General features: G+C 52.0%; 11 protein-coding genes and 1 long non-coding RNA gene across 21 annotated transcripts; 7 read left to right on the top strand and 5 right to left on the bottom strand.

The window, feature by feature from the left end:
* Positions 1-27,348: 27,348 nt before the first annotated feature.
* Positions 27,349-45,421, bottom strand: LOC122384558. Its single transcript, XM_043372098.1, has 3 exons — positions 45,409-45,421; positions 31,780-32,378; positions 27,349-31,578 (listed from the first exon to the last, which is right to left on the bottom strand). The coding sequence occupies exons 1-3, from the start codon at positions 45,419-45,421 to the stop codon at positions 27,349-27,351; spliced, it is 4,842 nt and encodes a 1,613-aa protein (XP_043228033.1).
* An 18,635-nt stretch (positions 45,422-64,056) lies between these two features.
* Positions 64,057-76,658, top strand: LOC122384557 (cortactin-binding protein 2-like). The gene is made up of 5 exons (XM_043372097.1): positions 64,057-65,396; positions 72,597-72,780; positions 75,346-75,528; positions 75,815-75,928; positions 76,278-76,658. The coding sequence occupies exons 1-5, from the start codon at positions 64,057-64,059 to the stop codon at positions 76,563-76,565; spliced, it is 2,109 nt and encodes a 702-aa protein (XP_043228032.1). The 3' UTR covers positions 76,566-76,658.
* Positions 76,659-76,703: 45 nt separating this feature from the next.
* On the top strand, positions 76,704-84,410 carry LOC122384574 (espin-like). Its single transcript, XM_043372113.1, has 7 exons — positions 76,704-76,762; positions 77,348-77,443; positions 77,702-78,143; positions 78,411-78,960; positions 79,823-79,998; positions 81,084-81,277; positions 83,160-84,410. The coding sequence occupies exons 4-7, from the start codon at positions 78,549-78,551 to the stop codon at positions 83,257-83,259; spliced, it is 882 nt and encodes a 293-aa protein (XP_043228048.1). The 5' UTR covers positions 76,704-76,762; positions 77,348-77,443; positions 77,702-78,143; positions 78,411-78,548; the 3' UTR covers positions 83,260-84,410.
* A 3,780-nt stretch (positions 84,411-88,190) lies between these two features.
* LOC122384556 lies at positions 88,191-90,719 on the top strand. The gene is made up of 3 exons (XM_043372096.1): positions 88,191-88,208; positions 88,923-88,937; positions 89,854-90,719. Exons 1-3 carry the CDS (start codon positions 88,191-88,193, stop codon positions 90,691-90,693), a joined length of 873 nt encoding a protein of 290 aa, XP_043228031.1. The 3' UTR covers positions 90,694-90,719.
* Positions 90,720-91,187: 468 nt separating this feature from the next.
* On the bottom strand, positions 91,188-94,763 carry LOC122384584. Of its 2 annotated transcripts, XR_006257064.1 has the most exons (4): positions 94,687-94,763; positions 93,439-93,602; positions 93,006-93,083; positions 91,188-92,279 (listed from the first exon to the last, which is right to left on the bottom strand). It is a non-coding gene; the product is annotated as an uncharacterized LOC122384584 (long non-coding RNA). The 2 variants fall into 2 exon arrangements; XR_006257065.1 differs by lacking the exon at positions 94,687-94,763 and having other exon boundaries at positions 93,439-93,759.
* A 3,952-nt stretch (positions 94,764-98,715) lies between these two features.
* Positions 98,716-151,636, top strand: LOC122384551 (balbiani ring protein 3-like). Of its 3 annotated transcripts, none has more exons than XM_043372087.1 (22): positions 98,716-99,118; positions 105,834-105,974; positions 109,092-109,232; positions 109,455-109,706; positions 112,273-112,419; positions 112,997-113,131; positions 113,773-113,910; positions 126,481-126,621; positions 126,844-126,930; positions 127,146-127,226; positions 127,915-128,061; positions 128,400-128,492; positions 133,835-133,915; positions 134,423-134,503; positions 134,870-134,899; positions 143,621-143,863; positions 145,025-145,258; positions 145,878-146,108; positions 147,082-147,312; positions 147,596-147,691; positions 149,334-149,468; positions 150,730-151,636. In XM_043372087.1, the coding sequence occupies exons 1-22, from the start codon at positions 98,971-98,973 to the stop codon at positions 151,050-151,052; spliced, it is 3,336 nt and encodes a 1,111-aa protein (XP_043228022.1). In that variant the 5' UTR covers positions 98,716-98,970; the 3' UTR covers positions 151,053-151,636. The 3 variants fall into 3 exon arrangements, with proteins under 3 accessions (XP_043228022.1, XP_043228020.1, XP_043228023.1); XM_043372085.1 differs by having other exon boundaries at positions 98,719-99,118; positions 112,270-112,419; XM_043372088.1 differs by lacking the exons at positions 98,716-99,118; positions 105,834-105,974; positions 109,092-109,232; ... (10 more) ...; positions 134,423-134,503; positions 134,870-134,899 and adding an exon at positions 140,631-142,410.
* A 75-nt stretch (positions 151,637-151,711) lies between these two features.
* On the bottom strand, positions 151,712-168,422 carry LOC122384552. The gene is made up of 7 exons (XM_043372089.1): positions 168,021-168,422; positions 166,702-166,778; positions 159,341-159,466; positions 157,047-157,226; positions 156,628-156,742; positions 155,660-155,782; positions 151,712-155,346 (listed from the first exon to the last, which is right to left on the bottom strand). Exons 2-7 carry the CDS (start codon positions 166,747-166,749, stop codon positions 153,926-153,928), a joined length of 2,013 nt encoding a protein of 670 aa, XP_043228024.1. The 5' UTR covers positions 166,750-166,778; positions 168,021-168,422; the 3' UTR covers positions 151,712-153,925.
* Positions 168,423-169,490: 1,068 nt separating this feature from the next.
* Positions 169,491-171,968, bottom strand: LOC122384585. The gene is made up of 2 exons (XM_043372137.1): positions 171,801-171,968; positions 169,491-171,391 (listed from the first exon to the last, which is right to left on the bottom strand). The coding sequence occupies exon 2, from the start codon at positions 171,297-171,299 to the stop codon at positions 169,809-169,811; it is 1,491 nt and encodes a 496-aa protein (XP_043228072.1). The 5' UTR covers positions 171,300-171,391; positions 171,801-171,968; the 3' UTR covers positions 169,491-169,808.
* On the top strand, positions 171,806-174,913 carry LOC122384586 (chitinase-3-like protein 1). The gene is made up of 4 exons (XM_043372138.1): positions 171,806-172,388; positions 172,672-173,483; positions 174,077-174,234; positions 174,572-174,913. The coding sequence occupies exons 1-4, from the start codon at positions 172,250-172,252 to the stop codon at positions 174,708-174,710; spliced, it is 1,248 nt and encodes a 415-aa protein (XP_043228073.1). The 5' UTR covers positions 171,806-172,249; the 3' UTR covers positions 174,711-174,913.
* A 500-nt stretch (positions 174,914-175,413) lies between these two features.
* On the bottom strand, positions 175,414-185,277 carry LOC122384555 (golgin subfamily A member 3-like). Its single transcript, XM_043372094.1, has 6 exons — positions 181,547-185,277; positions 181,005-181,201; positions 180,537-180,815; positions 180,086-180,328; positions 179,674-179,897; positions 175,414-178,583 (listed from the first exon to the last, which is right to left on the bottom strand). Exons 1-6 carry the CDS (start codon positions 185,241-185,243, stop codon positions 177,854-177,856), a joined length of 5,370 nt encoding a protein of 1,789 aa, XP_043228029.1. The 5' UTR covers positions 185,244-185,277; the 3' UTR covers positions 175,414-177,853.
* Positions 185,278-186,204: 927 nt separating this feature from the next.
* On the top strand, positions 186,205-190,287 carry LOC122384589 (S-methyl-5'-thioadenosine phosphorylase-like). Of its 7 annotated transcripts, XM_043372149.1 has the most exons (9): positions 186,371-186,499; positions 186,737-186,795; positions 186,948-187,099; positions 187,360-187,527; positions 187,685-187,836; positions 188,201-188,304; positions 189,103-189,312; positions 189,586-189,670; positions 189,713-190,287. In XM_043372149.1, the coding sequence occupies exons 2-8, from the start codon at positions 186,763-186,765 to the stop codon at positions 189,619-189,621; spliced, it is 855 nt and encodes a 284-aa protein (XP_043228084.1). In that variant the 5' UTR covers positions 186,371-186,499; positions 186,737-186,762; the 3' UTR covers positions 189,622-189,670; positions 189,713-190,287. The 7 variants fall into 7 exon arrangements, with proteins under 7 accessions (XP_043228080.1, XP_043228081.1, XP_043228083.1 ...); XM_043372145.1 differs by lacking the exon at positions 186,371-186,499 and adding an exon at positions 186,205-186,290 and having other exon boundaries at positions 189,586-190,287; XM_043372146.1 differs by lacking the exon at positions 186,371-186,499 and adding an exon at positions 186,262-186,280 and having other exon boundaries at positions 189,586-190,287.
* A 767-nt stretch (positions 190,288-191,054) lies between these two features.
* LOC122384547 (serine/threonine-protein phosphatase 6 regulatory ankyrin repeat subunit A-like) lies at positions 191,055-211,306 on the top strand (the record flags this gene model as incomplete). Its single annotated transcript, XM_043372078.1, has 14 exons — positions 191,055-191,088; positions 192,671-192,771; positions 193,067-193,150; positions 193,456-193,605; positions 194,030-194,230; positions 194,688-194,840; positions 195,290-195,496; positions 195,764-195,932; positions 196,477-196,605; positions 196,829-196,961; positions 209,043-209,151; positions 209,749-209,849; positions 210,521-210,725; positions 211,160-211,306. Coding segments are annotated over exons 2-14 (1,815 nt in total), but the record flags the coding sequence as incomplete, so codon positions are not given.
* Positions 211,307-221,971: the final 10,665 nt, after the last annotated feature.

Below are 221,971 nucleotides of genomic sequence, written 5' to 3'. Positions count from 1 at the left end.
ACTAACGAACAAACGGCCGACCGACCAACCGACCGACCGACCGGCGACCGTCTTCGTTTCTATGGGCCAGTGGCGGCGCCACGAATTTTCGCCAGTGGGGGCAAGCTTGAGGTAACCCGACTGTGGTCTGATACCTACCCCGATCTGCAAAATCCATGAGCACCTTGCCCCTAGAGGTTGCCATTCAAAATTATTATGGTTTCAGGTTTCATGCATAATTGAGCTTAACCATTAACCCTCGCGGGCCAGGAGGGGGGGGAGGGGGAGGGCGTTTTTCGCCTCCCCTGGCGAATATTTGCGATACCTCATGAACACTCAGGGATAGAAAGACGAAACTTGCTGTACCTTATCCCCCATTAATTTGACATCTTTTGAAGCAAGCGAATTGGACCTAGCCTTCTTGATAACGTCTCGGGGCCGATTTTCCTAGACTCCTGCACGGCAAACTTCGGCGTCACAGACGTGAACTTCAACCAGCTGCCAAAAATAGAGGTTTAGAGATGAAGACGAATTACGAGCACGGTTGTGTGGCATTTGACCTAGAAAAATGCTTAAGTAACTTTGGTGACCTGAGGTTGGAGGTCAGGTCAATGACCCCGAGCTGGGGCTTTAGTTTTTTTTTTTTCGCAAATAACTTCAACAAAAATGGTCCTAGAGCTACGACAGCGGTAACATCGCATTTGTCTCGTCGAGACGTGTCGAATGACATATATTATATATTATATATACATATATATATTGTTTGAAAAAGGTCAAGTTTTATGTTGACATCATGTGACCTCGAATGACCTTTGGTTGACTTTGACACATGAAAGGGCGTTTGTGATGATTTCGTTGCCGCTGATCACGATTCTGGCATCCATTATGCTCTAAGCATTCATTTAGAGCCTCAGGATGGCATAACATGTCTTAATTATTATGCCTGACTTGAATAAGTGAAATAACCTCTAGCAAGGATACTCTCTTGTGACTTTAAACCTTGTAGCAGCCTTTTATCGTAAGCTAAGGCACAAATAGGGGCCCGCTAAGCTTCAAAACATTTCAAAACATTTCGGAATTTAGTAAACAAGATATAAGAAAAAGTGCAAAGTTTGTGGTCAATTTTGATCATGACTGTGACCTTGCATTTGAATGTTATGCAGATCATCGGAATCCCCAGACTCTCTTCTTTCGTTTAACAACCATTTTAGCCGGTTTCATGCACTATGCCGTCCTCTGGAACACGTACCTACTTTGAGACCACTACAAAAGTGCCGGTTTTTGCCTTTGACCTTGATGTTTGACCTTGAAAATTGACCTGAGATCAAAAAGTTTAGCTTTAGAATCTTCTCGTAAATACCTTTCGTTTGGTACCATTTTTGTTTCCGTAGCTGCCTTATTTACGGAGTTAGACAGGTGTGTGGGGGGCTACCCCCCACGAGCAAACAAATCGAGCAAACAAACAACAAACAAACCCCCGGGCTGCGGTGGTTGGGATTGCCCCCCGGACCCGGGCAGGTTACGGTCGCGAGCAAATAAAACTATAAAACTAGATTGCGAGACACAAACCTATGAAAACGTTATGTTATTTGTTGAGATGGATTGAGAATGGCGTATTCCTCAAAACAATGATCAGTACCTAGTTCTCTTTTTTCCCGTAGTGGGTACGTGTGTGATTCTCACACACACGATTGATATACCAGAACAAGCTTTATTAGGGCGATCCACATACCAGATAACCCGGATATACATACCTATCACATTTTGTCATACCTCCCTGAACTCAAGTCTCAGTCTAAGGGCTCCCAAAAGAAGGTGATCTCTTCTCTGGCCGATTTTGACAAACTCCCTCTCAACCTCCTCGAGGTCAAGCGAGAGGGCAGCCTTCTGGTGAATGAAAATGAGTAGGAGAATGAGTGGGAGTAGGAGATATGCAACAGACGGTCCGAGAACGAACGTTCTGCTAATGCACTTGATACGCGTAACGCGGGGACCGTAAAAACAGGCGTAGGTACACTCGGGGGCAGATTGATGTTCCACCACTCCCTACCCATTGGGCTCCGATGGCTCAGCACTGGCTGCTGCCAGTGGCAGCACTGGCAGCACTGGCACTGGCAGGCAGTGCTGAGCAGTGCTGAGGGCAGGCAACACCATGGCAGCAGCCACTGCTGATCCATGGGAGCCCGATGGGTAGGGAGTGGTGGAACATCAATCTGCCCCCGAGTGTACTATTATAACCGCCTATCATGAATGTTGCACCGGTCTTCTGTTCCCATTTCAACATCAGCCAAATTTTGTGGGGGCAAAAACATAGTCTTGCCCCCATGGCCTTTTGCCAGTGGGGGCAGTCTGCCCCTACTGCCCCCACGGTGGCGCCGCCCTTGCTATGGGCCGAGGCGCCGACCAGTGACGTACCCAAGGGGGGGGGGGCAACGGGGGCCAAGGCCCCCCCCCCCTGAGCCAGGCCCCAGGATATTTTTTTAAACACTGGATAAAACGTCTTTTACTCGGAAGAAAAATTGATATTAAAGTTTCATTTATGTGCCCTGGGTACCCAAGGGGCCCCTGCAGTCATCCAAGGGCCCCCAGTTTCCTGGGCCCCTGGTCGCCTAGGGGGCCTCTGGTAGCCGGGGGGCTGGTCTCATGGGGCCCCTGATAGCCTGTGGCCCCTAGTCGCCTAGGGGGCCCTGGTCGCATGGGGGCCTCTGGTCGCATGAGGCCCCTGATCGACTGGGGGCCCCTAGTTGCCTAGGGGGCCCTGATAGCCCGGGGCCTGGTCGTATGGGCCCCTGATAGTCTGTGGCCCCTAGTCGCCTAGGGGGCCCTAGTCGCATGGGGGCCTCTGGTTGCATGATATTGAGGCCCCTGATCGCCTGGGGGTACCTAGTCGCCCAGGGGGCCCCTGGTAGCCGGGGGGCCTGGTCGCATGGGGCCCCTGGTTACCTGGGGCCCCCGGTCGCCCCTAGTCGCCTGGGGGACCCTGGTCGCCTTGGGCCCCTGGTAGCCTGGGATCCCCTGGTCGCCTGGGGGGCCCCTGATCGTCTGAGGGCCGCTGGTCACCTAGAGGGCCCCTGGTCGCCTGGGGGCCCCTGGTAGCCGGGGGCCTGGTCGCATTTGGCCCCCTGGTCGCCTGGGGGCCCCTGATCGCTTTGGGGACCTGATCGCATTGGCCCTTGGTCGCCTGGAGGGCCCTGGTCGCCTGGGGCAGTGGGGCCGCTAGTCATCTGGAGGACCTGGTCGCCTGGGAACCCCTGGTCGACTGGGGGCCCCTGGTCGTCTGAAAGTACGCTTATCACCTGATTGATCCCAAATCATCTGAGTGGCTACTGGCTACTGGATATAAGTAGTGACTGCCGACTGGAGTAGGCACTCATCTGAAGGAGCCAATATCTTTCACGGTGCCGGAGATATCACAGAAAAACAAAAAGTCTCAACTGAATACCCCCCAACCTTGGCCCCAAAGGCGTCATTGGCTAAGACGGGGATGTGGGTCGATTTGCAATCGCATTTCCTCCTAAGTCCTATTCCTCCAAAATACAGAGTGTCCCAGAATTACACAAACATTTATTTTCTGGCTAAAAGTACAATTGCGCTCGATTCCTAGTGAAACATATAATAGCCGCGTTTACATAGGGCTAGTTGCCAGATAGTGGAATGCCGATAACGAGACATTTATTCCCCACTATTATATTAACTATTGGTGCCAATCGGAATTTCTTTTCTTGGAATTCCAATTTTTGTCCAATTCCAATTTGGAATTTGGACGGAATTCCTAACATTTTTTTGGAAATTAATCGGAACACAAGGCCTTTAAAATTTAAAATTTTAAAACGGAGGCCTTTAAAACGCTTTTAAACACTTTTAAAATTTACGCAAAAAATGCAAAAATCGTTAAAAATTGGAAAAGCCCCCGCTTTAGACAAAATTGGAAATTTTCTTGGCAATTTCTTGGAATTGGATCGGAATTGGAATTGAAATTTCATGAAATTAGCACCACTAATATTAACCCTCGCCCGTATAGGGGGGGGGGGGGTCGAACGGACCCCCCCATGGTTTTTCGCGAATAACTCGCGTAAAAAGCGGCAGATCGCGACGAAACTTTCAGTACCCTCGCGTTAATCAATTTTACACCTACCCTGAAAATTTCATGACCCTGGCCCCAATGACCTTTGACCTGTGACCTACTTTTCGAGACCATGTTTGGCCGGAATCGCGATTCGGCGTATGTCGGCTCGCATTAGCCGCGCGTTTGCAGTCTTTTCGTGGTTTCAAGCGTTCAAACATGTGATATGATGTTGCCCCATGCATTAGGGTGGGTGTCAAGGTAACCTGAAGGTCAGGTCAGGTCATTGACCTTTGGTGACCTCGGTTCACTTTTTCGAGTTTTACATGTTTCTAGGCCAGTTTTTGGAGCTGAATTCGAGTTTAGCAACCATATGAACATTTACGAAGTAGTTTTGGGGCCTTCGTAACATGTTACGAAGCTGTCAGAGGCGGTTGACACCTACTAGGAACACCCGGCAGGACCCCTACTGGTTGACTTGACCTGACCTGACCCGACCTGGACTTAATGCATACAGACATCATCTGTGATCAAAACTAACATGATATTCGTGATCAGCGCCCCGAAAAACCCCATAGCAGTCACACTTTACGACGTTCTAACAGGTTCCGATTTTCCCGACTTTTGGGTCATTGACCTGACCTGCAAGGTCAACCAATGACCTAAGACCTTAAAATTAGGTATCATCGGCTTCCTCTCGTCACGGGCAACACGCTTGTTTTTTCCGCGAAGCTCTAGCTCGATCAGGGGCGAAACGGCAAGGGGGGGGGGTCCAACGGACCCCCCCCTTATACGTTCGCGGCTGGAAAAACACCAATACGGGCGAGGGTTATATACCTACATATCCGGAAATCGGAATTGGAGGATGTTCAGTAATTGAGGCGCTCGCTCATAAAATGCTGTGCGTTTCATGCACACTCCTCAAGCAAAAATATTTTTACTTTCCAATTTTTCACATTTTCTCAAGGCTTAGACCGTTACAGAGACCTTTTAATTGACTTTGATGAAGTTGAACGCGAGAAGTCACAACTAAATGCTACATTAGGTTGTAAAGAACTGAATTGCGTTTTCCCACACACGTGGCGTTTTCTCACCTACGTCTGCAGGAGAGACCGGACCCACTATGCCCCCCCCCCACCATCGAAAGGTTCTTCATGACTCCCGGGGGCCCCCGGGGAACCTGGGGGCCCTATACACTGTGGGGGCCCCTTCGAAAGCAGGTGGCCCCCTCCTGGGCGAAATCCTGGGTACGTGCCTGGCGCCGACCGACTGACCGACCGACCGACCGAACGAACGAGCGAACGAACGAAGGAACGAACGAACGAACGAAGGAAGGAAGGAAGGAAGGAACGAACGAACGAACGAACGAATGAACGAACGAACGAACGAGCGAACGAATGAATGAATGAATGAGCAAACGAACGCACTAACGAACGAACGGCCGACCGACCAACCAACCGACCGACCGGCCGACCGTCTTTATTTCTACGGACCGACCGACCGAACGGACGAACAAACAAACGAACGAACAAATGAATGAATGAATGAATGAATGAATGAGCAGAAAGGACAAGTTTCTCAAAATGAACAAGCAAATGATTGCCGAGCGGATGGGGTGACCAAGGCACACTGTACCTGTTTTTGTCATTGACTAAAACATTTTTCACTGTGACGTGTCCGAATTGCGATATTTGCACCTGGTCACCATGAATGTAGTAGCCTGTCCGGTAGCTCAATTGGTCACAGAGCGCTGGACTCCCGGCAGTGCGGGCCAGAGTTCAATTCGTTCCGGCGCTCCATGCTTGGAAGTTGGACTCCTGACGGGGATGGTCTGCGGCTGGTGGGAGCAGCCGCAGCCAGTAGAAGTCAGTAGTGAGTGGGACAGGCCGTGTATGGCTGCGAAGTGCACGTTAAACTCATTGGGATCTAAATTCTCCCGAACTGCTCGATCGGGCGGTAGGGGTCGAGGTCCATGCAACAAGCTAACAAGCTAGGCTCCGACTTTATCTTATCAGTCCGTCTAATTCGAGCTAAATTTAAATAAAGGTAGGCATGTACACTGTACAGTGGCCAGTGGCAGGCAGCATTCGACAGATTTAGTCAAGTCCTCTCTGAACAACTTTCCGACGATCAGCTTACCTACAATCCACAAGACTTGCTCTCTTTCGTGGCCGCCAGCCAACCAGAAATAATGGAACGGACGGTGGAAGGATGGAACACTAGACAGACAGACTGCGGGACAGAACGGGAGTCGGGTCGTTACGACACGTATAGGACGGGACATACGGACAGGACGAGCTGGACGGGACGGGACGGTACGGACGAGGTACGGAAAGGACGGGACGGACAGGACGGGACGGACAGGACGGGACGGACAGGACGGGACGGACAGGACGGGACGGACAGGACGGGACGGACAGGACGGGACGGACAGGACGGGACGGACAGGACGGGACGGACAGGACGGGACGGACAGGACGGGACGGACAGGACGGGACGGACAGGACGGGACGGACAGGACGGGACAGACAGGACGGGACGGACAGGACGGGACGGACAGGACGGGACGGACAGGACGGGACGAATGGGACGGGACGGACAGGACGGGACGGACAGGACGGGACGGACAGGACGGGACGGACAGGACGGACAGGACGGGACGGACAGGACGGGACAAAAAAAAATGGGCGAGTCTCAGGACAGGACTATTTTGCATGCCTACCTATTCGCCCATCTCGATGACCGCTGCACTACTGCACCGTAGTGACGTCACACCCAGCGAAGGCTGTGTGTGACGTCACCCGTGTGCCGGCCGGCCGGTGCGCCGGCGGCGGCGGCCCGCGATCGGCTCGTCTGACCGACTTTAGTGTCTGTCCGGCGGCCGGCAGTGTCTGACGTGCGGGGGTGAGTGCCCGGCGCGGGGACTGGGTGGTTCAGCGGCGGCACGGCGGCGGTACAGTGACGAGAGGACTGAGGAGCTGTAACTGCGGTAGGAGCTGCGGAGCAGTCAGCTACTGCGCTGGAGGTGAGTTCCGTGGTCAGACACACTGAATAGTGACAGGGAGGACACACCAAGTGGGCCAGCCGATGGAGAGACGGCCGAGGAGGCGGCGGTACCTGCGGCGACGACACACTTCCACTGTTCGTCAGCTGGGCCAGCTGGGCTGGAAGGGAGGGACAACGACAAACTGGGTCTTGAATGGACAGACGGGTTGGGAGGAACGCTGGACTGGACATTTAATGCGTCAATCGGATAACGATCAGACGGCGATGTCTGTCTGATAGATGCCGACATCAACATAGCGTTCTCCATTATGTAGGTACGCACCTCAAAACGGCAAGCGCTACGCATTGAAGTGAAACTACCTGCAGGCTCAGGCCAACGCAATTGGTTAATGGCATGCTATGCAAATGCCGATTCTGGCTGGCTGCATGTGACCTGAGTCGTAATCCTACTTGCACCGACCGTCTACACGTGCCTGAGGCCAGTCTGCCGGGCTGCACTTAACACTGGAGTTCCAGTCTTATACCGTGTTAACGAGCACCCCGCGGGGTGAGATCCGGCAGCAATGAGAACGGGCACTGCACCCTCTGTGTGCTTAGGCAGGAGTTCACACTCGAACCACATGCCTACACCACTGCACTGGATTGTTTTAGCTCAGCGCGGCCCGGGAGAGATCCCACTGCAGATCCGGTGCCGCCCCGGCGGAGAACCCTCCGCTATTCCGCTATTCCGCCGCCCCGCTTTCAGTCTCGACGCTTTGTCTGTCGAAACGACGCCGTTTACAGCGAAGACAAAGCGCTCTACGACCCCCAGTGTGCGTTGTATGCATGGGTCACTTCTTGCGTTTCACAGTTTCGCCGTGTTCAAAGAAGGCGCTGCGTGGTGCGCCGCTCTCTCGACTGAGGGGCGCCGTGTGCTGGGTGCTGTGTGTTATGTGCCGTTGCCGTACTGCCGTATATACCGTGCACTGTGCACCAGCACCGGTCACAGGTGGCCGATGTGCACTGTGCACGCGCCACTGCCCCCAGGCCGGATGTCCCCCCGCTCCCTGCCCGTACGGGTGACCGTTGGCCTTAGTTAGGCGGCTTTGGTCAGCGCGCGGCTGGCCGATGTGAGTAATTACACTCTGTTCCTGCCCAACACTCCTGTTAACATCTGCCGGGCGAGTAAAAGGTCGACCGATACCAAAGTATTTATTGGTAGCGAATAACCTAACTATTGAATTCGACGAATTAGCGTAAAAGAACCGCTGGGTCAAGTTAAACGGTTTGCCGATCAGATTCCACCAAAGAGCTTGAGAAGTTCAAAAATAAGTGGCTATCTTTACCATATCCCGCAAGTCGGGCAGATTGGATTATAAGGGGTGAAATGAACAGGTCATAAAAGCTTCCTAATGCCCCATATCCTGCCCACATACAAAACCGAGGGATGAAAGCGACAGGTCTCGCGTTAACTGCCGAATGATGGACCCACTAACCAGGTGATGTGACGGGGAAGTCAGTGGGCGTGGGTCGTGCTCTCGGAAAAGAAAGTGCCGCCCCGCCGGGCGGCGTGACCCTGCCAACACTCCGGAATGACGTGTCGCTGACCTCGTCTGACCTGAGTGACCTCGTGTGACCTGCTCTGACTCTAGAATGGGCGCGGGCTCACGATACAGACACCGCAGCTCAACCACGAGGCTATATCGTCACGTGTGCAATGCAGTGGTTGTAAGTTGCAATATGACGTGAAGAAACGGTCTCTTGAAAGCTTATCACTTGCAATTATAGATGGGGTCGTCCGTATTCTTTGAAGATGTTGCGGAGAAGCACGAACAACTGGTACTAAACACAAAATTGCTTTAAAAAAAAAAAACTTGGACAAGGCACTTAATTTGGTCGAACACCTGTACATACGTGTGTTTTTCGTGACGGAGCCTGCGCACGATAGTAGAAAACCTCCCGTCCAGTGACGGTGAGAGCGCTATAAGTCCTCATTCGACCGCGTGGGCGGGGCAGCTGAGAATGTCCGAAACTGCCACTCATCGGTCCTACACGCGTGTGTCGTTAATGAGACGCGACGGCCGCGCCGCGGTGAGCTGCTGCGGCCGTCCGAGGCGCTGTGAGAAGCCGGAGTGAGAGGCGGGACCTTGCTGGGAGGCCGGTCTCCGAGAGATGATTGGTGGTGGAGAGTGGCGGTTAGCCGGTCCGGTGCACACCGAACAGTTAGCTGCTGTGTCCCACATACAGCCGCCTCCCGTATACGGCTCCAGTACGGCTCCCGTACGGTCCGTATACGGCTCACACCTCCGGCACGGTCCACCGGAGACGGTGGGGACACGGGCCGGGCGCGGACAGCCGCTGTCACCACACCTGGAGCCCCAGCGAGCCCCGGCAGGTCACCGCCTCTGACCCGGCCCATGGCGTGACCTGCCGGCAAGTCACGGAGCCGGGCGGGCGCTGCACCCTGCGGGCTGACCCCCCCCCCCCCCCCCCGAGAGAGATAGCTGCACTTCCGGAGCTCCCTTGGCTCTCTCCCTCTCTCCGTTCCTCTACCACGTCCCCATTGCGTTGCCCCTTCCCTGCTCCCCAACGGATGTGAAAACGAGTGAGACCCGGTACGTGCCGCTGGGCTTATGGGGAACCTGTTCCGGCGTAATGATCAACGGACCCCAAGGGAATGACCGATGGACTTTGAGAAGTGGCTGAGCACCCACCTCTCATCTCCAAACGCTCACACGCGCAAGCGGCGTGCCACACAAATTACGTTTTAATTTTCTTTGCATGAATCGCTGATCTTCGGAAGGAAAGAAGGTGGTCGGGCTGGATGTTTGTTGTTAATTACGAGCGAGCGAGCGCAGCGAGCGAAGCAAAGTCTTTTCAATATAACGGAAAAATCTCAGTACGAGCGGCCCGGCCGGGCCCGGCCCGGCCCGGCCTATATCGCTTTTGAGATGCTTATATCTCAGCAACCGCTGGACCGATTGGCCTGCGGTCTTTTTTGTTGGGTAGCCCCATCCCTTCTACCCCGTAATTTATTACTTTTGATACATCTCAGTGACCGTCGTGGCACGTGCCACGTGAGAAGTCAAGGGTGTTCAAGCTGTTTAGCAAAAGGAGTGATTTTGAGAGGCTCATATCTCAGCAGCCGCTTGGGCAATTGTCTTGCGGTAATTTTTGTAGGGTAGCTGCATCCCTTCTACCAAAAATAGGATACTCTCGATGCATGTGGGTCACCCCCAGTGCACGTGCAAAATACAACAATAAGAGGTGTCAAATTTGTTCCCATTTTAATAACTCGGTAATTACTGGGGCGATTTCCCTGAAACTTGGCATGCAGGTAGGCGCCCACCAGGCAATGCATTCCCATGTGTTGCGGCTTGGGTGCTACTGCACGTGCGCACGTGCAGAGGGCGTTTCCAGATCTCGAAAACGGCTGAGCCGATTGCGCTCAAATTTGGTACACGGTTGGGGACCAGTTAGTAGGGTGCCGTGCAAAAGTCACTTTGGACCCCGTTTGCACGTGCGCACGTGCAGAATGCCGCTCCCAGATCTCAGAAACGGCTGGGCCAATTGCGTTCAAATTTGGCACACCGCTAGCAACCGGCTAGAAGAGTGCTTTGCACAAGCCCGTTGGAAGAACAGTCCATAGCAGAAGTAATGTGTGGTTTCAGTCATGGGTATGTTCTGCTTCTGAAGCTTAGGATCGATTAGCCAGACTACAATGAAACTTTGAATGTAGCTTATATGTATCGTCACCCTTGCAGCTGCAACTTTAGCTATTGACATCTTCTTTTCGATCACTCCGCATTACACAATCGCCAGTCAAAGCCAACCGCTGAGATTGGTTAAACCCTACATTACTTTAGCGGTGGGCTGTACCTTTCGCCCTTCCGCACGAGCAGGGCTCACTATCTCGCTCGCTCGTTCTTCGCCCAAAAGGCGTTTTACTGGTTTTATTTTTTAAGCTTGCTTAGCTTGCTATTAAATTACCTCCCATTTCCGAACACCTCAGCCAGATAAATTGTGCTAATCGTCGTGGATGTTGCATTCAGCAAGCAAGCAAATTAGCATAAACTTCACCGTGCTAGTTTCCAGTACCGTTTCTTTTTTTAGTCATTTACTCGTCTGTTTCTAAACCTCGTGTTCAGACCAAGCCTTTCATTTGTGAGATGTTATTGGGGAAGACGTTATTTGGGGTTACCAGCTACCCCGCATTACCCGTTAATAGTCCGTGAAAGAGGGTGGCGAGTGTGAGGTGGTGAAACGCTCCGGGCCTCCCCGAGCTCTGTGGCAAGGACCGGAAACCCTCAGCACCAGGGAGAAGGGAAAAACGGTGATTTATTGTTACCCGCCACGAATTTAGCTGCGCTTTGTTGTGCGACGGATTCCATGAGAGCATTTGCTGGTTCGATATGCTGGACGATGTATGTTTTTTTATTAATATTTATATTTCTGATGTCGACGTTGTCCTAAAGTGATTTTTATCCTATGTTTGGCACTATATCATAAAACAAAGCATCGCGTGGTGCGTCGGTCCCGGGGGATCCCCGCTTCTAATGAACCACCATGGCCAAGGTGCACCGCTCCGGAAGTCCGTCGGCGCCAGGTGCCGTGTCGCGCTCGACGGGCTCGCTGAGCTCGTCGGCGCTCGTTCCCGTTCGCCGGTTCACTTTCGCTAAATGTCAGGGCGAGCGTGACCGAACAGACTTCAGTGCCCTGTCGTCAGTGACCGGCTCGCTGTGACCAGTCAATGGTGACTGCTCGTTTGACTGGTTCATTGGTCTCGCTGTTAATTAGTGATGCCTACTCGCTGGTGACGCCTGACGGTCCTTGATGACCAGCTCGCTGATGTTCACTTTTGGTGACCGCCTATTTTGAATTCCCTGCTACAGACAAAAGTGTCAGTACGAATTGATGGTCATAGAGACCTAATTAACAGGAGATGAGATCACTTTCAACACCGAGGCTTATAGGGAGATTATGACCTTTTTCCACAAAATCTGAGTTAGGACCATTTTCTGACAAAACACAACAAGTTATAATGTAAATTAAAACCATTTTGCTCAATTCGGTACCTTGCCGCAAATATCTCAACTTGAAGTCACGTTAGCGGGGAGCGCTGAAAATGACCGTTGAATAAGTACTTACATCACTTTTTGGTACTTGCATGTAATTTTGTAAAATGAGCGTATTCATTACATTTGATCTTCATCACATCTAGTTAGTTAATGGTCGTCTAAAGTGCCTTCAAAAGATATTCATGGTTTGGGGGTGGTTTATGTCTAAATTTACGCAACTATTTTTCCTGTTCATCAGCTGTCGCCATATGCTGCTATTTTAGTAGCAACGACTCAATTTTGAATCGGTCCCGCCGACTGCACAATAAAAGAAGATAGATACACAACACTTTTGCGGCATCACTGAAAAACTTATGCAGTACTGTTATCAAAATTCTCCTAACACCGTTCGACAAACCTGAAGTCTTTTTGAAATAAATATGCTTGTATTTTTCGCTTCAGGCTCTGAGGCCAAAATAATGAATTTCGTAGTCGCAATCGCAAGATTTGGCTGCGTTTCTGGCGCTTGCCGTTCATTTGTGGCGCAAAATAATACTTGGAAACAAAGAAGAGTAGGCACTATGTACCCCCGAATTAGAATCTAATTAATTCTAAACCGAATTAACTCTAATTCAAATTAGAATCCTTACAACCAAGGCGATAACATAAACAAAAACCCAAGCGTCGCTGTTTGAAACAAAAGCGCCATATACTGCGACTTTTTTATAGAGAAGGACAACGCATTTCGGTGGGTGTTACAAGTACTGCAAGTACTGCTTCTTTTTTGCAAAAATAAAAACCTTTTTCACATACGAAAATGTGCTAGGAAATTTTCATATTTTATAGAAACTACAGTAGAAATAGTATAGATGTCGAGTAATTTTTATTTAAGAAAAAAGAAAGCTCATTATCTCCCTTTAAAGGACGATAAAAACCAATTAACAGCCGAGTTCCTCCATTTTTTTTTATACGAGTTCATTCGCAGAAGCTATATTTGGAAGCATTTCTTTCTGAAAAGTGATGAAACGTCTTCTGCTGTAATTTGATTTTCTACACTAACTGCTTGCGTTGTCAGTCACTTCGAACACTAATCAAACCATTAGCCTTTCTCCGGCATTCCGACCAATCTGGACCAGTCGGTTTTTCCCGTGCACTCTCCATCCGGCGTGTTTCAGAGCAGAGTTTTATTGTCACCGGAATGCGACTCGATTGCCGACAATATTCTCGGTCGAGAAGTTGTCACTTGGAGTTCCAGGGAACGGTCGGTTTCTTCAAATGGAGCTGAAATTGGGTGATAGGTTATTACCCAAGGGACGGTAATCTTCTTACCACTGAACCGAGGCGCTGACCACCTTTCGTTCTCGCTGTGGGAAGTAAGTCAGTGAGGCAGTCCTTGGAGAGGGCCATGAGTTTAGGCAGCGTATCGCCCCTCATACAACGGCCGCGGGCCGACGGTCGTGCCCTGGGGCAATATATGGTGACCTCGGGTCATAAGCGTCCGGCCGGCTGCCCTGCCCCCGGGCGGTGGACGGCGAGTCAGCTGGCCGCCCCGCCCCGCCCGCCCGCCCGCTCCAGCCGCGCCGGGCCGGGCCGGGCCGGGCCGGGTCGAACCGGCGGTGTTCCGTCACGGGTCACCGGCTCACCGGGCCGGCAGAAGGTAGGCCGAGATGGGCGCGAGGCAACGCCACTGAGCGCCACGAACCCCCGCGGTGCCGCGTGACGGGTGAGGCCTCACCGGCGACTGGCGGAGACAGAGACGGGACTGCAGTAACCGGGCGGTGGAACACAGCTTGGTCAGGTGTGATGACCATCAACATAGCGATGAATAAGGTCAATTACGCTGGTAGACTGCGTGAGACGGTGCGTGATATTTGGGACAGTGATGACATTTATGGCTCATGTCCTGCCAAAGCATCGAGTAGGGCTAGGCAGCTGCTTCTCTGAGATATGAGAACAGCCTAACTCGTAATGTTATTGGCACGCCTTCCGAAGTCTTCGACTCAACATCGGCCTGACACCTATCTGCTTTTAGTCATTTTCAAAGAGGCCCTTATTCCCATATGCAGGTAGTACTAAGCGTCATTGCTCGACGTTTACTGCTCTCCAGCAAAGGCCCCCAGCTTTCGGTCGTTCCGGCATCCGCCGGTGGTTGTTTCGGTCGCTCCATGACCGATCAGGCCCGACCAGCGCCGTCATGCCCGGGCCCGTCGGAGCGTCGTCCGACCTCCGCGGCGGCGCTTTCATCTGCTCAGCGGTGCCGAGAGTGTGCGAGGATGTGTGCGCTGTAGGGACAGGAAGTGTGCCGCCGCGCGGGCCGGGTTTCACCGAGCGGCCCTGCCCCGTGCGAGAGAGCAAACTGACTAAATGATGCGCTCAGCGGCCGCAGGCGGAGGGAGAGGGGGATAGAGGGAGAGGGAGAGGAGGAGTGGTCGGGACGAGAGGCGAATGAGTGACCGGCTGATGGATGGCGGGCTATGGACCGAGTGGAGAGCAGGGCAGTTCGATACGGCGAATCGCCGGCCCGGGAGAAAGTTATTTACAGATATGACCTGATTTCGGAGGCCGCAGTCGCTCGTGCAGTCGGTGACTGACCAGCACTATTTACGGCCCGACGAGCAAGCGAAATATTTTCAGACACGACGACGGGAAATCCTCGTACCTTTGTGCACGGTTTATCTCGACTAAATGCTGGGTCTGAATGAGCTCAACTATAGGCCCAAGGCCGATTTCACCACTTGAAGCTTCTGGTTTGAAATTAGCATAGTCAGTCCATTAGTAGTTCACTAGGGTTACCCGCGTGCTCCGCAACGCGAAGAAGGGTTATTTTTGACCCGTGGGTATTGGGTTGGTCTGTGTCGATTTGGTTGGCATCCATTTCGTTCGATTGCTTTTCGACGGCCAAGCATTTTGTAATAAAACAAAAAAGATACATCGCATCGAGGTGCCCGTGTCGTATTATCATGCGTTCTACTTAAGAATGATTCGGAAACTGGCGTGAAGTCTTTTGAGGACCATCGATGAATTTCGCTAAAAATGACAATGTAATGGTTTGGAACATTTACATTTTTAAGAATACTGTTGCTCATCATGGAAAAATGAAGAGTGAATATTGGACAGAATTGAATGCTCTATCCAATGGTACCATATTCAATTCCCAAAGGTATCAGGTTATGCAGCAAAGCCCGTGTAATTAATAAAGTGGCACATCATTGGCAAACACCATTTTCTCCTGTGATTTGCACCACCTTGATTTGAATCAATCAGCTTTTCACAATTTTTATATGAGAGGCGGTACATTTCTCTTGCAAATAGGCGTTGTTTCAACTCGCTCCATTTAACGGTCACCTAAAAATAAAATCAATTCCAAAATCCTTCAAAAACCGCATTTTTTCAACAAAAGTACCATCCACGGTGCACGTGGCGCGTGCCATCCCCTGCACCGCACACCATTCGATAGCCCGTTGAATTCTGTACACGATGCTGGTTTCCCCGTGCCGGTCGGACCCCTGGTCACCAAGATATTGCACGGGGACTGGACCCTTGTCGGCCAAAATTAGCCGTTTTCGCCCGATTTTGCAAGCCGATTTATACATGTAAAGTCTATGGCGCAAATTTGCACTTTTTGAGCACGCACCACGCGCTCCCTACCAATCCGATCGAGCTGAGACCCCTCAAAGGCACGTCGCGCATCCTTGATCTATAAGTTGTGCAAATTTCACCGGGCCAGGTGCAACGGTCTGGCCTGTAGTCCACGCAAAGCACCGCCAAGTCGGGACCTCGGTAACGGACAGACGCACCCTCCTCAAATAGTATAGAAGACAAGCGGCTGCGCCACTTGCTTTGCTGCGTGGTAGGAAAAAATTGCGGCACCAGCCAATTTGCTTTCGAATGGTGTTTGATTCATGTCGATGTGTCGTCTAGAAGCATAGATATGGACGGAAATGTGAAGAGAATTTAAAAAATACTGCTCTGAGAACTTCGTTGGATGAAAGTTGGGTGATACGGGGTCAAGACGGGTCATAGGGGTCAGCCCTGGTCACTCTGGGTCAGGCCAGGTCACATAGGTCACCTCTCGTCTGATGGGATCAGCCCGGACCCCTGTTCTACTTTTGCCTCCACCACTACCCCTACCCCTACCACTACCCCTACCACTACCCCTACCACTACCCTTACTACTACCCCTACCCCTACTACTACCCCTACCCCTACCACTACTACTACCCATACTCCTAACCCTACCCCTACCACTACCCCTACCCTACCCCTACCCCTACTACTACCCCTACTACTACCCCTACCACTACCCCTGCCACTACCCCTACTACTACCCCTACCACTACTCCTACTACTACCCCTACCACTACCCCTACCACTACCCCTACCACTACCCCTACCCCTACTACTACCCCTACCACTACCACTACCCCTACCCCTACTACTACCCCTACCACTACCCCTACCCCTACCACTACCACTACCCTACCCCTACCCCTACCCCTACCAATACCGCTGGGTCATGTCAGGTCACAGAATAATTGGATCCAATCAGTACTAAAATATCAGACTTTAAGTGTTCCCAGCCCTGCCCCTATTCGTGCCATTCCACAACGCCGAATCGTATTTGTCGGAAATGGCGCATTGTGACAAATGTGGCGCATTGCGGCAAACGCGGCGCATTTTCACCCGGTGATTGAGCATGCATCTTTGCACCAAATTGCACCTTTATCAGACTATATTTGACAAAACTGTGCGATTTGCGGCAAAAATGACGCCTTGTGACCAATGTGACGCCTCGCGGCAAACGCGGTGCATTTGTAAATTCCATCACAAACTGTACCCATTTAGCGACAGTCAACACATTTTTTCGCCACTATTTATTCAAATTAAAACTTGCCCATCCGCCAATGCGAGGCACCCGCCGCCGATCGGCATGCATTTAGCTCACAAAGTTTGTCGACCCCGGCTCTCAATGAAGATATACGAACCGATCAAAATTTCATTGGCGTTCTTCCGGCGCGCCCCACGCGCGAACCGTGCACCCCAGCGAGCCGAAACCTAGAAAAGGCGCTGACCCGTTCTGTCACCTATAAGGTGTGCAAATTTCAACCCCCTACGATATACCGTCTGCCCTGTAGGCCGGCTAAATTGAACCCACTACACGGCGTGGCGGACAAACAGACAGACAGATGGATCCTGTTCAAATAGTAAGATAGACAAGCGGCTTCGCCGCTCGCTTTGCGTCGCGGAGATTTGGTTTGCGCAAAATTAGACAGTTCGAGTGATGTTAATTTCGAGTCATTGTGACATCTAGAAGTCCAGATATACGCAAAATGGTGATTTAGTGGTTAATTTGAGGTCAAAGGGGTCAAAAAGGGCATTTGAGGTCACGATAGGTCAGGTCAGGTCACGATAGGTCAGGTCAGGTCACGATAGGTCACCCCAGGTCACGATAGCTCAGGTCAGGTCACGATAGGTCATGCCAGGTCACGATAGGTCATGCCAGGTCACAGGGGTCGCTTAGGTCACGATATGTCAGGTCAGGTCACGATAGGTCAAGTCAGGTCACGATAGGTCATGCTAGGTCACAGAGGTCGCTTAGGTCACGATAGGTCAGGTCAGGTCACGACAGGTCACAGGAGTCGCTTAGGTCACAATAGGTCACCACAGGTAACGATAGGTCAGGTCAGGTCACAGGGGTCGCTTAGGTGACAATAGGTCACCCTAGGTCACGATAGGTCAGGTCATGCCAGGTCACATGGGTCGCTTAGGTCACGATAGGTCACCCCAGGTCACGATGGGTCAGGTCATGTCACGATAGGTCATGCCAGGTCACAGGGGTCGCTTAGGTCACGATAGGTCACCCCAGGTCACGATAGGCCATGTCAGGTCACGATGGGTCAGGTCAGGTCTCCGGTCAACTCGGGTCTGAGCGACTCACAGGAGTCGCTAAGGTCACAATAGGTCACCCCAGATCACGGGTCACGATGGGTCAGGCCAGGTCACAGGGGTTGCTTAGGTCACGATAGGTCAGGTCAGGTCACGATAGGTCATGCCAGGTCAAAGGGGTCGCTTAGGTCACGATAGGTCACTTCAGGTCACGATGGGTCAGGTCATGTATGGGGTCAACTTTGAGGTCATTCAAGGTCATAGGGGTCGCCTCAGGTCACGATTAGTCATGTCAGGTCACAGGTCACCTGTAACCTCACAGGGTCACCTCAGGTCACGATGTGAGTCCAGGTCGCCGAGGTCATGTCAGGGCACATAAGTAACCTCAGTACATGATGTGTGCTCTCAGGTTACAGAGGAAAAATTTGGTCACGCTGAGTCAGCTTACGTCATAAAGGTCATTTGAGGTTATCCTAGGTCATGACGGGTCTCAGGATCCCTCCCTGAGGCCATGAAAGGTCATGTCAGGTCACAGGAGTGACCTCAGGTAAGGATGGGTCAGGTGAGGTCACAATAGTAATCTCAGGTAGATGTCAGGTCAGGTCAGAGGTCAGAGGTCACCTCAGGTCATCCCAGGTTACTAAGATCCCTACAGGTCAGCATGTCAGGTCAGGTCACTGGGGTCACCTCAGGGCACGATTTGTGACCTCAGGTCACGATGGGTCAGGTCAGGTCAAGTTATCTCAGGTCGATAAGTCAGGTCATCTCAGGTCATTATTGGTCAGGCCGGGTCAGAGGTCACCGTAGATCACTTAGATCCCTACAGGCCAATGTGTCAGGTCTGGTCACAGGGGTGACCTCAGGGCATGATTCGTGACCTCAGGTCACATAAATCCTATCAGGTCACCCTGTGTGAGGTCAGGTCACAGGTTACCCTGGGTGATGACAGGTCACACTGGTTGCTCACCTCAAGTTACGATGTCAGTCAAGGTCAAACTTGTAACACGATCGGTCACGCTAAGCTACGCTGGTGGCAGTGCGTCCGACAGTCCGATAATGTACCAGAATGTGACATAACAAAACCTAACCAAACCTGACCTAGGATGTTAGACCTGACCTAGGCTGTTGGTGTAGATAAGTGTCGGATGTAGTAGCAAGCAATAATAGATGTTAAGGAAGGAATAAAGGAAATATTTACAGGAATATGGAGCTAACTACAGAAAGACTTAACCTAAAATATTTCCTTCATTTCCTGCATAACAGCTCTTCTATGGCATCCTTCCTCTGGGAGGATGCTGGGGTCGTTTGGAATGAAAGAGGAGGCGATGCCCGGGAGATTATTGGAGCAAGTATTTGGACAGAGAATAGGACGGCGACATAAGGGACATAAGACGACATAAGGGTAGGTGACTTACCGGAAGGAGCTCCGAAGACGTCGAAGTGCCGTAAGAGGCGAACGGAGGTGGTCGGTGGAAACAGCGGATGGAGAAGGTCGCAGGCAGGCTGTACGGATGTACGCGAGCTGGCTTTATGAAGGAGCCGGACTCATTTTCAGTTGTTCCCGATGGATGCTTCGGCTCGGAGAAGGAGACAGGGGGAGGGGACGGAAATGTCAAAACTCACGGATTTGGAATATACCTAAGTGATATGCTCGGAGTCTTAGCCAGGCATGGTTCAGGATCAGGACGCCGTTGCCAAAGATGGGCGTAGGATTTGAAAACGCTGAACACAGCCTGTTACCAGGGTGCACTGTCGAGGAAGTGCTCCGAGAGCGCACCCCGCCCTTAACGGTTTTTACGTTATTAGCAAAGTGAAGCAAGTGACCAACATTTAGAAAAAAAACTCTGTAATTGCAAATGAGTGGTATAAATCAATGCAATAGTCCAGTAAGTAAGTGTTACGTTTTGGTTAAAATATGTTGCAAACACGTTAAGAGCCCGTTACGTATACACGTACCGGCACGCTTTCATTCTCGCACTGACGCACTCACAAACGGACTCATTCTGGCAACATTTTTGACAGACTCAGACACCGAGTGACATTTTGGGGAGGCCTCCCCAATGCAAGTGAAACACACTATATAAACAAAACATGGACAGAGAACACGCGTCACACATGAATTCCAACGGGCGCGTTTTCCGACACGGAGCGGCACACAATTGAGTTCACACTTAACAAACATGGACAGAGAACACGGCCGGTGTCCTACGGAGATCAGGAGAATGTTTAAGCACGTCACCCACTAATCTTGAAACACAAACACGCGCGCGCACACAGCCATAAAGGGCTGGTAATTGGTCTGGTAATGCACCGACAATGATAAAACAGTGCCATTGGTAATACGGCGGGGAATATTAATGTAAAAAAGGCGACACGTCAGTCTCGTGTCGTTTTATCAGTTAAGTACAGAAGGAAAGCTGCATCACTATGAGATATCACCGGCCCTCTCCGGGGGCCAGAACCTCACCCCGCCAGCAGTGTCGGGGAGCCAACCTAAGCTAATGAGGGAACTCGTCACCTGCCTAGTAACGGATGTAAGAGCCATCACGAATGAAGGGGACATGTCACCTGCCTAAAAACAGCTGCAAGGACCACCAAGCAGCAATGAGGCGGCAAGGATCGCCCGCCCTTTCCAAGTCATTGGTCAAGCCAGGTCACAGGGTTCACCTCAGGTCACGAATGGCGGAAACGTGCCACACAGCCCCAGTCAGAGTGGCGAGGTGGGTGGCCGAAGCCAAAAAAGTAGCACCCATTGTCAGGCATTGTACGACTATAAGTTTGCGAAGAATCTGTATGTCACATTTTAGTCACCTCAGTTTGATCAGGCCGCTCTGGTGAGCAGACACTACTTGTTTAATATAGGGGAGAGGGGAAGGGTGGACTCAGGAGGTCCGGTAATTCAGTGTATGTGTCTTCTATAAGGGTAGATATAAGAAAATCCAACTCAAATATACCACCACACGTTTCTAATAAGTGTCCCAAGCATCAATGGCGGGAACGCACAATAAATACAGCCCTGGTCAGACTGGCGAGCTGACCAAAGAAAACGAAATGAGGATCCGTATATTAGAAAGAAAACAAAGCATACAGTTGCGTTTATTGCATACATGTAACGGGTGCATAACAGTTTCATACATTACCAAACAAAAATGTGCTATGGACATCAGTCACTTCATCCCAATTCCCACACCGAAAGCTAACATTTAATAAACATGGACAGAGAACACGCGTCACACGTGACTTCCAACGCACCCTTCAGCAGGTGGAGTGTCCTACGGACATCAGGCGCGTTTTCAGACACTGAGCGACACACAGTTGAGGCCAAACTTCACTAACATAGACAGAGAACACGCGTCACACGTGACTTCCAACGCACCCTTCAGCGGGTGGAGTGTCCTACGGACATCAGGCGCGTTTTCAGACACTGAGCGACACACAGTTCAGGTCACACTTCACTTACATAGACAGAAAACACGCGTCACACGTGACTTCCAACGCACCCTTCAGCGGGTGGAGTGTCCTACGGACATCAGGCGCGTTTTCAGACACTGAGCGACACACAGTTGAGGCCAAACTTCACTAACACAGACAGAGAACACGCGTCACACGTGACTTTCAACGCACCCTTCAGCGGGTGGAGTGTCCTACGGACATCGGGCGCGTTTTCAGACACTGAGCGACACACAGTTGAGGCCAAACTTCACTAACACAGACAGATTACACGCGTCACACGTGACTTTCAACGCACCCTTCAGCGGGTGGAGTGTCCTACGGACATCAGGCGCGTTTTCAGACACTGAGCGACACACAGTTGAGGTCACACTTCACTAACACAGACAGAGAACACGCGTCACACGTGACTTTCAACGCACCCTTCAGCGGGTGGAGTGTCCTACGGACATCAGGCGCGTTTTCAGACACTGAGCGACACACAGTTCAGGTCACACTTCACTTACATAGACAGAAAACACGCGTCACACGTGACTTCCAACGCACCCTTCAGCGGGTGGAAGTGTCCTACGGACATCAGGCGCGTTTTCAGACACTGAGCGACACACAGTTGAGGCCAAACTTCACTAACATAGACAGAGAACACGCGTCACACGTGACTTCCAACGCACCCTTCAGCGGGTGGAGTGTCCTACGGACATCAGGCGCGTTTTCAGACACTGAGCGACACACAGTTCAGGTCACACTTCACTTACATAGACAGAAAACACGCGTCACACGTGACTTCCAACGCACCCTTCAGCGGGTGGAGTGTCCTACGGACATCAGGCGCGTTTTCAGACACTGAGCGACACACAGTTGAGGCCAAACTTCACTAACACAGACAGAGAACACGCGTCACACGTGACTTTCAACGCACCCTTCAGCGGGTGGAGTGTCCTACGGACATCGGGCGCGTTTTCAGACACTGAGCGACACACAGTTGAGGCCAAACTTCACTAACACAGACAGATTACACGCGTCACACGTGACTTTCAACGCACCCTTCAGCGGGTGGAGTGTCCTACGGACATCAGGCGCGTTTTCAGACACTGAGCGACACACAGTTGAGGTCACACTTCACTAACACAGACAGATTACACGCGTCACACGTGACTTTCAACGCACCCTTCAGCGGGTGGAGTGTCCTACGGACATCAGGCGCGTTTTCAGACACTGAGCGACACACAGTTGAGGTCACACTTCACTAACACAGACAGAGAACACGCGTCACACGTGACTTCCAACGCACCCTTCAGCGGGTGGAAGTGTCCTACGGACATCAGGCGCGTTTTCAGACGCTGACCGAAAAACAATAGAGTTGACACTTTTTCTATCTCAGAAAAGTCAAGTTCACGGATGAAAGTTTCAATTACACCACAACACATGTTTCTGAAAATATTGCCTCCAAAGTCAATGGCGGAAACGTGCCATACAGCTCCGGTCAGATTGGCGAGGTAGCCGAAGCCAAAAAAAGTAGCACCCATTGTCAGGCATTGTACGACTATAAGTTTGTGAAGAATCTGTATGTCACATTTTAGTCACCTCAGTTTGATCAGGCCGCTCTGGTGAGCAGACACTACTTGTTTAATATAGGGGAGAGGGGGAGGGTGGACTCAGGAGGTCCGGTAATTCAGTGTATGTGTCTTCTATAAGGGTAGATATAAGAAAATCCAACTTCACGGATAAATGTTTCAAATATACCACCACACGTTTCTAATAAGTGTCCCAAGCATCAATTGCGGAAGCGCACGATACAGCCCTGGTCAGACTGGCGAGCTGACCAAAGCAACAGAAAATGTACCACTAATGGTCAGGCATTCTGCGGTTATAACTTAGTAAAGCGTCGGCTTCTCACATTTGAATAAAACGTCCTCTCAGTTTGATCTGGCGGCTCCGGTAAGCAGACACTACGTGTTACTATAAGGCGAGGGCGGAACCCACTAATTCAACGTATGTTTTTCATAGAAAGGCCATATTACGTTTGATGGTGATGATGATGATGATTCTTTGAGAATTTAGCACATCCCTACTGAAAAGGTCACAGGCGACTATTGATATCTCTCAAACGATAATACTATAGTTAAATAATGTTTGTAGTCTAAATGTTTCTAGCTTTTGCTTTTTCTTTGAGGGGGGGGGGAGGCATGCAAAAACTGTAAGTCATGCATAGCTATTAGTTCCGCAGCACTGGGCTTGGCGTATCTGTTAATACACAACTACTAAACGCAAGTCTTCAGCGCCTGTGATGCGGCCTTTGGTGGATAGGCGCGACAACTGGCAGCTGGATTGCGTTTAAACAAACTTTTTTTTTGGTTTTTTTGTTTTTTGTTTTTTTTGTTTTTTTTTTTCTTGGGGAGGGCATGCAAGCAATGTAACACTCATGCGTAGCTACTTGTTCCGGAGCACAGCAACTGTGTGTGTCCGTTAAATAGGCAACTACTATAAACGCAACACCTCAGTGATCGGTGTGCGACCTTTGGTGGATAGGCCTGTCACCTGGCTGCTGTGTTGCGTTTAAACAAAAGTTTTTTTTTGTGGGTTTTGTATTATTTGTTTTTTTTTTTTGTTTTTTTGTTTTTTTTTGGGGGGGGGGGAACGGCATGCAAGAGACGTAACAGTCATGCTTGAATGTTTGCTCCGGACCATAAGAACCTAACCTAACCTTCTAAGACAACACCACACATGTCTAATAATGTTTCAAGCGTCAAGGGCGGAAACGGGTGATAAAGCCCTGGCCAGACTGGCGAGCTGGCCAAAGCCACACAAAGAAGGCAATCCCAGTTGTAGGCAGCCGCCGCAAACTAAGACCACGGTCAGACCCTTGCGGGGTCACTTTTAAATGACTACTCATCTCATCAGTTTTACCTGGCCGCCCTGGTGATTAGATAGGATGGGAAGGGTGCTAAGGACGGGGAAAGGGGCGAAGGTACAGGCGAAGTAAGGTCAAGTAATTCAGCGCCACGCAAAAGAAGGCAGTCCCAATAGTAAGGCAGCATTGTCCGAAGAGTTACTAAGTGATTCACGGATAAATGTTTCTAAGACAACACCACACATGTCTAATAATGTTTCAAGCGTCCAGGGCGGAAACGTGCGATACAGCCCTGGCCAGACTGGCGAGCTGGCCAAAGCCATAATATATGTTCTAAATGCACCATCACACATATTTCTCATAAATGTCCGAAACGTCATTTGCGGAAACGTGCAATACAGCCCTGGCCAGACTGGCGAGCTGGCCAAAGCAACACAAAAGAACGCAATCCCAATTGTAAGGAGGCAATATTGTCCGATGAGTTGCCAAGTATATGTTTGCCACATTTTAATACGACTTTCTATCAGTTTGATTGGGTAGCACGTCAAGCTGGGGCCGAGGGGAAACGTGCGATACAGCCCTGGCCAGACTGGCGAGCTGGCCAAAGCCATAATATATGTTCTAAATGCACCATCACACATATTTCTCATAAATGTCCGAAACGTCATTTGCGGAAACGTGCAATACAGCCCTGGCCAGACTGGCGAGCTGGCCAAAGCAACACAAAAGAACGCAATCCCAATTGTAAGGAGGCAATATTGTCCGATGAGTTGCCAAGTATATGTTTGCCACATTTTAATACGACTTTCTATCAGTTTGATTGGGTAGCACGTCAAGCTGGGGCCGAGGGGAAACGTGCGATACAGCCCTGGCCAGAGTGGCGAGCTGGCCAAAGCCATAATATATGTTCTAAATGCACCATCACACATATTTCTCATAATTGTCCGAAACGTAATTTGCGGAAACGTGCAATACAGCCCTGGCCAGACTGGCGAGCTGGCCAAAGCAACACAAAAGAACGCAATCCCAATTGTAAGGAGGCAATATTGTCCGATTAGTTGCCAAGTATATGTTTGCCACATTTTAATACGACTTTCTATCAGTTTGATTGGGTAGCACGTCCAGCTGGGGCCGAGGGGGCGCTACTCCCCTTACTGTCCAAAGTCATAGCCGCCGCGAACTATGAAAGCGGTCAGCCGCCTGCGGGGTCAATTTTAAATATGACTACTCATCTCATCAGTTTGATCCGGCCGCTCTGGTGAGAAGATGCTACGTGTTAAATATGGGGAGGAGCACGGACTCAGGAGGTCCGGTAATTGAGTGTACGTCTTCTAATATATGTTCTAAATGCACCATCACACATATTTCTCCTAATTGTCCGAAACGTCATTTGCGGAAACGTGCAATACAGCCCTGGCCAGACTGGCGAGCTGGCCAAAGCAACACAAAAGAACGCAATCCCAATTGTAAGGAGGCAATATTGTCCGATTAGTTGCCAAGTATATGTTTGCCACATTTTAATACGACTTTCTATCAGTTTCATTGGGTAGCACGTCCAGCTGGGGCCGAGGGGGCGCTACTCCCCTTACTGTCCAAAGTCATAGCCGCCGCGAACTATGAAAGCGGTCAGCCGCCTGCGGGGTCAATTTTAAATATGACTACTCATCTCATCAGTTTGATCCGGCCGCTCTGGTGAGAAGATGCTACGTGTTAAATATGGGGAGGAGCACGGACTCAGGAGGTCCGGTAATTGAGTGTACGTCTTCTAATATATGTTCTAAATGCACCATCACACATATTTCTCCTAATTGTCCGAAACGTCATTTGCGGAAACGTGCAATACAGCCCTGGCCAGACTGGCGAGCTGGCCAAAGCAACACAAAAGAACGCAATCCCAATTGTAAGGAGGCAATATTGTCCGATGAGTTGCCAAGTATATGTTTGCCACATTTTAATACGACTTTCTATCAGTTTGATTAGGTAGCACGTCAAGCTGGGGCCGAGGGGGCGCTACTCCCCTTACTGTCCAAAGTCATAGCCGCCGCGAACTATGAAAGCGGTCAGCCGCCTGCGGGGTCAATTTTAAATATGACTACTCATCTCATCAGTTTGATCTGGCCGCTCTGGTGAGAAGATGCTACGTGTTAAATACGGGGAGGAGCACGGACTCAGGAGGTCCGGTAATTGAGTGTACGTCTTCTAATATATGTTCTAAATGCACCATCACACATATTTCTCCTAATTGTCCGAAACGTCATTTGCGGAAACGTGCGATACAGCCCTGGCCAGACTGGCGAGCTGGCCAAAGCCACACAAAAGAACGCAATCCCAATTGTAAGGAGGCAGTATTGTCCGATGAGTTGCAAAGTGTATGTTTGCCACATTTTAATACGACTTTCTATCAGTTTGATTGGGTAGCACGTCAAGCTGGGGCCGAGGGGGCGCTACTCCCCTTACTGTCCAAAGTCATAGCCGCCGCGAACTATGAAAGCAGTCAGCCGCCTGCGGGGTCAATTTTAAATATGACTACTCATCTCATCAGTTTGATCTGGCCGCTCTGGTGAGAAGATGCTACGTGTTAAATATGGGGAGGAGCACGGACTCAGGAGGTCCGGTAATTGAGTGTACGTCTTCTAATATATGTTCTAAATGCACCATCACACATATTTCTCCTAATTGTCCGAAACGTCATTTGCGGAAACGTGCGATACAGCCCTGGCCAGACTGGCGAGCTGGCCAAAGCCACACAAAAGAACGCAATCCCAATTGTAAGGAGGCAGTATTGTCCGATGAGTTGCAAAGTGTATGTTTGCCACATTTTAATACGACTTTCTATCAGTTTGATTGGGTAGCACGTCAAGCTGGGGCCGAGGGGGCGCTACTCCCCTTACTGGCCGAAGTCATAGCCGCGGCAAACTATGACCACGGTCAGCCCCCTGCGGGGTCAATGACACCACACGTTGACAAATAGGAAGGTGCTGCCCACACAGGCGGAGAAAAGTGATGGAGAAAATCCTTTAAAGAGGAAAAAGTTCACCAACGGCACTTCATCTACCCTTACCCTACCACCCGACTGCTCAGAGCACCTCCCGATAAACCACGTTGCGCGTCTGAAGGTTGCGCGGAGCCAGCACCTCCACCGCAGCGAAGCTACCTACGCGTGAAAGGGCTACGTACAGCTGACCGTGAGTAAACACCGGGGCCGGCAGGTAAATGCCTACGCGACGCTTTGTTTGGCCCTGGCAGCGGTTGATGGTCATAGCAAACGACAGTTTCACGGGGAACTGGAGACGACGGAACGGACGACCAATGCCAGAGTCTACTGCGCTCACCAGCAGCGGTAGCCGCGGGAGGAAGAGCAGCTCACCGCGTGCGATGCCGCTGGCGATGCGCAGCTCGAGTACGTTGGGTGCGGCGCGCAGCACCGTGCAGAGGGTGCCGTTCACCACACGCGGGGCGTTTAGATTCCTCATCAGAACGACCGGTGCGCCTACCTTTACCTGAAGCCGGTGGGAGGGCATGCCCGACACATCTATGGCGTTCAGCACCTCCGGGGGTACGATGGGTCCGACCTCTGCCTCATTGTCAATCTCAGTGAGCGTGTCCACGCTGTAGTATGTCATTGTCTCACCGGGCAAGAGTGCCAGAGCGGCGGTGTTTGCACTGTCCACTATAGCGTTGAGGGGGGCGAGGATGGTGCGCTCATGCAGCCACTCCTGATCTACATAGTTCTCGTCCATGTTAGGGAATATCCGGTCCACCAGCTCTGGGAGGCTGCCTGCCGGACTCACTACCTGCTCTGGGACCTGCACAGTGTCCGGCTCGGTGACGACGGGCAGCCGGCCATCGCCGACGCGCAGCAGGAAGGTGGCAAACTCACCCGCCTGGTCGTCACCGTTCCGTGCACGCATGTTAGTGGCCAGTTCCATCCTGTCTATGCGAGGCCATAGGGGCGAGGACTTCAAGCAAGCGTCGACTACCTGCGGCCGACCGCCGTTCCTAACTACTGGCAGGATCTGCCTCCAGTCCCCGGACATCAGTGTGAGGATGCCGCCGAACAGCTCACGGCTGTCGCGGACATCCTGGAGTGCCCGATCGACCGCCTCTGTGGCGCGCCGATTCATCATGCCCGCCTCATCCCACACGATCAGCCTACAGCGACGCAGATAGTCGGCCTGGGGCGAGCGCCGATCAATGCCGCACACATTGTCATTGTCATTGTGCAGGAGCACGGGGATTTTGAAGCGATAGTGGGCGGTGGTTCCCCCCTCCAGTAGGCTGGCCGCGATCCCAGAGGCGGCCACCGCCACGGCCACCTCTCCCCGACTGCGGACCTTGGCCAGCAGCAGATTCTCCAGGTACGTTTTGCCGCACCCGCCCGGAGCCTGCAGAAAGATAACGCCCGACTCGCCATTGTCGAGCCGCCGCAGCACCTCATCATACACGGCACGCTGGTCATCAGTTAGTCCCACCTCCTCACGTTCCACGCGCTCAGCCAGAACGACCGGATCAAACTGGGCACCGCCGTCCGGCTCGTCGTCCGGCTCGGCGGGGACGTCGAGCACCGGCGGCACCGGCAGCCCGTACTCTGCCAGTGTTTTGCCGCGCAGCCGCCGCAGAATGACGGCCAGCTTGCGCAGCGCCTCATCATACACCTCATCATCTGTCAGAGCGCGCCTGCCAGCAGCGCGCGCAACGTCCCGACGGCGAGCTATGTCCTCGGAAAGAACGTCCCTAAACCTCATCCACAGCTCTGCCGGGTTGCACGTCTCCTCACCCTCAATCAGAATGAGCGCAAAAAGAAAGCGCAAGCCACCCGGGAAGCGCGTCACGGAAGCCTCATCTAGAGCGCGAGCCCAGTGCAAACCATCCTCCAGGAGCCCCAGCTCCGAGCACGCCTCACGCATGGTGGCACACACGCGGCCATTCACCGTGCGCAGGTGCTCGTAGGAGCGCGGACCCCGCACGTTGTTGAGGAGCAGACGCAGAAAGAACACCTCTCCCGCGCGCGGCGTGGTTGTGTACATGCGTGAAAGCGTGTCCGACACGAACACCCCCGGCACGTCAGGGTGGGGCTGTCCCCGCAGGCGCCGCCGCCAGTGCGCGGGCCGGGCGTCTGCGCCACGGCCGCGCCGCACCTGCCACGTGTAGTAGCGCGGCACCTCCGTGTACAGGAGCGTAGCCGCGAACTCGTCTACCTGACACAGTTCAAAGAAGCTAGTCAGCATGGAGTGGTTGATTTGCTCCCCGTCCAGTACGGCATCGAGATTCGCGTCGTCGCGGAAGACGACGCGTCTCTCATCATTGTCCATGTGCAGCTGCAGCTGCTGTACGGGGGGATGGTGGCCGTGGATCGGTCTGTCCTGCAGACGCCACGCCGCCTCCATGGAGCCCAGGAACCTACTCTGCTGATACTGGGCCACCTCGTCAATGACGCCGTCCGGCTGCACGGCGAACATGATCATGTCAGTGCCTTTTGTCACATACTTTATGCAGTAGCGGATGGCACCCATGGCGTGTGTGATGACCTCTACGTTGACATGCGAGTCCATGGACCGGAGGATGTGGGGGTTGTAGGGCACGATCCAGCGATTGTCAATCTCGACGCCGCGCCGGCCGGGCGTCTGCCCACGGCGACCGCCCTGCTCCGGCGCGCGCCGCCTGTACTTGGGATAGGTCCGCTCGGGCACCTCTGTGACCGCCTGGTACTGCTTTGGGTAGCCGACACTACAGCGACCGTCCTTCATGCACGCGGACCGCGGGTTCAGCGCACCACACGGCCCGTGCACCATTTTGGCACACACGATGGCATGCAGATGCGGATCGGTCTGGGGATCAGGGACCTCGGCACACACACACGCGTCCACATCATTGGCACGGGGCTTGTCAGCCGGCACGACCCACAGCAGAATGTGAGCGTGCGGCAGACCACGCTTCTGCCACTCTATGGTGTACATAATGGCCCGCTGCCGACCCAGGATGCCGTCACGAAGCTGCTTGAGCAGCACCTGCAGTTTTTGATCAAAGACCTGACTGACTATGTCCGGGTGGTCACACGCCCGGTCGTGACCATCCGGCCCCTCCCCCGGGTACAGGGCCTGGAGGGTCTCCACGATCTCCGGCCAGGCCGGGTTACATGTCACAGTGATGAAGAAGTCAGCCGAGCCAAAGTCCCTAACATAGCAGAGGGCGTCCTGTAGTTTAGACATCATGTAGCGCGGGCTGCCGGTCACAGAAGCCGGCAGCACCACGCGCCGGCCGACGGCTCGGCCGACCTCCTCGCCGTCGGCGAGCGCGTCGCGCACGCCACGGATCGTCTCGGCACGGAAGCCGTTGAACCCGTCCTGGTGTTCACGCACATATGCGAGACGATCCGACTCCACCTTCACCTGTGTGTCTACCAGATACTGTTGGAAGAGCCTACCGCCTCTGGGGATCAGGTTGAAGTGTCCAGGCCTGTAGCGAATGTGGAAGGCCGCGTACTGGCGCATGGTGACGCCGCGTGCCGTTTTAAGCTCGATCGACCACCCGTCCGTGCCGTGGGGATGGAGCAGCACATAGCACAGGGGGTCATACTGGCGACTGAACTCATTGATGCGGAACAGCTGCCCGCCGCGCTCGTGGACGACGATGTCACGCGGACCGCGAATCTCGTCCGGCATGAGCACCGCCACCTCACGTCCCATGGGCAAGTTGAACCTACGCTCGTGCTCCGACCGGGGCCGATGGTCTGCGGACAGCACGATGCGGCTGTTGGGGACACCACGCGCCATCAGCAGCGCCGGCTGCAGTGCACGGACATAATTGTTGTGGACGTGCAGCATACCTGACAGAATGTTTAGCACCACCCGATCCAGGCCACCACACAGTGTTGCCCGGCGCTCGGTGGCCTGTTCCGCGTCCAGGAAATACAACTGCAAGAACCTTTCCTCACCGTCACGCACCGGCAACAGTGTTCCGATGCGGTGACAGACGTTACCCTGCACAGTGAATGCGGCGTGGGGTGCGCCCGCGTGTCTCACCACGTCACATCCCATGCTGGCCATTTGGAAGGCCGTGTTATATGCACGTATTTTACCCCGAAACTCATCATAGTACGGCGTGCCGGGAGTCATGAGCTCCACCAGCTCGTCCGGGGGCGGGGGATGGAAGTCTAGTTTCACCTTGCCCTGATGGCAGCAGGCACCTTTTGGTTCATTTTGCCAACGCAGCGCGCCACAGTGACCGCACACCGTGTCCATGCGACCCAACTGCATGCCCGCCGGTGGCTGGTACTGATCAGGGTCATAGTTCCTAGCCAGCAGGTGCTGGTCACGGGGACGGCGGACAGGAATGTTTGCCGGAGCTGGCCCACCAGCTCCGCCCGCTGCCGCTGCGTTAGGCGCATCGGCCGCTACCGGTTCGGCAGCATTGCCATCATCACCATCATTGTCAGGGTTGACTGGGGCGGGGGGAGGGTCAGGCGGGCCGGCCACCGGCGGTCCCGCTGCCGGGGCCCCGGGACCGACACCGTCTCCATCAGCTCTGTCCACACCATTGCCGTCATCATCATCATCACCATCATTGTCCGCGTTCAGTGGGGCGGGGGGAGGGTCGGCGGCGGCACCGGCCACCGGCGGTCCCGCCGCCGGGACCCCGGGACCGACACCGTCTCCATTAGCTCTGTCCATACCATCATCATCATCATCATCACCATCATTGTCAGCGTTCAGTAGGGCGGGGGGAGGGTCGGCGGCGGCACCGGCCACCGGCGGTCCCGCTGCCGGGCCCTCGGGACCGGCACCGTCTCCATTAGCTCTGTCCACACCATCATCATCATCATCATCACCGTCATTGTCAGGGTTGTGCGGGTTGGGAGGAGGGTCAGGCGGGCCGGCCACCGGCGGTCCCGCTGCCGGGCCCTCGGGACCGACACCGTCTCCATTAACTCTGTCCACACCATCATCATCATCATCATCTTCACCGTCATTGTCAGGGTTGTGCGGGTTGGGAGGAGGGTCAGGCGGGCCGGCCACCGGCGGTCCCGCTGCCGGGACCTCGGGACCGGCACCGTCTCCATTAGCTCTGTCCACACCACCATCATCATCACCATTATTGTCAGGATTGACTGGGGCGGGGGGAGGGTCAGGCGGGCCGGCCACCGGCGGTCCCGCTGCCGGGTCTGCCGCGACAGCAGCTGCCACGGCGCGATTTAATGCGGTGCGCTCACGGTCAAGCCGCCGACGCTCAGTGAGCTCTGCCTCTGTCTCCCGCTCCCTCCTAAGACGCTTACGCTGCCGGTCACGCTCACGTCTGGCTGCCGCGACATCCCCGGCAGGGATGGACGGCGCTGGGGCCGTGGAAGGCCCGGCGACGGCCGCATCAGCCTGCATACCATGAGAAGGACCCGCGCCACCAGCATCAACCTGCCTACCATTGGAAGGGCCTGCGCCACTGGCTTCAGCCCTTTTCCTGGCACGTGCCGCAGCCTTACGCTCACGGTCACGCTGCTGGCGAATAAGTCGCTCAGCTACAGTCTCCCTTGCCCTGGCCAGTCTTTGACGCTCACGGTCACGTGCCCGCCTAGCCGCCGCGGGGTCCAGCGGCTGAGCTCCTACCTGTGTGTTAGTCCCACCCTCAGCAATGTTAGCGGGCTGTGGCGCAGGCTGCAGCGGTGGCCCCGCAGGGTCCGCGGCAGTCGGCGGGGGTGTTTGGCCAGACATCGCAAGCGATTCTGAAAAGGAATAGAAGGAATGGGTTCAGGATTGGGTAGTTAAGTAGTGTCCACACAATGCAATTAAAGCAGACAAAATGGGGCAGGATGGAGTGGTATAATGCAATTAAAGCAGACAAAATGGGGCAGGATGGACTGGTATGCAGCGTAGGCTGACACTGTTAAAGCACACTGAACGCAATGCAGCCTTATGCGAATTCAGCGCTGGAGACATTTGTATCTGTAGGCAATAAAGATCAATACAAATCATCTCTAGGCATATTCATCACTGGACATATTTCAAAAGAAGATGATTGTTTTGCAAAATGTTTTTTGAATTAGTATTGTTTTGTTAGCTGTAAGAAAACATGGCAACTGAAATGTCAATAGGCACCAATGTGAATGGCACTTAAATGACAATGGGCAACAATGGGTGAAAGCAAATTGTTGCACTGAAAACCATGATGGATTATGCGTAATTTTGAAACAGAATGATTGGTTTCAAACACACTACAGATGGATATTAAAGCTTAAAATGCATGTTGTAAGCAACACTGAAATCAACCAAGCACAGCCATGTCAGGCAATGGGACACCAATAACTGTGCAAACACCACAATGAAATTGTTGCCTAACGGCAATGAAAACCATGGATGATGTGTACATTTCGAAACAGAATGATTGGTTTCAAAAGCACCACATTGAAATACATGTATGCAACATTGAAATGTGCCAAGCACACAATGAAATTGTTGCCTAACGGCAATGAAAACCATGGATGATGTGTACATTTCGAAACAGAATGATTGGTTTCAAAAACACCACATTGAAATACATGCATGCAACATTGAAATGTGCCAAGCACAGCCATTTCAGGCAATGGGACACCATTTACAGTGCAAACACCACATGACTGTTGTGGAGGATGTTTTTTGAAGTTATGGTTAGCTATGAAATTGTTGCCAACGGCAATGGTGAAAGCAAATTGTTGCACTGAAAACCATGATGGATTATGCGTAATTTTGAAACAGAATGATTGGTTTCAAACACACTACAGATGGATATTAAAGCTTAAAATGCATGTTGTAAGCAACACTGAAATCAACCAAGCACAGCCATGTCAGGCAATGGGACACCAATAACTGTGCAAACACCACAATGAAATTGTTGCCTAACGGCAATGAAAACCATGGATGATGTGTACATTTCGAAACAGAATGATTGGTTTCAAAAACACCACATTGAAATACATGTATGCAACATTGAAATGTGCCAAGCACACAATGAAATTGTTGCCTAACGGCAATGAAAACCATGGATGATGTGTACATTTCGAAACAGAATGATTGGTTTAAAAAACACCACATTGAAATACATGTATGCAACATTGAAATGTGCCAAGCACAGCCATTTCAGGCAACGGGACACCATTACAGTGCAAACACCACATGACTGTTGTGGAGGATGTTTTTTGAAGTTATGGTTAGCAATGAAATTGTTGCCAACGGCAATGAAAACCATGGATTGTGTACATTTCGAAACAGAATGATTGGTTTAAAAAACACTACAGATGGATATTAAAAGCTTGAAATACATGTTGTATGCAACATTTAAATGTGCCAAGCACAGCCATGTCAGGCAATGGAACACCAATTGCAGTGCAAACACCGATTGTAAAAGAGGACGATTGCTTTTGAGGACACGACAGTTTGAAATGAAGAGCTCAAGAAACATGCATTGAACTGCACCAAAACATTCCCAACACAGGGAATGGAACACTGATAGCAAAGTTTTAATGCAGCTGCGAACAATCTCAGGATGCTTGCATTAAGAGCATCATAAATTGCAGCACATGAAAACTTGAATTGCAATGCATTGCAAATTTATTCAAATCATTGCCAAAACCATTACCAACACTGGAAAAGTTGATGGTACCTATCTGTAGCTATTGCACGGCAATGCCATCAACATACAAACCTCACATATGCTTTAAGGGTCTGATTGAGGGTGTAGCATGTAATAATGAACAAATATTTGAAAGGCTATGGAATGGCAAGAAATGCATGCAGAGCCCATTGTCCAAGCGATACTGAGATAAAATCATTCACAGATGGCCCTATTCGGCAAATTTAAAATTGGAAGGAAACGACCTTGATGAATGTAAACACTTAAACACCCCAGCACAGCGCTTCCCATGAAACGCGCCGCATTCGTCACGCCGCAATGAAAGGCTGAATTCAAGCCGTCCCTAGTGAAATCCGTGCACCGGGACATTTAAAATGTATAAGAACGTTACGAATACTGATTTTAAATGGAAATCCTCGAGATTTGGGATCAAATATGCAATCAAAAAGACACAATTGCACAACACATCATTTCGAAACTGACTTTGGGCAAACACCAACGATTTTCGTAGTGACGATGAAGAGGATTTTTTTTTGTAATAATTACAGAATGAAATGACAGAATGCTGTGAGTAGAAGAAGTGGAGTATGAAATAATTTTAATAACACGTTACGTTATCTGTTTTTAATCAAAAACCTTATGCTCTTAAGATCGAAAATTCAGGTTATGGTAAAGTATCAGGTTATGCAGCAAAGCCCGTGTAATTAATAAAGTGGCACATCATTGGCAAACACCATTTACTCCCGTGATTTGTACCACCTTGATTTGGATCAATCAGCTTTTCACAATTTTTCATGAGAGGCGGTACATTTCTCTTGCCAATAGGCGTTGTTTCAATTCGTTCCGTCTGACGGTCACCTAAAAATAAATGTAATCTCAAAATCCGTCAAAAACAGCAATTTTTCAAATAAAAGTGCCCTCTCCGGCGCACGTGGCGCGTGCTATCCTCTGCATTGCACACCATTCAATAGCCCGTTGAATTCTGTACACGATGCTGTTTTCCCCGTGCCGGTCGGACCCCTGGTCACCAAGATATTGCACGGGGACTGGACCCTTGTCGGCCAAAATTAGCCGTTTTCGCCCGATTTTGCAAGCCGATTTATACATGTAAAGTCTATGGCGCAAATTTGCACTTTTTGAGCACGCACCACGCGCTCCCTACCAATCCGATCGAGCTGAGACCCCTCAAAGGCACGTCGCGCATCCTTGATCTATAAGTTGTGCAAATTTCACCGGGCCAGGTGCAACGGTCTGGCCTGTAGTCCACGCAAAGCACCGCCAAGTCGGGACCTCGGTAACGGACAGACGCACCCTCCTCAAATAGTATAGAAGACAAGCGGCTGCGCCACTTGCTTTGCTGCGTGGTAGGAAAAAATTGCGGCACCAGCCAATTTGCTTTCGAATGGTGTTTGATTCATGTCGATGTGTCGTCTAGAAGCATAGATATGGACGGAAATGTGAAGAGAATTTAAAAAATACTGCTCTGAGAACTTCGTTGGATGAAAGTTGGGTGATACGGGGTCAAGACGGGTCATAGGGGTCAGCCCTGGTCACTCTGGGTCAGGCCAGGTCACATAGGTCACCTCTCGTCTGATGGGATCAGCCCGGACCCCTGTTCTACTTTTGCCTCCACCACTACCCCTACCCCTACCACTACCCCTACCACTACCCCTACCACTACCCTTACTACTACCCCTACCCCTACTACTACCCCTACCCCTACCACTACTACTACCCATACTCCTAACCCTACCCCTACCACTACCCCTACCCTACCCCTACCCCTACTACTACCCCTACTACTACCCCTACCACTACCCCTGCCACTACCCCTACTACTACCCCTACCACTACTCCTACTACTACCCCTACCACTACCCCTACCACTACCCCTACCACTACCCCTACCCCTACTACTACCCCTACCACTACCACTACCCCTACCCCTACTACTACCCCTACCACTACCCCTACCCCTACCACTACCACTACCCTACCCCTACCCCTACCCCTACCAATACCGCTGGGTCATGTCAGGTCACAGAATAATTGGATCCAATCAGTACTAAAATATCAGACTTTAAGTGTTCCCAGCCCTGCCCCTATTCGTGCCATTCCACAACGCCGAATCGTATTTGTCGGAAATGGCGCATTGTGACAAATGTGGCGCATTGCGGCAAACGCGGCGCATTTTCACCCGGTGATTGAGCATGCATCTTTGCACCAAATTGCACCTTTATCAGACTATATTTGACAAAACTGTGCGATTTGCGGCAAAAATGACGCCTTGTGACCAATGTGACGCCTCGCGGCAAACGCGGTGCATTTGTAAATTCCATCACAAACTGTACCCATTTAGCGACAGTCAACACATTTTTTCGCCACTATTTATTCAAATTAAAACTTGCCCATCCGCCAATGCGAGGCACCCGCCGCCGATCGGCATGCATTTAGCTCACAAAGTTTGTCGACCCCGGCTCTCAATGAAGATATACGAACCGATCAAAATTTCATTGGCGTTCTTCCGGCGCGCCCCACGCGCGAACCGTGCACCCCAGCGAGCCGAAACCTAGAAAAGGCGCTGACCCGTTCTGTCACCTATAAGGTGTGCAAATTTCAACCCCCTACGATATACCGTCTGCCCTGTAGGCCGGCTAAATTGAACCCACTACACGGCGTGGCGGACAAACAGACAGACAGATGGATCCTGTTCAAATAGTAAGATAGACTAGGGGATCCTGGCTTGCTTCGCGGCGCAAAAGGTTATAAAATGATGAGGCATAAAATTTGGGATCGAATGGTGTTTGTCCCGTGTCGATCGGCTTTCTAGAAGCTAAGATAATCGCAAATAATCCTGTTCGACTTGCAAAAGTACTTGGTACAATGCTTGGTACTTGCAAAAGTACTTGGTACTTGCTTGGTATTGGCAAAAGTACTTGGTACTTGCTTGGTATCTGGAACATGCAAAAAGTACTTGGTACTGGCTTGGTACTTCCAAAGGTACTTGGTACTTGCTTGGTACCGGGTTCGCCGGGTAGGAAAACTTGCCACTCTACTCCCGCCCCCCCCCCAGTTCCCCCCAGATTTGGTATCGATCGGTGTTTGTCCGGTGTGAATCGGTCGTGAATAAGTCGAGATACGCACGGTGAATTATTACCGTCGGCGCTGATCAGAATCTTCAAAACGGAGGACCCCACGCTCATTAATTGCACGTCAATCGGCCGTGTTTCACTTTTCCCAGATCTACGTCAAACTATACGTATTTAAAACTACATATTCTACAGCCGAATCTTCAAACTGGGGGTACCCTCGCTCATTACTGCGCGAGAATTCAGCCGCATTCCTGTGTCTTTCTGCTAATGTTAAGTGAATGCGTTTGTCCGAGCCTATCTCGCAAGCCCCAACAGAAAAACCTCGCTGCAAAAACTGACCACTTCAAAAAACCCGCAATCCTACTCAAATAGTATATTAACTAGGGGATCCTGGCTTGCTTCGCGGCGCAAAAGGTTATGAAATGATGAGGCATAAAATTTGGGATCGAATGGTGTTTGTCCCGTGTCGATCGGCTTTCTAGAAGCTAAGATAATCGCAAAAAACCTGTTCGACTTGCAAAAGTACTTGGTACTTGCTTGGTACTTGCAAAAGTACTTGGTACTTGCTTGGTATTGGCAAAAGTACTTGGTACTTGCTTGGTATCTGGAACATGCAAAAAGTACTTGGTACTGGCTTGGTACTTGCAAAGGTACTTGGTACTTGCTTGGTACCGGGTTCGCCGGGTAGGAAAACTTGCCACTCTACTCCCGCCCCCCCCCCAGTTCCCCCCAGATTTTGTATCGATCGGTGTTTGTCCGGTGTGAATCGGTCGTGAATAAGTCGAGATACGCACGGTGAATTATTACCATCGGCGCTGATCAGAATCTTCAAAACGGAGGACCCCACGCTCATTAACTGCACGTCAATCGGCCGTGTTTCACTTTTCCCAGATCTACGTCAAACTATACGTATTTAAAACTACATATTCTACAGCCGAATCTTTAAACTGGGGGTACCCTCGCTCATTACTGCGCGAGAATTCAGCCGCATTCCTGTGTCTTTCTGCTAATGTTAAGTGAATGCGTTTGTCCGAGCCTATCTCGCAAGCCCCAACAGAAAAACCTCGCTGCAAAAACTGACCACTTCAAAAAACCCGCAATCCTACTCAAATAGTATATTAACTAGGGGATCCTGGCTTGCTTCGCGGCGCAAAAGGTTATGAAATGATGAGGCATGAAATTTGGGATCGAATGGTGTTTGTCCCGTGTCGATCGGCTTTCTAGAAGCTGAGATAATCGCAAAAACCTGTTCGACTTGCAAAAGTACTTGGTACTTGCTTGGTACTTGCAAAAGTACTTGGTGCTTGCTTGGTACTTGCAAAAGTACTTGGTACTTGCTTGGTGTCTGGAACATTCAAAAAGTACTTGGTACTGGCTTGGTACTTGCAAAGGTACTTGGTACTTATTGGTACCGGGTTCGCCGGGTAGGAAAACTTGCCACTCTACTCCCCCCCAGTTCCCAGTCCCCCCCCCCCCCCCCCAGATTTGGTATCGATCGGTGTTTGTCCGGTGTGAATCGGTCGTGAATAAGCCGAGATACGCACGGTGAATTATTTCCATCGGCGCTGATCAGAATCTTCAAAACGGAGGACCCCACGCTCATTAACTGCACGTCAATCGGCCGTGTTTCACTTTTTCCAGATCTACGTCAAACTATACGTATTTAAAACTACATATTCTACAGCCGAATCTTCAAACTGGGGGTACCCTCGCTCATTACTGCGCGAGAATTCAGCCGCATTCCTGTGTCTTTCTGCTAATGTTAAGTGAATGCGTCTGTCACGTCCTATCTCGCAAGCCCCAAGAGAAAAACCTCGCTGCAAAAACTGACCACTTCAAAAAACCCGCAATCCTACTCAAATAGTATATTAACTAGTGGATCCTGGCTTGCTTCGCGGCGCAAAAGGTTATAAAATGATGAGGCATAAAATTTGGGATCGAATGGTGTTTGTCCCGTGTCGATCGGCTTTCTAGAAGCTAAGATAATCGCAAAAAACCTGTTCGACTTGCAAAAGTACTTTGTACTTGCTTGGTACTTGCAAAAGTACTTGGTACTTGCTTGGTATTGGCAAAAGTACTTGGTACTTGCTTGGTATCTGGAACATGCAAAAAGTACTTGGTACTGGCTTGGTACTTGCAAAGGTACTTGGTACTTGCTTGGTACCGGGTTCGCCGGGTAGGAAAACTTGCCACTCTACTCCCGACCCCCCCCCCCAGTTCCCAGTGCCCCCCAGATTTGGTATCGATCGGTGTTTGTCCGGTGTGAATCGGTCGTGAATAAGTCGAGATACGCACGGTGAATTATTTCCATCGGCGCTGATCAGAATCTTTAAAACGGAGGACCCCACGCTCAGTAACTGCACGTCAATCGGCCGTGTTTCACTTTTCCCAGATCTACGTCAAACTATACGTATTTAAAACTACAGATTCTACAGCCGAATCTTCAAACTGGGGGTACCCTCGCTCATTACTGCGCGAGAATTCAGCCGCATTCCTGTGTCTTTCTGCTAATGTTAAGTGAATGCGTTTGTCCGAGCCCATCTCGCAAGCCCCAAGAGAAAAAGCTCGCTGGAAAAACTGACCGCTTCAAAAAACCCGCAATCCTACTCAAATAGTATATTAACTAGGGTTACCCGCGTGCTCCGCAACGCGAAGAAGGGTTATTTTTGATCCGTGGGTATTGGGTTAGTCTGTGTCGATTTGGTTGGTATCCATTTCGTTCGATTGCTTTTTGACGGCAAAACATTTTGTAGTGAAACAAAAAAGATCCATCGCATCGAGGTGCCCGTGTCGTATTATCATGCGTTCTTCTATAGAATGATTGGAAAACTGACGTGAAGTCTTTTGAGGGCCATCGATGAATTTCGCTAAAAATGGCAATGTAATGGTTTGGAACATTTACATTTTTAAGAATACTGTTGCCCGTCATGCAAAAATGAAGAGTGAATATTGGACAGAATTGAATGCTCTTTCCAACGGTGCCATTTTTAATTGCCAGAGATATCAGGTCATGGAGCAAAACCCGTGTGATTAATAAAGTGGCACAAAATTGACAAACACCATTTACTCCCGTGATTTGTACCACCATGATTTGGATCAATCAGCTTTTCACAATTTTTCATGAGAGGCGGTACATTTCTCTTGCCAATAGGCGTTGTTTCAATTCGTTCCGTCTGACGGTCACCTAAAAATAAATGTAATCTCAAAATCCGTCAAAAACAGCAATTTTTCAAATAAAAGTGCCCTCTCCGGCGCACGTGGCGCGTGCTATCCTCTGCATTGCACACCATTCAATAGCCCGTTCAATTCTGTACACGATGCTGTTTTCCCCGTGCCGGTCGGATCCCTGGTCACCAAGATATTGCACGGGGACTGGACCCGTGTCGGCCAAAATTAGCCGTTTTCGCCCGATTTCGCACGCCGATTTATACATGTAAAGTCTATGACGCGAATTTGCACTTTTTGGGCACGCGCCACGCGCTCACTAACGACCCGATCGAGCTGAGACCCCTCAAAGGCACGTCGCGCATCCTTGATCTATAAGTTGTGCAAATTTCACCGGGCTAGGTGCAACGGTCTGGCCTGTAGTCCACGCAAAGCACCACCAAGTCGGGACCTCGGTAACGGACAGACGCACCCTCCTCAAATAGTAATATAGATTTATTTCAAATTTGTCTCGCTTCCGTGCCAATATTCTAACCACTATTGAAGCTACTTCTTCTTCCGTTCTCATTTTAAGGATCATTTTCTAACGACCTTAAATGTAGAGCCATCATAAAACCAAACTGCAGAGTACGAGTATGCCTACTGTAAAGTTTGCTTGAGAGCCAGCAGTCCCATCAGCATTCAGCAACCGCACATTGCGCACACAGACCAGTTCAATAAGAAAACGAAATGATAAAGACCCATAGGCATACAATATGGTGGATCCTGCGGTCTGAGCCCACAATAATCGGATTTACTATAGTATAGTTATCGGCTGGACCAAATGTCTCAATCCATGAAACCGCACCGCACAGTGCAAATACCTACACCTAATGCATGCGGCAGTTTGCAATCGTGCATTCCGCATATGTTGCATACGTGAAAGCTTGTTCGGGCGGTCAGCAGCCTGGCATCGGTTGACGGCAGTTGGAAACACAGACGTACAAATCGACTGATCTATGGCGTGCCATGAATCGCGACGCCGCGATATGCGCGACAGGATAGCATTGCCAGAGCTGATGATCTGTCGACCAGGCCAGCTGCCTATGACGGCTCTATCTTACCGTGTTGAGCCGTCTACTAGCGTTAACCCGAGCAGCCCGAACAGAACAGTGTCGAGCCCTCAGTGCGTGCCGCGCCAGCCTGCCCCAGTGCCGTGGGCGGCTCGTGTTGTCGGAAATTAGCGGTGTATTGGCCCGCCGAATTGAATCACGTCATGCTCTGTACGGCAGAGGCGGTCGGTAGCGGTGACGGAGGCGGTTACACCCGCAGAAATGAGCCTAGGACACGCACCGCTCCCGAGTACCTACGACACATTGTTGTTGAGCTGCTTACCAGGCGTGAGGGATGGGAAGAAAGTCACGGTGAAAATATGCATATTTTAAGGGCGCATGATTTCAATGTTACTCAACGATTAATGTTTTCCCAAACTTTTTATTTCGTCAGTATTTTCTAGCCACGTATTTCAAGCTTTATGTTTTGATGATTCGTTTTATTTATCTATGTATTTATTCATTTATTTTCATATTATTAATTTTGGCTTATGGGATCCGTTAGCTGTGTCAATGGCCATGTGCAAGAACTAAACCAAACATTCTGTTTCATACACAAAACGGCTCATATAACCACATTGATCCCTACAAAACACTGTAGGTCACCACACTGCACCGTATGGCTCCGCGCAGACCACCGCAGGTCCTACGGGTCACCAGAGATCCCCACAGGTCCGCTGATGGTGCTCCACAGCCGCACCAGTCCCGTGACGGCCACGGGCACGGGCACAGCGGTCCCGACTCCACCGCAGTCCGGTACCTCACGGGACCGACTCCGCCGCACGGTCACGGGATAGCGGCCTCACGACCGCCGCACACAGCCGCTATTTGAGTTCGGAAGTGGCCAAAATGCGATAACTCGTTAACCAGTTGACATTTTGCCAAGCAATTTTTATTGTATGTGAAGTCAACCGTAAGGTCACATATGGGAACTTATGAGCATCCATACTCATACATCCTTGCCGTAAAAAATATTTTTGCTTGTAATCCGCGGATGACGGGTATATCCCATAACGTGGGTGACTCGGGAGGGGATTCTGCATAGCTTCCCTGCTGTCTTCGAAACTACTCGTTCACTACTAAAAGTTCAAACGGCTTTGATAGGAATAGGTGACAAACGAAACCTAACTTTGTCACAAAAGGTCATGGAAAGGTCATGGGTCACACAAGGTCATGGAAAAGGTCATGGAAGGAAATGTAAACATTTTTAAGGTCATGCGACACATCTTTAATGGTCCATTTCGGCAAAAGCATCTAAAAATGATGTCATCTGGGTCGTCCGATTCGAAACTATTTCCATTCGACAAATGAAGGTCAGGTCACGGCGAGGTCAGAAAGGCCAAATTTTGAAGTTGAACATTCTCAACAAAAAAGATGTGCATCGGATGCAATTTGAGCTCTGGAACACGATGATGCTATTCGTTTTGGTTTTTGATGTCAAGAACGTACTGAAATTGCCTTTGCAATATCGAAAATTGTGATTAACCGACTACGGTAAAATGCAAAAGCCGATAACATTGCCATTTCTGAAGATATCTGGCTGAAACTTTCCCAAAGCAATGCAAATGTTACATACAAAAGCCAATAAGGTTCATTCTGGTCGATGGCTGCTCCCCAAAACTCTTAATGTTATCAACCATATCGGACATTCTTACGATGTTCTGTTGGCTGGATGTCTTTTTGCTTTATTGAATTTGATCAGACTACATTCAGTTAAGACGACGTACATTTATTGGTCACCAGAAAGTATGCCCACAAGTCAATCGACAATCGACAACCAACAAATGCAATCGACACGAGCGTCGAGCACCCCTCAGCACAAGCAACTGCCGGGAGCGATTAGACGGACCGTGCTCCTCTCTCGCAGCTGATTGGTCAGCTGCCGAACCGCACGGACGTCAGCTGCACGGCCGCCGCCCGGCCGACCTGACCGGGGTCGGCCGGGCGGCGACCTAGCGTCACTAAAACTGCAATAACTTTTGCCGGCAGTGTGATGCCGACCTAATTTTTTTCAGCAAATGAATAACAATTGTACGGTATATGTTATGGACGTTGTCTCGATGTGAAGCACGCTGTGCGTTTTTTGGTAGGCCTATGTAAATATTGAAATCCTCAAGCCCTTCTGCTTTGTGCAAGTGTGCAACAATTAGCTTACAATAACTGAGTGGGAAGTTTTTTAGATGCACTTTTGTTACCAATGGATTCCGCACATTTTCCCCTCTCAGCTGATATCTTACTTACGCATGTTCAAGCAAAGAATATGACAGGAGACTCGTCAACATTTACATGAAAATCGCAGCACAAGTTCGGCCTCACGGAGCAAAACAAAACGGTGTACTTTGGGAGCCCACCAATATGTGCCAGAATGAGTAACATTTTTTCTGGATGATATTTTATACAGTCTGATCAATTTACGACCAGAAAATGTGAGAAAATCACACTTTAAAATTTGTCGAAAATTAGGGTATTGGCCACTTCTGAACCCAGATAGCGGCTGTGTGCGCCGGCCGCCCCGGGCCCGGTGCGGGTCACGCTCGCTGCCCAGCGAGTCTGTACCGGCTGTTGGACAAGGCACGGGTCAGGCCTCACGACCACCCGCAGGTCCGCTGGAATGTTTTATTTCGTCCCGAATGTAGTGGTGGTGGGCCGGAGTCACGAGAGCATGGACTGTCGGTGACCGCGGCCTGGCGCAGGTGGCTGGAGCTGTGTGTGGTACTGTTATTACGGGTCGCCGTTAGTAGCCTCCGGCGGTGAGATGAGGTCGGTGCATGGTGAAGGGTCGGATGTAGAGCTGTAAGGCTCAATAGAGAAACAGGAAGACTGCTGGAGTAACCACCAATCTGCATTGGTGCTTACACCACCTGTGTCATGAGTGGTAATGGACCATGACGAGATAGTGATTTATATCATTCGTACTTGCAAAACCGGCTCTCGAAAAGTTAGTTCATATCCCGAGCCGCAAATCATGTGATTGAAATTATAGCGGTCAGTGGTTTGCGGACTGCTTATTATGGGCATGACGAAATTATGCGATTGGAAACTCGACAGCGACTGAAAGCAGCACAGATGTATCGGTTGTTTTTTATTACGGTACCGAAGGATATCCCCTTTCTCTCCCGGTAATAAAGACGGTGTCTGGGTGTATCCAGCTGTCCTGTGTGAGTCCTTTGGGGTGTCATGGCTCCTGACTCACCCTCGCCGCTCATTGCTCAAATGCTCACCCTCGGTGCTCGGCAGGTGGAATTCCTGCTCAGCGGCGCACAGCGGAAACGACTCCCTCCAATTGAGTCGAACGCGCGCCCAGCGGTGGGCGTCACGGGCAGAGGCACGGTGGGCGTCACGGGACGCGTCACGGACGCGCGGCGCGGCGCCGGGCGTGACGGTCAGGGGAGCATCCTCCCCAGTCGGCCTGCGCCAGTGAGCAGAGGCCCGGTCTGGCCTGCGTCAGGGGGATGCATGGTTCATGATCGGCTCCTGGCCTTTACGAACGATCTACACATTTGCAGGCTGAACCTCTCGTGGCGGGCTGAGCCGAGCTGCCTTCGTAACACAGCATGATTCAGGTTTGTATCTGCATTTTGCGGAGAGGTAGCGTTGAAGTGTTGTTAACCCTCGCACGACCAGGCCATTTCTCATAACACGAACGACCAGGGGGGGGGGGGGTTGTTACGACCCCCCTGGCGTTTCGAAACGGAAGGTCGTAGAGCTTAGCGGAAAAAACCAACGGATTTCTCTCAACGAGATCTCGCGATTGGTGGTATATTTTTTGGTCCTAGGTCAACATTTGACCTACTTTTGACCGGTCAAAGGTCAAATTTTCGGAAAAATAGACTTTTACAACTTTCGGCGGCGATTGCGGCAAAACGGTGGGAGATATCGATTTGAAACCTTCACTATCGTGTTCCTTGATCAATTTTCTATCGTTTGGTATGTATTTCGTTTCCCTAGCTCTAAAAATGGCGCGTTGGGAGCGCCGGAAGTCGGCAAGGTCACAGTCGGCGGCAGAAATTCGAAAAATCAAAATTTAAATTTTTGAAATCTGATTGTATTTTTGGATTTGGGAGGTCTATTTGCTCCCTACAGAAGCTAATATTGCTGCATATTCCCATTGAGGTGACAAGAATTAGCAAAATAGTGGTTCGGGCGCTTTTCAAAAATAGTACCGGACGCTGTTCCTCTTGTGACGTCATAGCTCCGTGACCTGACCTGACCCGGTCAAATTTCTTATACCATATGATAGCCAATACTTGCCCCAACATGCATGGGAAGTTTCATCACGATCCATCAACCGATGTCCGTACCACCGGCAGGAAACCTTGGGCGTTGGCACTCAGTTTGTGAAAATCCGGCCGGAAGCTGTACCTCTTATGACGTCATAACTCCGTGACCTGACAAGACCCGATCAATTTTTTTCGGCAAAAGATGCGCAAAGGTTGCCCCAGAGGATATTGAAAATTTCAGCCCGCTACGACAAGCCGTTTAGCGTGCACTTCGAAAAAACCTCAGGGGGGGTTGATACAACCCCCCCCCCCCCCTAGGCGTTCTAGGGTTAAGATGAGGGGATCTGAGAAATATGTACATACTATACATACCTATGTAAAGGATCTGTTGGTTCTACCATCTGTTGGCACCACATCTTTGTCGCCAACCGAGACGTAAGTGTAGCAACTGTTGCCTCAGCTGCTCTCGAAGACTATGTTTGCGGTTTACTGAAGTATCCGCGTGGACAGTTACATACACCACCAAAGCACAGCTCTGCTGAAGCTTGAACCCGCACCGGAACGGCGCCGTCGCCGCCCGTATGTGATGTTGTGTTGTGGTGTGTTGGTGGCGCCACCTGTGCCTCTCGGGAGGAGCTGCAGCGTTGCTCGGGAGGAGACAGCCGACGGGCATGACGCTGAGCTGTTGGGAAGCCCACCGACAAACTATTGTCGCTTGAGCCACGAGAAGGCTTTAGTGACACAGTGTGTGACACGTGGTACTGGCGCGGGTTACCTAATGCTCAACATGACTGGCGTTTGCCATGTTACGGGCAGTTATGTGCATTGTGCAAGGACTCTTGGTGAATGCCACACCGAGGTCATGCAGACCCGAAAACAACAAAGGAGACTTGATAATCATATCTACACCTCTTTCAAAGAGAAGAAAACATTCATAACGCAGTGACAAAACAAGTTGATTACGCTTGAAAATAAAATACCGGTAGCCTGAAGACGTTAACCGAGTGCTAAATATCCGCGCTCCCCCTATTCACCACAAAGCATCATCACCGTGTTAAATCATTGCCAAAATCCGGATTGACATTGGTCTGACGGCTCTCCCCGGATGGAGGACCACCTGACCGAAAATCCTGCACCCGGCGAGTGAGAGTGAGTGCGCCCCCCGACCGGAAGGGCGGCCAGCTCGTCCCCAGACGAAGGGTGTCGTTACATCACCTCCGCAGACATAACTCCGTGACCCTCCGAGCGTGACGGTCCCCCTTCATCCGTGACACTGCGCCCCCCGGTCCTCGCGTAACCAGGCGACTTGGGAGGGGGAGGGGTCTGGAGCGGCACTGTCACTTTCCTTTCGGAACAGATGGGACATGGGTGGGAGAGTGGTGAGCGGCGCCGTTTGGGGGCTTTTGCGGACGGCAGTGGGTAGTGTGCGCCAGTCGGTCCCGACGGAAGTGACTCAGTGGAAGTGGTGGCTGCGGGGTGCTGGTGACAGGGGTACGCCCAGCGGGGTGCACACAGTGACTCAGGGATGGCGGGGTGACACCCGGTGCTGTCAGCTTGTGCAGAGTGCCGGCCATCAGCCACTGTCAGCTCTTGTGACGTAACGACTGTCAGCTATCTGTCAAGTGTTAGAACTCAGAAGTCGAGGACTCCAAGGCAGGATGGCGGAACCGGCCGACCGGTCAGGACAGTACAGTGACAGTCTGTCCCAGACAGGACAGTACAGTCTGTCCCGGTCAGGACACCCGCTCTCCAAGAAGGAGCATCTCTGTATGAATCTTGGCGATGCCACAGAGAGGTAGGTATGAAATCCGTCCGCACGTCTAGTTTTATCCGATCATCCGGCTAAACGCCCTTTTACAATAGCTGAATAAATGAACAAACCATTCTAGGAAAGTCACTATACAAACTTCTCATATCTACCGTTTACGGATAGGGATGCGACTAACCGTCTTTTGACAACTCTTGCTTACCGATACGGTCGACTGGGCAAACCGAGAAACCGATACAAAAACAGTGGAGTGTGCACTATCGATTTCCAATGCGTCGGCCGCCAGCTTCGACAGTTTAGGACGGGTTGACACCAACCGGAGTGGCGGCCCCGAGGTGACCGTACACCACTGACTCGTTTTTGTCGCTCCTGTTCCGATATGTCGACTGCAGCCGCCCGAGTCTGTCGGGTGCGACTTTTTGTGCGGGACATATGCAGGAAATCACGGTCCGACTGTGAATCTGATGACTACCGATTACCCAGTCCAGGCACACGCGCCGTCGGCACGTGCTATCAACTGACACTGAGTGTTTTTGTTTGGAAAGGGTATAATACCCTAAATCGCGTGCTGTTGCTGGTGAACAGAACACTGCGACATAAACTTTTTTCCCTTACATTATCAATTAGGACACTGTTGAGACTTGAGAACCAAGTGTAGCTATGCGTAGGACCAAGTTTAGACCAAGTTACGTCACTTCTTTTCTCTTAGTTATGTAATTCCACAAACATGAAGCATATGGTAAGCCTGATGACGGCACGTATCAAAATGATGTAACAGTGCTTGTCTAAATTCGTCTCAGGATGTAGTGGGCGGGGCTAATTATATCTGTTCCCGAATCAAATTCTAAAAGCGAAAGTCGTGAAAACTAGCGTTTGCCTCGCGCCCGGAGGGTGTTCAGGGTGGGTGTTTTGGGCCGGTTTTCGACGTGCCCCGATCGGAGCCGGTTCGCACCTGACGGCGAAAGCTGGGGGAAACGTCATCCGACCACAGGGCGGTGACGTAACGAAGGGTCGCCCTGTCGGGGGACTGGTCAGTCCTGGGTCCGCCGCCGTCGTGTCACTGCGGGTGAACAGCAGTGATGGGGTGTGGTCAGCTGGGGAACTGCGTGGCTCTGCTCTCGGGCAGCCGTCTGGGACCGGAGTCGGTCCGCGCGCCGCTGGGAGGCTCCGATATGAGCACGGCGGGTTACAGTAGCAGCGAGGTGATGAGGCGCCGCCGCCGGCACCGGCCGCCTCTGGTGCACGGGTCTCACAGGTGGTGAGTACGGATCCGCTCCGTGCACTGCGCTATGCAGTGTGAACGCTGACACTGACCCTGACTCGACCAGGTATTTCTAATTAGTTTTTCTTTGGAGCTTCTAACTTCTCGTCTCAGCTCAGTGTCTCGCTGACCAAGTCTCAGTGACCTGCCTCACCGCCGTGTCTGTGACCTTCCTCCGACACCGTCGTGTCTCGCTGACCGTCATGTCTCAATACCCTGCCTCACTAACATCTAACCGCCGTGTCTCAGCCTCAGTGAAGTGTCTCAGAGCCCGCATCAGTTCGGTGACCGCTGTCGGAATGCGTCTGCACTGTGCACGGTCCGTCTCTCCGCCGCTGTTATCAGTTCCCACTCAGCCTGTCTACCGTTCTGCCCCGGACCCGCGCGCACCGCGTGCCGGACAATTACCGTCAAATCGGGCTGTTTTTTACCCGCAGCTGAACCGGAGAGAGAGGCCTGAGGCCGGGACAGAGTGACGGGGTGTCGCCGCGCGCCCTAGTCACGTCCAGGGGTAATGGTGCCAATTTGTGATAGCGGCAGTGGGGGAGACCGATCGGGGTCTGTTAGACTACGGGTCAGACTATGTCAGACTATGGGTCAGACTAGATCAGACTATGGGTCACCACCTAGTGCTGTCACAATTACCCGACCTTCACGGTCAGCGGTGAACGTACGCAGGTGGCGTGAAATGTCACGAAGGAGTGAATTGGGAGCATTGGGTTCACAAACCCTTCAGCTATTATCTCTGATATCTGCAGGGTGGTTTGTTAGCGAGCAGAGCAATGATCGACCCCGTTTAACAGGAGTTTAACCCAGTCAGCATCAGCAGCTGCAGATTCGATGCTCACAGCTCAGATACCTTTTTTAGTTGGGAATAGCATAGCGCTATCCACGGTCAAAAGGAATGTACAAATGTTCACAGAGTGACACATCAGCCTCACACTGTCAGTGTCGCCGCGTCAGTTGCCGTCAGCGTTGGTACATCACTCGGTATCAGCGTATCACTCTGCGGGTATCACTCTGTCGGTATCAGCGTATCACTATCTGCCGCGACGTATCACTGGCTGTGGCCGTGTCAGTGACCTCTCGTATAGCCACCCTGTGGACGCTGCGGTGGACAGTGCGGTGGTGTGCAGCCCGCTCGGCTGACCGCGTGGAACGGCCCGCAGCTCCAAGACAGACACACATACATAATTGACACAAACAGACACAACCACAAGCTGGAACACATACATTGAACATTAAGTCAGAGCGAAAACAAACTCAAACACACTCACAAGCTTGTTTGAAGGTATAAATTCAAAATTAGCACAACAAATTATAACAGACTTCGTGAGTCTGCTTTATATTTCCACCTTTATTGCTTACGTATGGGTCGAAACAGTGTCCTCGCTGTTTTCGATTTGTCTTGTATTTCGTACATTCTCCAGTCTGCTCCTTCACCCCTGTTCCTCTCTCCTCCCTCCCCGAGCCAACAGTCTGTGTACCCAGCGGGCCGTCCCGTTCCCTGTCTGTATTCGGCACCTGTCGCCGGCACCAGTCATCACTTTCCACCGCCGCTCCAATTCTCCGCCGTGCCGCGGCTGCCCTCCTGCTGGCCGCGTGTGCAGCGCCCGCACAATACAGTGGCGCCGCGGCGCTCCACCGTGCAGCGGGGAGCGGTCACAGCGGCGCCGCGGCTCGTCCCGCCGCGCCGCTCCTCGCCGTAGTGCGGCGTGATGTGACGCTCGCCGGTGAACACGCCGCGCCGCCTTCTGCAAGTGTGTCCCGGTGGCGTAACCGTCACCGTTTGTGGTGTTTGGCTCGTGATTGGAAATAGCGGCCGTGGTTTGATTGCACGGCGCTGTGAGACGGTCACGGCGCACCTGGCGCGCTGAGACGAGGGTGGCGCAGCGATGTCGTGATTTGCTCTGGCGGTGGAGCAATTTGTAGCTGTTCATGGAGCAGTCACTAAGTGGGAGCCGACCTGCAGAGGCTGAGCCAGTCACCCCTCTCGGCCGCGGCCTTGCGGACGACAGGTCTGACGGACAGAGCTGGTTATCTCTCAGCCGCGACCACTGACGACGACCATATGCAATACTCATGGGACTGTCACGAGCTCAAGTTGCCGGGAGTGGTTTGTCTTGTGACACTGAGGGGGCGGGGTTTGACGAGTCTCGGAGACGAATAACGGGATTTCTATAAAAAGCTCATGTATGGTAGGTACGGGCACGGCATGGTGCCTTGGATGCGTACACTGGTATCATTAATCGTGCTTAGCGTTGTAATTCCCTTGCGCATGACTACAGCCTAGCGCCGTAGTTTGCTGCGTGGTCTGTATCAGTCATTGCGGATTTAATACAGCTGATATGTCACAATTATAGTGTCATTGAACCTCCGACTCGATTATCCAAGGCGCTTTGCTTCCTTCCTTTATTTGATACAACGGTCGGCTCTACTGGCATCGGCCTTGTGCTTTTGTCAGTGCAAATACAATGGTGTCAGCTCGGTGAGCAGGACACGGGCCGCTCCGGTCGGCCGTAGGATGAGACCTTGTCCCACCGGACACACGCGTGAGAGGGAAAAAAGCGAGTGGACTGGAGCAGGTGGGAAAGTGGGCATGGTAGAGGACGGGGGAGAGGGCGGCTCCTGGGAACGCCCATCCTGTTCCGTCCCCTCCTCGCGCGTCCTCCTGTCCGGTGTCCTGTCCAGTCAGTCCTATAGCTGTCCGGTATACAAGGGCCAGGGGCTTCCGTTTCGCTATCGGGGCTGCCCGTACCGAATAGGTATGATAATTTGACACAGATGCGCAGGATTTCTTCAAAATAATCTCGTCTCTATGGAGGCATAAGCATGATTGTGAAGCAGCTACAGAATCGGTAAGACTGCTTAGTTACTGCGATGCATTACAGCAAAATTGCATTGCACCAACGCCCCAAAATTTATTTTCTTTGCACGGTAACTCTACATATCAGAGAAACCCAATTATGCGCTCCTGATTCACTCCGTCACACTAAACACGCATGCGACGGAAAGCAGGAACGTCCAGACAACTCTATCCACCCAGTGTCCGACTTGTGCTGGTCAAGTGTCACAAACTTCCCAGCCTTCTAAAGACGGCACCCCACGCCACCCTCAGGACTGAACAAAGTGGTTGGTGTTCTCTCTTCACGGCGCATTGTAGTCTCCGGGGAGGTTACGGCGCAGTGGGCATTGGTGTCGCCGGCCGGCCCAGACGAGCCAGCGAAAGTCCCCATCTCACACACTGGAGACGGAGGTAGTGGTGGCGATGAATGCGCCGTTTGGAGATTTAGCGAAGTGTTGCTGTGGTTTTATGTCGGGGAATCGTCTCATGGTGGTGGTTTTGCATTGGCTGGCTGATGTGCTAGTGAGGAATGAGGATGTTACCCTGAAAGCCGCAGCAGACCGCGGAAACGGTCGAGCAACGCCCGATTGTCATAGGATGTTTGTGAATTTTTAAAGGATCTTTATGTGTTTATTTTGTGTTTGAAATTTGCGAATATATAACTGACAGCCCTCATAAAATTCTGACAAATGAATAAATATAGATCAATGACCAATGGTCAATGGGCATGTAGCCCCTTACTAATATGTGGTTTTCAAACACAAAATAATAAAAGACAAGCTCCCTTTGTACGACGCTATTACGAATCACCTTTCCCTTCATCATTGGCTGATGGTGGCTGGCCATAATACCAACATCTGTGACCGACGCCCGTGTCCTTCAATAGACAACAACCGCTATCAATTCTCTATGTATGCTGACCTTCCAATAGATTTTCCCATTGAAGTCATGATTGATTATCCATAATGACCTACACCTCCATCCCAAACAGATAAAGGCCATCTTCCTCCGATGCCAGACCACTCTCTGAACAAACCAGTTTTATTTTCGGGCTGCCATAACAATCAGATCACCGCGCTGTGCTCCGGAGAAATCGTACCGAAAGCGAGAGTGGTCAGGACACCGGCAGGATCACTTACGTAACAATGGACGGAACTGATGCTGTGGCGACGCGGACAGAGCAGCGGCTGTCGAGCGGCGAAATGATTCCAGGGCACTCGGCGCACGCCAACCACTCGGAGAGTTTCGGTGACGGTGCTTTCTAATACAGGTGGAATGTGCGCCTCAGGTGCGCACTTCTTTGTGTCGTCAAACATTGAGACATTCAAATGACTAAATCGATCATTTTTAGGAAGGTAATAAATGCCAATCCTCTGAAACTGTAATTAAAACTTGCCCAAAATAATGAAATGGCTTTGAGTTTCTGCGGCAAATCGACTTTATCGGCGACTTATCAATCTACATTAGCTGTCACAGCTAATAGACCCGGCCGAACGGCTGATAGCCCGCTTAACGTGGTCTTTCATATAGGAAGATGTCTTTATTGCATTATACTCTGTGTATCTTTGCATTGTTGTGAAAAAGTAGTTGACTTATGTTCTTTGACACAGCCAAACAAGTTCATTACACCCAAACCAAAAACCCGCTGCGCATTTTTGTCACCGTGGCCTGTCGCTGCGCTGCGTGAGCTAACACAATCGGCTAATTTGGGCCTACATGCACGTTCAGTGACCTTCGATCCAGTCACTCGTGACACTTGCGCCTGCCATGCATGAACTCCACGAGGGACGCCAGCCGCTGGAATTACCGGTAATTCGGCAAGGCCGCGACCTTGTCCGCCTTTTGTCCCGCCAACGTCAAATGGTCCGGGGCGATTTTACTCTGAATTTTATCGATCAATAACTGATAAGGGATAAATAGTGTATATAGATGATGTGATTGCATAATGACGTATAACCACAACAATAGGTAGGTACTCAACCCATACTTACACAACAAAATAAATGCATGGGGTCAGTGAGAACGCAACTAAACTCCGCAGGTCACAGCTGACCTCTCTAGGTCACAGCTGACGTTTGACTCGTGGCCTCTGTGTACGGCCCAGCCAACCTCCACTGGTCGCAGCTGACCTCTGTATACCACAACTGTTCTCTGAGGTCACAACTGGCTCCTGTGTGCCCCAGCTGACCTCCTTAGGTCACAACTGACCTCTGTGTGCCCCAGCTGACCTATATCTATCACACATGACCTTTGCCTACCCCAAGCTATCCTCTGAGTTCATAGCTAGCCTCTGTGCACTTCAGCTGACCTCCATGGGTCACAGCTCACTACCCCCGGTGTCGTGAGCGCCATCAGGGGCGTCATGTTGTGACGCAGGCGTCGGCTGTGCTCGACTAGACATCTGGGGCGCCGCGCTGCCTCCGCCGGTAGACGGGACACCTCTCTCTCCAGACGGATAATGTGTGTGTCGGCGGCGGCGCCGCGCGGCGCGGGGTCAGCTGACCTGTCACGCCTCAGTGACTGCTCCTTCCGAGTGGAAAACGGCCGGTCCAGCGCCGCACATTTCTCTAATGAATGTCCGCGCCTGACTGACTGCAGCGACCCGCCTCACTTTCACTTCTTATAAGGGCTAATTTTTGCGGAATTAAAAGTTTGCAATTAACCTTCGCCTGCTGAATTATGCTGATGGTCAATTTAAAAGGCGACTATTAAATGCTTGGAGTTGCGGATTGCGAAGTTATCTGTGGGAGCTCGTCCGTGTAATGACACTGCTTTCTACCAGATGCCAGTCTTGGCTTACTATCTGACGTGTCTGACATTCTCCCTCAGTCGCGATTGTACAAATGTTTCACATTGTTCCCCGATGATAGACGACTCAAAGGTCCGAGCATACATTTCATTGTCAACCATGAACATTTACGACAACCTTATTTTCACTTTTAATCATTGCAATCACATGATGGCATGGAACAGTTTTCTAATCAATTTACAAAACAGATTACCGCTTGAGACATCCTGTTTTGTGAAATGATAATTGCCATTATTTGCTATCTCCTTTTCACCGTTCCTTTCTCCACTGACGCGCAGTCCCACCGGCTTCCACCATCTCCGTTCTTTTTCCGTCCACTGACTGAGCTGTCCCCGTCGTCAGGTGCGGCCGTGATAACGTGACGTGATTATTGACTGGTGCGAACGTCACTGTGCTCCGTGCTCCGTATTGATCCGTGCGAACGTGATTAAACGGACCAGGTTTCGATGGTGGGATAGCTCGAATCCCGTTTACTCTCTAACTACCGCCTCCCCTGTGTCGTCAGGTACGGCCGGGCAAACGTGCTGCGCTGGCTGCTCTGGCAGACGGACCAGATGCCGGCTCCGACCTCCCACCACACCAGCGCCGATCGGGACCGCATCAACAATGGCAAGAACGGCGTGCTGGCGCTGCACTACGCCGCCGCCCGCGGCTGTCTCGACTGCGTCCAGCTGCTCATGGAATCGTCGGCAGAGTACAGGTGAGTCCACGGGGCATGCCAGAGTCATAGAGTCATAGCATAAGTCATGTGGGCGTCTGACACTGGAGAGATAATAGACGAAAGAGATAATAGCCTGTCCCGTAGCTCAGTTGGTAGAGCGCTGGACTCCCGGTAGTGAGAGCCCGGGCTCGAGTCGCTTCGGCGCTCGATATTTGAGACTCCTGACGGGGATGGTCTGCGGTTGGTGGGAGAGCCGCAGCCTGTTGAAATCAATTAAGTGGGACAGGCCGTGTCCGGCTTTGAAGGGCACGTTAAACTTTGGCATCTAAATTCTCCCGTTACCCGGCATTGCACGATCGGACGGTAAGGGTCGGGGTCTACGCAACAAGCACTGCTTAGCGTAGGCTCCGGCTCTGTCAATCCGTCCATTTGAAACATTGGAGCGCTAAATTTATAAAAAAAAAGTCGGGAGGACGGTAGAAATATCACAAGGGATCGGCCATCGGATACCTCGGACGAAGACTCAAGGGACATGAGGATCACAGATCCGGAGGAAGTCACCATAGATAAACCGATTGTGAATTTATAGGGAAGTTTTTGACTCAGGAAGATACAGATGTTTCGTCCTTGGCTGGTATCTGGATAGGTTCATGTGAAAGCACACCGCGCGATGGGGCCGACGGAGGGCCAGACCAGCTCAATGTGTTTTCGTCGTGGACTGCCAGCCTCGTCACGTGGTGCCCCTGGGTCACGGCGGTCAGCAGCCGTCACGCCAGAGCACCCGAGGTGCGTCACATACCGTCACGGAGCGTCACATACCGTCACGGTGCGTTACTGAAGGAGCGGAATCGGAACCATCGCACCTAGACGAGCATCAGATGGTACGGATGACGGGAAGGAATCTCACAACGTGACGCAATGAAAAACTTCCGGCATAGCTTGGAATAAGCAGTTTCGCAATTTAATTAGTTTCTTGCCTGGTGGATGGGACCAGATATAGCAAGTACTCAAGACTGGATGTGTAAAAACTCATAAAACGTGCATGTGTTATTATATTCGCCACACATTTCTGTTTCCGCCGTCAACTTTTCCGCATGCCTAGATGCATTTTCATAGATTCTCAACAAGCCTTACACGGTTTGGATTTTCGATTTGGAGCGTAATAATATGGATAAGTTGGTAGATAACTGTCCGATTGATAGATGTTTGCCCCTTGTTGTGCCTGCGTTCAGCTCTTTAGAACGTCCCGTCTCCCTCCCCTCTCTCTCCCTCTCTTTCTCCCCCTCTCTCCAGTGTGCCTTGTCGGAGACCGTTACCTGTCCGCCGTCCAAAGGTGTGACAAATGACAGCTCTCTGTGTTAGGTGGTCCGTCGCCGACCGAAATACAAACGACGACGAGCCGCCACCACTAATGGGGAGTATCGCTAATGACGGGGAACGGTACACGGCCCAGCCCGTGTAGAGTACACGGGTAGAGGCGAATGGAGGCTGTTAGATTCAGGCCCCGGGGAATTGGATCGTCGGTATCATTGAGCCTGTCACCTTTCAATGAGCAGACGAGGCCTCAAGCTGCTTATTACGGATATGAATGGTAGCATTCAACCTTGAGGTCTGAAAGACTGTGGTCGAGCTTTTGTGGTGTGGCAGTTACTTGTGTGTTGTTATTTTCATGGGAACTCTAGTTTCCCAGCTCTATTGGAAACGGCTGTTGTTCTTATTACCTTCTTCAAATGGTTATCATCTTCGTTAGCCGCCCTAATATGGGTTAAGCAGTCTGGCTCTTCGAATTTGTGATTTCAGAGCTTCGCCACTAGTATCACAACTGTTGCACACTTGCTGGTGTAGATGACGCCATCGCTGCTCGAGCAGCCCTGATGGAAAACGGGTGGCTCCTTGCAGAGGCGGATCCAGCTCAGAGGTTTGGGGGGGGGGGGGCAAACCATAACAATTTATCGATTATTTCCATGCATCGTCCATAGGCGTAATGTTAAAATTATGCCGTTTGGGGGGGGGGGGGCAAATGCCCATTTTGCCCCCCCCCCCTGGATCCGCCACTGGCTCCTTGAAGGGCCCACATCCTGAAAGAGGGTCCATCAGATGAGAGCCTTGAGCTTTCATTTGTTTTCTGAGCTCTCCGAGCTGAATTGTTGATGTTTGTTGACGTTTGTGATGCAATGTGAGCAACACGGTCCTTCACCTCTTCTTTAGCCACCTAGCGGAGCCTCCGTAAGTCGCTCCGTCTGGCTGCTTGGTTCCGAACTATTAGTACCGTACTCTGCCGCTAGTGTCGCTACCTTTGCCCATCGCTCACCTGCACTGTTGAAGGCGGCGCCACCGCTGTGCAGTGCAGCGCCTGTTCCCTCCGGCTATTCAGCTGCAACTGCCTGGCCTGGTATTCGTTGCAGACACTAGACGGATGCTCCATAGCCCAAGGCAATGGAGAATCCCTATCGACCTACAGTGATCCATTGGAAAGTCTGTCTGGCCTATTCAGGAATTGGGAACTTCGCCTGGGGCGCTGTTTGTTATTAGTTTGCCCGTCACATGCGTAATTGCGATCAGGCAAATTTGCATTAATATCGGATTATGGCCGAGCCGGGAGCTGTTTGGAAGCTCGAGTTTGATTTGTTGATACCTCGAGCTGACTGCTTCGGGATTGCCATCCACCACAGCCTGCATTCAATTAACACCTTGAGAAATGTCTCGAGGAAGGGATGTCTATTGGATAAAATGGGACGTGAGATGACCTTTATGGTATGGTCCCGTTGGGTCATTGCACTGGTGAGCTGTTGCAGGGGAGCGGATGAGCTGAGCTCCCGGTCGAATGACCGCCAAACCCTGCGGATGAGTCAGAGTCGGTCAGACTGCAGGCCTGTGGACAGGGAGGCACGGGCAGGTGAACGGATGTGCGGTCGGTCCCTGCCCCCCGTCCTCCCCTGGCCCTGCCCCTAGTCTCGGGTAGACACGGTCCGCCGAGCGCTCACTGCACCCATGGCGGGCCGGTGGTCTGTGCCCTCCCAGGGTAATTGGCCGCACGGGAGGGACGGACCGCGGACTGCACCAGAGGCAGTGGTGCAGAACCGTATCAGACAGCTGGCCGTGTGATTCAGACCCCTAATGTAGGTGTGTTGAGCGGGGGAATAAGGCCGAAGGGACAGATGGAGCCTGGAGGAAAGGTGAGATGTCTATTTTCACGTATCAATTATTATCGATGGTTTATGTAAGAGCGAAGCTTGTAAATATCTGCATTGGACTTGAAGGATGTGCTTCATTTCCCTAAAATTTAGGCGCACTTAGTACAACCATGCCGAAAACAGATGGAAGACATTCATTTTGAGAAGTCTTCTTTTATCGAAAGCAGCATGAAGCTTTAGCCTTTCGTCACTTCATCCTATAATCCAATCCCGGGTATCAGTCATCTTCAGTCACACCCTAAAGCGCTAATCGTGGCCCAAGACGCCTTCACCTGCACCAACCGTGTCACTTGTTGAGCCATTTCGGCGCCTTTCCCGGCCACTATCGCTCCGTTTCCTATCGCCAGGAAAGTCTCACCCCGCGCGGTGCGGCCGGTGACACCTCTGGCGGTTGGGGGTGAAGGGGGGGGGGGCGGACTCAGAAAGTGTGAAGTGTGCGGCTCGGTGCGTGCAGCGGCGCGGCGCGAGCAGACGGTAGCGGCAGACACTGCCGGACCGACCGGCGCCAGTGCTCCGCTTTGGGCCGTGATGAGTGCAGCGTGGCTCCTTCAGAATGAGAAGCCCGTCAGCGAGGAGCACCGACCGTCCGCTCCGGTAGGTGTCCGATGGTGTGGAATTCGGTGTCGGAGTTCGGTGTCGCTATCCATTCCGTGCACAAGTGTACCTTTTATTGCCGCAATATTTTTACATTTACCTAAAAGCTAGTAGATGTTGAAATTGCCATTTAAACGCTTAGTGGATAAAGGAAAACGGTTAATTTGGCCTAGCTCTCGACAAACAAGTGCTCTTGAGCACTGATTTTACTGTAGTTCAAGTCCATATCATGCTTAGAGCATGAGATAGGTTTCATAAAAAGATAGGTATGCTTATTTTCGGATGTCAATAAAACATGTTTTGCCTCATTGCAACTTAAAGCTATACATTTCCCTTCAATAATTGCACATTTTGTATTTTACCGAGAACATAAAAATTTAAAAGTTTTTTTTTTACTTTACATATTTCTTTGATTTTCACTGTCGCGACTCGTGTCACACCATTAGAAGTATGGCTGTCGGAGAGCGCACCCCGGCAGCGGCAGCGGCCGGTGACCCGTTCCCGGCTCCGTGCACGGTCCAGCGGCGACACAACAGTCAACAACGGGGCCGGGCGGCCAGGCAACCGAGACGACCCCGCTCTCTGCTCCCGCTGCCTGATTTTCCTCAGCGGGCCGCCCAAATCACCAAATCGTGCCGTGCTCATACCGTGGGGCAGTGCTGTGTTAACCGTCTCATGTGAGGTGTGATGTTCAGACGACCGAGATTGAGACTGAGGTGACGCCCGGTTCATAAAACAGCGCTCGAAACAAGACTCCGAGTGTATTTGAACTTACTTTTGATTTCTGCTACGTGAGATCGTGTGGTATACCTAACTACCGGCGTTTAGCCATTGCCAACCCTAAGCCAAAGCCATTCCATGGACCATCGTCTTCATAGTGTTTCACCTTAGCCAGTGAAGACATACCAAATTAAGGCGACAATTTTATTTTCTCACGATGAGGAACATTGAAAAGGACAGACAGATGAAATGGATGCTCTCTCAGCGAGCTCGAATCATTGCATTAGAATGCGAACATAAGTCCCTAGATAGCATCTCCAGTCGACGCGTTCTCCGGTTGGCACCGCTCTGAAGCCGCTCTCATCGTCGACCGGGATGGTGCGCCAGTTCCCGCCATCTGCGCCGCGTCTGTCGCGTCACGGTCCAGCGCGCCGGAACTGCCGCAGTGGCGCGCCGCGCCAGGTCGCTCCGCTATCCACCGACCGGACGCGTCCCTGGGCTGGGTGCCTCGCGCTGTGCCAGCCCGGGGACACTGTGGACAATGTCCCCGAGTCCGGAGTTGGTCCCTGTTTTTCAGTGTGTATGCTGACCTGATGGACGTCGTCATAGTCCATCGATGAACTAGATCATCGTTCTAAGCGAACGTATTGTGCGGTCGTGAACAAACGATATCCGTTTGTTTACCGGCAAGTATTCGGTCTTAGTTGGACATTTAGGACACTCACAGATTGGGCTCACCGTTGAGCAATTATTGGATGAATCTACTGATCAAATGCTCTTTACATTCAAGCCGCCATACCTATCTATGCGTTAGCTGGCAATGTAAAGTTGCGTGTGTGGATGGAAATAGGCCTGGGAGCGCTGACGCCATTACCTGCGGCCCATCCAATCAGACCGTTTGTTCTTCACACTGGCCTGCTGTGCAGAACACACACCGCGTCGTTTGGACTTGGAACACCGCTCAGCGTGGAAACTCTCTGCCGTGCGTGATGGACATGGTCCGCGCAGTGTGCGGAGTGGTTTACGATCGCTGGTATTTCCTTTGGCCGAACAATTAGGTACCTAACCAATAACCATAGAGCTGGAGAGATAAAATGATACATCTAAGAGGAAATATATGAAAGACGACGCCGTATAGCTGAATTGATTAAGCGTCCAGAGTTTCAATAAAACTGAAATTTGAGTCGAGCCGGTTCACCTGTTGACACGGATAACGGTGCGCGTGTTGACGGTGACACCGTTTATTTGCACCGCGGCGCTCAGCATTTCTGGCGCAAGTGGGGCGTAAAAATAGCCATGACGTCATCGGTAACGCCACTTGCATGAGATAGATGATACGGTATAAGACCCATGAGGCATTTAAACCGATATAGTTAGTTATCGATCACTGTGCCTTTAGGTACTTACCTATTTTATTTGCCCTCCGGTTTCGTCAAGTCACTTCGGTCTCTGCTGATTATCTCCATTATTTTGTTACGGTTTTCCTTTCCGTCCTCCCATTTCCGTCCATCGTACTGAGAATTGAAATTTCTCACAATGCACCTGGTCAGGAACACTTTGCCAGCACTCAGCACCCTCGGCGTCGCTTCTCTGTGCGACAGTTGTCACCTTGTCGACGGGCTCGTAGACAGCGAAAGTCGGTGAAATTGCACCAGATTGGTAACGCGTTGCGCAATGTGATAGTCGCAGGAAGTCACCCATCTAGATGCGACAAAGTTGCGTCGACAAAGAATCGCTCGTTCGAAACAAAGTGGCCAGTCGCAGCACTTGCAATAGCTCACCGTCACTTGTCAGTCAGCTGTTTTTTTTTTTGCAAAGAACTGTCGATTTTTATTTTTTACACTATTTGTATTCCCAAGGAGTGATGTTTGTTGTTCTTTGCTTTTATCCAAATCGATAACGTGCAGTGAAGAATAAAGTCGGCCACCTCTTTTCATCTCCAGTCGTGCCCAGTCCGACTGAAAATCTCTTAGGCCCGCTCTCCATGGAGCGGCCAGTCAGCAGAAACTGCCGGCCGCTTTCCCACTCTGAACGCGCCGTGAAAGCCGTCTCTGGCTGTTCCGGCCCGGTCAGATGCCGTTTGCCACTGAACTCAGTCATGCCTGCAGCCCGCAGGCAGCGCGGCCTCAGGTTTGGCCGGAGTTTGAAACGGTGGATGGACCTGGCACAGCGACCAGAACGGCAGTGATCAGATGCTGCTGGGCCGGATCCTAAGCATGCTGTTTTGTAGTCCGCAGGAGGCGTTTACTGCGTCGGATAGAACATCGACTGGATGAGCCATCGCACTGGTGATGTTCAGGAAGTGGAGTTCCTGCGAAAATAATAACGTTCATAAATTTTGAGCTTATTCATGTATTGATAATATACAGCAACATCCATTTGCTGCGTACAGCAACATCCACATTTGCAAAAATGTCCACAAAAGTTCTTACTTCAAAATGCTTTTCCTACAATATAACATTACGAATCGTCAGCTAAATTATCACATGAAGCTTTGTTTTCCACCTTTTTCCTCGTCAATGTCAACCTCCCGTCTGAGCCGAGCAAGGTCAGCATCCCCCCTACCAGCGCCGCCGTGTCGTGCAGGGCGTGGCTGGTCGGCGGGGGTCAGTCTCGGGGGCGATACGACACGGGGTCACAGGGCTGCAGCCGCCGCGCCGGCCCCAGCACACACCCCCTGGCACGGTCCGACGGGGTGGCGGGCCACTCAGCAGCGGTCAGCCAGTCAAGCGGGACGGGTCATATAGGCATTGCTGGGTACACCGCTACGACATATACTGGTCTCTAGGGTGGGTGGGACACTGGAAAAAACCCTGGGTCGAGACTACAGGCTGGGACATAGGTTTGGATGGACTCGAATGGGGCAAATCGGGGCTGAGGCTGGTTGAACTGCAGAGCTGTATGCATGATGTCAGCGGGTTCGTAGTTTGTCCCTGAACTATCACGATCCCCCGGATGCCCGAAACAATGGATGCATGGCTCACTGAGCCCATGTCACCATGACAGCGTGCAGTAGTGAACGACGCTTTCTCACCAACAGCGATCAGCTCACACAGCGACTTGCTCATTTATTGAACTTTGATTGTTTTTAGTTTGAATTCCGATGAGTATGTGCAAGAAACCTTACAATCTATTGCTTTTCTTGGTGCTGTGTGTTAGATATTGTTTACCTAAGTGGATGAATTCGAAGCAAAAAGCTCAAAACAAACCGGAATGGAACTAAGCACGCGTAACTGTTCGATCGGCAGAACAAAGCAGCGTGTACGGGGCGTCACGGCTGCTAGACCACAAACAATGACGGGTAATGTGTGCCAATCGAACCTTGTCGATGTGTATGTGTGCACTGCGTACCAGTCCACAGGGGCGAGGGCGAGCTGTCACCGGCCTGGTGTGTGTATGTACCTCTGCTCTTGGGGAGGGCTTTGTGTACCCGTACTCTACATGAAGGCGAACTTTAGGTACTCCGGCTTTAGGGGGAGACTGTGTATCCTGGCGCTCAGGACTTATCATAGCCGTCTGTTGCATGTTCCTGCTGGTGTGTGCCCCGTCTCTGGACCGATCTGTCACCGTTCTGTCAGCGCGCTGATGGTAGTCGGTAATGACAGCCGGGCGGGCGCCGGCCGGCCCGCTGACGGCGCGCCAGATGGCGTCGAGCGCCGCCGCCGCGGACCGTTCGGTCGGCGGCCAGTCGACGGCCGGCACTGGCCGCTGCCGCGCGTGCAGTCCGAGGAGAGATGACCCAGTGAGGTGCAGTGTGTTACCGACAGTCATGGGGAACTCGCACAGTGGTAAACACGGCAAGCCGAGCCGCCGGCTGGACCGTCACGCGGCGCTGCGACCTTCTGTGCACGCGCGCAGAGCTCGGCTCATCGGAGTTAGTCAGTTCGGCTTCGAGCCGGCGTTCGAGGCTCCTCTGAACCACGTGCTGCCGGCGCCGGGACGGCCGCGAGCGCACAGCTTCCGCTCGCCTCCTGTGAGCCTGTCGCAGTCGCTGGACGCGCTGCCGACCATCCAGCTGGAGCACCGGCAGTCGGAGCGGCCGCGGCGCAGGAGCGAGCTGCGCGCCTCGCGCTCGGCGCGGCGCAGCTCGCGGCAGAGACCGCCTCCTCCGCCGGCGCCGGTCGCTTCCACAGACGACGAGAGGCCTGCGGTACCTCAGCGGCGCCGGCCACCGAGACGCAGTCGGATGGTGGGCAGACAGCTGCCTGCCGAGCCGGAGCCGCGTGCTGCAGAGAACATCTACGAGACAATACCGAGCGGAGGAGAGGCCTCCTCGGAGAGTGAGGACGGGGAACCCTCGGCGCGCGCCGGCCGCGCACCGGCCTCCCTGTCTCTGCCAGCTCTGGTCCACTGCAGTGGGGAGCAGCTCTCTGAGGAGGACCCTCCCGCTGCCTCAGAGGGTGCCGCCGCTCCGCTGGCCACCTCCTCCCCTCGGCTGTCGGCGCGTGCCTCCCTGAGCTCGCTCACCATCCGTGTGTCGGTACCGGCCTCCCGCTCCAGTGGCGGGTTCAGACGGAGGAACAGCCTGCCGGCCCGGTCGGCGCTCGAGACGCAGGCGCGGCTGGGCGGCTCGCTGCGGCCCGCCTCCTCCTGTGTGGCCGTGGATGAGGTACGGGTTCAGTCGCCGCACTCCACGCTGGTGGACGTGGTGCCGAGCGGAGCAGAGTCGGACGGAGCTGAGGAAGTCTCCAAGGCGGGCGAGCAGGGTGAGACCGCTCGGCAAAACCCTTCAGCTCGCACCACCTCACCCGCTCCGGCGGATGAAACTGACGAGACGGTTCAGGTGGCCGACACTACCGTCGAAATCAAAGAGGATGAAGACGCAGTGGATGGATCCCCTCGCGCCACTACTGCGGACAGACCCGCTGCGGACCCCTGTGAGGACGGTGTCGCGGCGGACAGTGGTCCGGAGGACAGTGAGTGCGGAGAGGACTCGGGGGCAGGCTCACCGCTGGACCAGACACTTGACGTGTCGGCGGCGGAGTTGAGCAGCGACCCGGCGCCAACGCTGGCCGAGCTGGACGCCGTGTTTGATCGAGCCGAGTCGGCGGAGGACGGAGACTGGTCCGGCGCGGAGACGGACAGGGTCGGGCCGACCGTCGGCGACAGGTGAGGCGCGCAGAGCGGTCCTTCCCGACGTTTCAGAATGGTACTGGCCACAGGGCGTGAAGGTGTACAACTCAGTTCTTTCCATGCATGCAAAATTATTTCAGGGCTTGTCCGTATGCGGTGTTACATGCTGACTATTCAGTAGCTGGTCTGCCGCTTTCGTGGCACCTTATGTAGCAACGCAAATGTTGACCGAAATGATCCGTCGACTGGCTTAGGAATGACCACGCTAAAGTGCTGTTACCCCGCTGAGCTGCAGCTCTGCTAAAATCCGGCAGCTTTCCAGGTGAGCTGCAGATCTGCTAAAGCTCTGCCAGCCCTCTCACCCGTTCCGCTATTCCGCTGTGGACCACAGCTGTGGCCGCCGAGACAGACAGGCTATGTCCGTGACGCTGACACCCATAGACGGACAATGTGCCGTAAAGCTAGTCAACCGTACCGAATCGACCGTGCAACGCGGTCAGAGACGTTATCTTCCGCCAGATGACCTCAAAGTGTACCTAGCTGTACTGCCTTCTCTGTAATGGGATACCGGTCGCTGTATTCAACAGAGAAATCTCAGTTCTGATTGACCAGCTATCAGGGGCACAGCGCACAGTGGGCGTTTCAAGGGTTCTAGCCTCTCACAACCTTTCAACCCTTATAGCCTTGGATCTAGGAGACCTACTCCTACGAATTACACACCAAACTGTAGCAAATGCATTAAAGAACGTGAATGCATGACGATTTCCCATGTTATAAGCTTTCGCAATGTGCAGTAACTGCATGAAATGTTGCATAAACGTGGCAAAACGGAGCACTTCCATTCCCCCTTGCAGTTTGGCCCCTGATCGAGCTAGAGCTTTGCGGAAAAAACGAGGTTGCTGCCCGTGATGAGAGAAAGCTGATGATACCCAATTTTAAGGTCCTAGGTCATTGGTTGACCTTCCAGGGCAGGTCAATTTCCCAAAAGTCGGGAAAATCGGAACCTGTTAGAACATCGTAAAGTGAGGTTGCTTTGGGACTTTTCGGGGTGCCGATCACGAATTTCATGCTAGTTTTGATCACAGATGATTTCGTCATGCATTTAGGCCAGGTCGGGTCAGGTCAAGTCAGGTCAGCCAGTATGCGTCCTGCCGGGTATTCATAGTAGGTGTCAACCGCTACTGACAGCCTCGTAACATCATACAAAGGCACCAAAACTACTTCGTAAATGCTCAAATGGTTGCGAAATTCGAAATCAGCTCCAAAAACTAGCCTAGAAACATGTAAAACTCGAAAAAGTGAACCGAGGTCACCAAAGGTCAATGAACTGACCTGACCTTCAGGTGACCTTGACACCCAGCATAATGCATGGAACCAATATCATTTCACATGGTTGAACGTTTGAAACCACAAAAAGACTGCAAACGCGCGGATAATGTGAGCCGACACACGCCGAATCGCGATTCCGGCCAAACATGGTCTCGAGAAATAGGTCACAGGTCAAAGGCCATTGGGGTCAGGGTCATGACATTTTCAGTGTAGGTGTGAAATTGATGAACTCGAATGTACTGAAAGTTTCGTCTTGATCGGCCACTTTTTACGCGAGTTATTCGTGAAAAAACGAGGGTGGTCCGTTCGACCACCTATAAGTCCGAAGGGGTTTTGAGTCGTTGACCTCGAGTCAAAGTCTGGTCAGAGTCCCTCAGGTCACGAACTTGGTCAAAGGAGGGCGACTGTCTAACTTACTTTGTTCCGGAGTTATTGACGGAAAACTAATATGGCCCTAGTGACGTCATAAATGACGTCATGCAAGGTTAGCAATGCAAAGGTGTAGCACCGTACCTTGCAGGGAGCGCATGAAACCATGATTCCATGTGCTTGAGATAGTTATAGATCATTCCTGGCGCTAAAATAACAGCTTCCATATTTTCCTCATTGACTTATAACGGTGAGATCACGCGACCGACCTGACCGCATGTGAACTTTAGCAAAAAATCCGAGATATAAATATACATGTTGTGAGACCTCGGGGTATGCTACGTCCTGAAATCTTCATCTCCCTGTGAACGTCCCTCTGGCACTGAGGGTGTTGCGACGTTGCAACATCTGAGGACCGTGCAGAGGTTCACTTATGACGTCATAGGTCAGCGACCTGACCTGACCTGACCTGAAAATGCGGTTGATTTAACAAGATCCGGCTTGAATCAAAGGTCAAGTACGCCAAGTTTCAGCTCTTTATCGCCGGCGTGTTGTGAGCTATCGCGTTAAAACCTATAAGGGGGCGGCACCCCCCCCCCCCTCGGCCTCGGGGGGGGGGGGGGGTGGCGTGACTTATGCAGAATTTCCCATTAACTCATGTGCAATACTTCTCAATTTTTTTAGGACACAAAATGTGTTTGAGGTTTCGCGAGACCAGACCGGCCGGATCGCCCACTGTGCATCGCCTGAGGCCTTTCCGGTCACGTGACAGCTCATCCTCCGGTCAATTAGAATGCTTCTGACCCACGAGATAACACTGGCTGGTGTTACTGTCATCACTTGAAATAATATAAGCTAAAATGCAGGCTGATTTGTTCGCTCCCGTCACTATGGAGCTAATAAAGGCTAGACGGCGTATTGCAAAATGTTGCATAGCAGCAAATGGCGCAAGTTTGCGCACTTTTTTATTGCTTGGCCGGTTCAATAACATCACAATGCACATGGTGACACTCGATTTAGAGCGGGACCTGGGGGAACTCAAAAGATCGGCTTAACATAGTGAGTGATATTAATTTTAAGCATACAAAATAACTCGGTGATATGTTTACCTCTCATGCTGCTAAATGATTTTCGCAACCTCATTTTTCGTTGCGCGGAATTGATCGTAACATGTCACAGAACAACTCATAAAATCATTGGCGTGTAAAACTCACGCACATAAGATCCCCATGGCATCTACTTTGACTCTTCAAACACCCGAAAACTATGACTTGTCTACGGCCTAAGAAAGCTTTGTGTTTGAAGCCCCTTTCACCCTATACCAAGTTGTTGCATGACCAGATAATGGTCATTTATATAATGTATGGACATTTTGTAGTCGATTGGTATGCTTTTTGTGTTCATAAAAGCAAAATAATTTTTTTGCTCCGTAAGAGGCTAGACCGGCCCGAACGCCTACAGTGCAGCGGAGAGGAAGAGAGCCTCTCTGGTGTGGTATGCAGGTCGTTTGATGGGTTCATGTGCGCTACCAAGTGGAAAGTTGGCGACAGTCAGTGCCATTGGAGATGTGAGAGAGGTGGGCGGTGGAGTATCGGGCTTCTTCTGCTGAATCACAGATCCACAGTCTGTCGGCACCAGCCGTGACACGATGTCCCGTCCACTCATTGTGGACGGCTCTGCCGCCGCGCCACTCTCCACGGACCAACATTGTGTGCATGATGGGGGTACTTGGGTTCAGGTCTCTCACTCCCCTCTCTCTTCTCTCTCTCTCTCCTCTCTCTCTCCTCTCCCTCTCTCTCTCTCTCTCTCTCTCTCTCTCTCTCTCTCTCCTTACCTCCCTCCATCTTTTCCTTTGCCTTCTTTCTACCTGGTTTGCCTGTCTATTTATCTGTCTGACCCTCTCTGCCTCCGTCCTTCTCTTCCTCCATCCCTCTCTCCATCCCTCTACTTCCTTCCTGCTCCCTCTCTCCCTCAGTGTCATATCGGCCGATCACTGCCGCCGCAGCGCGGCGGCAGCTGCCGATCCGCTGATAGTCGGCACAATGCAGCGGTGACCCGGTGCAGTACCCACCCTGGCCTGTGAAGGTCACCAGCCGCTAATTGGGATGACGCAGTCGGATGTGACGGCTCAGCACAGCCAGTGATTTAGTAAAGCACGAAGCAAAACGAACCAGTTTTTTGACGGCCTGTGCGCTCGATGAATTGTCAGTGTCTAATAGGTTTTCAACTCTGCTTAACCTAAACTATCGTGAATAATTAATTCATTAATGAAGACCACAGAGACGTGTCCTCCAATTCGATTGTGCTATCAGTGAGGCATGAATTTTAGGTCATTTTAGCACACCAGATGTCGTTGACCGGTCACTACACCTTCAAAGAGATGACACATATAGGTACCGAACCTTCTGCGCAGCGGGCAGTCTCATCTCAATGGAATTCAGGGCAGTTAAACCACGGAGTGAGTTGCAGACCGCTATCAAATTCAGCGCCAAAGCTGCAATTATAAATGCATTTTGCCCCGATTTTCCGCCGCCGACCTTGCTCCGACCTTCGGCTAACGCTACTCCGATTAATTGTGCCCCGTTAGCGCTCGCTCGGATGGGGTCAGTTTGGTGTCATGTGCTCACCATGCCAACCACGGGAGGGCTGTGGTAGCTTCATGCCATTATTATGCAGTCCGATTTCATCAGTCTAGCTGTGGTTTGCTATATACATAGAGCTACGGCATGTAGATAGCTAATATTGTTGGAACATTACCGGTCGGGGCGTATACATATATTTCCACGTGCAGTTATCTGGATGAGGGCGGGGAGGCGTTGTGCTGGCCGGGTGCAGGGGGCAATGCTGGGCGGGAGCGGGTGCAGGGGGCAGTGCTAGGCGGAGGCGGGGAGTGGGGCACTGCTGGGCGGGGGCGGGGGCGGTGCTGGCCGGGCGCGGCCGCTCTGGTCAGGCTCGCTCAGCATCCGGGGCGGCTGGGCGGAGTCCCTGGCTGCCGGCCGTCCCGTCACGCTCCGCCGCCCGGACCGGCCCGGCGGACTGCCGGACTGCCGGACTGCCGGCGCGCACCGGCCGCAGATGGCTCCCAAAGGCCCACAGCTGACGCGTCGACCGCCAACTGAACGGTACAACTGCGCTCGGAACGTCCGCGACCGCCGCTACTCCGGCAGAAACCGACGGCTCTGCTCCGACCTGACCTGGGACACTCGGAGTAGGTCTGAATCATCGTCTGCAGTTTGGAGAGGGAATCTCGGTCGCCTCACGGCTGACGTGAGGGCATGAACGTAAGGCGTTTAACACCAGTGAATTGATGTGCGGTGGCCAGTGGTCATTTTCGAACATTGCTCATGTAATCTCTTCCTAGGAGACGTGAGAAATTTTCGTATGGAACGGCCGTCGCTACTTATCAGATGCGCGACAAGCCATTGGCTTGTGGTGATGTGAGGGTGTCTGTTTCCTCGTTTGTTTGACAAATGGACATCATCTGACCATCAGTTCTTCTTCTCCATTTCACGCACTATTCGACCCACAGTTAAAAACCCGAATTATGCCTGAACCATACCCGGTGGGCTGGCTCTAATAAAACGAACCATCCTCGACCGCGACGCTTAGTAATCACTAGACCTAACAGATAATTTGCTCCTCCACTCTTCAGCTTGGAGTGAGTCAATTACTCCAACCTAACAAGGGGTACCTGAGTTGCATAGCAAGACGGCCGCTCGCCGAAGGCGAGCGGCCGTCGGGTGTGGCAGCTGTATAGGCGGTCTCCTCTCCTCTCTCTCTCTCTCTCCTCTCTCTCCTCCTCTCTCTCTCTCTCTCTCTCTCTCTCTCTCTCCTCTCTCTCTCTCCTCTCTCTCTCCTCTCTCTCTCTCTCTCTCTCTCTCTCTCTCTCTCTCGACCGTCTCCAATCTGTCACCGCGGTAACGCGGCCCATGTCATCTCATTTGGCAGTAGTAGCTCGGCTGTGCTGATCTCTCCTCTCTACAACAGAGTGCAAGACCACCGCCTCCTCATATTGGCGCCAGTCGCTTGGTCCCTCTCTTCCTTGGAAACTAAACTGCTGAGCGCGATCCGTCGGGAGTTCGGTCCGCATATCGACGTCGCCCGCCGTGCCGGTCGCTCCTCTCCGCGCCCAATACCGAACCGCTGCTCGCTCTGACCGGCTAACTGTGTCGAGCGCCGTGGCGCGGCACCCAGTCACGTGGCGATTATCCGCCCCACCGCCACCGTCACCGTTCAGATGTGGGCCAGCGCAGAGCGCGTCGGTGCCGTCTCTGCTCCGGAGGCTGAGAGGAGCCGATTCTCCGGAGCGAGAGGAGCGGCCGTCTCGCCGCGCTGACCGTCGTGGGAGCGTCGGACGGCGTCGGCAGCCGGAGACACATGGCGGCCAGTGACCGACTCGGGCGGAACTGCTGCAGAGTGGACGGTCGGCGTTATTGGAGGAAGTGGCCGGTCTTGGTGTGGCAGGTCACTGTCTGAGCGGCAGGCAGTTATCAGAGTCACTTCTCAGAGGAAGAGGGTGGGTTGCCACTGGAGGAATACATGAATGTTTGTGTACAGGATAGGTTGGTTACATAATTGTTGCCATTTTTATTACTTTGCTGCTCGGACATTCTGCATTTGACGATGACTGGATTCGGCCCGAATAGGCGATAACTGATCAGTTCCTAACTACCCACCCCTCCGGTATCCGAGGGGTGACCTGTACCGACCCCTGCCCGGCGCGTGTCCCTGTGTCTTGTTACGGCGGCCTCCAAGATGTCACGAGCGTGACGGCATGCCGTGACGTCACGGCCGATCGCGTTTGGAAACCGCTGCTCAATGCTCCGTCTGGGGAGAAATCGCACTATGCGCCGCGCGAAACCAACTGCTGGCTGCCGCTCCGCTAATCCGCTGTCGGATGAGAGATGAGAGGTGACATGTGGCGAGTGGAATATCGTTACAATTTAAATGAGTCCGCATGAGGAACATCTAACAAATAATTCGCTTTGTTTTCTCTCACAAAACCAGCAAATTATCTCGAAGCGGTAAAGCATACGTCTGAACGGGTCGTTTGAATGGGCGTACCGACTCAAGAGCGGCATTAACTGACGAGGGTGGATGTCCAGAGTCGTTTTTTAAGCGTTTTATCACTAATGACCGGTGTAACGGCGCCGGATCACAGCTGGTGTCCGCTCGTACCGAGATACTTATTGCCTTTTAGGGTGTGCAATAGCGACTCAGTAACACATGTTGCAGGTCTAGTTATCGTCAATTTGTGGTCAAATTACTGCATTAAGCTATACCGGAGTAGGTAGACATGCAACGAGTTTCCTCAGTTTTAATTATTCTAATGGCAATGTAAATGTCGCTTAGATAAAATATCATCACGTACGCATTACACTTGCTGCCTGCTGGTGAATAAATTATGGCTGACGCAATACGCAAATACGCTAACCCATCCTTGGAAGCAGGCCTTTTTTTAACCATGGTCAAAAGGGTCCTGCATCTTCTCCGCACTCAGTACATTCTCTCTAACCCCCACGTCCCATCTTTCCACAGTGCCAACAGTCAGATGGAGAACGCGGTGACTCCCGTCTACCTGGCCGCTCAGGAGGGACACCTGGACGTACTCCGGTACCTCGTGGACGAACAGGGCGGCTCGCTCACCCTGCCCGCTAAGGACGGCATGGCACCGGTCCATGCCAGCGCCCAGATGGGCTGCCTCAGCTGCCTCAAATGGATGGTGAGTGACTTTGCTCAGTTGTCTCAAATGGATGGTGAGTGTGTCATTGGCTCAAATGGATGGAAAGAGTTCCTGGCTGAGCTTTATGTATCAAAGGGAATGTTGGCTGCTTCCGGTTTGTCTCCCATAGAGGTTGTTGCTGTGCGTTGATCTGTTAAGCGTCTGGAGGGTAAAAAGAAAATTGGTTAACCTTCTTAAGTGCCTTTATATCATTCATTTTTCCCTGGAATAAAAGACCGGAAATGTTGATGAGCGACTTGTTTTATCTCTAGGCATTTATCAATTTGGTGTAACAGAGAGTAAGACGTTCGTAAGGTATCGATATTTACTCGTAAACATAAATATATGGGAATGTTTCATTTATAAGTATGCTGCACTTTGAAAGCATCAAATATCATCCAGTCTCACTTACGTATCAATTTGGCCAGCTTTGCCCACACCAGTCAACGAGGAGTCTAATTTCCCGTAGCGTTAGTTGTGGGCGCCAGTGGGCGCCATGTAGGGAGCTCACAAACCGTGAAATTATCTGTCACTCAGACCGACGTATTTTGATCTTTGCCTCGTTTGATTTGTCGATACGGCGTTAGCCTTGGAATGTGACCTGCCCTGAGGGCATTCTATTCGAATAATTGAGTTTATCCCATTGAGGCAATGTCAGAAAAAAGTAATGCTGCTGACCACTGATGCGTGGACGCCGGACGGTCCAAACAAAGCCTCCCGTTATGCATAATTAGTTCGCCCCTTGCATTCACTCGGGCGGCGATCTCACCTCCGCCTCCCGAGCTGCAGTGGCAACAGGCTGCTCCGAGAACGATGCTGGCGAAAGTGGCCTGATGCGAGGCCCATAATACCGTCTGGTCCACTGACCGCCAGCGTTTTGAACCGCGTACCCAGCCAGCCGTGAAAACGGACGGCCAAAGATGGCGATGAAGGATGCGATAGTCACTTTGCAGGCGCGTGTGTACTACAGTGGCCTTAGTCGTTTGGAATCACATGCATATGCAATATGCATGGGATAGTTTTATTCAACTCTGGATAAATTAAGGTAAATGATCACTTAGTGTGTGCGTGCACGTGCGCATTTCGGGAAGAAGCCGGCTCAGGCCATTTAAAATGGGATTCTAAGCTGTAATAACGAAACGTTTATCTTCTGCGACAACGTCGTGTGCTTTATTGAAGTCCCCAGGCTGGCTAAACTATCACGGCGGCCTGGACACACTGCAGCTTCCAAGTGTTTGAGCTGTAACGTCTCAAGTGAAAAGGAACCAACAGTACTCTGACCTCTGAAGATACAGTGGATGCTGATCGTCTAATTTTGTTGATAGCAATCCCTGACATTGTTCAAACTGCGATAACACTGATGATAAGCTCGGAGATCGAACAATCAACATGAACAGTCAGAGAAGTAGGCCGGACCTAGAACAGAACCATCAGGTCTCGGCTTTTAGAGCGCGAACGGTATAAAACCAGTTCGTTCTCGCGAGACTCTTCACACACTGTTCAATTGGACTGTGTCTTATTTCCCACCAGCGGCAGTCAAGTGTTTAAAGGAGACGGAATCAGGCGCTGTTTGGGCCGAGTTCGTTACAGTGAGCAGTTGGGTCGGAACGACATTAAGAAGAGTACGTCTAAACACATTGTCGAACAGAGCAGGAAGATGAGAAAGGCCGGGTCTCTTGTGCTTCCGGTCACATTGGCTAAGACAGGCTAGATCGTTCCCTTGGAGATTGAAAGACGCTGAGGCAAGTCTGTTCTATTTTCCTACGTAGTACGTGCTGAACGGTCAGAGATACTGGGCGATCGGGCGATCCCTGACCGGCCCAGTCGCTGTGACGAGACGGAAGGACAGATGTTTTTTTAGTTACCCCGGTTGGGCCCGGTGAGACGGTACCGGTCGGACAGTGACGTCGGCCCGGCTCGGTCCCTGTGACCGCTCAACTGACCCACATCACCCTGCAGAGTCAGCTGGTACTCTGGGAACAGCCGGCGGACCGGCCGGCCACTGAACGGTCACGGTCGGCTAGTCCAGCGACCCGCCAAGCCGCCGCATATAATCAGAAACCGCTCACCGGCACACGTCCCCTCCCCCTCCCCTCTCCTCCGGGCTTCACTAGTCTGCCGTCGATCAGCTGACGTACCCCTCCCCAGCACTGAGATATTACACGGCCACACGACTCGCTCAGTCTGGCCCAGCAGCACCTCCCTAATCAACACCATGTGGTCACCGTCATAATTGCAGGACTTTGAAATTGTTCATATGGTGGCGAAACTGCTGCATCATGAATCTGAACAGCATAATAATCGTATACCAATTACCATGACAAGCGAACTTGGATGATGAGATGCTACGTTTCGACACATCTGACTGATTATGAATTATTTCATTTTTTAGCAAAGTTGAATAGAAATGTTATTATCAAAGAAATACTATTAAAAAAGATCAATTAGGTATCCTATCCATGCCTGATGTCTGATGACTTTGAAGGTATGGAAGCTCGCAAGCCCTAAAAAAAGACTCGAGTGCCATGGTTAGACATGACGCTAAAGCCTATTTGATTTTTCCAGGTTCTTGAGAAGGACGTGGACATCAACATGCGAGACGGCGACGGCGCCACGCCGCTCCATTTTGCGGCCAGCCGCGGCCACACTCAGATGGTTCGCTGGCTGCTGCGGCACGGGTCCAAAATAGTGCTGGACAAGTACGGCAAGTCGCCCATCAACGACGCGGCCGAGAACGAACGGATAGAGGTGGGTCGGAACGGCGGCGACCAACAACAATGAAACCTCTTTTCAGACTTTCGGAAGATGTAATTCAACTATTTGCTGATAGTGTAACAAATCGCAAGGGAGATGCAGGTGGATTAATCTTATATTTGACTGTTCTGTTGGTTTTTCAATTATCCACACATTGTTACGAGTATAATTAAAGCACTCGTATAATTAAAACGGTTTGGCACGTTTCAAAATAATTCGACCGCTGTCTCGTCAGTCCCGGTGCCGTTTCCTGAGACCTCCGCGTGTGTCCGTGTTTCAGTGTTTGTCGCTGCTGGTCCAGCATGGCACCGACCCCGATTACGACATGGATGAGGACGCCGACAGCGGTCGCCAGTCCAACTCCAACTCCAACCCGTGCTGCTGCAGGGGGAAGGTGAGAGACCTCCAACCCCAGCAGATAATGCTATGGCGCAGGGTGTGATGGATGCTTCAGCACTGAGCCGGATTGACAATGGAAGCCGTTCATCTTTCTGTGAACTTGTCTGTGTTCTATTGAATACCGTATATTTATTGAACCTTTAGAGCTCTGCAGTGCTCGTCTCACCACCACGGTGACTGATGTATTCCGGAGTGCATACTGACGATGTTGTTTGTCGTAACGGCCGATCCGAGTTTGAATAATCGATTCACGCCGTGGGTGACCTCTGGACGTGCCGGAGCCGTGTCCGGGTGTTCAGCCGCCCCGCTACTCTCCCACTGACGTCACGGTGTTGGTTCCACAGACGTCTGCCGGCGACTCGTCCGGCCCGTCCAGCCCCCGTTCCACCGAGTCCACGTCGTCCCACTACTACAGCGGGGGCAGCTCGGGGCGAACACTCTCCGTTCTACCTGCACCGGCCGGGCGCCGCGCCGGCCGCTCCGGGGGGCCCACCGACCGGGCCCCGGACCCTGAACGCCGGACACAGGCCGTTCTACCTGCACGAGCCGGGCGACTCGGTCTACCACCGGGTCAACGAGCTGTTCAACTCGCTGACGCTGGGGCACGAACCGCGAGCCAGCAATGGAGATAAGAAGCAGCAGCGGCGCAGGAGGGACGGGGAGAAACAGAAACTGAAGCGGGCCGCGCCGGCTGCGGAGGTGCCGCCGCCGCCCCCGCCGCCGCCCCCGCCACCGGGTACGACTCAAAATGGACAGGGATCCCCACCGCCGCCGCCACCACCGCCGCCACCGCCATCAGCTACCAGCAAAACTCTGCCGAGGTTACCAGGTAGGTCGACCGGCGCTGCCTGGCCTTTTCTATGAAAGTCATAAATTGATACAACATAAAATCTAGCACTTGTTTTTAACAAGTGCTAGATTTTATGCTAAGTGCTAACAAGTTTTTAGCACTTTAACTTTTGGTGGCTTCGCACAAATTTTATTTATTTCATTTTATCAACAGCGTCTAAGCCGGGGACGCCACCCGCCATCACGGAGCCTGTCAGTCAGAAAGAGGCCGACGCTCGACGACCTGGCTCCGGAGGTGAGGCGTCCATGTTTGTGGGAGAATAATTTGTAGTAGAGGCAGTACTGCACTGATAAGTAGAGAGGTCCTCGTCGTCTCTACATATTGGACTCGTTCGGCGGCTTGACAGGAGTTAACTCTGTATTTGTTTACCCACTTCCGCTGGGTTTCTCCACAATTATGTGCCAATAACAAACAACCATTTGACGCCTCATTATTGGCTCATTATAACTCGCTCAACTTTCGGTTTCCGTGGTAGGGTCGACTTTCCAAACGGTAATCGTTTTGTTGTCTAGTTGACAGGATAAGTCAACCACAAACGATACTAACCGAAAGTGTTGTTCTCAGGAGGCCTTCACCCGTACACAAACGTGGCACCTTACGAAATAGTGGCCGACGTTCATGAGAACAGCTCTGACACAGAGTCCATTCCACCTCCGCCGGGTGAGTTATATTAAGCGGACCGATCAAGAGGCTCAACTCAGTTAGCCCAACAAGAATCGTGTCGTTATAAAAAGGAAATGCCTACGCCCATAGCGTATCTCTCGTCGTCCTTTTTTGTATTGTGTCTGTATTTATGTGATCCGTCAGCCAGGACTCGCTTGTTTTTAACAATAAAAATGTCATATTCTATAAATAAATGCCTAAACCAATAAAATGTACACAGCTTGTGACATCTCCTCGCTGCCGGCTCGTTTACAGAGTTCGGTGATAGCAGCAGCTCGGGCCGCGACAAGAGCCCTCTGCGTCGACTCCACGCCCTCTCCTCAGCCAGCAGCACCTCCAGCGGGCCTCCCGTGCCGCTACCGCCCAAACCCGCCCCCGCCCCCGCCCCGGACGCGCCGCCCGCGCCCCTGCCGCCCAAACAGAAACGGCGGGAGGCCGGCCACCGCGCCGCCCCCGCCGCCGCCCCCACCCAAAACGGCGACTCCTGCCGCCCACAAGGCGCCTCCCCCGCCACCCCCTCCCCCTCCGCCGCCCCCGCCGCCACCCCCTCCACCCCCGCCTCCTCCGAGCCAGGGCGGCAGCGCCGAGTCGTCCGCGGCAGAGGGCAGCACCTCCGAGGAGCAGACTCTGCGGCCCAGTCAGCTTAAACAGGCGTCCCAGGGCGCCGACACCAGTCTTTCAACGCTGCGGGAAGCGCGTACGTCAACAGTCGTTATACGGGATTCTCAGTAGTCCTGTTATTTTTGGTGATTTTACATGAATGCCTTTTGTGCATTTATCAATCATTAGATTAAGCGAATTGAGAAAAATAATATCGGCCCTTTCTCAGTATCAGATCATAGCCATGAATAGTATAAGCCAATTATTGCGGTGGAATTTACTGACATGCCCTATAAGGTCCTAAATATGACGCCTCAGACTCCTGCTGTGATGTTTTGCTGACCGCCGGCCCTCCGGTTCCCAGGTCAGGTCCGCGGCAGCCGCCCCACCTCCCTGCCCGCGGACGCCGGGGAGCACCTTTTCTGCCCAGCTGCAGGCGGTGACAGGCGACCCGTCCAGCTCGGCCGGCACCCTGCTGACCACCGCCGCCAAACTCAAACACATGCCGGCCGTGCCGTTCATCCCGCCCAAGTTCCCGTCGCTCGCCGACCCCAACCAGCTCATCAAACCGTCAGAGTACCTGCGCTCGATCGGCGGCCGGCCGATTGCGCCGCCTGGCGGCCGGCAGACGGCGCCACCGTCGGAGCAGGGCGCCGAGGACGGTCCCGTCAGCCTGAGCTCCGACAGCGGCGTGGACTCGATCGCCTCGTCCCAGCCGGCGCCGCCGCCGCTGCCGGCGATCCCTGAGGCGGCCCAGGAGGGCGGACCTCCGCCTCCCCCGCCCCCTCCGGCTCCTGCGGCCGGTCCGCCGCTGGTGGCTATCTCGGCCAGTCAGCTGCAGCAGGTGCAGCTGAGGAAGACGGCCGACAAACTCACCAAGACCTACTCGGCGCCCGTGGGCGGCGCGACAACAGGTGAGCCACCGATAAACCGGGCTGAGATTGGGTCGAAAAGACACTAAAATAACATCCTACCGGGCTTGGCGTATTGTGTGCCAAGACAGATAAGGCTATCGTGCTACCTAGTCCTTCCATACATGGCTTTAAAGTGAATGCAGACGCATTATTCTCTGTAAAATATCGTCATACAGTAGGGAATATCTTACCGCAACTTACCATAACCTATCAATCATGTAATATTTTTGGGTTTTACCTGTCCATGGAAGACGTTGCGGGGAATGCGGTGATTCCGTTATTTTTGCCCCAGCCCAAGGCTGACCTTCCTCACATGACGGGAGACGGTGGATGGGACGCGAGCAGTGATCAATAACCACAGAGGGAGTCCAGTAGAAGACCGCAGCCCGTTCATAAAGCCCGGCACTCCCTGGCTGATGTCCATCTCACCACCGGTCCCCGCCGACCGTCCCCGCTGGCCCGACCACCATACATCAGCCCAGAGCCGAGCGCCGGAAGGACACACCCCGCACCCGTCCTCTGACCGCAGTACCGGTGATGAGCCGACCGGGGTCACTGCGGGATTGGTCCGTGGGTGGGTGTCCCCGTCCAGCCACTGTCCGATCAGCAGCTTAGTTGGAGTGCTGGACTTCCGGTGGCGGGAGTCCGGTTTAAGTCGCTCCGGTGCCGGTTATATAAGACTTCTGACAACGTTGTTCGTGGTTTACCGGAATATTCAATTTAACGAGTGGACCTGACTGCGTCCGGTTATATTGTCGACGATATACGTTTATTGACGTCACTAAACGCTCAGGTGACCCACACTGTATGCCGGAAGTCCAACATGACCTCGCAATGACCTCATCCCTCTCCCTGCGTCCAGCCAACAACAACATGTTGGTGAAGAAAGACGACGTCATCGCCGAGCTGAAGCGCAGCAAGGACATGGATGGCGTACGAAAACTGCGGGAGGAGCGGGCCAAGTCGGCCGTGCAGATCCTCCGGGAGGAGAGCAAGGAGATGAGCAAGGAGTTCACCGCCGAGGCTTTCCTCAGCGAGGTGAGCAAACACTCGGGATACGCTTCCGATGGAATAACAGCCGCTTATACTATATGTTTGTTGGTTATAGCATGTCGGGCAATTAGTGTCCTTTTATCGGTATACTTTTCAGTTAATTGATTACAATCGTCCTCTAGAGCTTATTTATCACTTTAACGTTAGCTAGACTACGCTTGCGAGGACTGATTTAGAGCATTTCTGTTGATAAGACACGCTCTGTATGATCGCGTACATCGTAAAAACGGTAATAATGTCCTCAAATGGCTACACACAATCCTCCCAAATTGCTGGGCTAACTACCTTCATATCTATTGCCTTAGGGCGGTATACATGAATGGAACTGCTTACAAAAGACATAGTTTCTGCCCAACCCATGATACGCAGTTGTTGTTCTAACATGAATGTAAATGTCAATTAATGCAAACCTTGATATTTCTCGTCATAAATCTACGAAAACATCTGAATCTCCGCATAATGTTCTGCCATCAATACTGTGATTACAGCAGTCAGTATGGTCGTATAGCCATATTTATGGCGGTACTAAGGATGAAGGCCACATCACGAAAGTATCGGCTTTCGCTTTATCTTCAAACAACACAGGTCCTTGAACCTAATGAATGGAAGTTCACTGCTTGTGCTTCTGTTAGTCAGCTAATATTTAATAATGATGCAAAATAATGGATGATATCATTTTCATGGTTGGGTTGAAGCTGATATGATATTTGATATGTGTAAACTAATACGCTTCTGGAAGATTCCGGCCCAGCTTTGTCCAAGGAACTGTCAGAAAATTAACAGACATAGCTGTCATTGTTTTTAGAAAATCACCCTTATCGGATGTCCACCACGAGTCGCCTTTCCGCTGACAGAAACTAATAAAGATAACTCCGAATGCCAAGTCTGCCATGTTTCTTACGTGGATTAAATCACCACAAAGCTGGTTGTTTTCGAGTTATTTTTATATAAGCTTCCGTGATATTTATTTCGTATTTATTATTTCAGTTGTATTTTGTATCTATATGCCGAGAATTTCGCACCAAGAGCTATGACAGCGCCGTTTATAAAAACTTCGCGAATGATTTCAGATTCCCGAGACGGACGCGGCCGGTAACACGATTCCGGCGTGGAAGCGACAAATGATGGCGCGAAAGGCAGCTGAGCGCGCCAAAATCGCCGCCGAGGAGCAGCGTCTGAAGGACCTGGAGCAGCAGAAGATGCAGGCGCTGCCGCCCTGGAAGCGGCAGCTGATCGCCAGGAAGGAGGAAGAGGACGCCAAACGGTCAGTGGGGGGAGAGAGACTGACCGGTCAGTGGGGGGATGGGAGCTGGTCGTATGGCAAACGGTCAGCTGGAGGATTGGTAATCGAAAGACATTTATATCTATGCGACCAACGGAGCACAATTTTGATGCCTACGGTGCGGTTAAAGACAGAGGCTGGTTCTCTTTCTCTGGTCAGATGAACAAGCTTATGTTTCAAATATGTGGGTGCTCATTTCTGACTAAAATATACTGCACGGGATGCATTTGCTGAAGGAGAGATAATTAATTGTAAAATAGCAGCTCTCCCGTTGCCCAATGATAAACTATGCGTGCTCTTTTGACTTGGCTTATGACTTTCTGTCCACTGGCGTCGTTTCACTTCGCTTAAGTTTTAGTTTCGGCATGCGCTATCGTCTTTTGTTGGTTAACTTAGCTTTGAAACGCACCCAGCACCGCTTTTCTCGCTATCTACATTTATCTTTTTCTTCTTTTCACGCACATTCTCCTCTAAGTCGTTGGCTGAGGTGGAAGGAAACCAGTGTCTTATGCGTCGCTAAAATCAAATGCTTTTTCGGAACCATTTTCGGAATGTTTCATTACTCGTAAGACATCTTCTCGCCTCTCAACTCTAAACGTCTTACATCCTTCGTCACTTACAAATGTTTTGTCCCTCTTTGACCACTCAACAACCAACAGTTAGCCGTTTCACCTCAGCCAAAGTGACGTCATCTCAGCCGCAGTGACGTCACCTCAGCCGCAGTGACGTCGTGCGGTGAGATCAGCCCTCTCGGCAGCGTCCACTAACTCTGGTCACGGCGTGTCCGGTCGGCCGGCCGGGGGCGCCGTGACCCTGCCCGCTGTCGCTTAGCCGGTCACACGCGCTGTTGCAGGTCGCACGGGCCCTGAGAGACAGCACAAAATCGCACCATGCACTCGTAGTGTACAGCACGGGTAAGTGTGTCCGTCGGTCCTCCAGTCCAAGATTACTTTGCTAATACTCCAGCCAGGCTCTTGATTTCCTCCGGCGTCAAAAGCCACCAGTTAGTGCGCAGAGAACCTTCAGATCTGAGGTGGAAACCTGATGCTACTCAGAGAAAAGCCGGTGTTTTTATCACTCTCGCGGCTACTGTTCAGATCCGAGGCCAGATACGAGTCCCGCAATCCGTCATGATCTCATTTTTTGTATACTCAAAACCGGATTTGTGATGTTGAACATGGTATTACAGATCAAACACACAGTGTATTACCTTGTAAAATCCAGGAATATAACGTATGTACTATGCAGTTCATTGAGCTGCACTCGATCAAAGTGAGCAGCCAACTTGTTCAAATGCCGACCTTGGCTGTCTCAAGGCAGCTCAGAACCTCACAAAACCGGCCTCTATCCATTCCTGCCGAGGAGAGCTGGCAGAGAATTAAGAAGCCAGCGGCAGAGTAGAGTCCTGTCACCCGACGCTTCTGATTTACGCCGGCCTATCGGACCTTCCTCAGCGATAAACTGTCGTCCGCCTGACCCGTGTACTTCATGCATAGTGTATGCGGTACCTTGACACACTACTTCTGCAGCTGCGGAGCGTTAAATACTAGGCTGGGATTCGGCTTAACCGATCTTCGCTTTGATACTATCCTTTTGCTTCTAACAGTCAGATAACTTTTAATAGCACCACATCCTAGAACGGACTTGATTTACCTGTATTTTTAACTGCTACAGCCCTCCAACTTTGTCATTAACCGTTTCACTAACTAAATTATCAATGTTACAACTGTTTTTTTACCGTTACATGAAAGGTGACGTTTTACAGCAGCACAGTGACCTCTAACAGTGACCTCTGACCCCTCACCCCTCCCCGCTGACCTCGTCCCTCTACCCAGCGTCTGACGGTGCGCCTATGTGTCGACAGCCGCTCGATGACCAGCTGCCGACGGGTGCCGATGGCGGCGCCCACCCCCGAGGAAATGATGAAGACAAGAGCGGCAGGACCGCTGGCCGTGCACCGGTAGTAGAGGCTGCCGGCCGGGAGGGCGCTCTGTACCGCTCGTGGGTGTTCTGCCCCCGGCTAGGGACGTTGAGTGCCGACCTGCAGGACCTGCAGGTTCTGTCCCGGCCCCGGGGAGTCCTGTCCCGGCCCAAGGCGTCTTGTCCCGGCCCGAGGCGCTTCGTTCCGGCCATGGGCGTCCTTGTGCCGGCGCGGCGCGTCCCAGTTGTGCCGTCCGATCGGAGGCCGCAGGCGGACTCTCGGTCCCGCCGGCAGACGGACCGGACCTTCCGTGGTGATATCTCTGCTTACCGTCCGCAGCCGCCGTCCGTGGGGTGATGTATGGTGAGTGGAGTCCCCAGTCACCACTGCACTGTCGACAGTGGCGACGTCTGAGACAGAGCCTCTCTCGCTCAGAGAGCCGCCACAAACACATGTGTCAGGCTCAGCCAGCAGCCGACAGAGGCCACTCGGCTGTAATAGACACCGCGAGGAGCCGCCGTTCTGCGCACCAACCTTGAGAGAAGCTGCTGGAAGGACAGGAGGACGCGCGCGGATTCCAGGCAGGAGGGCGCCGGCAGCCGGTGTCTCCTGCTCGGGGGGACGTGGGGGGGGGGGTCTCAGCACTGCGTGCTGACCGGGGCGACACGGGACAATGCCATGTGATACTGTGTCCCGTGCGCCCCGAGGCGGCTGCGTCTGGTTGACGCATCAGATGTGCGAGCGTGTTGAAAGTGTGGAAGTGTGAGTGCTTGCGATTGTGGACAGTAGCTTATAACTAATGTTCATTTGTCCAGAGAATGCATGTTTGGAGTGAGTGTGTTTATCTAGTGCTTATCACTTGCTCTGTTAACCATGGGTCGAATGCCAGCAGGACATACTTGGTCGTAAACGTCTTTGGATGCTTTTAGATGGCTTAGGTCTCATATGTGTTAAACACGTAGACGAGACATTTTCTCTGAACACTTTTCAGTGATTGGAAAGTGCTTAAAGAGATAACGCAGAAGTAGAATTGTATGTACGGACGTTTTGACAGGCGTCGTGATATGAATTCAAGGAATGTATGAAGACTTTACGTGACAAGATGACGTATATTCGACTACATAACAGCAGAGCTACATAAGTAGATTTTGAACTACGTGATGATCTGAAATACAACTGGTTGGATACCACGAATGTATTTTTCCTCTTCACTAGTTTTTTACACATACCTACACACTATAGCAAGGAGGGAGTGGAGGTAGGCTGTCCCGCACTACTCCACATTATGGCGGTACTCACACACTATAACAGACAGTGATTGAGGGTAGGCTGTCCCGCATTACACCAAAGTATCGCGGTACTTACACAATACACATTACACACACTATAGCAAGGAGGGAGTGGAGGTAGGCTGTCCCGCACTACACCAAAGCATGGCGGTACTTACGCTTTAGCAGACAGGGAGTGGAGGTAGGCTGTCCCGCACTACACCAAAGTATCGCGGTACAAGACATTTGCGTCGATTCGCAACTGGGCTGGGTACCGCGCTCCCGAATTTTGTATTTATTCTGTATTTATTCAGTTTATTGCCAACAGGACAGATTCCCAATGATAGGCAAAGTCGAGTAGATAAAACACAAACAATAAATAAATAAATATGCGTCACAATATTACAGATGGTCACTTGTCAGGCACCTGGCTAGTCGTGCGATAATCGTCGCCCTGCCGTCGCAGAACATATCAACGGTAGGGCAGCGTGCAAGAAAAACATTGGTGAGTCTGGGTAATCTACAAAACATGCCGTTTTTAATAGTATTCACTCTGGCGACAGGCTCGAAAAAAGCAGCACGGTAGCGAGTGCTTCTGGATGGTACACGAATAGAGAAACGGCCCAAAAGATACATCGAGTCACATCTACCCTGGATAATGTTATGTATTGCGACGGAATACAGCATTTTCGCGAACAATGATATAGGTATTGACGAGAAGCACGAGCGCCGTCTGCAGTCCTCGGGAACGAGAACAAATAGTATGGTGAAGGCTAGTACGTTTGAAATCATCAAGGATAAAGGAAATGTTCGACTAACTGTTCCGTGTATCTCCTTGGAGTATAACCATTTCGCTCACCTTCTATTATTCTCCCGGAGAGTTCGGAATTGTGTAATGTAATCCCTCGGCGCTGAGTAATCTGGAACTCGGCCTTGCAAGGAAATCCACCAGGATATTGCTCGCCAGAATGTACGCATAAGGCTGAAAGCATCCAACGTCCGGTTTCGCAAGACGATACGAGACTGGTGTAATTGCTTCCCCTCCCAAAAACTGTCTTTTGCACAGCTAGAACAACATCATACAGGTCTGGAAAATAACATCCGGCTTCATAGATGAATAACTGGGAGGAACTGAACCATAATACGTTTCAATATAATGTGTGAATGATTCATTGCAGGTGCGAAAAAAAAAGAGAAAAAAAAAATTGAGTTTCCAATTTTGTCCTTTAGCATTCAATACGTAGCATGCGCTTCTAGACATTGCCTACATTTTGCATGGCTCCGGGAGCCTTACACAAAATATCCATCTTTGAACAATCCGAACAGTCATATTGCCATTTGCGTCAAACGTTTACCTGTAAGAATTACATTACTTATTATCACAATTTGATAAAATCATAGGCACCGCAAGACGATTAAACGGGGACACAACATACCGGTGGTTGTCGGACTCGGTAACACTAAATCCTCTAAATCAATGGTGACAGCGCTGGCGGCTTTCGGTGGACATTTCTCTCTATTTTTACACAGTCATCATCGCAGATGGGACGCCGGGTGCCGGCTCACCGGCAGACGGCACCCAGCCGCAGCCGTAATCCCCCCAAATAACATACCGCCGTGCTTACGGCCGCGGCCGCGCCGGTCGGCTGTAAATAAAGCTGAGTGTCCACCAGGACCGGAGTGCCAGGGGCCCAGTGCAGCGGTGAGCCGGCCGCGGTATGTGCCGGCCGTCGGGCGCGGTGGGCCGTAGCTCGCCGTTCTGCAGTCCTGTCTCGGTGTCATGTGCGCCGGGCGTGATCACGGAGCGTCGATGGATCGTTCGACAGGCTGCCTCCCCCAGTCGCCGTGCTGTCAGCCGGGACTCGGCAGGACTCTGACCGTCCTCCGCCCCCGCTGCGCCGCGTCCTTGGCTGGCCCGCTGCAGGAGCCCCCAGCAGTTTCATGGACACCCGCTGTCGGAGGACGCTGCGTCCGGGGACTGCCCGCACGCTGAGCCTCCCGGAGGCTGCTAGGTTACGGCCGTCGTCTTACGTCTCATGTATAGGTGCATGTGCTTAGCTGGCGACGATGAGATCACAAAGACGTCACCGATGCAGCTGCGGGCGGGCGATCCGGGCACAAGCAGCATCCCCCTGACAACAGACCCCGGCTCAGAGCGGCAAGAGTCGCCGCGGGTTCACCTGTACCGGCGGCTCCAGCCGATTGTCTCCGCCTTGTTATCCACGGTAGCGATAAACGATTATCTCCGCGGTATGTAGTCAAAACATCGTCTTTACAGGATAAACTGCAAAGTCCTTACAGATACATCTCAGTGAATATCGTATCAATCAATTGCTTACATTTCTAAGAAACTGGCAGAACCAAACCGTCGTTGTCTTTTCTGCAAAACTAACTATCAGGGCGGACGCCTGACGTCTGAAGAAAACAAAAGGGCCTTAGTCAAAGTCCTTTATAAATGATACCAGATGTAGCCCTCATATGAAATTGGTCTCAGGAAAAGCTCTTTTATATAGGGAAGTTGGGGCAATGCCGGAGTTGGGGCAAAGCCGAAATTCGAGATATTTCGAAAACCGTAAGACATGGATGCCACCTGTCAGTGATGCTCTGAAGCTTAAGTGACTACTCGTACAATTATCGCATGTTTGTTACGAGTCGTCATTCGGAATACTTCGACTGTGAGGGCGCCAAGAGCGTTTTCAAGGTACGTTTCCCTTGTACTACATGCGCCTTTGAAGCTGCATTTCTTACTCATTATGCTACCGTTTGTCTGGCCAATTCGGTCAAGTAATCTTTAGCATGTCTTTGCATAAGTGTGCTGCCTATTTGAAATTTATACAGCACGTTGAAAAGTTATGGGCCTGCAAATGAAAGTATGGCTGGCTGGGGTAATGCCGAAAACGTGCGATTACGCACGTGTTAAAAGCACGCTACGTGGACTTTACTGCTGTAGAATAGCAACGCGTATTTTTAGTCACACAAATTACACTTTCAACCGACACAACGGCCTGTTACCTATAAGGAATGATTTACCTGGCATTTTCTTATTATATCACACAATTATAACTTCCAGTGTGCACCGCGTCCTCAAGCTCTTAAAGGAAAAGTGCCACCTTCTTGAAATATGAAGATATCGTTGGTTTTTATTTTGACATTATTATTTTCCATTTTCTTTTCAAAGCCGGTGCCAGAAGTGCATAATTCGCTAAAAAGTATTTCAAACTATTTAACATATTGGTACTATGTTTATACTCTCTACCGCAGCTACTGTATGATGTCATAGCAATGACGTCACACTCAAGCCAATCAGCCTTGAGGAGGATAGACTCGTCGGACTGTAGCGGTTGTAAACAACTTGTCGCCCCGTGTGTCTGCCCGTGGCGCTAGTTATCTGTCGAAGGTAAGGGTGAAAGATGGATATAATGGCCATGGAACGCTATTTTAGGATTATTGGTGAATAGCAAGAATATAGTTTTGGTGGTTTGAAATTGTTTGTCCTCAGTGATTGGCTTGATTCTCATTTTGCGGCATAAGCGGCTGTTTGGTTACATTGCATTCTTTATGATTGTGTAATTATTATGATTATGTTCCTCCAAAGTAGGCATCACATATCAATCTCAAAGGCAGATCATCTTCTTTTCATGCCTATAATTTTCTTCAAGAATATTAATAAAAAATATTCCATTTACCCCTGCCTATCATATATCCCATGGAGCTGCCGGTGGAAGTAGGCATGCAATGTGACCTAGCATTGGCGATGTGGTTAATTAGCTTTAAAGTACTATGGAATGCTAAAGGTCATCATTTAGAATGGTTTTCAAAACATTCCACTAGGAAATATTCATTGAAACCTGAAAATTACTTACAAAATGTAAATGTATAGCCACGTCTCAAGAGCATTCAGCCGTCTTCTCAGTAAATATATAATGAAACATAATCTTACCTGACCTAGCCTTACCTACAACCTACAACGTACGGCATTGGTAAAGCTGGCATCACTGTCAGCGTATATTAGTTTGGTAGGTTGTGGGTAGGTAGGTTGCAGGTCAGTAGGTAAGGTTCGGTTAGGTTAGATTGTTTTTAAGATTCCTTTTATCTACACATTTACCGGTTAGCGCTGACGGTGACACCAGCTTTACCGATACCCAACCTACCACCTACAACCTACAACCTAAAACCTACATTCAATGGTGGCGGGTGGTGATAATTGTTATACCTATATGATAATACTGGAGATAAATACCATACAGATTAGCTGGTATCCATGACACACTTTCTTAAGAAGAAGGTCTTCTATTAAATCATGTCTATTTTATAGGAATGAAATGATTTTTGTTGTAGTCACATTCCCTACTCTGACCATCATGTCTGATTATTTCCAGTTACCACTGACAATGCCCAAAACAAGAACAACAAAGGCCCAAAGGTGGCTGTTTGGTAGTGCGCAAAGCTGCTGGTAAGTGGCATCAAAGGATAGGATGTTGTTGTTGTTATGGGTTAGGGCGCGTAGCAACTTGGCTCTTGCGTCCAACATTTCCAGGCACGTAGCCAGGATTTTGCTCAGGGGGGGGGGGGGGGTCACAGGTTGTGGCCTAGTGTTGTACCCCCTCCAAAAAGGAAAATTGCTCTGATTAGGCCCACTATTTTGGGGGTGTGTCACAGCTGTTTTTATTTTTAAAAAAATCGCCATCACCGAGGGGGGAAGGGGCACGAGGGCATGGCTCCCGTGCCCCTCCCCCCTCCTTGGTTACGTCCTTGGTTATTTCTGAGAGTTTGGATATCACAAAGCTTTAGATATAAATTAGAATGTAATAAGAAGCTTACAGCATTGCACCTTTCCAGACACTGATAATTCATTTGCCTTTATTGTTTCAAAAGTCAATTTTCAACACAAAAAAAAGTTGAAATTATTAACTCAAATAATTGCAAATATATACTTTGGTAATTTGCCTTTCGCATCACTATCAACAAAATAATCAAGGGTGACTAAATATGAAATGTTCCTGCATGATCTTCATCGTGAACAATTGTCAAGGTATGATGTTTGCGTGTTGAAATGTTATAAAGAACTTATGTCATAAAAACACAACTTGTAAAATTGTGTCTTTCCATATTATTCTGCAAGTAAGCCTTGGAAGGAAGAGACACTATTCCGTCCTACAGAAGCCATTTAGAAATGTGTGACATGTTCAGCACTTTGAGTCAGTCGGTGCCCGGACCTCAGTCGGCTGTATGACCGTCTCCTCGTCCTCTTTTGTCGGCTCCGCCCCGTGCTGTTCTATAAGGGTGTCTGACCCGCTGCCGCTATCCCCACTGTGAGGTCTGACCCGCCGCGCGCTGTCACCACTGTCGGCCCTCTGTGTGCGCGGCAGGTGGTGGTGGACGTCTCTGCCCTGACGCGCGGCGTGCGTCTGCTCAGTGTGGAGGTGCCGCTGACAGCGGTGCCGGCCGGACCGGCTGCCTCTCCGGCGGCCGACATTGAGCGCGGCACGTGTCCGCCGCCGTTCGGGCCGCTGCAGCTGCTGCAGTCGGCGGCGCAGCTGTCCGTCTCCGTGTCGCTGGCCGTGCCGCTGGACCTGCTGCCGCGGCCGGCGCCGGCGCGCTGCGCCTACGGCCGCCTGCTGGCCGTCGTCTCGCAGCGCGGCCTGCAGCGCAGCGGCGTGCTGCAGCTCATCCAGCAGCTCAACGAGCCGCCCAGCCCGGCGGCGGCCGAGGGCGCCGCGCCGCGCCGGCCCGGCGACGTCAGCACACCTGGCATCAGCGGCTTCTGCCTGGCCGACCGTCAGCTGCACCTGCTGTTCGCCGAGGGGCGCGCCGACGCCGAGCTGGAACAGACGGCGGCCGCGCCGCGCGCTCTGCCGCGCCGCGACGCTCGACTCTGCCACCACTCGGGCCTACAGTGTTTAGGGAGCGCCTGTACCCGCGCCAGCCGGCCGCGTTCCGCGTGCTCGAGGACCGCCCGCTACGCGCCCAGCTGCTCGACACCCGCCTCTACACGTTACAGAAACAGGAGCCGGCGCGCGCCGTCCGCGCCATCAGAGAGTGCTTCCGCACGCAGTGGCTGTCGGAAAATGAACCTGCTTCCCAACGAGGCCGGCCTGCAACAACTGCTGGCCGGCTGTTGGCCGAAAAAAACGCCTTCAACCGGATGTCAGTTGTCAAATCAACGCGTATTAATGCATTCACTAGGATGGGCTTACGTAAAGCTGTAGAATTGCAAATATATAATGGCACTGTTTTTGATCCGTTCGGTATGCATTGGTATCATATGATCTCTCATTCACAGACGATCAGCTGCGAAGACCCAGATCCGTAGTAGAGGGCTCATCGAGTCCGGGTCCAGCTCCCCGTACTTCCTCCACTTTGGAAACACCGCAGCGCAGATCACAGTTATACATAATATTTAGTTTTCATTCACTTCATAACCGAAGGTTGTTTGATAGGTGATATGCTGCTTGAGTTGCACCCCGGTATATCAATACGAAGCTTCCGTCCCTGCCACATACCAGTGAAGGAGGCGGCGGCGGCGGCGGCCGGGGCCGGGCTGCCTTGCCCACCGACACAGTCTGTGAAATGCCCCAACAACCTTTAAAATTCAACAGGCTTCATAAATGTTTTTTTGCACCATATTTTCTCGCGTATATGAAAGCTCTAAAATGTACAATATTCCTTTCAGCCACAAGCGATATAAAAGCTCTACAAAACGTCATGTCTCTGTGTGCAAGAAAGACACATATATTGTGTATAATCGAGCGTACATGATCTGCAGCGCTGCGGAGGGCTGCTCGGTTGCCGCTTTTTACCAGTCGGCTCTAGGTCGGACATATGGGTAAACAAAATGGAATAGTAATATTTAACAATGCTACCTGCTGATGCTACTGGGCCTCTCATTGGTGAAGAACTGGCAGCCAGCCAGCGTGTTTTTGTGAGAACTGTTTTAACAGCAGCAACCGAACGGCTCTCGGGCCAGCGACCAGTGAGCGTAGACAGCACAGCGCTCCGTTAGGCATCGGCGGGCAAGCACGCATTAGCTGTGGACGGACCGGCCGCCCGAACATATTTGTCGGTATCGAAAGTATCGTGAACCAAATGACTGCTAGCGAAAAAAGGACTGCCTCTCGTATCCATGAAAACATGTGTTCTACAAAAGTACATAATTGCTTAGTTGTCGCCAGTCACTCATTGCACCATGGCGTCAGTGTGGGGCCGCGCCCCGAATCATCTCAATCGCCAGGCAAAGCATCTCAATCGACAGGCACATGGTAGTCCAGCTACGAATCCGAGCCGCGGCATCCCGTCTATGTATCTACATTACACCACAATCGAACACTGTCGGGCCACCCGAGACAGCAGTCTCCAATGTAACATCAAAACCCGCCACTCGTCTAATATCAGAAAAATGAGCATTGAGTACCTACCGAATATCGACTACAGAAGATTACAATGGGGTGCAGATCTAGCAAGAGTGTCGCGGTTCGTCTCGGCACGGCTTACAGGCCGCCGAGCCCGCGCAGGTGACCGCCAGCTCCACCTGTTCCACCTCCGGCGCGGAAGCTCGATCACAAGACTGACCTCAGTCGGCGCTCTGTGCTCGGCACAGGGCGACCGGGTCAGGAGCGGGCCGCTGCCGCCAGGGCCGCGGCCACCAGCCACGCGGCAGCGCCCGCGCACCGGCCGCCACCACCCGCTCAGCCCAGATGCGCGCCACGGCGTCATTGGGGCTTCCCTGAGCAGGATCGAACCAGAGCTGCATGCACGGCTCCGTATCCGCCGTGAACTTCCACGAGTGATCCCACACCTGAAAAAGGCGCACGGTTTGCGTCACAGCTCGGCTCACTTTCACAGTCCACGCACCGGCAGCAATTAAGGGCTACTTAGATAGTGTGCTAATAGAGCGCAATCACTTAGCTTAATCCATATAGTCAACCATGAATTGTTAATTACGAGCGAGCGAGCGAAGCGAAGTCTTTTCAATATCACGGAAAAAGCTCAGTATGAGCGGCCCGACCCGGACCGGCCTGTAACGCTTTTGAGAGGCTTATATCTCAGCAACCGCTGGACCGATTGGCCTGCGGTCTTTTTTTTTTGTTGGCTAGCCCTATTCCCTCTACCCCGTAATTGACTACTCTTGATACATTACAGGGACCGTCGTGGCACGTGCCACGTGAAAAGTCAAGGGTGTTATTTGTCAAAAGTTGCAAAAGAAGTGATTTTGAGAGGCTCATCTCAGCAGCCGCTTGGGCGGTCTTGCGGTAAATTTTGTAGGGTAGCTGCACCCCTTCAACCAAAGGTCGGATGCTCTTGATCTATGTGAGTGACCCCCACTGCACGTGCAAAATGCAAAAAGAAGAGGTGCCGAATTTGTTCCCATTTCAATAACTCTGTAATTACTGGGGCGATTTAGCTGAAACTTGGCATACAGGTAGGCAGTAGGCACCCACCAGGCAATGCATTCCCATATGTTGCGGTTAGGGTGCTACTGCTTAGTGTATTATGTGTAAAATAAAGGACGCTTGAATCTTACCTGAGTGATGTCCATTTCTTGATCACTTTCATCTGTGGGTGACCGAGCAGCGACAGCAACCCAAGGCGTATACGGAATCTGTAAAAAAATCAGCACACCGTTACCACATGTTTTAATAAAACTTACCTATAGGGAGGTAGCATAAAATACAGATCAAAACAATAACATACAATTTACAAACATACAGATATTCGGTTAGGTTGAAATGGCTAAAAAATATAAAAAATAAGGGCAAGGTACTAGGGCTGTAAAGCTGTAAGGGCTCGGTACTAGTAATAATTTTTGGCTAAAAATATCACAAATAAAGACTCTGCACTAAAGCTGTAATGTCTGGTACTAGGAATAACTTTAGAGTGAAGTGTTACAAAAACAATATTCAAAGTCTTTTGATAACTTTGCAGGCATTTTCATCACTTTTAAAAAAATAACTTACATTCTGATCCGGCACAGCACTGTTCTTTAGACGCAAACGTTTTTGACTGTGCTTATCATGGTGCGCACTTCTTGTTAAGTTTAAGTGGTCATGTGGTCTTGGCTCATTGGTCATGCCACACGCCCTCATCCACTTTTCTCTGTACTTCTTTTTTTAGCGGGAACCTAAAAGTAAAAAAGGGTCAACACATGCTTAGTCCATGCAACACATACTCTGTGTATTAAGCTGAATAGCTCCACTGAGCCCAGTTTCACCAAGTGCGGTAAACTTAATTTTGGGGTAGTTTTTGTAGTTAAGTAGTGGGGTAGTTTGGTAGTTTACCCCAAATTGAGTTTACCGCACTTGGTGAAACTGGGCTCTGGTGAGCTTCCTTTTCTTGTCAGCACATAAGTGAAAGAAAACTGTGTAGACAAGAGATGAACCAAACCCCCAAGGTAGGTGTTACCACAACCAGGAAATGGGATTTGAAGGGCTGGATAAATGTGTCTGAGTTCTGCCTTTCAGCCAGACTGGAAAACATCCATACACTACGCCGGATGCCCGTGAGCCCCTCATGCGCCAAAATTTGAAGCAAGCAATTTTGAGCTGAAATTCCAGTGCATGATTTCCACTGAAAGTTGGGTGCCTGTTTGCACCAAAATTAAGCCACTTTTACATAAAGCACATGTGCATATCTACCGACCAAGGCTATATCAACCAGACAGATCGTTCCGGGGCCTCGGAGTCAGACGCTCTTCCCTTTCTGAGCGTCTGAATTAGTTAATGTTCCCATGAAAACCCAATACCACAATTTGTGTGGCACACTGTAGAATCTTAAGGTGAAACAAGGCCCAGGCCGGAAGTTCCGACTCTCTTCAGACCTGCCAGCGCCCGCAGGGCAAGTCTGCTGCTAGATTGACCACAGCGTGTCAAAAAATTCGGTGACAGCCATTTGCATAAACATTATGCGCCATGCGGTCACCCTGCGCCTAAAAATTCAGCTGCCACCATGCGCTGAATTTGACGCATGCAAAATTATGCTGGATGTGCGATGAAATTTTCGGGGCAACGCCGCAATCACGCCACTTCGCATGACATATTCGGCATAACTTGCGTTTTTTTATCCAGTCTGGCATTTCAGTTGTGAAAGCCTGAACAGTTCAAAAGGGTTTGCTAATCCAGGGGAGAGTTCTGTGAAAACAAAAGTAATAGAAGAGCCATTGCAATAAATAAGAATTTAGGTACCTACCTAGGTACCTAGGTACTTACTTGTGCACAGTCACACGCATATCAGTCCCGACCCGACGTAGGTCGTTTGCTCCGCGGATCACGCACTTCATCGTTATTATAGGTATTTGTTCGAACAAAAATGCCCTGATTTCGGATCAGAGCCACGGTATAAAATATGGTATACTGCCTTGCGTAATATAAAAATGCATTTTAGCAATTGGCTACCAAACGAGATGTCATCTGTTCAGGGCATAGCATAGGTTTACTTTCATAGACCTCATGAAAGTAGCTCATGAAACTCATCACCAATCAGCGCGACGGATTTCAAGATTCGATTGCGGATGTTCATCCGCCGGCCGATTGCCAGAACAGACAACGAAAAATAACGCAACTACTCGTGGTCTGCTCGCTAGTACAGGGATCCGTGCCTGATCAGTACTGCTGCAAGCTGATTGGTTAAAAACCTAAGCCTCGCCGCGGGTGGCTGTATTGTCGGATAAGAACGCATTCCTGGGATAAGAACGCATTCCTGGCATATTTTCTTTTAAAATTGCCGATAACTACGAATGGAGGCCGAAATCGGCCGTAAGGAGGTAGACAGAGAGGTTTTCGGACACGGGCTACAAGATGGCTATCTCAGTTTCAATCCCCATGTTAAAGGTGGCCCTTTTCCTTTAAAACGCGTGTCAGCTTTGATGAATTCTGGATAAAGTTTGAGATAAAATGGCAAAACATCAATGTCGGCATTCCCCGTAGATCATTTCTCCCATTTTCGGCTTTCCCCGCAGTCCGGGGCAACGCCGAAAAAGTCACTTGTTTGATATTTTTAGTTTGTGCGCTTAACGGTATGCGAATTCATCAAATGCGCCTGGTAAGTTTGAAAGGCAAAAGACTGGCCTCTCGAATGACGCCAACAAGAATAGCTTATGTTGTCTACCTTGCGTGCTACGGGCGTCAGAAAAAAAGTCTTCGGCGTTCCCCCAACTTCCCCTAGCATGCAGAGAACAGACCTCTAAAATGTAGGCGCCGCACAGACGACGTTCGCTGAAGCTCTCTACACCTGACGCCAGTTTAATAAACACAATCACCACTGTTACATAACATCACTGTTGGATAACGTCTTTCATAACAGTTATCCCTATATGAGAGGAAATCAGTCGTACTACAGAAAACCTCTTACGTAAATGGTGTCAAATGCAGGCTGTAGCTCTCTACAGACGTCAGCCGTAGTCCTCTACAGGTGACGTTATTCACAGACCTCTAAGGCCGACGTAGCTCATGTAGTCCCCTGACCCCTAGCTGTAGTCCCCTACAGACGGACTCAGATGCCGCAGTCCTCTATATCTAGTCCCCTACAGACGGACTCAGTTGCAGTCCTCTATCTCCAGTCCCCCACAGACGGACTCAAATACAGTGCTCTAGCTGTAGTCCCCTACAGACGGACTCAGTTGCAGTCCTCTATCTCTAGTCCCCTACAGATGACTTCACCCGGAGTGGAATCGAAGCCGCTTAGTCGGCCGCAAGGTACGGCCAACAAAAGGCCTCCAAATATGGATGGGCTATAGACCACCGAGCCAAGGTCCGCACCATGGCCCGCGTGCCTTTGGCTGATTTGCCTACGACGGCTTAAATTGCTGGTTATATAACGATATCTGAATATTATTTTATTTAAGCGGAATGCGTGTTGTGTGACACCTTCATTAGGCCGGACAGCGTATGATTTTATCTGGCATCAATTCTACGTAACTTCTTTGGCGTTTTACTATGTTTCATGGAGGTGGTATAAATGTTGGGCACTCTGGAAATGAGTATCAACTGTTTTCTTCCTTTACTCAACTTTTCGTTAGAATAAAAATCCGTATACCTTGAAATACTTATGTAGTACAAAAAGTTATCAGAGGCATAGAATGGAAGTGATCACAAAATATGCATGTTTGGCGACATAGCCGAGAAATGCGACCCATAAATCGTTCAGGTATCTTGCACTTATGTTCCCCTCTTTCGAATGAGAGTTTCACTCAAATTGTATGAGTTCACGATAGTGAAGAGCCAATTTCGGCTGTGCATAGTGTCAAGCTGGAGCTGAAATGTGATTTCGTTAATAACTTTTAACATTATTAAAAGTCAGTAGGTAATGATCATAACAGCGTTAGCTCGCTTAAATGTGGCCATATGATCAAGGTCATGAACTGAAATATTTATTTATGATGCTATTTATCGAGAGAAATAAATTTTGTTAGGCTGGAGAGGAAGTGGTAAATACCGGAGCCCCAAGGGTGTTTTAACCCGCGCCCCACTGGGGTCTGTGTATAACACGCCCTACTGGGGGGGGGGGGGCTATTCATAGCCCCCCCTCCTAACTCCGAAACTACTGGGCCGATCGTCAAAATTCAAACGGCGTCTGATAGCCCCGGAAAAACTGTCGAGCGAAACCTAATTTCATTGACCTCGAGGTCACCGATGACGTCATAGGTCAGGTCAAAGTAAAAATTATTAGCACTTTGGCTTGTTCACCTTTTGGGCTCTGGCCGCCGTCTTACAAGTCAGATCAGGCTCATTTTTGGTTTCCACACTCGTGAACAGATGCTCTAGATACCTTGAGGGTACCAAACTTGTACTTTGATTTTCAGGTCAGGGTCAGGTCATCACAGGTCACGAAAATATTATATCATGCGTCGGTCACGTGACACATGTTTTATGGTCCATTTAGGCCATAGATTTCGAATTTGATGTCGTCTGTGTCATTCGAGGTCATTTTGAGTCGAATTTAGCTTAGGTCAGGTCACTTTCAGGTCAAAAAGGTCAAATTTTGAAGTTAAAATTTTTCAACAAAAAAGGTGTCTATTGGATGCAGTTTGAGCTCAGGAACACGATGGTGCCATTTATATTGGTGTACGATGTCAAATACGTACTGAAAAAGTGATTTGAAAAATTAATAATTGTGAATTTTTTGCAATAATGCGTATAACTTGGCCATTTTTGAAGATATTTAGCTAAAACTTGCTAGAGTTAATCATAATCATGCGTTCTGTCACATATATTCCGGTTTTTTCGAAAAGTCAAAAACTTTTTGAAAAAAATATAAAAATATAAATTTTGAATATTATTATATAAAATTTTCGAAATTTTCAAAATTTTGAAAATCCGAGATAGCAGTTTGATAGCGCGGTCAATTCTGAGTCCTTTCATGCAAAGAAATTGGATCTAGCTTAAAAACTGAGCTCTTGGGAGCGATTGCCGTGGTTCAATGTTTTGCGTCGAAATCGGACGAACATGACGTCACTCTGACGTCATTTCCGGACGACCTATGGTAGCTACGAAGTTCAAATTTTGACACAAGGTGTCAAATTGATGCAGCCGAAGGTACTGAAAGTTTGGCGTCGATACGTCAAGCGGTTTGGAAGTTATTCGAGAAAAACGGGAGGGGGGGCTATAAATAGCCCCCCCCCCCCCAGTGGGGCGCGGGTTAAGCTCCAACAGGCGACGTGACAGCACCCAACAATCCAGCGCTTGGAGGGGGGATTTACACCACACATCTCTCATGACATTCGCGCTCCATGGACATCGGCAGTGCCTACATTATAGAGAGTAATCAATCAAGTCTGCATGACATTACAATGGGTGACAATGTGACGGAACACACAGATGAAAGCATCACCTCCCTCCATAACAGGTAAGCTACATAGAAGGAAGTCCCGTACGGAAAGGAACGTCAAGGTCCAACGCCACAACATGACTGACTTCCGATCACCCTGACATTAGGGTGGATCCGCGCCGAGCCAGCGGGCGGCAGACGGGCGGGCGGGCGCTTCCCGATCGGCATCTGTGACACTCTCCTCACCCCAGCCGGAACAGACCTTCACCTTATGACTCCGGCGGTCGGGGAGCAGGGCTCGACCTGCAGCCTTGAGCGGCGGCAGTGACCGGCCGGCCGGCCGGCGGTGCCTGACCGGCCGTCTGCCGCCCGGGGCGCTGCATCGGCGCGAGCTTCTGCGAACGCGCTCCGGGCCGCCCCCTCAAGGTGACGCGGCCGGTGGCGAGCCGGCTGGGCGGCCCGACTCGGCCAGATTCTGCCGGACTCCGCTGGAGCTCGCACCTCCCCGACTCCGCTCCGGGCGGCAGACGTGTTCGACGCGATCACCGCGACACACGGCGGTCACCTCACTCCCCATAGACAGAGAGTATCCACTAACCGCACTCTGCCGCTCACCAGGAGCTGAGTATTTCCTGAGCGACCGTCCAAACTCAGCCACCGTCTGTCCTTCCGTGCGAACTCCGGTCCAGCACCCTATCTCTCCACCCCATCTCTCCCTTCTCTCGGCCATGTGGTCCGCACTGCTGCTGGTCTGCCTGGCCCGTCTGGCGCAGAGCTCCGCCGCTCCGGAGATCGGTCTCCACTGCGCAGACGCCGTGTGTGCCGGAAACGCCACCTGCTTCATCAAACTCAGCAGCGGAGAGCCCGTGTGTATCGGTAAGTCACCAGCGGGCTGAGCCAGGTGTGTGTGCATGGGGTTTGACGTAACCATGACACAAGAGGGGACAATTTGGACTGAGCAATGACAATGACATGAACAGGCTCTTGGTGAGGAACGAACTCACGCTGACTCTTATTAACCCCCTTCAAAGGTTATAAATATTTCCATAAAGCCGCTCTACATTTGAAGAACGAGTTGACGAATAAGTGCATAAACTATAAACTTGACGACTGTCATTTAAACCGAATCAATCTGTTTCTTTTATTGAAGCATTTGACTTTCGGTCCCCGACATCCAAACACCTTCGATTTGATTAGGAAAGTAGCCTAAAGTATTTCAATTTGCTCATTTAATCGTTTTACTGACTCATTTTATCTCCTGGTGTTCACCTGGATTGTTTAACAATCGACAGAAGCTGTGAGCTCAATAAATGCGAGTGAGGTGAACACATAAAAAGCATTTAAGGTGTCACGTTTCCAAGCAAAACAAATTGCCAGGTATTTACGCCATTTCTTTAGTTGCAAAGTACCGAATAAGCTGGCAAAGTCTTAAACTCTCCGCATAGCAAAACGATTCCTACGCCGACAACTCCAAAACACATGTGAGTGTATGCTATTGGATAACTCATTGTAGCAATTAATTGGTGATGATTGAATAGTTTTATTTCAAAACTAGCAAGAATAGAGCCCGTCTTTTTCAGCATCGATATGGGTTAGGTTAAAGTGACGTAGCGACACATAGGAGTTTGTGATTGGGAATAATTAAAACGCGTGGTGGAAGGAGGGGAGGCGAATTTTGCCCGCGCCTCCTGTTTTTTGCAAATATCTCACGCCGTAATCATTCTTTTAACGTCAGAATTTCAGTACATGCCTAAACTTAAATCTTGCATCTTGCCGTGAAAACAGTAAGTAAATCAGTTGATAAATTTATTAATGGGGGTGATAAAGTCAAAAGTCACAACGGAGCGGCGATGCGCCGGCTAGCGCCGGCCGATTCTCGCTACCCGCGCCAGACGGTTCCGTCTTTGCATTGCGCTGCTTACTGCAGCTAGTGATCGATTCGCGTCAAGATCTCTGTGAAGACTTAGGAATATACAGGTAATCTTATGGTAAAAGAAACTTACGAAAATCAGCAGGTAACATTTTTAGTTACGAGTGTGTAAACACAAAATTGTGATTGAAACGTTTCCGCGTCGGCTGCTCCCCGCCTCAACCGGAAGACATATCACTCTTAGAATATTTCTAATTGCTTTTATTATGGCTGGTTCAACTATAAATTCCTAATTACTATTATTAAGGCACTCACTAAAAATAAGGAAAAATAAGTTAAGAGGAAAATAAGAAATAAAAGTACCTATATAATGTTTTCGTCGTATAGTGAAAGAAACAAGAAAATGGTCCGTTCATTTTTGAAGTAGGTATGGGTGCTTAAACAAAAATAGACCCTCATGTGGTGGCTAATAGGACCCCCATTTGACCTTATTTGACCCTGGAGTTATTGACCAAGTATCACTAAATTACTTCACAACAGTGTTACCGCCACCCACCCTCCTAATTTCGTATTTAGTTGGCTTCCATCGGAGCTGAGATCTTAGACCACTCCCTCTTCCACTGGGCATAGTTCTCGGAACCCTTCCACTGCGCGTGTTAAATGTTGCTGAGAATATCGGGCTTTTCCAAACTTTCAGACTACGCTCGTTGCTTCTGAGTTTCGTGTGCGCTGTGACGAAGACTAGAACGGCACATCTCTGTCCATGCGTCGTCCATATGAACAGAAGCTGCGGTTGTCGTTTCACTGAAGAGATCATCTATCGACTGACGATTCTCAGATTAGAGATGATCGTAGTTCCAATAATTTGTAATGTTCTTCGTATTGCCACTTTCGAAGAAACCGCAGCGCCAGGCCACGAATGTCCAGCGCTGCGCAGTTATTGCTTATAGTGCTTTATTTGGACTTGAATGTATGTCCGACTTATTCACCACGTCTTTCACTCTATCATTCCTTGAATAATGTGCGCCTCTTGATTGAAACAACATGCGTTTTGCATTAAAACGAACTGTTACCTTGATTTGAGTGTGAGTTCAGGTACAAGATAATAATGTTACAGCGGTGTATTTGATTTGTGCGGCTATGTCTGTGTAAATATCACAATTGAAAAGTTCTTTAGCAGCAAAGATCACTCAAGCGATGAGATAAAATGCAATTGTACTTATTATTCTACCAGCTTTGCTTAGGCTTGTATCATTGAATAATACCGTATACCACGAATATGCCGTTTGAAATAGCTGCCTCTCAAGCTGCATACCATCCTCATGAGCATTTATGATTGATGCTAGATGCAAGAGAATCATAAGCTGCAAATAAATTTTATGACAATATGATACCGTCATGCAATTTGTGTGGTTGTGCAATATGAAGGGTTCTGCTGAGACCTTGTGCCGGTGCTCAGCTGGACGCCGGTAGCCAGTTAACCACCTCCGCTGGCTGTGATAAGCCGCTCAGCCCATCCCAGTAGCACGGAATCAGCCGGTCGGCCGCATAACGTTTTCAGAACCCGTAGTCTTATCCTCGCCGCTCCCCGGCTCTTCGGCCGGGGATATCACCACCTTAGATACATGCACGGCATTTAATATCTGACTTTTGCAGCATGACTGTCCTATCCATTCAGCGCTGTTCTGTGAGCTGCCGACAATGTTCTGTTCTCTTCGCCGGGACATGATCCATCCTTCCCGCGACGTGTCACTTCCATCCACCGTATGGACCTCTTTATCGGGGAATCGCAACCCCTCCCCGGAATGGATGGTCACTTGTCTTATGGTGAAACTGTCATACGAGAGTGCAGAAGAGGCAAAATCGGGCTATACCCGAATCTTTCTGCCGTGCTAATTGTCATCATTTGCGGAAATGTTAAAGAAAACAGCAATTTTAAAATGGCTCACGTTTCAATGCTTCCAACGGCCTTATGCAATTATATAGTTATGTGTATTGTATAACGGTTTAATTTAATGTTCCTCCTGTGCGTCTTACATAATCTTTCAACGATGCAAGCATGCTTTTTCCATGCAAACTTACCAATGTTCTTTTTCGGAGCAGCTTTGTAATATAAGAACAGCGCAAAATGTAATTCCTGCACACCGTTTTGTGCTCTTCCCGCCGTTGTTCAGGGTTTCGTTGAATATTTAAGAGTCATTTTCAATAGGCATCTATGCAGCATGCCAAATCGCGATAAGAGAGATTCTTGGAGTGATAGATAGCCAACCAAGCTCCATAAGTCGTGTAAACGGTTTAAATGTAACGGTTAAAGAACAACTTAGCCTGCATAAATAGCATGACACTCTGCGATGATCCAGCAATCTCAACCGGCTTTAAGAATAAATCATTTAATTATTGCGCAAGCGAAGTCCAAATATAATCTTTGATGATCGTTTGGGGCTGAAATCCTTATCTTAGTGCGGTACATTTATGTAGATATGATTATCTCTGCCATTGCATGTTAATGTACGCCATTCGATACTCGACACCTGAAATATTCCGACTAATTTCAGCTAATTCGTATTAATACTTGGAGGTAATCAAATATCCAGCTACCTTGTCAAGGTCATTGTCGTTCGCAGATCCCTATAAGTGGCCGCGTGTGACGTGCCCTCTGTTCAACCATGGCGCAGTATGCTGGTACGTTCGTAGCAATTTGGCAAGGCTGCAGCTCCGGCGGCGGGTGGGACGGCGTTTAATTGCCGGATTATCCTTTGGCTATCTTGTCGGCTGTCGTCGCCATCTGACCCGAACATCGGCTAATCTGACCCGGCCGATTGCGCAGCGGCTCTGCACTGACACAGCCCGCGCGTGCCCCGGTGCTGCAATATAAATCAGATACAGAGGTGGGCCGCCAAATAGGTAATTTTTGGATTGTAAGTACCAGAGCGAGAGTTGTCGTAACTTAGGGATAACTGACCGAAAAGATTATTGCATTTCGAGCCACAAATGTTACAGTTTTTTCAGGCACACTGGACGTTTGGGACCGCTACAATTAGCCCACCGTCCGCTTAGCACCGTTCTCAGAGGCAACACATCCTTTTGACGTCGTTTCCATTGACATCGCACCCATAAATCATCATTTCCAGTGGCTCCATGTCTTTTTAGCACTGTTTCCAGTGGCACCCCGTCTGTAAGCAGCGTTTCCAATGTCAGTACACCGCACGACCTCGCATCTCGCGCCGCACATGAATGATTTACACTCGCAGCCGGACCTGGCGGGCTGTCGGGAGCGCTGGGAACTTCCGGCATCACCGGCAGATCTGCCGATACCTCTGTGACCAGAGAATCTCCGCGAGGGTCCGGGGAGGGGAGGGCGACCCCTGACCCACCCCTCCCTGACCCTGAGCTGCCGGCTGGCACCAGCCGCGCTGATCGGTGGTTGGAGACCGGTATCAGCAGACAATATGTGTCCGGAGAGACACACCTGTGGGAGAGGTACGAGACGGATGGTGAGGGGTGGTTGTGACTGTCATCTCCGGGGTAGAGGTCAGGCACTGGTCATGCAGGCTATATGGGGTACTGACTATCAGCTGCCAAGGAGAAGTCAAATGGAGAAGTCAAATGAAGTAGGGGAAGCTTGGTGACTGGGTAGTACCTCTGAGCTAGAGTTGAGGTGCAGGCTGGAAAAAGAACGGGAAGGGGCAGGAACTGGATATAACCTCCAAACTAGAGGTCAGGTTGCTAACTTGGTATACGGATGACGGATTTAGCGACTGTGATGGCGACAGCCTGATGACAGCGATCCCCACCCCCGACTGGACAGTGGACGTGCAATGGGCGGGACTTGCTAACAGAGTTATAGTGCAATATTTTCTTACAAAACATGTGCTCCTGGATAGGCAACGGTACTTCTGTGGCTGTTTGAGAAATAATCCCAGGATATCAGTGACAGGTACTTGAACACAATTTAATCAATAGTCAACAAACCAAGACAATTTCTGCAATTTTAAAATTTACGATAGGTTTTTCATTTCATAGGGCATGTGATTCAGATAGGTTCAGATAGAATCATGATAGATTCAGTAAAACGAAGCAGCGTACCTATTATTCCAGCATGATCGTTATTAATTCTATGAATGTGTGCTGCGGATGGGTTACGTTAACTGCCAGCTGTTATCTTACAACTGGGTTTCAAAGAACCGAGCTTGTTGATGCATGAGGGTTTGATGTAATCCGATCATATCTAATATAGGTACAAAAGTGCACTGGCTAGTGGCTGGTGCATTTTATCAGCAAATTCTACGCAAGAACGTTTTCTTAGATGATCGGTCTTCGATTCGGGGAGACGGATGGTTCAAACCAGGACTGACGCTAAACCACTAAGCCAAACTTGTCATGTTGTTTTGATCTGTACCGTTAGAAGCCAAACTACTGAGCACCCCCCCCCCCCCCCTAAAAGCAGATGGGCTTTGTCGCAGTGCTTCAAAGCAACAATCACCAAACTCAGACATCTTGTTTGAGTTGTAGTTATCGAGTGTGAGAGTGGCTCGAACTCTGGCTTCTTTCTTGCATATATCCATTTTGTCGCAACCTTGTTGCAAATGGCTAAAACAGTATTATTTCTTGATTTCAAAATTGCGTTTACGTTTATCATCCATGGGAACGCATTCATTGGCAATGCTTAACATTGGATAATCTACCGTCAGATGATCTAACAAATTAATGTTTCCGGTTTTCTGCATACAATTGGCAACACTATGCAGATAGCATCTAAATCACGTTTGAAGCTCATCAATGCCCCGAGCCTCCGCATTGCAGAAGCACATTGTGCCGGGTCCATTCAAAGGAACTGCTATTTGTATCTGCAAGACATTTTAACATGCATTCATACCAGTTACAGCCAACATACAGCTGACAGCATGTAACGGTTTGTTCGTCGTCACCTGAGCTCCGTCAGCCACTCGAGTCGTCTGTAGTATCTGGCCCAGACAAAAACCCGCCTCCGCCCGACCTCCCGACGCGCTGGACTATTGACAGCGCCGCGCCGCGCCGGTGTTTTGTATTCCCGCCCAGTGGCGATGAACTGTCGTATGCCGATCGGCGGGCCTTCCGGCGCGCGCGGCACACGCTGTTCCGCGTTGTCCGAGGAGCCCGTCCGACAGCGGAGACTCGTGTTCCGCGTGTCTGAAGACCGGAGGGTCTGATCTCGGGGACCTCACCGATTGATCAGACCCCACAGCGCGCGCGGCTACGCCGCGCACAGGCCGGACTTTCCACATATCACCAGCACACGTCACATTGTGGAACTGACGTGGCTTATAATACACGCGTCAGACGGAGACGTTAATCAGGCAAAACTATGCGGAGAACTGGAAATAATTACGCTTGTTATATACGCAAGGACGTTAAGTCCGTCTTAGTCACCGATATTCCGCGTATTTTCCGCAATGCGGCGCCCTAGCTATTGAAAATAAACGAACGTTTGGTCTGCGGAAATCAGCTCCATGGGCTGCTGCAGATAGTCTCACTCTGACAGTTTACAGTGAAAATATATAGCTATACATAAAGTCCTGCGATACACCGCATTGAGCTTTTGAATCGAGCTGAAGAGAAACAGCCAATTGACGAATGGCTCAAGCTAATTCCTGTCATGAACCGTAAATGAACTGTGAGAAATATTTAAAAGGATAATCAAAGTTATGTTTTGATTGGCCCATCCCGTGTGTTTTGTTCCAGGTCGGACCAAGGTCGGTACCTGTCCGTTCACACAGCTGGCCGGCTGCGATGAGGTCCAGATGACGTGCATGTCGGACGACGACTGTCCTGGCTCCAAAATCTGCTGCCAGAAGGACTGCGAACGAGTCTGCATGGAGCCAGGTCAGTCTCTCCGAATCGCAGAAATTCGGTCAGTCAACAGTGCTCAGTAGGCTAGTGGGTCTCAGCTGTCGCCAAGGTTAGGTCATTTGTCAACTAGACAGCTTGTCCAGGGCGCCGGGTACTCTACCGACACAGCCAAATCAGTCAGTCCTCTGCTAAAGTTGGGCTAACGAGACAGATCTACATGGTGCAGACATTGTGACCTTGGGGGCTGATCAGTTAGTCTTCAGCCTCCTGTTACTCTTGACCCAGAGGTGAGCCTGCTCTGGGTTTGTGTGATACAGGCCACAACAAGCATATATTTATGTATAGCTGGTCTGGAGTTGCAGTAGAACTCGGCGGCGCAGGTTCACCTCCGCCCGGCCGCCGCCGCTGTGGCCCGTGTTGACCGCGGTTAGGCATTTGGCGCTGATGAGCCGTTGGCAGGTGGTGGACCGTTATCTGCCCACTGCGGCGATCCTATCTGGTGGCGGTGGCTTACCGGCCCGGCGGCGCTCGGTGCCGCGCGGGAGGCCGTCCCACCGGCCTTGTGCGCCGCGCCGGACCCCGCGCAGGGGGTGCTCCCCTCCCCCGTCTTCTCGGCGTGCCAGGCACCGCGTCGGTCCGGGGGGCGCAGGGAGGGGGGGCTGCAGACGGCCACTCTAAGCCGTCGATCGGTGGTCGGCTGACAGGGAGCGCCGACTGCCGACTGCGGTCGGACCGGCTGAGACGGCCACCCGGCGTCTGAGCTGACCAGCGACCATCCGGTGGTGGGCTGCTGGCTGAGCTGGTCGGACGAGGGTGCTGACTGCTGAGCTGGTCAGCTGTGGATCTGTATACAGAACTCAACTCTCCACTCTATAGAGTTGAAGTGGTCGCCAGTTTTTGCAGTTAAAGCGAAGAAAAACTCTTGAGAGCTCTTCTTTATCAGACTCGATTGAATTGTTATGATGCTGTTTGCCGGTTGGTTACTTCCAAATGCCCCTTGAACAGATCAAGATGAGGCATTCATTTTTATCTCAACTACAACGAACATTCAGGGCACATCCATGTTGAGACTTGATAACATCTTTATAGAATGCCTAACCCCTCGCTTAGGCATCACTCGACGTGCCGTCAACGACTCTTTATGCAGCAGCTCGCCTGCTGTTATACTCGCAGGGACTTGATCCTTTCGATTGCAGTTTTTATTCCAAACGGGAAGTGTTTCTGTCCCCAAAGGTATTCAGGGTGTTGGGCGATCCGATTCATTACATAACAGGCTAAAGGCATGCCAACTAAAAAGTTATTCTCAGCGTAAAAAAAGGGATATCTTCAGTCGGGCTCAGTGATCCAAGCAAAGTGAGATTTACAATTGTTATCACTAAAAGCCTTATAAAAGAAGTGAAACTGGCAGTCCATTCAGGTGTAATCCACTTTGTGTGTCCGCTTATTTTACGCTGCCATTTTTACGATTACACGAAGCCTAGTTCAGAGCTCGAGTTTACAGCGTTTGGGCCGTAATGATGAATTCTGGAGATTATTAGCCTCAGCTCGACCTTGCAGGACTGTCGAGTCTCGTCTGAATATGACGATGACCTCTAATACCAAGCGCTCTAACAATTTATTCAGCGGTGAGCTATGAACTAATCCCACAACTTTTAAAATCTCGACCAGATAAATGACGTATCTTGCGGGCAGTTCTCAGAAGTGCACCCGAATGGCGACCTCTGAATAAGTCAGCGGGCTCGCGGGGAATGTCTGTGGGTGTCGTCAGCTGACGGACAGGTTTGGCGATATCTGTCGACCTGACAAGGCCGGGTGAGCCCGCCGATACCGTCCGAGGGCCGACATGCCTCAGGTCAGGGTGGACACTTCAGACGAGTTGGAACTGGGATTGCAATGCATTGTCACAAGAGAGATGTGATGCAATGCAATGCTTGATTTTTTTTTTTTTAGATGAAATTACTCGTAGCGAAGGATACAAATACAGTAATCCTGAAATAGCGTTGTCAATTTAAGATTTAAACTAGCGCTCACTCGAGAAAGACCAAGCTGTACGGTCACACCAGGCCAAGGGCTCTGCATTCGCCCATGCCTCTCATGGCTTCTAACTCTTGATACGGTGGCACTACTTTTTATGCAAAACTGATAACTGCCCTCTATTTCAACACAAGACATCTTCATGAAGTGAATATTCAGTATCAACAGCGGAACGAGTTCCTGACGAACTTGTCAATGACATCATGCACCTGACATAACATGACTGTCCCTCGACCACGTGACCTTTGACTCGCGACACTGGCTCCCCACTGTCCGCATGTCACCTGATACGCCGAGGTCACGTGACACCCAGCGCCTTGGCTGTGGCCTTGGTGCCATCACTGCGGTTGCCGGTGACATGGACGATGACACGGTTCCTCTGGCGTCCGGGGCTGTCACACCAACTGGCCTGTCACGCCATCGCTAATAACGCGATTGTTGTGTCCGTCAACGCGTGGGCGGGTCATTTTGCGACTTCCGAGTCAGTAATTATGAGCCTTTTATCAAATGACAGGCAGTTCATGTGACTAAGCTGTATGGTCAGAAGAGTTTTTGTCGTGAGAGCCTGAAGGAGATGGATAGATATGACCCTTGTTGCCTAATGAATTGGACAGTCTTGGAGAGACAGACCATACCAACTGCCAAACCACGGCAACAGCATACACTTGCTAATCCATTGAGCTATAAAGTACAGAACTGCTATTCTTTGAGGGAAACTCATTGTTGATCATTATTTCATTATTTCGTGGAAGAAGGATCACTTAGTGACTTATTATTTAAACGTTCTCGCGGGTGTAAACTTCCCATTTTAGCAACTCTAAATGTCTTTTGATTGACGCATATCCCGATGAAATCAATGACAATAAATCATTTTTACCTCTTTGGATAACGATGATTTTCGAACCAAATCAAGCGTGCGATGACCGCAACAGTTAGCTCTGGGCTGGGAAATTCACACAGCGTGCTCATTCTGAGAGTTTTAAAACTGCTTTAAGTTATTTAGCTTTTATTTAACCTGTCACGTTCATCCATCATCTGACCTTGTGACCTGACCTGACCTGACCTGACCTGACCTGACCTGACCTGACCTGACCTGACCTTTTCGGTGTGTTTCAGGGGAGGACGTGCCGAAGCCGGGCCACTGTCCGTCGCGGTTCGCGTTCGGTCCGTGCGTCCACGAGTGCGGTCAGGACGGGGAATGTCCCGGCAGCACCAAGTGCTGCAGCACCGGCTGCGGCAAAATCTGCTCCTCGCCATGTGAGTTGAAAAAAAAAACAGAACAATGCGCATGTATCTTTTTTTTGTAAAATATCTTGCTGACCGTCTGTGCGGAAACGAGAATCTCAACATTTGATTAATCGGGGTCGAGTGAAATTTGTTTTCATTTTTTTGTACGTCATATATTAGCCGCGCAGTTCAACTTGTTTGCCATTACCGACTGATTCCTGACTTCGGCTACGCACGCGCCGTTTCTTTCAGACCTGGCCAAGCCGGGCTCGTGCCCTGTGCCCTCCCTGGGTCGCGGCACCAGCTGTTCCATCGAGTGCTCCATCGATGACCAGTGTCCGGGCGAGCACAAGTGCTGCTCGACCGGCTGCGGGCGCGCCTGTGTTCCGCCCAGCGGAGAGCACATCTGCCCGCGCGGCACCACCTTCTACAACAAGTGCAACAAGTGCACGTGCAGCGATGTGCACGAGCCGGTCAGCTGCGAGAGTAACATCTGCGCCAGAGGTGAGCGGCGGCCCGGCGGCCGGCCGGGGCGCGGCTGCGGCGTAATTATTCTGTGGATAGGTGTAGGTAGATGGTAGATAGAATGATTGAAGAAGCCATTTCCAATCCATACACTTATGATTCATCTAAAAAAGCGTTCCCAATCACTGCGCGGTACCGCCACGCTATCCCCAACGTCAGCCGAGCGTCCGTGTGTTGCGGGACAGCCTAACAGTGCAGTTGAAACCACGGCACGCTGAAACGGCTGCCTGCCGACTGTGCTTGCCGCGATGGCTGCTTCCCTGGACAAACCCCGACCGTTTTAAACTGCATGTATTTCAGTGGGATATTACACTCGCTCATGTGCTGCGGCACAGCCTACCTGTCCGTTTCAGCTGTGTTGCCATACAAAGACAGGCACGCATTCGTAAGCAAGACAGGTTTGGGAAGAAAAATAATAATGAAATGACGCAATCCCGTATAAAGGTCAGCTCTGGATTAACTACCATAGCACCTGCATTTCTCTTTCTCCGACGTGACTAGGAGATTCTAGAGGAACGGAAGTCAAGTCTCTTTGATTCACGATCCGCTCAGTCAAGCGGTGAACAATATACCACCAAGAAATAACCCGCTGAACAATCACCGATAATCCACAGAGACCCTACACAATACAGCGAGAGGCTCTCGCTACCTGCATGCAGGACGCCCAAGGAATGTCGTATTGTTCCGAACGTCTATTCTCGACTGAATCATCGGCGATTATGCAATTCTCTGACCGAAAACATCTCATTGTGCGAACAACTCACAGATATTTCAAATCAGTCACGCCTTTGTGTAAAACAAAATCGACAAAATTAAGCAAAAAGCTAGCAGAACATCATGTTGAGCGCACGCTGTCAAGTTTTCCATGCATCCATGTTATTTTTTTTTCGGGCAACAGAGATTTTTCCATCACAAATGGCTTGCTTGTTGCTCAATCCGATTCAGTATACCTACAGCCGCTCTGATATAACACCGCCGTACAATCAGGCTCAGAGGACCCTGCCCCCGGATTCAGTGAGCCGTCTGCCGCCCTGGGCAGACATCACACCCACGCTGCAGCCTGTCGGCCGTCTGATGTATGGCTGCAGCCAGTGTCGGCTCGCGGGGGGCCACCGGGAGGGGCGCTGCGTCCCTGTCAACAGGCCGGAAGCAGCTCCTCTTCTGGCTGCAGGCGGGGGCGGCCTTGGCTGAACATGGCCCGCCATTACCATAAGCCGTCCGGCCGGCCGGCGGGCAGGGTCCGAGTCGGGTCAGCATGGTATCGCGGCTGTAACAAACGGCGACGCCTCTCCGCTGGCTCAGGTGCCAGCTCTGTCAGCACCCCCCCCCCCCTCCACCCCAGTGGGACCGTGGACGGGACTGTTCAGTGTTCACAATCAGAGTGCGTTGGGTCCTCCAGTCACCTGCACGTGTAGTACACGGGACAGCCTTGCTAGCTGTGCATATGACGGTCCTGTCGGCACGGGTAGATCGATCGATGTTCTACCGCCGCCGCTGACCTTGTCACCAGACACGCCCGATTGTTATGTCAATCATCCAGATCATATGGCCAAATATCATCGATCAACACGATGGCTGCAGCTGAGAAGTCGCATGTCTTCTCCGCTTGGCTTGTATCCATGTGGTTTCAAATTGTTTTTGCCTTCCAGGCAAAGGAGAAAATATAATGATTCATCGGGTATAACTACATGAAACATTGTTGATTTCACATAATGGCAAAGAACCGTCATGATGCTCGCCTTGCCGTGCTGAAATATTCCAAGCCATCGCCATCCATCCTACGACACTATCGGAAACCAAGTGACAGCACCAAGCACCACCTGGCACCACCTGACACTAGCTGACATCCCCTGTCATCGCCGTCTGTCACAGCGCCCTGTCACAACTGTCACATCACTCTGTGACAGATGTCTGCCAGCCGGCGCGTGCCGCCGAGCCGCCGAGATGTCGGTCTGTCACGCGGCAGAAAATGTCAGACGGACGTTCCGAGAGTCGAGTTATCGCCGTCCTTGGCAACATTTGGCGGTGAAAGGCCGGCGGCTGGTACTACTCGGTGCAGACTCGGGGATAATTACTCCAGGGAGAGCCCGGGGGAGCGTCCCGCTGCGGAAATGGCCCACTGACCGGCATCCTGCCCGAGCGGGGCTGCAGAGCGGTCAGAGCGTGACCTCTCTGTAAATAGCCGCTCCGTCCTTGTATAATCGCGCAGGGAGGGGTGAATTACCGACCGGGTGGCCGGTCAGCTCATGGATTGAGCTCGGTATGAATGTGGCTGCACTGGAGCTGCGGCGCGAACTATTCCCTCTTCCGGCAGCATCATGACGCTGCACTGTTCATTCGGACAGAGACGAAGGGCCCGCCCGCAGTGCCTGTCCCGTGTCCCTCTGTGACTGAAGCTAAGCTGTCCGCCCCCTCCTGTGATGTCTCTTTGTGACTGTATTGAGTGTATAGCTATGAGGCTTCCTGTAGCTGTGGTGCTCGTTTCCTCCTGCGGTGCCTCTCTGTGACAGTAGCTGAGGTGCCCGCTCCCTCCTGCGCCCAGCAGAGAAGCCCGGCTACTGCCCGGCACGCTCCGACCACCCGCTCCTCAAGCAGACCGGCTGTGGAGTGCGCTGCTACGACGACGAAGACTGCGAAGGAGAGGACAAGTGTTGTGATGTCACCGGATGCGGCAACATCTGCACACCCGCAGGTGAGGACCTATTACTCCTCTACACTCATGTGAAGGCTGAAATTCGTGTGCGAGATACACATATCTTTTTCTTTAGTTTTGTGTTACTAGAGGTGGTTGTCTATCACATGCTCAGGTAAAGGCATCCGCTTACGGTAAGTTTATTAGCGTTAAGGTCTCTGTGTATCATGTTGTCTTTGTGTCACCTGTAAGGGAGCCGCTGAGTGTAGCTATGATGTCACGCTCTGTGTCAAGGCGCTGTCTCGTCTCGGAAGCAGCCCTATACGACCTGCGCCTATTTGCATCGCGCTTTGGAGGCCGACAACCTCCATAATCCGCATGTCGGATTTCACAAGCGGTGACACCTCCGTGTGGGGATGGGTGGGGCGGGGAGGGGTCGAGGTCACTCAAAGGCCGCCGGGAGGTCAAACGGTTCGCCGGCACCGGTCAGGACCGGTCAGTATTGACTGTCCGGGGCTGACCGACTGACGGTTTGCAAACACGTCCCTCTCGATGGGATGTAACTTATTCAGCTGTTGTAACACACCTGCCTATCACAATAATTGTGTGACGATTATGCTCTGTAATGTTTCGACAGCGAAGCAGCGACCAGGTATCTGCCCGGTGGCCGAGGGTAACGATCCCTGCGGCGAGTGGTGTGAGGTCGACAGCGACTGCCCCGGAGCGGGCAAGTGCTGCCAGACTGGCTGCGGAAAAATCTGCAAGGCGGCGGGTAAGAAAACGGGAGAGGAAGAGAAAGAGCGAAAAGAACGGGAGGTGGGAGATGTGCGGTCCGATGATTAGAGACAATATATTACGTAGAGTGGGAATAGGTGGATAATTATGGGATAATTATGGGAATTAAGAGCTGGTTTCCTTCAAGTAACAGCTGAACAAAACATACCACCGGTGTTTGAAGATAAATTGTGCTCATTACATGTCTGTCACTGATAACTGAGGATGAGTGTTATTTATCCGAGCGTGTCTGTTTGAATGCAAAGAAGGTTGTCACGCAGCTCATTAGGGGGCTGATATTATTCAGCATGGTGACGTCTGCGAAATGACATCAGGCTATGAATATAAATCGATAGCTGGTGCTTTATGGCGGCAATAACGTTCAACGTTAGAACACTCTGGAGGCTCAGGCGAAATGTCAGCAGTGAACACCACATCCTGCACAGGAGTAGTCGGTACATTACAGCTGCGCTTGGTCGGTATGAGACACGGGACATTTGATAAAGCGCTCAGTTTATGCATTCATTCCTGGTAGGCTTATGGTCGTCCAGTCTAACTACAGCATGGCATGCCTGCTCGCTCGGTGACAGTCTGTGTTCTTGAGTACCGCCACTTCTGACTGTTCTCGTCTGACGACAGACGAGCCGGGCTTCTGCCCTGCCCAGCTGGAGACGCCCAACTGTTTCTTCCGTGACGATCAGTGCGTCTCCAGCTCCGACTGCGGCGGCGGACAAAAGTGCTGCGACACGCCCTGCGGCAGAAAGTGCACTAAGCCAGGTCAGTTCAGTCGTACACGTCATGGGTCGATGCTGCGAGTGGGCGTGCGTCAGCTATCACACGCCGTCTGGCACTGCCTGTTTATAATAAACACACAATTATACCATGACATGGTTATCGTAGGCTCTAGCTGCAAGTGCATATCCACCTGCTTAGCGCTGTATTTTTGCTCACCGAGAGATTTAAGCTAAAGCTGCATATATGTACTTGTAACGACATATGTATTTAAGGAGTCATATTAAATATTGCGTCATATGTTTGACATGTTTTCTTTTAGCTGTGTCGCATAACGTTGATGCTGAATTATTTGACAGGATTGTCGAAACACAAAAAAAGTGTCAGCCATAAATTATCACCTGCTGCGCAATTTTTGTCAAGATCAAAGAGCAGCTAATTGTCATTTAAGTATCAGTGTGGAAACAAAACGCATTCAATTGTCACTTGCAAATGTGTTTTGTAACAACTGAAGAGAAGGTCACATTCAAACGAGTTTCGTAATAAATTTAATAGCGTAAATGTTTGAAGAATAAGGCAATATTAGAAAACATTCGGAATGAAAAGACCTTCCCGACAGTCGGCACTGACAGTCAACGGGCAACAATGCCTGCTGGGGCCGATGTAGGTCGTAAGCGAATAGCGATGCAATGGGAGGAAGTAAAGGTATGAGGGTCAACAATAACTGCATTCGACTGCCTTTCTTCATGAATGCCATTATAGTCCATTCTGATAAAAGATTGCTTTTTGTTTTTAAAAGCTCTCTTGGAAATGAAGCTCTTTTCAAACCGTCCTATTGACCCCATCTGCTTCTGTGTATTCGGCTTTTAGCCGCCATTTATGTACCTGTCTTTAAGTAGCTTGAACATTAAACATTCTTTCACCTCTCTCCAAGGCCTCGTCTAACATGTTAACTGGGGGGGCCAAACCCCCGCAGTCATCGACCTGGCCCCCCCAGTGAGGGCAAAAAGTCCCTACTGGGGGGGCCGGCAATAGTCAATAGGCAAACGAATTTTTATTTCGCGGCGTCAGTGCACATAAAAACAAATGCGTAAACGAAACGATGCAATGTGACCACATTGAAATACCCCATTACCTAGGGCTGTTATGTGTTTATTTTGTTTACCTGAACCTTTTTTCGCTCAGCAATAAGTTACATTTCGTCTTTTCAGGCGACCAACTCCGTGTCCCGGATATTTTTTCATTAATTTTGTCCGAACCTTTTGAATGGAAGGATTCACAAGTACAGAGCCCCCGCCAAGCAGAGCTTTGCGTTGGCCCTGCCCTCTACCCTTCGATCGCGCAATTCGTGATCTATGACAGAATTTAGAGCCCAAAGTTTAACGTATGCACATAGCCGCGCACGGCCGGTCCCCTCACTGACTTCGAATGGCTACGGCCTGCCACCAACCGCAACCATACTCGCCAGGAGGCTCATAAAGATCGTGCGATGTCGCGCTTCGAACCTGGACTGTTATAACCGGGACGCGTGCCCTCACCACGCGGAGTCCAAGGCTCTACCGGCAAAAATTTCTCCTTTAGGTATCAATCTGTTGTTTCTGTCCTCGCCCCTCGGGGCGTCAATCTCTTGTTTTTGCCTATCGTCGTCCTCGCTAGCGGCGTCCAACTTCTGGCTGGACGGTCACCGGTGTGCTGCTAGAGTAGCTCCTATAATCGTAATGAAGCAGGCTCCCGTTCTGAGTGGTCAAACGTAGGTGCAGATGCCAGATTGGTGGTCTGTCTGTGGGGACGGGAACTCTGACAGCTGGATTATCTTAAGAAGTCGGCATGGAGTCCTGGAGGGCAAATGCCAGCCACTTCGTGTCCCAACTCCCAACTGGCCTCAAAGCACTACTATCTTCATTTTTGTTTAGTTTATAGCCTCTGACGAGTGACGACCGTCGTCACTCGTCGAAGGCTACGGTCGAAGATCCACGGCGATTACGGAGAATCCACCTGAGAAGACATCAGTCTCCATGTTGATACACAGGCATTACACTGGTCTGAGGGGCCCTAGTGGGAAAATACGGTCTCCACTCAGATTGACCCTTAAAGCCTGGTATGGATCATATAAAACCAGTGTGGGCTAACATACAGGCCGACGTAGGTCCAGAAGCTGACATTAGCCCTCAGAGATCGGCATCGAGCGCTCAGAGGGACCCATCAGAAACCGATGTGGTTCTAAAAAAATGCGTATGGGCCCTCGACATAAGGCTCGGCGTGCAAATTCCTTAGACACGGCTAACGGCACTGCCACTCAAACACACGCTCAACAGCGAGAAGTGTGATTATTATTGTCTGATGAGGCAATGTGAGGAGGCTATAAACTAACATACAAGCATGGGTCGGATGGCCTACTATTTTTTTTTAGTTTTCAAAAAAAAATATTCATGGTGTCAGGGCTGTGATGAAAAATAAGTGGTCTAAATCCGGTGAGAAAACAGGATTTGGGGGTACCCTAGGTTTGGCTCCTTCAGTCTCTGGCCCCCCCAGTGAAAATTCCTTAGACGAGGCCCTGCCTCTCTCCGGTAAGCACCTGTCGTCAGACATCTAGCATGTCGTACCAAATTATGGCTTTATTCCGCACCGCGCAACAGTGTTTCTTAGAGAAGATAATCTGCCATTAGTTATATAATTATCAAGGTAAACAGACGGTAACGGGATTCTTATGACGCTTTTCAATTTTTAAGGCCTTCTGCGCCAAGTCTTGAGCCACTTAACCCGCGCCCCGTAGGGCTACCGGCGGACCCTACCATCCGTAGGGGGGGGGGGGGCCGTTTCGGCCCCCCCCCCCTAAGATCTCGGAAAGTTACCGGCCGATTTTCAAAATTCAAACGGCGTTCGATAGCCCCACCCGGGAACTACCTTGTGACCAAATTTCATTGACCTAGGTCAAACCGATGACGTCACAGGTCAGGTCAAAGGTCAGATTTTCACCGTTCACAGGCAATTCAAGAAATGTGCTGTGAAAGCGAGTAAATTGGTAATTTGTTGAAAACCATCGATGGTACATTGTTCGCCAAACACATACTTTGCTATCAGAGGTCACTGATACCAGGTCAGGTCACAGCGAGGTCAGGTCACCGGGGTCACAATATGAATGTGTCGTGTGATACATGTTTTATGGTCCATTTTACATGACAAATGCGATTATGTGGGTTAGGCAGCCTTTGGGGCCAGCCTAGGTCACGTTTTTGTGAAGGTCAGGTCAAGGTCAGGTCAAATTAGGTCAAATTTCAAAGTTGATATTTTTGCATAAAATGGGTATCGATTCGATGCAGCTCGTCACGGGGAGTCTAATGGTGGTCTTTGTTTTGCTCTACGAGTTCTAGAATTGCCAAAAATTGAGTTTGAAAATTTGACGTCATCATTTTTGAACAGTTTTTTCGCTATAACTTGGCCAAAAAACGAGGTATCGATCTGAAATTTGGTATGTAGATAGAAGATGGTAGGCACTATCACATATATTCCGGTTTTTTCGAAACTCAAAAAACTTTTTGGATTTTTTGGCGAATATATCCAAAAAAATGTTTTTTTTTGATTTTTGGGGGTCAAAACTCAAAAATTTCAAAAATTTGAGATAGCAGTTTTGTAGCCCTCTCAATTCTACATCTTTTATGTCTTGATCATTTTTCTGTATCTTCAAAGCTGTAGTCCTGACAGGTCTTCTCGCGAAGGTCTTTTTTCGGTCGAAAATGATAGAACATGACGTCACTCTGACGTCATTTGTGGCCAACCTATCATAGCCTCTGGAAAATTTTTTGGTCACAATGTGTAAAATTGATGCCCGGAGGGGTCCTGAAAGTTTGGTGGCGATATCTCCAGCCGTTTAGGAGATATCGACCGAAAAGGACAGGGGGGGGCCGTTTCGGCCCCCCCCCCCCTACGGGGCGCGGGTTAACCAAACAGCACTTTGAAATGTCATTTAAACGTTGCACCGTTGTTGACAAGCAACGGCTTGAGGGAGATGCTAATTAGGGATCTAATGACGTCATTTCATGATCCGTTGACGTCAGCAACTATGGCCATGACGTCAGTGGGGCTCTCTTTATTGTTGCTTCTTACGAGTCAATTGGTTCTGACCTGGGACATGTTGGGAACATTTTGGCTCTTTGGGATTGCTTGTCTAAAACCATTATATCAATAAATAAAAACGCCATGGTTGGTGCAATTTATTTAACATGCCACATGTATACTGGACTCGTTACATATAGAGAGGCAGCATAAACGATTTTTTTTTTATAATAATCATTATGAAAAACTTGGGTAGCAAGTTAGGTGTCAATTATCTTACCGTCGTTAACGTACGATACAAACTATGTCATAATTCACGACCGGATATCTGACGAAAGCATGTAATTTGAGCACTCATCTGCAACAAATCTCTTTTACAACAAATATCTTCATATCATGAAATTATTTCAGTGTTTTAAACGAAAATAATGTCTGGAAAAAAAATTGAAAAAACGAGGTATATACATAAGCATCTTTGCAACCCAAACTGATAACTAGACGGGGGTGTTCAGACACCCCCCCCCCTCCGGCCCGGCGCGGAAGTCGCGGAGCACCGGCCCGGCGCGGGTTAAGAAACACAATGAACCTAAATTGACCAAATCTGCACCAAATCTGCACCTAGTCTGCACCAAATGTGTACCAGATGGCCGTAGTAAAAACGACGGCTATTATCAACAGCGTGGGATGGTAAAATCAACTCAGAACTTAATCAAGCTTACTTGCAGCCGGGCCATGTAAAAAACCTGCCGCAATTCTTGCAGTTTGGCATGTCTGAACGATGGGGCATCAGTTTGCTTTTTCTGCTAGCTGTATGAGATGACAGTACCGTTAATGGTTTTTGTTGTCAATTCATGGTCAGTAATTTTTAGCCAGACATAAAGTTTCTTCGGAACGAGTTGGAACTTTTACCAGGACTATGATTGATACAATAAAGCAATTATCTTTTGTTATTCAAGATGCAACAAACGTCTTGCAAACATAGCAAATGCAACCGTTGTTATTCGCTGCTGCCTGCAGCAGTTATCAGCGTTTGCCGTTTACAGTAGCGGTTGATACTAGTGATGTCAATTACAGGAAATCGGAATACCGATACCAAACCAAATACCAACCAAAACCATCAGGAAATACCGAAACCGAACCAACTTGAGAAGATGAGGAAAATACCAACCTTTTACCGATTTTTCAACCTTGTATACATTAGCAAGGGTTCATAATACCAACAAAATACCAAAAACAATCGGATTGAAATACCAAATACCAACTTGGTATCGGTTTGGTATCGGTATACCAAGTTGGTATCCGATTGACATCACTAGTTGATACCCGTTACCACCTACATAGCCCAGCTGTCTGGTACTATCTGGTACTGCGCGGAGGCAGTTTCCGTCTGAGTGGGATCCGCATTAGCGGCATTGCCGTCTCCATGTACGGGCCGGCTGGGGACAGATAACTGCAGTCGGAAGTCGCGGAGGCCATTAGTGGCTCCGCCGCTAGTGAGTGAGTGAGTGAGTGCGTTCTGCGAATTGAAGACACGTGGCCTTCGGACAAGTCGCCTGAAACGCAGCGCGAAACGAGTAGTGATTACGTCTGATGTGCCTGACGTCAGTGAGATCGTTAATTTGTCGGCGCACATTTGTTTAGAATGTGCAACTGCCTGCAAGCATGTTAATCTCTGTGTTGTATATTGTGATGTGACTGTTAACCCTCGCACGACCAGGCCATTTCTCATAACACGAACGACCAGGGGGGGGGGGTTGTTACGACCCCCCCCTGGCGTTTCGAAACGGAAGGTCGTAGAGCTTAGCGGAAAAAACCAACGGATTGCTCTCAACGAGATCTCGCGATTGGTGGTATATTTTTTGGTCCAAGGTCAACATTTGACCTACTTATGACCGGTCAAAGGTCAAATTTTCCGAAAAAATCAAACTTTTTCAAATTTCCGCGGCGATTGCGGCAAAACGGTGGGAGATATCGACTTGAAACCTTCACTATCGTGTTTCTTGATCAATTCTCTATCGTTTGGTATGTATTTCGTTTCCCTAGCTCTAAAAATGGCGCGTTGGGAGCGCCGGAAGTCGGCAAGGTCACAGTCGGCGGCAGAAATTCGAAAAATCAAAATTTAAATTTTTGAAATCTGATTGTATTTTTGGATTTGGGAGGTCCATTTGCTCCCTATAGAAGCTAATATTGCTGCATATTCCCATTGAGGTGACAAGAATTAGCAAATAGTGGTTCGGGCGCTTTTCAAAAATAGTACCGGACGCTGTTCCTCTTGTGACGTCATAGCTCCGTGACCTGACCTGACCCGGTCAATTTTCTTGCACCACACGATAGCCAATGCTTGCCCCATCATGCATGGGAAGTTTCATCATGATCCATCAAACAATGTGGGTATCACCGGCAGAAAACCTAGGGATTCGGCGCACACGTTTGGTAACTGTCGGCCGGAGGCTGTACCTCTTATGACGTCATAACTCCGTGACCTGACATGACCCGATCAATTTTTTTTTCGGCAAAAGATGCGCAAAGGTTGCCCCAGAGGGTATTGAAAATTTCAGCCCGCTACGACAAGCCGTTTAGCGTGTACTTCGAAAAAACCTCTGGGGGGGGGGGGGGTTGATACAACCCCCCCCCCCTAGGCGTTCTAGGGTTAAACAGCGATTAGCAATCTCAAAATTTGATATGCAAAGTTGGTCATAATATACCTAATACATACCTAATACACCTAATACACCTAATACACCTAATATACCTAATTCAAAGGCGAACCTGTGCAGATTACGGTTTACAATCACTACCTGAAACAAGAAGCTATTACTAAACTCTGATCCTTAGATTTAAAGCTGGGGAAGCGTCCCGAAATATGTCATTCCAAGTACAGATTGGGGTGAAGGTGAGCCAGAGGATCCGACATTTCCCGTGTATAACAAATGGCTGGGCTGCATAATTAGCCTCACGGGCGACAGCCGCGTCGAATTGACGCATCATTTTGACAGATCTAGCGGTCCTCGTTTCAGCGCCATCATCTCCTCCTTTTGCTGCTTGTCGGTAGTATCGATGCTGCTCGTAGGCTAAGATCCGCTGTGGAAGCCGTTGGTGGTTATATAGGTGATTTCTTGTCACTCTGGCTTTATGAACACAGTGGTGACGAGCGTCACTTGTCAGTTCAAAACGTGTCCGGGTCCAATAGGTCACGGACGGTCAGGGTCTGATGACGTCACGGCAGGTCTGGTGACGTCACCACTGGGTCGGCCCCCCTCCTTTCAGTACAGGAATGCTCCATCGCTGTCCATATTGCCCATAGCTGCCCGTTTCGGTGCCCCTGACCCAGTGATAGCGCCCCGCTCTACCGTGGACGGGGACACTAAAATGCGGCCTTTCCGCTTGCAGGCTGTGAAATTACTGCACTGAGGCGAGTGTGACTCATGCATTTGAAGTCACGACGGATATTAACAGTCGTCCACAAGGCATGTGCAGGCGTGATGAGATGACTGGGCAACAGATAAAAACCTGTCCAGCCTCAGCGAATTTAATTTCAAATGTAATATCTATCTTCTTCTTCTTCTTCTTCTTCTTCTTCTTCTTCTCAATTTTCTCCTCTCTCTCTCCCTCTCTCTCTTTCTCTCTCTTTCTTCCTCCATCTTTTTCTTCTTTTCGTATGAATACACTACTGGCAAAAGTCTATTCATTACTCATTTATGATTACACAAGTGCAAGATAGATACGCATTCGTTAATGTGAAATGTCTGTTATGTTGTATTGTTATGAAATTGACTACTAGGGTACTGTCTTTCTAAATGATCTTCGCATTAAATTTTACAGAAAATGAGATCTTGTTTAAATCTATTTACCAAAATTTTCGTCCTAATTGATCAAATCTAAGTTCTTCAAATAAGCCAATTTCTGCGTCCCTTTCTAGACTCCTCTCTTCATTGGTCACAGCAATATCGCTTAGGCGGAAGAATAATCCATTACATAACTAAGAAGTGCACAAATCGACAGCCTTGAACCCGCTGTACGCCACTGTTGGTTGGCGGCACTGCAGAACTCGCTTCAGGAACTTCTCTTGCCGTGATGGCCAGTTTATTCTGCAGCGACATGAAGCGAAGTCTGTAGGATGGTAAAACTGCAGGAGGCTAAATGGCTTCGAAAAACTGCAATCCATTTAACTCGGATGACACTGGTTGACACTGGCTTGACCCAGCAGATGCAGAGCGTGCGCTTATTAATTCGGTGCTGTTTTATTTTGGTAGGCTTGTTAGTTCATAGTTGTCGTGTCAATTGCTCACTTTCAATTTAAAATGCCCAGTAAACCTAAAAATTTACAGGACTAGATCATACCTAAGGCCTGTACACATTCAGCTGTTGTGCTGTTGTCAGCTGAAATAGGCTCCGCCCACCGCTTCTGGCTGACGGAACTGTATACATTTGGCTGATGAGAAATGTCAGCACTGGCTGGCTGTTTACAAATATGGCGTTGTAAACAAATATTTCGTCTCATCTTCATGTTCTTTATTAATACAATACTTAAGCAATACTGACCTGAACGTATGGTACCTGGATGATGGCACAGTGGGAGGACCACTCGATCAGGTTACCAGCAACATTGGACGCATCAAGGAACAACTTGCCGATAAAGGACTGCAGGTCAATGGCAGTAAGTGCGAGCTGGTTCTGCTGGGAGCCGACAGAGAGGTTTGGCAGCCAGATGCGCTGCTCAGACTAACAGAGCTATTGCCTGACATCCGTCTGACGCGTCCCGAGGAACTACAGCTCCTTGGCGCACCAATCTGCGACGATCAAGTGAAGGCACAGCTTTTGACCGGGAAGCAGCTCGTCAACAAACTCGTGAGCCGAGTGCAGTGTCTCGAAGAAGCGCATCAAGCATTCTATCTCCTGAAAAATTATGTGTGCGCACCACGTCTCCTGTACCTTCTCCGCAGCGCTCCTGCATTTCGTAGTGCAACAATCCTCTCAGAAATTGACGAGCTTGTTCGGCAAGGCATCACGGCTGTCACAAACGTGGCACTGCAAGGTGAATCATGGCGACAGGCTACTCTACCTGTGAGTCTGGGTGGACTTGGAATCCGGAGGGTCTCTGACTTAGCTCTTCCAGCATATATTGCATCGCTAAGATCCTCCGCTCCCCTGATCATGGACATCATCCCTAGCATGGCAGAGAGCATCGATCGGCTCGAGACATCGTTGCACCAACGGTGGAAAGTGGAGACTGGGCTCGAGCTCCCGGACGCCTCCGAACAGGGACGGCAGCGCGTTTGGGATCTAACCGCGGCAGCCGCTGAAGCTGCGAAGCTGCTCGAGGCTAGTCCCGATGACAGACACCGTGCCCGACTTCACGCAGCAGCGCAGCCGCACTCCGGTGCATGGCTGAACGCACTGCCTGTGCCCAGTCTCGGAACACTTCTCGACCATGAAACTCTCAGAGTAGCTGTTGCTCTTCGAGTCGGCGCTCCGGTATGTGCTCCTCACCGCTGCCGGTGCGGATCCACCGTCGACACCCTGGGGCTGCACTCGCTGTCTTGCCAACTGAGTGCGGGCCGTCTGCCGCGACACTCCGCGCTGAATGATGTCATAAAACGCGCCCTGCACAGCGCAGGCATGCCATCAGTGCTGGAACCAACAGGCCTTGATCGCGGCGACGGCCGGCGCCCGGATGGGATGACCACCTTCCCCTTCACCGAAGGCAAGTGCCTTATATGGGATAGCACCTGCGTCGATACATACGCCAGCTACATCATCGGTAAATCGGCGGTCCATGCAGGAGCTGCAGCAGAAGCCGCCGAAAGCCGGAAGAGGCGCCGCTATGGAGCGCTGGAAAGGCGTTTCAAGTTCCAGCCCATCGCCGTCGAAACGAGTGGCTCACTGGGACAGTCCACTGTCCAGTTCTTGAAGGACGTAGGTCGGCGAATAGCACGTGAAAGCGGCGACAGGAGGGCTACAGAGTACCTCTTTCAGCGAGTGTCGCTTGCCGTGCTCCGTGGTAACGCCACGTCACTTCTCATGGGAGCAGCCCACACAACTGGTAGCAGCATCGAGCCCAACGACAAGGACGACACCAACTGGCAAGCTGGGGGCAGTGAAAACTCGTGTGAATCGAGAAACAGGAACGACCACGAATGCTTACTCGATACGCATGACGACAAAGGCTCCGATATTGCTGTGAACGACCTCGCCACGATCCTAACAGATACCGAAACCCCTTCTCTGATGATAGAGACGGAGCAGCTTCCTAGGTCGACAGACCTTCTGAAAAAGTATCGCGAGCTCTATCAGGAAATGCGGGCACAGTTTATTGCCCAGGGCCTGGACCGTGACCCTATGTCTGACCCTGAACTAGCGAGATACCTGTCTCGTGGGGGCAAAGGGAGCAAATAGGGGAATGGAGATGGGAGCGTTTTTTTTTTACCGCACAGTGTACAATGCGTGACCTGTCAAGTATGTGTTTGAATATATCCATCATACTTAAGCAATTAGATATATTATCAAAATATTTACAGACAATGTGCGAAAGTAGGTAATAAGTATTTTTCTTGTATCCACAATTAATTATGAAACCAAATATATGTGAATAGCGCCAACATGGTGTCCAAATTTCATTTATCTGCAGTGCTCAATAAAAATCTGGCACGTGATTTGCTTTCATGCGCCACTACCAGTGTCTAAATGCGTCATTTATGGCTTTTGCTGACGGCTCGGCATCTCTGCACTTGCTTTCTCGTAGCAGCACAGCCCGTCAGCCCATGCTGCCGGCAGCAGAGAGGTGACGTCATGTTGCAAGTGCAACATAACGTCATCAATTTTTCAGCCAATAGTGTGAGTGATTTTCGGCTGACAGCAGCACAGCAGCTGAATGTGTACAGGCCTCTTAATGCTCTTGCTTTTTGCTTCATTCCATAGACCCGGGAACAGGGGGGGCAGCGGGGGCGCTTGCCCCCCCCCCCCAACTTGAGAGCCGAGGGGGCGGCGCCCCCTCAACATTGAGGCAGCGTGAAAGGATCTTTCTTCCCTTTTCCGGACTTCTTTCCTTCTTGTTTTCCATCTAAAGATCATCACACGGCATTTTCCTAGCCATTTGAATGGTTTCTGCTGATACAGTATCGATTTCACAACATCTGCTATTGTCATCCCGCTTTGGTTTGGGCCTGGCCTTGGCCATGAGTTTGGCATGCCAGATTTTATACTAGACCATTTTGAGAAAACTTTGAGAAATATATAACGTACAACGGTGGTAAAATCGTTGCTATAATATAGGTAGGTATAACACAGTTTACCCGCTCCGGGTGTGAGGGAGGGGTGTGGGGCAATGAGTGCACTGACGTGGCGCCCTCGGAAGGCCGGTATCTATGGGATTAAAGCTCAGCGACACTAAGGGCTTGTCTGATGCATTTGGTTATCGGTAGCACCCTCAGAATCACCGGCGTATAGGGCCCTCAGAGCCGCCGGTAAGGGGCCTTTAGAGGCATTGGTATGGGCCGCGATGCAGGTGCCCGTTCGGGCGCACAGAGGTGCTAGTGTGATTCTCTCAGAGGCGCCGGTGAGGGTCCTTACAGGCGTTGCTCTGGGATCTCATAGACGCTGGTGTGGAGCCGTTACAGACGGGTGTGGGGTCTTTAGAGCTGCTGACGCGAACCCTATACAAACCAACAGGGGGAAACCCAACAGGAACTACAAACCAACCAGTGACCGGCACGGGGCCCTTAGGCCGGCAGGAGAAGTCTTGTGGGGTCCTTAGAGACCGGCTTGGTACTGTCAGACGCCGGTGGGGCCCTCAGGGCTCAGAGTCACCGGTGTGGGGCCCTCCAAAGTTTCCAGTGGGTGGCCTTTAGATGCGCAGGTGTTGACTGTTGGGTCCTCAGAACCGCCGATATAGGGCTTTAGCACTGGTATAGGCACTCAGAGTTGGGGGTGTGAAATGCTCAGAGACACCGGTGTGGGCCCTCATAGGCGCCGATGAGGGCCCCCTCAGTTGCCGTTATGGGACCCTCGGAAAAATAAGTGTGTGACCATCACAGGCGGGAAATGCCCCTAGAACTGGCCCCTCATAGGCCGGTAAGAACTCTCAGAGGCCAGTAACGGGCCTTTGGAGACCACCGAGGGGCCCTTAAAATCTGCAAGATTCCCTCAGAAGCCGGCGTGGGGTCCTTGTTGAGATTTTAGTGTGGTTATTTAGGGCCCATAAGGTGCACTAACGAGACCTATGAGGCCATTCTGAGTCGAAATATGATCATCGTTAATCCTCAGCGGTCAAATGGCACCGCAGGTCCTCTCGGACCCGAGGGTCCCTTTCAACCCGATGGGTGGGGGGGGGGGGGTACGTGTCCCCTTATACCCCTAACTACGCCACTGCTTCATAGGCATCATGTCAGGCATTTTAGGCTCGCCCCCCCCCCCCCCAACTTGAAAATCGTTCCCGGGCCCCTGCTTCATTCCGTTCCCCTCTCCTTATATAATTAACGGATGGTGTGTGCTTCTATGCTACCTGACGACAGAAGCAAGATAACGCTATCTCCGCGCTAGATAATCTTTATCTTCTTTCTGCAGTTGGCGAGAAGCCGATGCTGTGCCCAAATAAGGATAAGCTGACCTTGAAGTCGGGCCACTTCTGCGACAGCGACCACGAGTGTCCGCACGAGCTCAAGTGCTGCAAGAACAGCCAGGGCGATAAGGGATGCACGCAGCCCAGTAAGTACTGGTAGAACTGTCACCCCCCTTCCTTGTTTAAGTCCGTTTTTAGAAAGATGGGACGTGCATGTAGCGGAAAGCTTACTTTTGTTTCTGTTGCGAAATTAATCTGTTCATTATCAGTTTGGTTTGTTTGCTTTCGATTTGAGGTTAGCTGGCGACAAAATCGCAACCGTCTACCGGTCATTTGATTATGTTAAAGCATAACGTTTCATTTTTCAGCCGAATACCGCACCACGTGCAGGAACATTAAATGCAAGAGAGGTTTCTACTGCGTCGATTCGGAAAAGGGGCCAGAATGCATCAACAGTAAGTTCATGCTGAAAAGATGTAACAATCGATTATTGCATGCTAAGCTATTGAAGTTGTTTTGAAACAAGACCGAGCGTTGGCCATATGAAATCGGTTCCCAAAAGTTAATCCTTCCAGCTGTGCTCTGCCAGAGCACAGCTGGCTCTGCTCTTTGTTACGAGTTTGATCTGAACTAACTTGACCTGAACTGACCTGACCCGCGCTGTTCTCAGAGCCCAAGACCACCTGTGCGGAGACAGTGTGTGATGACGACGCCAGCTGTCTGCAGAAACAGGACAAGGCTGTCTGCGTCCGTAAGTACTGTCCCATGCATCGACATCGATCGATTGATAGCTAAAAAAAGGACCGAACTCTAGGGGCTGCGCATCTTGAAATATAGAATGATAGGGGACTGCGCAGCTGTAGAATATGGTGATGGTACTGAGCTGTAACTAAAGAAAAACCTCCTCCCTTGATTGCCAGTTAATGCCTAGTAAGGTTAGCGGCGTGCCAATGCCAGCCGTCGCCAAATGGCTACAAATCCCCTAGCGGTGCCAATCTTGGAGCGAGCGTGACCATTTAAGTCGTACGGGCATCCTTGCATGCCTCACTAAAAGCTTCAGTAATTGAGACATAAAACGCCAGCAGGCTAAATGGAGAACTGTTCGAGATATTAAGCACAGATGTTCAGGACACCTTTGTGAATTTACCGGCTGTATTTCGCATATATCACTTCACACTTTGCCTCCTTGACAGAGCAGGACGTGTGCGGCATGTCGCGTGCATAGGTCGATAAGGTATTAGCGATTAATACCGATAACTCTGTCTGTAGCCGGTCTCGGAGCCGTGGATTACAGCCGGGGTTCTCTGCCAGTGCAGCTGCAGCGAGATGCTCCGATAATACGGCGCTGACCGGAGCGGTAATCGCCGGCCCTCCGCACCGACCGGCCGGCTGACCGGCCGAGCGGTGACCTTGACCTTCCCCTCCCCTACCCCTGACAGCACACACCAAGGTGGGCCACTGTCCGCTGATCGCCACCGCGCTGCGACCCTGCAAACGGGCCCGCGTACTCTGTGAGACAGATGACGACTGCGCCGGCGGGGACATCTGCTGCACAGCCGGCTGTGTGCGCCGCTGTGTCACACCGCGTGAGTTCTACACCCTCCCCCTCAGAGAGAGACCCTCCCCAGAGTCCACCCCTCCCCACTGACGGCTGTGTGAGCCGCTGTGTCACACCGCGTGAGTGCTCTGACCTTCCTCAAAACAGCAGTCTTTTTTTCCCTCGACCCTCTTTTTATCTCTGTTCCTCACCTTCCCCATTTCTTCCTTTTTACTTGGCTTCTTACGTATACGCTAGTCATAGCTCATAAATGATGCGATCCAATAAGAAGCAATATAGAATAAAGTGACCTGACATAACCTGTAAGTCACAACATACGTCGAATAATTTTAAAAACTGACCTGACAATTCCTGATCCCTTTCCAGTGCGCACCGACTGCGCCTCTGTGGGCGCCAGTCTGTGTCGGACTGCCGGATACGTCTGTCAAGACACGGCCAATGGAGCAGTCTGTGTCGAAGGTGAGTGGTCCGTGGGGAAGTGTACCCGAAGATAAGGGAGCAGTTTGTATGGAATGTGAGAGAAAGAGCAGACTGTGTAGTGTGTAGTCGCGTTAGGTAGGATTATAGATATATAGTTTAGTTGCAACTTTATTTGCTCCGTTAGCTCATGAGAAAGTATTGCATTATCGTTTTTGGCATGACAATTATTTAAAACCAACATGGCCAGGCCAGGCAGAAGTTATGCATTGTGCACACCTAAATTATTACCGGAATCACTATGCACGATGTGCCTGCAGTGATGTATGAGTGTTGACCTTGGTCCAGAGACCACTGAGAGGACGTTATCACTCCATCATAATCCGCTGCATTCAGCGCCCGGTGTAAGTAGCTACTGTGCCTGTCCGCTCCCACTCTGCTGAAAGCACAGACGGTAGGTGCCGAGCCCCTGCAGCACGAACGGCTAATGAGCCGGACAGGGAGGGGAGGCACCAGTCACCACCGCCTTCACCACTGTCACCACAGCGTCACCAGCGCTGTCGCCGCCGTCTCCGCGGCGGGGAGCATTCATTCTGGCCAGGGTTCATAATGTCCAGGGTACGCTATGCCCAGTGTCAAAATGGCCAGTGCATTGAATGGGCCAGAGTTCATAATGTCCAGGGATTGCATGGTCCAAATGTGGCCAACTGGCTGCAGATAGGGTATATTCAAAGAGGCCAGGGTTCATAATGTCCAGGGCACGATGTTTCCAGTGTTCAAAATGGCCAGGGTTCATAATGTCCAGGGCACGATGTGTCCAGTATTCGAAATGGCCAGGGTTCATAATGTCCAGGGCACGATGTGTCCAGTGTTCAAAATGGCCAGTGCCTTGAATGGGCCAGAGTTCATAATGTCCAGGGATTACATAGTCACTGAAAGTGACGTCATTATGTAAAAAACACGGAATCAGCTCAATGCAAAGCAGTGCAGTGCCGAAGGCAATGCCTTAGGAGAGATTACAGGCAATAGTAAATCAAAATATTTTTAGGTTAAGTGGTTATGTATCTGGCTTCAGGCCGAAGGCCTGAAGCCTGATGCATAACCACTTAACCTAAAAATATTTGATTTACTATTGCTTGCAATCTATTCATGCGAGAAACTATTTCCTTATCCCTGGTAGGCAAACATCATTACCTTAGGTTAGGTTAGGTTAGGTTAGGTTAGGTTAGGTTAGGTTAGGCTAGGTTAGGTTAGGTTAGGTTAGGTTAGGTTAGGTTAGGTTAGGTTAGGTAAGGTTAGGTTAGGTTAGGTTAGGTTAGGTTTGGTTGGGTTTGGTTGACTATGTAATCCCTGGACACTATGAACTCTGACCCATTCAAGGCACTGGCCATTTTGAACACTGGACACATCGTGCCCTGGACATTATGAACCCTGGCCATTTCGAACACTGGACACATCATGCCCTGGACATTATGAACCCTGGCCATTTTGAACACTGGACACATCGTGCCCTGGACATTATGAACCCTGGCCTCTTTGAATTTACCCTATCTGCAGCCAGTTGGCCACTTTTGGACCATGTAATCCCTGGACAATATGAACACTGGCCAATTTAAGGCACTGACCAATTCGAGCACTGGACACATTGTGCCCTGGACATTATGAACCCTGGCCTAAATAATACGCACCCGCTCGAAATGGCCAGGGTTCATAATGTCCAGGGCACGATGTGTCCAGTGTTCGAAATGGCCAGGGTTCATAATGTCCAGGGCACGATATGTCCAGTGTTCAAAATGGCCAGTGCCTTGAATGGGCCAGAGTTCATAGTGTCCAGGGATTACATAGTCCACCCAACCCAACCAAACCTAACCTATCCTAACCTAACCTAAAATAACCTAACCTAACCTAACCTAACCTAACCTAACCTAACCTAACCTAACCTAACCTAAGGTAATGATGTTTGCCTACCGGGGATAAGGAAATAATTTCTCGCATGAATAGATTGCAAGCAATAGTAAATCAAATATTTTTAGGTTAAGTGGTTATGCATCAGGCTTCAGGCCTTCGGCCTGAAGCCAGATACATAACCACTTAACCTAAAAATATTTGATTTACTATTGCCTGTAATCTCTCCTAAGGCATTGCCTTCGGCACTGCACTGCTTCGCATTGAGCTGGTTCCGTGTTTTTTTTTACATAATGACGTCACTTTCAGTGACTATGTAATCCCTGGACACTATGAACTCTGGCCCATCCAAGGCACTGGCCATTTTGAACACTGGACACATCGTGCCCTGGACATTATGAACTCTGGCCATTTTGAACACTGGACACATCGTGCCCTGGATATTATGAACCCTGGCCATTTCGAACACTGGACACATCGTGCCCTGGACATTATGAACCCTGGCCTCTTTGAATATACCCTATCTGCAGCCAGTTGGCCGCATTTGGACCATGCAATCCCTGGACATTATGAACTCTGGCCCATTTAAGGCACTGGCCATTTCGACACTGGGCATAACGTACCCTGGACATTATGAACCCTGGCCAGAATGAATGCTCCCCTCCTTGACACGGCTAACGCTGGCGGCAGGACTGCGGCGGCAGCGGCGGCGGCGGCGGATCGACTGCTGAGGGATGTAGGGGAGAGTGGGGCACATTCGTGCGTGGGGCACATTCGTTTTCAGCAGTTTATGGGAACACGAGTGACTGCACGAGCTCGAGGTAAATTATGGAAATATGTCTATCATTGCCGCCCTTCGTTCACCGTAGAAGACAACACTGTACCTGCTGTCATGCTTGATAAAAACGCAAATTTGTAATATTCGTGAGCTTTCCAAACTTTTCTCATATCATCCATTTTCGTGATCCTGACTCGGAAATGTGGTTCAGCTTTTCAAAATTGGGGGTGAAGAAGCCCACTCTATTCACGGAACTGCTGCAAACTTGTTTGTTGAAAAAGTGTCATTTTTTCAAAAAGAAATTTTCAAATATATTACTAATAACGTTGTGGGGCAGGTTCGTGTACGCACTGCCTGGGGGCACATTCGTGCATATATTTTTTAGTTTTTGCGATTTATGACTTTATCTGTAGTAGGTTTCTCTAATGACGCTCGCCTGACTCAGTCTCGACTGCTTGCGACGTCGTGACGAGCAATTCACGCGAACTTGGCGAGGTCACGGAGGCCGGCAGTTGGCACATTCTTGTTGGCCAGCCCATTCTTTCTACATTTGTTGTGCAATGCATTCTTGTCGAAAGGAATCAAGTGAAATGACCCCCTGCCAATTTCCTTTGGTAAATTTCTGGTAATGCCCGGTAATTTCTCGAATTTTGCCGGGTGAACGGAAGTGCCCCATCTCTTGAACGAATGTGCCCCATAGGTGGGGCAGTTTCGTGCAAATGTTCAGAGTTAATAAAAGTCATTTTTTCTAATGGAAGCAATAATTTTACAGGATAACTTTTAAAGAGGAAAACTATCTGCAATAGTTCCTTTCCATACTACAATCAACAATTTTGCCATTGCACTAACCAAAGAACAGATATATGGGTTTATCCATTTTTTGCACGAATGTGCCCCACTCTCCCCTAACACTACCTAAACCATACTTCGACACCACAGGCAGGCAGACAGGCAGACAGACAGACAGACAGACAGACAGACAGACAGACAGGCAGACGGACAGACAGACAGACTGGCAGACAGACTGGCAGACAGACTGGCAGACAGACTGACAGGCAGACAGACAGACAGACAGACAGACAGACAGACAGACAGACAGACAGACAGACAGACAGACAGACAGACTGGCAGACAGACAGACAGACAGACAGACTGGCAGACAGACTGGCAGACAGACTGGCAGACAGACTGGCAGACAGACAGACTGGCAGACAGACAGACAGACAGACAGACAGACAGACAGACAGACAGACAGACAGACAGACAGACAGACAGACATACAGACAGACAGACAGACAGACAGACAGACAGACAGACAGGCAGACGGACGGACGGACAGACGGACAGACAGATGTCGGCACGGAGCAGAGGGACCCTGCGGCGACTCGGGGTCCTCTGGGACCCCCCGACCTCCGACAGGAGCCGGTTCCCGCGCCACTGACCACCCTGGCGACCCGGCGACGGCCGGCGACCGCTCTGTCCGCCGTATCAGTCGCCGGCTTATGCTAATGGCGGCCGGTGTCGGGTTGTCACCCCTACCGGGTGTCCTCTGACGCCACGGGCCCGCCCCGACACCCCTGCGACCCCGTGACCTTGCCATGAGGTCACCTGTGAGCACGGGGACGGTGGGGGTGGTAACTAATACTGGGGACGGGTGCAGCGGTGACTGAACACGTGAGGGAGAGAGAGAGAGAGAGAGAGAGAGAGAGAGAGAGAGAGAGAGAGAGAGAGAGAGAGAGAGAGAGAGAAACAGAGAGAGGGAGAGACAGAGAGATAGGGAGACAGAGAGATGAAAATAAACCATTTTTGCATGTAACTATCTATGCGCTTAAAATATCGTAGAGACAAGCACCACAATTTTACCTGTCGCATACCTACCAGAGCAAATTACTTGTCACCTGGACAGTGGACACCCTGGATCTTCAAGCCAAGCTGGTCAATATACTTAGGTACACCGGTGGTCACGTTAAACGGACTGTATTTCTGTCAGTTTCGTCGATTATTTTGCATACCGTTGCCGTAAGTTCATCGCAGCATTAGATAATTATATCATGCCTAGTATCATTACTAGCTGCAGCATCACAATACACGATAAAATTTCGCTATAGATTTGTTCTATCATGCAATCGCAATGCGGTAGAGTCAATTGCCTACCATCTGGCATACTAGCCAGACATTCCAAAAGATATATTCACAAAATACCACGTAAAATAACACGTAAAATAGCAGCATCACTACCTTGATGAGCCATCTGTTGCGGCTTTCGGAGAAACAAAAATCTACCACCACGGACTCATTATCCGGAGTGCATTTACCTCAAAGCCGTGACCAGACATGTCTGTGTTGACTTTGAAGGCCGAATGCTAATGCACCTATTGGGTGGCGACACGACAATGCAATCAGTGACGATCGCGCCATCTGTCTGCGGCTGGTGTCCGTCGTCGGATCCGTCGGCAGGAGTCACGTCTGATGTTCATGCATACATTCGGCATACCGCCGCGGAAACTCTGCTTCTTCGGACATTTCGCGGGAACGCCAAAATGCATATATATTATAATCCTACTTACCACTGAATAAAACTCCCGCCGTATGTAAGCAAAATATAAAACATTCTTATCTGAGCTATGTCATCTCCGCTTTCATGGCTGTTTCTGGAAAACTTCATTGGATCACTGAACTGCGCACTTTACTGTGTTGGCAGATATCTACACGTGTGATCACAAGAGATGCCCGGCTGGTTACGTGTGCCATGAGAGTTTTACGGGAGCGCGCTGCGTCAAAGGTAACTATCAGGGTGTCCAGCGTAATTCTCTCCCAGTCTCCGCTAGTCTACGTCTAGGATGGCTTATAGCAATGTCCTCAATAAATGGGCTTAGAAGCATACGGAAGTGCTACCTATATAAAGCTGATTTTGCCATATATAGCGTACTTACTTGCAGCTTAGTGTCTGATCCAATCATCTACGTGCCTTTGAAGGTTAGCCTTGTGGTGCAGAGAGACGCGTCCCACTAAAGATCAGATTCAATGGCGCGGCTACATAGTAAGGGTGACAATATGTAGATTGGGCGAATTTCAAATTTTTTTTATAGCAAATAGCCCTATGTAAACGCAGCTTTAGTGATATAAGAATTCACTGTTGTGAGCGATTTCTGCTCAAAGCTCACTACATACTCAGTGAACGGTTTAACTTATTTGGACATTCGTAAACAATTTCTCCCTTTTATATCACAGCTAAGCTGATGCCGAGTGTTTTGGATAGCCTCATAAGATACCTTTGCATCGTTTCCAGAGCGTCAGACCTGCGAGACCAAGATCTGCGCGCCCGATGAGGACTGCTACGAGGAAGAGGATGGCGCCATCTGCATTCAAGGTGAGCCATTGGTGCTGCCTTCTAGCAGCCAAAGTGAACATAAACTTGCTTGGCGAATGCCCCACGGAAGGCTATGGAGTATGCAGTGATAGAATTAAACTTATTTTATCGGTAAGTGACGTTCACTAGTAAACACTGGTTTAGTATGAAATAGCTTATATTTTTATTTTCTAGGAAGCATGGTGTTGAAGAGTCATGTTATGTCTCTGGGAAGTAAAGCTAAAGGATATTTTCAGCTAATATTACGTCGGCGACTTAACAAAGTGCTGGTGATTGGCCTCTTTTATTATTGTGACTTTCCGAAACGCTGCACTGCAGCATCTTTTGAAAACAAAGTAGTTGACCATTTTCCGCTCTTTTTCACAGCGTATGTGGCCGAAGGAAGCATCAATCAAGGTGAGTCTGTCTATGACAGAAGTAACAATACTATGCATTGCTTTACTTGTCTTGCATCTGGGTCTTATGGTCTGTCTAGGTCATGGATCATGAGTTTTAGAAATGAGAGAGGCACTGGAGTTTGAGCTGAGACAAAAGGCTGAGGAGCCCACCGACTGGGGAACCTGTAACAGCTCAGCCACTCATCCTCTGTTACGACAAACCACCGAACCGCCATTCCCAGCTGCTACATGCTACATACTACCGCTGCTACATATATAAGTTTTCATTTTCATCACGGCTACCGTCACAAGGAACACAGCCCAGATTTCAGTAAGCACGCTCAAGAGCAACGGTAAAACGAATGGTGAGCATCAACTGATATCAGATGACAATAATATGCATTTAAACGAGATCAAACATTGGATAGTGAAATGGCGCATAAGACAACGATAGGTATCAATGGTTTAGGGAATGCGATAATACATTTGGAAACTTCAATAATACACAAAACAGAAGCACCAGCAAAGGAGACTGCAGCATTACACAAGAGAGTAGCACCAGCAATTGGAGACTGCAAAAGCACATAAAACAGTAGCACCAACAGTCGGAGACTGCAATAACACACACAACAGTAGCACTAACAATTGGAAACTTTAATAGCACACGAGAAAATAACATTAGATATGTAGCACAATGATAGAAATAAAATAGCATGAACAGACGATTCGACACTGCCATAACCCGCGCCCGGTAGGGCTATCGGCGGACCCTACCACCCTTGGGGTGGGAAGGGGTTCGGCCCCTTCCCCTAAGCTCACGGAACGTTACCGACCGATTTTGAAAATTCAAGCGGCGTTCGATAGCCCCACCAGGGAAATACCTTGTGACCAGGTTTCGTTGACCAAAGTGCAACCGATGACGTCAGAAAGGTCAGGTCAAGGGCCGCATTTTTTACCGATTACGAGCTTTCTAACTTCTAAGGAATGCGGTATAACATCGAATAAAAGACATGTTATAGAAAATCATCGATGCAGCGTTGGTCGCCTAAAGGCCTGGCTACACTATGCGTTTTCTGCGTGCGTTTTTGCAGGTTTGCGTGTTTTGCGTAATATCGTTCTAGGAAAAAAGTTATAAACAATATAATTTTTACTTTGGTTATATACAAAAGCTAATATAACTCTTATGTAACTAAAATTTAAGATGAAAAACATCACAAAAACGTAATATCGTTCTTTTTTCTAGAACGATATCACGCAAAACACGCAAACACGCAAAAAACGCACGAAGAAAACGCATAGTGTAGCCAGGCCTTAATACCTATGTTGCTTAGGAGGTCACTGATGCCAGGTCAGGTCACAGAGGTCAGGTCACAAAGGGTCGCAATAGCCGTTTTCACGACGGCCATCTGGTACACATTTGGTGCACATCTGGTACAGATTAGGTGCATATTTGGTCAAATCAGGTTCAATGTGTCTCTTAGCAGCTATCAGCTAGGGTTGCACTAATGGCTTATATGCCTGCTTTGTCATATTATCAGAGAGCATCATCGATTAAAACACTGAAACAAATTCATAAAATGAAGATATTTGCTGTAAAAGAAATTAGGTGCAGATTTGTTCAAATCAGGTGCATTCGCCGGATAGCCCGTCGTGAAAACGGCTAATATGGACCCAACTATACTAGGGTCGTGTGATGCATGTTTTGTGACCAATTTTACACTTCAAATTCAATGGTATGGGTTAGACTACTATTGGAGCCTGTTAAGGTTACGTTCTGGAAGAGGTCAGGTCAAGGTCAGGTCAAAAAAGGTCAAACTTCAAAGTTGATTTTGTTTGCATATAACCGGTTTTTATTTGATGCAGCTCATCACGGGGAATCCAATAGTGGTCTTCATTTTACTTTGCATGGTCTATAAGGCGACAACAATTGAGTTTGAAAATTTTACGTGATAAATTTTGAGCAGTTTTTTTTTCGCCATAACTTTGTTTAAAATGGAACTACAGAGCTCAAATTTTGCATGTCAGTAGCAAACCAATAGTTAAATACCATGTAGTCCGGTTTTATTTTTTAGTTTTTGGTATTTTGGAGGTATTATATAAAAAAATCACTTTTTTTAATTTTGGGGGGTCAAAATCTGAAAATGTCAAAAAGTCGAGTTACGAGTTTTGTAGCCCTGCTAATTCTACACCTTTTTTGTAAAAACAATTTTTTATCTTCAAAACTGTAGGTGTGACAACTCTTCCCGCAAAGCCCTTTTTTGGGTCGAAAATCTCAGAACATGACGTCATTCTGACGTCATTTGTGGCTAACCTTTCATAGGCTCTGGACAAAATGTTTGGTCGCAAGGTGAACAATGGATTCGAGGAGTCCTGAAAGTGTGTTGGCGATATATGCTATACTTTAGGAGACATAGACTGAAAAGGAGAAGGGGCCGTTTCGGCCCCCCAACGGGTCGCGGAAAAGGCGCAAAGCAATAGCAGCAATAACATAGTGCAATGATGGACAGGAGAATACCAAACGGCTGGAGGCTGCAAAAACACAAGACAATGCCACCAACAAGTGGGGACTGCAAGACCACAGAGGACAATAGCAACAAAATCGGAGGCTGCAACCATACGCAGAAGAGTACCACCAGCATCTAGAGACTGCAACAATACCTACATAACACAATACCCAAACATCGGAAAGTGCAACTATGCACAAGACAGAAGTATTACCAAGTAGAGACTGCAATAATGAACAGAACGGGAAATTCAATAATGCACAACTTGGAGACTGCAGCAGCACACATGAATACAGCACCAACGATAAGAGACTGCAATAATACACAGGACAGTAGCAGTACCAATCGTAGACTGCACGAATGCACAGGGCAGCAACACCAGTCTTGAAGACTGCAATAAAATCAGCAGCACAAACACACCTACAGGTAGAAACTGCAGTAATAAACAATAACATATCACCGACAAAAAGTTGAATTCGGCAAAAAAGGAATGGGACTGTAGCTACACACACATAAATGTAAAATTGGCCGAATGATATATAACAATGGTCCTATCCCGACGTTGATTAAAAATAAAACATATTTATATTCTGATTTCTCTAGATAGGAGCCACTGTAGATAACTACTCTGTCCGCATTCCAAAGTGGCATGCACGGCCGAATGATCCGAGATCTGTGCAGGGCGAGACCTTTCCGGGCGTTGATAGGTGCGATGGCAGCTGCGGGCAAAGTGAGAGTGGCGAGGGGAGCGCTCTGGGACGGGCGTTACATCCGTATCACGGCTGTTCGCCGAACGGCCGAGCTCTCCGCGGCGCGCGGTGCGTGAGCAGCAGCCCGGCGCCCGCTCCGCCTGGCGCCGCGTCGCCACCGGCACACCGCTGTCGAAACGCGCCGCCTCCCCTCCGCGCGCGGCCGGCCGACACTGCAGACCGATCCGGCTGGCCGGCCGGGCAGACCGCGCGCGCCGCGACTACATATTGGGCTTTCTCGATCAACCGTGTCAAGTTCTGCATAAACATATTCACTAACATCTGTCCGATTTATTATACTGTTAGGTTTTCTCGGACATCTCTTACTGAACAGCGATTGATGCAGAACTGAAAGCTGAATTACAAGTACTAAAAAAGGGTGCGAACTAAATGTACTCAAAGACCTCTCTTCATATGCGGATTGACACGCGTAGACCATATATGCTGAAACATCTTAGGTATCTGGTTTCGCTTTCTAAGACCTATATTTCTTGAATGCATGTGTCAAAACGACAGCTTTGATGCCTTATAGATTTTCAATTTTTCCATTTTATGAGCTCTTTTAACCCTCGCCGGCCGAGGGGGGGGGCGGGTGCCGCCCCCCCCATAGGGTTTTTTCGCGATAGCTCCGAACACGCTGGCGATAGAGAGCTGAAACTTGGCATACCTGACCTTTGATCCAAGCCGCATCTTTTGACACCAACCGCATTTTTGGGTCAGGTCAGGTCACTGACCTATGACGTCATAAGTGAACCTCTGCACGGTCTTCAGATGTCGCAACTTCGCAACGCCCTCACTGCCAGAGGAGATGTCACAGGGAAATGAAACTTGCAGGATCTAGTATCCATTATGAGTCCCATAACTTGTATATCTCGGATTTTTCCTAAAGGTCATATGAGGTCAGGTCATTTTCGTGACCTCACCATTATAAGTCAATGGGGAAAAATGAAAACTGCTATTCTGGCACCGGGAACGATCTCTTACTATCTCAAGCACACAGAATCGTGATTTGATGCACTCTTTGCAAGGTTAGATGCGTCACTTTTGCAATGTTGACCTTGCGTGACGTCATTTATGACGTCATCAAGGTCAAATTAGTTTTTCGTCAATAACTCTTGATCAAATTGAGCTAGCGAGTCGGGGAAGGCACCAATGGACTCAGGAAGACCTGCCGAATCGAATGATATGCGACATGACCTCTTTCGACCAACTTCGTGACCTGGGGGTGCTGACCTGACCTTGACCTGAGGTCAACACCCCAAGTTGACCTGACCCGGACAAAAAGTATATCATTCGACGCGCCTGAGCGAGGCGAACACGATGCTGCCAAAATCGGCGCTCTGCGGCCGTTTTTTGCGAAGTTATTCACCAAAAACTGAACCGTACCTTGGGGCACTTGACCTGACCTCAGAGGTCACCGGTTGACCTAGGACCTTAAAATCGGGTACCAATCTCTGCGTCTCGTAACGGCGCACACGCTCGTTTTTTTCCGCGACGCGCTAGCTCCACCAGGGGCGAAACGGCGAGGGGGGGTCGTACCCGCCCCCCCCCCCCCTCGGCCGGCGCGTATGTAGAAAACCAATAGGTCCGGCGAGGGTTAAGAAAAAAGTGCTTAAATGCTACATTTTGTTGTCCAAGCCTAGCAAATTATTCCAACGATTTTTTCTTACATACTTTCGATCGCATCGTGTTCATGCGATCGCTGTTAGCTGTAAGCTCAGTAAAATCTTGCCCTTGCTTACCTTCGAAACGCTCCTTTCTGAAAGAAGTATTCACCGTTATGTTCTAAGCAATTTGCATTAGGCTCCAACGCTGCTTATAGCAGCGTTGTTTGGTACGCTTATTGGAACCTGTTTGGCGCCGTTTACAAAGCATAAGCAAAATATGCAGTCGCGGATGTGAGATTAGTTCACTGTTAAATCCGCCGGACAGACTAAAAGCAGCCGCGCAAGAGAAAGACGAACTATCAGCGGCGCTGACCTATTGTCTGAATATGCATTTCAATGTATGATTTTGTAGTGTAGCTTAGCTTAGCCAAAGTCAATACGTGCTTAGGAATGCTGCCAAACGGCATGCAAAGTGAATTCAACTAACTACATATATGCTCTCCGGAACTGATAAGCATGAGGCGGCTTAAACCAATTGTGATCAGATAGCCTGATGCTTTGTGCAACAAAATTATTACCGGACATCCTACTATAGCCACAATGGCTTGGATAAGGTCAGGGGACGACTACCGCAATCAGACAAGAAAGTTGGTGAAATTAGGCACCTCGATGACACCCCAGCAGTTTGCACTGGAAACGCACATTGCGCCCGGCGCCGCCGGGTCGAAAGTGGTCGGCTGCCGACTGCTGGCTCCATTCGGAGACGTGCTATGGCATTCCACCGGTCCATCGCTCAGAAAGGCGTTCCCGGAGAGGGCGTGCTCTCCGCACGCGTCGGACCGTCCTCTCGGAGCCGGAGGTTATAAGAGAGGTCCGGCCGACTGACCGCCGACAGTGCCTCTGTGGATCTCACGGGTCAGGTGACTTTCCTCTGCGAGAGGACCCGCCCTGCCGGCCACGGCCTCTCACCCCCGCTCACCGCGCGGTGGCCAGTGCCGGGCTCAGTTGCACCGACCGGAGCCGCGAGCTGGGGTGGATTGGAGAGCGGGACGACGCATCTCCGGTGATAGCCTGAAAGGTGCTGGTCACAGAGTGCTTACTGGAGCTGAAGTTTGGCGGTTCGTTTGAATACTCATCATTGAAGACACGCAAGAAGAAGTGTGGGCCAAGTGCGAGTGTTACAGGAAGATGATCTAGTGACTGACGAGGAAAAAGTAGGACTCTGCCTGAATACTTTTGAAGTTTGACAAAACTTGATGTGAAGGACTCAGACTATTGAGCCGTGAGAGGACTCGGTTTGCGGAGTTTGTGCGGACTTTTGTTGGATTATTTTGGCCATGTTGGTCCCCGTTGTTTTATCATTGTTGAGCTGCTGGCTGTCGTCTGGTCTCGGAGCGGACCGCCCTCCCCAGACTGCCCCACAGTGGACCCGTCACACAGGTCTCCTGAACCTGGCTCTGCGGGGAGGGTATCTGCCGCCCCCCGGGGTATCACACGGCCCCCAGCGGCCGCCTGGTCAGTACCTCCCTCCATTGGGCTCTCAGCAGCCGGTGGGTAACTCATACCCGTCACCGGGGCCCGTCATAGCCGTCACCCGTGACAGTCCGTCACAGCAGTGGTCACCGGTAACGGCTGTCACCGGACACGGCCAGCCGCCGGGGACGCAGCAGACGCAGCCGTGGATACCCATTATTACAACCCAGGAGCCCCGGCCGGCCACCTCTGGAGTCATAAGACAGGAAGGAGACGGGTGGTCGGCCCCGGGTCCCGCGCAGCAGACTCGGCAGACCTATCAGGATTTCAACAGAGGTCAAATAATTCGGCAGTCAGCGCCTCAGCAGGATACTCGGCTGGTCGCGCAAAATGTACAGCAAGCGCCCGTGTTTTTGCAGCCGGCACATCAAAAAGACTCTGGGCCGTCCTCTCAGAATGTACAGAAAGCTTCAGCTTTCCTGCAGTCGACACATCAGGATGTTCCTCAAGCAACTTCACAGGGGAACTTACAGCAAGCTCCTGTTTTCTTACAGTCAACACGTCAAAATAGCCCTCCTCCAACTTCGCATGGGAACTTACAGCAAGCTCCCGTTTTCTTGCAGTCATCGCCTCCACAGCATAATCGGCCAGTGTCTCAGGAACAATTCCAGAAAGGTCCCGTTCCCCCTCAGCCGGCGCCACAAGTCGATGTCCAGTCGCTCATGCAAGAGACTCAAGCCACATTCACGTCCACTCTTCAGGCAGCCCCCGCCGTGGGAAGTGGTCCGCTACCACAGGCCCATCTGGAGTTCCAGTATCTACCACCACCTCAGACGGATGTGCAGACTGAGGCAAAATCTCCTAGTGAGGCACACTCGGCAGGAGGTAATGCGGAAGCCAATGCACCTTATAAGCCCCCAGAGGTGATTCTTCCTAACCCGGACGTCGATGTACGTTCGAGTGCAGGAGCACCTCTCAACGCCAGCTCAGGACTGCCTCCTTCTCTCTCGGCCCTGGACGAACTCCGAAAGTCTTTACCGTCCAGCTCCAACGCTCCGGCCGTGAAGGTGGTCTCTGTCGCCGGCCAGGAGCGTCAGCGACCTCTCGTGGTGTACTTCGAGGGCATGCACTTCAGAAACAAGGCCACAGAGCCGGGATTCTGCCAGTCCATCTGCGCCAGCCCCTCGCAGGTCATAGGTACGAGCCGCTCCCGCACGGGAACACTCTCAGCCCACACCACGGGATAACCTTTAAAGTCACTGCCATATTTCGCCACCAAAGATGAAAAGCCAGCTGTATATGGTCCCTAACTAGGTAACCGTTAGCGTCCATTCTTGTGGCTGAGTTTGGTCGTGAACACCGTGAACCACTCGCGGTTTTCGTCGTGCGGAGATAATTAACGATGGTGCTCGGCCTTGTGCACCCATGATTGTGCTTCTTTATGGCGATGTCACAACGGCTCAGCACCAGGCTAGTGCTACTTATCACACCTTTAAGTGCATCAATTTGCCTGTTATCGGCTCATTCTATGATTTTCACGACCTGAAATAGCACATTGCAACTTTTAAAAGTATGCAAAATGTGTACGGTGATGTAAAACGTCTTTTTATTGTTCAGTCGCAGCATAGGGACACGATTACAATTCTTCTTACACCAGCTTTTGATACCAACAAATGCAATTGGTGATTCAATTCTTGGTAAGAGCCACTCGACCAGGAATTGATACCGTGTCAAACAACTAATTAACAATTAATTAATAATCAATAACCGTCCAGTATGGCGCGACCCGCGCGATCTCCGTGCTTGGACCGTGTCGCAAGTGGCCGCCGGGCAGCTGTCACTGCTCCAAAACAGTGGCACGATGCACACGGCACGACCCTCTCTGTGCCCGCGCGCTGTGTCGCAAGGCGCCTCTGCAGATCGGAATGCGCCAGTCACTGGCAGCTGACCCTCACAAATGACGTCATACCGGTGCCAAACTGCGCCAGTAGTGTCACGTCCACCTAGAGGCTGTAGCAATCATTGGCAATAGCTCGGATTTAATTTACGCCCTCTTGAAGCAGGCATGTACTAGCGCTTGTTGTTTTTATTCGTTGTTTATTTATTAATTTATCCAGAATGGGACTATGTATATTTCGACATCGGATTATTTTACTGTCATGAACACTTCCCACTTCCACGTACGGCAATAAACGCTCGCTATCTGAAACGTGCCCTTTTCCCTGCCGTTGGTATATTGTGATTGTAAATTGTAGCGTATGTCATTTGCTTACCCACCCCGATTCTCTCTTTTAACTCCCCCTCCCTCTCTCTCCCCTCCCTCCTCCACTCTCTCTCTCTCTCTCATCCTCTACTTCCCTCCTCCCCTCCCTTCCCTTATGTGACACGCCGCTGTTTATTTCCACAGAGGTGAAGGCGGGCAAGTGTCCCCCGATCCGCCCGGGCTCGTACCGCGGCGACTGTCAGGATCTCTGCAAGTACGACTCCGAGTGTCCCAAACAGCAGCGCTGCTGTAACGTCGGCTGTGCCAACGTTTGCCTCGACCCCGTGTTCAGGAAGACGTGCGACGACTTCGACTTCCAGTGTCCCGAGGGATATGCCTGCATTGACGACCCGGAGAAGATCAAGGACGCTTACTGTGTCAACACCAGTGAGTATATGAAACTGCCGGGACTGGGTATAGGCTGGAGACTGACATACTTCCTGAGTTACAGATGAGAGGTGTCAGTTTATCACTGGGGAATAGAGTAGATTGGCATTCGATGTTGCCAAATCGTCACTGCAAACCAGTCGTGGCAGCTAAGATCAGATGGTGATTTGCCACCTCATTGCATTGGCTCTTCGCCATGTGAGGGGATGAACAGCCGACATTACGTCCCTCCTCTGGTCCGATACCATCTGGTCGCCATTTCACCATCAAAGAGCCGGCCACGGACCACGGAGCCGGCACCCATGGCTCTCCGACAGCGATATGTGAGAGGTGCCACTGTGCGGCGCCTGCAGTGCCGCGTTCCAGTGATCTGTATCTGGACAGAGGTGGCGGGCCATTACCATTTGCAGCGGGGCGCCCGGCCTACGCACTGTCGTCAGTGCGATTGTGCGCACCGTACGGCGACCGACCGAGCTGCGTAGAGTCGAACTTTCTCTGGTCTCGGTGATTCATCAGAAGGGATCACGCATGATCCGCCGTCGCGGACCGGATCAGAATAAAGCGGAAACAGCGTAGGAATGCGCACTTGCAAAACGCGCATGAATTTGGCCAAGAATGTGGCTTCATGGAAAGTGTTTTCGGGACTTAAGAAGACAGACTACCGCAGCTTGCAGCGGTTATGCATGAACCGGTCTTTATCTGAATCTGTTATTTGTAATAGGAATGTTCCATAGAAAAGCTGCATGTTATTATGTAACACTCTGTGGTGATTCATGTCATGCCTTTATCGATTTAGATCGATTTTAATCAATCGCAAAATACTCTACATTGCGTAAACGGCCTAAGCCTATTCGATCTGTTGTTGTTGATGTTCCCTCCGGCCACGGGAGGTCCCGCTTCTTAGCCTCATCGGCTCTGCCGCTCTGGAGGGTCCTGAAGGCGGGCACCAGGCCAGGGCCACCTCCAGGGCCCTCGTTGGAGATGGCAGGTTGAGCCCGTTTGGCTTCCTCCGCAGGACTCCCCAGCAGAGGCGGGTCCAGGTGGACCCACACCTCCCACCACTTGAAGGCGGGCTCGATCGGGAGGCGCCTATTCGATCTCGCGCAGCCGGAAGTTTCGTCTTCTGACACCTGCTGACTGACCCCTGTCTCTCCCCTGCAGCGAACAAGGTGGGCCGCTGTCCGGCGCCGGAGCTGTGGAGCCCCAGCAGTCGCAGCTGTGACCAGGAGTGTTCGTACGACTTCCAGTGCCAGGCCGACGAGCGCTGCTGCTACAACGGCTGCGCACTGGTCTGCGTGGCGCCAGACCTGCGCAAACGCTGCGAGGACCACAACTGCGCCGAGGGCTTCACCTGCGTGGATGACGGCGTCACGGACGCCAAATGTATCAGCACAGGTGAGGGCCGAGAGGCAAGCGGCGGTGATGACTGCAATGCAATCCCTATCGACCTAAATACTGCTGATTTGGGCTAGAATGCGCACCTGACACCAGAATCAATCTATTTATGCTTATTTCATTGCAGGATTTATGCAGTTACACGATGCAAAATGCATTGCACAACTCATCATAATCGGTCGTACAAGCAATTAAACTCGGCCTATAACACAATGAACCAATGGAATGAAATACGGACACAATGCATGGACCATGACCCAATTGTAATCGATCGAAGTGATTTGTTTAGCTATTGCCTGGTTCGGTTTGGTATGACTCTGAACTGATCCTGATCTGACCTGATATGACCTAACCTGACTGACCTGACCCTGAACCTGACCTTGACCTGGCTCTGACCTTGACCCTAACCTGACCCTGACCCTGACCTGACCTGACCTGACCTCGACCTGACCCAGCCCTGACCTGACCCTGACCCTGACCCTAACCTAACCTGACCTAACCTGACCTGACCTCGACCTAACCCAGCCCTGACCTGACCTGACCATGACCTGACCTGACCATGACCTGACCTGACCATGACCTGACCTGACCTGACCTGACCTGACCCCGACCTCGGCAGCGCCGCGGGACGGCCGCTGCCCCCGCTGGACGCCGGGTCAGTACAAGAAGTGCGGCGAGGACGAGTGTCAGTACGACGAACAGTGTCCCGACGGCGAGAAATGCTGCAACAACGGCTGCGCCAACGTCTGTGTCGGCGCCGACACCAGAAAACTGTGCTCCGACATCGAGTGCCCGACCGGCACCGCCTGCATCGAGAACCCCACCGGCGACGCGCAGTGCTTCGACACAGGTCAGTGAGCTGCGGAACGGGGTCAGCGGAGGTATTTGTAGCCTTTCCGGAGAAAGCTGCTGCCTTTCAACGCCAGTTCCTGCTTTTGGTATAGGCGCTTGAAATCAGAAGCATGCATATTTATCGAGCTGGGTTGTAGCGATTAGGATATTGCGGAAATACCAAGGTAAGCATTTACAGCTATGGGTTTGGTTGTTATGATCTCAACACCTGTTTGGCGACTTGCTTACAGAATGCAAATATATGTGTGTCTATTATGCAGCCGACATCGCCAAGGCCCACGTTTCCTCCACCATTGCTCCACAGTCCATGATAAACCGTACCACTCCGCCCCGTTTGTATACGCTATCTCTCAGACTGTACCTTCCTCAGAGGACCGGCGGGGCGCCCATGGCTGGACCCGGTCCGACTCGGCTGACTGCTCGCCCGGCCCGCATTCCTCAGTCCCGCTTGCAGCGCGCGCGTGCAGTGGTGCCGCTTCCCCGACCCGTCGATTGGGGTGGGCGAGGCACGCGGGACTTTCGCCGCAGTCCGTGGCGCCAGTCAGACGGGGGAGGCAGGGCCCCACCGATCGGCCCCTGGGAGGCGCGCTGCACAGCCCCTCCCTGGCCGAGCTGTGGAGCAACTGCCGACCGCCGCCGGCCGGTGGCCAGGGGGGCCCTGCTGGACGCACGGCCTTTCACCCCGGGTGGTGGACAGAGGTCGGCCGGCCGGCGCCCCTCTGCTCCTCCCCTCCCCTCTCCGCACCCACTGCACGCCCCGGTACCACGCGGAGAGCCAATTCGGTGACCTCATGACCGGCACTCTGTACATCACGACCACTGACTGCCAATGGCCATTGTTTGGGTCAGCCAAGGTCAGCGGTCGGCTCACCACTGCATAACTCACGAAATCGGGATGTGACTGGTCTTTCTCAAAGTTGACAGACAACATCGTTACTGAATGCATTTGACATATATTATGTATATTTCAGCGGAGAAGGACGGACTGTGCCCACGCGTTTCTAACGACACCCAGCCTCGCGGTGGATGCCAAGACACGTGCAAATACGACTCTCAGTGTGACGACAACTCAAAGTGCTGCTTCAACGGCTGCGCTTACGTCTGTCTGCGGCCCCGCAAGCCCGACTGTGATCAGATCAAGTGCAAGGTCGGCTACAAGTGTACCGAGGACCGCAGCGGAAACCCCATCTGCTCCCCGATTCGTGAGTAATTTGAGATGTAACCGGAGAAAAACGATCCAAAATCCTAGAGGTTCACCCATGCAGGCTTGTTAATTTTGATAGCATCGAAAACAGAACAGGAAACGTTTAATAATTAATTCCACTCCCGGAAGTATGGTTGTAATATAAGAATGCTGATTGCTGACGCCGACCTTCGTCGAACGCTGGATAACCTACAATCATTGTGTTGCAAGAGGGGCATGAATATCATTTCGCAATCAGTACCCGTGACCGGCAGTCAACTAACATCAAATGTCCGTTCCAGCGTGCAAGCAGGACGGCGAGATTATCGACATCGAGTGTAACAGCTGCACCTGCATCCAGGGCTACCTGCTCTGCTCGCAGGAGGAGTGTCCGCCAGGTAAGGTCGGCCATTGAAATGGGCTGCTGGAGCATGTGCAACAGTTTTGTTTACTGCAGAGTCATGGTGCATCGCTGTTTGCGAAATAGGTACTGCAGATAAGCATGCTGCACCGTCCAGCGTACTATAATACACAACCACTGTAGTTAGTAGTTATACTGCACCGCACTGCGCAGCACACTGGAGGTATACTGCACCGCACTACACTACACACTGAATGATACTGCACCGCACTACACAACACACTGATGGTATACTGCACCGCACTACACAACACACTGATGGTATACTGCACCGCACTACACTACACACTGAATGATACTGCACCGCACTACACAACACACTGATGGTATACTGCACCGCACTACACAACACACTGATGGTATACTGCACCGCACTACACAACACACTGATGGTATACTGCACCGCACTGCGCAGCACACTGGAGGTATACTGCACCGCACTACACAACACACTGATGGTATACTGCACCGCACTACACTACACACTGAATGATACTGCACCGCACTACACAACACACTGATGGTATACTGCACCGCACTACACAACACGCTGATGGTATACTGCACCGCACTACACAACACACTGATGGTATACTGCACCGCACTACACTACACACTGAATGATACTGCACCGCACTACACAACACACTGATGGTATACTGCACCGCACTACACAACACACTGATGGTATACTGCACCGCACTACACTACACACTGAATGATACTGCACCGCACTACACAACACACTGATGGTATACTGCACCGCACTACACAACACGCTGATGGTATACTGCACCGCACTACACAACACACTGATGGTATACTGCACCGCACTACACTACACACTGAATGATACTGCACCGCACTACACAACACACTGATGGTATACTGCACCGCACTACACTACACACTGAATGATACTGCACCGCACTACACAACACACTGAATGATACTGCACCGCACTACACAACACACTGAATGATACTGCACCGCACTACACAACACACTGAAGGATACTGCACCGCACTACACAACACACTGATGGTATACTGCACCGCACTACACTACACACTGAATGATACTGCACCGCACTACACAACACACTGAATGATACTGCACCGCACTACACAACACACTGAAGGATACTGCACCGCACTACACAACACACTGAAGGTATACTGCACCGCACTACACAACACACTGATGGTATACTGCACCGCACTACACAACACACTGATGGTATACTGCACCGCACTACACAACACACTGAAGGATACTGCACCGCACTACACAGCACACTGATGGTATACTGCACCGCACTACACAACACACTGAAGGTATACTGCACCGCACTACACAACAAACTGAAGGATATTGCACCGCACTACACAGCATGCGGTAGGTAGACTGCACCGTACTACACAATACAGGCTGTAGGTATGCCCCACCATACACTAAGTATGCTACTTATTTCGTACCATAATTTTGTTACTTTGCGGTTGTTATGGTCATATAACTATCAATGAATCCTGTCGGAATCGCTCTTTTGCGACTTGTTTAGACACTCGGGTGAAGTTACGTGTGTCAGCCTACTGACCAGTGCTCTAATCCGCGTACAGTGAAGCCGGGCTTCTGCCCGAAGATCACCAAGGGCTACAAGGGCAAGTGTGTGGAGGACTGTGACAGCGACTACAACTGTGATGGAGAGCACAAGTGCTGCTCCACCGGCTGCGGCCACACCTGCCAGAAACCCGGTGAGTTTGGATCGCCTCTAGAGAGGGGAGACGTGCCTTTATAAAAAAGAACATTGAAGCGCAGGGGTAGCCGGTAAGGGGAAATACACCGTATAGATAGAAGTCACTACTTTTGACGGCAGCGTGAGTTTAAATCACTTCATAGCTCGATAACCTTATTTATTTTCTATGCTTAAAATATCATCAGTTGTCGTTTTGTTAACCCTCGCCGGCACAGGCCATTTTGCGTCCTTCGACGGCACAAGGGGGGGCTGGTTGGTACGACCCCCCCCCCTCGCGTTTGGCCCCTGATCGAGCTAGAGCTTCGCGGAAAAAACGAGCGTGTTGCCCGTCACGAGAGGAAGCCAATGATACCCAAGTTTAAGGTCCTAGGTCATCGGGTGACCTTCCAGGTCAGGTCATGGCCCGAAAACCGGGAAAATCGGGACCTGTTAGAAAGTCGTAAAGTGTGGCTGCTATGTGGTTTTCCGGGGTGCTGATCACGAATATCGTGTTAGTTTTGATCAGAGATGATATTTCTAAGCATTTAGACCAGGTCGGGTCAGGTCAGGTCAGGTCAACCGGTAGGGGTTGTAACGGGTATTCGTAATGCGTGTCAACCGCCTCTGACAGCTTCGTAACATGTTACGAAGGCACCAAAACTACTTCGTAAATGTTCAAATGGTTGCTAAATTCGAATTCAGCTCCAAAAACTAGCCTAGAAACATGTAAAACTCGAAAAAGTGAACCGAGGTCACCCGAGGTCACCAAAGGTCAATGACCTGACCTGACCTTCAGGTGACCTTGACACCCACCCTAATGTATGGGAGCAACATCAAATCACATGTTTGAACGTTCGAAACCACGAAAAGCTTGCAAACGCGCGGCTAATGCGAGCCGACATACGCCGAATCGCGATTTCAGCCAAACATAGGCACGGAAAAGAGGTCACAGGTCAAAGGTCATTGGGGTCAGGGTATGAAATTTTCAGGGAACGTGTAAAATTGATCAATGCGAGGGTACTGAAAGTTTTGTCGCGATCGGCCGCTTTTTACGCGAGTTATTCGCGAAAAACCTTAGGGGGGGGTGCATCAACCCCCCCCCCCCCCTGTGCCGGCGAGGGTTAAATACAGCCCCAATGTCACTGGGCCTGGAGCTCCGTTGGAGGACTCTGGCGCTCGCTGGTCCTTTCGACCCTGGTGTTTATCCACTCTACCACTAGTTTCTAGAGTCGCCGCCAGTGTCGCCACAGTTGATCTGACCATCTTCCATCTCTCCCCAGTGTCTGAGATCGTCCACCCGTGTAAGACGGTGCGGTTCCGGTGCGGCGACGCCACTCGGTGCGCCGCCACGCGCGGTCTCTGCCAGCCGGGCAAGACGTGCCCGCTGTCCCCGCTCTGTGTGAGCACCCGGGCGCCGTTCTGTGAGAGCTGTCCGCCCGGCAAGGTGTGCGTGCTCCAGAAGCGCTCGTGCCCGAACGGCGGCTCGTGCCACCGTCAGCCCATCTGTATCCAGCTCTACAGCGACGACACCATCTTTGAGGAGGACGAGGAGCTGGAACAGGTGGTAGTGGCGAAACAGACAGCCGGACGGAAGACCGGCTGAGTCTCCTCCCTCTCCAATCCTGGTCACTTCCCCTCCCAATCCTTCTCCTCCCAAACACAGTAATCTAGAACCGTCAGACGGCGGCGGAACATGGATCAGTGATACGGACTCCTAAATACGGCAGCCGGTCAGATATCTGTCCCCGTGGAGTCGATATTTGTGTGAAATATCGGACCGGACTGAGCTCTCTGCGGTATATTCGGCCGCCCGTGTCATCTCCGCCAGGCATCTTACCGGCCCGGCAGCGGGGAGGCCGGCCGCCGAGCGGCTCTGGGAGCGGCCGTGCTGCGGTACATTAGAATACTGCGGACGGAGAGTGGGTCGTGGTGTTCCCACGAACAGTTGTGCTGTGCCGTGGGAGGGAGTCCAGTGGTGCTGGAACCGTGGGGCCCTGGCGGAGCGGTGTAACACAGGGTTGTGTCACTGTTCCAGCAGCGGTCCGAGCCGCCCAGGAGGGTGTGGTGGAACGGACTCGCTTCGTAAGGTCGTCGTGTGGACATGTTCTACGGTCTCCCGCTGGTTTTCTGTCGTTACTTGAAATAGAAGTGTGGATATAATATTTCTGAATAAATGGTGACCCAATTAAGTCGACTCTTTATGGCTTAATTAAAGAACAACTCGTTGCATCTATTGGGAAGACATTACGTAGACAAGACTGGTAAAGGTTCATTGTTTTATTGATAAATAGAATAAATAACCATTCAGCAATACAGTGTAACAAGTTCGCACGGCTCGGAACAGTTTAGAGCACAACAAAGCAAGTGATTTGTGCAAAGGCCGTAAAACAAAACGGCTTCCAGTAACAAATAGCTGTCGACACCGTTGAATTTAAGGCATATTGAGCACATAGTTATTAGGTTATACCTGACCTAACTTGCAATAAGCCCTGCAGAAACCATTGAGCAATACAGCAGTGCATGAGCAAATATTCAGTTCTATGTAAGTTCATTACATCGAGCGATGTGCCCCTCGGCACCATACAGGAGACATTCCTAAATTTTCACTTAGTTCACCCGGGGACGTTCGCGGAACTTTCGCTCGAAGAAAGTCAAAAAACTGCAATAAAAAAAAACATTCCGCATTGGGCTCAGATGTGACGCCGGACATATGTAACTACTTAGATAACTCTTTGTACACAATGAAGAACGTGCATGAAAACGACTGGACCGGGTGCGCGGGTGTGACTGCCCCCCCCCCCCACACACACACACATACACCGCCCCTGTGAGCAGTGCTGTCCGGCGGGGCGGACACAGAAAGTAACAACGGAACACTCCTGTTACCGGGAGCGGCACAACGACCGGTGCCGCTCTGTGGAACACCCACTAACAACAGTACCGCGAGCGGGACTGGTTTGGAGCACCACAGCGCGCTCCTTCGCCGCAGTCAGAAGAGCAGCACCAATCTCGGATCGTCGCGCCGCGTCGCGATCACGCGAGTCATCAGGAACACTCAATAAATATTTAACTGCATCTCATCGCGTCATTCAGCCTATCGATAGCTCTGATTGTACAGACACAAAGCAGCCGAACCACGCTGAGGCCCCATTGCAGTGACTGTTTCAAAACATGTCTATCACACGCACACCACTCGCACACATACCTACAGAGCGCAGTCGCACAGACAAGGACACGGGACACAGTGGCGCCCTCACGAGAGCTGCTAGTCCTCAAGTCTGCCACATGTGCCCGCTTAGTCTGCAGGGGCTGTCACAAGGGACTCAGTACTCTCCTAGACACTGCATTGCATGTAGGTAAGGCGGTGATTCAGTCAAAGGTTGGTAGGGTCCAAGAAAATGTCAAGAAAAGTCAGCTATCCGTGGATCCAGTCAATGGTAAGTTCAGTTCAAATGTCATTCAATGTCAAATGTCATTCAGTCAAGGGTCAAAAATCCCGGGATGGACAGTCAGGTCAGCTCAGATTTATTTATTTATTTATTAAACACATCGCCAACGGGAACTCCCAATTACAGGCAAAGTCATCAGATGGAAATTCAGTCAGTCAACGCGTCGGTCAGTAAGGATCGGTTGATTTAAAGGGAGTACTAGGAAGAAAGGGCCTCGCCTCGGTCAGCGACAGTTGTCAGTCAGTGGATTAGTCGTCAGTCAGACAGCAGTTGGTCCGTCAGTCGGTCAGGAATACTGTCAAAGAACGCTCGAGCCAGACAGTGGTCGTCTAACTTAACGGTCATGGGATGTCTCAGTCGGTCAGAATGGTCTCGTCAGGCTAAGAAAGAATGTCTAAGTGACAGTAGTCAGTCCCAAAAAACGACCTTATGCGGCCATGCTCGTCAAAGAAATGATTGGTTCAGTGTTCCAGTCAGTTTTAACCTCAGTCATTCAGTCCGGTGTCTAGGAGAGCCCTATTGCAGCACCCTTGCAGGACCAAGTTCCCCGCGGCGGCGGCACCCTCTAGACTGGGACAGGAACGTCTGTGCGGCCGACGCCGCCTCCTATCGCCTTCAGAATCTCCACTATGCACTCTAGCGGGAACGACAGAACGGCAGGCGAAACGGCAACAAAAACATCTTCACAGGATAACTGAAGACAAAGCTGGATCTACCAGATAGGAGTGAAACACTCGGATGCATGAATGAGCTAAGTACTTTTACATCGCTAGACTCTTTCATGGAATGAAGCGTTGCCGTCTTAAATGAGCTGCTGAAGTGTCGTGTATACCCGCCGTTTCGCCTGTCGAGTCAGTGTTCCCGGCTTACCCGCTCACCCCGTCTGCCAAGCGGGTCGGTACTGGCCCGTGGTGACGGCGGGGTCCCTCTGAGGCCCCGCCGCGCCCGGAGCTCCGTCCGACCACGGTACCGCCGCTCGGCTATCACAACAGACTCCCGGTGTCCGTCCGCGGCACTGGCGCTCCGCTCAGAACACCACGTGCAGCCGCTGTCGGATGTAGCCGACCATATTCCAGTGGCGGGTCGGCACCAGGCCCTGCATGGAGCCGGCCATGGACGGAGGGCCCGCCATGGAGCCGGCCATGGACGGGGGACCCGCCATGGAGCCGGCCATGGACGGAGGGCCCGCCATGGATCCAACCATGGACGGTGGACCCGCCATGGACCCGGCCAGGGACGCAGGGCCCACCATGGACCCCGCCAGAGACGGCGGGCCGGTCATGGGCGCGCCCAGCGGCCCGGGCCGGCAGACGGGCTCGCAGTGCTTGGCCCGCGGCCGGTGACGGCACAGGAAGCCAGCTACTATCGCCGCAACAGCCGCGGCCACGGCGAGGAGCGCAAACAGCGCAGCAAAGCCGGCCGCCGGCAGGCAGACGCCGGACCGGGCTGAGACGATCCGTCCCTGCAGGATAGGGGTGCTGCGCTCTGCGCCAGTGGCGCTGCCGGACGCCTCCTGGAGGTCGTTGATGGAGAGCACCTCCAGTGTGGAGGTCACACCGACGTCTGTGGACCGGCCAGAGTCGCCCACCACGTACCGGCGGCGGCGCACGTGCAGACTGCGCGGGCCCCACGGGAACTTGGTGCGGTCCGCGCCGACGCTGCTCAGTCCGGCGTCCGAGGGCTCCTTGTCGGAGTCGTCAGTGGCGGGAGCCCCGGAGGAGGGGGAGGGGACGGCGGCAGAGTCAGCGGCGGGGTCGGCGCCCGTCTGCGCGGCCGCCACTGGGATATCGTTGGGGTCGGGCAGTTCCTCCGTCTCCTCTGTGTCCGAGCGGCTGATGGTGGCCTTCCCACCGACCAGCTCTCGCAGCTTCTGAGCCAGGCCGCCGAAGTCGAACCGCTGGCTGAGCGGTTTGCGCGTCGGTGGGACCGCCTGGCGGGTGATGAGGTTCGCAGAGGACGCCACCTGTTCCCCGTCCTCGGCGGAGGCGGGCTCGGGAGTGGAGGTCGTGGTGGGGGCCGGAGCCGGGGTGTCCTCGGTCAGGTACTGCAGCTTCTCCCCCAGGTCCACCCTCTCGGCTGCGGTCTTGGATCCGGCAGTCCTCGGGTCGGGCAGTCCGGCCACGCTCACCTGGTCCTTCTCACTGCCCGCCGCCAGCAGCGGGTGTCCTCCGTACCCCGCGGCCGGGGCCGGCCTCTGACAGTGGCGCGGGCAGCCGTGCCGGCAGATCTCCACCTTACAGCGCAGGTGCACGTACATGCTGTCCGGGAACTTGAAGGCGTGGAAGTGGGCGTAGGTGAGCACGGAGGCGCGGCCGTCGCTGCCCCGCTGCTTCTGGAACTTGCTGAGCATCTTGGGGCGGAGGACACAGCCGTGCTCGTCAGAGAGGAAGATGGGCAGACTCTTACCATCCGAGGCCTCGCAGCTCTTGACGCGCATGTCAAACTCGGCTGGAACAGTGGGAGGAAAAACATAACAAGTCAGTCCACGTTCGATAGGCATCGACAAACATCCCTCCCAAGTGGATCTATGATCCACATTACAAGCCTATTTGCGAGCAAATCATAAGCATTTCTCAGTATCTCTGTGCGCAATTTCCATATATCTTTCATCTAACGTATCTGCATTGATCCTCAGGAGCTGGATTAGTTCTCTAGCTCACAAAGTCAAACCTGATTTACCCAGGCTGTTTTCAGCGTGAGATCTCACAAACTTGTCATAATCACCACCAACCATTTGTGTCTCCGTCGTTCAATGTCTCACCGTTGGGGTCGTTGATCGCCACCACCATGGTCAGGGTGGAGCCGATGGGCACGATCCCCGTCACCGGACTGGCCCAGGGCCCCTTGCCGTCCTGGATTTCCATCCAGCAGTCCACGTTATCGCCTGGAACGGGACCACGCCGGTCAGACGGTCAGAGAGGGAGTGATTGGGCTGATTGAGGTACAACAACAAACAGCTCTTTGACATTCCCCGCTGATTGGCTAGAGCGGGACTAATGTGCTTGGAGGGGACAGTCAGTAGTCACATCCCTTCCGTCTCCGAATAACAGAAATAATTGCGCTCGATGCTACTGACAAAGTTTCAAATAACTGACAATCCGGAGGGACAAAAAAAAAACGTCCTGAATCCTTGAAACCAGTTCTACATAGAAACACTGATATCCTCGGCATGGATTATCATGTCAACTACGATCTATATCAAAGAGATTTCTAAATATTCACGGCAGTAAAACCACAAGTCGCACTGGTATGCGGTACAGTCCACGAGTACAAGTCTAAAAACTTGTCTAAGAGCGGCGCGTATGTCGCGTCAATTCGTGCCAACTACATGCCCCTGTCGGCGCTGGTAGGAGAGCCGCGGCTGATGTTCCAGAATGTGGTCACATAGCTCTCTGATGAAGAGACATTGTCCCTAATCTGGCCCATAAAACAGCCGTCCACCGAGGTGAAAACGGCCCGTCCGTCCGGCCGGCCGGCTCCGGACCGGTGAATAGGTCACGCTCATTGAGTCGCGCCGCCCGTCCGAGGCTAATCCCGATCGTAAACGCTCTATGGTGAGCCGATCGGCCGCGTACGGCTACTGTTTGACACACTGAGAGGCCGCTCGGTCGGAGATATCCCCGGAGAGCTTATACAGCCTCACAGCGGCGGTAAGGACAGAGAGCTCCGACCGGACCACACCCCGGGTCAGTACACAGACGGTAGAGAGGCCTGTCTCCGAGGACCCACCTCGGAAGTTGAGCTCGATAACCTCGAGGTCAGCCATGACCACCGGAGGCTTGGTGGCCGTCCTCTCGTAGTCGTTGTACCACTCGCAGCGGAGGCGCTTCGCCTCGTCCCAGACCTGGCGGAAAGAGAGGGCAGAGGTCAATGACAGAGCCCAGAGGAGAGGTCAGATAACTTCACATCGGGTCAAATGTCACCAATGTCGATCCGTTTACGTTCTCCTGACAGTTCACGCGTTTTGATTGGCGCTTTGCGTATTATCTTTTTATTTTACACGATTTATTTTGGGTAGCATGTGAAAAATAGCATAGGTAATATCTGGTTTACGTAAAACGCATCCACATGGGTAATTTAACTTGGTCTCAATTCCTGGACATGAAACGGCTCGTCGGTGATTTTTAATCAAAATAAGCCTGACTGACCTCGATGAGCTCGTTGTCGTACTGGACGATGATGGTGTTCTCGTAGAACTTGCCGTTCAGGTCCGGCTTCGTGCCGCACTTGTTGAAGTAGATGTCGAACGTATACGCTCCCAGTGATGTGTAGGGTTTAACGTAGACGCAGTTCGGACTGTTGAACTGACCCTTGGAGAATACCAAACCCTGGGAAAGACAAATAACGGAAACAATGTCATACGAGCTATGAGCTATGAGGCTGATTTGAGGACACCAGGAACCGGTAGCAAAATGTAGGTGAGCATTTGTATACATACTTTCGACGATCAATTCTGACCCGCCCAACATGGTTACCTCGTGAGCAAATACGGCTCCATTGACTATTTTAGCGAGCTACCGAATGCATGACGAGGAATAATTCATACGCAGCGTGAGTCGGACAGGGCGGGTGGTGACTCTCTCCCGGAGGTAGGTATGTCCACGCTCGGATATGCGAGCCGGCGCTCGCCCCCGCGGCCGGCGCGCACCGTGTGTGTGTGTCTGTGTGTGAGTCGGAGTGTGCAGGTATGCGGCGCGCCGGGCGCGCGGCTGACCCAGCGTGGCCCGCCGCCGCCGCCGCGGACGAAATGGGTCAGTGGCGCGGCCCGGCCGAGGAGCCGTCCGCACCGCTCCCAGCGCGGCGCAGCTGCGACCGGCCGGCGGCGGCGGCGGCGGCGGCAGACGGCACCCAGACGGGTCAGCAGGACAGCGGACACTGGTCAGCAGGACATGCAGCGGACACTGGTCAGCAGGACAGACAGCGGACACTGGTCAAAGGGACAGACAGCGGACACTGGTCAGCAGGACATACAGCGGACACTGGTCAGCAGGACATACAGCGGACACTGGTCAGCAGGACAGACAGCGGACACTGGTCAGCAGGACATACAGCGGACACTGGTCAGCAGGACAGACAGCGGACACTGGTCAGCAGGATAGACAGCGGACACTGGTCAGAGGGACAGCGGAAACAAACACTGGTTAGCAGGCAGAACAATGCAGAGGACAATAAGCGGACATAAAGCGGACAACGCCCAGCTCCTAGCAGACGTCCCATGTCCATCTGAGCGGGATGGGAGCGGTCCGGGAGAAGCCGACAGGTGCATTGTAATCCCATCTATCCTCCGATCACTGATCCGCTGTTACAGGACGGATCAGATCGCCGCCAAGGGATCAGCCGATGGGAACTGATCGGATTCCCAGGTGGAGAGGATTGGGTTAATGCGATCTCTTATCGCGGCAGTTCAGATACATAGGCGCGGGAGCCGGGGGGGGGCAGTGGGGGCAGCTTGCCCCCCCCCCCCCCCAACTATGGGGCCGTGGGGGCGGTGCCCCCACAGCTTTGAGACGGAATACCACACTTTTTTTGCAAATGTTTTCTTTTTTTGTTGAAAAAGCCGAGGGGTGAAAAATAAGTGGCCTAAAACCGGTGAGAAAACTAGATTTGGGGGTACCCTAGGTTAATCTCTATTATGGTGTGCCCCCCCCCCCCAGTCGGAAAGTAGTTCCCGCGCCCCTGTTCAGATATGAAGTCGGACTAACGGGACGGGGTCATGTATGCGTGTTTCGCCCTGAAATGTAGGTATTTAGGAGTCCGGGATGTTCATTAGAGCGGCTGCACATTTTTATGAAGAAATTTAAAACTTTGGCGTGCCTAGCACACGCCGGACAGAAATATTCCACCTGAAAGACTTCCGCTTGATTTGGTCGTTAAAAATATAAACGTTAAAACAACATTGCAGGGCCAGGGGTTCTAACCGGTCACAAACGACGGCCCTCTGACATAACCGCCGTATCGATGGCTCCATTTGAGCCAGGTGCTCGCATGGTTATATCGCAGGTACCGAGTTTATCGCGGCTCCAGTTGTCACGGTCTGGAAGGTGAGATGGAGGGATGACCTCACCGGCTGATCAACAAAAACGTGACCGCGGGTAGTTGATAAGGAAGCACCGGAAGTCCGAACAGTGAAAACGTTGCACGGTTCGCGGAAGTGGCATATGAATTTAGACGGCAAATGATTTATCAGCTTTGTCTTGCATGATGGCACGGTGCTGAAACAAAATTAGACCGAATCCACGAAGCAGTAAAGATTAGGTCATCAGTGATAAATATGGCCTCGATCGTTCCATATCAAGAAAATGGGTAAGAATTGTAACTGTAATCGGCGAAGTACGTTGAAGGCACTGGTCCCTATTTAATCACACGTTGTGGTAAAAGGTGTTGGTAAGACCGTCTTTGGATTGGACGGGAGCTGAGCTGTTCTGAGCTGCACCGTACTTACCTGGAACGGCTGTGAGAATCCGATTTGGACTGTCATGCGATCTTTGGCGCACATGACCTCCAGGTTTGTGATCTGAGGCATATTGGCCGGCCGCACCAGCTGGGTGTCATATTGCGCGTGTGCCACCTGGAGAAAAAGAAACAATCGTGAGCAGTGAGGTATGATGTCACAAGGGATCACGTAACCACACTGTCAGACAAATACGAACAGCCGAAGATCGATTCACATGCAGGACTTACGAAAAAAGTGACGCATAAGGAGCCACTCAACTTTACCAATAGGTACAATCATCTCGGACCAGTGACGAAACCATATTGGCACGTACAAAACAGTACACATCACGGACACAAAAGACAACAGAAGCCGAGGAAACCTCACAAAAAGACGGTGCGAATGAACACTCACAGATTCCAATTAACGCTCCATTGGACACAGAGAGAAAATAAATGCTTCACTGAACTTAGAGTGAATAATTTGACTGAGGCCATTTGAGGTTCCGAGTCTCTTTGGTCGCACTTTCCCTGGAATGAAGTGAAGCAGAATCGTATGACGCATGAAAGACGATAGGGCGAAATTTAATGTACGGCTGAACAAAGAGTCCTTTTCTTGGAATACCCATCCGGCCAAAAATAAATGCTTAAATGCACGGGTAAATCATATGTGTGTTGTATGAAAAATGACTTTAAATGTCGAGGTTTCATGCTATAGTTTTGGGATCCGATACCTAATAACACGATCAGTGAACCATCCAGCGTCTACAATTTGGTCGATAAATCGCTTTATGTAGAGCGTTAAAACGTATCATTGTTGTGAAACTCCACTTTTTCTACGCTCCGTGTTTGCAAGTCAAGCGTGATGCTCGCCATGAGAAAAATGTTTTTTTTTTTGTTGGCGTTATGGTTCACCTGGCATAACCTGGCCTCGCTTGGTTTCCTTTAAACTCAGCGGTCTTTCTAAATATCCTAAAAACAGCTGTTATTAATGCACATAATATCCCATCTAAAACATAGCGGGCGAAAGCACAAAATGCCGACATAACATGAGAGAGAGAGAGAGAGAGAGAGAGAGAGAGAGAGAGAGAGAGAGAGAGAGAGAGAGAGAGAGAGAGAGAGAGAGAGAGGGAGACAGAGAGACAGAGATAGAGACAGAAACAGATACAGAGACAGAGAGGGGAGAAAGAGAGAGATAGAGGAGAGAGAAGAAGAGGGAAAGACCGGACAGACAACCGACAGAGAAGCACTAAGACAGAGACCTATAGACCGAGACAGAGGCACGCACGCCCTGTGACAACAGAGTCGGACAGCCCCCAATTCGGGTCAAGAGATCTGAGCCGGCGCTTCGGGTAGGTCCGGCTGCTCGGCGGCCGTCTCTCTCTGAATCACGGGAGAGCCAATCGTCCGGACCAACTACAGGAAACGCACCGAGCCGGGCCGGTCGGCGGAAAAAGAGAAAACGCGACCACTCCGAACAGGTCGCCGGCCGGCCGGAAGCGCCGCCTCTGAGGTCACCGCAGTTACGGGTATTACCGGCCAGCTCTGGAGAATCTCGGGCTCGGTCGGAGCCACTCAAACTGAGGCGGCGGGAGGGGGACCGGTTGGCGATGGAAAGCAGCGGCCGGCCAGCCGGTCTCGCAGCAGTGACCCGGGTCATTGTCGTCTCGTGCCATACCCTGGTTCACCGCACATTTCGGTCACCACTGCCTTTTTATTCCGATACAGGAACAAAATCACAATGGCAATTCAGTCACATTGTTATGATAACAGGGTGGTACGGATCGGTGGCGGAACGAACGAACTCTGAGAAATGTTGGTACGTGTATAACACTGTCTTCAGGCTGGAATAAGTGGTGGAAAGTGGGAGCTGAACCATACCACTTTGTTGTCCTGAGTCCTGCCGTATGCGGAAACTCAGTCGCCGAACGGTGGACGGCGAGCGATGGACGACAAACGATAGACGGAAGACGACATCCGATGGACAGTAGCGAAGGAGGAGGTTGGGTCGATAGAATATGGACGATGGAAGTTGGGCGGCGCTGGAGGAGCAGCGGATAACGGCGGAGGGCTGGGCGGCGGAAACGGCGGCGGCACGCGGACTTCACGGCCGCCGAGTGCCGGCCGGCGCCTAACGGGCCGCGCCGGGCCGGGAGGCGGCGGAGGGAGGACAGCCTCGGATGTGGGCCGCGCCACCGCCGACTGCCACTCGAGACAGGTGACTGACGACTGACGACACCTCCCGCCAAATCAGCCCTCCCCAACAGATTCCGACAGGTACCGCACGAAACAATTGCGATTTTCTACACAATTATGGCATACATACTTACATAGGTAACCCCTTTAAAATACATATCTCACTTGAAATTATTTTCTTCGTTTCTAGGGAGCCTTCCCTTACGACGAAATCAACAGCCTTAGCGAACGTGGCTTATCTCTAATCAGACTATTAAAATTACAAGGGAGATATGGTGAGACACACTAACACAACAAACTGTTAGCACCCGAAGTGACGTAAAATATTTAAATATATCTCACCAGGTGGACCAGCGGAGTAGCTGACAAACTATCGCTACCATCTCTCCCTAGGGGTCCCATTTTTACTATCTGGAGTCCTGGACCTTGGGTGTCAGCGCGGCTTGTATCGGTCTGTCCTGTCGGCTTATGGGCGTCGCTGCTGAAGGAGCGGTAGTCTCTGTCGCTACTGTTCAGCCGTGGGCGTCAGGATCAGACAGCCAGGCTGCTACTGGATCTAAGGACACTGCTACTGTCTACATGGTCTAAGGACGTCGCTACTGTCTAGTCTAATGATGCGGCTACTGTCCAACTCTAATGACGCGGCTACTGTAGGCTCTAAGAAAGTCGCCAGACGCATTGTCTATCTGAAGCACTCGCCACTACCGTCTGTCCGGCCAGCCGCCAGACCTGTCCGGCCGGTAGACCGGCGGCGGCGCCCACCGGAATGTGAACAAATCCGGGAAGGCAGCGGCGTCACGCCACGTGTCCGGAGCCGGAGCCGAACCGGGTCATCGCGAGCGGCGAGCCGATACGGCCGGCCGGCCGCGCACACAACTAGTGCGGAACGCAGACCGACCGACCGAGCGGCCGATCGACGGACAGACAACGGCCGCGGACGGCGCGGCGGTCTGATCCCAACAATGAGCCCGGCTATCACTGGCCAGACTCAGAGGTTCCGCGTACCATACGATCATCGGAGGTCAGAAGTGACAGTGACCCTCTGAGGTCAGGGCAGTGGCATTGGGACGGCTGCGGACATGCCGGATTCAAAGAACTTCTCCACTATAAAGTTAAAAGGCACGAATAAATCAGAGGACAGACGGTCACTGAACTCTGTTTGCAAATGCACTGCGCCGCAGACCCGCGTCACCGCGCGGACTTTCTCCGGCGGTCGGTGTCCGGTCGGCCGGTGTCAGCATGTCATCTCGAGTCAGGTGTCGCGCTCTGTGACACGTCCCCGGCCCGGTCGGCGATGCCCAGTGGGTCAGCGGGCGGCACGCGGAGCTGTCCCGACCAGCCGGACCGGCCCTCTGTGGACCGGTCCCCGACCACCCTCTCCGTCCGTCAGACCGGTCACAAACCGAGATCGGCCGGACGGAGGGGGAGAGGCCGGACGGGGGAGAGAGCAGATCATCAGGTGCGACCCGGAGTAGGGCAGAGCACAGAGGCGGACGGGCGAAAGCGAGAAACGATAAGGGTTGTTGTATGTTGTAGGAAACTATAGAAACTGCATGGAATCATAAAAAGTTTATGCATCCCATATTTGATCTCGGCCAGTTTATTGCAATAACACTTAACTGTTCAACTTATTTCAAAACCAAGAAGTTTTATAGGATTCAATTTCTGATAATAAGCCGTACCTATTTGCTTACACTTAATGAATGGAGCGATGTAGCACATAACTTGGCCGTTCCGTCATTACTTCAAGTTACTTCAACAGCTGCCATGATCGTAACACTCGGCAATAAGCCGAAATGACACACTCGAGTCATTCGCCGCCTCACGAGTGGACGATTAGGCCGCCTAGTGACAGCTGCCACGGCGGCTGCTGAGACGGGCTAATGACTGGGCGCCGAGCGCCGCGGTAATTAACAAAGAGGCTCTGTGACGTGCCGCGGGGCGCTGCAGACAGTCACCGCTGGTCCTCTGTGACGATGAATCAGCCCCTTCCCGACTTATCAGGACACGATTTCTTTTGTAAACTGCCAAATGGTTGCATCCGGTATGCTTGCATGCAACTTCTTTAGAGCTGGAAAAATATCACGTAATGGAGCAGAAAAGACCCACATGAATCTCCGATGTAAATCTCGCGCATCTAGTTGTTTTTGCACAGTGCACACCGTTTTTGCGACGTTTATAACAAAAAATGAAATCTGGAAAACGGATTAGCACTCATATAACTTTCAAGATAAGGCAAATGTTTTAGTGACGCTGCACTCGATGACCTAAATTCAATGCGTTGCCTCTGAATAGCGGGTAGCCGCAGAAGTCAATCATTAACCTTCGTCCACTGCAGCCACCCTCCCACTTTCGCCAGTGTCCGCGCGGCGCCGTGCGTGGTTCCGATAATGGGCGGAGAGTTTCCGTGCCGCGGCCGTCACCACCTCGACCCATTAGCGGACCACGCCGCCCGCTCCCACGCCTCAGTCCGAATACACGGCGCGAGGTGCCGGCCGGCTGCCGCTCCGAGCAGGGCAGCGGCCGCCCCGGGCGCCGGCAGAGTCCCACAGACCGGGCGTGCCCCACTGCCGACACTTTGGAGCAGGTCGACGGTATTTGATGAATGTAGCTCGACGAAGCAATAGTGGTAGATGATCTAAGCTAAATCGCATTGTGAGTAAATGTATGTAAATGTGTGAGTAAATGTCCAAGTTGTAGGTACGTTCATGTGTGGTTTCTTAGTAAATTGCTTGCAACAACTTCAGTTACATCGTGACCAAATTCCCCGTGGTTAGAGCAGGCAGAGATATTTGCAGTTGCTGCGCTCATGCTCCGCCGATTCAATGAATGAGCTGGCGGCTGAAGATTCAATGAATGAGCTGGCGGCTGAATGGGCGGCGCGGCCGGCAGTTGGGCGCGGTGCTCGCGCGCCGGCAGCGCGGCCGAGCGGCACGTGTCCGCCGGCACTCGGTCAGTTTGGCGGGCGGGCGGGCGCGGCCGGAGCGCTCCCACCGCGGCGGCCGGTTCCTGTGGGAACGGCGCCCGACCGGCCGGCTGTCGACGGCCGCCGAACTGGGCCAGCTCGCCGCGCCACGTGCCGCCGCTCTCTCCCTCTCTGCCTCGCTCCGCGCAGAGCCGGAGTGTGCGCGCCGGAAACAGGCCGGCCGGCCGCCGAAGGCCGCGCGGTAGAAATAACGGCGCGCGTGGATCACTGGCGGCGCAGGGCGGCCGAACGGATGGGTGGACGAACGGCCAAAATGCGACTGATCAATAGAATGGGGTGGAATATTGTTTATATTAGATGTCTACCTCTATAAAAACTTACACCATATTAGAAGCTGCTCCTTTTCCATATTGAACTATTCAATAAATGAAAACGAGTCATACAGAAAACACCCAGGATCGCCGACCCTTTGACCGTGTGCACGGCTCGCTGGACGGCCTATTTTAGCTGTTCACGGTCCGGAAATGGGCGCCGACCATTCCAGATATCTCGGGTAGATGGTAAGCAGCGCGAGTCACCCGGCTCGTCAGTGAAAACCCACCGGCGTGTCACCGCGGCCATTGTCTGTCTCTTGTCATCGCCCACTGACCGGGACTGCAGGACAGAGCTGACGGGAGACGGGCCGGAACTGGAGGCCAGAACCAGAGCTTGGAGACTAAAACCAGAGCTAGGAGAACAGAACCAGAACCCAGAGACGGACCAGAGACACCCGCAGACGAGACAAATCGTCCCGTGACGGGTCTGTGGATCGTCTCCCAGAGGAGCGGCGGACCCGCCGGCCCACCCTGACGGCAGCGGCACAATGGCACCCGGCCGGCCGGCCGTTTCCGGACCGCCAGAGCTCGCTGACCCATTTTAGACTGTTGACAGTCACAATGAGGATTGTATCAGCTGGCGGTGATGGTCGGCGCTCTGTCAGACTGTCGGCTGCGGTCCCGGACGGCCGACTGTCCGCCGGTCCGCCCGACTGTCCGCCCGTTCCGGTCCGGCCGCGATGGGTGGTCGGCCGTTCCGCGCGTCACTGCCGCTCCGTCCCGCGGCGCGCTGCAGCCGGCCACCCCGGTATGCGGAGCTCCCAGTGCAGCCGCTGCCGGCGCCGGCGGTCCGTAAGGCCGGCCGCAGCGCGCGGTGGCAGCGTTCTCAGCGGCACCGTTTCATACACCGCTGGACGCCGGCCGCCGGCGACGGACTGAGCTCGCGAACGGCATCGGCGCACCGCAGCACGGCAGCGCAGTACGGTACGGTACAGCACGGCACGGTACAGCACGGAACGGAGACGGACTGAGCTCTCGAACGGCACTGCGCACCGCAGCACGGCAGTACGGCACGCTGCGGTACAGCACGGCACGGTACAGCACAGAACGGCAGGGGACAGTACGGCACGGTACAGCACGGCACGGTACGACAGGAACGGCATTGAACGGCACGGCACGCTACGGTGTGGTATGGTACGGAATGGCACGCCTGACCATAGCGGACAGCATACCGTGCCGGCGCAACAGAGTGAAGATCCCCAAAGTACCAATGGAGACTGCGGCCACACAACACAGTATCACCCCAGTATGGAGACTACAATACCACATAGCAGTGTATCACCATTACATGGAGACTGCGGCCACACAACACAGTACCACCGCAGTATGGAGACTGCAACTTAACACTGCACAGCATCTCCACAGCACGGAGACTGCAATACCACACAACACAGTATCCCTGATACATGGAGACTGCAACTTAACACTACACAGTATCACCACAGTATGGAGACTGCAATATCACACAGCACAGTATCCCTAATACGCAGAGACTGCAAACAACACAAAACAGTATCCCCATTGCATGGAGACTGCAACACCACACAGCACAGTATCACCATTACCTACACGGGGACTGCAATCCCACACAGCAAAGTATCCCTTGTACGCGGAGCCTGCAATGCCACACAAAACAGTATCACTACATTATGGAGACTGCAATGCCACACAGCAGTGAGCACCAGTATGTCAGGACTGTTGGGGACTGATATCTCGGGGTACATGGGGATAGTATATGGCCGGGGACAGATACAACGAAAAACATAATGGACAGCAATTGGGGACTGCAATACCGCGCAAAACAGCATCGCCACTTCACGGAGACTATAGAGACACAAAACAGCAGCACCAAATCGTTAACATGGTTGTACTTACCATAAGGCAGCATAACGAGACAATTGCTTTTGATGTGTTTAACTTCATGTTGTTTTCCCTGAATTACCAGGGAGCGCCTGAAAGAAAACAGCATTTGTTATACACAGCACTACTCTCCGAAGATGCCAATAGTAATAGTATTGATCGTTATCACCTGACCAATCAATGATATCCGACTGCGAAGGATGATACGATGGATGGATCAATGAATGTCCCAGGTGGCTTCTTCTCTTTCCCACTCATCCTCCACGCAATTTCTCTCTTAGTCATCTCTCTCTCTCTCTCTCTCTCTCTCTCTCTCTCTCTCTCTCTCTCTCTCTCTCTCTCTCTCTCTCTCTCTCTCTCTCTCTCTCTCTCTCTTCCTCTCCCTTTCGGCGCGGAGGAAGCTGACCGTTATCGGCGGCGCTCCCGGCCCTCTGAGGCGCGCCGTTACCTCAAAACGGCACGGCACGGCACGGCACGGCACGGCACGGCGCCAGCCGTGGCCGCGGGTGCCACTCGATCAGTCAGAACGCGCCAGTCACGCTCCACAAACGACCGCCGGGCGGGTGCAGGACAGGGGTGCGGGGGTCAGAGGCCGCCGACGGCTGCGGGTCAGGCAGTGGGAACGCACCAAATGACCGACATTGGCACGGGGTGGACTTTGGGTCAGCGATGTCAAATGGGTCAGTTATATCGGACAGAGTCAGAAGCGATGGATCTTGAAAGGGTTGGTAAAAATTTCTGAATGAGCCTGAAATTTCTGAATTGACCTACTATACCGTGCACATTGTACATCAATTTTGACGTTTTTAGCGCAAAAATGCGTCTGGCTAAAACTGTATCAGCTATAGTAGCAATAGCCAATAAACTATCGTTGAGAAGTGCTATATTACATTAGTACGTCAAATTCATGTGCGCCAGGCTGTGGGATCGACTCTTGTCGGGTATCGGCTGCGATTAGTGCCGCAATACGATTCACTATAATGTCGCACACCAGCCAACGTCTCCACAGTAGGCATTGAACGCAATCATGTAATCACTAAAAGAAAGTTGATCCAACATCCAACAGCTTCCAAGCCAACATTTGAAAAAGTTGACCTTGCATGCACATCTTGTTTGCGATAGGCGTAAAAGTGACACCCCATTACCCATAAAAAAGAAACATGCAACAATATGACAGAGCTAGTCATTGTACGTTATTCGTGAGCATGTCTATCCAGACGAACGTGCAATACAACGTAACTAAAAGCAACTTAGTAAAAAAGGAAAACAGTGGCTGATAAAACGCACACTACACTGTGTCGATATCCAATGCTAAGACGTGCCGTCTCACTCACCTGGCTAGGCGTTGTGGGGCGGCCGGGGCCGCGGCAGCAGTCCAGTCCACAGACACACAGCAGCACCACTGGCACTGGCGCCGGCTCTGAGCGCTCCACCGATCGGCTCTGGGAGCGGACAGCGGGACGGACGGACCTGCGGCTGGGCCGGGCGGCACGAGACTGGATCACCGCCGACCGCCGCCGACCGCCGCCGAGCCGACCGCCGCCGGCGACGGGCCAGCCACCGACACGCAGCAGAAGAGGCCGCCGGCCGGTAAAATGTGTCGACCAGTGGTGACTTCAGACCGGGAGTGCCACACACGAGACCGGCGTGCGTCATTACGTAATGACAGAGCTGCCGCGGCTCACGCGTACTTTGGTATAAGTTCTGCTCTGTTTGGATGCTTTTAAATGGAACGATTGCTGGCATTGGAACTGTCAAATTAGGTCAACTGGCCATTCCAGATAACAGGTGAAGGCTTCAACTTTTTCTCTCTAACATTTTGAATGAGAGCTTCTGAAAATCATACCGAACTCGCTGTACGAGCCTTTGAATTGTCAAGACCCGGTCATGGCCGAGACGATATTTTATTAGAATTTCCGTTAAGTAGGTAGAGATGAATTAAAAATTTTCCCAATATATTTTCGTTCAATCTTGACTATAAGTGTGATGTGACCCAGTTGAGTTTGTGCAATCACTCAGGAAGTACCTACTCACCGGGGGTATCAGCATTTTTATGCACCAGGAAAATCGCGGTATTATAGGCTGAATCTGGTGGTTTAGCGGGACTTTTCAATCAGATTATTGTTGCACGTCAGTCCGACCCCTGCTGCTGGTCAATCTGACCTCTGAGCTTTCCGCTCAGCTGATGCCTGGGTGCAATAGAACAGGATGGTTTAGAACAATAAAAATAACTGCACAGTTGGGTCACTAGCAGTTAAATGTAGACCGAATCCCCCGAGCCCCACTCCGTGAAAACTGAGTTACAACAGATCTTCCAGCACTTTTCACGACGGAATATTGGACACCTATTTGATCCATTTGGTACCTGATTTTTTTTTTTTTAGTAGTTATTTACTATAAGTTGTATAAATGTGGGAGGATGAAATGTCGATTACTTTTCGTTTTCAGTCGTGTTTTAATGGGTGCTGGCTTACGAATTGAAATCGGCATCTGAAGCCTGCATTAGGTACCTACTTAAACGGTCTTGGCGTGTTCACGAGTTTAGGTCCATCGTTTGAACGGCTGCTATCACTGACATGTGATTGCTGCAACATGTGATTGCTGATTAGCTACCACCGACGCCCGATCAAAGTTATCTTCTGTCACCGATTGTCAGATCCCTTGCAGCGACCCCTGTCGGACCACTTCGAGTAGTGACTGCCATCTGGTGGAGGTGGATAACAGCAGCAATTGCACTGGCACACGGTCAGTGCTGTGGGACGTTCCCCAGCCTCGGTCGCTCAAAGTCAAGAGAACATAGGGCATCAAGTAAAAAGAGTCATGATATTCATCGACAGCCACGCATAATCTCGCATGAATTTTAAAACAGCAGAAATAATTCACAGCACTATTTATCGAGACGGTTTGTGGACTAAACTGGGTGATAGCAGGAAATAAAAACATGCTTCTGAGGTTTACGAGCACAAACAACTTGCAATTGTGCAAACAAGAAAAAGAAAAATTAAACTAGCAGGTTTACTGATATTCTACCCCGGGAAAAGCATGCTGTTAAAATCCCAGTGAGTCCACCCCCCCCCCCCCCATCTCTCCTGCCGCCCTCGCGCATCTGAAGATGTCGTGTCTCACTTCTCCTCCATTTCTCCGACCAGCCACCTGTCCCGCAGACCCGGCAGACATAGGCCGCGCCGCCTGAAGTTGATCGGGTCGCCCGGCTCGACGTTCTCCGCTCTGTCCAGCCAGCTGAGCAGCAGGATGTCCGCCCCGTGGTCGGGCTCCACCATCGGCGCGCGGCAGCCTTCCGCCAGCTCCCGGCCCATGTCCAGGGGCGGCGCCGGCGGCAGCAGCAGCCTCTCCAGCAGCTGCTCCACGGTAAACTGCTGCAGGCAGCTGGCGGTAAGAGCCGCCAGGCAGCTGGTTAGCCGGCCGGCCAGCGAAGCCGCGCTCTCAGCCAGCTCAGTCAGCTCGGCCTCAGTGCGACCAGTCAGCACGTTCATCTCGGCGTTAAAGTAGCAGGACAGAATGCCCCGGCCGGCCGCCTCAGACACCAGAGTTAGCACGGCCAGCATCGAGCCGTAGACGTCCTCCCAGTCCCCCGGCGGGCGCCGCTCGGCCAGCCACAGCAGCGCCGTCTTCAGGTAGTAGCTCTTGAGCCCCGGCAGGGCTCCCGCTCCCAGCGCCGCCTTGCAGTGTTTGAGCAGCACAAAGCAGTCGCGCTGGCGGTCGGTGAGGGCCCGGTAGACGGCGTACTCGTGCCGGGAGAAGGAGAGCCGCCACTGGTGTTCCTCCTGAGGGGTGCAGCCGACCGGTACCAGCAGAGCGGGTGTGGCGCAGAGGGCCCGCACCAGACCGGGCGGCGGCCAGTCAGCCGGCCTGCGCCGCGCGCCGTACTCCTCAGAGGGCCAGCGGCGCAGCGGCAGACACACCAGCAGGTCACACGGGTACGGCAGGTACGGCCGGACCGCTGTGGTGCTCGCCGGTCCGGCCCGCCCCGGCTCCCGGCCGCCGAACAGCGCCGGGTGGGCCCTCAGCAGGTCCCGGACCTCGGCGGCCGAGAACAGCGGCCGCTCCCGGTGCCGGCACTCCGCGTGCTGTTCGAACTCGAGCAGTACGAATCCCTCCTGCTGAGAGGGTCGCACCCACAGCCGTGTGGAGCCGGGCTCTGGGGGCACCTCCGCCTCCCCTGGCCAGCACACGTCCGCGCCGGCCAGCTCAAACATCACATCCAGGTCGGACTTTGTCTCTCCATCAATCAGCAGCACCTGGCTGCACTCCCGGCTGCTGCCGGAGAGCAGCACACGGCGCACGGCCAGCGCGGGCAGACGCTGACACACACAGTCCCCCGGCGACTCGGGAGGACGGAGCGGCACCGGCGGGCGGCGGGCGCCCAGCAGCAGGCACGCCACGCGCTCCACGGTGTCATCCAGGGTGGCGATGGCCGGCTCGTGGCCGCGGTTGACGGTGATGAAGGGGAGTTGGAGGGCGGCGGCCACCAGAGCGTCAGGCGGCAGCAGGGCGGCTGGGTCAGGCCGGCCGACCAGCCAGGCGCGGGCGGTCTCCTCCAGATGAGGTACAGACGGCCGAGGCCGGGGCACGGGCTGGTCTGCGGCCGCCATGGCGCCGCCACTCACGGAGAGATGGAGGGACTATGGGCTGCACGAGATCAGAGTGGGTATGCCATTGGACCAGAGGGCCAACCGTGGTGTTTCTGAAAGAGTGACAAAAAGCTGCTTTAACCATGGCCCACTTGCACGGTTAAAGGCTGACGCAATGCGTCTGCCAGCGCCCTGCCGATCGTACACGGAAGTCTGTTTAGATAACGAAACTGCAGCCGTGCAGGGCTGCAACCTGCAGGCTGCATCCTATGAAATGCTTGCGCTGGGACAAAATGCAATGGGTTTACGCCCAAGTAAAATCATGCTTAACTTGAAAAGTCACTCCAGCCAGGGCATGTCTAAAGCACAATTGAATCACCGGTAAAAACTGCATGCATAAACAGTAAAGCACCCACGACGGTACAGAGCTGCAGTCGCCCGTTTCAAATACCCATGAGTCACACCGTTTCCGGCATGAGTCACAAGCCCCACCCTAATTCCACTCTTCCCCTCCGGACTCACACATCGCGCAGACACGCCACTGATCGGGCTGGACACACAGTCACCGCCTCCCGTGCCGTCTGTCACACACTGACAGGATCACCAGCCCGGCCCCCCGACCAGTCACGGCGCCGCCGGGGCGTGCAGGCAGTGCCGTCAGTGGCTCAGTGCAGAGTGCACAGCCGGGCGCTCAGGGCCGTCCACCGCCCGCCGTCCGCTGCAGTCCCGGTGCAGTATCGGCCGGAGCGCCAGCCCCGGCGGGCGGACCGTGTCTCTCGCGGTGAGCGGTACTGAGCCGCACTTCTCTCAGTGGTGGAAGCGAGTAGGACCGTGTTTTGCTCAGTGTCTTGAGCGGGTCAAACCGTGGTAAGCTGCTAGCCTGTTTCGGTGACCGGAGCGGTTTGGGGCCGAGCCCGTCTCTCGGCGAAGGTAGAGGGCCAGGCCGTCCCTCCCTCAGCAGTCTAAGCGTCATGGTCGGGCTCCGTAGGACACTGCTCGCCCTGGCGGTGACGCAGCTGGCCCTGACCGCTGCTGAGGTCCGCCAACAGAGTGACGAGACCGGTCCGGAGCTGATCTGCTACTACGGCTCCTGGGCACGGCTCAGGGAAGGTGAGTGTGCCACTGGGGCTGCTCACGGGGTGGTGAGTAAAATAAACGAAATCAACGTTAGGCCGTGGTTCGTGTCACGAACTTGCCCCATGAAGTTGGTGGGGCAACCTAAATGCTGGCCATGCGAGCAGTCTGTTACTCGATGCAGCAGATTATCTATTGATTGAGAGAAACCTGATCCTCATCTAGGCAGCATTATGTAATGATAATCCAATCTCCTCTAAAAGTCTATAATATCTCCTCTCAGTCCTGCATGCTGACGCTATGTCCCTCTCCCCGACAGGCGATGGCCGCGTCACCATCGACCAGCTGGACCCGTCCCTCTGCACCACCCTGGTGTTCGCCTTCGCCCGGCTGGACGACCGCCACTGGACGCTGCTGCACTCGCTGCCGGACCGGCTCCTCTTCTACCGGCAGCTGACCAGGCTGCGCCGCCGTCACCCGCAGCTCCGCGTCGAGCTGGCCGTCGGCGGCTGGAACGACTCGCACAGCGCCGACTACGCCGCGATGGCCGCCAGCGGCGCCGGGCGCGCCGCGTTCGCCGCCAGCGCCGCCGCCGCGCTGCAGATGTACGGCTTCGACGGCCTCCACCTGGACTGGGAGTTTCCGTCGGGACAGCGGCAGCGGCGCGACTTCACGGCGCTGCTGGCGGAGCTGCGCGCCGCCCTGCAGCCGCGCCGGTACCGGCTCAGTGTCGCCGTGCCCGCCGGGCCGTACCAGGCCCGCACTTCATTCGAGATGGGCGCCGTGGCGCGGCTGGCCGACCGGCTCCTGCTCATGGCGTACGATCTGCACGGCGGGTGGACGCCAACCGCCGCCGACCACCACGCGCCGCTGCGGCCGCGCTCCACCGACTTCAGCGGTCTGGACGCTGAGACGGCGGTGCGTCTGTGGCGCTCGGCGGGCGCCTCTGCCCGGCAGATCGTGCTGGGAGTGCCGCTGTACGGCCGCGGCTGGGTGGTGGAGGATGTCGGACCGCCGCCGCTGCAGGCCAGGGGAGTGGCGCCGCCCGGACCGCTCACCAGGGAGAGCGGCGTCCTCAGCTACCTGGAGATCTGCTCCAACGTGCAGCGCCGCGGCTGGACGTCTCAACAGGTCAGTATGCGTGCAGAATAGTCTTTATCGGTAGTTTGCATCCAGTTATAGCGGCCGGCAAATCCTCCCTTCGGCCGGCAGGGTACGAAACTGTAGTCTTCTGCCTTATCCAGTCAGGACAGGGTGAGATTCCCCACTCAAGAACACCTGCCTTTCCCTAGATCAAGAGGGGATGTGTGTTTAGTGTTTACTGTAGCTATAAGCTGATTTACAAATGTCATGGTCAAGAGTAGAGCTGGGAATCCTCACCACAGTCAGGTGCATGTCGTGCAATCCTCCATGGCATAACTGGACTTCGCCACTAAGCCATATCAGTTCTTCCTTGCTGTAATAACAGATTGCCCTGCAGACCTACAGACCTATAAGTGAAATGATCTCGTTGCTGACCCAATTCGTGTTAGCGTTAGTACGCTTTCAGATCCAGATGGAGCTCAAGGTCGTCCCAAACCAGCGGCCCGCTGATCCAAAAGGTCCCCTTCTTCGTCACCGCTTTTCCCCAGAGAAGTTCAGCCCTCCTTGCCCGTAAGCTGCACGTTTACCAGCTCTATATCGCCCTCCACACACCACTGACCGTCCCACGCTTCCCCCCACAGCTGCTGGACGAGGGTCGGCCGTTCGGCTCGGCCGCCATGGGCGAGGGTCAGTGGTTCGGGTACGACGACGAACACATGGTCGGTGAGAAGGCCCGACTGGCCACGGAGCTCGGACTGGGGGGCGTGTTCGTCTGGGACATCGCCCAGGACGACATCAGGTGAGATATATCGAAAATGACGAACTCAGGAGATGTGTCACCCAGAATAGTGACTGTCAGGCGAGGGATATCATTGATGGAAGAAAAGGAAGATATTCGACATCACTCCTAAACGAACTGCAGCAAATAAGGATGCAGTCATCCCGAAAGCCACCTCTCGAAACCGGCGCCGATAGCGAAGCCACTTCTGGTTTATACCAGGAAGATTAACGAAAAGCTCGAAGTTTATTCGCCGTCCCCAATCCGGTGTCAACTTACATAGGCCAGCTGTGTCTATGGGCCCGTTGGAGCGCCTCCCACAGCCCAATCTGACCGTGTGCCCTCCCTCCGCCCGCAGGGGATTCTGCTCGCCGCGGCCCTTCACCCTGACCTCCATCATCAGGGAGACGCTGTCCAACCTGACGGAGCGAGCGGTACCGGAGGAGAGGGCTCCTTCCGTCCCGCTGGGCTCCAACAGTCTCACAGAGACGAACTGAGAGAGGCAGAGGTGCTACAGGAGAGGGCTCCCTCCGTCCCGATGGATTCCAACAGTCCATCCATTCTAACAGCCTCACAGAGACGCGCTGAGCCGGGTAGAACTCCCGCCGACCTTCACAGACATTCTCAGCCCGCACTGGAAGCATTATGTAGTGTCTCGTATGTACTCATCGTTATCACAAATACATCACGCTTAGTTAGACTCCGGCCGTGTTTATGTGTACTGCTATCGTTACTCAAGTCAAACTCCAAGTCTCTAGCATTCCGTGGCCCCCCGAATCCACAAAAATCCTGGCTGTGACGACTGCTGCTGCAACAGTGAAACCCGGCGTCAGTCGAGTGTGGCGACCCTCCCACCCCAGTCGCTCTCCCGTCCCGGCGACTCTCCCGTCCCGCCCAGTAAAGTCGGTACTCGGCAGATCAGTAGACTGGCAGTCGGCCCGTGACCGGCGACCGGTCGTATGGGTCGTCTCTGTCAGCCCGCGACCCTCCGATCGGACCCCGCAGTGAAAGGTGCTTATCGGTTGGTTTGGTAACCAAATCTGCAACCCTGGAACCGGTCGGCCGGGCAGGCATTGATCCATCCCGAAAGTATGCCCGTGTCTATCGAAGATCAACAGTCACAATATTCCAAGCTGATTTTATCACGCTGTCGTAACGACGGCTCAAAGAATACGCGACCGATTTAATCTGAAAAGACGGTTCAGAGCTCAAACTATATGCATATATTTGCCACAGCAGTAAAACAACCTCAGCTAACGGCGTAACAACTCAGCGCTGCCATTGCACAATGCAAAAAAGCCGGCCCTCAGAGCCGCCAGATTATGCTGAATCTAACACCGCAAACCCGCCAGCCTCATCGCCGGGTCCCATTGTGCATATGATCGCGGAAGCCACGCTCTATCACCAAAGGAATAATGGAAGTCCGATTGACTTGCACTAATTTAACAAGTGATAATATATAATATAGCATGTGGAATAAATAAAACAACTCAGATAACACACTAATCTTATTTATAAAATAAGCTTTTTAAAAATAAGGCGATCTGATCAAATCACAAGCGGATCACTAAAATAGCGCAAGGCACACTCCCGACTCCAAAGCCATAAATATCCACCTGAGACGAAGCGACGGGCCAGCCACCGTAATAAAGCGCCCCCACCACCGGCCCCACACAGCACGCGCTGACCCCAGGTCAGGTCACGGGTCACCCAGGGCCGTCCGCGCCGCCCGCACCAAACGGCCGAGACGGCACGGGCCCCTGGATAATCACTGGACCCCGCGGCCCGCACACACACACAAACTAGCGATCCAGCAATCAGCAGCCTGCTGGAACAGTGCCTACACACAATGCACTTGCATATAAGGCTAAATACTTCGATATCAGCCGCGAATTCGTTGACCCACAACCATCCTAGTAAAGCTGGAAATAAAGCCCGGACGCACCGGCGGCTGAGAAAAGCATCGAATCAGCGGAATAATACTTCAGCACCCCGCTGAGCTACATCAGCACATACAGGCGTCTGAGAGCCCAACTGTGCGCTAAACTGGCGTTAAATACAGCAGCCCGCTGCTACATACAGGGTGTCTCACAAAAAGTGTACACATTTAAAATGAAGATATTTCAGCATATAAGCACGCGCTCACGTCAAATTCAGGCTTAAATTGAAGCTTAGCTCGTGCAAATTTATTTGACATACAATTTGTTAGTGAGAGTCGGTAGAGTCATGAGACAGTTAAGTGAAGAGGAAAGGAAAATAATCGTGAAATTTTACCTTCAAACCGGTTCCCTGGTATTGACTCAGAGGAAATTTAGGGCTCATTTCCCTACAATAAGAGAGAAACCGCCGGCAAACACAATAAAACGGCTTACTGAACATTTCTTGGCTCACGGAACAGTCGGAAATCAAAACACTGGAAACAGCGGCCGCAAGATAACTGCCCGAACACCTTTGAAAATCGGACAAATCATTCGGCGAGTTGAGGAAAAGCCTGGAGTGTCCGTGCGGCACCTTGCGCAACAAGTTGGACTCAGCCGCTGTTCCACGCATCGGATTCTTAGGAAGGACCTGAAGCTTAAGGCATACAGGTTATCAACATCTCAAGAGCTTTCCAAGTCTGATTGCCTACAACGGTTGGAGTTTTGCCGTTGGTTTTTAGGAAAGTGCTCGTCTTGCCCTAGTTTCATCGGCAACATTTGGTGGTCCGACGAGGCACACTTTTACCTTCACGGCTTACCTAATCGTCGAAACCACAGGCACTGGGGCAAACACCCGCCAGAGAAGACTTTGGAAGTCCCATTACATTCTCCAAAAGTGACGGTCTGGTGCGCGCTTAGCGCCCAGGGCATAATCGGACCGATCTTCTTTGAAGACGGTGACGGAGAACCAGTGACGGTGACTTCAGACCGTTATCTGGCAGTGTTGAAGCGCTTTTGGCGGTCTCTCAACAGCAAGTGCGCGGACACCATTTGCCTGCAATGGTTCCAGCAGGACGGCGCTCCAGCGCACACGTCAAGAGCCACGCTGGCCTGGCTGACCGAGCGCCTGGGAAGCCGGCTGATCTCCAGGCGGGCCCCCCACAGCTGGCCACCCCACTCACCCGACCTCACCCCCATGGATTTCTATCTATTGGGGTATCTGAAGGATGTCGTGTACGTGAAGGCGCCGCACACGCTAGACGAGCTCAAAAAGGCCATCAGAGGAGCCATACGCGGTATAACCATGGAGACATGCGCCCGTGTAACTCAGGAGACCATGAGGCGCGCCACCACGTGCGCTGAGCGCAAAGGCTGTCATTTTGAGCATCTAAAAAAATGAGCGCATAGCTAGAGTATGGGAAACTGATTCGGTATGTGAATATAAAGACGTGCAAATGATATGCGAATAAATTTGCAAGCTTTGTGCTTTCCAGCGATATTTGTGTTTTTTACGTATGTTTTTAACTTACGGAGCTATTTACAAAACAAGTATGTACACTTTTTGTGAGACACCCTGTACTCTGAGCGAGGCTCAAGACCCTGTCAGCTAGATCACGGAACCAACATGGACCCACACGATCCTCTAACCCTTCTGCTAGCCGAACGGCGTCACGACCTGGGGTCCCGAGCTCCTCTGACCTTTTATCTACCACCGGGCACTCTCATACATCCGTCTCCTTCTCGGATCGTGTCGGGAGGGCCGCAGCCGCGACCGGAGGCCGCTCGCCACCCGCCTCTGTGAAGTAGGACCTCAGTCTCAGACTGTCCTCAGTTAGCGGCCCGTTCGGGGCGCCTCCTCCCGCGCCGTCCCGCGGCTCCGGCAGTTTGGTCGTCTCCAGGAATCGGTCCACGGCGGCGGCGGCGGCGGCGGCGGCCTCTCCGTCGGCGACCGGACGCCAGCCGCCGTTGGAAACGCCGACCGAGCTGGGGATAGTTCGCTCCGGAGACGAAGGTGCTGACGGCGACGAAGCTGGAAGCGATGCTGGAGTGATATTCGGTGACGAGGCTTCCGTCACCGGAGGTACGCTGTGTTCCGATGAAGATATGAAATACTCTGGCGGTGTTACTGTGTGCTCCAGTGATGCCATCGGGTGAACTGGTGGGGATACGCTGTGCTCCGGTGACGCTGAATTTTGCTCAGATGACGTCACTGAGTATTCTGGTGACGTCACTGAGTGTGTTGGTGACGTCACTGAGTGTCCCGGTGACGCTGTTGCCGATGATACCACCGAGTGTCCTGGTGTTGGTATTGAGTGTCCAGATGACGGCACAGTGTGCTCCATGCTGTGCTCCGGTGATACGTTTCCGTTAGTGCTCGCCTGGGTGTGCTGTGTCGGACTGGTAGCATTCACTGACGGATAGTTGTCGACCATTGAAGTCGCGTGAGCCATCCTGTGAGACGGCAATACATACGGACATCAGAAACTGTCTGCTTCAAAAGAGAAAATCGAGTGTAAGGCCTTAAATTAATCATAAGAATGGAGTCGGTAACTCTACTAGATTTAAGCTAGTTCCAAGGAAATCGACTATCCCTTCCCAGCACCAGCTCCTTGCCGCTATCCGGATATGAAGGACTGGAACCAGCGCCGGGCACTGGGCTGTGGCCGGACTGGCCGGTGCAGTCAGGCTCTGACTGCGGACGGCTGTGGACACTGCACGGCGCTGATACTGCACGGAGCTGTGTGTGTTCTCAGCACACGGAGCGGTCCGTGCCAGGGCGTGACGTCAGCTATGACGCAGCAGCTCCGGCGCACACACACTGCCAACCGTCCGTCCGGCCGGCCGTGCAGACCGTGGGACCGGCATACTGATCACGGTGGGGGTGAGGGGATGGGGTAACCGGGAAATGACCGGCAGTACACTTTACTGACTCCGAAGGTAGGAGAGCTGGGGGTTACCTACGCATGTACGAGTGGGGAACCTCCAGTCATGCTGAATCAATGACAGGGGATGGGTAAAACCAGCAAAGATCATGATACCTGACACCCGGAAAAGGCTGCGGATATCCACCCGGCGGAGAACCCAGGAGCGGCTAGCGACTACGGGACAGTGTTCGGCCCCGCCCGGACTCGGTCTGTTCCGGCTCTCTGCACCGGCTCCGTCTGGACGGTCCAGTAGGTACCCTCCCCCTTCTCCCTCCGTGATCTCGGGGGTTCCCGGCGGTGACTGGCCCGCCGGCCGGCCGGAAAGACCGCCCACCTGGCCAGCTGTCGTCACGGATCGGCTGCAGCAGCACCGGGTGGGCCCGTGCGTAGCCCAGCTTGCCTCAGATGGTCCGGAATGACAGGGGCTCGGAATAACTAACTGATAAGTCCTTTCTATCGTCACTATACAGATCGACTACTCTGAATACACTCATTATCCGCACTTAACTGATACTCAGACTGCAAAACGGCGTTTTAAGTGATCAGCCAGTAGCAACAAAACTCCCCTACCTGACTGCCAAACTACACCCACCCCGCCCCAGACCCGGGGTACTCACCCTGCGCTCCTGCTGTCCCCGCGGCCGATCTGACTCTGCAGGGCCGTCATCTCCTGTTTGAGAGACCTCAGGCACGCCTCCAGATGGTGCAGCGGCCGGGGCTCGGCACTGCCCGCGCTCTGAGCCAGCAGCCGACCGATGTGCTCCTCATCCACTGGTGAGGGAGCCGGCAGCTGGGGCAGCCGGGCCGAGCGCTGCAGCTCGACTATCTCGCCGCTCAGGGCCTGAGGAGGGACGGGGAGGGGAAGTTAGCTGAGCCCAGGTGTAGGATAAACACACCAGAACCAATAATGCGACTGGTTGTGTCGATCTCCGACCGTAAGTCATTTGAAAATGTTCCTGGCGATACTCTCCGCTGACCTAGAACTGATTCACTGACCTTGACCTCCGATACTGTCCGTTTTCTACTGACCTTGACCTGTGTGCTGCTGGTCTGCAGGGCGGCCCTCAGCTCGGTGACCTGCGCCTGCAGCGCGAACTTGTCCTCGCGCGTGGCGTCCAGAGCTGCGCTGAGCTGGCGCAGCTCGTCTCCGGCCGCCTGCAGGGAGCTGCGCAGTCCCTGCAGCTCCGTCTCGTGGCGCTGCTCGACCAGCGCCGCCTGCTCCCGGAGACCGGTCAGCTCGGCGCCCTTCTGCCGCAGGTGGCCGCTCAGCGTCTGTGACGAAGGGGAGGGCAAAGGTTAGGAACATATTGCCTGAAATTAGATTTTACACAGCCTTATGCCATTCTTATGCCATTCCAACAATGTGGATATAACAAAGACACATTTCATTCCAAACACCAATTGCCATGGCTGAGTTATCTCAGCACATATCATACCAGAACACAAGCCATTATGTTTTCACCCCTCTTTGAGCGCCCACCTTGATCTGCTGGGCCAGCACGGGGTCGTTGGCCGCGCTCTGCTCCGCCTGCCGCCGCAGCTCGGCCGTCTGCCGCTGACTGCTATCACAGGCCGCCTTCAGCTCCGTCAGCTGGCCGGCGGCGGCGGCCAGGTCCCGCTGAGCGGCCTCCAGAGCCGCCTGCCGCTCAGTGATCTGGGTCTGACGACTGGCAGCCAGGTCCTCAGCGGTCTGCAGGCCGGCCTGGAGACTGACCAGGTCCCGGCGGAGACCGGAAACCTCCCGGCGCTCAGCGAATAACTGCACGGTCACAAACAGACAAATCGTCAGACCCGTTTACAAGCGTGCTGGTGAGAGAACAGTCAACAGGACATCTCCACGCATACGATGTCAAATCAGATCTCCCTTATCCACCAGGCCCAACTTTAACAACTCACTCCACCTGTATCCCGTAACCCCCCTTCCCCCCCCCCCCAAGCGGCTCCCCACCTGTCTGCGCAGCTCCCTGCAGTCGAGCTGCTCCTGCTGCAGCCGCTGCTCGGCCAGCTCCAGCTGCTCCTGCAGACGGTGCTGCTGCTGCTGCGGTGTCTGCTGGCGCTCCGTCTGACGCTGCTCCTCAGCTCCGGCCAGCAGCGCCTCCAGCTCCGCGGCGCGCGCCTGCAGCGCCGTGTACGACTGCGCCATGCCTGCCAGAACGCGGAGAGACATGGTGTCAGGCACGGTAATACAGCCAACTCAAAGTCGCGGGGGAGGTTGATGCTGACGCGGGGAACGCGTTTAGTTTACGAATAACATTCCAATATACGAGATAAGTGCCTACTTTCTTTAAAAAAAAAAAAAAACAGATAATAACATTGTGGTTTACGGAGTTTCAGCAAACCGAGATAGAACAGATGCACACATAAACACATACATGATTGCACCATCTCAATCGTGATAACCGTACAAAGCTTGGAAGATAAACGAAAACAAAGTCTCCCTCACCCTGTTCTCCCACTAACCAAGAGAATGAAAACTCTGTCATCTCTCACCCTCGAGTCTGCCGCGCTCCTTTTCCAGTTCCAGCTGCAGCAGCTGGGCGTCGGCCGCCGCTCCGCGCAGCTGCTCCGCCTCCTGCTCGGCCCGCTGCGTCTCTCGGCGCGCCGTCTCCAGTTCCCTCCGCAGCTGCGCGGCCGCCTCCTCCCGCTCCACAGCCGCCAGACCCGCCTCAGCCGGCACCGGCGCAGCGGCAGCGCGGCGCTCCGCCAGCTCCCGCTCGGCCGTCTTCAGCGCGCGCATGTACTCGCGCAGTTTGCGGGTGAGCACGCGGATGTTGGACTGGTAGCAGCGATGGCGCTCCTTGTAGGCGGCCTGCGCGGCGGCCAGTTGGTCGGCCAGCGCGCCCCCGCCGGCCGCCGGAGGGGAGGTGGGCGGCGCGGGCACGCCCTCCGGCCGACCGGCAGCGGCCAGCTGCTGCTGCAGCTGCCGGTTCCGCGTCTGGCTGAGCTGCAGCTGCTCCTGCAGCTGGCGGCACTGCGCAGAGTCGGCGGCTCGGGCGCGCTGCAGCTGGTCGCTGAGGTCGGCCACGCGCGCCGCCAGCGCCGCGTGCTCCTGTCGCAGCCGCGGAGCAGCCTCGGCCTCCTGCAGCCGCCGCTCCAGCTCCCGGTTCTCCAGGGCGAGCAGACTGAGCTGGCGGCGCAGCGACTCGAGCTCGGCAGACTCCGCCGACTGCTGCTGCTCACCGCTCTGATCAGGCGTCCCCAGAGTCGGACTTTCCTCAGGTGGAGACACGACCTCAGCAGTAACGACCTCTGATGATTTAATCGGGCCCTTCTCCTCCTCCTGTTGGACGGGCTCGCGGTGTAGGCTCTTGGCGTATGTCTTGACCACGGCCAGCTCGTGCTGCGCCTTCTCCTGTTGTTCCTCCAGCTCTCGGATCCTGGCGTCCCGCTGTTTCACCGTCTCGGCGGCGGCCGCGTGCTGCTGCGCCGCCTCATTGGCCTGCTGCTGCAGCCCTCGCACCACCTCCTCCAGCTTCTGACGGCCCTGCTCGAGCACGCTGCGGTCCTGCGTCAGCTGTTGCACCTTGTAGCGCAGCTCGTGGTTCTGCACCATCAGCTGTTTGTTCTGCTCGTTCATCGTGTCAAAGATGTTCATCTTGTCCGTCATCTGTTCCGTTTGCAGTTTCAGTTTACTGGTCTCCTGCAGTTTATCGTTGGCAGTTCGGAGTTCGCTCTCTCGGCCGCTGAGGGATACCTTCAGTTCCGCGATTTGTTTATCCTTTGTGGCGACGTCGTTTTTCAATTTGTAGAAACTAGCTGAGACCTTTTTCAACTCGTTGGTGAGGCCGCGTGCTGCCTCGTCCACGTCCCGTTTCTCCTGGTTGGCGGAGGCCAGCGCCACCTCCAGGCGCGTCTTCTCCTCCTTGAGCCCCTGTTTGGCGGCGGCGGCCTCCTTGGCCTGCGCGCGCAGCTGGTCCAGCATCTGGCCGCCCTCCAGACAGCGCTGCTGCAGCTGCTCGCACTGAACCGTCTGCTGCGAGAGCTTCTCGTGCGCGGCGGCCAGCGCGAACCTGGTCTTCTGACCGTCCTCCTCCAGCTGTTGGTGGGCGGCGGCGGCGGTGGACAACTCCTCAGCACCCCGCTCCAGGCGCTGCTCCAGCTCAGCTATGGTCAGCTCCAGGGCGCGCGTCCGGCCCACGGCCTCATCCCGCTCCCGGACAGCGGCGGTGGCGGCGGCGGGCGCCGGCTCCGCCCGGCTGCCCGACACCGTCTGGAAGAAGGCCTCGCGCTGCAGCATGTCGGCCTGGATGTTCTCCAGGTGCCGCAGCAGAGTCTCCTTCTCGCGGACTGCGCGCGCCTGCGCACCGGCCGCCGCCTGGCGCGCCAGCGTCAGCTCGCCGCGCAGCCGCTCGCCGGCGTGCTGCTGCGCGATCAGCTCCTGCTGGGCGGCCAGCAGCTGCTGCTGCTGCTGCAGCCGCGCCTCCTGCGAGGCCTTCAGCTGGGCGCGGTACCAGTCGCGGGAGCGCTGTCGCTGCTCGAGCTCCTCGTTGGCCGACTGGACCGAGCCCTCGGCGCGCAGCTTGGCCTGCAGCTGGCGCTGCGCGTCCACCACCAGTTCAGCCACCTTGGCCTTCAGCGCCGACACCGTGGCGTCGCGGCTCTCCAGCTCGCGCCGCGCCGACTCCAGCGCCGTCCGCTCAGCAGCCGCCGCCGACTCGCTGCGCTTCAGCTCGTCCCGCGCGGCGTCCAGCTCGATGGCGCGCGTCTCCAGCTTCCCAGCCGCCTCCGCCAGCTGCGCGTCCAGCTCTCGAGCGCGCACACGCAGCAGGCCGGCCTCGGCGGCCAGCGCGTCCCGCTCGGTGCGCAGCGAGCCGGCGGCGGCGGCGCGCAGCTCCAGCTGCTGGCGGCTGACGGTGTGGCGCAGCTCGGCACGCTCAGCGCCCACCTCCTCGAGCTCAGCGCGCGTCATCTCCAGCACACCCTCGAGGCGCGCCTTCTGCCGCTGCACCTCGAGCTGCTGCCGCTGTCCGCCGCCGCTCAGCTGACCCTGCAGCGCCTCCAGCTGCTGCCGGTACAGCTGCCGCTCCTGGCTGGCGTGCTGCAGCTGCAGCTGCAGCCGGTGCACCTGCAGCTGCAGCTGCTGCTGCTCCTCGGAGGCCACCGCTCGGTCGGAGACAGCCGGCGCTGGTCGGCGCGGACCCGGGACCGGACCTCCGGCCTCCACCGGCGCGGTGGGGTCTCGCAGCACGCTGCGGAGTCTCCACAGGTCCTCCTCGAAGCCGCTGATGTCCGACCAGCTGGACTCGGCTGACACCACCGATAGACGGTCGTCGTCCTCGTCCACAGCTCCGCCGTCCGGCGCGCCGCTCTCGGCAGTCACTGTGGAAGCGTCTGAGCGCGCGCCGCTGTCAGCCTGCACGCCCCGAGGGGCCTCCGAATCGCTCGGGTGGTGGGCCACCGTTTTCACGTGGACATTGTGAGAAGCCGGCGCCGTGTGCTGTGAGAGGAATGATTCGGGACTGCAGCCGGTCTCTGCCGCTCGCTGAGCTTGCAGAACCGCCGGGGGTAGCACCTCTTCCGCAGGAGACAGCGGCGGTGAGGACGGCGCCGGCAGGGTAGACATCAGCGGGGTACTGCTCAGAGCCGGGACGATACACCCCTCGATGGCCTCCAGTTGTCCGCGACTGGTCTGTTTCGGGGTCGCCGATTCCGGGGCTGAGGCGGGAGCGGCACCGGAGTGGGAGTCGCCGTTCGCCGCTTTGACGGAGTGCGGCGCGCCGTTCGGTTCTGATGTCGGTCCCATCTCCGCCGCGACCGTCCTGCCCGGGGAACGGTCGGGGGCCGGAGCGGGAACGGGGACGGCGCCGCGGCGATCACTGACGATCTGAAGCAGGTTCCGCGGATACGGCTGCAGACTGCGCCCCTCCAGAGTCTGCGGCGCCGACGGGGATTGAGGAACTGGCGGTGCGGACGGCGGGCCAGACCGACAGAAAATGGAGCTGAGGCCAGCCGGCAGCAGTAGACTGACGGCATCATTGGCTGGCATGAGAGCCATTTGTTGCTGCTGCTGTCCAAGATGCTGGTGAGGTGTCTCAGGCTGGTCACCCTTATCCATGCCAATGGCAGTGACTGGCATCTTCATCAGGGTGTCCTCAGTCAGGTGCGGCTGCTGCAGTGAGCCGGGGGCCGGCCTCTCCACCACTGCGTGGTGCACAGACACCGGCTGGCTACGGCCACCACCAGGCATCTCAGCACTTCTACAGCCACCAGTTCAAACACTGTGGAAAGAAAACATATCAGATTACTTGCTTCTTTGATTGTACTTATTGGCTCACAAGTGAACTGTAATCGCCATGCCCCACGTGGATTGTCCATGATGGTAACACATACATACATACATAAAAACCGCATCATAAGAATGGTGCTGACCAAATGCAAGGGAACTTAATGCATGATCTCATGAAAACTTATTATGTCTCTCACATATTGTGTCATGTCCATTGCCCTGTTTCAGTTTCACAGTCCCTGCCAGCGCTCCGCCAGCACACGTGTCAAATTGGGTTTCCATAGAGACATCAAAAACTTATCTCTAAAATAACCTCAATCTGCGATTTCAGCTTGTAAAATGCGCTGGCAGCGTGTGGCAGTGGCCGTGAAACAGGGCCCATAACAAAATGGATAACTTACCCAAAAACAACAACCCAAACCACTACATCAATTAAGCCCAGCCCACCCGCGGCAACTAACCTACAAATTCAAGCACTGAGACAAATAAAGACGCCAAAAAACACAAAAATTGTAATAATTTGCATGCTTTGATCAAAAATTATCACGGGTAAAATCAGTGTTTTACCCTAAACCCCCTAGACCCCGAAGACGTCAATTGAAACACCTGCGCCGCTTACGAACTAACTAGTGTAAACAAATACGTGGATTGGTTGAAGAAAAACGCTGCAAAACTATCAAGCAAGGTTATAAAACGATTTGAAAAACGTTTTCCAAATATTATATCATTGCAGTGTATTTCAAAAAATAAACTTAATTATTTCAGTTGCTGTAATGGTTTCATTAGGTAAAAGCAAGGCGGTAAAAGCCAAAAGGCATGTTTTCTTGTTTATTGGAATTTTCGCAGTATCGCACCTTGGGCATTACTACTTACCTACAGATCAATTTCGCCTTTCAAATACTTTCCTTGAACTTGATTGAACATTCCCTTGTTTTTTTATAATTGTTTTCACTTAAACGTCGATTTTTTGGGGGGGAAATCTCATTTATTGAGCATAGGTGATATCAGGTGATATAGCATGGAAGTGTGATATGGCAGTGTTTTAACTAGGAGTTACACCCACTTGCACCTTGCACCCTATTTTACACCCTTTGCTTTCTGTTTACACGTGTTACAGGTGCTTTTTTACCAGGGTATATTGAGTTTCTTTACGACATTTGGTTCACACGCCTGGGGATCACACCAATTTCACGCCAACTACTAAGGAAAACTTGCTTGTCGGTATCAGCATATCAGGTGTTTCTAACATTTGTATTTCAATTTGTGATTTGTGAATGGTGATTCTAATTTTGTCAATTTTAGATGTTTTTGTGTTGCTGTATCATTACTACTAGATATGTTATGTTCATTTTTATTTTACATCACATTCTATACAATGTCTTAGTGCTACTTGTATGATAAGGCCTGATGCATAAGCACTAGGCTGTGTAAACCATAAGCTTTTTGTCTTTCAGATCTTGGGCACTACATCTAACTCGAAATGACAGGGGATGGAGCTCAAGCAAATATAATGGTGAGTTCTCCCCTGTGTGGTAAGCAACAAAGCATTTTGCAATGGGTGATGTGGATGGTACCCCAGGTATATGCTGTAGTGTGTAAGATTATTCAATATGGGCAAAATTCCGTTTCTTTGGCCTATCACTATTTGTTTCTGACTGTTGGCAGATCGGCATTATCGGCGGCTCTGGGTTCTCTGACCCTAGCGCGCTAGGAGTGGAGGACGCCAAGGACGTGGAGTATGACACGCCATTCGGAAAGCCTTCCAGTCCTCTGCTGACAGGCACGCTGTGTGGTGTACCTGTGGCCGTCCTGGCCAGGTGGGTGCTGGCACACATAAATGGATACCTATCCAATAGGCATTTGTTGATGATGGCAACATTGTGCATAAGGCAGTTGTCACAACAATGTATGGGTGCCACTCACTGCCAGGTGGTATTGCACAGCGTTCACAGTACTTTTTTGTGGTTGGTGTTTTGTCTATTTGTGGTTGAAGAGGTAGCATGATTTGCCGATCAACTACTTTTCATGCATATTACTCAGCTCTCGCTCTCCTGTGACGGTCCACTGCGCCCCCCAGACACGGCCGGCGCCACACGATCCTGCCGAGCGCCGTCAACTACCGTGCCAACGTGTACGCCCTGCACCGGCACGGCTGCACGCACGTGCTGGTCTCCACCGCGTGCGGCTCGCTGCGGGAGGAGTACCGTCCCGGCCAGCTGGTGCTGCTCGATCAGTTCATCGACAGGTCAGTCGGACAGACGGGTTGAATACGAGAGGAGAAACACCTACATCGATAGATCAGATTCATCAGCGTATTCCCAGCTACACTCATCGCCCGCTGTTTTTGTATATTGCTGCCTACCTTCTAATCGGATGACCAAACGACCCGGTGCCCCTCCCAGGACGACCAAGCGTCCGCTGACGTTTTTTGACGGCTCGTGTGACGAGTTTGTCGGCATCTGCCACCTGCCGATGGCCGACCCGTTCTGTGGAGAGACCCGCGGCGTGTTGCGAGAGGCCGCCAAGGAGCTCGGCATCACCATGCACGATAAGGGTGAGCCGACCGCGCCGGCTGTCGTGGTCATGGGTGGGATATTTTATCTAGATGTGCATCTCCATCGGTTATAAATATGACACCAATTTACGGGTGACTATGAACTGCACTGTTTTCTTCTACCAGGCACCAGTCATATACACCGATGCATTTGGCAGAGAACCTGCAGGTGTAATTCCTCGCCTTCGCCTTTTACCAGTGTACTGAAAATAGATGTTTTTATTTGTGCTGTTTTCAACGAATGAATGTATTGCGTCATTTTCTGATTAGCGTCTGTTTGCTCGTTCTTCTCCCTCCACTGCCGTTCCTCCCTCCGTGCTGGCCGTTGACACCCTCTCACTCTTGTCCCGTACCGTTCCGGCAGGCACCATAGTCACCATCGAGGGCTCCCGCTTCTCCACCCGCGCCGAGAGCCACATGTTCCGCAGCTGGGGCTGTGACGTCATCAACATGACCACCGTGCCGGAGGTGAGGTGCCCAATCCAACATTCACCAAGTCATGTGGACATCATATAACATTTACTCCGTTTTTTCGCCTATTCGAGCACTGCGTCTTTCAATAATATCGATCCAGATTTCTAAAAAAAAAAAAAACAAGTGTGACTTCTCTGCTGGTTAAATCTCTCAACCCAAATTCTCTAGTGAACCTCCATGCATGTATCCGTGGCTCTAAGTTGCTGTGTTTTGCGGTCGGACTTTAATACGACCTGCGCACGTTTCCCTAACATCTCCGCCCTGCCGTCCTACAGGTAAGATTAGCCAAGGAGGCCGGTCTATGCTACGGCTACCTGACATCCCTGCCGTCCCACAGGTGACATTAGCCAAGGAGGCGGGTCTGTGTTACGGCACCCTGACATCCCCGCCGTCCCACAGGTAACCCTGGCCAAGGAGGCCGGTCTGTGTTACGGTACCCATGCCCTGTCCCACAGGTAACCCTGGCCAAGGAGGCCGGCCTGTATTACGGTACCCTAACAGTTAACACCTCTGTCCTGTCCTACAGGTGACATTAGCCAAGGAGGCGGGTCTGTGTTACGGTACCCTAACAGTTAACACCTCTGCCCTGTCCCACAGGTGACCCTGGCCAAGGAGGCGGGTCTGTGTTACGGCACCCTGACATCCCTGCCGTCTCACAGGTGACATTAGCCAAGGAGGCCGGCCTGTGTTACGGTACCCATGCCTTGTCCCACAGGTAACCCTGGCCAAGGAGGCGGGTCTGTGTTACGGTACCCTAACAGTTAACACCTCCAGCTCCGTCCTGTCCTACAGGTAACACTAGCCAAGGAGGCGGGTCTATGTTACGGTGCCGTGGCGATGTGTACCGACTACGACTGCTGGAGGGAGGGCGAGGCAGGGGTCGGGGTCGGAGACGTGATGGCCACCTTCAGGGCCAACGTGTCCAGCGTGGTGCGCCTCTTCAAGGAGGCCGTGACCCGCGTGGCCGCCAGGGACTGGGCCGAGACACTCCAGAAAAATAAGGTGGGTGTGGGATATGGGGTGTGGAGAACGAAAACTTGGAGCGTCGGTTTACATATATCGTCATTCGTCATTGTGTCGATGTTACCTTGTGCTCGGCTGTTGGCTTCGATATTCTGTTGCACCAGTTCGATGTTACGGTAGCTTGTCATAATAACTGCGATGTAATTATATCGATGTAATTATGACCAGTGACCACCCCTAGCTGAGCTGAAAGTGTGCGGTGATTGCGGTCTTTTATGAAGACCCACTAACCGTCCGTTTTCCATCCCGCAGGAGACGGTCACTTCCAACGTGATGCTGCCCAGCTGAGCACTGGAGCTGGGCCCAACCTGAACGGTCACTGGCCGCAGCTGAGCGCTCAGTGACCTCGGCTGACCTCTCAGTGACCTCAGCTGAGCGTTCAGTGACCTCGGCTGACCTCTCAGTGACCCCAGCTGTCCGCCGTCCCTGATACCAGCTGACCTCTGGCTCATATCCGGCGGACTCGGTCGGTGGGACTGCGGCTGCCAATGTAGACGGGATAGATGACTCAGTGCTAGCGGCATTTGGCTGTGTTGGTACAGCCTTATTTGACGGGTTGCTATTTTACAGAGCTTTCGTAAAAATTTGGGTGGATTTGCGTAGTTGCGCGCTTATAAGCATTGGTATGGAAGATTCGTTTAGTCCAGTTTGTGACTTTGTGCGTAGTCGAGCGCACAGTCTTTTTTTTCGGGTGATTTGCCGATCATTGTGAAAGGAGAATCTCCATGTGAAGAGAAATATTGTTTTTTATTCCATTCCAGAACTTTGTTATTGTTACGCATACTCTTTCTACATGGAATATTTTGATACATTGCCGCTCGTGTAACATTTTTGGTGATTCAATATCACAACAGCATTCGCCATTACAAAGCTGTGCATTGTAAAACGTGTGTGAGGATCGCTTTTTGTTCAAATCTTTTCGCAGTGCTGTGGGAATAAACCTGCTTGCATTGAGATGGTTTCTTGCAGCGCTCTGCCTGTATTATGCTTTTCTGGTTTTGCAGTGAGCTGCAGCGGAGATTCGGCGGAATAATGTCATTATGTAATCCGTTATGTCATTTCTCCCAATATTGTCTATGTGGCTGTGATAGGTCGTCGCCCGCCGGTACTCGGTACGGAGCTCTCCGTGAAACGGACGCCCGAAGTGTCGCGGCCTTGGCCACGGTGACCTTTCATAGGTGCTGCTTTGCACCTGCAGCTCTACTCTGTGTGACGCGAGCTACCAGCGTCGATGCTGCCCTTCATTTTCTCTTTAGGGGCTGGTAGTGGTACACCTCGGCAGTCTAAATCGAGCCCTCATCAATAAGATGATACCTGGCCTGGCCCTCTGTAATGAATGAGCTACCGCTATGGCTATATAGGCTGTGAGCTACCAGCAATGCCCTGTGCTATAGCTCATCGTATTCATACAGCCGTATGAGCCGTGGCAGGCGTGTACACGGTATCAGGTATATGGCTTTGATTTTGCCGGTCTGTCAGTTTTTTTTCGGAACATATCTCATATGCTAGCTATAAGAAAAAGGGCATATCTTTCATTTGCAATACGCTATTCCAAAAAGCAATCCAAAATTCATGCAAAATTATAAAGGGGTATGTTTTGTACAACGGCACTAAATCCTTCAACGAGTAAAACATTCCTTCACGCTCATCTACCATCAAATGTGCTACCAAATTCATGCCTAGCTGCCGAGTTTCGCACTATCTTCATCTGCTTTTGTACCAAATTCATTCAAAAGGCACCTAAATGGCGCTGCGGTCTGTGTCGTGCTCGGATTCTTTTTGCTTAGATTTTAATTGTTTTATGTCCACAGTAACTACAAAGACATTACACATCAAATTTGTAATAGGCTTTCATGATTTAGTACAATTGAACTCAATTTCGGATAAGCTTTTTGCGAATTTGACGAACATTCTATTCATCAGCATTCAGGCCTTGAATCTTGATTTACTGAATCTTGATTGAATCAGATTTGAGCTGGAGCTCAAGCTCATTCTGAGGCTGCCTTGCTTGCATTTTTCTTTTCAGTACTTTAACGTTTTACACTGGTAATGTGAAAGAATGACTAATGGTAAATGTTGTTTTTGGTCATTTCCATACCCATGACAATGATTTTATGACATGACCAGCGTCTGCCGTCCCAAAATTATATTTCAGCTTCAACTTGGGCGTCAGAGGGGAAAATCAATTTGGATGTCATTTCCCACCCAAATCTACAAATTTTGGGATTCAACTTGACTCAGAAGTCAGACTTGATTGGTTCAAAACCAGAGCTCTGTTCAGTTGCTGTTTTTAATCAGCATGCTGTCTGTTTTTCCATATAAAGAAGTTATGGTATTAGTAGAGCAGACGTTACACGAAGGTATTCCAACCAAAGAGAGGCGCCATACCCGGTGCTTCTTTCTAGGAAAACTTACGTCCTAACCTAACCTACAACCTACAAACCTACAACCTACAAACCTACCCTACAGCCTACAAACCTACAGCGCCTCTCCTCAGTTGGAAAACCTTCGTGTGACGTCTGCTCTACTAATGCCGAAGTTATTGCTGGTGCTTCTTGGCCTCTCATCAGTCAGATGAAGAGACCAAGTGAATTTTACCAATGAGGAGCCAAGAAATAGCAGCATGCTCACAGCCTGCTGATAATAAACTGGTAGCGAACAGCGCCCTGGGCACTGTTTGGTCACAGCGTAATGGGGACTCCGCGGGGGGACAGGCCTAAGATCTGTGTGAAAGTGGTGAATGACGTGAGCGTATGTTTCTTTTATGCCCATCTACCTACGTATCGCATTGTTTTTACTTCGTGACTTACGACACGGAACAGCCACTACTGTGTTTGTGGAGTGTCGGCGATTGTCAATACAGTTCTTTATATAACTTCCAGCAATAACTTCCGTATATGGGGATAACCGAGAGCACGCTGATATAAAAACAGTGACTGAACAGAGCTCAGGTTCCACCAATTCATGATCAATCAGGATGGCTCTGTGGATTATAGTCTTGAACTGAACCAACCTTTGGGCTTTGGTGATCAGTTCAAGTTGAGACCCCATAATAGGATATGACTGTCAGTTTGTGGTATTTTCCATTTCTTGCATGTAAAAATAGTTTCAAATGTTTCACTTCCAAGTTTCAGGCTGCTCGCCTTGGCCCTTAGGTGCATAATTAGAACTGAATGGACTGTAGGACGTAGGTTGAGGTAGTTGAATAGTTGAGATGTGCAGTAAACTATTAGTATAATATTTTCAGTAAGAAGGTCAGTACCTAGCTACTTACTTGTATCATGAATCATGACTTATTTACCTACAGGCATCCATTTACATATACTTTTAATTTCAGGTGAATATGTGTGTCTATTTTGAAGCTTGACATATTTTTAGTTGTTTGCACTTTCTTCCACTTCAAAAATTAAAATGGTCTTCCTTGAATTTGATGATGAGGTAAGTCAAACCTTCCAAAACTGTTACTTTAAATCATTTGTAAAATCAATTATATTTATGTGCCTGAGTTCTGCAACTGTTAGTGATTGTCAATCACTAACAGTGACAGTACTCAATGCTTTTAGCATGCTAAGCTCTGTCTTGCACTATTCACTATTGTCAAAAAGCAGTGTTACTTATTGGTCATTAGCAGCTGTGTTTCTGGATAATCACAGGTTTAAATTGGTTTGTGCATCTGTACTTTTAGTTGCCCTAGGCACAACATCATTGACTCAAACACCCTACTGGCCCTCAGCCGGAGCTTATGCAGAGTGTGTTTCGCGGCGACCTGGGAGAGGTCCTGCAGGTCCTGCTCGATGGCGGGGACGCCAACTATCAGGTGAGACAGATGGCTTTCCCTCAGCTTTGCCAGCTAGGCTGGTACATCCTGTCAACCACCTAGAGAAGTGGCATACCTACTTGAATGATATTGGGAAGAGATTGAGTGCAGAGCAGAACAAAGCTAATGGATGTGACACAGAAGACCAGCAACCTCACCACCCACTTGCTTAACTCACAGACTCGAAGGCTGTCATCGCTGTATATGTTAGCCTCCCCTCTCCCTCAGAACTAGGGCCAAGTTCCTCAGCTATGGCAGTACCAAACCAACCCCTCTCATCTAACAGTGTCTCTGTGTCCCCTCAGGACGCTGAGCAGCGCACCCCGCTGCACGCGGCCGCGTTCTGCGGTCACGCTGAGATTGCCGAGGCGCTCCTTCTGAACGGGGCGCGCGTCAACGCCAAGGACAGCAAGTGGGCCACCCCGCTGCACTGGGCCTGCCTCCAGGGACAGTCGGTCAGTGTTGGACGGCCGGAGACGCCGCTCGGACTACTTCACAGTTTTCTCAGTTGGAGACGCCACTCCATGACTGTCTTCTGTAACAATTAATGGTTGTTAACCGATTCTGTCAAATATTTCATCGTTGTCATTTAAATGAGGGAGCGTTTGGACGCTCATTTGGATCTGTTGCATTCTTTGATACTTATCAGCTGGGCTTTGGGTCGTTATTTGGTGTCGTTCGGAACAGACGGCGATGGCGTTTGTTACCCACAGTGTCTGGTAAATGGAGTCGTCAGTATCTCTCCAAACACGGTCGCAGTGTGTAGCGCTGGTCGGTCTGTGTGTAGTGTTACCACACACAGACATCCGTGGTAGGTACATAGCTGTGTGCGGTCCGCCGTGAGCCGCCGATCTGACGCCCCCGTCCCGACCTCGGCAGGGGGCGGCGCTGATGCTGCTGCAGCACGAGAGCGACATCATGGTGCGGGACAAGCTGTGGCAGACGCCGCTGCACAAGTGCGCCATCTCTGGCGCCGTGGAGATTGCTGAGCTGCTGGCCGACCTGCTGAGTACCGTCAGTACCACGGACCGCGCCGGCTGGACGCCGCTCCACCACGCCGCCTACCACGGGCGGGTCGAGGTCAGTAACCCACCTACCCACCCACCCACCCCACCGCGCCGGCTGGACGCCGCTCCACCACGCCGCCTACCACGGACGGGTCGAGGTTAGTATAGGGCCCTACTGGTGCGGTATGATCTTTGGTGAAGGGGAACCGAGAAGAAACACGTCTATAACGGTGGGTCGTATAGTAAAGAGTATAATTACTTTACTAGCTTATTTTGACGGCTGTAAAATGAACCCAGTATCACTGTTGGTTTTACGTTTCTTTATGCATTTTTAACCAACGCGCCGGTAATTTCATGACGCCGTGTGCGTACCTGTCCCTACCCTCCTCTGGCTTGCCTTGGTCCCCTCCTGTCCCTCCCTGACCGTGTCACGCCTGACCGCCCTGTTTCGTTGTGTGCCGGCCCTGCCCCGCCTCCGCCTCGCCTCCTTCCCGCCTCCGTCCCGCCGCTGATCCGCCTCCCCTCCACAGATGGTGCAGCTTCTGCTGGATCGCGGCGCCGCCGTGAACGCGCACGACAAGCGCGGCCGGCGCGCGCTCCACCTGGCCGCCAGCCAGGACCGAGAGCGGGTCGTCAGACTGCTGCTCGACCGCAACGCGGACGTCAACGTCGGAGACAAAAAGGTCAGACCGCCGGAGACGAGTGTTGTGCTGCCGGAGACGGGTGTCGTGCTGGGAGAGACGTGGCTAATTTCAGAGCCCAGAAACGACAGCAGCGGAACGGAAGTGACAGTTTAGACAATGATACGAACTGATGTTTCGGTCGCTTTGATTTGATGTTCATAAAGCATCCACATTGATAGAGGCTATAAGGAGGCTGAAATACTTACATAACGTGCAAAAACGCACAAATACTTAAGTGACTTGGACAATCATTTTTCGATTGGGTAGCCACAGCGAACTTGCTGTTCAGTCAAGTTCTTTGTTTGGATACTGTAACGCTCCCTGTTGAGCTTATTCAGACTGGGCCTGCATCACAACCTGCCTGGCAATGTGTCTACTCATACCGACTGTATGTAGTCTGGTGTGCCGCCACTTCTCTGACCGCCCGTCCTTTGTCCGCCCATGTCCAGATGTGCACCCCGCTGCACTGTGCGGCGGCCGCCGGCCACGGCTCCTCCCTGGACCTGCTGCTGGCGGCGCCCGGCGTGGACACGGGGGCGGCCTGCGCGTCCGGTGGTACCCCGCTGCATACGGCGGCTGTACACGGACAGCTGGACACTCTGCGGTGTCTGCTGGCGGCCGGCGCCAACGTGCAGGCCACCGACCGCCGCGGACAGGTGAGGGAGGTCCACCGACCGGCGGGGGCAGGCGAGAGAGGAGGAAGGACAGAGAGAAATGGACAGACCACCGACTGGATGTCAGATGGGAGGGAGGATAGGGATGCGACCGACTGCTTGGAGCAAGCCAGACGGGAGACGAACACGGTCAGAGTCTCGGCTGACCTGGTGACCCGATTTACCGCTCTGTGGCCTGCCGCTCCCCTGTATCCGCTGCCTGCTGTCCGGATGACCTGACCTGCCCCTCCGCCCTTCGCTGCGCCTCAGACGGCGCTGCACCTGGCCGCTGCCACCACGCGCGGTCTGGACTGCGTCAAACTGCTGCTGAGCCGCGGCGCCGACCCTCGCTCGGCCGCCGCGCCGGCCGGACTGACACCACTGCATATGACGGCCATGCACGGCCGGTTCCAGCGGGCCCGGCTGCTGCTCAACAGAGGTGGGTCCGCCCAGAGGCACTGTCGGAAATAGAGTGGCGTTGTGGTGGGAGGGAGAGTATGTGTCTCCGGACTCCGGAGGCAGTTATCAGTCTGATGAAAGAGGAGGGCGATGTTGCAACGTGAGGCTCTACCGCCTTGAGCGAGCTCTCCTTGGGACTAGCTCTTATAAGTTACTAGCTCTTTTAACATTAGCTTTTACATCACTAGCTCTTTTGTAGCACTAGCTCAAACGTACTAGCTCAAATGACACTAGCTGTTTTGTCGCTAGCTATTCGGACACGAGGCCTTGAGCGAGAGATGTGTTGAATCATAGTCCATAGATCGTGGGCCGTTTCCATTGGTGTACTTAGTTATATTCCGATGACATAGCGTCAAATTACTATTAAACAAGGGCCATGCAGTGTCTATTTATTCATGATCTGCAAGCAATGTTCAGCTTGCCTTTATGTTCGACTTATGATTTCTGTCTCGCGTTCTCCCCATCGCTTCCCCTTCGGTCTTCATGTTGGACTGCCGATTTCTACCTCCCTCGCTCGCCGCCAGGCGCCGAGGTGGACGCGTTGGACGCCCGCAGCTGCTCCCCGCTCCACCTGGCCGCCGCCTGCGGGCACGACGTCCTCGTGAAGACGCTGTTCCAGCACGGTGCCGACGTCAACAGAGCTGGACCGGACGGTAAGTGGCAGTTCTAATTACGACGAACGGCGACTTCAGCTCGGGGCGAACGGCACGTTTAATTGTAGATCTATCAGTTCATGCGATCGTCGGGGGAATTAACATTGCTGCGACCGCTTCAGTCCGTTAGAAGACCAACTACGAAGCCTTTGTGCTTTAAGTTATGACTGTTTTTGCATGAATATATGTCGTTAAACCATTATCCACCGCCTCCCTCCGCCAGGGATGACGCCGCTGCACCTGGGCGCACTGAACGGGTTCACCGCCTGCGTGAAACAGCTGCTGGAGCTCGGCGTGGACATCCGGGCCACGGACAGCCTGGGACGCACCGCGCTCCACCTCTCCGCGCACAAAGGGTATGTACCGAGCGCTGCACGAGGCGCGGGCCAGACCGGCGATATTCTCAGTGTGGTCATGGGGTAGTCGGACCATCAAAACTTTCCAACCTGATCAGTATTTTCCTGCCATTTTCCCGCGCTTCTTCCATATTTAATTTGCTGATCGCCTCCCGTTAATGGTTGGTTTTGATCTAGGCGGTAATTTGGACCTGGCTAAATGAGAGTCTTCTGGGGCTTGTTTTTGTCAGCTACCTAAATTGCTAGCTTACAAGCACCGTTTCCGGCTGCATTCCTTTTTACAAAGCCCGCATTTCCGGTGCTGTGGGCGAGTTCCCACCAGTGCTGTCACCGGCGGACCCGGGGACCTCTCTGTACGGCCGGCCGGCCGCGGAACTTTGTCCGCCCGCGGGGCCCGGGTGGGGCGGAGGACTGGCAGTTCCGGGTCGCCCAACCAACGGCTGTGAGCCGCCGGACTTGGACCGGCGCCCGGCCGGCCGGCCAGCGCCGCCCCCCCGGGGGTACGAAACCATCGAAAGGCGCCGGGTGACGACAAACTTAGTGATGGAGAGGGCGGCCCGCTGGACATTAGGACCGGGAATGGGGGTCTTTGCCGCGGCACGATCCCGAAACCAACTCCAAACGGTTTGTACCCAGTGGCGCCCGGTTCACGAACCGCCGCCGAGCTACTCACGGGGTAACCTTGGATATAGCCTGTCAGCAGCTGTCACACTACCACACCTCGGCTCCCCCGTGGGTAGTTCTCGGGCATGAGCGGTGACCTCTGCTGGCGCTGAGCGCCCGCCTGATTGGTGCTGTCAGCGGCTGGGCTGTCCTGTCAGCGGCCTGGCTGCACTGTCAGCACAGTGAGGGTGACGGACGGCCCGTGACAGCGTTACTCCACGGCCAGTAACGGCCGTATATGACCCGCGGCGTCCCCGGCCGGCCGTGCCGCTACTCCGAACCACGCTGCGCCATGAATACATACTCTGCGGGGTTGTGATATAGCGTAGCTGACGAAGCGCCGTACGGCTGAGCTGTGGGTATTTCTAGAGGTGGGCTCGGTGTGTGTAGAGGGGGGGGGGGGGCGGACGGGTCAGGACATGGCACACTGATGGATTTTAGGTGTTAAGGTTCGGTCCCACAAATGTAAATTGTTTAGTCTACTCAGGTAGCGCGATGCTTGTGCGTTTGTGTTTTACTTGAGCACAGTGCCCGATGTTGTGTGTCTGTTCACATGCGGATGCTTCGCTTGATGCTTCCTTCGAGTTAAAAATAATCATTGTTGTGTTCTCTGAAGTTTAATTGGTGGTTGTTGCGATCTGTAGAGTAAAGAAGGTGGATTGTGCAATCTATTAGGTAAAACAGATTGATCTGTTCCATATGTTGCGGACTGTCGGATAAAAAAGTATCATTGGTACGGGCTCTGAGGTATAACAGACAATTGTCGCGGTCCGTGAGACCATCAGGATGTGACCGCCCTCCGGTCCCAGGGCGCTCCGCGCGACCGGCCGCCGCGCGGCACCTGGCCACTCCGCCGGCGGCTGTCCGATTTATGGTCACTGCCAATCCGGAACGGATATTGGCCGCCGGCCTATTGCGGCCGGGGGACCCGGCGACCGAGCTGGCGGCGTACCGCGGGCCGATATACCATAATACGGCGGCCGGTCACACCGCACACAGGTAGCAGTAGTGGCCCCCTGAACGGTCGCGTGATGAAACTGGATTAGATGGCTGTCGAATTACGTTATGATATAGACCGTGGCCTCTTGTGAATTAGTCACAGAGAAATGGGAGGCTATCAAACGCTGTGTGCCGCAGGGATCCGATGGCGGTGCCGACTGCCCACTGCCGCTCTCACCAGGTCGTATCTACCTAATTTCGCGTGAGGTGTGCGTCCTCTCTGTGTGACCGTTTGCTGTGACCGAGTGTTATCCCTACCCGACCTTCCCTTTCTAGTCCCGGTGTAGTCATATTCTGTAGTAGCCCAGTCTTGGGTGCATTGCCGGCAATCCTCGATGGTAGTTGCAGGCTGCAGCTGACCACCTTCTATCGCCCTGCTTTCACAGATAATATGTTTTATGGTACGGAAATCAACACAGTTTGCCTCAGAATGTCTATGTGATCGGTTAACACATGTTGCCTTAGACACTGGTGATTAGTAACATGTTTCCCACAACCTTTCACAATGGTCGTACGTCCAGACAGCTCGGTTCCCAGATGCACTCCTCGCTGTCTATTTTTGTCATAGCCTTTGCCTGTTATGAACCACAAGCCAAAGCCAGCGACTGGAACTGAAGCCGGGTGCTAAATAAACATCTGCCTGTTCGCTAGGTGTGGTCTATGTATAATTTACGCTCCTACCCACCCCACCCATATTTGAACGACCTTTCCGGTTTGTTTTGATGTGCTTAGCGCTCCGTACGAGTCTAGCTAGAGGCTGCATCTTCTGGCCATGGATTTCATCGCTGTTTTGTGATGTGCCCTTACACTGTTCTTTCAGTTTAGTTCCGCACAATGAAGCGTGTTTGATGGGATGGCTATGGCTAACATCAACACCTTCTCACGTACGGTTGGTGTTTCACCCATGTTGCTTGCTGACTGGCCTTGTGACAGCTATAAGTAGTGTGATAAAATGGTTGTTTTGATCATGAATTGCATCTGCCCATCATACAACATGAGAAACTGACGCTCCGATTCGTTCCAAGCGTACCGTTGTCTTACAATTGCTTTCCAATTTTGTATCACGCGATAACCAAGTAACACAATTCGGTGCATTCTCACTCCGTTATTGGACTTCTTTTTTCCTTGCGTTGTCTTTTCTTTGTCTGATGCGGAAAGTTATAGTCTGCCTTCAACCCTGTTTATATGGAAATTGTCGTGAAGTTCCTCATAGTTGGGTTTTTAGTTTTATTTTCATCCCGACTCAGAATCTATGCATTGCTTTCGTGTTATCCGAGCAGTTCGACCATATTTCGTTGGTTTCAAGCCGAATTAAACCCGATCCCAAGTCGCAACTGATATCGATTTATGTACATAAGATTAAAGATAATGGCCTGTTTTGTTTCATTACCTTACCCTCGACTTTATCATGCGCTAAAAGCAGCGGCATTTCTATGAGAACTGGGTTGTTTATTTAAACGCAGTCAACACGCAGCTTTGAATATGAAGCCCATTAATGTCAGTTACCAACCGACGGACCTGTTTGCTTTTAACCACAGACCCTCCTCATGCCGCATCCTATGTCATAATCTGTGTGTTTACGCCTTTTTATAACTCCTGATTTAATCACCATTCATGTGTAGTGAACACTGAATGGGTGTCATATAATGAATGGGCCTTGAGGGAGACTCCTGATGAGGAGAGGTGGGCCCTATTACTGATTAGGGTGTCTCATACCGTACGCTCCCCAGATCTGTTGTCCAGTATTGGCTGTTAATGGCCGTCTGCACCCAAATCGCGTTATCGTTCATATCATGATCGATAACAAGACTTAGGCCGACGACGAGTGTGTCTATAGGACAGTATTTTTGGATTAAAAGTTGCTATTGGGGAGGGTGGGAGGGGGTCGTTTTCCACAGCCTGTCGCTTCGTTTCCACCCTTCCGCACTGTCCGCCGCCTCTGAGCGCGCGCCTTGGACTGCCCGACCTGTTTTGCGGCCTGTGTACTGTGCGTGTCTTATCTCGCCTCGGCCGAAGCCCGGTCCCTCCCCCTGGACCCGGGTGCGAGTTACCTAAGTGTGGAACTACCCAGCGCCGAGCCGGCCGGATGACGTCACACCACGGCCAGTGCCGGCGCGGCGGCAGACTAGCCGAGATTGGCATGGTCTTAACTTGGCGAAGAGGCATCGGACGCCAAACTTCTGCTGCAGCTATTAATCACATTTCATGCGTTTCTTCCATGTGTATGAGCTATCAAGTCCTTCGAATACCTAATGTGTAGGTGAGCGTACCTGCATTTAGCAGTGTGTGCTATGCTATGTGGATGGGCACATCCGACAGTCGACACACTGCGGAATGGATTCCTATATTGCTTGGCTGATTCTGGCTTTGTGTCTTCGAACGAACCACTGAAAGGGAGGACGTCATTTTTAAAGGTTGTTAGGTGCACTCAAACGTTTTAAGATAAGCAACTGCTGATTGAATTTCTGGCGAGGGTTGGTGGAACGCTCTGTTTACAAATGAGTATCTACCTACCTAGTACCTACCTGCAGTGGCAAATAACTGGGTCGCAGTCAGTTAGGCATGATTCACGAAGTCCCTTATCTTTTATTAGACTTATTAAGCCCAATGTGTAACATTTGCGTCTTTTCGCGTTGTATCGGGTAGCAAATGAGAAAATCTGCTTCTTCTCCACAGCCCTCAATTCAAGAAACCGTCCTTTTCCTTATCGCATCATTCCAGAACATAATTTTCAAACATGGGTATCTTCCCCACAAAAAAAAAACTGAAGCAGTTTCCTTCGGCTCCAATGCGCCGCTCGCCCAGGGAGACGGAAGTGTTATATTCTCGGCGGTCCAGTCTGCATTCTGCAGCACACTCAAACTTGGCGGACCCCCAGCGCACGACTGAACGATTCGTATTGTTGTGAGTGACTGTGACAATTCACTGGTGGTTTCGGAATAATGAACAGGCGGCGCAGCCCAGTGCCTCTTACAATGAATTACAGTGGCGAATGCACTATTGCAGAGAAGAAATGGATTGAGCAGATGCCCAACCTCGCTGTATTATCAACTAAACATTAGGTACCTACGCTTTACATTTTAATCAGGCAATCATGTAAACAAACGACTTGCGAGTTGCGACCCTTCCGCCTTACATAACTCGGCAGAATGCCCCTGAGTCGGCTAAACTACACTGCATCTCTTCAAACCTTGTATTTTACAATTTACCACTCAGCTATGCAACAGGCTTATAATTCACTGCTCAAGTCTCAACCCCTTTTTCCCTATCATCTTTTTGGCACCCTCAATCACCATCTGCGCTGCCCACTGTCCAGCAAATAATCCGGCCGTCTACAGTTCTCTGGCAGGGGCTTCCAAACTCAAGCGAACTCGCCGAAGTTTCGCCATTCAATGCGGAGGATCTGTGCAATTGAGTTTGAGAGCCTCTGGTTTGGCTCGGCGCGCCTGCGCCGCGCCGTTGGTCCGGCCAAGTACGCGAGTGACGTCATGCTATAAGCGTCATCCCCCGACCAAAGTCACCAATCAGAGCCCTAGAATCGACTTGTAGTTCCACACTTAGGTAACTCGCGACCCGGGTCGTCAACCGCGCCACGACTCGGGTCTCCTCCCACCCCTCTGCCCCTCCCTCCCTCCTCGTGCTGGCCATCCTCCGCTCCCTCTATTCGAGCCCCAAATCAAGCTAATAGGTGGGCCCTATTACTGATTAGGGTGTCTCATACCGTACGCTCCCCAGATCTGTTGTCCAGTATTGGCTGTTAATGGCCGTCTGCACCCAAATCGCGTTATCGTTCATATCATGATCGATAACAAGACGCCAAACTCGCCAACGGAGCAGAATGTACGCGGTTATATAGGTATCCTGATTGTTGGCAATGCACACGACGTTCGGCATGAACAGTGTTTTGTTCGCAGTTCCATAGCCTGCCGTGTCCGTCTGTCTGCTGTTTGCACTTCCCATCGGCCCGCCGACGCGGCGATTAGTGTTATGAGTTACGCCAGGTCCCCTTTTCTAGCGTCCGCACACACTGACGAACACTTCCCTTCCCCATGTCGACGAACCCCCCCCCCTCTCTCCCCACTCTCTCTCTCTCTCTCTCTCTCTCTCTCTCTCTCTCTCTCTCTCTCTCTCTCTCTCTCTCTCTCTCTCTCTCTCTCCTCTCCCTCCCCCTCTCTCTCTCTCTCCTCTCTCTCTCCCTCACTTTCCTCCCCGTCCGACGTCCGACTACGGGACGGACGGGCCCGTCCCACGGTCCCTCTCTTGTTTGTCGGTTTTCTGGGGGTGTAGCTTTATTACCGCAACGGCCGTCCAGAACCAATAGCACCACCGTGGCCACAGACCACCCTCATATCCACTTTCGCGTTTGACGAGCGCTAGACGGCGATATTTGAAATTGACATGTTTGACTGGCACCGCCATTGCGTCCTTTTTATTGACACCATCCGAAGCCGTGCTGCTGTCGATATGCATGGACCAGTGGACGTCATGCTGCCGGTGGCCTGGCGCCTGGTGCAAAACGGGGTCGCCAGGTGTCCTTAGGGTGTGTTATTCCCCAGCGACGGCAAAGTCCAAGTCGGCGCGGAGCCAAGCGTCTAAAGTCGACGCGGAGCCAAGCGTCTACGTGCGCCTGTTCGGCGATGGCCGCGCTGAGCGACCGCAGTTCTATGCACACAGCATTGGTTAATGGTTTGCCCATCTCCTTATTCGCTACCGCTTATAATTGCCATTGTTCCATAAATTGTTAATGGGTCAACATGGTTCAGGCATGTGGAAGTGCCTCACCGATACGGTTCAAGCGTACCGGGCGCATAAATGAGCCCACATGGTTCACGCATGTGTGGCTTGGTGCTGCGTCGATATGGTTCACGCATACCTGACGAACAGCGAGTTTGTAATGATCAACATGGTTCAGGCATGTTTAATTGCCTCTCCGATACGGTTCAGGCGTAACTGGCGCATAAATGAGCCCACATGGTTCACGCATTTGTGGCTTGGTGCTGCTTCGATTTGGTTCACGCATACCTGACGAACAGCGAGTTTTGTAATGGGTCAACATGGTTCAGGCATGTTGTGAAGTGTCTCACCGATACGGTTCAGGTGGGTTCAAGCGTACCGGGCGCATAAATGAGCCCACATGGTTCACGCATGTGTGGCTTGGTGCTGCGTCGATATGGTTCACGCATACCTGACGAAAAGCGAGTTTTTAATGGATCAACATGGTTCAGGCATGTTGAATTGCCTCCCCGATACGGTTCAGGCGTAACTGGCGCATAAATGAGCCCACGTGGTGCACGCATGTGTGGCTTGGTGCTGCGTCGATACGTCGATATGGTTCAGACATACCTGGCGAACAGCGAGTTTTACTGTGTCAACATGATTCAGGCATGTTGAATTGCCGCACCAATACGTGTCAGAATACCGGACGCGTAGATGAGCCCAGATGGTTCAGGCATGTGTGGCTTGGAGCCGTGTCGATATGGTTCATGCATACTTTACGAACAGCTAATTTAACTGTCAACATGGTTCATGCATGTTGAATCGCCTCACCGATACGGGTCGGAGAACCGGGCGCGTAATCCAGCCGCCCACATGATTCAGGCATTTTTGGCTGAGGGCCGCGTAGATATGATTGAGGCATCACGACGAACAACGCATTTAACTGTCAACATGATTCATGCATGTTGAATTGCCGCACCGCTACTGGTCAGGCGTACCGAGCGCCTAAATAAGCCCACATGATTCAGGCATATGGTTCATGCATACCTGACGCATTACGGATTTTACTGTGTCAACATGATTCATGCATGTTGAATCGCCGCACCGATGCGTGTTAGAATACCGGGCGCATAAATGGGCCCGCATGATTCAGGCATGTTTGGTTGGGAACTGCGTCGATATGGTTTAGACGTACCTGACGCACGACGGATTTAACTGTCAACATGATTCATGCATGTTGAATCGCCTCATCGATACGGGTCAAAGAACCGGCGTATGTGAGCCCACATGATTCAAGCGTGTGTGGCTGGGAACCACGTAGATATGGTTCAGGCATGCCTGACGAACAACGAATTTAGCTGTGTCAACATGATCATGCATGCTGAATTTCCGTATCGATACGGATCAGAGAACCGGTGTAGGGAAGCCCACATGATTCGGGCGTGTGTGGCTGGGAGCCGCTTAGATATAGTTCAGGCATACTTGACGAACAACGAATTTAGCTGTGTCAAAATGATTCATGCATGTTGCATTGCCGCGCCGATACGTGTCAGAATACCGGGTACATAGATGAGCCCACATGATTCCGGCATGTGTGGCTGGGAGCCGCGTCGATGTGACCTCACGCCGATATGTTTCAGGCATACCGGTTGTATGAATGAGCCCACGTAATTCAAGCGCGTGTGTCTTGTAGCCGCGTCGGTACGGTTCAGGCATACCTGACGAATAGCGAATTCTAACTGGGTGAACATGATTCATGCATATTTGGCCAATCGATTCTTCACGCCGATAAGGCTCAGGCATACCGGGGTACGGTTCAGGCATACCTGACGAGCAGCAAATTTAACTGGGTCAAACTGGGTCATGCATGTTTGATAGATCAATTTCTCACGCCGATATGGGTCAGGCAGACTGGGCGCACGAATGAGCTCAAGTGATTCGGGCGCGTGTGGCTTGTAAGCCGTGTCGGTACGGCTCAGTCGTATCCGACGAACAGTGATTGAACTGGGTCAACATGGTTCATGCATGATCAATCGCTTCCTCACGCCGATATGGTTCAGGCATTCCGGGCGCTTAAATGGGCGCTGCGTCCATTGTCCTGCCTGACTGCGTGAGGGGTTATCCTGTGCAAATAGATCCCGACCGACTGCTGGAGTCGTGGGTCCCTCCCCAGTGTTATCGGACAAAAGGTCAACCACTTGACCCCACAGAGGTGACCACTGCGTCCCTCCCGCGCCTTCCCCTCCCCCTCGTGAACTGGCGGTGGTTTTACACGCCGCGACGCCCGGCGGCGGTGTCACAACGTGACGTAACGGCTCTATTACTGCTGACGGCCGAGTGTTGGCCGCCCGACTGGTGGGCGCGCGCAGCGGAATGGGTGGGGGGAGCCCCGTCCGCGGAAACACAACTGGCACTCCCCGGCGGCCATCACGGCGACAATGCTTCGATGTGTGCATTTGTTCTGGTGACGTCACCCGGCACCCAACGAATAGCGTCATTGGCTCCATCTTAGTCAGGCGGGGCGCCGCGTCGATATGGTTTAGGCATACCTGACGAACAGCGAATTTAACTGACAACATGATTCGTGCATGTTGAATCGCCGCATCGGTACGGTTCAGGCGCACCCGGCGCATAAATGAGCCCACATGGTTCAGGCATGTGTGGCTTGGCGCTGCGTCGATATGGTTCAGGCATATCTGACGAACAGCGAGTTTTACCGTGTCAACATGATTCATGCATGTTGAATCGCCGCATCGGTACGGTTCAGGCGTACCGGGCGCATAGATGAGCCCACATGCTTCAGGCATGTGTGACTTGGCGCTGCGTCGATATGGTTCAGGCATATCTGACGAACAGCGACTTTTACTCTGTCAACATGAATCAGGCATGTTGCATTGCCGCACCGATACGGTGCAGGCGTACCCGGCGCATAAATGAGCCCACATGGTTCAGGCATGTGTGGCTTGGCGCTGCGTCGATATGGTTCAGGCATACCTGACGAACAGCGAGTTTTACTGTGTCAACATGATTCATGCATGTTGAATTGCCGCACCGATACGGTGCAGGCGTACCCGGCGAATAGATGAGCCCACATGGTTCAGGCATGTGTGGCTTGGCGCTGCGTCGATATGGTTCAGGCATATCTGACGAACAGCGAGTTTTACTGTGTCAACGTGATTCATGCATGTTGCATTGCCGCACCGATACGGTGCAGGCGCACCCGGCGCATAAATGAGCCCACATGGTTCAGGCATGTGTGGCTTGGCGCTGCATCGATATGGTTCAGGCATATCTGACGAACAGCGAGTTTTACAGTGTCAACATGATTCATGCATGTTGAATTGCCGCACCGATACGGTGCAGGCGTACCCGGCGCATAAATGAGCCCACATGGTTCACGCATGTGTGGCTTGGTGCTGCGTCAATATGGTTCAGGCATATCTGACGAACAGCGAGTTTTACTGTGTCAACATGATTCATGCATGTTGCATTGCCGCACCGATACGGTGCAGTCGTACCCGGCGCATGAATGAGCCCACATGGTTCAGGCATGTGTGGCTTGGCGCTGCGTCGATATGGTTCAGGCATATCTGACGAACAGCGAGTTTTAATGTGTCAACATGATTCATGCATGTTGTATTGCCGCACCGATACGGTGCAGGCGTACCCGGCGCATAATGAGCCCACATGGTTCAGGCATGTGTGGCTTGGCGCTGCATCGATATGGTTCAGGCATATCTGACGAACAGCGAGTTTTACAGTGTCAACATGATTCATGCATGTTGAATTGCCGCACCGATACGGTGCAGGCGTACCCAGCGCATAAATGAGCCCACATGGTTCAGGCATGTGTGGCTTGGCGCTGCGTCGATATGGTTCAGGCATATCTGACGAACAGCGAGTTTTACTGTGTCAACATGATTCATGCATGTTGCATTGCCGCACCGATACGGTGCAGTCGTACCCGACGCATAAATGAGCCCACATGGTTCAGGCATGTGTGACTTGGCGCTGCATCGATATGGTTCAGGCATATCTGACGAACAGCGAGTTTTACAGTGCCTCAACATGAATCAGGCATGTTGCATTGCCGCACCGATACGGTGCAGGCGTACCCGGCGCATAAATGAGCTCACATGGTTCAGTCATGTGTGGCTTGGCGCTGCGTCGATATGGTTCAGGCATATCTGACGAACAGCGAGTTTTACGGTGTCAACATGATTCATGCATGTTGAATTGCCGCACCGATACGGTGCAGTCGTACCCGGCGCATAAATGAGCCCACATGGTTCAGGCATGTGTGGCTTGAAGCTGCGTCGATATGGTTCAGGCATATCTGACGAACAGCGAGTTTCACTCTGTCAACATGAATCAGGCATGTTGCATTGCCGCACCGATACGGTGCAAGCGTCCCCGGCGCATCAATGAGCCCACATAGTTCAGGCATGTGTGGCTTGGCGCTGCGTCGATATGGTTCAGGCATATCTGACTTACAGCGAGTTTTACTGCGATATGGTTCAGGCAAACCGGTCGCCAAATGAGCCCGTGTACCTGATGAACAGTGAATTTAACTGGGTCTACATGGTTCATGCATGTTGATTGTTGCTGCTCTGCACCGGTATGGGTCAGGCATACCAGGCGCATTAATGAGCCCACACGATTCAGCCATGTGTATAAGCAGCGTCGGTACGGACGGTTCTGTCGTACCTGACGAACAGCGAATTTAACTGGGTCAACTTGGTTCAGACATGTTGGTTCTCCGCTCTGTGTTACTTTGACATGGACGACGGGCCGGTATATACATTCATACCCAGATAGAGCGGGTGGTATTGTATCAGTTATTCACTATCAACGACTCTGGACACACACATCTGCCATGTGCGTCTCTGCACAACGGTCTATCCCACTGGTATTGATTCGTTCACAGCATCAGCATAATCCATTCGCTTGACTTTTCGGCGAGTCAGCCATGCAGGCAGCAGGCTCCTTATATGACTAGTATCGCTAGCACGCTAGCCTGACTTACCGGCCATGTCCGTCTCCCTTGGTCCCCCTCTGCTGAGCACCAGGTACTCTGTCGCTCCACAAACCTGTCTCCCGGCCTTGTCTACTTTTCCTGCTCGCTCGTTTTACAGCGCATAGCTCGACGCTCGATTCCCACTCTCTCGCTTTGTCCGTCACCTCTGCGACCGCACGATCGTTTTCCACAGCCTGTCGCTTCGTTTCCACCCTTCCGCACTGTCCGCCGCCTCTGAGCGCGCGCCTTGGACTGCCCGACCTGTTTTGCGGCCTGTGTACTGTGCGTGTCTTATCTCGCCTCGGCCGAAGCCCGGTCCCTCCCCCTGGACCCGGGTCGTCAACCGCGCCACGACTCGGGTCTCCTCCCACCCCTCTGCCCCTCCCTCCCTCCTCGTGCTGGCCATCCTCCGCTCCCTCTATTCGAGCCCCAAATCAAGCTAATGAGGAGACTCCGCTATGCTCTGTCGGATTCTCCGACGACGGATTCTCCGACGGAGCATAGCGACCGTTCACAGTGCATGTTGTTTATCCTCTGTGTATAGCTCATTGTTCAGCTCGTTGTGTGCGCCGCCCTCTAGTTTTTGTGTTATGTATCTTTCACACATCCGCATTTCTCTGCCTCAGTTTGTGGTGTGTTTGTACAAATGTTTGTGTTGTCTGAGTGTGTATGTTTCCGTCTGCCAGGAACCAGGACAGCACGAGCCTTCTGCTGGCGCGGGGAGCCGACCTCAGTGCCGCCGATAAACAGGGTCGTCTGCCGCTGCACTACGCGGCCGCGCGCGCCAACTATGAGGTCAGTCACAGTACGATAGTCAGTCACAGTCCTACGCTCAGTCACAGTCAGTCAGTCAGTCAGTCAGTCAGTCAGTCAGTCAGTCAGTCAGTCAGTCAGTCAGTCAGTCAGTCAGTCAGTCAGTCACAGTCCGACAGTCAGTCAGCCAGTCAGTCAGTCAGTCACAGTCCGACAGTCAGTGTCAGTCAGTCAGTCAGTCAGTCAGTCAGTCAGTCAGTCAGTCAGTCAGTGTCAGTCCGACAGTCAGTCAGTCAGTCAGTCAGTCAGTCACAGTCCGACAGTCAGTGTCAGTCAGTCAGTCAGTCAGTCAGTCAGTCAGTGTCAGTCCGACAGTCAGTCACAGTCCTACGCTCAGTCACAGTCCGACAGTCAGTCAGTCAGTCACAGTACGACAGTCAGTCACAGTACGACAGTCAGTCACAGTCGGACAGTCAGTCACAGCACGACAGTCACAGTCCGACTTAAAACGTCCGTCAGTCGGTCGACAGCTAAATTGGCCGGTTCTTATGCCTGTCTGAATGCAGTACCTGTCGCTGCGTATCGAATGTCTATGCCATTCTGGTGGTGACATTACCTGACCGCCTTTACCTACCTCAGGTGGCTGTGACGCTGGTGGTGGCCGGTGCCGACGTCTCGTGCACAGACAGCCACGGCCGCACGCCGCTCTACTGCGCCGCGGCCGCCGACGCCGACGGAAGGTCCGTATCCGCCGGGTCGGGGTCTGGGGCTGGGTCTGTCTCACAGGCGAGGGGCGGGGTCCGCTTCCTGTGGTCTGGATTCAGGTCCGCCTCCCGGCGTCTGGGCTCAGGTCCGCCTCCCAAGGTCTGGACCGAGGATCAGACTCCCAGGGTCAGTGTTGGGCATGGGGTCCTCTGTTTAAGGTCAGGATCTTCCCCAGGGTCAGGTTCTGCCTCCTGGGACATGAGTCTGGTGACCAGGGTCAGGGTCAGGTCACCATCCACAACCAGGGTCAGGGTTATGGATGCGCCGTCCGGGTCAGGCTGGGACGTGGAGGATGTGATGATATGCTCTGATGACGTTCAGCGGCCCACCCGCGTGTCTGGTTCATTGGGTGAGTACCGTACGGATCGGGGCCATTCAACACTGAGCGCGCATTGTGAATGGTAATGCCGCGCCTAGTGCTGTGTTTTCAAACGAAAGGGTGATCTTTGATGTGTCGTAGCTCTCTGTACTAAATTTGACCGCGACTCTCACACTGTCAGTGAGGTTATTTAGGTGAGCAGAGAACTGTAACTCCAGCAGCTGGCCCTGTGACTCTGTGTCTGTGACCGTGTGACTGTCACAGGACGGTGCAGCTGCTACTCTGTATCAGCTGTGACTGTGTTTGTGACTGTGTTACCTGTCACAGGACGGTACAGCTGCTGCTGCAGCGCGGCACCGACCCGCTCCAGCCGGACTCGGAGGGCCGCTCACCTCTCCATCTGGCGGCCGCCGCCGGCCACCGCGCCGCGCTGGACCTTCTGCTCGACTCGCGCGGTGTGTGCTCCGTGCTGGGACCGCCGGCCGGCGAGGAGCGCTGCCCGCCGGCGGCGCCCAGTCCCCTCCACCTGGCTGTGAGTACCATACTACTCCACACACACACTGACACACAGACATAGACACAGAGTCACACACCCGCCGGCGGCGCCCAGCCCCCTCCACCTGGCTGTGAGTACCGCACCTCCCCCTACACACACAGACACACACCCCAGCGGACCGCCGTCTGGGGGTAGGGCTGTGACTCGGCGGCGCCCAGATCCCTGCATCTGGCTGTGAGTACCTAGTGAGTACCATACTAACTAACTACGGGCTATCTCCTCCCCTCCCCTGGCATTCACAGACACATACCACAAACACACCTTACTGGAGAGCCATCCCACTAAAACTGGCAGTCAGTCAAATTCTACGTCCGCGGGGTTCTGTCTTATCAAGTGTCAGCGATGTTTAACTGTTTCTTTCCGTCACTATACGCCCCTGCCCTCACCGACGTCCCCCGGCGTGTCCGCAGGCGTTCCACGGTCACCAGGCCAACCTGATGAACCTAATGGCCGTGATGGATAACGTCAACCTGCTGGAGGGACGCGGACGGACGGCGCTGCACCTGGCGGCGGCGCGCGGCAACCTGCCCTGTCTGCTCTCACTGCTGGAACAAAAGGTAAGGTGTGGGACAACCTGCCCTGCCTGCTGCCGCTGCTGGAACAAAAGGTTAGGAGGACCCACGGCAACCTGCCCTGCCTGCTGTCACTACTGGAACAAAAAGTACTACGCACCATCGGGCTCCTCGGGTTTTGTTGTTTGCTCCAATAAACAAACAAACAAACAAACAAACAAACAAACAAACAAACAAACAAACAACAAAACCCGAGGAGCCCGATGGTGCGTAGTTTTTCATCCGCCCCTAAGCCTGTTTGCTGAAAAAGAACTAAGCTCATAGCGTTCCGTGCTCGGTCTTACTGTGCGAGCTCTAAATTTGTCCTTATTGCTATCTATCTCCAGACCACAGATCCTGAAAACAAATAATCCATGCGTTGTCTGCTACAGTCTAATGTAGCTCACAATAGACACCCGGGGACGCATCTTATGGTGTCTGGCGACCACGCGATTAGACGGAATGCATTCCTCGTCGCCTATATCAGCTCAGTCGGCACGGACCCCGACACGGTACGTATGCTATGATAGTCTGAAACGTCAGGTATCTTACCCAGCCGGAGCTCGGCACAGCTCTGCTGCGGTAATCGGGGACGATACCTTCCCGGGCCGGAGCTCAGCGAAACAGGTGCAGTGTTCGGCCGTGTATTGTCAGTTGGACCGTCTATTGTCTGTTGGGCCGTCCATTGTCAGTTGGACCGTCTATTGTCTGTTTGGCCGACCATTGCAAGTTCGCGAAGTATGCGGAACACTGATTCAGAACGGCAGCCGTGTGCCCCTTTGACAGGCGCGGCTCTCTCGGTCATCCGTGTGTCGCGGTCCCCGGTCGTATTGAGCGCTGCTGAGCGCTGACTCGTTGCGCCGGTACTGACAGATGCACTGAACAGGGTGACGTACAGAGTGCGCCCTGTCGGCCGATTTGCCTCCATAGGCTAGCCGGTCATCAATTGGACAGCGTGCGTCACTGAACATTACTTAGTGACGGGGCGGTATGATATTGGTTTCTTGTTTTAAACTGTCGCTTCAAGTTTGGTATTGGGCTCTTTTTGTTGATTTCAGTTGTTTTGGACGTCCATTATAACATCCGTTTGTGGTTTGAAGTGGAAGCTGTGAACTGAGAGCTGACGGCACCGACCAGCGTTTTACCCAGTGTATTTACCTGAGATCACCGACCGGCGAGCGGACGACCCTCCTATACACACCAACCAGCAGTGACAGTGCGCATTGGGACGGTCACAGCGGCTTTGCCGGGTCACTGGGCTCTGTCGGCGGCCGCCTGTTCTCTGAGCGGTCTGCGGTGTGTAACAGGATTCACCGAACCCATTGCGAGGCTGGGCTCGGCTGACTTGCCGTAGTGACAGGCGGGGATGGATGGTCGATTTGGCTGCCCCTTGTTCCCGATATTTTATATATTTATACTGCGTCGCCTCCTTCCAGTTATTTGTTGTGACGGTTCCACGGCGTTGATGTTGGCTGACGCCACGTCAAAAGGTCGTGTTGGCGATTGAGACTTGGCATTGGGGCGGCCGGCGAGTTGGCCGTGCTGCCCTCTGCTGTGCTCGTGTGGCGGCGGTTGATTGTCGTCTGACACGTGCTGCCGCCTAGCGGACAGGGGTATTTCTCTTTCGTGCCCAGTTTTCACTACGCTGTTTGTGCTGCCATTTATTTGGTAGCGGCGTGGTGCGGCGATTTGTGCGTTAAAACGTCTCTTTTGTTTACACGTGGTGAGTAAGTGATTTCGGAGGTACCCGCCCAGTTTCACGTCACTTGGTCGTTGATGCTCTTAGGGTTCGGAGTTCGGATTGACACGGTTTTGGCTTGATACCCCGCCCCCCTCCCCCTTTGACCCGCTGGAGGATTCGTCCGCTCTTGTCTTGTTGTTGGAATTGGACTAGTTGTTTGCTCGAGAAGATGACTCTGTTCATTAGTTAGGTTAGGTATTGGTCTTTGGTCTTCTGTAGATTTCATCTTGATTTCTTTCCATTGTTACACACTTTCTTCATAAGTATTCTAGGTCTTTGGTCTTCTGGTTTATTTAGGGTTGTTTCTAAGTTATTCAATTTTCCATCTTTTGCTTGGTTGGTTGGTAACATTGGTGCCGAAACCCGGGAAACTGGACTTTTGGTCTTTTGTGGTGCCGAATCATTAGGGACCTTTGGATATTTGTGTAGTTGGTTATCAGTTCACTGTTAGTTATAAGTACATCTCACACTTTGGTAGCATGGCTGAAGAGAGATCTCGCAAAGCTGCCAAAGGGTGGCTTAGTAGAGTTAGTGATAAGATTGAGACATTGTGTTCTGTTCGAGTAGCTGACAGGACAGCTGAGTGGCAGATTGAGGCTGCTCTTGCTCTCACCGAGTTTGATAAGCGTTTGGCCACCTTTGATGATGCCCAAGCGGCAGTAGAGGCTAGTATTGATGAGGATAAGCTTCTTGATGATATAGAGAAAAGTGGTACTTATAGGGACTTAGTTTGTAAGCAACGTGCTCGCCTGGTTGCAGCAACTCAGGCTGGAGCTGATGCTAGTAGTGTTGGTGCTAGCAGTCACACTGGTACAGGAGCTGAGGTGAAGTTACCGAAGCTAAGCCTACCTACCTTCGATGGGAATGTTGAGAGATGGTTACTTTTTTGGGAGTCGTTTGAGGCTTGTGTACATAAGTCTGATTTGCCTGATGTCCAGAAGTTGGCTTACCTGAGGAGCCTTTTGAAGGGTGAGGCTGCAAAGTCTGTGGAAGGCCTGGCCCTGACAGCAGCAAACTATGGTGCTGCTGTTGACATCCTCACTCAGAGATATGGACGTCCCGAGAAGCTTATTTTTTTGCACATACAAAGTCTTTTGAACCTGACTGAGCTCAACTTGGTAGCTCTGCAGGACTCTTTGTTGTCCCACATCCGCAGTTTGGAAGCGCTTGGTGTCACTGGGGACAAGTATGGAGTAATACTTACCCCTCTTGTTCTATCCAAGCTGCCTGCGGAGGTGAGAATGGAGTGGGCTCGGACTTCTGAGCAGCATGAGGGTGATCTGTCTCACCTTCTGCAATTTTTGAGCAGTGAGATACGTAGACAGGAAAGGTCTGGTCACTGCACTAGTGTGAGGTCCACTGGAGATAGTGTCTTGGCCCAGACAGGTGGTTCACCAGCTCGTGCTGGTCACAAGGTTTCTCATTCCTCGGCTGGAGTGGTCACTCGCCTGAGAGGTCGGCAGCGGGAAGGGCTGCCTCCAACTGCAGCAGCTCTTGCTGCCTCTGCACAGTCTGGGATTAGGTGTGGCATGTGTGACAAGGGTCACAAAACAGCTAGTTGTCCGGAGCTGTTGAAGCTTCCTGTTCATGAAAGGCATCTGGAGATCAGGAACAAGGGTCTGTGCTTCAGATGTCTGCAGTCTGGCCACAGGGCCGCAGTGTGCGCTGCTGTCTGTGACAGCTGCGGGGGGAAACACCATGTAGTGAAGTGTTTCCAGAGTGCAGAGTCCGCTCCCAGGGGTGCTAAACCCACTGATGTGAATTTGTCTTGTACTTCTGGTAGCTTGAGTGCTGTGCTACCCACTGCCTCAGTCACTGTCAGGGGTAAGCATGGTGACGTGAAGGCAACACTTCTGTTTGACTCTGGGTCAAACCGCTCTTATGTGTCCTCTTCACTTGTGAAACGATGCAAGCCTGAGTATCTCAGGACAGAGGAGCTCACCTATGCTGCCTTTGGTGGTAAAGAGAGCAAGGATGGACAAAGGCATGTGTTCAGGCTTGCAATGCATGGTACCAATGCTGCCGAGCAGGTAGTGGTGGACGCCGCAGAGGTGCCGGTAATTTGTGCCCCCTTGGTTCAACCATGCATCCCTGTGGAAGTGCTGGCCTCCCTGGGAAATTTGGAGTTGGCTGACTCGCAGGTGGGAGTTCAGCGCACGATAGACATTTTGATTGGGCTTGACTTCTACTGGCGGCTGATGGGCACAGGTTGTCTCCGCTCTGATGGTGGCCCGGTCGCCCAGCAGACGGTGTTTGGCTGGGTTCTGTCCGGTCCCTCGGGTGGTACATCGCAGCTCGATGCTACCGTGAGCCACCAGTTGCTCGTCAGGACTGATGTGCGTGAGTCCCGACTTCGTCAGTTTTGCGAGCTAGACGTGGGTGGGGTGCTGCCTGAGAACTCTTGTGAGTCGGCTTCCGATGACGCGGCGGCCGATGGCTCGGCTGCGGAGAGCGCGGCTGCTGAGAGTGTGGCTGCCGAGAGCGCGGCTGCTGAGAGTGTGGCTGACGATGGCGCAGCTGCTGAGGGTGTGGCTGCCGAGAGCACGGCTGCTCAGAGTGTGGCTGCCGATGGCGCAGCTGCTGAGGGTGTGGCTGCCGATGGCGCAGCTGCTGAGAGGGATGTAGGAGAAGTAGAGCGCACTTTGGTAGCTGTTGTAACTGACGTGGCTCCCGAACCGATTGTCGACATTCAGCGGTTTTCTTCGCTGACCAAAGTAGTGCGTGTGATGGGCCTCGTTCTGAAATTCATTAGGTTGCTGAGGTCGCGAGCTACTGCCAAGGGCAGGAGCGCCACTCCTGGTGGTGTGTTGAGCGATGACGAGCTGCGTGAAGCTCAAACACGTTTGATTCGAGAGGTCCAGTCGCGGGCGTTCCCTGAGGAGTACAATGCTCTGAGTAAAGGCAAGATGCTGTCGCACAGCTCGCAGCTTTCTTCGCTTTGTCCATTCGTAGACGAGTCCGGTTTGCTGCGGGTTCGCAGTAGACTGGCCAACGCAGACTTGTCGTTAGGTGATAAGTGCCCTATTTTGATACCCAAGGGCCATTTGGCGGACCTCCTTGTACGGTTCCAACACACACATCTGAAACACGCTGGCATTGACACGATTTTGACGTCACTACGGTGCGAGTACTGGGTCATAGGAGCGCGAAGGACGGCCAAAAGGATAAAACGATCCTGTTTGGCCTGCCAGAAGCAGGATGCTGCGGCGTTGAATGCACCAGTTGCTCCGCTGCCTACGCTGAGGGCTAGCAAGGCGCCGCCCTTTTCAGTAACTGGTGTAGATTTTTGTGGGCCACTCTCAGTTCTCGAGAGAAAGAAGGTGTATATATGTTTGTTTACTTGCGCTGTCACCAGGGCTGTCCATTTGGAGTTAGTGGACTCGCTTACCCTGGCTGATTTTCTTCTAGCATTTAGACGGTTTTGTGCGAGACGCGGCTCACCCGCAACTATGTATTCTGACAACGCCAAAACATTTGTGAGCGCGTCCAAAGTCCTGAAGTCCGAATTGGGAGCGACCTGTCCGGCCTGGAAGTTCATTGCCCCACGGGCTGCTTGGTGGGGAGGATGGTGGGAGCGGCTAGTGCGGACAGTGAAAAGCTCACTACGGAAAACTTTGGGCAAAGATTGTTTGACCAAAGTCGAGCTAGATACATGTCTCGCGGAAGTTGAGGCTTGTATCAATTCGCGACCGTTGACATTCGTGGGTGATGAGCCTGACAGTTGCTTTCCTCTCACTCCCTCGCATTTTCTTACCGGTAGAATAGCTGGTACGCATTTAGAGGTCACTGACGATGCCGAGGAGGTGTCAGCCTCGACGCTACGCGAGAGAGACCTCGAGCGTCAGGGTTTGTTGGCGAAGTTTTGGGCGGTGTGGCAAAACGATTATTTGCGAAGTCTGCCGCACGCCGTACGTAGGTTTAAGTCGCGCGGTCGATTGCAGGTTGGTTCGGTCGTGCTAGTGCGGGAGGACGGCTTGCCCCGACTGCGGTGGGAAATGGGAGTGGTGTCAAAACTGCATCCTGGCTCTGACGGAGTAGTCAGAGTCGCAGACATCCGCACCGCAAAAGGAACTCGCACGAGAGCGGTACAGTGTTTACATGACCTCGAGGTACTCGAGTAGACACCTCGATTCGCGCCGTATGCAAATAGCGCGTTTGTCTTGTGATGTTTGCTGCTTCCTGCGAACTTGCTGATTCGTCTTTGACAAATCTTTCTTCTGTCAGCTAATTTCTAATTTGTTGTCTTCCTTGCTGAGCTTGGTTTGTTGTGACATCCATTGTCACTATTTGATATTGCTGATCTTTGCAGAACTTCTTCGTTTAGTTGTTTGGTTGGTCTCGATAATAGTTGTTTGGCCTTTAGGTTTAGTTGGTTGAGTTGATCCAACTGGCTGCTTTGGTTGATTGGACTGTTTTGTTTAGTTTGTTGCGAAGGTAAATGGGATGTTGGATTTACACCCACGCCTTCTATCAGATAAGTACCAGTCTGACCGATAAGCTTGGCCAAGTACCAGTTGCAATGGTTGTCGTTGCGAAAGACGGAATTTCACATTCCCGTCTTTCACGGGGGGGAGTATGTTGGCGATTGAGACTTGGCATTGGGGCGGCCGGCGAGTTGGCCGTGCTGCCCTCTGCTGTGCTCGTGTGGCGGCGGTTGATTGTCGTCTGACACGTGCTGCCGCCTAGCGGACAGGGGTATTTCTCTTTCGTGCCCAGTTTTCACTACGCTGTTTGTGCTGCCATTTATTTGGTAGCGGCGTGGTGCGGCGATTTGTGCGTTAAAACGTCTCTTTTGTTTACACGTGGTGAGTAAGTGATTTCGGAGGTACCCGCCCAGTTTCACGTCACTTGGTCGTTGATGCTCTTAGGGTTCGGAGTTCGGATTGACACGGTTTTGGCTTGATACCCCGCCCCCCTCCCCCTTTGACCCGCTGGAGGATTCGTCCGCTCTTGTCTTGTTGTTGGAATTGGACTAGTTGTTTGCTCGAGAAGATGACTCTGTTCATTAGTTAGGTTAGGTATTGGTCTTTGGTCTTCTGTAGATTTCATCTTGATTTCTTTCCATTGTTACACACTTTCTTCATAAGTATTCTAGGTCTTTGGTCTTCTGGTTTATTTAGGGTTGTTTCTAAGTTATTCAATTTTCCATCTTTTGCTTGGTTGGTTGGTAACAGGTCGTGCACCGATCGTTCGTGGAGGATAGAAGAGAAGGATCACTATAACTTCTCTCTATCACACACTCAGTCAAGCATTAGGCTACTTGGACGGCTTTCATGTGACCGTCCTTTCCGCTCAACACCGGTCGGTCTTCCCCAATTTGCCGGACCCATACAGGTTGAGGCGGCGGACCGCGAGGCGAGGAGGCGACCCCATCCGTCCCCTGTGATCGATATACACGGCTGGAGAAGTTCCGTCAACCGAGTTGATCGAACCGTACAAGTTATCCCCTAGTTGGAACCCGTGTTGTCGCCCAACTAGCGGGCCGGGACTTGGGGTGCTCCTCCGGGAGTGATCCAAATCTGCCTCCCCACGGCCTCTCTCTCTCTCTCTCTCTCTCTCTCTCTCTCTCTCTCTCTCTCTCTCTCTCTCTCTCTCTCTCTCTCTCTCTCTCTCTCTCTCTCTCTCTCTCTCTCTCTCTCTCTCTCTCTCTCTCTCTCTCTCTCTCTCTCTCTCTCTCTCTCTCTCTCTCTCTCTCTCTCTCTCTCTCTCTCTCTCTCTCTCTCTCTCTTTCTCTCTCTCTCTCTTTCTCTCTCTCTCTCTCTCTCTCTCTCTCTCTCTCTCTTTCTTTCTTTCTTTCTTTCTTTCTTTCTTTCTTTCTTTCTTTCTTTCTTTCTTTCTTTCTTTCTCTTTTCTCTTCTCTCCCTCGCTCTCTTGCTTTTCTCTCTATATCTCTCTCCTCTTCTCTTGCTCTCTGTCTTTCTCTTTCCTCATCCGTTTGTGATGTCTGTGCATTCCCTTTCGGACATCATTCTCGCTGCAAACATCTCTTCGATCTGCCCTCTCTCATCCGCCCTTTAGTTTGTATTTGGATGGAACCCTTTGCTGCAAGCCGGGTCGACCTCGTAATGTCACTTTAGAATCGATCCAACTGGCATTCAATCCCCGTGCTCCGTTCGCCCCCCCCCCCCCCGCCGGACCGCGGCGCCTGTCCAGTTGCGGTCGGTAGGCGCCGACGGTAGCAACGCTCGGGTACCGGTGAACCTTGTGTCACCTCCGGGTCCCGGTACGGGTCAAGCGATCGGTGCATTAGTTAATTAATATTTGATCGGTGGACCAGTCAACCGTAGTGGGGCTTACCGCGGAAGGGCTTTGAATAAGGTCAACGGGAGAGCTTTACACAGGATTCTCTTTGATTTCAGTTAACCAGCAGCCTGCCGACTACGTCCGGATAATATCATCCATTCATTCAGACTTAACGGGTGCCGATGGCTTTATTTGCGATATCTCATCGACGACGCCCCGTTACTGTAATCCGGTTATTCGCCGGGAGGCGGGCAGCAGAGTAGAGCTCCCTGCTGGCTCCGTTCGATCCGCCATCGCGGTCCCCGTGTTTTCATTTCCGCCGCGCGGCCGTATCCCCGGCGTGGCTCTGGGGTGTTTGGAGCGCCACCAGCCGCCTCAGAGGCCCTCTCCGACGCACACAGACGCACCCATTGTTATTCGGCTGCCGCCGGGTCCGCCGGGAGTCGAATTGTACCCAGCGGGGCCGGCCGGCGCCGCTCCGTCAGTCCCGGCCGCCTGGGGGCGCGGGGGCTACTCGGCAGTCACTGCGACCGCCGCCCGGGGCCAGAGATGTTACACAACAGGTAGCAACTCTATATATCACCGCCTGAGTCCTTTATCGCGCGGTGTATGTATGCGGTAGCGTTTCCACTGAATGGTTCTCCGAGCTGGCATGTTAAGTGTGCCGCGGGGTGTGATTTCATCCATTTTATCACCCGTGAAATTTTGCATGGCCACTGGCTGTGGCCGGTCGGCTGTGTTAACTTGGTTAGTCGGCAAAGGTCGCCCATTTGGGCGGCCATTTACTGCTGTGGTAACCATCAGGAAGCGCTGTCAACGCTGTCGGTCCGTTTGGACTGCGGTGGCGGCCAGTTAACGCTTCAGTTCAACTCAGCAATCGATGGCTTCTCCGTATCGGGACATATTGAACTGAATTTTAATTGAATCAGCTACCGTTTTGTGTTAGGTGTAGCAGACCTTGCCGGTTTTGCAATGTCGCTGTTCTTCATTCTTCTCTCCTCCATTTCGGCACGAGTCAGCTGACAGTGTGGCCTGTTCCATTGGCGGCGGCATTGTCTACCGTCACCCTTCATTAACCCGCGCCCCACTGGGGGGGGGGGGCTATTTATAGCCCCCCCTCCCGTTTTTCTGCAATAACTTCCAAACCGCTTGACGGATCGACGCCAAACTTTCAGTACCTTCGGCTGCATCAATTTGACACCTTGTGTCAAAATTTAAACTTCGTAGCTACCATAGGTCGGCCGGAAATGACGTCAGAGTGACGTCATGTTCGGCCGATTTCGACGCAAAACATTGAACCACGGCAATCGCTCCCAAGAGCTCAGTTTTTAAGCTAGATCCAATTTCTTTGCATGAAAGGACTCAGAATTGACCGCGCTATCAAACTGCTATCTCGGATTTTCAAAATTTTGAAAATTTCGAAAATTGTATATCATAATATTCAAAATTTATATTTTTATATTTTTTTTTTCAAAAAGTTTTTGACTTTTCGAAAAAAACCGGAATATATGTGACAGAATGCATGATTATGACTAACTCTAGCAAGTTTTAGCTAAATATCTTCAAAAATGGCCAAGTTATACGCATTATTGCAAAAAATTCACAATTATTAATTTTTCAAATCAATTTTTCAGTACGTATTTGACATCGTACACCAATATAAATGGCACCATCGTGTTCCTGAGCTCAAACTGCATCCAATAGACACCTTTTTTGCTGAAAAATTTTAACTTCAAAATTTGACCTTTTTTGACCTGAAAGTGACCTGACCTAAGCTAAATTCGACTCAAAATGACCTCGAATGACACAGACGACATCAAATTCGAAATCTATGGCCTAAATGGACCATAAAACATGTGTCACGTGACCGACGCATGATATAATATTTTCGTGACCTGTGATGACCTGACCCTGACCTGAAAATCAAAGTACAAGTTTGGTACCCTCAAGGTATCTAGAGCATCTGTTCACGAGTGTGGAAACCAAAAATGAGCCTGATCTGACTTGTAAGACGGCGGCCAGAGCCCAAAATGTGAACAAGCAAAAATGCTAATAATTTTTACTTTGACCTGACCTGTGACGTCATCGGTGACCTCGAGGTCAATGAAATTAGGTTTCGCTCGACAGTTTTTCCGGGGCTATCAGACGCCGTTTGAATTTTGACGATCGGCCTAGTAGTTTCGGAGTTAGGAGGGGGGGCTATGAATAGCCCCCCCCCCCCCCCCAGTAGGGCGTGTTATACACAGACCCAGTGGGGCGCGGGTTTAACTCCCCTCCCCTGCGGCCGTCTGAAACAACGGCGCTTCCCCGGGGGCTGTCTAGGGGAGGAGCGGTAGTAGTGTGCTGCTGTTGTCATATCGCGTCCCGCACAGCACAGTGAGGCACAGCCACACACCGATTACCCGTCTAAATGGGCGCAAAAATGACCTTAGTAGTCGGCGCGCCCTAAAGCCAAATTAACGACAACGATTAGGTACCCGTCTAACACCGAGTCTTGCGGTCGGCCAGCCCTTCAAAAAACCCTCTGACGTGCCGTTTTCTGAGTAGACAGGCGGCGGTATGCGTGCGTCAGATTACCCGAAATGGACGGCCAAAGTTAGCGACGCCGGAGCGCACCAACTTGCGTTATTAGGTGGCTCTCTCGTGGTGATGGGCGCTAGTTTAGTCGCTGTTGGTTGTGATTCACT

This window comes from Amphibalanus amphitrite, unplaced genomic scaffold (assembly GCF_019059575.1).
Source record: "Amphibalanus amphitrite isolate SeventyFive unplaced genomic scaffold, NRLGWU_Aamphi_draft 000193F_arrow, whole genome shotgun sequence".
In the NCBI taxonomy this organism is placed as follows: domain Eukaryota; kingdom Metazoa; phylum Arthropoda; class Thecostraca; order Balanomorpha; family Balanidae; genus Amphibalanus; species Amphibalanus amphitrite.
Note: the sequence above shows the minus strand (reverse complement) of the source record. Positions and strands in the feature narration are given on the sequence as shown.

Coding starts and splice junctions, on each gene's coding strand:
- LOC122384558 (XM_043372098.1), bottom strand. Junction 31,579..31,779: donor ACAGAGCTGATGGAGACGGT/GTCGGTCCCGGG, acceptor CCCCGTGACCAG/CACCTGCTGGCTAGGAACTA.
- LOC122384552 (XM_043372089.1), bottom strand. CDS start 166,749: ATGAAGTTAAACACATCAAAAGCAATTGTCTCGTTATGCTGCCTTATG. Junction 157,227..159,340: donor GATTCTCACAGCCGTTCCAG/GTAAGTACGGTG, acceptor TGTCTTTCCCAG/GGTTTGGTATTCTCCAAGGG. Junction 156,743..157,046: donor ACGACAACGAGCTCATCGAG/GTCAGTCAGGCT, acceptor TCTTTCCGCCAG/GTCTGGGACGAGGCGAAGCG.
- LOC122384585 (XM_043372137.1), bottom strand. CDS start 171,299: ATGGCGGCCGCAGACCAGCCCGTGCCCCGGCCTCGGCCGTCTGTACCT.
- LOC122384557 (XM_043372097.1), top strand. CDS start 64,057: ATGGGGAACTCGCACAGTGGTAAACACGGCAAGCCGAGCCGCCGGCTG. Junction 75,529..75,814: donor CCGAGAACGAACGGATAGAG/GTGGGTCGGAAC, acceptor TCCGTGTTTCAG/TGTTTGTCGCTGCTGGTCCA. Junction 75,929..76,277: donor CGTGCTGCTGCAGGGGGAAG/GTGAGAGACCTC, acceptor TTGGTTCCACAG/ACGTCTGCCGGCGACTCGTC.
- LOC122384574 (XM_043372113.1), top strand. CDS start 78,549: ATGCCGGCCGTGCCGTTCATCCCGCCCAAGTTCCCGTCGCTCGCCGAC. Junction 78,961..79,822: donor CGTGGGCGGCGCGACAACAG/GTGAGCCACCGA, acceptor CCCTGCGTCCAG/CCAACAACAACATGTTGGTG. Junction 81,278..83,159: donor GAGGAAGAGGACGCCAAACG/GTCAGTGGGGGG, acceptor ATGTGTCGACAG/CCGCTCGATGACCAGCTGCC.
- LOC122384551 (XM_043372085.1), top strand. CDS start 98,971: ATGTGGTCCGCACTGCTGCTGGTCTGCCTGGCCCGTCTGGCGCAGAGC. Junction 109,707..112,269: donor GAGTAACATCTGCGCCAGAG/GTGAGCGGCGGC, acceptor TCCTGCGCCCAG/CAGAGAAGCCCGGCTACTGC. Junction 126,931..127,145: donor GGGGCCAGAATGCATCAACA/GTAAGTTCATGC, acceptor CGCTGTTCTCAG/AGCCCAAGACCACCTGTGCG.
- LOC122384586 (XM_043372138.1), top strand. CDS start 172,250: ATGGTCGGGCTCCGTAGGACACTGCTCGCCCTGGCGGTGACGCAGCTG. Junction 173,484..174,076: donor GCGGCTGGACGTCTCAACAG/GTCAGTATGCGT, acceptor TTCCCCCCACAG/CTGCTGGACGAGGGTCGGCC. Junction 174,235..174,571: donor ATCGCCCAGGACGACATCAG/GTGAGATATATC, acceptor CTCCGCCCGCAG/GGGATTCTGCTCGCCGCGGC.
- LOC122384589 (XM_043372145.1), top strand. CDS start 186,763: ATGACAGGGGATGGAGCTCAAGCAAATATAATG. Junction 188,305..189,102: donor ACATGACCACCGTGCCGGAG/GTGAGGTGCCCA, acceptor CCTGTCCTACAG/GTAACACTAGCCAAGGAGGC. Junction 189,313..189,585: donor AGACACTCCAGAAAAATAAG/GTGGGTGTGGGA, acceptor TCCATCCCGCAG/GAGACGGTCACTTCCAACGT.
- LOC122384555 (XM_043372094.1), bottom strand. CDS start 185,243: ATGCCTGGTGGTGGCCGTAGCCAGCCGGTGTCTGTGCACCACGCAGTG. Junction 181,202..181,546: donor GGAGCGCGGCAGACTCGAGG/GTGAGAGATGAC, acceptor GCGTTCTGGCAG/GCATGGCGCAGTCGTACACG. Junction 179,898..180,085: donor CCAGCAGCACACAGGTCAAG/GTCAGTAGAAAA, acceptor GTCCCTCCTCAG/GCCCTGAGCGGCGAGATAGT.